The sequence below is a fragment of the Lissotriton helveticus genome, chromosome 3_1 (assembly GCF_964261635.1).
Source record: "Lissotriton helveticus chromosome 3_1, aLisHel1.1, whole genome shotgun sequence".
Taxonomy (NCBI): Eukaryota; Metazoa; Chordata; class Amphibia; order Caudata; family Salamandridae; genus Lissotriton; species Lissotriton helveticus.
In genome coordinates, this window is record NC_136061.1 from 2,089,026,604 (window position 1) to 2,089,281,584 (window position 254,981).

At 46.0% G+C, this 254,981-nt stretch overlaps 1 protein-coding gene across 1 annotated transcript; it reads left to right on the plus strand.

The window, feature by feature from the left end:
• Positions 1-11,424: 11,424 nt before the first annotated feature.
• ZNF710 (zinc finger protein 710) lies at positions 11,425-205,500 on the plus strand. Its single transcript, XM_078683242.1, has 5 exons — positions 11,425-12,399; positions 161,525-162,988; positions 185,657-185,848; positions 186,457-186,631; positions 203,841-205,500. The coding sequence occupies exons 2-5, from the start codon at positions 161,555-161,557 to the stop codon at positions 204,008-204,010; spliced, it is 1,971 nt and encodes a 656-aa protein (XP_078539368.1). The 5' UTR covers positions 11,425-12,399; positions 161,525-161,554; the 3' UTR covers positions 204,011-205,500.
• Positions 205,501-254,981: the final 49,481 nt, after the last annotated feature.

A 254,981-nucleotide genomic window follows, 5' to 3' on the forward strand; every position in this document is an offset into this window, starting at 1 on the left:
CCCCAGGGCTTTTAGTGTTCAGCAGCAGCAATCACTACTGGATACCCTTACTAATATGGCAGCCACGCACCGCAGATTAGTAATTTTGGGTGATTTTAATTTGTGGTTAAATGGCTCTCTGGACTCTGGTTTTTATAATGTACTTCACTCATGTGAAGGCTTTGGCCTTTTCCAGCAGGTTTCTAAGGCCACTCATAAAGCTGGGCATCTCCTTGACTTAATTTTTCTCCGAAAACCATCTTCTGCATATTGGCAAAATGTTGCCTTTGGAATGGACGGATCACTTTTTGATCAAATTCTTTGTTAAATTTAAGACCCTTAATACTCAGGTTTCTCGTTTAATGACAGAATATATTAGCAGAGATTGGAAGGCTCTCACACGGATGAGGAGTTCTGATTCCGTGTTCAAGGTCGGGGATTGCTTCTCATTAGACAAGCAAGTTGAGGAGAATTATGCCTCTCTCTGTCTGAAGATCACCTTGGCCTTGGACTCTTGTGTCCCCCTGAAAAAACCACAGATGTAGGGGCAGAGCCTCTGCCCCGTGGTATAACGATACTTTGAAAGACCTGAAATTAGTGTGGAAACAGGCTGAGAGGAGATGGAGGCTAGGCTACAAGGAGATAGGCAGGCTCTTCTGGAAACTCAAAATTATGGATCATAAGAAGGAGATTAGAAGGTCTAAAACTGACTATTTCTCTTCCTTAATCTGCAGTGCCTCTACCAGCTCTAGAAGCATTTTTAATATCCTGACATACGTACCAGCCCTGACTGTTCTAAGAATGTGATACCTCCCTCTTAAGAACTCTGTGAGAACATGGCTAGGTTCCTTCAGGAGAAAATCCAACTGATCATTGATGATCTGGAGGGTGGCCATCAGGCAGCTGGGAGCATAGTCTCTGAGGCTAAGGGCATTGACGCTCCTGTGGGGAGTGATTCGGAGGGTGTGGATATTAGACCCGCTTGTCAGGTCGCTGAACATTTATCTGAGTTTGTGCTACTGGTGGCGGAGGATTTTAGTAGGTTGGCACAGGGTATCTCCTCCGGTTCACCCCTGGATCCGGTACCACACAAGATTTGGAAGGAGTTTGAGGAAGGATTGTTCCCAACTCTCCGCCTGATTTGTAATCAGTCTTTAGCTAGTGGTGTGGTCCCTCCCCAATGGAAGCAAGCTTTGGTGCCACCTTTGCTGAAGAAGCCATCTCTTGATCCAGAGTGTTCTAAAAACTATAGGCCTATCTCTTTGTTGCCATTCCCGGCCAAGATTGTGGAACGTGTAGTTAGTAACATTCTTTCTAGGCACCTGGAACAACATAAGTTGCTGGAGGAGGTACCGTTCGGATTTCGGCCTGCTCACAGTACTGAGACGGCCTTGGTGACTGTTATGGATGAACTTCAGAGGAGGGCAGGCAGGGGTCAGGTGGCAGCGCTTATCCTGCTCGACCTGTCTGCCGCCTTTGATACGGTCAACCATGAAATCCTGTTAAGAAGATTGAGTGAGGTTGGGGTGAGGGGCTGTGCCTTACGATGGTTTCAGTCCTTTCTACAGGACAGACAGCAGGCGGTGTCCCTCCCTCCTTTTCAATCTGCCTTCTCCAACGTGTTGTATGGTGTACCATAGGGCTCGGCAATTAGCCCTATTTTGTTTAACATTTATTTGAAACCCCTGATTGCGGTCATCAAGGCATATAATATCGACATCATAAATTATGCTGATGGCACGCAGCTGATTCTCTCCTTTAAGGGAGAGGATTCGACGTCAGTGGACATGTTTCACAATTGTTTGCAGGACACAGCCCGCTGGCTTAAAGACAACTCACTACAATTTAATGCAGGGAAGACTAAGGTGATCCTTTGCTCTGCAAACAGGATTCCTCAGGTCCTTCCCTGCAATTTTTGGCCTTTTGGAACTTCTACCGCAGTTCGGCCTGCAAAAACTGTCCGTAATCTGGGCATTATGTTTGACAACAAACTTACTATGGAAGCTCAGGTTACAAAAACGACAGTTTGTTGTTTTGCGATTATTAGATCCTTGCGAAAAATCTTACCTTTGTACCTCCTCAGGCATGTGCGCTAGTGGTAAGGTGTACGATTCTCAGTAGGTTAGACTACTGTAACGCCCTATTGCTTGACTCCCCGAAATTCCTTCTGGACAGACTACAGAGGATCCAGTCAGCAGCAGCCAAGTTAGTCCTAGGGCTGCCTAGATGGACCTCCGCGTCTGCGGCCTGGGCAGAACTGAACTGGCTTCCTCTGAGACAGAGAGTTCAATTTAAATCTCTCTGCCTTGTCTTTAAAGCTCTTCATGGGCTGGGTCCTGCGCTCATGCGGAAAAAAATTGATTGGTATACCCCTACAAGAAGGCTCCGCTCTTCATCTGCGAGACTGGTGAAGGTACCAAAGTTTAAGAAAGTTAGGTCAGGGGGTGGATCTTTTGGGGTGGCAGTGGCCAAACTGTGGAACAAGCTCCTGTGGGAGATCAGACAAATTAGGGAGCTCCTTCCCTTCAGAAAAAGTTTGAAAACCTGGCTGTTCCCCAAGACTTAGTTGCCTGGCCATGTATCTGACATACCCTCTCTGTTTCTGAGTCGCTTAGTGCCAGGATGCCTGCAAGGTGATAGTGCGCTTTATAATCTGAATAAATAAATAATTAAATATTCACCGCGGGGCTGACTCATCCGGTCTCTTGTAATCCCCCAGCCCTGTCACTCACAAAACCAAAGGTATACACAACCTAGCAGAGGCAGGCTTGAAAGGTTAGGCAAGCAAATATCTACTTTCTAAAAGTGGTATTTGAAAACACAGAATGTTAAAACGAACTTCACTAAAAGATGTATTTTATCATTCTGAGTTCAGGCGTACTAAACTCAAATTTCAACCATGGTTTCTGAGTCAGGTAGGATTATAAACTTTAATAATTCTAACAGCCCATTCTGGCCTATGGAGAACAGGTAGCCTTGCAATAGTGAAAAACGAAAATGGCTGTAATTCACTATTAGGACATGCCACACACATCATGGCCTGTCCTACCTTATACTTAAATGCACCTGGGTGCCCTTGCCCAGTCAGCATGACAGTACCAGACTGCACGCAGGCTCTTCAATGGCAGACCTTAGACACATTTTACAAGGCTGCTTCTGCGGGTGGCACAACCAGTGCTGCAGGCCCAACAGCAGCATTTGGATTTACATGCCCTGGGCACACTTAGTGCACTAGACTAGGGTGTGACCAGTAAACCAAATAGCCAAACATGGAACCATTGATTAATACATCAATTTACAATAGGGTGCACTTGCACTGTGGCACTGGACAGCAGTGATACAGTGCCCAAAAGCATCTAACACCAGCAAAAATACATGAGGCAAAAGCAAAAATGGAAAGGAGACCTACGCCAATGGTGCCAGGTCTAACACATGTGATTAAAAAAAGGACAACAAGGCAATGAGTTTTGGTGTTCATCTATCTATATATAAAAACATAAACATGTTTTCCTGTTTTTATTGCACAAAATGCAGTAGTATAAAAACACATATTTTGCAAATTGCCATTATGTTGATGAAAACCATATTTCACAGGAAAATGAAATTCATCAGTTAGTGTTAGCGATGCACACAACACATGCCATATTTGTTCCGTGAATGTCTTTGTTTTTTTATTATTTACTTAATTTGCAAGCCTTTGGCTGTTTGCAGTGGGGCCTGTGGCCAGACCTTGCTCCCAATCCACCAGGGCCACCCTACTCATGCTACACATAGTCTTTGCTATGGGCTGTGGGAGTTGGCTGCAGCGCCAGTCCCTGTGCCTGACAAGCCGTGGCCCCAAAAACAACATTGCACACGGTCTGCTATATACCCATTTTGCTCTTTGCACATCCTTCAGCTAGACCTGGTGCCCAATCCCCTTTGGCTTTGAGCAGCAGAGGTTGGTTGGAGTGCTTACCTGGCGTTGCACTGGGCTCAATTTGCTACCTGCGATATTCCATGCAAATTATTTGAACAGCAGCAAAGTTATTAGTGAATGAAACTCTATTTGCCCCACCCCCTTTATATTTGGACCGCAAACGATCTGCTCAAAACTTGAAACAACATACAGTATTTATTTATAAAGTTTTATATAGTGCGTACAAGATCCCGTAAGGATATCAGAACGCTTTACATTAGGAAGGAAAGGAAGGACAATAATGCAAAATTAAACATCAGGTAGGAATAAATCCAAGAATGATCGCAGATTACAAGACAAATGCAAAATGGAAGGTTATAATAGACAATTTACACGGGTAGCGAAAGGGGGCATAGTAGTAAATGATGGTAGCATGTTAGTAGGAACAATGTCATCGAGCAGGAGAGCCTAGCCCACTTACGGTAGGAATTTATTCATCAGGAATCTTTTGACTTCCAGTTTGAACACCGTTGTTAAGGAGATTCTGCGTACTTCCGGTGGTAGAGAGTTCCATATCTTTGAGGCAGCGCCAGAGAAGAATCTGTGACAAGTTCTCTTTTTGCTAAGTGTTAGATCTGGGGGTCTCTAGTTGGCAATGGTATTCACCTTTGTCCAAATAGGGATCCTTACTTCTAAGTCAGGATAAGGGGATTACACTCCTTAATAACCCCTGCCCACCCCCTTGGTAGCTTGGCACGAGCAGACAGGCTTATCTCAGAGGCAGTGTGTTAAGCATTTGTGAATATACACAGTAATACAGTGATAACACTACAGATGGACACAACACAGGTTTTATAAAAATAAGTATTCTTTATATAGACTTAAAACAAGACCACGAACGACAAAAATCCAAAATACTACACTTAAGATTACTTAAAAGATGATTCAAGTCTCTTAGTTCAAGTTGATGGAAGATACGACAAAGTTCTCAACAAAGTACCTGGATGCGTAACGCAAAGTAAATAAAAGGACTCGCAGTAGGGGAGATGTGTTGGTTCCGTGACCCGGGGGAACAGTTGCGTCCTTCCTCAATGCTTGCACAGAGTAGGGGACTCGTCGTGAGCCTTACCGGTGCGGAGGTGATGCGTAGATTTCTCAGCCGGCGGGCCCGTTGCGGTGCGCAAGATCGCGCCTTGATGTGATGACGATTCGATGATCCAGTTGGGATGCGAGAAGATGGCGCCCTTGATGCAGCGATGCGATGACATGACACCCAGGCAGCCTTGCGGCGACTCTGTATTTTGGAGCCGCGACAGGCCCTGCGATGCGCTTCTCCGGTGATACAATGGCGACTCTCTTGATGGCGTCACGCTTCTCCGGTGATGCGACAGCAGGCAGCTTCGATGAACACACGCTTCCAGGGAGATGCGACGAAGGCTCGCTTCTCCGGCGTTGCGACGATTTCAGCTGCTGCGGCGACACGCTTCTTCTCGATGCGTCGCGCTTCCAGCTCCCAGCGGCACGCAAATGACTGGAATCAGAATTCCCAGCAAGGAAATTCAGGAGGGAGCTGGAGGTGAAGTCTTTTGGGTCTGAGACTTCAGCAGGAGGCAAGCACAGTTCAAGCCCTTGGAAAATATTCTGTAGATGGAAGTCCTTACAAAGTTCCTTCTCCTTTCCCTTGGCAATGAAGCAACCACTGCAGGCCAACACAGCACACTGGCAGAGGGGCAGTCCAAACTCCTGCAGCTTCCTTGGGTCTTCTCCTTGGCAGAAAGGTTTCTTGTTCCAGAAGTGTTCTAAAGTCTGTGGGACTGGGTCCCGATATTTATACCCCAAAATCCTTTGTTCTCTGAAGGCAGAGAGGCCTCTGCCTAGTTCAAACCAGTTCCTGAGCACTTTGTTGACATGACTCTCCTCTTCCTTTCACTATGCAGGGCAGAGACATCAGCCGCCCCACAGGAGGAGAAGCCAGCACAGGGGAGATACGATACAGCTCTGGAGCACTCTGTTGACAGGATTCCTCTTCTCCTTTCACTGTGCAGGGCAGAGACATCAGACAAGCCACAGGGAGTGGAGCCAGCATTGTAGAGGGAAGGCCTAGCCCTATTCAGGTCCCAGGTGCACTCCCCCCCCCCATCTGGATGTAAATCTCCCTATTCACCACTGGGCTGTCCCAGACTGTCTCCTGGAATTTCCCCAGCCCTGTCACGCACAAACCCAGACAAGGAATACACAACTCAGCAGCGGCGGGCTCAAATGGTTAGGCAAGCAAATACCTACTTTCTAAAAGTGGTATTTGCAAACACAGAATATTAAAATAAACTTTACTAAAAGATGTATTTTATTATTCTAAGTTCAGGCATACTAAATTCGAATTCCTACCATGTTCCCTGAGTCAGTTAGGATTATAAGAATGTAATAATCTTCACTGCCCATTCTGGCCTATGAGAACAGGTAGCCTTCAATTGTGAAAAACAAAAATGGCTGCAATTCACTATTAGAACATGCTACACACATCAGAGCATGTCCTACCTTATACTTACAATGCACCCTGCCCTTGGGCCTACCATAGGGGTGTCTAATATGAAGCAAAGGGAAGGTTTAGGGACTGGCAAGTGGGAGCACTTGGCCAAATCGACATGGCAGTGCTAGACTGCACACGGGCCTTGCAGTGGCAGGCCTGAGACACACTTTACAGGCTGCTTCTGTGGGTAGCACAACCAGTGCTGCAAACCCACCAGCAGTATTTGATCTACAAGCCCTGGGCACACATGGTGCACTGTACTAGGGGCTGACAGTAAATCAAATAACCCAATTGTGGAATAACCAATCAGTACATCAATTTAACATAGGGAGCACTTGCACTGTGGCACTGATTAGCAGTGGCACAGTGCCAAAAGCATAAATCCAGCAAAAACATATCAAAACAGAGGAGGCAATCCGTCAAAAATGGAAGGGAGACTCACGCCAATGATGTCAGGTCTAACACTAAGGATAAGTGGTTTCAGGAGAAAAGGAGTGGCGCTTTTTGAGGCTCTTACACCGCAAGATAGTTCTAGTTTTTGCGCCTGGTACCTTGGAGAAATTAAGTGGATGGCTTTGTGCGTCATAACAGCAATCTTTAACTGAATTCATGCTTCGTAGGGGAGCCAATTAATAGATTTTAGGACTGGGGATATGTGCTCATTGCGTTTGGTGCCGGTAACCAGTCTAGCAGCAGCATTCAGTAATGCCCCTAGTGGATCCATGGTGTATTTGGGAAGGCCACAGAGGGTAGCGCTGCAGTAATCTAGCCTCGGCAGGACAAGCGCTTGAATGACCTGCTTGAAATCATTAAGTAGAAGGAACGGTTTGATATTGGAGTGTCCTCATCAAGTGGTTTGCTCCCTTACATATATTGCTGATATGATTTAAAAACCTTCTTGAAACTTCCTCCCCCTTTGATGGACCTGAATTGAAAAAACCAAGAGATGGCTGAACAAGCTAAGTCTTAGCCAAATTCCGTGTAGGTCTATCACACGTTGCCAAAGTTATTACTAAATCAATTGTTTTTCGATGTTTGGGTTTAACCTGTCATACAGCATTGAATGCTGCATTCTGTTAAACATGATTTTTATCCTTGTATGTCAGCTTCCCTGTCTTTAGACACCTTGGGCTGTACTACAGAATGTACACCAGGGGCGAAACGGGCATGTAAGAAACATTGCACGCCCCCGGGGCACTTTGGCATTACAGAAAAGGCCACAGACGCTTGTGCATCCCCTTCTGTAATACAGATAGTGGTGGCGCACATGTAGCGCCAGCACTATCTCCAGAGGGTGTTCCCTAATTTGCATGGACATAAGGCCCCATGCAAATGAGAGAATCCCTTTGCCTCTGCACCATATTATAGAAGCTGTCAGTAGGTGCACTGATGGCAGCCCTCTGGAGGAGGTAAAGGGGGTCCTATGGACACCCCCAGACATTCCCTTGCAGGAGGGTGCAGTCACTCTCTGCATCCACCTGCAAGGGGATCTCAAATCCCTTAAGTGCAGATGGATTGCCGTCTGCACAGAGAAACATGGTGCAGCTCTTAAACAGCTGCTCCGTATGCCTCTTGAATGCACTGCCCCGGGGGCAGCGCGAGTTCACTGCTGCCCTGAGGGCAGCGCATTCTACATGATTGGGCATACTTTTCCTGTTTGCACCTGGTGCATCTGCTTAATGGTGTGCCATGGTGCAAACAGGAAAAATGCACCCCATCTATAATAGGGCCCCTGGTGGCCCTCTTGACAAAGCACTGGTGCTACATGTACGCCAGCACTTTCCTTATTACATATTGTCCCAGCTATTCAAAGGCTTTAGAAAAGAAAAGAGACTGGACAGATATCATTGCTTTAAAATATTGCACATATAGCATTAATTCACGGTTAAATGGGCTGTGGGGAGAGAGGAACTATACCTTATATCTTGCAGCAAATGTTTCTAGCTAGAAGTTTTAGATTATGTAATGCTGATGGTGAATGTTGAGGTCCCAAATGAGGCCTCCAAAATGTCCCTGATAGTCGAGATTGTACATGAAAGTATAAAGTAAATTCATTGGCGGTGAAATAAATCTGGGTGGTGTTAGTGCGAGAAGCAGAGATAAGAGCTGTTTTTTTTTCTTGGGGTGTGATTTAAGGGAGGAGTTTAGGGTAAATCAAGGTTTCACTGAGAGGACAGCAAAGGTCAGCTTAATGAAAGCTATCTCATGGTGTAAGATTTTTGCTATCTACTGTTAATGTGTGTACATTTGTGCCTGGAGAGCATGAATGGCCAGTGTGATCCAAAGTCCTGGGCAAGGGGGAGAGAGTAAAGGTGAGGATAGGCTAGTGGGTATTCGAAGCAGACTCACTGTACTGTTGCAAGAGTGAAAAGAAGTACTGTCAAAATGTTGCACCATTTTGTCACAAATTCGATGTATGTACTCAAGAGTAAAACAAGGTGTTTTTTACTTCAGAATGTGGGTTGTGTAAGCTAAAAGTATGTGGAATCATTAGTGGGTTATGAGTGGTCAAAAGAACAGGGATATATAATGGGGAGGGCTGATGAGAGAGTCAGGGATGAGACTGATGTGAAGGGTGTTGTCAAAGGATTGAGAAGGGAATAGAAGACTTGGTAGGTCATTTAGTTTTAATGTAGCAAAGCTCTGGAATTCCCTTCCACTGGCCATTCGGGCTACAGAGTATGAGCTACATTTTTGGAAAGAGATTATAAAACCCAGTTTTTTAAATAATTCAGTACTCAGGTGCTCTTTCTGCTTTGGCGGTGCCGCCTCTGATCCAGCGCAGAGATGTGCCTGGGTCACCATGTGCTTTACAGGTTGTACACATAAAAATAGAATGTAGACGTGTTGGATAGTGAGTGGTGGCACAGCATTTACTGAAAAGAGTGGATTATGTTACCTTTTGTTAACATTCTGAGGACTCCTGGGTGGCGTGGATGGTGGAGCAACCTCTTACATGGAATCAAGGTTCCTAGAAGAATCTATTGGTAGTGTGTGTGTGCCTCCGGTTGCTGTGGTTGTGTGTTTAAGGGAAGTAAATCAAAACTGAGTGGTGTAAAGGGCTGGAGAGGAACTTATTTAAACATATTCTCACTGACTAGCTTAAAACAAATTCTAGTTGTGTGGAAAAAGAGGGCGTGGCCAGAGTGTGTAACAGATAAGGAACACAGTATCATTTTATTCAAGTCATGTTGTGAAAATGGCAATGAAGTAAAGGGGGCTAAAATGGAGTTAGAAATGACCATGTGTGCTGTGCAGCCATCTTGCTACTCAGTATTCTAATATACACTGACGCTTATGTTTGTAAACAAGTATGTCTACAGATGAGAAAACATCACCCAATACTGTGTCTACATTTACACGTGAAGGACAACTACAACTTGGCAACGAATGTTCTCTTTAATTGAAGTCAATTGCATCTTTACCAGATGATTCCAAGCCATAGAATACCTGGGATTTCCTTTTCATAACTCATTGATGTTCAGGCGTGTCAGTACAATGGGGTCACCTAAATGAATCAAGACTACAACTCCCAGAATGCAGTATGTAGTTAGATGGACGTAAAGAACAATAAAACTGTCTCTGGTGACAAGGAGTAGACTGGTTGCTTAGCAAGGAAGTGGACAAATCCTAAATGTGTATGGACAAAAAGAAATAGGTGTCTTCGAACGGAAGCGTAATTAGAAACGAAACAAAGCTACTGGATGGCATGATAATTTGGAAATGTTTTTGAAGGGGGAATTAAATCATAGCATCTATTAGGAACACTTGTAAATCGATGTCATGCTTAAAATAATTTGCCGTTTCTACTGAGTGGTATCACCTATAACGACAGTCTGCAAATCCTAACCAAAGTTTCAGTTTACTGGCCATGACTGTACCAGGTAGTCTGATGTTTTTCCCATTGTATTTTTAATTGTTTCAGCTAATGAGCCATACAAAATAAATTAGATTTCTCTATAAAAGTATAGCAACTTACGATAATACAAGTTCCTGAGTTATGTTCAATAGAGAAATTACAGTTTTAAATTGCTCATTTCCAATCAGCTAAAATACAATTTATGTTTACAATATAGGTTAAGGTATATTTAGTTGCGTTAGTACATTGGAAACACAAAAGGGAAACCCACTGCCTATTTTTCACAATTCTGCGAGAGAAATATATATATATATATATATATATATATATATATATATATATATATATATACATATACATATACATACACATACACACACACACCTGTGTGCTTGTTTGTCACATCACAACCAAAAGCCGTATTCCTGTAAAAGGGTGACTTTATTTCCCCTTGGAAGTGCCAGGCAGGGGGGCTGATACAGCCTTCTCCCCAAACACCAAACTATTGTTTCTGATTCCTAAAGCTGGAGGAGAGGTGGGGCTCCAAGTAGTCACGAAAAGTTGCAGCCCTGGTCTCTTAGCAGGAGCTGAAGCCCTGCACGATAACAGCTTTCTTAAAAGTGTTTTCCCAGAACCGTCCCTGAAACACACAAACACTGCAACCAACAGCCTCGCCCTTTTTTAACTGATAAAAATGACAGAAGAAAAAAAAGTCGTGACTTGGTTTTCAAATGAGAGCTTCCTAGCAAACATTGAAAAAAAAACTGATAAAGGAAGTGAGGTAAAAAAGGGGAAGGGAAAATGAGAAGAAAATAAAGTATAAATACGCCCTCACCCCCCGTCGCGTTGTTCAAGTCCCGTAGTGGGAGTTTCAAAAGAGAGAGAAAAAAACCCGGTCCTTTAAAAGAAAGAGAAAAGAAAACTTGAGCTTTGGCTGGGGGAGGATGGGGGGAAGCGAGAAAACAAAAGAGAGAGATAAAAGCCTGCTCGGGGGAGGCGAGTGTCCTCTGTGTGTTCCTCTCCCTCTCGTGGGCTGCGGGGAGGGGGGCTGCTTTGCATCGCTTCACGTCAGCTCTGCCTCATTCCCTTCTTCCTTCCTGCTACAGAGAGGGGGGGCGGGGGAGATAGGGTGGCTGGAGGAGGGGTAGAGAGAGAAACATTACAAGGGGAAGGTGGAGACGGTGACACACAGAAGGAAGGGCAGGCAGGAACGGGGGAAGGGAGAGACGGGCAGAGGGAGGGGAAAGACAGTGGGGGAGAGGGAGAGACTGAAAACGAGAGGCTGGTAGACACTGAGGAGAGGACATCACAGGGGAGGGGGAGGGCTGCAGAGTGGGAGAGTGTGAGAGATAGGTGGAGAGAAGAGGGTTGAGGCAGAGGGAGGGACGTGACTGAAAGATAAGAGGGAGGAGTAGGAAGACAGTGGGTGAGGGGAGAGGCAGGAGCGTTGTAGGGGGCTGCGGGTGAGAGAAAAGGGTCACTTTGCAGAGAAGAATGTAGAAAGGCGCTAGGAGAGGGGTAGAGAGGATGAGGCGGACGGGGAGGGATATGACAGCAGGAAGCGAAGAAAGGGGAGGAGAAGTGCAGATAAACAGGCAGTGAAACAGAGGAAGGAAGGAGAAGACGGATATTACAGACAGATTACAGAGGGAAGGGGCACCGGGCGAAAGAGGAGAGAGTGGGCGAGATAGGCGGGGGGAAGAAACAGGAAGGTTAAGAGGGGGAGGGACATTACGGAGGAGGAGGGGAGAGACAGAAGAAGAGGAAGGAGAAGGAAAAGAGTGCGTGAGGAGGCAAGGAAGGAAGACAGGAGCAGACCGAGGGAGGGACTTGGAGAGGCAAAAGAGTGGATCAGCGCAGGAAGGAAGCTGGAGAGAGGAAAAGAGGGTAATTTTTGTAGGGGAGAGCAGAAGATAAGGGGGAGTGGATAAAACAGAGAGGAGGAGAGAAAAGAGGAAGAAAACAAAAAGGGAAGACGAGCTAAGTCAGAGGAGTCAACCGAACCGGTGACTGGAACCCCAGCTGATTTCTTCTCTACTTGGGGATAGAGGACCCGACCCCCCAGGGATTGGAGGCAAATCGAGGGGATCCTGACCTCCGGGAAGAGCGGAACATCGACGCCCGCCACTGTCTAGGGTGAGTCTGCAACTCTCTCGGCTTCTGAATAATGCCCGTTTCTTCCCAGGGTACAGAAAAGGGGGGCGCACTGCTGCCTGTAACCTGTCTGCATCACCTCTGTCTGGGAGGCCCAAGGGGGCGGCGCTGCTCGTGTAACCTGACCCGCTGGTTCCCTTTAAAAGTACCTAGCTGCTCTCTTCTACAACAGGGGGGCGGAGCGAGTCTACCTTACAACCTGTCTCTACGAATACACATTTATTGGGTAGCGGGCGCCTTAATGTCGAAAAGAGAACAAACTTCAGTTATTCCTACTAAAGTGATGATGCACGGGCTTCCAAAACATTTTGAGGCACGTGGAACTTACTTTATATCACTGATGTCTCCACTCTGGATTAGGGGTTTGAGGGCGGGGGCGAGGGGTGCTGTCGCTCCTAACGAGCTGCCTTTATTCTTTCACTTTCAAATTCGCTCCTGCTGGAGAGAAAGATTCAGTGGTGGGGGGAGGGTGTCGACGAGAGAAGGAAGCCGCCTTTGCGGAAGAATGGCCTTCCCTTTCGTCATCTCTTATCTGCACGTGAACCCATTTCAGAGTTGGTGCTTCTTGCGCTATTTTGCATTACTTTTTTTCTGTTTTTCACCAGCATCTAATTAACTTAGTCCAGCCTGTGACTGTTTGCAGATCTATCTATTTCCCCAGTTCAGTTCATTAGTATCTCACATGTTTTCGCTTTGCATTCTGGAAACTGTGTCCTGCGCCCTGCTCTCTAGGACTTGTAGTTTAACACCCCTTTAGAAGCACAGCCTTGTAGATCTTAGGATGCAGCACTCTTTGCTAACACAGTACTTACTGGACGAAGGAGACACATGTGAAGTTGGCAGCTTTGTGAAACATCACGTTCCAATCCCTTAATACTTTATCAGTTCAGGGAATTCTGGGAATTGTAGTCTTCATATTCTTCAACTGACTCAGCCTAATTGAAATCACCTGGTAGCGGCTGGTAACAAATGTAAAAGGAGTAAGGGCTGCGTACATGGTATCCTGTTAGCAGAGCCGTCCGACAGCTGTACACACCCGATATGTGTACACTTGATACCTGTGCCCACCCCACCTGCCCCCCCAGCATTAGAGTCAATCCACACACATACTGACTCCTCAACCATCCCATCAGCACACACCTGCCTCCCACCTGAAGCAGGAAGAATACAGAAAGACGAGAAGACTCGTGCTGTCTGGCACAACACCAAGTCTGCCTCCTATCCCCATCAAGGACACCCCACACACCCACGGTGTGCTCCTGGGGTCCCGCCCTAGGCACATTCCTGCATTCGTATCCTGCCATAGGTGGGATACCAAGGACTCTGGCAGAAACGAGAGTCGGCTTGCTATTCAATCAAGCAGGGGTCACCTAAGAGAAACTGAGACTTTTGCAGACATCTCCCTCCCAGTCACAGACTTGGTACAACCCCGTCCCATGCCAATCAGTAATGCACCCACAGGCAGCAGGACTTCTCAAGCCCATATAATGACCCCCATAATTTACAAGGACACTTTTACTCTCAGGTCAGTCCTCCTCCTGTCCCACAAGAGACAACTCAGGACTCTTTTACCATCAGGACAAACCTGTAGTCCTCACCCTGTCCCGCAAGCGGCAACAACTCGGGACACCTCTACCCTCGGCTCAACCTGTAGGCTTCATCCTGTCCCACAAGCAACAGCAACTCTTCTACCCTCAGCTCTACCCTCAGCTCAAACCTGTAGGCCTCATCCTGTCCCGAAAGCAGTAACTACTCAGGAAACTTCTAATCTCAGGTCAGAACTGCAGTCCTCATGCTGTCCCACAAGTGACAACAACAACAACTCAGGACTCTTCTCCTCTCAGCTCAAACCTGTAGTCCTCGCCCTGTCCCGCGAGCGATAACAACTCAGGACACCTCTACTCAAACCTGTAGGCTTCATCCTGTCCCACAAGTGACAATAACTCAACAGCCTGTGTAACTCAAACGCACCTTTTACCACACAAAGTGCTGCATCAAAAGGCGATGATACTCCTGATCTCAGCAACAGGAAAAACAGACACCTAGCCGTGACACTGTCATAAATCGGGGACCATCACAATCTCGGACTCACTTTTTCTACCAAGCCTAGCCTGGCTGAGGGGTGGAGCGCAGGTTACATTTGCTGCTTCAAGGTCTAACCTGAATTCACCTCCTACCCTGAAGGAGGCACTGCTGACCTCCAAAGATTCTTTTTTTTTTTTTTTTTTTTTTTTTTTTTTTTTTGTAAATATGTTTTTATTGCAGGAAACAGTTATAATCACATTATTGGCACCTATTATCTGATCCAAAGTAACGTCGACGGTAGTGGTATAATCTCTATACACGGCCATTCAGCCCACAACCCGGGGGTTGGGCGGCGTGTGCCTTTAATTTACAATGAATATCCCCCCGTCCTGGCAGGGTGTAACAGGTGTAAAATATGGTTCTTCTGCTTTTCTAAACAACCCAAAAAGAAACATCCACCCCCCCTTGAACCAGTTCCATCCCCCCAGAGGAGTGAGTTGTCAGCCTCGATGGTATAGCAGTCTAGTACATGGTGGAGACGAATGGCGCCCCCTTCCTCTATCCCCCTCCCTCCACCCCTCTCGTCATCGGCAGTACAGCGTGTGGTCTAATAGTATGTGATAAGAGACTTAGTTCTCCGTATTGGGTACATCTCACCAATAGTACGTTATTGGGATCTAGGCTGTTCCTCATCGGCACTATCTGAATCAGTATGTGTGTTATGGTCGCGCAGGGCCTGCACCAACGTCTCCCATGCTTGCGCCGTCTCCAGAGCTCGCTCATCTCGTCGCCGTCTCGCCTGCAGGTATCTCAACGTGCTCTCGCTCCCCGCCCACTTAAGAAGTTCATTGCGCCACTTAGTGCCTGTTGGACCAGCTCGCGCCTTCCAGTGTCTGGTGATTTCTCGTTTGGCCAAGAGCAACCCCAAATCAATGAATTTACTATAGATCTTATTTTTAGGGGTATGCGGAAACCAATGTAGAATCCCTACTGCTGCATCTATCTGCAACGACCTTCCAGTCACTTCGGACAATGACCTCCAAAGATTCTTTCTAGCAGTTTGATACATAGGCCAGTTTTCTAATCCAGCATGGACAGCCTCTAGCCGAGGAACGGAAACTCATTTTTGTCTAGTAATTTATCTTAGTTGATCAAAGTGAAATACCAAGCTCCAAAGGGTAGCAGAGCAATTCCCTGAAAAATGAAATACAGTTTTATAATATTGCAACTCAAAAATCCAAGTACAAAGAACTAATCAGAAAATACAAATAAAGGTAAATGAAAGGCAAAAAATAATAATAATAAGACCAGACAAATGACAATAACAAAGATTAATATTCACAATAAAAACACAAACAGTTGGAAAGTTTAAGTTGAAAATACTTATGTTTTCAAAGCATCACGAACATCATGACTAGAAGGGCAAGGGCATCCATAGTTAATGGGCTGCTGAAGTAAGGGTTTGACCGGAAGTTTGGTACAGTCCAATTTGGGAATTTAAGGTCAAATTATTTTCCAAGTGTCTCAGTAGATATCTAAGCCAGACATTTTGGGAGATGGCAGACCAGCACTTAAAAGAAAGAAGAAAAAAAAAAATCGAGTTGGCATATTTTAAACAAGCACTGGCAAAACCAATAGTTCTAGCCTTGCTGTATGGTATCACCGATGCTGTGCTGCATGGCTTTTAAACAAAGAAAATAAAAGCCTATGACGTGACTGGACACGTCATTTTGTGTAGGTGCACCTCAAAGCTTGCACGCTCCTGCAAAACGTAGAGAGCGCTTTTTTCTTTTTTGTTTGCCGATCCAAATTGGATTGGTAAGCAAAAAGAAAAAAAGTTGCTCGTGCGTGGACAGAATCACGGAGGGCCGAGAAAGCAACAGTGGGACGAAGCAACATGGTGTGAGAAGTTGGCCTGGTATATGACGCTCACTAGTTCTAGTGATCACCTTGTACCATGCCAAGCAACCCTTATGGTGCAGGTTGTAAAGTCAACCTTATAGACAAGCTATCCTAGGGGTAGCATGGACTAAGCAGTCTTAGGCTAAACTCTGTAAAGGCATGTGAAGCAAGCTGTTTTACCATACACAATCCCTTGAATAGCAAATGAAAGGACACCACACACATATATATTGAAAATATATATAGATTTATTTCTACAAATAACCCTGATACTCTTTATGAGCACAGAAGCAAATGCGTTAAAACAAAACACAGTTTAAATACACAAAAGTTGCACAATTATGGATGAGCCCTAGGGGCCACCTAAACCATATACTAAAATAGTGGTATAAGAACCACTATGGGGAAAGTGAAGTGGCCTAGGGCCTGGGGAATCGTTGGAGCTGTTTGGGACTAGCAGTGAAGAAGTCGGGAAAGGCCCGCGGGACTCGGGTGCAGTGCGGAAAGTGCACGCTTTACCAATGGAATGTCAATGGTGCGTAAAAGTTACAAAGTTAGTTATTAAGGAACCTTCCGAGTGACCTAGAAGGATGAAACCTTAGACACAGACACTAGAGGTGTATACCAGTGTGGGAACACCGGCGTTGCTGAGTTACCTCACCCACAGGAAGCGGGTGCACAGGGTCGAAGTAGTGTCGGGTTTCGTCACGCAGGTCGATGGTGCTTGGAGCTGAAGATGCTGCAGGCGGCTCGATGTGAAGAGTTCCGGTGGATCCAAGGGTGGATCTGAAGAGGTGAAGACCTGAAAGCAGAGGGGACAATGTTCAAAGTCACTAGCCAGTGACTACCGTGGAACCAGGAAGGAACCAGGCGATGTCTGGTGCAAACAGGTGATGTCGTGAAGATTGTCTCTGCAGCCACGTGGATACGAAGAGGTCAAGGACGTCCAGGAGTCGGTCACGAGCTGTCCCACGTAGGCTCTCGCTGATGGCGGTGTCGGCAACTTGATTGGAGCAAACAGGCCTTGGCTAAAGCAAGCCACGCAGGAAGTGATTCAAGCTTCTCACTCGGACCAGCAAGGTCAGAGCGGGTGCTGCTTTTCAGGGGAGCAAGGGCCAATCTGGAGCAACCAGACCAGCGGTGTAGTTCGTCGTTTTCGTCGCCAAGATGGCCGCTAGCCACGTGGCAAGTGGCCGGGATAGCGCGTCGAGTGGCACGGTGCAAAAGGGCCCCACGCAGATCGTGGAGATGCTGGGGGGCTGATCTTTGGTGCAAGGGCTGCTCGAGGTTGGGGCTTCTCAACCCCAAAGCACAGCGTCGAGGGTGCCTCAGGTGCTGCGCAGTCAGCTTCTCGGGGGTCTTTCAAGAGGTCCGGTCCCACGTCTCTCGGTGCCTCCACGGGTCCCTTCTTTGCAGGGACTGTGGATCGGGCTGTGAGAAGTCTGGGAGTCTGGGTCTTGTCAGGCTCTGGGCTCGGGCTCCGGCAGGAGGCGGCGGCAAAGCAGACGTCGAGTTGCTGGATGGTGCCTGTGTTCACAGGGTGGCCACTCCTAAGCCACAAGGGAGATGCTCTTCAGTCTTCTGTGCAGCAGAATGTCGAAGTCCAGTCATCTTCTTAGTTTCAAGTTGATTCAGGATGATCTGAAGTCTCAGAACACAGCTCCCACTCTTATTCGAATCTGGGGGGCCGGATCACCTACTAGGTCCCTCCTGTGGGTGGAACCAGGAAGGGGGGTGGTTACACCCCCTTTCCTTTGTCCAGTTTCGCGCCAGGACTGGGGCTGGAAAGCCCCAGCACCGGTTTGAACTGGCCTATGCACAGGGACACCTTGTGTGCCCCAGGCATGTCTGATTCTATTCAGCCCTGTCCTACCCAATACACAAAATCCTGTCTGGGGTGGTGCTAGCACCTCCCCAGGCAGGAAACCCTTTGTCCAAGCTGCCCTCGCTAGAAGGACTCCCAGCAGCAGGAGGTCAGACTTTTCTGTGGTGGCAGCATCCATTTTGTGATGCTGAGTGTTAGAAATGAGATCCCTGGTTGGCCGAGGCTTGTGCCAAGGCCAGGCAGAAATCACCATTTCCAGTTAGGGTAGGGAAGTCACCCACCAAGACAACCCCTGCTCACCCCCTCGGTAGCTTGGCACGAGCAGTCAGGCCTATCTCGGAGGTCATGTGTAAAGCATTTGCGCACGCACCCCCCAGCAACAACCTTCCGGGCCCCCCACAAAAGGACTCCACACAAGATATATATGAAAAATAGCTTTTGTATTAAAAAGGACACATAGGAACACATACCTTACAGGGTGCCAGAGTCACGGCAGGATTTACAAGGGAAACTATACAGGACAGGGCCATGGGACCACTGCCAGGGATATGCACATGATGGAGGTGGCATTTAGAACATATAACAACTGGGAGTTTCCTCGAACTAGTACTAGAACACATAATCACCAGGAGCTTAGCATTAGAATACGTCACGCCCCGGGGTTTCATAGGACTAGCAATAGAACTCACTCTAACCAGTATCAACATACATGAGGCAAGGTTATACAGGAGGGAAGGAATGACAAAGTACCTAACACACTAGAGGCGTCATCAGAAGGCAACACGTAATACTCTCAGAGTCACAATTAACATTAATCAATACTTCCAGCAGGCAATGTCACAATGTTCAGGGCAGGCTGCAGGTAGCCAACAATACCTAAACGGGGCAGCTGCCCACGAAGTGCTGGGCAGCTGTAGATCATGGATGGGGCCATTGTGGGAGCCTCGCAGGCTCTGAAGGAAAAGGCGCCAAACGGTGGAGCCTCTCGGGCTCGGGAATAACTGGGCGGAGCCTCGCAGGGCTCGGAGGGCCAGGGACACATGGTGGAGCCTCCTCGGGGCTCAGGGAATAGAGCTGGAGCCTCTCGGGGCTCAGGGGGCAAGGTCGCGGTGGAGCTGCCTCGAGGCTCGGGAGATAAATTATAGAAGGAGCCTCTCGGGACTCAGACCAGAGGTGGAGCCTCTCGGGGCTCAGGGGTCAAGGCAGGGCAGGCGGGGTCCCTCTCGGGGGACCCGGCATCACTGGGGGCCCCATGGGCTGTGACGAAGCCTCGCGGGGCCCAGGGACGAAGCTACTGGCTGGCGGGGCCCCCCCTTGGGGGACCCGGCATCACTGGGGGCCCCGCGGGCCTTCAAGCACATGCACCGACAATGTGCCCCGAAGCCCCGCCTCCCCTCCGGCAGCACTCACCGGCTGTTGGTCGCGCCGGTCTCTCCTCGCTCTCCGGGGCTCCCTCTCGCTCCTGGGGGGCCCCGGGGGGGGGAAGCGGCACTTCTTCTGGGGGACGCAGGGGCGCGGAGTAGGCTCCCGCCGCTCCCTGCATGCTCGGCTCTCCCCTCCGCCTCTACAGCTCCCTGGGTCGCCGGCCAATCAGAGCGCGGCCCAGGGAGACGTCATCGGGCCAGCAGCCTATCAGAGCGCGGCCAGGCACCCTCGATAAATAGAACGAGGGCGGGGGCAAGCGAGGTAGGCACTCGCTGGGGGCTTGGGCCCCCTCCCACGAACGGGAAAAGGCCGGGGGGGCACTGGCAAGACGAATGGAGAGCGCCCAGCGCTAGGAGGATGCAGGCAGCGCCTCGAGGCGCTAGGACCACGGGGAAGCGCTCCCAAGCGCTGGAAGCATAGATGAGGCGCCCCCGGGCGCTAGGACAGCCAGAAAGGGGGAATAGAGTGCCTCCAGGCGCTAGGGTCTCAAAAATCAGCAGAGTCTTGGTAGGGTCCAGGACAGCAGTGGTTCAGGGGTAGGGCAGGGCTCAGGGAGGCAAGCCTTTCCCCTGAGCCCCAAGCAGCAGCATGCCCCTGGCAGGAGTCAGTCAGGACCAGCAGGAAAGAGAGAGAGAAAAGGGCACACCCTCCTTTTATACAGGAGACCCCTTTGTCTAAAAAGGGGCAGGCAGGATGAGAACCAGCTAGAACTGGTTATAAGGAATTTCTTGTTACTGGCCAGGCTAGGACACCAGACGCACCCCAGGTGGGTGGAGCCAGCATTGTGGGGGACAGCCCAGACCCATACAGGATACAGGCACAGCCCTTCCCTCACTTCAGCCAATCACACGCCAGCATACTTACTGCACACACACACACCGCACACACACGTCGCATACATCATCTTGCAGCATTCAATCGCACGAGTCCATACATACCAGACTCGAGCCTGTACCCCCCCACGCACCAGGAACTATCAGGGACACACCCATTCCCCATGCAGTCCTATGGGAGGGCAGGCATCTCTCATCTACACGCACTCAGAGGGGGAATCACCATCCCCAGGTCACATATAACGAGCACAACTTCAGGGGTGGGCCTGCCAGAAGGGCCCAGTCCAACACGGAGGCTCTGTTTAACTTTAACCGGGGTTCAGGCTAGGTACATGTCGTGTCCCTCTAGAAGGGTGCAATGCTACCACCGTCGCCAGAACTGGCGAGGGGGTAGTATTCCAATTCGTATGACACCTTACTCGACATGTTTTGATAAAGCCAAACCCAAGATAGCATTTAACCGCGAGGTTCATAATGCACTTAAGAGTATATGGTATGGCAGTATCATGAAACAGCTAAAGGACATGGTTCCGAAAGCTGCAGACAGGCTCAGCTCATGCCAGAGCACCGTCTCACATATTTCCAAGCACTCTGCCTCCAGGATTGATGAGGCCTTCCATAGGAGTGACTGATAGGAACATATGTGTCCATTTTAGGTTAAGTATAGGCATACTACACCTAAGTAAGGGGTGGTTACACCGACTTACCCCAGCTGAGTGATCAGCCAGTTGTGTCAAAATATGGAGGCCAGGCCAGGGGTGGCATAATACATGCTGCAGCCCCTGGTAGGCCTTGGAAGCACCTATGCCCTGGGTACCTGGGTACACTGTTACAGGGGCCAATAAGGTGAACCAGTTCCAATGTCGTTATGCACCTAAAGTACATGGGTAACAATTTAGAGAGAGAACAGCAGGCTGTGGGTCTGATTAGCAGGCCCACAGCCACATTAAGTCATAAACCAGTGAAGCAAAAAGTAAACATTTGGGGTGACCATAGGATAGCAGACCCTACTCTCCTACACATGGGAGTGAAGGCAGGGGAAGCCACATAGAGGGAACGAGTGGGAAGAAGGAAGACAGAAGTCGCAGGTGGTATGAAGCAAACGGACACAGAAAAACACGGGGGAATGAACGCAAGAGGTCTCAACTTGGAGTTGGGAAGGAAAGCACAGACACGAAAAAGCAACACAGGGGTAAAGCACACAAGGGCATCATAGAGAAGGGTGGTAGAGACGTACTAGTTTTCAAAAGAGTAACAAGAGCATCTGGCACTAGGGGGAGAAGTAAACCATATATATATATATATATATATATATATATATTCACTGAAAAAACCATAGGTTTGACACCAGTTATAGTTAGCTGGAAATTTTACTCGCATAAAACCAATGAAATTCCCACGTTATAGTTAGTTGGACTCACTATAACTTGCGCGTGCAATGCACTGCTGATGATGTCACATATTACATCACTCATGACATGGTCAGTGACATCACTCATGACATCACTGATGACACTATCCAGTGAATGTGTGTCTTTTTAAAAAATAAATATGTGTTATACATGTATATGTAAAAGTTGATGGAAGAATACATGTCTTACTTGGATGTTTTTAAACAAAAAAAAATTGATTGGTTAACTGGTTTATTAAGTGTATCTTAGTGAATACATATATTAGAGAGTAATGTTTAAATATTTAAATATATGTATTAGTGTTTCACTTTGTGTATAAGTGGTTGCATGGGTTGGTGAGTAGGTGTACATGTGTATGTATATGGGTTATTAGATGTTTTTGTTAGTATCAGTATGAGTGTTTGTATGGTTTGGTGGGGGTATTACTTAACACATAGATGCATGAATGACTGACTCTCTCTTTGTATGTGTTTTGAAGACAGCATATGTGCAGGACTGTATGGGTGGAAGAGTGTGTATATTTGTGTGTTAGTGAGTGAATGACTGTCTCACTAGTGTCTTTATCAGTAACTACATATGTTTTAATCTAATATATGTGAATATTGATGTATATAAGTGAGTATATGTGAGAGAAAGAGATTGTAAGAGTTCCTGTTTAGATAAGTATGTGTTTCTATAAGTGATTGTTTAAGAGAGTAAGTATGTGTAAGTTTCCATAGAAGTAAGGTGGTTGTGTGTGAATAGCTGTATATGCAAATAAATGGATGTTCAATAGTTTATTTGCATGTGTGAATATGTGTGAGAGTATCTTTTGGATGACTGTCGGTGTGTAACAGGATGTATAGGTGTATCACAACATATCATGAGTGAGTATATGTACGAGTGACTATATAGAACTGTTGATCAATGAGTGGATGTGTATATAGATGGTGGAATTATTGAATTGGTTGTTGTAACTGGTATGGGTATCTCCATTTTTTTGAAAATTTTAGTTTCTATTTTTGAATATGTGTTTCAAGGGTTACATTACAGTGAAAAGAGGTCTGTCATTCTGTCACAAGGATGGTGTCATCAGTGATGTCATGACTGATGTCACTGACCTTGTCATGAGTGATGTAATATGTGACGTCATCAGCAGTGATTTGCACGCGCAAGTTATAGTGAGTCCAACTAACTGTAACGTGGGAATTTCATTGGTTTTATGCGAGTAAAATTTCCAGCTAACTATAACTGGTGTCAAACCTATGGTTTTTTAAGTGAATTTCATAGGTTTTGTAAATGCTATTTCCTAACTATAACGTGTGTAAAACCTATGGTTTTTTCAGTGAATTTCATAGGTTTTTTAAATGCTACTTCCTAACTATAAAGTGTTTAAAACCTATGGTTTTTTCAGTGAATGTATATATATATATATATATATATATATATATAAAATTTCTATGGCAAAATGAAACCCCTCATTTTGTTCCTTTTCAAATTAAATGTATTAAGTGTTACCACTTTATTCCAATCAAGATGACTTCAGGTGTGCCATACTTTTGTCATAAGTAAGACTGTTAGCGTTCTAGTTGTTCTTTAGAACACTCCGGGACATTCTGTCATTGGGCTATAGTTGGGCTACATCTGGCTGATATTTGGGCTACATTTGTTTTTTTTTGTCTCTGGTGGCCATCTTTGGGCTACATTGGGCTAAATTTGGGCTCTAACATATATATATATATATATATATATATATATATATATATATATAGCCCAATGTAGCCCAATATATATTTTTTCAAAGTTAATTTTCTCAGCAACTACTGAACAGATTTACACCATTCAAAGAAAAGCGTAATCTGCGAGCCGGACTCTACCTTTCTACCAAATTTCTTATAAATCCATTCAGCCGTTCGAGCTGTAGCCGTGTCTAAACGTCCTATGGAAAATAACATGGGGAAAACACGTTTTGGGACCCCCCTTTTATCTCCGCCCCCACTTGACGAATCCCCCCCCCAAACTTTCAGGGAAGGAGCGGAGCAGGCCATCTTCTTTGAGAAATTCGCAAAGATTCGTCCACCGGCGCCAAAGTTATTCTCAATAGAATGTTGCGGATTTCCTATGGAAACTAGGTCCTAACTATAACTACCTACTGGCGACCGCCAGTAGGTTATATATATATATATATATATATATATATATATATATATATATATATATATTTTATTTTTTTGATGATGATGCTATCCTACAGGATCTTGAAAAAATGACAACTAAAAACACAGAACTGACGAAAAAGAACTCGAACATCTCACGAATGGAATGGGAGGCCATAAAAGCACTAAAGGAAGACATCTCTATCGAAATTAAACCCTCGGACAAGGGAGGGAACATTGTGATTTTCAGCAAAATGAAGTATAAACAAGAGGCCCTAAGACTATTACAGGACAAAGACTGTTATTCAATCATTAACAGGAGAGACTTTTTAAAATACACCACAGAACATCATACACTACTAGAGGGGTGGAGGGATGAAGGGATGATCAATAAAAACAAATTTGAATATTTATATTGTGAGCACCCAATAATTCCCACCTTCTACCACCTTCCAAAGGTGCATAAGGATATAAAAAATCCTCCGGGGAGACCTATTGTCTCCTCGATAGGAAGCCTCCTGGAGAACACATCAAGGTTTATTGACATCTACCTGGCCCCCTTTGTAAGAGACTTGCCTTCCTTTGTCAGGGATACCCAAGATTTTTTAAGATTAATTGACGGCATCAAGTGGGAGGCAGACATGCTTCTGATTATCCTAGATGTCGCCAATCTATACACCTGTATAGGGCACCAAGAGGGGATTTCTGCGGCAAAATGGTTTCTCGGCAAGAAAAACATAAAATACCACAAACATAACCGCATGCTTCTCGAGATGATGGAGTTATGCCTCCACAATAATATCTTCCTATTTGGAGGTATCACGTACCGACAGATCAGGGGGGACTGCTATGGGCACGTGCTTCGCCCCCAGCTACGCAAACTTGTTCGTGGGCTGGTGGGAGAAGCACGTGGCCTGGGGGGGACCAATGAAAAATGGCTGGATCAGATTATGATCTGGACTAGATCTATTGATGACCTGTTTGTCATCTGGCGCGGCGACAGATCCTCAGCTGAGGAATATGTCGCGAGGCTGAATGACAATGATCTTAATCTGAGATTCACAAGTACCATCAGCAACACATCTGTATACTACCTCGACTTGGAGGTCTTTGTGGCAGGAAGTTCTCTACAGACGAAACTCTATCGTAAGCCTACAGTGGGCAATACCGCATTACATGCGGCGAGCCATCATCCCAAATGCATGATAAGAAATATCCCTTTTGGAGAATTGCTTCGCCTGAAGAGAAACTGTTCAGATCCAAAGGATTTCTCCCAGGCGCGGGATGCAGCTGTAGTTAGATTCCAAGAGATAGGCTATTAAAAGGCACTATTAGCAAGTGCGGCAAGTAGAGTAGACCATAATGATAGAAAGGACCTCATGAAGAACAAAAGTAAAAAAGTTGAGTCGGAGGTAGTGACGAGGATGATTACCAGCTACAACATGCGATCGAGTGAGTTGGTCCAAATATTCAATAAAAATCGGCATATCCTGAAAACGGATATAGTTATGAAAAATAGGCTACCCCCGAAGCCATCTGTGACTTACAGACGGTGTCAATCCCTCAGTGACCATCTGACTAGGAGTCATTTTGAGGACCCCCCGAAACCATGTAAGATGAAACCCATTCTAGGCTTTCCTTGCATGCACTGCAAGGCGTGCAAGCACAGTAGAAAGCGATCTAAGTATGAGGGGAGACTTAATGACCCACGACCCACAAGAGAAATCACTAAATTCCTGAATTGCAATTTGGAATTTGTTATTTATTGCCTGGAATGCCCGTGCTCCAAGAGATACATCGGGAGTACTATCAACCCGGCGAAGAAACGTATCCTGGAGCACATGTGTGCCATAACTAACAAAGATAAAAGTTATCCTGTGGCACGCCACTTCGAAACCCACCACAATAGCAATAGGGATCTATTGACCTTCTTCCTCATAGACCAGCTAGACAGGAAGGAACGAGGTGGAGACAAAATAAGAGCGTTGAGGGTACTAGAATCAAAATACATCATTGGTCTCCAGAGCATGCAACCAAGAGAGTTAAATAACGATGAGGAACTGTGGGTACATTTGGAGTAAACAAGTACAGAAGCACCTTTAAAGTTACATCAGTAAGAAGAACGTCAAACCCAGATACAACCGGTCCTGGGCCATACCAATAGGATACATAACGGCAGAAAGGAAGATATCATTTCAATATACCTTACTTCCCTCTCTCTCCCAATTCCATTTAGAAACGAATGGACCAGCTGCACTGACACATAGGCCCAGATAGGGCGAAATCAGAGGAAGAGAGAACATGTAATAGTTGAGTATGCCCATACAGGGCGAGACCAAAAAACGCATACAGCTACATAAGAAAATGAAATGGGGAGAATAATTGACATGATGATGTTAAACAGAATATTAGTACAGATCATGATAAACTATGTAATGACATGATGTACCCTATAATGACAAACAATCATATGCCCCCTAAAATATAATATATGTATGATATGGGCTTGGGGAGATACATATGTCGACATTGAGATTGAAAGACATTGATAATCCTGTTCTTTTCTTTCCCCGGAAACTAACTATACTCTGTATGCGTAACAATGACATTTAAATGTGATGCATTATGGGTAAAACTATGTTGTTTTTAACTGCACAAGCACTTTACTGACACCATGCTCCGTGTATACACAGTATTTTAATATTCTCTTTTTGTAAAATGAAACACACTGTAAGATGGCCGCTGAAAGAATTTGGCGTGGTTAGTCCTCTTTCTATGTCAAGAGAGGGGTGGAGATATAATGGCGTCTGTTACAATCACTGGTTGACACTGACGAAGCCTTAACGGTGAAAGGCGTCTGTCGAGGGGGCAAGGGTGTCTGCCAATAAACCACTTCTTCGAAAATCGACTCTGAGTGCCGTCTACTTTCGTTCAAGTAAACGAGTGTGTGGCAACAAAAAAAAATAAAAAAAAATATATATATATATATATATGTGCCAGGGCTGCAGTCAGCAGGCCACTTCCGCTTGCATTGCCCACTGCTGCTGTCGATTTCAGTAACAGCATAACTAATCAGTCGCACTCCTGCAAGTGTTAGAATTCTGACAATTTCAGGACCCCAAAGTTTCAAAGAATAATTTTGGCAGCAGGTATTTGTCATTAATAATGTATATTGAAATAATAAGCAACAGTTGTGCTAATCTCTGAATTTAAAACAACAGCGCCATCATGTGGCAGACTGTCATATGTACCATGCGGACAAGTGCTGGTGCCGAGCACCGGAAACCACCAGCTCAAATTAAGCACTGCACAATGGAGACTGCTGCACAACACATCCACACACAAGTAGTGCCTGAAAAGGAAGCAGTGGAATGCCAGAAGTAATCGATTCATGCTCCAGGGATTGGACAAATACGAGAAGAGGAAGGAAAGTCCACCCATGCTAGGGATTAAAAAGCAAGCACATGAGAGACCATGAAACCAACCAGTGATAAGCAACTGGTGGACTATTAGCCCACTTTAAGCTAAGGCATGGCATACTCTGTCCAGTGGGCTAGACTTTAAACGAATACCAAAATGCAGAGAACAGTGTAATTAGGAATAAAATAATGATATGATCATATTTATCTGTGCCCAGAGATAATACCAGCCACCGAATGAAACCAGACTTTAGAAAAGATGAAAAAGTAACATATAACCTAGATACCAACGCATGGCTGTCATCCAGCCAGTGCTTGATTTTTGTGCCAGAGGTTGCAGAGAGAATGAAAGGATGAAAAAGAACCTGCAAGGGCAAGATAAGCAAGAAAGAAGTATAGGGCGGTGGAAGAAAGAGGCATGAGGTGGAATCAAGAGTCGGCAGCCTTAGCAACCAGCTCTGGTGGCGTATTCTCAAAAAAAACTTTTAGGCTCTAAACCTATTATTATTTTTCTTATTATTTCTTTAATTATTTGTTTACAACCTATAAATATCCAAAGATTGAAACCAGAATCGTCCTCAAAAGAAACAATTAGACATTTCAGACAGGAACCAATTTTCTAATGTGATTGCAAACATTCAGTGATGATTCAAAAGTAAAAGGTAGAGGTTACACTGTAAAGGATGCAACAGAGGAAATCCCATGGAGGGAAATAGAGGATAGTCAGGGGAGAATCAAATAAAGAAAGTGAAATAAACTCACGTTTAGAAGGCTTGAGCTTGAGAAAGTGTCGAGACACCCATATTTCACAGAGACAGTTCCTCAACCTATTTAATATAACACCTTCTCCAACGAACAGGACTTACCACAGAACACATATGGGGCATCTCCTACCCCAATGGCCAAGCCCTCTCCCCTGCCCAAACCAACTCTCCCCCGCCCAAACCAACTCTCCCCCACTTATGATATGATGAAATGAGCTACCCGTTTACTTACGGTTTCTTTTTAAGCTGCACAGTGAATGCCAGCCCGCACTTGTTGAGTGTAAATGTGCAGAAAAAGACGGAGAGCAGCTAGTGCTTTTTCTTTCACCTTAAATGGAAGGCAGAAGGGGTAAGAGTGCAGGCAGATACTTAATTTAACAAAACAAAGTATATTTCAGTTTCTAAATATAGCCAAAAAGGGATTTAGTGTTCAGTTTTTTTTCTTCTGAGAAGCAGGTTGGATTTCTCTCTCCCACATGTGTGGCTAAATTGTGACACCAGAAAGAAGAGTTGCTTGCAAACAATACCGTAATTGTATTTATATAGCGCTTACTACCCTAGACAAGGCATTAACGCACTTTTTTTTCTCAGTGAGTAGCACACTACTCCGGAACCCGAAGGTGGATTAGTGGTGTGTTAGTAGGGAGAAATATAAATTATTGGGAGTGGGAGACATGTGAGTCTGTTAGTTGGATGAAGAGGATGGGTAGAAGAGGGAAGTGTTGAAGGATTATTTGGGGTTTCATAGTAGTAAAAAAGGTTTAGAATGAGTCAGAGAACCTATTAGTTGGATGAATAGGATAAAGGAGGGAAGAATTTGGAAATAGTTGTTTGGGGGTTCATAGTAGAAAATGAGGGTTGGGAAGAGTGAGAGAGCGGAGGTAGTGGATATTGTGGAAGAGGAATAGGATGGTCAGCTGTAATTTGATGAGGTTTGGGGAGATGTTATGTTTTTTAGGTCTCAGCCTGCGTAAATTGGGTAGAGTGAACATCACTAGCGAGGTTAAGCCCCGCCCCTCTTCTCCATTTGCTGGCCTCCTAAACGGTGGCCAGCCATTGGAGAAGAGGTCCTAGTGACGTTCTTCTTTTGATCTAAGCCCCATCCTTTTCAGGTTGGGGGGGCGTGTTTTTTTACTTTCTTTCTAGGCTGTAAACAACAGTCAAAAACACGCCACACAGTCTGAAGAGGACGGGGCTTGGAGACAAATGGCGAGCGGTTGTTATATAGCGCAAACTCGACCCGAAGGTATCTGAGCGCGCTTTACATGAGTACCGGTTGCATTACACTGGTGAAGTGTAGCGGGAAGGGAGTATATGGGAGTGCAATATGAATTCTAGATTCCGGCAATGCACTACGGGAGATCGGAAGTTCAGAGGGGGTAGTAGGGGTGGTGTTTATGGCGGGGAGTACAGTGTGACAGCGAGGGAGTACATTATAGCAATCTGGCGAGAGCAGTATGGTGTTCGGCGGGGGCAGTATGGTGGCTGGGTTGCTGTTCGGCAGCTGGAAGAGTGCAGTGTGACAGCCAGTGAGTGCAGCGGGGATCGGTGTGTCGGAGCCATCTAAAGAGAGCTGTGATGAAACAGCACAAGCACCCCCGCCCCCCGTTCAGCTAATGACTCTCTTCAGGGGACCCTCTTGTCATATTCTGGGGGGGGGCGTTACGCCCCTGAGCGTGGGGTCCAAGTGAGAGCAGCAGGGGTGCCGTGGCACCGTCGGTGGCCCCACAGGGTCTTGTTCGAGAGAGTGGTACACGCCTAGTCTGCCTAATTGGCATATTCTGTAGCTCGGTGTATCTCCCTCGGTGACCCTTGGGTGGATCCCTGACCCGCCCCCTCCTCACTCCCGTGCCCTCAAAGTTTATTGGGTAATGACTTACTTCACTGAGCCCCCGTCTGATCACCGCTGCTCCCGAGAGATCGTCACAATCCAGCATTCAAATCATGACATTCCACCCGGGAATTCCACATTCCAGAGCGTGATTAACGTGTGCCCGATGGAAGCGAGACGGCCGCTTAGCCCCTCTCTCTTTCCACACACATATTCCACAAAATCCTTACTTATTTAGTTCTTTTCTTTATAGGGATAACTCTAGTGGGCGAGGGTTCTACAACATAAAACATTGTGCTTTTTCTACAAACGAGGATTAGCCCACCACCACATCCATCACATCCGCCACCACCACCACATTCACCACCACCACCACATTCACCACCACCACCACATTCACCACCACCACCACATTCACCACCACCACATTCACCACCACCACATTCACCACTACATCTACCACCACTACATCCACCACCACCACATCCACCACCACCACATCCACTACCTCATCCACCACATCTATGTGTGTGTGTGTGTGGCTCTGTGTGTGTGTGTGGCTCTGTGTGTGTGTGAGTGCAAATGCAATAGGTCTCGCATTTGCGAGAGATTAAGCTATTGGCATTGTAAATGACAATGCCATTTATTTATCTGTTTTCAAAACCAACACATAAATAAAAAAATGTGTCATTTACAATGCCAATAGCTCTAACTTTTGCAAAGTCGAGACCGTTGCATTGTAAGTGCTTGTTTTCTCTGCAGTGGAAGGAAAGTATTCAAATGGGTAGATTCCTGACCGCAAATAAGAGGTAAACATACGTAGAAATTTTAACATGATACGCGTAAGCAAAAAAAAATCAGGAGATATAACATTGTACATGATAATTCCCATATGTGCATGCCTGGATACATTTTTACAAACTCAGGCTTTCTTTTTTTGCTGTAAATTAAGTTTTTTATTTTATAATTGTCCCCTAATATTTCATTAGTGAAGCATTTATAGAGATAATTGTTATAATCCTATTTACACACTGTGACAGATGTGTTATTATAGGAAAGTACATTCTTAAGCATTCACTCATCTTATGCTATAGGTGTAATGATATACTAAAATAGATATAATGATAAATGTGTTGCTATAATCATATTTACAAATTATTACATTTGTGTTATTCTAGGAAATAAACCCTTAAGTATACACTCATCATCTTATATGTTATTTGATTTAAAATTTTATATAGCGCTTGAATGCCCGGGGGTGTCTTGGCGTTGCTACTAACATAGATGCGAACCAAAGATGCTACCCTAATGACTAAAGAGCCAGGTCTTGAGAGATTTCCTGAAGGACAGGAGGTCTGAACAGTTCTTTAGTTCCATGGAGAGAGAGTGAGAGAGTTTCATTACTTTGCCATCCTCAATAGGAAACTTCTGCCCGCCACCCCTGCCCTCCAATGATGCAGCACCAAATACTTTGTTTTCGAGGATCTAAGTCTCCTGGATGGAATATAGCAAATAAATGTATCCTGAGGATAGCTCCGGCTGATATTATACAGTTCCTTGAAAGCTATGCAGAGACTGATATTTTGAAATACCCGATAAGTGTCGAGCCGGTGCATTCTATAGCATATGAAGTGTATGAAGTAGTCTTTTCAGTATGCCCATAAATGAGGAATTCCCTTAGTCCCGTTTTGATAATACATGCCTGGTAACCATTGTTTTAGAAGGTCTGATGGTATGAAGGAGCACATTTTCCTGATTATTCTTAGAGTGAAGAATACTGATGACACAAAGACACTAACCTGATTGACTATAAATGTAACTATGAAGAAGACCATCCCTAGATTCTTCACTTACCGGACTGGTGAGGGAAGTGCCCCCATTTCTTGAGGCCATCAACTTTGTGACTGAAATGAGGTGTCTTTACTCAGGAGAAGGACGTCCGTTTTCCCAGAGTTAAAATTTAGACAGTTTAACTTCATCCAGCTGCCTACTTGATACATAAAAGCTGAATCTCGAGGCAGTGCCTTCAGGATTGCTGGATACCGATACCTCTATTTGGGTATCATTGGCGTATGACACCACAGAGAACCTGAATGGTTTGATGAGCCTTGCCAGTGGGGTGACATGAAGATTGAAAAGAATAGGGCTCAGTGAGGAGCCCTGTGGCACCCCACATGGCAAGCAAAACTGATCGGAAATGAAGTCTCCCAATGCAACTTTTTGCACTCTTTCCAATCGAAAGTATATTATCAGGCTGAGGGCAAGGTTGCTTATTCCTAACTCAGTGAGCCGGTCAATCAGTATGGTATGTTTGACTGTATCAAAGGCCGCTGAGAGATCCAGTAATATCACTACGGCCTTGCCACCTCCATATAGGATGAACAGCCGCTCCTCCAAAGTAGCTACGTACGCTGTCTCCGTACTATGTGCATTTCTAAATTCATATTTAGTGGAGTCCAGCAAGCAGTTGGTGTTAATGAATGAGATAAGTTCCATGTTCAAAGCTTTCGCCAGAAGCTTAGCTGGAAAAGGATCGAGACCGTTTAAAAAAAATTAAAGGTGAGATGGAAACCATCTTCCATTCGAGAGGGAAGTAAGCAGTGTTAATTATTTCGTTAAAAATCGTGGTTAATTGAGTCCTTACTATTTCTGGAACAAGGTGAGCAATTTTTGGGGGACGAGAGTCTAATGGAGGTCCGGATTTAGTGCCTTTAATTAGATTAGGGACCTGCTCTGTAGTTAGCGTAGAGAATTTATAAAAAAACAGCAGGTGTAGAATGCACTCTCTTGACTGTTGAGACCATGGCAGATGTTTGATTATTAGTTACAAACATCATACACTTCTTTTACTTATGAATGAAAATATTGACTGATATTTGACTACAACTATTACTGTTAGGCACAGGCATCTTCGCTAAGCTTTTTACAGTATGAAAAATCCTTTTAGTCGAGTTATTAGATTGTAAAATCTTGCTGGAGAAGTATTTAGTTTTTTTCCTCTAGTATCAGCTTTTTGTACTCTGCAATTGACTGCTTGTAAATCTCTCTATCATGAGGATAATAGTTAGATCTCCAAATTAGTTATTGATCTACTTATGTATGGATTTGATGATAAAGTTACACATATGTATGCATATAATATTTTAATTTATTTTAGAAAAAATATCTATTTATTTTCATTCCTCTGATAAGTGTATGTGTGTGTATGTGTGTGTGTATATATGTATATGTATATATGTATATATATATATATATATATATATATATATATATATATATATATATACAGATTGACAAAGGCCTCTGTGCAGGCCGAAACGCGTCTCTTGTGCCTAGGATTGAGGGCGACATAATTAATTAAATTGATGCCAAATCCTGAACCACTTCGTGCCTGTGCCTTCTTCCATGGAGTTTTCTTTGTGGGAGCTGGATGTTTTGTGTATATGTGTATATATATATATATATATATATATATATATATATATATATATATATATATATATATTTTCACTGAAAAAACCATAGGTTATAGACCATATATAGTTAGGAATTAGCATTTACAAACCTTATTTTACTCACACAAAACCATTGAAATTCGCATATATAGTTAGTTGCACTAACTATATATCGCGCACCCGCAATCCACTGCTGATCATGTCACATATTACATCATTCATGACATGGTCAGTGACATCACTGATGACATCACTGATGACATCTCAAATGACATCACTGATGACATCACTGATGACAACATCCAGTGACTGTATGTTTCTGTAAAGTTAAAATATGTCTTACATATTGAAGAATGAGTGGATGTATAAGTGTCTGGATGAAGGATTTAGTAGGTGCATGACTGACTGTATGAGTGAGTGATTAAATGTGTCTCACTGAGTGCATGGGTTAGTGACTAAACTGTCTTAATTTGTGCATCATTATGTCTGTTGTTCTGTAAACTGCTGCATGTGTTGATCAGTAGCTATATGAGTAACTATATGGGTTATTGATTGGTTGCCCAAGTATTCGTATGGGAGACTGAGTGTGTGTGTGGGTGGCTGGGAGGTGTATGACTCTGTCGGTCACAGCACTACAGCACGCGAGCCTACCTGCACGCCGGACCATCCACCAGCCTGCCTGTTAGCGTCCAGGGACCCAGGTGACTCCTCTGCCTCACAGAACGGGGACCCAGTGCCTCCTCCACCGCGCCTGCTGCCTGCTGTCTCCTCCCCCCGCTGCAGCCCTCCACCACCGGGCCTGCAGCCGAGCAGGGGGAGTAGAGACTTCAACTCCCAGCAGCCTCCGCGACGCGCGCGGAAGTCGCGTAGAGGCTTGGCGCCCGGAGGCGCTGCTTAAGGGGCCGGCCTTGCTGGGGAGCGGGTGTCGGTCACAGCACTACAGCACGCGAGCCTACCTGCACGCCGGACCATCCACCAGCCTGCCTGTTAGCGTCCAGGGACCCAGGTGACTCCTCTGCCTCACAGAACGGGGACCCAGTGCCTCCTCCACCGCGCCTGCTGCCTGCTGTCTCCTCCCCCCGCTGCAGCCCTCCACCACCGGGCCTGCAGCCGAGCAGGGGGAGTAGAGACTTCAACTCCCAGCAGCCTCCGCGACGCGAGCGGAAGTCGCGTAGAGGCTTGGCGCCCGGAGGCGCTGCTTAAGGGGCCGGCCTTGCTGGGGAGCGGGTGTCGGTCACAGCACTACAGCACGCGAGCCTACCTGCACGCCGGACCATCCACCAGCCTGCCTGTTAGCGTCCAGGGACCCAGGTGACTCCTCTGCCTCACAGAACGGGGACCCAGTGCCTCCTCCACCGCGCCTGCTGCCTGCTGTCTCCTCCCCCCGCTGCAGCCCTCCACCACCGGGCCTGCAGCCGAGCAGGGGGAGTAGAGACTTCAACTCCCAGCAGCCTCCGCGACGCGAGCGGAAGTCGCGTAGAGGCTTGGCGCCCGGAGGCGCTGCTTAAGGGGCCGCGCGCGGGGCCGTGCCCGGGGCTAAGCCCGGGCAAAGGGCGGGCCCTCTGCGGCCTGAGGAGACTGGGCTGGGCACTACCCCCTGGCCAATTTCGCAGTGACCACCAAGGTAATACGTTGTGTGATTTAATACATATTGCAAATGGCTCCAACTGCTTCTAAACCCACCACTAAGAACATGGTTAAAAAAACGCCTATTAATACACGTTCGGTTGCAAGGACCACCGCTCAAACTAAAACACCGTTACCAACGCTAACTGCTATTGATCGCATGCTTCAACAGACAATCGTAGTGGTAGCAAATGCCATCGAAAACACTGAGAGACGACTGTCTCTACCACCTAGCGCATGTCTAATTCACCGCACACCACAACCTGTTGACAGCACTGTATATAACATTAACATGACAGCATTATCAAACGACTCCATTCTGATGCAATCTTACACAGGCCTTCCAGGAACTGTGCCCCCACCCACAGAAGACATTCCCACACCCCCCACAATATCCCAAGATAGGGACAGTCGTCTGTCCCTAACCCCTAATCTACAGATCAATGTTACATCACCCGAGGAACTGGGCCCTAGTATTGCGCCTAGCGCATCATTGCTTAACTGCGATAACGCAGACACTATGCATACAATAGATCTAGTCAATAATAGCAGCGATAATAGTACAACCAACCGGGGCACTGCCCATCGTAGAACCAGACGCACTCATATTAGGAAACTACAGGTCCCCTTTAGGGGATGTATGAAACATAAGGGCAAAAGAAAGAAGATCATTTTACCAACACCCCCCACAGAACAATCTAATGGAAGTGTACAGCCGGTGCCAAATCCAGGACCTGCAGTTAATATGGAGCCCATACTGGTCCAAATTATGGATGCTATGAAGCTCCTCATTGCTCCCCTAAATGACAAACTCGAGCAAATAGGTAAAAAGGTGGAAAATCTGGAAAAACTGGGCCTAGCTAAATTAGATATCCTTGAACACCTAGGCCCACAAATTACACAAACTACCCAACCCATCCCAAATGTACCGACCGTGAATAAGGCCAATACGACTGGCCATATTGTATTTAAACCACAGGCTCCACCTGTGAGAAATACGAATCCCCCAGCACCTACCGGTAAAACCACAAATTTACAAAGTGGCGTTACCAACGGCCCATCTTCATCCACCTCTCACAGAGTAAATGGGGAGGTGCCCAAGGACTATACCCCAGTAAGCAGGAACCCACCGGCGCGTAGCTACTATAATAATATTATCCCCGCCGTGATCAATCTCCCACCAGAAAGCAGGCCTTTGGTAGCAATTCTTGCCAATGTACCAAAACTCAAACCCTCCCAATTCGAAAACAGCGAAACCCTCAAAAACAAAATTTTACACTGGCTTGTCCATAATTGTGGTTTCCCCTTAAGTGGTGCAGGCCAGATTATTTCAACTCAAAGGGTAGGGTGGGTGGGCCCTAGTAAAAAGGAAATAAACGGGGATTGTGTAATTATAAATTACAAAACCACTGAATGGGCACGAGACTCCATCTTGAACGCGCCCATCCCTTCTGACAATGACTACAACACAACCCTGTTTCCTTTGGATTACTTTTATAGAAATCTGGTGGGGTTTAAGACTCCGGTGCAGAATTTTAAACATCCTAGAGCAACTAATACACCTTACCCACCTGCACAGCAGGCACCTGTACAATTAGCTGGGTATCCTTCGTACCCTTTGACCCCTCATGTTTTTAGCAATCAGCATGTTCCACAACCACCTATGGAATTGTACAGAATGCCTAACCCCAACTACCTCAATTACCACAATACAATCGGGTCTGGAAATAACATCTTTGGTCAATTCGCTGTTCCAACATCAAACAGATTCCAGGTGTTCAACTCCCTCGATGAAAACGACTGACTCCCGGATACACTTGTTGGAGAAAGTGAAAGTGAATCTCATATAGACACTTCTGCCCTAAGTTCAAATAATCTAACCATGACAGTCAACACCACTTGCACCTGCCCGGTTGAAATCCCTCCTGCAAATGAACCTCCCATAGAGAACCCTATAATCAGCCCTAATGAACTGTCTATGATAGTTAACAGCACCTGTACTGTTGTAAACCACCTAGGCGACCAAATACCACCGCCAGCCACAACAGAAATTATTCCACCTCATGTATCCAGGGAAAGTTCATTGAGGGTTATCACGTGGAACATAGCGGGCCTAGCTTCCAAGGTAAATACACCCGCATGGGATGACTTCCTTAAACAAGGCTATGACATCATATGCCTACAAGAAACCTGGGACAGAGCTGAAGTATATGTCGAGGGATATACCTCCTTCAACGTGCTGGCTGTGGCTTCGCAGGCTGGCCGAGCCAAGGGGGGGTTAATGACCCTGCTATCCACAACATTGACCGAGTTCTGGGTCAGTAACCATGCAGTTTTGGGAGACTATGCTTCTGTTTTGCGTGTGGCCCATAATGGACCTAAAGACTTAATAATAGTGAACTTTTATAACAACATCGCCGGCCACAGACAGGGTTGTTTATCTCTGATATCGAGCAGGCCATCGATGCAATGTTATTAAGCTCCTCTAAACCAGCTGTAATCCTATGGGCCGGAGATTTTAACATCAAAATGTGCACTTACGCACTTAAAGGGGCTTGTGATCATAGGGAGGAATATTCAGGAAGGGAAACTACATGTGTTTTCAATCATTTTCCGCACAACATCCTAGGTAGTGCCTTGAATAACCTACTGGCTAAATATGATCTGGAACTTCTTGAATGTAATATGAATGCAAACAATGTCAGATGTCCAACATTCCATGGAAGGAATAGCCAATCCTTTATAGACCACATCATCGTATCCGGCTCTGCAACATACATAAATGTTTGGGTAATTGAACAAACGGTCAGTGACCACAACAGTGTATCTGTCGAATTATTGGGCTGGGGGTCAAAAAGGAACTCCTATGGTCAACCTATTCAGAACATCTCCGTAGGAAGGCCAAATGGGATGAGGGTGAAATGGACAAAAGTTGACCCTGCCAAAATTGTCACCAATGTAATTACTAACTGCTATGGAGAAGTGGAGTACTGTCTATCCCCAACACCATGCCCAGAAACTTTGCTGTCTAAATTTCTAATCATTACACAAACCGCCGAGAAATCATTGACACGCAAATCACGGGAGCCAAGAAAAGTTAAGACAGTGTGGTTTGATGATAATTGTGCACAGTCACTAAAAAGGCTAAAAATTTCGCTAGATGCCAAACCGAGAGACCCCTGTAAGATAAGGGAAGAGCGTTACAATTACAAAATCGCACTAGCCACTCGGAAGAGAGAACTACAGGACGAGGCATGGGCTAAATTAGATCAGGCTGCGGAAACAAAAGACCACAAACTCTTCTGGGACACTGTAAACAGCCCGTTCTTAAAGAACGACAACATTCCCGAACTTACTTCGCATGTCAGCTGTCAAGACTGGATTATACACTTCACTGGGATTTTTAACTCTGATTGTTCCTTTGATAGTACTTTGGCCTCAGATCCTAATGTTCTAACTGTAATGCCAATCAATTTTAAATGGGAGAAATTATTGTTTTCAGTATCTTTAAATGAGGTGCGGGATGCGATAGAGAAAAGCAAGGGGGGGAAAGCCCCGGGCCCAGATGGGGTCCCTGTGGACTTTTTTAAATCCAAGATTGATTTATGGGCCCCTATTTTAACACGCTATTTCAATGCTGCTATTGAGGACGAACTACCTACCTCATGGGGTCAATCTATATTGGTGCCACTTTTCAAAAAAGGTTCAAGGGCCGAAGCACGTAATTACCGCCCAATTTCCCTTTTGGACTCGTCACTAAAAATACTGAGTCGCGTGTTTCTGGGAAGATTAGAGTCCTGGGTCGAGGACAATAATGTCCTGTCACCAATTCAGTACGGGTTCCGTAGGGGCATAGGAACCATGGAGCAGTGTGTGAACCTTGAGCTTATCATCGGCAAGTACACAAAAGCAAAGGAAGGGAATTTGTTCATGTGCTTTGCCGATCTAAGCTCAGCATTCGATCTAGTGGAACACACACTGCTCTGGCCAACATTACTTGCTATGGGCGCACCCCCCGAAATCATTCATTTGCTGGCCAGAATGTATAGCAGCTTATCAAGTAAAGTTAGATTCGGACCAAACGGAGAATGCACCCCCTTTTTTAAAATAGGTAGAGGGATTAGGCAAGGGTGTGTTCTCGCACCCTTGCTGTTCTCCCTTTTTATAAACCAGGTCGATCAGTCCCTACAAGAGTCTTTTGCTGATGCCCCTATGATAAATGGTAAACAAATACCCGTCCTCTTATACGCGGACGACGCGGTCCTGATTTCCAGGACCGCGAACGGTCTCCAAAAGCTAATCGACAAATTTTATGTTTTTATTAAGGGCAGAAAACTTAAAATTAATAAGGGCAAGACTATGACTATGACCTGTGGGAAGAAATTAAAGAAAAGTAAGCCATTCTTCCTTGATGGGGATAAACTTGAGTCTGTGCAACTTTTCTGTTACTTAGGCATTACTTTCTCAGGGGATGGGAGATGGGTAAACGAGCAATCCTGTATAGGCATGAAGATGATTAGAAATACAAACTGCATCTTCAGATTCGCTTCCAAACTAGGGGGGCGTAGAATAAGGGAGATGATTTCTATTTATAACTCCAGGTGCATGTCCTCTGCTCTATACGGAGCAGGGATATGGGGATATAACTCGCAGATCGCCCTCTCCATTCAGCAGGAAGAAAACAAGTACCTTAAATGCTTATTATGTCTTCCTGCTTCAGCCTCCAACGAAATCATTCATAGGGAGCTGGGCATACACCAAGCCACAGACTTGATTGCACTACGCCCCCTCTCCCTCTGGCGATCCATTTGGGCCAAAGATGAAACCAAGTTTACCCAGGAAATAATTTTAGACTGCATTAAATTGGACCAGCACTTAAAAATCCCTTGGCTAAAACACATTTTTCACTGGCATAATTCCCTTTTTGGTCAAGATATTTTTAAAGACACCCCAACAGAATCAGTTTTAACGAAGCGTGACCTTAAATCCATCTACATGGATCATGCAAAAGGGATTAGAATGAAGGGGTATGCTACACAAAGTACTTTTAAATTGTACCTGGAATATAATTTAAGCACAGGATTCCCATCATACCTTACATTTGTCAGTATTAACTCCCATCGCTTCGTTCTGGCACGCCTGAGGCTGGGTATAGTCCACCATCTGGTGGCCTTCCCTACTGTAAAGAAGCCGGGGTCTTGCCCGTGCCCATGCGATGGGAAATCGAAACAGAGTATCTGCCACTTTTTACTACTTTGTAACTTTTATACTGGTTTTAGAAAGTTTTACCTAAAGCAACTATTTTTAGAATATAGTACGTGTGACATAAGAGCTGCAATGCAACTGTTGTTTGACCTGTCGTCCCCAAATGTGTGTTACCGTGTAGCCACCTATGTTCTTAAATGCATCGGGCACAGGAAATCAATCATTATATGATCTCCGTTGGGAAAGACACCTATTGACCAACTGTGAGCTACTGCCAAACCTTTTGCATTTCTCTTATACATGAACTTTGGTTATTATTATGTTTTTAGATCCGGGTATCGATTGTTCCCTCGGTTCTGTACCTCTCTGGACTTATACTTTTTAAACTTTTTGTACATAATTGCTGCTAAAATACGTAAGAGATTTTATAGACATTGCACTTTAGTTACCCTTGCATATTTTTGCACATACTATTGCACTTTATGCCCAGCTTAGGCCTCTCTTCGACTTGTACTACCTCACTTGGCATGTTTTGCACTAGACTTTAAAATTGCTGCTAAATACAACGTTCAATTTTTGCATATTTTGCACATACTATTGCACTTTATGCCCAGCCTTTTGTCTAGTACCATCTTACTTGCATGCTCTGCATCAAACGTTTAAAACGGCTGCTACATATAAGTGATTATTCTACGGTATATTAATGTGATATGCTTTGCACTAATTTGCTAAATTGCTGCTAAATACTATGTCCAATTTTTGCATTTTGCACATATTACTGCACTTTACGTCCAGCATAGGCTTCTTGTTTAGTACTACCCCACTTGGCATGCCTTGCATCTTACGTTTAAATTGACGCTACATTTAGTGATTATTTTCTATTTTAGGTTTTTAACTTGATTGGCTGAATTAATGTAATTGTTTTAGCAAGTTTCATCATTCTTTAATCTTTTACAAAAGTGACTTCAATTGTATCCATGAATGTTGCTATATGGTTGTACTTGTACAAACCGAATAAAGCATTTTGAAACCGAAAAACCGACTCTGTGCATAGATGTGTGAGCAGTTGATTCACTAGATGTATGGGTTCAAAAGTGCATGTGGAAACAGCTGTATGGGCGGTTGACTGTGTGCATGAGTGTATTGGTGAGTGAATGGATATCTCAGTGCTACATGTCAAAGTAAGTACATATGTAAAACACAGTACATGTGAGAGTTGACATATATAAATAACTGTGATTAAGAGCCAGTGAATGTGTGAGTGGCTGTATGGATCATTGTGAACTTGTATCAGGGATTGTATAAGAGAGTAAATATGTGTTAGTATATGTTTGAATAAGTAAGGTGTGTATAACTGTATAGTTGAGGAAATGGAGGTGTGATTGATTCTTTGCATGACTGACTAGGTGTGTGAGTAACTCCATGGATGAGTGACAGTCTGTGAGTGTCTGTTTACACTGAGTGTATCTAAGGTTATATTAGTCTGAAGAGGTTCATCGTATTATCACATGAATGATGTCATCAGTGATGTGATCAGTAATGTCAAATGAGATATCATCAGTGATGTCATCAGTGATGTCATCAGTGATGTCATCAGTGATGTCATTTGAGATGTCATCAGTGATGTCATCAGTGATGTCATTTGAGATGTCATCAGTGATGTCATCAGTGATGTCACTGACCATGTCATGAATGATGTAATATGTGACATGATCAGCAGTGGATTGCGGGTGCGCGATATATAGTTAGTGCAACTAACTATATATGCGAATTTCAATGGTTTTGTGTGAATAAAATAAGGTTTTGTAAATGCTAATTCCTAACTATATATGGTCTATAACCTATGGTTTTTTCAGTGATATATATATATATATATATATATATATATAACATTTCTATGGCAAAATGAAACCCCTCATTTTGTTCCTTTTCAAATTAAATGTATTAAGTGTTACCACTTTATTCCAATCAAGATGACTTCAGGTGTGCCATACTTTTGTCATAAGTAAGACTGTTAGCGTTCTAGTTGTTCTTTAGAACACTCTGGGACATTCTGTCATTGGGCTATAGTTGGGCTACATCTGGCTGATATTTGGGCTACATTTAGTTTTTTTTGTCTTTGGTGGCCATCTTTGGGCTACATTGGGCTACATTTGGGCTCTAACATATATATAGCCCAATGTAGCCCAATATATATTTTTCAAAGTTAATTTTCGTAAAAACCACTGGAGCATATATCTTGAGACATAGCAAAGGCACATCGGGCTACCAGTCCCTACAATTTTGCCAAGTTTTGTGGAAATCCATTCAGCCGTTCGAGCTAAAAGTGAGTCCAACCGCCCTATGGAAAACTCAATGTTAAAAACACGTTTTGGGACCCCCCTTTTTTCTCGGCCCCCGCTTGACGAAACCCCCCCCAAACTTTCAGTGGACGCTCAGAAACAAAATGTGCCATTTTCCTGAAAATTTCAGCCAATTCCGTCCATCAACGCCAAAGTTATTCAACATAGAATTTTCAGAAATCCCTATTCAAGAAAATCCTAACTATATATACCTACTGGCGACTGCCAGTAGGTAATATATATATACATGCCCAGCTTGTTCCTTTTTTGATTTTTAAATACATTAGTAAGTATTAGTAATTTCATTATTTTAATTTATGTATTATTGCATTTCTTAAGTAATAGGCATATTGAATAGTTAACATTTATACATACGCTCTATGTGTATATATATATATATATATATATACATATATAAATATTATGATGTGATTGATCATAATAAATAGAGATCCATTAGCATGTGGTCAAATACGTATATTATTTATGTAACAACCTGTATACATTTTAAGCATGAATGAGGTGTGTAAATAGTTTAGCCATAAGTAATATATACATTTGTTAAGCATAAATATGAGAAAATCTCTCTCAAACACACATGTGCACCATTGGTGTCTTGTGCATGCTTTTGCTGTACATTTATATTTTAAATATGGTGGTGATGTAGGGGAGAGCTAGCTTGCTCTTGAGTAACCTTCTGACAATAAGATGGCTATCTGTTGATCTTATATTTCGGGGGTAATGAATTACATAATTTGGCTGCTTGAACCTATGTTTTGTGCTTGCATGCTGGGATTTTGAGGCGGGCAACAATCTGGAGCAGAAGTTTTTTTGTTATAAGTCATTTGATTTTCTTTCTGATGAAAATTGGTGCTGTTGCATTCCCACAAATACAATACTTCTGTAACAGCCCTCCAATGTAGGAACATGTCCAGCCTTCTTCATACAAGCCACCAAAAACCTCACCCTAGACGTTTCCCATGCTATTCACCACAAGTGGATTTTAACCCTCTCACTCTACCATATCCGAGATCCTTATAATGCAAGTATTTGCCAACTTGAGTCTCACCTCAACTCAAAGCTAACTTGCGGAAATGCGGTTGACTTAATCACCTCCGCGCTCTCCTGTTGTTCACCAGTTCTCACTTGTGGCCACCAAAACACCAGCTTCTTACTCCAGTTTACCCAGAATATGGTCTGCAGACTTGCGCAAGGGCAAATGTTTTCCCTGGCTTATGAACTATATAGGGCTTGGGGGACAGGGAAGGTTTTAGTACTCTGGGGAAGGGTTTGGTTTTAGATCTCAGGGCGGGGCCAGGGATCTGGGTACTATTCTTAACTAAAACCAAACCCTTCCCCAGAGTACTAAAACCTTCCCTGTCCCCCAAGCCCCATATAGTACCCGATCCCCCAGCCCTGAAACCTACCCCCAAAACCCATCCCCAGTAACCCCACCACGTCCTCTCCCTATCGTTCTTACTTCGCCCATTCTGACCGCTAGACCGCGCACTGCCTTAACGGCGCAGCGTATACGTGGTTAAGGCAAGCTTGCTAGAGCTTGCATTATTGGGACATACGTGGCTCTGCCCATGTTTTTACGTTCGTTTTCCCATTCTCAGCAAATTTAGATTAAGGCATTGTTTCCTCAGACACGCTATGCATAGCACCAAGATGCACCTCAAAATAAGACACAAACCGTTCAGCGGGTAGACCACAAATATGAAACTCAATCCCTGTGAATACCAGCCAAAACGGCTAACTCTTTTCACTTAAAACTCAACTGCCCCATAAAAGTGTCCATTCGTCTTTTCATTCATGCACATTAACATGTACAGAAGTTCTCTGCTCCCCTCTCAAACCCTGTGGACAGATGGAACACCACCCTCACCTCACCAAACAGGGAAGTGGACAAGAAACATATATCCTCCTCTACATAGGGTAAGGCAGCAGCCTCTATCACGTTTCGCAGGATACTGGATCCCTTCACAAACCTTCCTTTCTGTTTGTCGTCTGCCAATAAGCCAAGAAGGGGAATCTGATCCCCTAAGGCGCTTGACAACCTGCTTGTTAACTTCCTGTTCACCTCTGAAACCTTCGGTGTGCTCACAAGGCTTCCGGGTGACCTTCCTAAATGGAGACAAACACGGACCCCAGACAAGTGCTTGAAATGGTCGCGGAACAGTGACTCCTGCGTAATTCTTCATTTTATCAGGGTTTGATATTGTATGTGTAAAACCACCCGCACAATTTTTAGAAGAGGTGTGGGACATCTTGGAGATGCAAAACCAAGGTGAACATTTACCCAGCCATACCAACGAACGGTCTAGATGGTACTGGTCCTTTTTCTTGCTCCTTTTGACCTGTGAAGCAGATGTGGGTGAAATTAATTAAAATTTTAATTATTTGACGTCATTATTTCCTATATTTGTGTTCTCCAGCGTGCAGGTACACACTGAAATCCTATTTCGTCAGGACAGTTAGGGTCCACCCTTCAGTAAAGTTTTTAGATTCCATTAATTCGACTCACCGGCCGGTTCTCTTTAGAACAGTTGGGTTCAAAAGTCTCTCTCTTCCCGCCCCTTGTCAGTTCTGGTTAGTTTAGTTACCCTTTGTCTCAAACACCCCTTCTGTTGGGTAGGAATTCTGAATAATTAAAACCCAACCATGCTATTCAACTCCTGCCATAGCTGCTTCCACGAAGAACCTATGTTTTTTTGCAGAAAGTTGGCCCCTGTATTCATTTTAGGAGACCACAACGTATTTTTCATCATCAGATTTTGACCCAGAGCAAGAGAGAGAAAGAGAGCAGAGGAAGAAACAAGGTGGAAGAGAAAGCTAGGTAACCAGTGTTAAAGAAAGAGAATATAGCAAGTGTGAAAAAGAACCTGTAACAGTGTGATAAGGAGCCAGAAAGAACAAGGTGGAAGAAAAAGGCATAAGACTGAAACAGTATAGGCAGCCTTGGCATTTGCCAATGTTTGCATTTGGTAGCACTGGAGGCGACCGCATAAAGAAAACTTTGGGCCCTATACTGCAGTGGAGAAAAAAAGCACTTTCTGAAAAAAAAGGAAGGCATCTGTGGCATTAAGAAGTGAATGTGTAAAAGTCCAGTGCACTTTTGAGATAGAAAACAATCACTCATCCATTGCAAATCAGAATCTCCATTTGAGGGGGATTGCTAAACCAAATAGCCAGTAGCATAGGGTGAGAGTGTAATACTCCTGAGTGGAGCCAAAGCCCACTCTGTGTATTTTAAACAATTGTTAACTATGCCAGACAGACAGCTGCACTGTCATACCATACCTAAAACGGGGACTGAATGACGTAACCAGTCCTGAGACTAAAGTCTAATTTGAGAACTTTGCATGAGACTTCAGAACGCCCACACCCACGATCATCATCTTCTGTGGGGCAATCCCCACTAGTGCTAGGAGACAATAGGGTTTTGCTGCGTGAGTGCTCGATGAAAGGTTTACTCTGCTGTTTTTAGGTCTCGCCTAGCGATGTATCGCATGCGCTGTTCGCCTTGGCGAGACCTATTGTCGTCGTTTTTTGGGCAGAAGTGAGACAGGAGATGTGGACGCGCCGGGACAGGTGATGTGCACGTGTCTTCCGAAGGGGGACAGGAAATGTGCACGCGCCCGGACAGGTGATGCACATGTCTCTCACGGCGACAGCTTGTTGATACAGTTGGCACGCATCCGGGCATTTCCTCTGAGCTGATTGCAAGCATCTGCTGGAGCACGCAGAAGCGTTGACTGTCCTGCCGCAGAGCGCGAGCTCGGCACTGTTTATGCCGTGGTTTCCGTGTGACAGACAAGAGACAGTTGTCATGCGATCTCCATCCTGCACCCATCATTTCACATACTTAAAGGGCTGTTGTATGTACGCTTATGCGCCACAAAGTGTTGACCATATCATATGAACTACACTTAGTATATTGCACAAGTAGGTTATGAGCTGAATAACGGGAAGTAGAGCACGGACGTTTTTACCACAAACGGGTAATGAGTTATTACAGTACTTCACAACCCTGGCTGTGTAGGTGCAGAGACAGTGACGTTGTGAAGGACTGAACAAGGACCCTGCCTCTGGGCTTTTTGATTGACATTTAGTCCTGTGTTTCAGTCGCTGCTCCGTGTGCTCCGTTAGGTACCAGCTGTTAATTAATAGGCGTGCTCCACTCACAAGTGCGTCCGTGGAAGGCGGGCTCTTCCTGCATGTGTCATGGGACAGGGAAGTCGGGGCCAGCAGATTTATCTGACAGAATCTGAAAACTCTGGGAGCAAGAGATTCAACTGAGAATTAATGGGCGCGCTCGCTTCTTGTTTAAAGTCTAACATATCAAAGGGTGCAGTGAGTCCGCGTGCATGATTTAAACCTCTGCAGCCGAAGAGGCCCTTCCTTCCAGAAGCGGTGCAACCCCGGCCATGCCACACTGCCTTTTGAAACCTCTGGCTTGCCCAATCCCTGCGGCGTGCCCTGCAGCGGACCCAGTCTAGCACTATTTCCCATTTTAGAAGCCTTCCTTTCTGGGTGCAGCAGATCTTACGAGTCCTTTAGATGTGTGTTGGTGTGTGAAGGTGGAAGCGGCAGGCTGAGAGGGTGACCTCAATGGGCAGAGGATAGCTCTGAAAGCCATGGCCGACTTCACCACGGGTGCCCGGACCATGTGAGATCAGAGAATCATATTTTTGGTGTGGGTTAGAAGGGCGTGGCCCCCGTAACAGTTACTGGCCAATTTTATTGTTTTTGTGTCTCACCCTAAATGCCCCTTAACGTAAAGTTAAATGTGTGTGGATAGTGGTTTGGGCTAGTTAAAAAAATAAATGCTAATTTCGTATTGTATTTTGTACTGGGATATGGGATAAAAAAGTGTGGCTTTGTTTCAGCTCTCTGGCCTCATGGCAGCAGCCTGAAAGATTACTGGTAAGACTGGTAAACCTAGACGACTTGGTGCCATGTCTCTAATGTGTGGATGTTTTGCAGCCAGAATTTCTTATTAGGTCTGGCTTTTGAATACATCTTCTGGAATCCATATGGCAGTGTGTTCGGAGATGCTATAGAAATAAAGTTCTTTGGAATCCTAAGCTTTGTGATTTCTGAACAAAGGAAGCTTGCAACTGGCATGCTTCTGGCATACAGCTTAGCCTATCCACAGTCCAAATTTGTATCTGTAGTTTTTAGGTCTCCCAACAGAACAATTTAGCTATTTTTTGTCTTATATCTGTCACTAAAACTTTACAAAATATGCTTAGGTTGTGCATTAGGTCAGCCTCTCGCCCTTTATTGGATGGCTTTTTTGTCTGTGCCTTATCCCTGCCTCTTGTTTAATGGTTTTTACTGTTCTCCAATTAGGTGACTAGTGCCCTTCCGCTTGTATCTGCTTGTATTTAGGGAAGTATTTTTTTTGTCCGCTGTGTTGCTCCTCCTTCATTTTTTAGGTCCAAGCCTACCAGACAGAGCAGCTGACTAGTTTGCTAAAGACATCCTGGGACATTCAGAAAGCTAACCTAGTAATGCATTCTGCTCATTGCCTAGCATTGACTATTGTGGTTTGTAACTCATATTTTCTGGCTTTCTATTTGCTGGCTTAATTTGGTTTAGGCTGTCCAGCTTGAGTTCCTCCCTCCCGTTGCCCAAACCTTGTTTACTGCGTTCTTTCCACAAAATCGCTTTCTGTAAACAGACATTTAAATCTTGTTCTTATCTTCTCACATTTGATGCGCTTTCAAAGACCGAGGTCAAATGCCAATCTGTCTTCCAGGGAGCTTGGTGTTTACTTTTCTTTCTCTAACTTCAAAGTGATCCAATTTATATGACAACCCTGCTGAGTATCCATGTAAGAAGAGTGGGTGTAGGATTTTTTTTTCTAGCTCACAACAACAAAAATGAATTGTGCTAATGTTTCAGAATATATCGGAATTTGTACAAATGAAGCACATTTGTTTTGTACTTCTGAAGTGTGGTGAACACAAATATTTGAATATGATCAAAACACATCAATATATATATTAGCTGGTGACATTTGCACACAGTATCGTTTGTGTGCAGTAAAACCGTATTTGGGTACCAATGTAATGGTCATTCATTTGAAATGTGTTTTCTGTAATGGCAGTGTGCTACCACATCATGCATGTTCCATACTACTCCACTCTATGCACGTCCACTCTTTGCCAGGCCACTCCATTCTATGACACTCTACTCCACTCTGACATGCCTCTCCACTCTAAGACATTCCCCGACATGCCACGCCACTCCAATCTACGCCACTCGCTCTACAACTCTCCACTCCAATGTACCCCAATCCACCCCACTTCGCTTCAATCTCCCGCAATCTACTCCCCTCCAATCTATCCCACTCCACCCACCCAATCTACCTCACCCCAATTTTATCCACCCTAATTTACCCCGCTCCAGTCTACCTTACTCCAATCAACTTCACTACGATCTACTATACCCCACTCCAATACAATCTTCTCCACTCCATTTTTCTCCACTTCAATCTTTCCCAGTCCACTCAATCTAACCCAGTTAACCGCTCTCCAATCTACCCCACTCCAACACACACACTACTCCAAACTACCTGACTCCACTTAAATCTACCCCAGTCCAACACACCCAACTCCATTCCAATTTACCCAACTCATTTCAATTTACTCCACTGCTATCTACCAAACTCCACAACACTCTACCCCACTTCACTCCACTTTACCAATCTATCCGACTCCACTTCATCCAATCTACCACACTCCACTCAAATCTACTCTACTTCAATTTACCCCTCCCCAATCTAGCCTCCCAATCCACCTCACTCCAATCTACCCCTATCTACATCACCCCAACAGTGGCGTTGCAAGGTCAGGTAGTACTCTGTGCCAAAAATGGCAAAAATATGTGTTTAAAACACAGATTTGTGCAATTTTGTCACCCCCCTCAGTGATGCCATTAGGGGCCCACCGCACCCCCTTCCTACGCCACTGCACTCTAATGTACTCCACCCCGAACTACACCTCTCCACCCCAATGCAATCTGCCCCACCCCACTCCAATCATCCCTCTTCAATCTACCCCACTCAATTCCAATCTACCTTACCCTAATCCACCCAATCTATTCCCTCTCCAGTCCACTCTAATCTGCACCATTCCACTCTTCCCCCAATCTATCTCACTCCACTTGAATCTCTACTCCACCCAAACTATTCCCACCCCAGTCAACCCTAATCTACTCCACTCCACTCTTTCCCAATCTATCTCAATCCACTTGAATCTCTACCCTACTCCAACCTACCAAATCTACCCACTCCTATCTAACCAATCTACTCCTCCCCACTAAACTCCAGCCAACCACATGCCACTCAAAACTACCCCACTCCAGCCCAATCTAACCAACTCCACCCCATGCATCCCACTCCAACCTGCCCTGCCCCACTCCAAACGACCCTACTCAAATCTAACCATTCCAATCTACCCCATCTACTTGACTCCAATCTACCTCACCCTAACCTAACCCAATTCACCCCACCCCATCACAATCTACTCTACACCACTCTAGCCAACTCCAATCTACCTCACTCCAATCTACCCCACTCCAATCTACCCTACTGCACTCCAATCTACCCTACCATAATCCACCCAATCAACCCCACTCCAATCTATCTGACTCCACTTCAGTCTACCCCAATCCACCGCATTCCACTCTTTCCCAATCCACCCCACTCCATTCCAATCTATGTCAATGTATCCCACTCCAATTTCTCCACTCTACCCACTCCACGCCAGTCTACTCCACTTCTCTCTAATCTACCAAATTCAATCTACCCCAAACTACTCCACTCAACCCCATTCCATTCTACCCCACTCCAATCTAGCACAACCCATCCGAGTCTACCCTATTCCCCCAAGGTACCTCACTCCAATTTTCCGACACTCTCCTCCAATCTACCTAACTCCTCTCCAGTCTAATCCTCTACACTCCAATTTCTACCCGACCTACCTCACTACACTCTTCCCTACTATACCCCACTCCAATCTACCCCAATTTATCCCACTCCACACCACTCCAATGTACTCCACTCAACCCCAATTCTTTTCACTTCTCCCTAATCTACCCAATTCAATCTACTTCACTCTAACCTCAATCTTTTCCACTCCAATCTACCCCACTCCTATCTAACCCACTCCACCCCAGTTTACCCCATTACACTCCACTCTATCCCATTCCCCCAATTTATATCAATTCAGTGTACCCCACTCCACTCCTGTCTACCTTACTAACCTCCAATCTACCCTTTTCCACTCAATGCATCTCACTCCAATCTACCCTACTTCTATCTACCCCACTCTAATCTACCTCCATCTACTCCACTCCAATCTAACCCACTCCATCCCAATCTACCCCACTCCAATGTACCACACAAATCTATCTACCTCACTCTGTTCTACACCAATCTACCCCACTCCACTCGTACCACATTCCACTCTACCCCAATCTACTCCACCTCACCCCATGCCACTAACTTTTAGCCATGCTGAACAGCAGCCACGCTGGTGTACAAAATGGCTAAAACACATGCCAAAGGCAATAGCTCTTGCACATTCGAGACCGCTTGTCTTTGCCAATGCTTGTTTAAAACATATTGTTATCCCACCACAAATGTTCCTCTTGTGCTTGAGTTATCTTGACTCAGCCGCTCCTCCTTTGTACTCAGGCACCTTTCTGTCTCCTTTGTTTTTATTTAAGTTTTTTTTTTTTTTTTTGAGGCCATGGCAGCTCCTTTCTTAATGCACTCTTCACTGCTCCAGTATAGACATCTGCTTTCTTGGAACATCTTGTACTAGAAGCCTGGAAAGCCCTCGCAATCACAGCTACTCCTATGCAAGCTGCATGGTTTAATTCGTTTTAATAGCCCCGTTTTTGCCGATATAATTTTATTTTATTTTTCTCTTTTCCCCTGGTTTTATATTTAGGCCACTCGCAGACTTGCACTGTTGGCACCTTACCCCCACTCTAATTGGTGAGATCACCGCGTTATCGCGGGTCCCTGTCCACTGTCTCGTGGTGGTGGCCATCTTGGGAGGGGGGCATTGCCGGCGCCGCGGTTAGCGCTCGAGTTGTCAGGCGCTCGGCGAACATAAAGGCAGCCATGCTGACGCGCAGCGTCATAACGCAGCGTCATCGCCGGAACGTCGCCGGAGTTTCGCCAGAGTTAAGCCCGTCTGTGCCCGTCCGGGCCCAGACGGGCATAGGGCATGTTACTCTGCTCAACTCTACTGCTGATATGGATCCTACCCTCAGGTACTCTAGGGACACCTTGTTGTCGCTACGCGCTTCCAGACATACTAACTGCAGCTATCAGTGGGTAGAAGGTACCCCGTTCATACAATGCCCCTTATGTGGTTCAGGTAGCACCTGTAAGGACCGGACTTTGATCTCTATGGCTCTGCTTAACTGCAGGTCATTACCTTGCCACGCCACGGAAATTAATTCCCTGATTTTGGACCATAGTCTGGATGCCTTGTTCCTTACGGAAACTTGGCTTACCTCGTGTTCGGGACCTGATATTGTTAGGGCCCTCCCTTCGGGATACCTCATGTTTCATCTTGACAGGCCGGACGGGAGGGGGGGAGGAGTGGCTATTATGTATAGAGATAAATATGTATGCAAAGCGGTAGACTGCGGTATTAATAATTCTGAAGGCTGTCAATTTTCGCTACGCATATCTTCTACTATCTCAATCTCTGGTCTTCTTGTTTATCGGCCTCCTGTAGCGCGGGGAAATTTCGTAGATTCTTTTATTGAGGCAGTGATACCACTGGCTGCCGCGTCCTCCAATTTCGTAGTTCTCGGAGACCTCAACTTACATTTTGATGATCCTTGTGATGTAGTGGCGAGAGACCTACAGGGTATGCTGAATGCACTTGACTTACACCTTGCCAATGTTGGTGTTACCCATAACAAGGGTCACCAGCTGGATGTTGTTTTGCCAACTCAGTGAACCTGCAGGCTCTCCAGCCGCTGGCTCTCCCCTGGACGGACCATTACTTAGTCCCTCTTAGATGGCAGTTGGAGAGGTGGAGAGTTCCTGCACCTAGACGGTATACAGTGGAACGACTCTGGTCAAGGCTGCCAGTGGATAGCTGGGCGGCAGAGTTAGTAAGAACCTGTCCTCCCCCTGTCACTGACCCCATTATTGCCGACCAGCATATGGGAAACTGGCTGACTAACACCTTGGACTCTCTGATTCCAAAAAAGAGAAGGCCCATCAGGGAAAGAAGAGTTGGCTCCGCTCCTTGGTACACCCCCGAACTTAGGGGTCTCAGAACATCATGTAAAAGATTAGAACGTGCATGGAGGAGAGAGCGGACGGAAGAAAGTCGAGAAGATTATAAGATAGCAATGAGGAAGTATAAAGTCGCGTTGAAGGATGCCAAAAGGAATTTCTTCAGCGATAGGATCGAGAGGGCAAGTAACTCACCAGGGGAATCCTTTAAAAATTTTAAGGAACTCCTGAAGGCTCCGGTCCCCCCAGTTGTGCATGATAACCCTCAAGAAAAATGCGAAGAACTGGCTGACTTCTTTCACTCGAAAATAGAGAAGATTCTGTCCTCATTGCCTGCGTCCCCTCAGATCCCGGAGATGGACCTTAGCTCGGTATTATGTCCCGCTGAGCTGTCCTCTTTCGGCCCTTTCTCGGAGGATGAGGTTATAAAAGTTCTGAAAGGGATGAAGAGCGGGTCTCCTAGCGACCCAGTGCCTATGAAATATCTCAAACTAGTGGCAAATACTTTGTCCACTCCGCTTACTGACCTTATTAACCTCTCACTCTCCCAGGGCATAGTGCCTCAGAGATGGAAAAAGGCAGTGGTAAAAGCACTTTTGAAAAAACCAGGATTAGACTCTTCTAATTTGGCCAATTTTAGGCCTATTTCACTTCTGCCTGGCTTCTCAAAAGTCGCAGAAAAGTTGGTCAACCGTCAGCTCTCTTACCATCTAGAGTCCCATCATTTGTTGGGAGACTCCCAGACGGGCTTTCGCCCTGGTCAGGGGACGGACACAGCCTTACTGGCAGTAGTGGAGGAAGCAAGGAGCATTCTTGATACAGGGGGGTCAGTGGCAGTGATCCTCCTGGACTTGAGTGCTGCCTTTGACACCGTAAGTCACCAGGTGCTCCTCCAACGCCTGTCAGAGGTGGGTGTGACAGGGATGGCCTTGAAATGGCTTGAATCCTTCCTCTCCAATCGTATTTATCAAGTTTGGGAAGGGGTAGAGCAGTCTACCTTGTTCCCTCTTCAATGTGGAGTCCCTCAGGGCTCATCTTTGAGCCCTACCTTATTTAATATTTATATGACTCCACTTGAAAGAGTGGTCGCCCCTTCAGGAGTGAAGATCATCAGCTATGCTGATGATACTCAGCTGGTGGTAGGCCTCACCCAGCTGGTGGAACAACCTGAAGTCTTTCATGACTGTCTCGCTAATGTCCATCGTTGGATGTCCCATTCTGCCCTTAAGCTCAATGGGGAGAAAACTGAGCTGATGCTGCTGGGCAAATCCAGTCCCTCAATCATCGCTGGCTGTTGGCCTCGGTCTCTGGGTGACCCACCATCTCCCAAGAAGGAGATCAAGACCTTGGGAGTTTGGTTGGAGGAGGATTTGTCCTTTAGGACCCACGCCAGGAAGACCGCGGGGTGTGTTTTGGTCTGTTGCGGTCAGCGCGCAAGGTACTACCACTGCTTCCTGATCCAGCTAGGAAGCTTCTGATTCGTGGTTTAATCTTGTCGAGGCTTGATTACGGGAATGCGCTGTTTCTTGGTGCTCCCGAAGCGACTTTTAAAACCCTTCAACAGGTACAGAATGCAGCCGCTAGAGTCTTGATGCGGGTTCCCAGAAGACACTCAGCTGCCCCTGCCCTGAAAACTCTTCACTGGCTCCCCGTTAAGGAGCGGGTGAAATTCAAAGCATTATGCACGGCCCATAAAATTTTGCATGGTAAGGGCCCCTCTATTCTCTCCACTATGGCACGCCCCTACAAGCCCACACGTCCACTGCGTTCGGACCAAAGACATCTTCTACAGTCGGCTAGAGTAAAGAGAGCTTGCTCGGGAGGCAGGCGTTTCTCAGTGCAAGTGGCGGCACTGTGGAACTCCTTGCCCTTTAAGATCCGATCAGAGCCCAAGATCTTACTCTTTAGGAAACTCCTGAAGACCCACTTGTTTCCAGTGTAGCGATTGAGCTGAGCTTTTTCCCCTTGCTCTGTATTGCGCCGGGATGCCCCTGGGTAACTGAGCGCGTTATAAATTTTATATAAATAAAAAAAAATAAACTGTAAATAAAAAAAAAATGCTCCTATGTCGTGTATATGTGCGTGCATACATAGTTATACATTATGCCTATACGTTATCACACTGCATGCGTTTACATCATCATGCTTTATTTCATTTTTAGGTTTCATTTTTCCACTCCTGAACCAGTTTTTTAGGTTTCGCCTCGCCGAAAGCTGCGACTTTTGAGAAGAGTATGTGGCTTGGTCACCGCCTCTCACTTCCATTGGCTAGCTCCATAAATGGAGGCTAGCCATTGGAAGTGAGATGTGTCCGTCATGGTCCGAGGCGACTCGTGGGCGTTCCTGCGATGTTTTTCTCATCCTGCCCCTTTTATCACGTCATGCGGCTGTGGGCGCGTGTTTTTTTTTTTTTTGTAAAGCTTTGTTTTTGCCATTTCGGAAGTGTGCTTTGCAGGGGTGGGTTGCGCGATGTCCTGCTGTCCGTTCCGCGATGTCCCGCTGTCCGTTCCCGCCACCCCTCCCGCTGTCCGTGTGCCGGTTAACCCGCCCCCCTCCCACTCTCGTACCAGCGACCAAACATGCAGTGTGTGTTTACAGAGGGGTGCACACATGGTCTCCGCGCTAGCGTGAATGCTTTTAGAGAGGGGTGCACACTGCAGCCTCTGGGTATGTGCTCGCGTAAATGTGTTTTGGGAGGATCACGCACAGCCTGGGTCTCTGTGCAGCACACCACTTGTCTCGTTGCTTCTTTTGATGTATCTATGTAGATTGCTGCGCACAAACACTGGCTCTAGCTTCTGTGAACGCCCCGCAGAGACGCAGCGCAGCCATTCTCGTGACTTAAGGGCTGGAACGGCCGACTCTGAAGCTGGGGATCCGCGTTCGAGTCTTGGCAGCCTCGACATCCTGTGTTTCTGGACAAATCACTTTATCTACCCCTGCCTAAAAATGAATGTGTCCGTCCGTAATGCAACTGGTGCTCGCGTACAGCGCACTGATACTTTCGGGTCGAGTTTGCGCTATATAAAACGTCAAAATAATCACAATGTGTACTCGTGTGCATAGTACAACCCTGCTCACCGCTTTTGTGGATGTCCATGATGACATGTCCGGCAGGTTTTCTATGTCTGCATTTTGCTCACACATAGATATGCCTCTTTCGTCTGCACCAGCCTATCAATGATGTGTGGTCATTTCTACATCACCTCGAACACCACCCCTCCCGAGTGTCATCTACCACGACCCCCTAAGCCCCTGTCACCCATCCCTTCACTCTTGTCTCGGCTCTATACTTGCCAAACCTTCATTCCAAGACGCCTTCCAGTTACCCCAATCTCTCAGTCCACCTCCCCTTCATTTCCTCCTCCCTGCCTGTCTCTCCTGAGTCTGTCTTCTCCTCTGGTGCCCCTTCTTCCCACCATCAGTTCACGACCCTTCGCCTCACCTACCCCTCCATCACTCCACACAGACCCCCGCTGCATCCCGTCTTTTATTCAGCTCCAGCCCCTGCCGAGCCTCAGCCAGGCTCCCTTCCAACCCTCTCATCCTATCCTTCTCACATCTCCTTCACTTCGTCCCTCCTTCTCTCCACTACCCGGTTTCACTCAGCCATTCTTCCCTCTGCAGCCAGCTTGTCCGGCCCCCTTCCTTCAGCTCTCCTGCCGTTTCTTCTCTTCATCTCCTCCTTCGTCTCCCCCCTTCCATTCCGGCCCCTTCCCTTCGTACCCACTTCCTACGACCCTCCCTATCCCTACACCCAATAACTCTATCCCTCCCTCGTCCTTGTATACCACGTCCACCATCCGTCCTTGGCGCCCCACCCGCCTCCCTACGACCCCCTCGTCCCTCCTTCACCCCATCTCTTTTTGCCCGCCATCCCCCATTCACAGCATAATCTGAAAGTGTGGGTAGAAGGTGAGGTGGGGAGCTAGAAGGGGGAAGGAAGGGAGAGAATTGGGTGCTAGAAAAGTTTACGCTATATAAAACTGCATTAAGTAAAATAAATACTTGCACCCATTCACAGCATAATCTGAAAAAGTGTGGGTAGAAGTTGAGGTGGGGAGCTAGAAGGGTGAAGGAAGGGAGAGAATCGGGTGCTAGAAAAACTTGAGGAAGATTACTTCGTATAATTTTTTACACATAGTTTTATTTTAATTGTAACGAATCTTTGTGCAAAGTGAGTGTGTAGAGTGCAGAGTAGTGAGTGCAGAGTGCAGAGTAGTGAGTGTGCACAGTAGTGAGTGCACAGTAGTGAGTGTGCAGAGTAGGGAGTGCAGAGTAGGAAGTGCAGAGTAGGGAGTGCAGAGTGACTGCAGAGATTAAGCTAATGGCAATGTAAATGACAATGCCATTTATTTATCTGTTTTCAAAAGCAACACATAAATACAAATGTTGTCATTTACAATGCCAATAGCTCTAACTTTTCCAAAGGCGAAACCATTGCATTGTAAATGCTTGTTCTTTTTGCCCATGCAGAATAACAAAGCTCGTACGTCTGAATTTCTTTAAAAAGGCACATCTGATTAGCCCTGCCAATGCTTATTTACATGTATTGTTGCTAGAAAGAAATCCCAATCCGATAATAAAGCATTGAAGCAGGCAAGATCCAATGCAGCTCATGTGTACTTGAATTTCTTGATTCGTTTACCTACTAGCCTCACAAGTGATCCCTTTCTGATCATTCAGCAGCTTCTAATTACCCAGCCTGTTTATTTACTGAAGGAGACCCTACAAGTCACACTTGAAATATACACATAAACTTTTAAAGGCAATTAAATAAATAATGTGTATTGTATGTAGCAAGCTACAAAATGGCAAGCCACTAGTACAAGGAATAACAATCCATGGAAACTATAAACGGGCATGGACGACTCAACCAAATACAGTCATGGCAAAAAATGGTCCAACCAGCCCCACTCCTTTCCTTTCCTCTCCTCCCTCTCTCTCTTTCCATCCATCCCTTCTCTCTCTGTCCTTCCCTAATCTATTATCCTCTCACTTTCACTCTGTCTCACTCTCATAGCCTCTTCCCTCCGCCCCACCCCCACCCTTTCTGCATTCAGATGCACCAATTAGTCTAAACACTTGATAGCAATGATTTGCAAATCGAACGCCCAGGACAGGATACGTTTTGTAGTGTACATAAAAAAACATGGCAGCCCTAAATCTGAGATCTGATACTCCAAGAGAGAGGGAAGTACTGCATGACAGTGCTTTATTTGTAAATATGTCTAAGAGGCCATGGATGGAAAGGTTATGCAAAGAGTTGTTTCGTATTGTTTCGTACTGATTTTCCGCCAGCCTAAACACCAGCATGTTACCCCCCTCCTTCGTAGTCTTCACTGGCTCCCGGTCTCTATGCGCTGCACCTTCAAATTAGCATGTTCAGTCTTTAAGGCCCTCTCCGAGGCAGCCCCAGTTTTTATCTCGTCCGCTTTGAAACGGCACATCCCCCTCAGAGCCCTTCGCTCTGCTTCCCTGAACCTTCTGGTGGTTCCTAAATTTAAACGGAAAAAACACGGCGGACTGAGCTTTTCTGTGTTGGCCCCCGTCACTTGGAACTCCCTGCCCCCTACACTTCGTCTATGTCCCAGTTATGACTGCTTCCGCAGTTTATTAAAAACCCGGTTCTTCCAGCTGGCCTTTGAATAACCCCCCCCCCCCTTTCCTGATCACTGTATTTGTCAAGAGCGCCATGAAACCATTGGTGAAAGTGCGCGGTATAAATAATTTTAACGTAACGTAACGTATTGTTACATATCGGTGTTCATTTAAAATTGCAACGATTCGATGAGCATGGACCATGAAATCTGACATCGCCCAGTAGAAGTGGCTTTTCCAAGGCGAGGCCTAGGATTGAAGGGGCGGTGGTACACTACTGCTTTACCCGTCTCATGTATGAGTTCCTCTTCGAAAGGGCAGGCTATCAACTGAACGTGTTGCACGGCCCTCCACGACATTAATAACGCATCCATAATCTACGTATGCATCTATCTTTTCGTCCTTGTCTTTTTGAGAGGCTGTGGGATGTCCGGTGTGTTGTCTGACTACATCTTTGCGTGTGTGGGTGAGCCTTTGTTTTGATCTGTGTGGAGGAGTGTCCACATATATGTTGGTCTCTGTGCTGTGGTACCAGTATATATAAGGGCCTGCATGTAACTTTGTCTTGTGGTAAGTGCACATTCTGACCTGTAGAGCTCTGTATAAGGGTACCAATCTATACATGTGGATCTGTGTGCTGAGTTGGTCTGTCTGGAAGTGAATCTCCTTGCATGTGTGATGGCTGTGTGTGACCTATTGTGTCTGCATATGTGCATGTGAGCATGGCCTGTGTCAAACTGTGCATTAATGTAGTGTGCCTGCACCTTACAAATGCCAGACCTATATGCTTTGTCAGTACTTGTTTACAATATAAATAAGAGCAGGAAGAGTTTACATATTCCGTCTCAAGCAGCGAGAGGATTTAACTCTGTGTATAAATACATAAGTTCGTAGGGTGGCACTGATGAAATGATGGGTTTGATGCTGCTGTCAAATTAAAATCTCCCCAGAGTTTTAACTATGCTGATTGTCGGTTAGCGGTTACATTTGAAAAAATGAAAATCGACTATTTACTTCATAAAAATAAGTCTCAAGCTGTTTTTTGTGCCACAAATGCCCATTTTTCAATACCCTTTTGTCCTTATGTGCAACTCCACAAAATGTTGTAAATTGTATGTCAAAGCCTTAAGCACGGAAACAGGAGTTTTGGGATGCATAGGAAGAGGGCGAGGAAGCATAAACATTAGCAAAGTCCAGAATTATGGATATAACGTGAGAGCACCTTCAAAGTCAGGCATGCTGAAAAGTGTTTACACACAATAGCAAATTACCACCAGCTTTGGTAAAGCCAATAGGTCTAGATTTAGTGTAGTAGGGGCGGTGCTATTGGATTGTGATGATGGTATTGGTGATGGTGTTATTGTTGATGGTATTTGTATTGGACCTGGAATTGGTGGTATTTGTATTGGACCTGGAATCGGTGGTATTAGATATGGTACTAGTAGTATTGGTGCTGGTGATATTATTGGAATTGGTGATGGCAGTGTAGAATTGATGGTGATGGTATTGAGGTCATGTTTGTGCTGGTGAATGTTTGTGTCCTGGTAATTATATTATTAGTAATGCTATTGGTGGCATTTTTTTAAGTGGTGCTGGCACTGGTGAAATTGATGGCGTTTGTGGTGGTTTGGTATTGGTGGTGTTTATTGTGGTGTTGGTTTTGGTGGTTGTGGATTGATTGATTTTGGTGGTGTTGATGATTAGTTCTGTATTGTGCAGGTGCTGCTGGTGGTATTGGTCTTGGTGGTTTTCATATTGGTGGCATATTTCCTAGTAGTATTGTGGTAAAGGTAGCAGAGCTGTTGCATGTGTGGGATAAAAAAGTGAATATTATGAAAAGTATGATGATTTAGTGTACTTTTTTCGATATAAACTAGTCCCTCGTGCACTGCCATTCAAGCTCTCCAAATCCCCAATACCAAGAGTTCGGAGAGACCGACTCCTCTGGGAAGAGGCAAAGCTCACGCTATGTCATTTAAAGACTGTTTAACAATATCCTCGTCAGACTGAACTAATGCTGTCTAATGTTGACCTATAAATGGAAGGTTGTGTTTCGATCATCACCATCTGGTAAGAGTCCTCGAACTGGTGTTTTATGTTCAAGCCAAACGCTTCGTGGCTTAAACCACAATCTAAAACGAGGAAAGGTCACTGCTGCTCTGAGCTGGTAGAAGAGGAGGAAGGTGGGTCCGCGGGTGAGAGGTGCATATCCAGAGGTAATGGGTTTGGTTAAGTTGATCAAGTGTCAGAAACATCAGGCATGTTTAGCTTCACTGGATCCGAATTCTTTGTATTATAAGGAATACATCACCCCATGGTACTGCAACATACTACTTCCTTGTAGAAACATGTTTTAGTGAAACCATCTTTGTCACTGAAGATGTTGGACATATTTTTCTAAAAGTATAGAAGCTTGGTTTCTGAAGATTAGTTAACCGGCCTGAATTCATTCTGAAATGAGGCACGGCCTTTTTTCATGTTCATTAGGTAACTTGTGGCCTGTTGCATTTGCTGCAACATTACTAAAACTTTTTATATCTGTTTGTAAAATAAAGTAATTTAACATCTATTCTGAGGATAGGAGATGAAAGCATTTTTGTGACTGCCCTCACTTTATTCCATTGTCTGTCCTCCAAAACTCCTACTAAGCCCTCAAACATGGTACCCTCTTTGTCCAGCAAAGCTCTTTAAACCATCATTGGACATTGATTTATATTCAACTGCTTAACTAAATCCAACACATACACAACAGTAGTACCTTTAAAACGCTTGCGACCAAATCCCTCCCTTCTTTGTACATGTGCTAACCCCTCAGAGTTTGTTTCGAAGTACTCTTAATAGGTAGCAAGAAGGTAAAAGGATTTGTTCGGGATTGCCAGTTTATTCAGCAGTTAAACTAGGATTAAACTTGTCTCTTATACATCTACAGCAAGCAACTACCACCACTATGCCACACATAGTCCCGTAACATGGCCCAGCTAGATGGACTCAGTGAGCAACTTAAATGAGGCCTGATTTAGAGTCTGATTATCACATAAAGTCCTCTGATTTATAGAACAAGTGGTAAACCCTCTGCCAGAGGATTTTCGGCCAGTGGAGAAACTGGCGGTGAAATGATCTCTTCCATTTTTTTTAAACAGTTTTTATTGCAGACTTATGATATACAGGGTACATGTATGTAGGCATCGCTCTCCTGACGTCAGCGCCCCATATCATTCGTTTACTTTCGTACACGGCCTTTAAGCCCACAACCCGGAGGTCGGGCGGCGTCAAGCAATAAAACACCAATCCCATTAGTGCAGTAACAGTTGCAGCTGTTTCGCAAGGAATTCACTTGTCCGCTTTTATTTTTCTCCCCCCTCGAACCCCCGCCCGTATCTACCTAACAATCCAACTCCCCTCCCACCCCCCCACAAGTCCCTCCACCTACGCCTGAGCTCTCGGTTAGTCTGTATCCATGAATGTAGTCAGGAGTAAATAAGTGTCTAAGTAAGAGATGTATCCTGTGTGTTTTTGGGAGTTTTAACATCTAAGTTGGGAGTACCCTCTTCTTCTAGTGACGCGCTGTCTCGCAAGGCCTGTACTAGCGCTTCCCACGCAGCTGCTGCATCCAGTGCTTTGTCCATCTGAGTTACGGCGAGCCAGTTGATATCGGAGTGTACTTTCACTAGCTGCCCATTTCAGGAACTCATTAACCCATCGCCTGTATGTAGGGCCCGTTCTTGATTTCCAGATCCTCGTTATTTCTCTTTTGGCCAAGAGAAGGCCCATATCAATAAATTTACCTGTGATCTTGTTTTTGGGCGTGTGAGGGAACCAGTGCAATATACTAATAGCCTTATCATATTGTAACCCTCTGTCCGTTACTTCGTTGAGTGTCTCGCCAATCTCCTGCCAGTATTCTCGCAGGTGAGGACAATCCCATAGCATGTGGCCCATTTCCACTCCCCCCGCAGTGCATCTGGGGCATGCCGCATCAGCCACCCCAAAATATTTTCCATTTTTACCAGGTGTTAGATAGGCTCTATGGAGAACATAAAAATGTATTAGCTGGAAGCGTGCATTTCTCGTGCTCTTTCGTGCTCGCCGCACTATTTGCGCCCAAGTCGTGTCTGGGATCTCCATATCGAGATCCGATTCCCATTTAGTTTTCAATACCATCAAGGGCTGTAAAGTCTCCCGCAGCATCCTAGAGTAGAGGCATGTTACCGCCTTATAAGTGCCTGCTGTCATCATGGTATATTGGCAGGCCATGGATGTTGTGGGTTCCAAGAGCCCTTCCTTCCAGTGTGCCTGCATGGCCCTGGTCACCGCGGCGTGCAGCAAGTAGCCCCCCCTCGGCAGGTCGAAGCGGTCTTGTAAAGTCTGGTACGGTATTAGCACTCCATCTTCGTACAGGTCGCCAATCATTTGCAGCCCCGCGTCCTCCCAGACCTGTAATCGCGACCAGTCCCCGCCGTGGGGGAACGCCGTCACCATTCCCAGCGGTATCTCAGGTGCGTACGGATGACGCACGCCCGCTCGGCGCTGCGAGCCGAAATGATCTCTTCGATATATAGATCCTGATAGTAGACAGAGGTAGTCTCCTGGATGATTTTCCACCTTTATTGTATCCCCTGAGGTAGAATTTACCATTCCACACACAAATCATTAGATCATCTGCTGCCACCCATTTCTACATTATGCCTGTAGTTTGGGTGGCAAAGAGGTTTTCACCTGAAACCTAAAGTTCCTGTACACTCTGTTTGTGATGGAAGACCGGAAGGCTTTTTGAAATCTGTTGAATCTCTTCTATGAGGACAGTGCTTCGAAATAATTAATTATGCCCTGGTTGCATTGGAAGTGACCAAATTACAATAAGACAGTTGTCATAAATCTCATCTTATGGGTCCTAACTGGATCTTCCTGTTGCTGTGCACGAGGTCCACTTGTGTTTGGGAGTCCTCAACGCCTTGCATGGAGCCTGGATATCACCACGATCCCCGCCTTGTGTTATCCTGGATAAACTTAGGTGACGCTTAGGAGTAGAGACTGAGCCTTTCCATCATTAATTGTGCCCTCGTCAAATGATCCTCCCAGGCTTCCAGAGGCATGTTGGTGCTGTTTGATAAAATACTCTTTTGTTGGCTTTACTTGCACATGTAGAGCAAATCTTAGCTGCATGTGAGAATTTTAAAGCCAAGAATATTGACCTTCTCATATATCGACTTTATAATATTGACTACCAACATGTTGTCATGGTAAGCATGTAGGGGTGTATAGATTTACTGTTCATAACCCCACATCCATTTCCTTAGCGATTCTGTATTTGTGCAGTCTATTTGAGGTGCAGGTTGAGACAAATTCTTTGATACATTAGTAGAACGAGTACATTGCATGCCCAAGACGCCAAGAGCTGTTTCCCGCTTGCCTGCCCATCTCTATCCGAACTGCAGAGGAAATCTTCTGAGGCCAGAGTGCCCCGGGGTAGGTGCTCTTAGCTTGAGCCCCCTCTCTCCTCAGTCCTAGTATTTCTCTGCCATGGGGGCGTGCTGGAAGTCCTCCATTTTTTTTATATAGAAGGTGAAAGACACATCTGATAGTAAATAAAGGATCAAGTGCAGACATTGCTCAAACATGGCTCCCAGACACCATTATGAAGGATTTCAGTGGCAAGTCTGTCCTATTAGTGCATTAACATTCCGAGGACCTCCTTAATTATGATGAAAGGCAGTGGATGGACCCCTTAATTCTTTAAAGGTCTAATATGGTTTTACTCTAAAAATGACCCGAAGTGCTATACAGTCAAATTGTTTGAATCTGTTTATTTGTCTCCTAATATGCTCGTACAAGCAGACCTAATTATTCACATCTTCTAGTGTTGCAGACTGCTATATGGCAGGGTTATACTGGGTAGAATTTCATCCCACTATTTTCAGGTTGTCTGTATCTTTCCTGTTGGTAACAATCCACTTGCAAAATGACCTTGCTCCAGGAGGTAGCATCCCCTGAGTATGGGCTCATAAGGTACACTAAGCGCACCACAGCCTTGTGCGTTTTCTTCGGTATAGTGCCATATTAGGTAGAATGCTGGGGGCTTAAAGCTAAACGCATATGCTGACCACATATATTACTTAATAGCCGGTTGGTTGAGCATAAAAAATACACCGTATCCGCCAGTCACGATGATGCACCTAGCACGGCTAGTGCTTCCAAGAACTTTGGGTGTGCCTAGCAAGTGCCACCTTTCTGGTGTCTGCAAAAGGCTGTACCTCCTGTCCTGCTGGACCTTGGTATCGGTGTGGGTTCAGTGGCAGACAGGGCATGGAGTGATCGAATTACTGGAGGAAGAGTGCAGCACTTCCCTGGCCTAAATATATCCTTCCTGCCTCTCTAGCTAGTAGAATGTTTTGGTATGGCATTCCAGGTGCCAGGAAGTCTTGTATTGACATTGCACAAGCTCTTTGTATTCTGGCTTCGTGGTTTTATATTTTTAGTTTTTTTTTAGTATTTGTTTTTTTGTTTCATTGTTTTTTCATTTCATATCCTGTTAGTTAACGTTATTTTGAGCACGTATTGGCAGTAGGCGCCAAAACTGCCCCAAGACCCACGTAAGCCATTTCTTTCCACACACAGGTTAGTAGCCACGTTATTTCAAAACCAGTGACTTCTTACTCCGCCAGGTTTATGGGAACCAGTGCCTGCTCCGTGTACCCACCCCACTCTTGAGGGGCTGCTTGAGGTTCTATCTTTAATCCCCTTTCGCTGTGGCCACTTCAGTCTTGTGCTCTCGAATGCTCACTCATGCCATTACACACTCTTACCTTCAGAGAGGGAGACACCCATCGAGTGCTAAGGCTTTACAGTTCAAACTTGAGGCAGTACCTTTATCTTCGCCCCCTCGAATGACGAGATCTAAGACTTGCTTAAAGCTTTATACTCCAGACACTTTCTTTGTACCTCCTTGTCTCCTATGACTCCCCAAGAGTGAAGTTACCAGGGTTTGCTAACCTGGATCTGCTCCCTTTATCTCATTGTCTACGCTACCTGTCCATCAAACGTGCATCAGCGCCTTGTCAGGGGTAGGAAGCACTATTTAAATGCAATCACAATACTTATAGCTGCTTGAGCTCCCTCTGCGATAGCGCTCTTTCTAACATTTTAGACCCTGTAGTCTCTTCAAAAGATTAGAGAGAATATTTTGTGCTAAAAATGATGACTTCTCGTAAAGTGATTCATGCTGTGTATTAGTTGTGTTTGTAAGCACTGCATCGCAGGTTTTCCTTCATTCAACTAAGTGGTCTTTATAGTGAATTTTCTCAGATGATCACCCATGGTTAACACTTTTTGGTCAACACACCCAATTAATGTCTATCAAGCTAATGGTTGCTGTGTTAACCATTGTGTAGTCTTACTCCGGTGTATGCTCTAGAATCAGGTTCCCAGCCATCAGCGTGAGATGGACACTGCCTGCTTGACTCCATATAGTCTAAGAAGAGGTGTCTTATGTGTTCTCTTTTTCCCTTTTACTACTGCCTCCAACTGAGATATCCTAGTGTTAAATTCAAATTCGTTTCATTAGACTGTGTCTCATCTCGTGTTTACTTTTCAATCTTTATTAATAGTTTTAAGTCACAAAATACAACTTCTGGTGAGCATACCCACTCCCCTCTCACAGACACACTCCCGAACTCAGTCTACCCTACTAACATCCATCGCAGTCCGTACCGTAAACTTAAAATAAACTTTTAGCCATGCGTCATAATTCTTTTATTTAAAATTATTATATTTTAATAGCATGACCAGAACTTTAATGTCCCAGCCAGTATAACAATTAAGAAAATCTCCTGAAGCAGGCATTTTTCCCCTTACCAGTGCATACGTGAAACTGGTTTTCTACAGCTTCGTTAAAGAGTCAATACTGATAATTAAAGTTAACAAAGACAGGCTAGCCATGGTAAATATAACTGTAGATGATTACAGGATATTTACATAGAACTTTATATATAGACAGAAAGGACATGCTAAAAATAAATCTAGATGATTTTATATAAAGTTCTATGTAAATATCCTGTCGGGGCCTTTGCAGAATCTTAAAACATGAACAAATGCTAGTATTTTTCTCTGGGAAAGGTGGCAAGCCTATGCACAGCAGACTCACTGCTCTACAACATTACTAAAAACATTGACAATAGCTGTCGTAGACTATACACATTGGCTTTACCACAAATTTTTTTAATGTCATGTCGCACTGCAGCAACGCAGCTGTACACCCTGGATAAACATTGACAAAGCCAATAGTTCTTGTCTCGCAGGCGAGGCCTGTTGACTTTGCCAATGCTTGTTGCTACTGTTAGCCTGTCTGGAAATGTCACGCCACCGTTATAGGGTGTGTGGCAATGTATTGTCAGAGTGAAGAGTCGCCTTGAAAGGCAAATGGTAGGAGCTGCAAGTTGTGTTTTTGCTCCCACTACTATCCCATTACTGTACAGGGTTTTAAAAGGGGTTTTTCATTTTCGGAGTTTTATATAGCACGAACTTGACCTCAAGGTATTAGGTATCCGAGCGCTTTAGATGAGCACCATTTGCGTTACACAAGAACACATTCATTTTTTTGTTTGTTTATTTTTTGTTAGGCACAGGGAGATTACGTGATTTGCCCAGAATCCCAGGATATTGAGCGTCTTTACCGAGGCTCGAAACCGGTTCCCCAGATTTTATGTCGACCACCCAAGCCGTTAGGCCACATTCTCTTTAATCAGGGTCCATCGTGCATGACTCTTCTTGCCTATGACAATTCCTGGGAATTCCAGGCTTTGTCCTGAGGTGCCTTCGCCTTCTGGTGTTAGATCATCCACTGTTTTTTAAACTCGCCTATAGACACAGTATTTTAGGGTATTTTGTTATGTGTTTTACATTTTTTTTTTTACTCCTCTGCACCCCAGATTCAATTGGTTTCAGAATACAACTTATGTTTAAAGAAGCTGTGCATTGTTTGATATAGTTAACGTGTTTTGGTTGGGTGAGAAAGCCCAACATACCCACCAAACATCAGTGATTACACCCCCACACCAGCAAATCCAGGGAGGAACAAAATGCAAATGAAATCGGCTTTGCTTATGGCCTCAAATGTGAGCACAGGCTGTGCTGGGTCCAAAGCATGCTGAAAGCTAGCAGCCCAAGCCCAGTACACCTACATGCACACACATTGAACCTATTTTACTGACTTTAACCAGGTGCATGACGAGGCAGCCTGGCACCTCCGGTTCAACAGTCCAAATCACGTGAGCACGAGAAATGCTGTGCAATTAGAAGATTGGAATTCCTCAGTTAAGTTCGTATGTAACCTATTTTGCTTTAATGTACTTTAATGTACCGTGCCTTTGTGCATTTGATGATTCCTCAGCAGGTCCCCTGCAGTCCAGTAGGCGTTGGCTCTAGAAAGCTGCTGGACTTTGCTTTACAGGCATCCAGAAGCCAGCTATCCTGAATCTTTCTAGTGCTTTGATCTTGTCTGCGCTAGCGCCCATGGCCTGCCCCTGCTGGCAGTCAGTGTCCCTACATTAGTTACACTGAAACTAAAGATAAGCTGTGAGCTCCTAGGGTGGGCTGCTGTGCTTGCCTGCTCCTCAACGTCATGGAGAATTCATTCAGGGAGGTAATGGCGCTGATTCCTTTGTTGATAAAAATTCAACTGTAGGTATCTCCTCTCTGGTCAGGGGTTCTAAAACAGGGTGTCGGAAAGTGTTGCCCTTTGAATGTGAGCTTGCAGATTTTATATAACGCCTAATACTGTGAATTCATGTACTTTACCCATCCCCATTTTATACAGTATGCTTCTGCGGCAGAGCGAGAGAATGTGTGTTTTCTGAGGGACCTTGCAGAGTTGTCAGGAGCAGAATTGTGGTCTCTCTTGGTTAAAATGTGGGCTCTGGACTTGCTAACATGTGGTCTGGTGCGGTTTTGCCATGGGCTATGGGGGCAGGCCATGATATTTCTAGGACGTGTGAAGATACCTCTTATCCAGTGTTTCATTCTTGGGATAAAGGGATGGACTGGTGCAGACCTCTGACAAGTTTCTTTATGAAACTGGTATCCGCAGTAAATGTCATTGTGTGGTGTCTTTGTCAGGATAAGTGTGGATTATTTGATTAGGTCTTCACTAAGCATTTATCAGAACACAAAGGGCTGTGTTACTGGTCCTGTCTTACCCCTTCTCAACGTATCTCCCTGCCCAGGAGAGCCCATGCGGTTTGGTTGGAGGAGCACACGTTTCATTGGGGGTTCCCCTTTGTAATATTCTCTAATGTCAATGCTGTTTGACTTACCAGTGACAATTGTGTGACGCTTGCGCTTAACAAATCACTGTAACATTAACATATATCCATCAGTGACCTCTATAAATGGGTATACATACTATTGCAAGGAACCCACATCAGTGCAACGAATCAGACAGTAGGATGGAACAAAGTTAAAGCACAATAAAAAATCAAATGTCATACGTTTCAAGCACTAGAAAGTTATCACCAGCTACTCCCAAAATGACTAAAAGGTTGTCTGCCTTACCTCCTTTTGTGTATATCTACCGTGTTTGAGTAGGATGAGGTAAGGTTTTCTGTGAATACTGTCACATACATACCTAATATTGTATGGGGATATTGCTTATGGAAGACCGTTTCATCTCCAATGTTGCCTTAAAGTTCAGTAACTTTGGTTCAGGTCATTGGTTTCTACCTTGGTCCATTCGTAGAACAAATAATAGTGTGGTATAGCGCCAAAAAAGTGAAGTAAAAAGGCTTGTATAACAATTCATCAAACTACGACAGCAGGCAGTGCATTTAAAAATAAAAAAGGCCACAAAGTAAAAAAAAAAATACCCAGTGCCCAGTTTAAATAAGTAAAAGTAGTGATTTATAAGATTTCATTTGCCTATAACAATAATATGACCATTTTGGTAATATCCTACAACGCATCTCATTAAAGGACATCCCAGATGTAACTCTGTTGTAATAGTATGGGGAAAGTTAATTTTAAACTATTCAGTCACAGTCCTCTTCGTTAATAGAGGACACATAATGTAGCATGGAATGTTGCATCGTGATTCATAAAAACCGTGTTGACGATTTAAATATGCGGAAGGGTAATGACTTTATATAAGAGTATAAAAATGTGTTACAGTCATGCCCCGAAAAGTAGTGCACATAACACATGTTAATTAGCTTAGCTGGTAATCCAGTGGGAAGGAAAGAATGTCTTATAAATAGCACTTCGATAACAAGTGTGTCTCCCTAGGGCAGGACAGATGATTTCCATTCATTTGAAAGTCTGTTGTGGTGTATTGTATTGTATTGTGTTTTAATTGCATTTATATAGTGCTTACTACCCCTGATGAGGCGTCAAAACGCTTTTTCAGGGAGTAGCACACTACTCCGGAACCAATAAAGGATTAGTGGTGAATTAGTATGGTGAAATATGAAAGTAATTTGAGTGGTGGATATGTTAGTCAGTTATTTGGATTGAGAAGGATAGTGGAGGGATAGAAGAGGGAGAAAGTTTTGCATTTATATAGCCCTTGCTACCCCTGATGGGGTGTTGAAATGCTTTTTCGACGAATAGCACGCTACCCGGATGTGGTAGGTAAATGAAATGGGTACCATACCTGCTGTGGGATCCCTGTCGCTCGAAGATGCACACACATCCTCTTCACATACGATGACTAGGTTTTCATGAGTGTTGGCCACCTCAGGGCTGATAGGTGATCTAATCCACTCACTTAAAAGACTATTTTAGCTTGAGAATGACTTGATGATGTGTGTTCTTTTGTTGGGAAGTTCTGTGTTTTTAGAGACAGAAAATACAGGCCGTTGAAGAAGCCTGGTATCAAAGAAAGGGGTCAGTGACCTACCAAACACCTGAGGATATTCAGAACCATTTTTCTTTCACGGAGTGTCCTAAAAGGTGACACTAGGAAAAGTACATTCAGGACTGCAGTCTTCCATTTACTTGCCGTTAAAAGCACCAAGAACTCTGAGTCTCTCTCTCTCTCTCTCTCTCTCCAGAATGAGCCGAGCTCTACCAACTACAGAGCTCTTTGTGAGTCAGGCGCTTTTGAACTTTGCTCTACCCTCCTTCCACGCCCATTGCCCTTCCACATTTGCCATCTAGTCTCCTGCTCCTGTGAATGAGAGGCAGAGGCATGCTGGACAGATAATTGAGTTGGAAGCATTTTTTCAGGCATAATCCCAATGACAGATGACCACCTATAAATTAATCCTATGGCCCAGCCTGAGAGTCATGCTGCGAATTCTAGAAGGATACAGGAGACCCCTGTGTTTTATGACCCTTAACCCAATCCTGTTCTGTCGTTTTCGGTCTGGCTTTGACAGCACAGCTGTCTATCAACATGTTACCAATGCTTCAAAGTATATAGAGTGGATGTATCTCCATGCAGAGAGGCATTACTCTTTCCCCTGATGCTTTTGACTATTTGTTGTTTTATTCTGGCTTCCAGAAAGTGCTGCCTTCGCATGCATGATGGACTATTTTATATCTGAAAAGTTCACTCCGTTATTTGTCATATTCAATCTTTATCTCCTATATGCATTCTATACTGAAAGCAATCCTTTTTATTACATTTTTCCCAGCACAGGCAAAGCTGATAGGACAGGTTTTAATGTGGTAAACCGTATTTGTGATTGCTTGTGTGTGCATGTGTTGGCACCTTGAAGACAGACCTGATGGATCACTGTTGAGATGAAACGGCAAGTGTACTTCATCCACCTATATTGGGTCATGTTAGATTTTCACAGTGTGATGTTTGTGACTCTTCAGATTCTCGTCTGTGTGTTTTTTCCTGAGTTAGTTTCCAACCCAGCCAAATCCCACCAAATATTTTTTTTTGCTCTGCTTTCTATTCCATCATCCGTCTGTCCTATCACTGACTTTTCCTGACCAGGTGCTGCTCTGTGTCTGAGATACCATGACCTTACTAGCCCTGTTTCTTGTTTTTACATCTCATTGTTTCACTGTCCTCTGAGCTCCTGAACTAACAGCCTGGCCAGTGAGCAACATTGCTGTGCTACCACGACGGAGGATGGAGATGATGGCATAGCCGCAAGGTACCTGTGATTTCTTAATTGTGCCTCTTGTCTGTGCCTTCTTACCCATACCCACTAGCCTCGCCATTTAACATGCAACTTCTCTTCTGCCAACTATACACAGACCGATATCTGCACCAAGGGCCAACAAGTCCCGTTAGTAGCTAAAGCTGTGCTATACAAGTACTCCATAACATACTATGTTGGCATTGTTTATGGATTCAGCGTTTCTGTGATTTTGGAGAGATCGATGGAAAGACATGTTCATTGTTGGTTTAGCCAACTGCATGGTGGTCACTTTATGATTTCATGTCTTAAGATTTGAAGGCTCTACCATGTTGGTGAGGTCCGTTGATGAAGACTTATTATTGAGCTGTCACAGCCAAAGATTGAAAGTTTCGCCAATCTGGTGTGGTCTGTAGAGGAGGGCATCTGTCGCCTGGCACAGTCTGAAAAAGCAGCTTCTTTGAGGTGACTTCTTCACCCTCACTGGTCTCAGTCAATCTCCAGGACCACTTCTTTAGCTTCCCTTTACTTTTCCAGCTTTGTTGCCTTCCCTACTGTTTCTCTTTAGTATACTGTCTTTATTCATGTGCACTACTCCACCATCTCCTGATCCTGGGGTCTTCACTTTATTTCTCTATTCAATTCATTTTTACTGCTTCCTTGATAGTCTAGTCTCACAAAAGTGGGACCACTGCATGGAGACTGAACCCTTATTTTTGCAGAAAGGAACATGGACTCTCCTCATGTTTATCTGACTAGTAATTCGGACAGTATCCATGAGAGATGTTCCCGAGGATGGAAACTAGTTAATTTCACTGGATACGCTTTAACGTTCCTGTTGTTTACATGCGTCTTCTCCTGGCTCCTAAGACAGCTCCTGCAAAAACAAAACGCCTTGCAAGTTAATCTGGTTGGGTGGCTCCTTATATGTTAATCACAGAGCAAGTGTTTACGTGATGTGCTTTCTCTGCGTTTGCTTTCAGCTCTGGTGGACACTGCACACATTGGCCCTGGCTAGAAGTGCGTCGTTAAATGCCGATCCCTGAGCAAACCCCCTTTTTGCTCATGGGTCAGAATTCCAAGCGTTGCAGTCACATCCACGCAATTGTCCACGGTAACTTTCGGCTGGCCAAACCTGCTGAAATTTATCCGGGGGAGAGGGGGGAGAAATGTCTTTTAATCAACTAGAGTTTGGAATTTGGTGAGAAATAATTGAATTGTGAGGATTTACGCGCCAGGTAATATATCTCCCCACGATATCCCTATTAACCAGTTGTGGAAAATTCCTCATCTTCATTTGTGGTACTACAAATCATAGCAGTTAGGTTTGTAAGATGTCTGTTTGCACCAGGAGCACAAACTCCGATATAATTTATTTTCTTGGTGGACATCCCCGTAAGCGTTTGGGCAGAAGTTTATCGTAAGTTCTTTTAGTAAGTGCACAGCTTTTCTGCATGTTTTCAACCTGGCCAGAAGGGAAGTTTACATTTTGCCTTAGCTTCAGTGCATCACTGGAAACACTTCTCTAGTTGGGAGTGATGAGAAGCTACTGTTGGCAGGTGTCCTTTTTCTGTGAAAGTAGTTGGTGTTTTTGAACAGTCTTCGATGGGCAGCGCTATACCGGACCCAAAGCACTTCCCTAATTGATATGGTTGGCAGTGTCGTCAGAGGGTTGATAAAGCAACAGATGTGCATCATAAACTGACACGAGCTGTATAATTAAGGCCTCTGGACCTTGCGGAATCAACCACTATTTATTGCTCATGCTCTATGTGAGCTGCACATTTCTCTTCATTTTATGCAACCCTAGACGGAACTCGATCAACCCCTGATCTTAGGACTAACATACAAAAATAAAGCTATCTTCATAACCAGCATTGGCAACACCAAATACTTCTCACCTTGATAATGTGAGTGTTCAGTTATTTTCCCATGGATCCTTTTTGTAAACAAAGTACTGTCTTGGAAGTCAATGCAATAAAATATTTTCACTCTCTGTAAAGGGCATGGCTACTTTTTCAAATTAAATCCAGGAAACCGTGAACAGAATTTTTAAAACCTATGGCCTGTGATCCAACTTAAAAATAACACAAAAGACTGTCTGCAGGACATAGCTGTCCGAGAAGGTTTCAGCATTTAAAGGAAAAGTGTTGCAGTTTACTTTCCACTAGACTGGGAAACGGAACAAATGTTCGGTCCACTTGATGTGTTGCAGCAGCTTGGGGATCTTATTTATGGATCCCTGAGAAATTAGACCTTTTATTGTTATTCTTCTACTTTGTACGCAGGATGAGTGAAGCACCCGGACACCACAAGGCCGGCTTTAGCACTGGTGGCACCCGGTGCAACAATCTTTTTTGGCACCCCCCTTGTTTCCCCATGAACACCTCCTCAGATTCCCTCACTAACACCTGGCAAAAGTGCCCCTCCTCTCTCCACAGCCCCTCTCTCAATTACATTGAATTTGCTTTAAAGCGCTGGTAAAGGCTGGCTTTACTAATCAACTCAACTATCCAAATAAAATACAGATCTGTTCTTTGCAACAGGCGTATTAACCCTCTGCGCTACTCTATGGTGAGTCAAACAGCCCTAGACAAAACTCTGATCTCCCTTTTTAGCAGGCACATTAATCACAAGAGCATTTGTATTGCTGCCTGAAAGCTGGATGCACAAGGATCTCTGCAGCAGGTGCTTTTAAATCCTATGTTATTGCTAAACACAGTGCACGAAGAGGTCCCGTTAGGCAGAATATGATATTTGTGTGGATTTGGGAAAGATCCAGCCCACATGGCTTGTGTGAAAAGAGCTCTCAAAGTTAAGGTCCTTGTACTGTATAGAGACACATTGTTACTGCATAGCGATTATTTTGGCCAACCCATATTGAGATGCCTGTTTGCGCTTTGTTTCTTACATCGGTGTGGGATCATCTAGTCCTGCACAGATCTTGCGGCTTTGATCAACTGAAATCATGTAGTGAGTGAAGAAGTTAGATCTCATAGCTCCCGGGTTAAATGTTTGGAGACTCCCACGTCCAGTGGGATTCCACTGTAGACCAATTCATAACCACAGAGCACAAGGTGCAGTGTTTTAGGGGGGGTTCAAATCTGGCCCCTTGCTCTCTGCAGACTCCACTGTATGGTAACCAACCATAACTATTGTATTTGAGTGCTGGGAAGGTGGCAAGACCCAAACTAGCTACTAAAAGAGATAAGGATGCATGTGCATGACATTTAGCAGTATTCCCACCTTTAACATGTGGATTCCCAACGGTTAGAAGGTTTGCAATGTTGCAGGGATTCTGCTCTGGAACAGAACTATGCTTGGAACCATAGAACATCAGTATGTAGGGACTGAGTCACCATACCACCTCCATATCTATGAGTCCGAGTCTGAATAGCTATAGTTCCTCACTTGCCCTCCTAACCTTACCAGCGAAACAGGTGAATTGGCACCCCAGAACAAAACACTCTCGAGGGTCTCAGGGATCGCGGTAACAGGACACACCCTTTCGCTCTCACTCGGACTTGTCCACAATAAGATATCCAGGAGATACGAAGGAAGTTTAAAATGTTTATTTAAACTATTGCGCTCTGAAATGCAGTATACGTGCCACAATTCGAAAAAATGCATACTAAAAATACTGTGAGCACGATTAATAATCCATATACCATGAAAAGCCCTGTCATTGTATAGGACAGGGTAACCTAAACCCCTTTTCTTGCTACTAATGCTAAATGATTATATATGAAAAAGATCTCTGGGATTACTGGCAGAACCCGTACCTTGGCATTCACAGATGAACGTTCTATATCTTGGCAGATGTACTGCTCTTGTCTCATAACTCTTGTTCCATGTGTGTGTTTTTGGCTCATAGACTCCTCTATATGACAAGACATGTGTGCACATAAACAACAGCCGCATTCTTGTGTTATGTCTAGGTGCTAGTGCCTGGTCAGAAAGAATAACCAGGGACATTGTTGTTTGACCTTGTCAGTGGTGTTCAGACTAATTTCCAGGAAAATAACAGAATGTAAAAACATATGAAGGTTCCGTGTGAAAAGTACAATGTGGCACAAAAGCAAGCATGTTTATATTGTAATGTGGACAAAGGAAAATGAGGCCCACAACGTGCAGAGCTAGGCGCATACAGGGAAAACCACAAAGGTCCATGCAAGAAACACATGATTGTTCACCAGCTCTAGCACAATGCTACATTCATGTAGCAGGTACGAAGTTCTCTTCTTACATTGTACTTGTGAGAACGCGGTTTGTCATAGGAGACCAGGATCTGGGTGGCCCACCCTTGCTCAGCACGTGCCTGTTTGCCTGCTGCACCTTCACTGGTGTGGGCCATGAATGGCTTGGTGTGATCTGTGCAGGAGTACCAAGGAGAATAAAGATCCTCGGTGACACCAGGAGGCCTTGCAGATAGCCAAGCGGGCTCTTAGAAGTACAGCTTGCGGTGGTAGGCCTTTTATACTTGATAAGCGAGTAATTTCAAAGGTACACACGTGCGCTCTGGCAGCAGAGGCGGTGAAGGATCTAGAAGCAACCAAAGGCAATGGAGTAGAATGCTGAGGTCTTCATTCCAACTGAAGCCGAGAGCTGGCTGGAGGAGAAGAAGAAAGGAGAATGGAAAGGGAGGATGGGCCTAGGCGGACTGCACGTGTCTTAGGTACAACAAGTGGATACGTGCAAAGACCCGAATACCCAGACCCTCTCCTCCGCCCATTTCACAGATCTGACTTCTCGGGTGTAAAGCTCGACCTAGAGTTAGGTGTTAGGTGGTTCCATGGCTACAGAGCACCACAATCTACAAAACTATTAACATAGTAGAACACCAAGGGGTACACAGGTGCTCACACACATGTACAATGGGACATGTGTTTAAGGGACAGAAACGCACAAGTAGACACACCCGCTAGTGAACTGCTTCCAACACACACTAATTCCCAAAAACCTACATTCAGAGACGCTAATTACAAAAAATACAAAATAATGGAATACCGTGCACACACTAAATCTCAGCCACGCGCGCACACGTGCACTACTTTACAGAGCCACAAAAGCCGTGGAACACAGATGCATTGATGAATTCCAGACATGGGTGTGCACACAGGACAGGTCCATAGAGCTGAGGCAGCGTTGCTAGGGAAACGGAAAGAATGAGAGAAAGAGAGAAAGATGGAGAGGCAAATAGAGGAGGCCAGCGGTGGGGCTGGAGAGGCAGACGGGAGCACTAAAGGAATGCTGCAGAGCGGCGAGGGAAACGAGCCTCTGGAGGCAAAGTTTTGAAGAGCAGCTTTTGTTACTGCCCCACAGGGGGCAGGGCAGCGGGTCCCTACCCCGTTGATGTTCCTGCGACAGGCTTTAGAGCAGAGAATTCAGTTGCACTATGGAGCAGACCCATAAGGAACCATCCAGAAGAGAAGGCACCGTGGGCATATAAAGGGTGACCTGAGGCACGAGGGAACACGAGGTATAAATACATAGTGCAGGCATCCTTCGCTTCTTGCCCAGTGACCGCATATAAAACGACATGCAGACAGGCATGAAACACTCTTGGTATTTACGTCTATGCAGACCTTGGACGAGGAGACCTTTCCATGAGCCCCATCCTTGGCTGTCCCCATCTCGGAGTCCGCGCTGACCACGCGCACGGACCCCTGTCCTGCTAGAAGTACTGTGGGTTCTTGGGCTGTCCACACCCCTCCAGCCGGTGCTCCTGATGGAGCGAGATAGAAAACAGAATTTTGTTTAAACTCGCAAAGTCACATTTCCATAACATGAATAAAATTATTAATGATTTGTGATATGTCGTGCTAATACAACCTAGATTAATCTTTACACGTGGGGGGACTAACATGTGTGCTCATAAACGTGCATAAATGTTGCATCTTTTTGTTCGTGCAAAATAATAAAATAATTTATTGTTTTCGTTTTTGTCATTACTAACTGCTGCATATTTAAAATAAGCATGTGCTTGTTTTGCTTTTTCTTGTCTGTGTGATGTCATTTCTACTATTCTAGGTGCATATGGGTCTCATTGAAAAACGGAGACTGGTAAATATAAACGCTGCTTTATTTGTTTGCAATGGCTAGGTAACATTTTGATTAATCGGGTGGGTTAATTATTTAGTAAACCATGGGGTGGATACAGAATATACTTTATTTCTTACATTAATACTTTTCTTGTGTTTGTTTTATACTAGAAATCATAAGTTGCCTGCTTTTGAGGCCTAGCTATTTGAGCCGCAAAATAAAAGCTGAACTATAATTCTGCAGAAAGTCACGAGACGCCCATTCTGAATTAAAACGTTTATTGAAGCTGCATTCACAAAGCAAAAACTGATGAGCTGACATCATTCTGTCGGACATGGCCAAGGTCGAAAGTGAACTTTTTGTCAGTCCTTAACTTGGCATCCGCGGAAGTTGCACTGTAAGACTATGGAAGCTGCGAGGATGACTTAAAACAAAGTTGCAATCGCAGGAAGCCTCTGGCTTCACGTGGAAGAGACAATGGTCTTTGTAAGACATGATTTTGTGGAACTTTTTAAGAATCGGGTGACATGTCACTTGTCACTCTCAGCCAATGGGACGTCGAGTATTTCTGAAAATTTTCCTTCGCTAGTTTAGTTAGCGTAGAAAGGTATAAAAAGTCATGCCCTTAGGGTTGGGCTGGCTGCTGCTTTCTGACTTTCCGATGAGGGTGATGTGCTGCTGGACTTTGCGTGGAGCACGTAAGAATCCTCAAAGAACTTTACTTTAATTTCTGTCTATTTAGCTCAGTTAGGGAAATAGGTTTTAGAAATGCTAAACTTTATATAATTTCTTTAAATTGATTAAATTGCTTAAATTGTATTTTTCCATATTTCTTACTATCATGCTTGCTTTATTGCTAATAAATTTCATTTATAAAACTTACAACTTATATACCATAATTTAGAAAATAAAATCTTACTTTTGACAAACAAGCTGGTCTTGGTTATTTAGAAGTATAGGTTACCTTTAGCTAGATCACGTCGCCTATAGTGGTCATTTAAATGATTGGGTTTTATTCTAATGACTATATTCTTTCTGCAAATGTATAAAATGTTTATAGTTTGAAAATAATGTGTATATAGATTTATTTGACCACCTGATTCAGTAGGCCCAAAAATATATCAGGTTCATAAATGGGTCCATGTATAGTTTAGAATTTTGTTTATAGGTTATGAAATTGGGTAGCGTAGTTTATGATATATTTTCTATAGCCCGCTGGATCAATTATCTGGTAGCAGAAATTGATGGTTGCTAAGCGGTAACCAAGGTAACATGTTGGTTGCTAAGGATTGCGTCATGGTATGAAAATAGGATTAATGTTTTAACACTTGTTAAGTTCGTTTTTCGTGCCTATCTGTAAGCTATACCGGTATAGATTGTGTGGCGAGAAATTAGTCACGCAAGCCATCTGTTCGTTTGTAGTGATATCGCCGAGTATCACAAGAGGTATCGCCGTGTACCATAGTGTTGTCGCCGAGCAGCACAGTTTTAGGGCTAGGTCTGAATCTTGTATAGTGAGGAATTTCTAAGAAATCAAAGCAGCATGAGAATAGGGACAAAGCGCCTTCCATAAAACTCACTGTGATGAGAGTATTAGTTATATCCGAGCTTGAGTGAAGGGTAAAATTTAACGTCGGTGCATGATTATCTATAAACAGGTTAGAGTCCTGTACGGGTACATGTTTCATATCTATAAACAGGTGAGAGCCCTGTACGGATAACGTCGTTATTTTGCTAACGGTGCATGATTTCTATAAACAGGTGAGAGTCCTGTACGGATTTCGTGTGTGTTTGAATTTAGGGAATTTTCCGTGTAAAAGTGCGAGTTTGAATTGTATTTTATGTTCAAGTGGAACTCTTAGAACTTTCACTTCGCGGTGGGTTCAGAGCAAAGCGAGTTCATAATTATACTTGCTTGAAGGGTGGGGTAAGGTTACTCTACTGACAATTGAATATTATCCTTAGTGTGAATAGCGCCGTCTATTCCGAAGTGTGGATACTTGAATGTATGTAAACTATCCTAATTAGTGAAACGAACAGATGTTGTCTTTATAAGTCATTGTTAAGAATTAATTTACACTGAAAAGTGTTCTTAAAATGGCGCTGTGAAAAGATTTTGTGAAGGAGGGGTAAGCGCCAGGAGTGAGAAGCGAGAAACCGCAGCTGCTGTGTACGTCACAGAGCCGCGCTGGGATTGGGTGACCTACATCACAAGCTGTATTCTGATTGGCTCCTGAGTCTCTGACGGCCTGTGAGCTGATTGGTCCTTAGGAAAATCTCCAAAATTATTGGTTGAGCAGGAAACTGACGTAGCTCAACTGCCATTGGCTTGTTAGTGTGTTTCGCGCACGGATTGGTTGTTTTGCGGAACATCCCGGAAATATTTTACGAACGATTTTGTGAATTAAATTTAACTTTTAAAAATGAGTTATCATTTTAAACATGTTGAGAAAAAGACAACATTATTTCAGAAATTTAAGAATTTATTTTCACCTGACAAGAAAATCGAAACGCGAGGTGGTAAACTACTTCATAAGTATAAAACACCTGCAGCGTACATGGAAGGTGAATACGGATATCATACTGTCTTATGGTTCGACAGTTGGAAACGTTATACTAAAAACGATGGTGTTTTGGCTTGGCCTGATGATGGTTCATTTAATGTAAGAGTTTTAAGAAACTTACGAGAGAAAATGAATGCTCTTGTTCCAAAACCGAGACCAACTCAATTTGAAGCTTTAGTTGAGTGGGAAGATGAAATGTATCAGTTACAAAGAGAAGCTAGTGGAATTAAAAGACCTTCTAAAAATCCATCATGGAAAAGAGAAACTCATGAAGATAGATTACGAATGTGGAGACAGGGAAACATGAGTGAAGGATTGTATTTAATTCATGAAATGGTAATGGGTTCTCCTACAGGAAAATCTATGGAAAGTGAATCTGAGGATGCAGTTATGGAAGAAATATATACAACTGCTAGAAATAAACAGTCTAATCAGCCTTTGAGACCTCCTAGATCATGGTCTACTCCGGTGGTTTCTACTGAAACTTCACCGAGTGCACCTCCAATTAATGAAGCTCCTAAACTTTATCCAAATAATTGTGAAATCACTGAAACTCCTAGAAGACCAGAATTTGAGAATGCTCGAAATGAGGGTAGACATTTTTCAATGACTCCAAGAGCAAGGGAACCTCCAAAAGATTATACAAGAGAGACAAGAAATGTTGAGGATGATGATTATAATGAATACTTAAGGTCTAAAGAAGAATTAATTAAAAGAATGACAAAAGGCATGGAAGCTGTCACAGTTCCAGTAACAATAGGTCCTGTTCAACCTGTATTTGATCAAAGAAATACAAACAAAACTGGATTAACTATTCCTTTAAATACAGAAATTCAAAAGCCTGCTGAAAAATTTTATTCAGACTTGACTGAATTAAACACTTCTAGATCGAGAATGCCTGATTTAACCTTTAATGAGGATTTATCTCCAAAAACACCAATGGGTGCTATGTCAGATGTAGGAAGTCCTGAAGTTAGGGTAACCACACCAAAGCTTGATGTGGCCAAATTAAAAGCAAATATTGAAGAATTAATAATTGGAACAATTGGCCCAGATAGTTTAAATTACTATCGGGATGATGAACTACTATTCATTTGCAAAAGTATTCAATGGAAAACGAAAAATAAATATGATCAATTAGAGGATCTAGCTGCAGAACTTGAAATCGATGTGAGTAAACAAAAGAATTTTGCAAAACATTACAGATTAGATTTCTCAGAAAGCGACATTGAGAGTTTGAACTCAATGGGAAGAATAGTTCACATTAAAGATTTGATTGTCTATATCAAAAAGCTAGGAGAACTGAACAAATGGAGAGTGAAATGGACTAAAAGGAAGGAAGATGAAAGATTAGAAAGAATGTCAAAACAATTTCCAATGAGAGAAGTTGCAGGTGGAGGATATGTTCATGTCCCATGGTCGAGACAGGACATTCTGTTATTCACAAATGACTTTCCAAAATTAAGAGAGAAACCTGTTGAGTGGTACAGGCAAGTCGATAGATTTATCAAAGTGTCAAAAGTTCTGTGGATTGATTTGGATGGATTTTTTGACATTGTTGTTCCATCTGATCTTTGGACAGAATGTAAAATTTCTATTAGTTGGCCAAAAACAGAACCTGAGCGAATCAAAGAAACAGGTGCCCCAAATCCACTTGTAATGGATTTTTATGAGAAAGTAATTGTTTGGATGAAAAACAAAATTCCACCCAAAGAAGTTGATTGGGTTAAAATAGAGAGAACAGAGCAGGAAACAAAAGAATCAGTTCATTCTTTTTATGAAAGACTACTGTTAATCTTTAAACAATACAGTGGTTATGAAAAATTAGATGAGAAAGACATGAGTCATTTTATCTATAGATTTGTTTATGGACTAAAACCTGAAATTGGAGAAATGATCAGAACTAGTATTGTCGGATGGCAAGCACTATCTATTGATGATATTCTGAGAAAGGCAAAATATTGTAGCGATGAATTAGAAGTAAAACAGAAGAAGCTAAAAGAGAAAGCCATGTGGGCACAGGTAAAAGTGGCTGAGCAACAGATTGCCAGCATGGGAAATAAGAACACTAATTTTGTTCAAACTGGAAATACGAACCAGATACAAGGAAAGTTTAAAGGTAATAATTTCCAAAAGAAATTTAGCCCAAAAATAGAAGAGCTGAAACAAAGATTACCTTGTTTTAATTGTGGCGAAATTGGACATTGGAGGGACGAGTGTCCTCATCCTCCTAGAAATTTAAAGAATCCCTTATTGAATCCACAGATGCAGAATGGTGTTAACGTGCAGCAACAGCTACAGATGCAACAGGGGTTAAATGAATTTAATATTCAGCGACAATTACAACAACAGCAACAACAACAGGTGAATAATCGACAGGACCAGTTGCCACAACCACCTTTTCCGAATTGTGGGGGAGTTCAAAAATATAATCCAAACGTGGGATTTCAGGGATGTGAACAGGTAATAAAACCACAAAAACAGCAAAAGCAGCAAAGGGTTCAAATGCAAAATGCTTCACAACAATTTTTATTAACAGAAAGCCAAGACAGTGATTCTGATGATTATTGCTGACGGTGCCCGAGAGAGGAGGAAGAGTGTGTTGTTGGAGCCACTCTTGAGGTTGACCAGTCTGGTCCTTATGTAAACGGGAAAGTTAATGATGTAGACATCACTTTTCTAGTGGACACTGGTGCTACCCGTTCTACTGTTAGATCAGTGGAAATTGAAAACCTACCTCTCTCTGGGGATACCATCCAAGTTGTCGGAGTAAGTAATCAGCAAATTAAAACAGATTTAACTGATCCAGTACCAGTTGAAATTGGAAATTACAGAGACAAACACAGATTTGTGGTTTGTAATAATAGTCCAGTAAATCTATTAGGTAGAGACATACTATGTAAAATGAATTGCAGAATATATTGTTCTCCTGAAGGAGTTGAGTTACAAACAATGGAGGAAGATGGTTTGTACAGAATGACAATGATGATGATGGAAGCAGAAGAAACAAAATTGTTTCATGCATTTGAAGAAAAAGATTTACCTGAAGAGCTAAAAGAAACAGTGAAATCTGAAATATGGGATTTTACTGGGAATGAGATGGGTCTGATGAAAAACGTAGATCCTGTTAAAATTGCATTGAAGCAGGGAATAGAATTTCCAAACACTCCACAATATAAAATGAAAACTGAGACAATTGAAGGTATTACACCTGTAATTAAAAAATTAATCAAGCAAGGTGTATTGGAAGAAATGAAGAGTAGCTCTTGTAATTCACCAATTATGGGAGTTAAAAAGGCTAACGGAACATTTAGGATCGTACAAGATTTGAGAAAGGTTAATCAAATTGTTATTCCATGTTGTCCTGTGGTTCCAAATCCAGCAGTGATTCTATTTCAGATTCCATATGATGCTGAATGGTACACAGTCATTGACCTTTGCAATGCATTCTTTACTGTTCCTCTACACCCAGACAGTTATGAAATCTTTGCTTTCAGATTCCAAGGTAAGACCCTTGGATGGACAAGAATCCCTCAGGGCTATACAGAAAGTCCTTCAATCTTTAACGAACTGTTAAAAAGATCATTAGAAGATTTAGACTTACCAGGTAGGTCTACGCTGGTGCAGTATATTGATGATTTGTTAATAGCTGCTAAGACAAGAGAAAATTGTGTAACAGACACAATAATTCTGTTAAATCGCCTTGCAGAAGAAGGACACAAAGTGTCCCCAGCAAAATTACAGTTTTGCAAACAAGAAGTGAAATATCTTGGTCACAGAATTGCAAAAGGAAAAAGACAAGTAACAATAGAGAGAATAAAAATGATTCAAGCAATGTTACCGCCAAGAACACAAAGACAGGTCAGAATGTTCCTGGGAATGGTAGGTTACTGTCGACAATGGATAAGTGGATTTTCAGTAATTGCGAAACCACTACAAAGACTGACCAAATCAGATGTAAAAGATCCAATTATTCTCAATGATGTTGAGATGGAATCTTTTGAAAACCTGAAAAAGAGCTTATGCCAAGCTCCTGCTTTGGGTATGCCAAATTATGAGAAAGATTTTGAACTGTATTGCAGTGAGAGAGAAGGATGTGCATTATCTGTGTTAATTCAGAGACATGGAAACCTAAAGAAACCTATTGCATATTTCTCTGCAGTTCTTGATCCAATTGCAAAAGCATTACCAGGTTGTTTAAAAGCAGTTGCAGCTACAAGTATCAGTCTTGAACAAAGTGAAGGAATCATTATGGGATTTCCTGTCAAAGTTTTTGTGCCTCATTCAGTTGAAATATTACTGACAAGAGGTAAGACTCAACATTTAACAAGTAGCAGATTGACAAAGTATGAGAAAATCATACTGGGAGCAGATAATGTTTCGATTTCAAGATGTTTGAATCTAAATCCTTCTACATTACTGCCTGATTCAGAAATTGTTAATGACATTGAGACAGAACATGAATGTTTAGATGTCATGGAATTCTGCACAAAACCAAGAAAAGACATCAAAGACAGACCTTTGCCTGAATCGGATTTTGTCTACTTTGTAGATGGCTCATGCTTAAGATCCGAAGGTGGTGTCTTGAAAGCTTCATACTCAGTTTGTACAGTCGAAAACATTAAAGAAGCATCATGTCTTGAAGGAGTTCGTTCAGCTCAAGTAGCTGAATTGATTGCTTTAATTCGTGCATGTGAAGTATCAAAGGATATAAGAGTTACCATCATTACTGATAGTCAGTATGGGTACGGAGTTGTGCATGATTATGGACAACTCTGGTCACAGAGAGGATACATGACATCAACAGGGTCACCAATTAAAAATGCAGTTTTCATTAGAAGATTAATTGAAGCAATACAATTGCCAAAAGAAATTGCCATAGTCAAGTGTGCAGCGCACACTAGAGGAACTGATTATATTTCCAAAGGAAATGCCTTCGCAGATGAAACAGCAAAGTACTGCGCAAGGAAAAATTATTCTTACAATCGGAATAGAAGTACAGAAACTGATTCAAATTCATTAATGCTAACAACTATTGTAGAAACATGGAATGAGATTAGAGATTTACAAAACGAAGCAGATGATGAAGAAAAAGACCAGTGGTTAAGATCAGATTGTAGACAACGTGATGAAGATGGAGTGTGGGTTTACAAAGATGGGAGAGTAGTTTTACCAAATTGCATGATTTCTGACATGGCCAGATTATATCATGGTCCTGCACATTTAGGAAGAGATTCTATGGTCAGACTGTTTAAAGAAACATGGTTCAATACCAAATTTAGAACCATTGCAGAATCTTTTTGTCAAAGGTGTTTGTCATGCCAACAAATGAATCCAAACAGAAAATCAGTGGTGGGGACAGGAATAATTGGTCGAGAAGGTGGTCCCTTCACCAGGTTACAAATAGATTTCATTGAAATGCCATTACACAACTGTTTGAAATATGTACTTGTAATTGTATGCTTGTTCTCAAGGTGGGTAGAGGCTTTTCCTACAAGACATTGTGATTCAATTACAGTAGCAAAACTAATGCTCAGAGAAATCATCCCAAGGTACGGTTTTCCAGTCACTATTGAGAGTGATGGAGGAAGTCATTTTGATAACAAACTGTTGAAATTAATTTGCGAAGCTATGAGCATTGAGCAGAAAATACACTGTGCATACAGACCAGAGGCATCAGGTGTAGTTGAACAAATAAATGGAACTATCAAAAACAGAATTGGAAAAATGTGTCTAGAGACAGGAGTTAAGTGGACTGATGCTCTTCCACTTGTTTTGATGTCAATAAGAAGTACACCAGATAAAAAGACAGGTTTGAGTCCTCATGAAATTTTGATGGGAAGAGTTATGAGGCAAGCTTTTGTACCTGTAGGTAAACTGTTGAGCATAAATGACAGTGCAATTTTGGATTACTGTAAAAGGTTATCTGATATGGTAACTTCTGTGTCTAATCAGGTGGGAACTGAAGCACAATCAAATGACAAAGTTTTGACACATGATCTGAGACCTGGAGACTGGGTCAGAACGAAAGTACATCGGAGGAGGAATTGTCTATCTCCTAGATGGCAGAAACCTAGGCAGGTAATCTTGATCACTACTAATGCTGTAAAGTGCAGAGGATTGAAGCGCTGGATTCATCCAAGTCATACTATTCCAATACCAACTCCTGAGAGTTCTGATGTTGAAAGTGATACCACAGATGACTCTGATTCTGAAGCAGAAGACAGAACAGAAGGTGAAGTAATTCCAGATTCTGAAGATCGACAAGAAAGTCGACATCTGGAAACTGTGCCAGTGAATGGAAATCTGACAAGAAAAGACTTAGAAATAATTGAAATAGATTCTGAAGGTGAAGAGAATCTGTTAAAAGGAAAGATAACTGAGGATTCGGTTGTCTATGTTGAAGACAGAGAAGCTGAACCAAAAGAAGTTTCAGACCAGGAGAGTATCGAAAGGCAGAGAACAAGCTCTGAAGTAAGGAACAAAAATCCGAAATCTGGGAAGCTAGAGGTAATTGAGGAAGAGGAGGAGAACGAATTACCGAGTACCAGTGATGGAAGACAAAGCGAAGTTCCTGAAGGAGTGAAATTGCCGAATAGAGAAGTTCCTGAGTCAATTGAAATTTCAGACTACGAAACTGAGGAAAGTGACGTGGAAGGTGGAAGTGAAAGCAGAAAGAAAAGGACTTGGAAAACAGAATCGAATAATTCTGAACCAAAGAAAAAGTACGTGAGAAAAGCAGACTACTGGCCTGGTGGAAGATTGAGAGTCAGATTGATTAAAAAGCCAATAGAACAAGTTGAAGAAATCAGTAGTCAAAAGAGTCCTGGAAAAGAGGTTGGAGTTGGAAGGAAAATAGAAGTGATATCGAGAAAAGGGAAGAGAATAATTAGACCAAACCAGAAATACAAGTCTCCTGAGTGGACTTACTTAGTAATTCCACCTGTTATTGACATATATGATAGTAGTGAAGAAGAAAACGAAATCCAAGAAATTAGTGACAATGATTGAAGTACAAATTTATTAAATTGGCATAAGGCTGAAGAAATCCTGTTAGTTGACACAAGGTCGAAGAAAAACTGTCTAGTAAAAGAAAAACTTATGTATGACATAAGGTCGAAGAAATCTTGTTTAGGGTTATAAAAAGAAAAATATTTTAAAAGGGGGGTGTATATAAATTTTAAAATTTATTTTTATTTTTTTATTTTATTTTGAGGCTAAAACTAACCTAAAAATGCCTTACATTAAGGAGAGCACTTCAAAATGCTCTGTTTTTAAAAGATGCTGTAAGATGACTCTGGTGTGTCTGCTCATTTTAGTACTGCTCTGGTTGGTACTAGCTGTGATTATACCTTTAGAAATGAATAGAGAATTACACAAAGTTAACATAACAAGCAAAGCTCTGGTTAGCCAAACTAAACATAGTGCATCTGCAAAAGTAATTGATCATCAGCCTAACATTCATCAAGATAAATCAATAGGTGATTTTTCAAGCAATACTTTCACAAAGCTTTTGAGTGAATATGTAAAGGTAATGGATGCAAAGGATTGTTATGTATGCGTTAAGTTGCCCGCTTCTGTTTCTGAGGGAGTAACATATAATATGCTTCCTCTCACTTATGCTGTTACATGTAGTGTATTAACTAGTTTATTTTATCAAACTGGTCGTTTAGAATATTACTATTCAAATTATGATGAGATTTTTGCTAATGTCAAGATTGATAATGCTTTAAATAAGCATAAGAAAGCTAAACAATTGAGAGAATATTTCCTTGTTACTAACGAACTCACTTATGAGTATGCTTACAAGAATAATTTAACATGTAAATTAAGTGCTGAAGGGAAGAAATTTTTGAATATGGTTGAGGAGAGAAGAGCAATTTATAAGAGAAATGAATTAGTCAAGCAGACTAAGTCATCATTCTGGCAAAAAGAGGATGAGAAACTAAATGGCAAAATGCTTGAAAATATTGCAATTCACATAGACAAACCTGTTAGTGGAAAGCTTTGCATTAGAAGAGATAACACACTTTTTGATAATTATTTTGTAGGTGCAAGCAACTGTGAAGATACTTATCAGATTTTGGGAGGTTGGGGATTTAAAGGTGGAAAAGATCCTATCTTTCCTGGAATTTATTTTGTTTGTGGTGACAAAGCCTACTACAACCTTCCAGACCATTGGTATGGAACTTGTTATGTGGGAATTGTTTTTCCTAAAGTGTTTCATGTTGACAGAGATTCAGAAGGATTATTTAAAATCCATAATTATGTAAATAGAGCTAAAAGAGAAACTTTTACTGAAGTTCTGGGAGATATTTTTCAAGCTGTAATACCTTTTGTTGGTATAACCCTAAATGCAGGGAGAATCAGAAAATTGTCCACTATAGTTGATAGATTATCAACTGACACTGCTGATGGGTTTCAATTAGTGAATGTTGAAGTTATTGCAATTAGATCCATGGTAATTCAAGACCGTCTTGCTTTAGACATACTCTTAGCAAAAGAGGGAGGAGTCTGTGGCATTTTACATGTCCAACATTGCTGTACATATATACCGGATGAGAGTAAAAATATTGAAATGTATATTAAGAATATTACACAAATGCATTCTGAAATAATTCCTTTAGAAGAAGAAGATTTTACTGGGAAACTTTCAAATAGGTTTCAAGCAATTAAAAACTGGTTTCATAATATCGGAAGTTCAATTCTTGGCAAGATTCTGGCACCTTTGATAATAATTATATTCATTTTTATTTTGACTAAAGTAGGTTGTCTGTTGCATAAAAGAAAGAAGCATTTAAGAGAAAAGAAGAGAATTTATAAACTCAGAAAAGAAGAGGAAAGGGAGATTGAGTTGCAGGAGTTACATAGAGAGCGTCATGTTAATTGCAAGGATTATGCTGAAACAGACTTTTAGGTTTACTAATACAATGAATTTGAATCGATTTCTTATAAATTAAATTTACCAAAATTTTGAGTGCTGGTGTGGTGATTTGTTAATCACCAGATGAGGGAGTTGATGGAGCGAGATAGAAAACAGAATTTTGTTTAAACTCGCAAAGTCACATTTCCATAACATGAATAAAATTATTAATGATTTGTGATATGTCGTGCTAATACAACCTAGATTAATCTTTACACGTGGGGGGACTAACATGTGTGCTCATAAACGTGCATAAATGTTGCATCTTTTTGTTCGTGCAAAATAATAAAATAATTTATTGTTTTCGTTTTTGTCATTACTAACTGCTGCATATTTAAAATAAGCATGTGCTTGTTTTGCTTTTTCTTGTCTGTGTGATGTCATTTCTACTATTCTAGGTGCATATGGGTCTCATTGAAAAACGGAGACTGGTAAATATAAACGCTGCTTTATTTGTTTGCAATGGCTAGGTAACATTTTGATTAATCGGGTGGGTTAATTATTTAGTAAACCATGGGGTGGATACAGAATATACTTTATTTCTTACATTAATACTTTTCTTGTGTTTGTTTTATACTAGAAATCATAAGTTGCCTGCTTTTGAGGCCTAGCTATTTGAGCCGCAAAATAAAAGCTGAACTATAATTCTGCAGAAAGTCACGAGACGCCCATTCTGAATTAAAACGTTTATTGAAGCTGCATTCACAAAGCAAAAACTGATGAGCTGACATCATTCTGTCGGACATGGCCAAGGTCGAAAGTGAACTTTTTGTCAGTCCTTAACTTGGCATCCGCGGAAGTTGCACTGTAAGACTATGGAAGCTGCGAGGATGACTTAAAACAAAGTTGCAATCGCAGGAAGCCTCTGGCTTCACGTGGAAGAGACAATGGTCTTTGTAAGACATGATTTTGTGGAACTTTTTAAGAATCGGGTGACATGTCACTTGTCACTCTCAGCCAATGGGACGTCGAGTATTTCTGAAAATTTTCCTTCGCTAGTTTAGTTAGCGTAGAAAGGTATAAAAAGTCATGCCCTTAGGGTTGGGCTGGCTGCTGCTTTCTGACTTTCCGATGAGGGTGATGTGCTGCTGGACTTTGCGTGGAGCACGTAAGAATCCTCAAAGAACTTTACTTTAATTTCTGTCTATTTAGCTCAGTTAGGGAAATAGGTTTTAGAAATGCTAAACTTTATATAATTTCTTTAAATTGATTAAATTGCTTAAATTGTATTTTTCCATATTTCTTACTATCATGCTTGCTTTATTGCTAATAAATTTCATTTATAAAACTTACAACTTATATACCATAATTTAGAAAATAAAATCTTACTTTTGACAAACAAGCTGGTCTTGGTTATTTAGAAGTATAGGTTACCTTTAGCTAGATCACGTCGCCTATAGTGGTCATTTAAATGATTGGGTTTTATTCTAATGACTATATTCTTTCTGCAAATGTATAAAATGTTTATAGTTTGAAAATAATGTGTATATAGATTTATTTGACCACCTGATTCAGTAGGCCCAAAAATATATCAGGTTCATAAATGGGTCCATGTATAGTTTAGAATTTTGTTTATAGGTTATGAAATTGGGTAGCGTAGTTTATGATATATTTTCTATAGCCCGCTGGATCACTCCCCAACCACATGCTTAGCACCGGACACAACTCCTCACCTGACTAAATGACTGCAGCAAGTGAGAAGCGAACTTTAACCTGCGTCCAGAATGACCATGGCAAATCTTCAGCGCCTTCCTGTCCGGCCAAAATCTTAACTTGGGATACATTCTACCTTGTGTGACAACGCACAGAGGGATCTTCAAGGAATTTTAATTTTACTTGCTTCTGTTACTGGCAGTACCTGGGCCATTAAAATATATGAGACCACACTATTGTCTTTATCTTTGTGAAACAGAGATGCTTTTCTTTCCAGCTCCACAGTCTGAGTCTGTTCTGGCGACGGTGGTGCCCTGTGTGACCATCTATGCTGCCCCCATCACCTCCTTCTCCGCCCTCCAACGGTGCTCCTCTCTCTCCATACCCCTCTCTCGCATTTTTAATTTCTTTTATAGCACTACTTCTCCCAATAAAGGGTGTCATAGCACTTTACATCACACACCTATTATACATTGACAATGAATCATACAAGTGTGCAAACCAATGCCTGAGAAATTTTAGATAATCTATTGGGGCACAAGGGTAGGAGGCAAGTCACCAATACTGGTAGGCAGAATTCGAAAAAAATGTCTTGGTCTGGTGAAACACAAACTCAGAATTTACTAGTAACACAGTGGTTGGGGTTGTCTACATTAATAAGAAATAAGAACGTATTACTGTCAAAAGGAGACCTTTTCAGTAATTTTACTGTACCAAAAGATTGAATAAAAAACAATAAGATTCCAAACCTATGTCTTTAAGTTTGCATGCAGCTCTTTGATGCCGGTTCATAGCTCACTGTGCTATTGTAGAAGCATTGTACTGCGAATAATAAAAGGACCTCTTTGATAAAAGCAGTAAACCTCTTGGCTATCAATATAAAAACAAGTCCGTGATATATATTTATTGATAAAGTTTTATATAGCGCGAACAAGATCCCGAAGGATGTTGCACATGCTTTGCAGCAGGCTCATTAACTCTGTGTGCTACATTATGATGACTTACAACTGTGGCTAGATGCAGCAAACTGCCTTTATTATTATTCCCTGAAAATTACTGGGCACACAAAGATCTCTACAGGCTGCTCCTATCTTATCTGCCACAGCTGATCGGTCAACGCTGTCCTTCTCAGAGTGCAAATTTCACCCCGTCCACCCCCAACCAATGCTTTCACTCGATGCAGTGTCAGTGGTTACAATGCCCTAAATCCAGCACTGCTTTCAGCCTTCTAAAATAAAAATAAATCAAGCTGTTCAATTTTCATTGGCTGAACTTCTACTGCCATCCCATGTGTACTAATGAATTTTTTTCCTATTGGTCTGCCAAAACACACAGCCCTTCCTTTCACGTATTAGTCGTATCAATTCATCATATGTATATCTTTCCTAGTAGATGTTCTGGCCTTCCTAAAGATGGTTTCAGCTGTCTGTCAGACAGGATGGCATACAATACTACAGTAGGCATTGGCCATCTCCTTGCTCATAATTGGATTGCTTGTTTGGCCATTCCAAACCACGCTTCTGATTCAACAGGTTTCCTTCCTATTCTTCTTTCATTTCTTCAGGCTCACCCATCGAGCAATATTTAAATAAGGTTAATGATGATATAGGCTGAGTCTTCAACAATATTTCAGAGAACGGAGAGATTATGCTGACCTCTTTCAGAAATGGTACAGACACTTATACATGGATGCTAGCATGCAGAGTTATTTCCAAGATGCAGCAAGAATTTCATTGTGTGTCCATTTGAACTTGCTCTTGAGCTTTTCTTGTTCTGTGGTTCTGATACTTATTGACAATAACGTGTGAGGATTTTTATGTTTCTTCTGAAAAGATATGTATGGAGATTCTTCTGCATTTTGAGCAGTTTAGTTCTGGTCTGATTGAGAGTAAAGGGGCGTTGCATTATCTGGACCCAGGTGCAAAGAATTTTAGCCCCCACCTTCCACAAATTGCTTCTCTTATGCATGCTTGGGCTTCTACAGAAGGAGCCATACGTGCAGATCTGTGTAGGAGATGGATGGGGAAGCTGTATTATGACCCTCAATAGAAATTAGGTGATTAACATTGACCATACAGAGATGTGAAAATAAACCCTTTAAGCTTTGCAATATCTTTCATTGATACATGCAGCTGTGTAAAGACTTTTCCAAGATGATAGCAGGTGTGCCTTCCACTTTAAATGATGGGAGCAGGGGTGTATAGAACTTCTGAAAATCATGGATAGAGTTGATTTCTGGATAAAATCTTAATATTTTAGAAATGGATCTGATGTGCAACATTTTCCAGTTAAAAAAGCTGTGAGGAGCAGGTCTCTTAGAGATGGTAGCAGATATGCATTGAACTTTGCAAACACAAGGAGATGATGGATGGAATGCTGAAATTTTTCAGACACTTATCCCCAGCCACAGATCTGGGTTGAATCCATCATCATTCTTTATCTCACTTTGCCACCCCAGTTCAGACCCAGCCAAATGCAAATCAGTCTTGACCCTGTTCCTCTTAGGAACAGTCCAGCCCGAACTGCCAAGCCAGGTCTTCCCTGGACTGGCATCAAGCATCCTGGGAACAGTTACCGGGTATCACCCCTCATCAGCCAGGCTAGCTTGAATCCAGTGGCGTCTGGGCATACCCTGCCAAGAGTGAGTTGCACATTGCTGGGTCCAAACTGAGGTCGCATGGTGAGCAAAAGAACGATGGATTTAACCCAGATCTATTGACTGGGGGTGAATGTTTGATTTGCTCTGCATTCCGTCCATCATCTGTGTATCTTATGCATAGAACTTTCACAGACTGTAGTACGCTTGTTAAGCTCTTTCAGAGAAAGGACTAGGTGTGAATAAATATTTTAGAAAATGTATCATTCAGAAAAGTCATCAAGTTTGCAGAGATTATTCAGAGGTGGGGTCGGTCATGGTTCCGGTTTTGTGAAATGGACACAGAAACCTTTTATAGAAGGGATCAGGTGTGCTTAGATCTTTTGGAGTTAGGAGCAAGTTTGTATTAGTCTTTTGTCGTGAGGACCTCTTGGATCCCAGTTGGTTCCTCCATTTTGTAGCTTGATTGCACATTTTATATTTTACAGGTTTTAGCCACATCACCTGTAGTAATGGCCTTTTACATATTTTATTTCAGCTTTGCTTGCAGGATATTATTCCAGTAATGTATTGTAAGAGGTGCTTGTTTTAGTTAGCCTTTCCATGACCTGTAATTTGTAATTGCAATAACATGTAGAGATGTTCCAGTTCATTAATTGTAAAAGGCATGCAGGAATCTTTCATAAGTAAAATGATACTAGCACCAGTCATTCAGACATGGAAGAGACTATGCTGCAATCCTATAGTAATGAAAAGCAGCTTTCCTGCGTTTGTAGGTCAAGCCCACTAGACAGCCCAAGATGTCTGGATGCAAAAGACTTATTGTGGGCTTACCAAGAACATATAAAGCCCGCCTATTGCTTACCATTGATTGACTTTACTGTCACCCTTATTTGCCTGCTTTTCTATTCAATGTCTTTCACTGTTTTAGCTTGTCCATCTTGCATTTGGCCCATTGAGCATAGCACCATATTTTTGATTGACTAACTAATATGCTTCCTCTACCTGCTTTTAGGGAACTTCTTTTTGCATAAGCGCTCTTAGAGTGCATGTGTGTGCTCCCTCCCTATTGCTTTCTCTCCCATGTGCTTCTTTTCAACACCCACACTTGTGTTGCTGTCTCTTGCCTGTGTGCTGCTCTCCCCTTCTTGTCTGTTTTAATTTTATTTACATCAGTTTTGCACAACGTTTAAAAAAAACACTTTCATGCAATTTTTTTAATTTACCGATCTGTCTCTGATTTAAATTTTAAAAAATGCTACGCCAAATTTATTTAGCGGGAGCAAGGCGCTATATGCATAGATCGTTTTTTATTTGTGATGCAAAATAGGTTCTTTTGTGTGCCTTGTTGGTGCACAGTTGTATCTCTTATTTAACACTGTATTTGTACGTCAGTGACTAGTAAGCAGCCAGTAAGAAAGCCAAAATAACATCCACTGTAGTGCTCAACAGTTATATTGAGCAAAATTACAATTTCAACCATATTAACAAGGTTAGTAAAGTCAAGTTAGAAATGTGAAGGTGTGTCAGTTGTGCAGTGAATTCATGCACAACACTCTTAGGGCCTGATTTGCAGTTCGGTGGACGGTTTACTCCATCACAAACATAACGGATATCTTGTCTGCCGTATTACAAGTGCATTATATCCAATGACACGTTTGTTACAGAGTAGCCCATCCACTGAAATCTAATTCAGTCCCTTAATCTTTACAGGTTACTGTTTTTAAATCCCAAAACAATTAAGATTATTGGTTACATGTGCCACAGTTCCACGAAGGTTTCAATGGTACTCTGCAGGCTTGAGTGGGCCCTTGAGAGTTTGGAAGGTTTCTTTAGAATTTGGAAACTGGAGTGTTGCATTGTGACTCTCTGTCTTTAGCCCTTCTCTGGAAGAACTCCTTACCAAGGTATTTAAACTTTCCCTGATATAGTTTGAGTGAGTATGGGTGCTATCCTGTCAGCTGTTTTCACCCTTTTGGCTTGAAGACTTACTTGTTCACTGAGTACTAAGTTATTTATTTATTTAAAATGTTTTGTATAGTGCTAACAAGACCCCGAAGGGTATCGGAACGCTTCACAGTAAAGGAGGGAGGAACAAAGTAAGGGGACATTGAATAGAGGGTAACATAATGAGGTACTAAGATTGTACAATGATGCAAGCAAACATTACTTAATAAGGTAAGGCAGGGAATCATAGGCATTTCAATTGTTGGGCAAAATAACAACAGCAAAAAAGGACATTTCGCAAACAGACGGGCCATGACCAATTAAGGTAGGATCTTGTTCATTAGGATTGTTTTTTTTTTTTTTTACTTCATGTTTGAAAGCAGCCCTGTAGGGGATTCTGCGAATTTCCGGTGGGAGTGAGTTGCAGATCTCAGGTGCCGTGCCAGAGAAGGCTCTGAGTCTTGTTTCCTTTTGCGAAAGGTCTGCGGTTTCAGTAGTAGAGAATTTGCACTTCTTGAGGGTCTGCCCCTCCTGATAATTCCAGTTTTTGAGCCAGGGGTTTTGAAGTGGAGGGCTTTATGCGTCAGACAAGCAATCTTTAGTTGTATTCTTGCTTCGCAGGGTAACCACTTTAAAGATCTTAAGGCTGGGGATATGTGCTCAATTCTTTTTGTATTGGTGACAAGTCTGGCGGCAGCATTCAAACTGAGCGGGGCCAAGGTATATTTGGGGAGGCCACAGAGTGTTGCACTCCCATACTCTAGCCTCGGTAGGACAAGTGCTTGTACCACTGAGGGAGGAACGGTTTTAGGTTTTTAAAAATCCTCATTTGGTGGTTCGCACCCTTGTTAGATCATGTTTTCTTCAACTCAGCACCAAGGAGATGGTGAAATGATCAAGGATGGTTTATTTTGACAAATCGCATTGAAATTAATATTTTATCCCTAATCACCCTAAAATTGTTACATCTACCCTAAATCCCTTCATAAAGAGAAACCAGTTGAGAATGAGAGACTTGTCTGGGTCGAATAAATAATTTAAACCGGAATAATCCTTTGTCTGCTGAACTTTTTCTGAATCCTGTTTCAAATCCTATTCAGACTGAAGACTAGCAGCTCATTGCACGGAAGGCTTATGTTCGGGATATCTCTATTTGATTTTCCAATGCAGCCTTGAGTGTGGCCTGATAGCAAAGAGTTCTTTCACCTGCTCCATTTAAGCTGTTTGATCTAATTTTAATATAGCACATCACACACTTGGTTTATGCTAATAATGTGCAAATTTCCACTTCCGTTTGAAACCCACCGGAAGCCCCCATTGTTAGTTTGTGTTTTGAAACCTTGGTAACAGGTAGATGGTTCTTTAGGGGAAAGAACAGTGCAGCAGATGGCGTGGTGTGTTACCTGGAGACCTGGGTTTTTAATTAAAGTGAACAGAATGTTGATCTCTATCTAGTCCTTGGTGGACGGTGGATATAATCGTAAGATCCTCGCGCCATTTGGCGTCATTGTCATTCCATGTCGCAGCCAAAAAACAACAGGTGTAGTATAGCAGGAAGGGGTCCGGTAATACAGATCAAAGTGCCCACGGGTCTCGCATACCTGACAATCGTGACCAAGGCTGCAGTCATTAGTCAGTCCTTTTGATTCTTCAAGTTGTGCTTTTCAGTTTCATCATGATCTTGACTTTTAATTGATGATGCATTCATGATATTTGAACGATACGATTAGTCAATGTGAAAAGTTAGTTCACAGATTCACCGATTGCGAGAAAAGCGAACTTGGGAGTAGCACAAGGTTAGGTATTACAGACCCAGTGGTGGGAAGACATGTAGTGGGCTGCAAATTTGCCATTGGGTCGGCGCTGCAGGTAAAGTGTGCTTTAAACAGCTCTACTCATACCCCAGCAGAAATTATTCAACTATAGTTCCCTTCCTTTTAGTTCTGTCCCTAGGGAGCATTTGCTCCCTTAGAATTATGCAAGGCAAAATAATAAGCAAGGGTTCTTCCAGTCAGTTAACTTTTAGTACTACTTAGATGTATCATTCTGTCCAGCATGTATGTCTGGCAGTTTGCATTTAGCACCTGATACAAACAGTGCCATGATTATATTTCACGCAGCAAGAAGTCCTCAGATGCAACACCCCTTCATCTCATGACTTCTTTCTGAATGCAGTTAGCAAGTGATTCAAATTATAATGTCTACAGGTTGCTGCGTATCTGGCTGCACTAAGCACATGAAGCGATTTGCGTTTAATAAAAAAAATGCTGACACTAGGTCATAACTGTTGTCTTTGTCATTCTGCGATTTACTTTTGGAGTGAAGAAACTGGAAGATAAAATTTTGTTATTGAACCTCCGCATTCACAATCCCAAAGGTTCCTTGTCACCATTAGAAGTATAAGCATGGTGATATAATGACCAAATATGAATTGTGTTCCTACAGGACACTAGAATGCCAACCTTTCCCTCCACCGCTGCCTTTGGGTTTGTACGCTTTTTAGGGTCTCGCCTACCATACAGTGCATGCTGTCTGGATGCAAAAGACATTTTGTGAACTTACAGTACGTCGGCTTAAACCCGCCTATTCCTCATCATTGGTTGATGTTGTCAGTCTCATTTCCTTGACTCTTATTTGATGGTTTCCCTACATCTTCTTGTGTTTGTATTTCCCCTGGTGCATAGCCTCTTCATAATCCTTCTGACTGGTTGATTTGTGGACTTCCACTGCTCACTTTTAGGAAACTTCTGTTTTTCTTTTTGATTATTCGCTCCAAGAGAGTGCATGTGTTTTCCAGCTCTCTCCCTAGTACGCTTCCTCCCCCCCAGACTCCGTGTTGCTATCTCTCTTGTGCCTTCTCCCCCTGACTACCCCCTCATAATCTGTGTTGCTCACCTCCTTATGGCATATGTTATGTTTTTTGTTGAGGCCGCAAATTGCTGCAGCCCAACACCCTAAAAACAGCTATTTCGTGTTACTTCAGTTTTACTCAGTTTACTTTTTATTTACTGATCCATCTCAGATTTGGTAAAAAGAAAATGTCACCAGCATCATTTTGTGGGTACGTGCATGCATGGTGATACATGTGCGCGTGGTGATACATGTGCCCACAAGTTGTCACACATACACCCACCTACAAAATTACGCAGCCACCGGTAGCAGCATCGCCAAAATGCTGTACTATTTGGGCTTTTTTAATGTGGCGTGAATTTCTTGCTACTTGTGTTTTGAAGATTCGTAAGTGAGCATGTATTTCACTCTTACGCACATTTATTTATATTTATTTATAAAGTTTTATATATTGTGTTCTCAGCCCTGTTGAAAGCGGTAATGTTCTGGATTATGATCGCAGAAATCTACATGGAGATGCTGCTCTCGTGGTTTCAGAGTTCTGACTGAACTTGAAAAAAGCAAATTAACCAAATAGCAAAAACAGCTTCATAAATTAACAAGCACTGGCGTTGCCAATAGGTCTCGCAGTAGGAAAGTTGGAGCTATTGGTTTTGTAAATGACAAAGCCCTTTATGTTTTTAAAATGAAAACAAAAATAAAAGGCATTGTTATTTGCAATTGTAATAGCTCAAACTCTCGTGAATGCGAGACCTATTGCATTGCAAATGCTTGTCTGTATGGGGATTGATGAGAAATGTACACCGTACGCTGGTTTAGATGTAAAAGAACACAGGGGCACCTCCACAGTGGAGCATCTATCCCCAAAGCCAAGATGTATTGTTATGAACGACCTGGCACTTAAACTGTATAAATCTACAAAAGGTGCTTTAAAAAACACCTAAAGAAATATTAGTCCCTGCTTCGTTCATGCACCAAACAGAGGCCTTGAACTAAAGAAGGGTCACCAATACAATGAGGCAGCTGAGCGGCGTGTACAGCCCAGTGTAACTAGACACCCCCAGAGGCGGCGGTGATCGGTTGGGGCACTCAAAGGCATTCTCCTTGGGGAAGTCCTTACAGCGTCAATCACCCGGCTGTGAAGACCGCGCAGCTCGGGTAGAATGAGGGAATAAAGGCGCGCGTCTCGGCTCAGAGTGTGACCGGCCGAGGTTCAGGGAGTGTGTGGTGCGTGAGTCACCGGCAGGTCAGGTCGTGCACGCGGGAGGAGGCAGAAGGCTCACGAGGGTACTGTGGGGACTTCATTTCACCGTGGTGTTTTATCATCCACGGCCTCTGGTGTGCACATTTGGTGCTGGAAGATAGCGCCCACATGACCGCCCACTTACTTCAAGGAACTCCACTCCTGGGAGAGATATTAGTCAGTGAACGAGGGTGGCGATAGAACTGAAACCTAGATGGCGGAGATAGGACTTCTAGATCAGCATGAGGGGAGAATTTAGTCTGACGTGAACGGAATGCGAGTAAAGGTGAAGACATGGGAAATTTCGGCGAGATAGAAGGGGATTAAACATAACGGAAGAATTGGGTTTAGATGAGTAACCGGGGGTGGGATGGAAGTGGACAAAGAAAAGGATAGAAAAGCACAAGGGAGAGCAAACGATGTGAAAAGAGACGAGGGGGAGCCACGGCAGATGGAAGTGAAGGGACTACAGGAAGAGGAATGGAAATAAACAGATGGTTGGAGACGGGCTACGGGGGATGAATTGAGATCGGCAAAAAGACAACAAAAACTTAAAATAGACTCTGAGGATGGGGAAAAACTGGAGGCAGAGATTCTGACTGAAAGGACACCTATGTGGAAAGACGCCATGGAGTCATAACAGTGACAATAGAAAGAACGCGATGGAGGCCTGACAAGATGGTGTTGGGGGGAAAAGAGGCTTTTAAGCGCTTAGAACTGGAAGTCTAAGAGGCAGGAAAGCGATGAATCGGCGAATACCCATCGTGGGTCTAATGCGTTACAGCAGAGATATGAGCAGGAGCCGGGAGGTGTCAAGAGGTGCAGCCAAGCGGGGTGAGAAATGGAGGCGCCAGGACAAATGGAGGAGGAAGGAAGAGGGCAAAGGGCAAGACAGACTCAAACAAGAAGGACTGGGCGAGAAGGGAGGGGGGATGCCAGCAGGGAGAGAGGAGGAAAGGTGGGAGGGAACACGGCCTGGGGGAAGCTGGCTGGGGAGGGGGAGGAGAAATGCAAGTAAGGCTGTGCGCGGGGAGAGAGAGGGGAGGTGCTGGAGCTGGGGAACAGATGGCCGTGAAAGTTTATGGCCCAAAAGCGCGTGCCTGTATAAATATAGCCAATAGGTCTCGCTTTTTGGACCCTATAAGTATTTAGTTATGCAGCACAATATCCTTGGTGCAACAACACCAACTGTTGCATGGCTAAACACTTATAAGGTCCCAAATGCTTGACCTATTGGCTATGCCAATGCTTGTTAATCTTGTTAACTATCCACTCCCAAGCTGCGTGGCACCACATCCAGGTTTGAATCTTCCAGTCTCTTTGCTCTGTTGCGTTTGTACACAATCTAGCGAGTTCTAAGTAGCCACCTCCCTCTCCTCTTTAAAACTTCACTCATAGTGCACCTCACTTTAATCAAATGGGTGGAATGCTGCTTATTGAGGGCGACCCCTACACAAAGAGAGCCCTGGCACAAAACAAGGAAAAAATACATTGTAAAAGTGTGCTACACAAAAGAAGGGAAGGGAGGGAACGGAAGAAGGTAGATAGATGTGATAGGAAGAAATAGAGAAGAAGGAAGAAAGAAATAGGGGACGAAGAGAAAGAAACACAAGCCAAAGAAATAGGAGTATGAAACGAAAAAAAATGAAATAAACAGAAAAATAAAGAAACAGATGGAGGGGGAAAAAGGAAGAAAAAAAGGAGAGGTGAAAAGGGAGGGAAAGGTGGAAAGGCAAGAAGATGGAAGTGTGAGAAATAGAGAGAACGCTGATGTCGTACAAGTTCTTGAGACACCCTCTCCTCAGCACCTTTCTGGTAAACTCTGTCGGAGGAATGAGGAAGCGAGCGGCGTGCTGAGTGCTGCACTCGAAGCATGCAGGGTAACAGTGTGAGGAGCAGAACTGAGGAGAGACAGACAGGCAGGCACAAATGAGAGACAGACAGGCACAGAAGAGATACAGGCACAGAGGAGCGGCTGCACAGAGAGAGGAGAAACGATAGGGGGGGACAGCAGTGGAGAGGAGACACAGGGGCCGAGGATAGACAGACAGGAGTGACAGATACAGTGGGGGAGAGATGGGGCAGAACGAGAAGCACACATGAGAAAGAGGCACAGAGGAGAATAGATAAGGGGGTGAGCCACAGAAGAGGGCAGCAGAGAGGCAGCCAAAGCCGAGAGTAACATGGAGAACAGACGGAGACGAGGAGAAACGATAGGGGGGACAGCAGTGGAGAGGAGACACAGGGGCCGAGGATAGACAGACAGGAGTGACAGATACAGTGGGGGAGAGATGGGGCAGAACGAGAAGCACACATGAGAAAGAGGCACAGAGGAGAATAAATAAGTGGGTGACCCACAGAAGAGGGCAGCAGAGAGGCAGCCGAAGCCGAGAGTAACATGGAGAACAGACGGACACAAAAAGGAATAAATAACCAGCATAGCTAGAGAGCAGCGGAGTGATCGAGGATAGACAGCGAGATAGGCAAAAAGCTTTCAATAAAGACCGGCCGGGAAACTGAAAGTACGGCCGGCCAGCCATGAATAATTAGGGGAGGAGAAGCCGCAGAGCACACGCTAGGAGAAGCCCTTTGATGTGGTGGCGGCCGTGAACAAAATGCAATTAGGAGGGAGGGAGGGAGGCTGATGCGCGTGCTTGTTTGGTCACGTGATTCACGTGAACTCAAAGAAAACCGCACCAAAAAGCCCTTGGTTTCACGAGGATTTTGAGCACTTGAATTCTCTCCATTTCCCATTCCTTCGGAATGGAAAAGGCGAGACCTAAAAAGTTCCTACCTGCAAAGCGCGGGGCCACCAGAGTCAGAGCAACCAGAGGAGTTAAATCAAAATGCAGAAATGTGCTTACTCTGTTGCTTGAAACTGTAATAAACTAATGGGGTTATTTACTAAGGTTTTGCGCTAAATAGACACAAAGCATAGCCCTGACTTTCGTAATAAAAGCCTACGAGAGTTGCACACAACTCCAGAGTGCTTTGTGAGATGTATTAACTCTAGGGCGAACCCCTAAATAGGAGTAGTAGGAGCACTCCCAGGATATACCAAGGTGACACATATTGCCTCCATATTAAAACCAGCATTAGCAAAGCTGATGGATCTTGACAGTGAGAAATATAGGCTGGCTTTGACAATGATGTTTAGCTGTGCTGTACAAGGAGCACAGCTGCTATGCAGCATGACATATAATTTTTTTAGAAAAGCCCTATAAATTGGCCGTTGTGTCATTTTGTTGGCATCCGCCAACATGTGTGCACACCTACAAAATAAGGTGGCCATTTTTTCTTTCTTTAAGATGGATTAGTAAATAAAAGGGATATGATGCAGTCGCCATTTGGGCGGCACACACATACATGTGTACTAAATACGGCAAAACATTTTTGGGATTTTTTTCTACCTTGGAGCACAAGCACTTTAAAAGAAAAAAAAGCTGCTGCAGACCGAAATACAGCAACACTGAGGAGACCTGGTGGGGGAAGGGCAAGGGTGAGCGGGAACATGGAGAGCAGTACACCGGCAAACGGACAATGTGGAGGGTTGGGTGGGGGTAGAGGACATGGCACGAGGGCACAACCTGGAGCTCTAGGTGGGGGGAGAGAAGCATACAGGCAATAGAACGTGGAGCACAAGAGGTGGGCAGAGAAGCTCACCGGGAACGCTGGAAAACCGACTCACTCCTGTGAAATGCTTTATGAAATAGGAATAAAGAGTGCACAAAAAAGCGAGCACTTGTGGAAGGATAGAAGGAGCCAATCGGAGAGGTGGTAAACAGGCTATGCTCCACAGGAGGGACAAGGTATGCTGGACGGGCCAGAAAATACAAAGCAAGCAAAAGTAAGTGACAAATCACAAAGCCTATGGTAAGTAATGGGAAGAATGCATCCCCTAGGTAAGCTTTCAGCATGTCCCTAATATGTCTTTGCAACCTAAAAAGGTCTACTGGCTGAAACTCCTAGAAGCAACAACCACCTCTCGCATAGGGACTGGGGAACCAAAGGTAGTCCTGGCAAAAATGCTCAAACCAGGCCCGTTCTCTAGGTCTTCTCGTGCAATCTTTCTTTCTTTCCATCCATCCGCTATCACTCTTCTCTCCTCTCTTTCTCTAGTTGCTTTCTCTTCACCCTTCTCTCCCTTATTCCCGGTCCTTCTGTCTCTCCAGAAGCCTCCCTTGCCAGCTGCAATTAACCTTGGGATGCTGGGGTCAGAGGCACCAGGAGCGGTCCGTAGCTTACTGAGCTGGCATTTAAGGGCTCCAGCCCACCGGGTAAATGCCCCGTGGAATAAACGGCCGGTCCGGCCCGGATACCACCGAAGGGAGAGCACTTGTGAGAGCACGAGTCTGGAACAACCAGGCCTGCTTCCCGCTGATCCGACACAGATAGAAGTGTTTCCGGTAACTCACAAAAATACCCTTAGGAAGGACTACGAAAAATAGAAATACAATAGGGCACCCATTACCATCTAAACTAATGAAAAATACTTGAATACCTGCTCCCACCCCGTGACGCCAGCTTTACAAACACATTGTATAATAGTTGTATACTTTTGCCGTGCTTTATAGGCTGTATATGAAATGTTTGCGCTGCAGCTGGTACGTTGGCCGGCGGTATATGCGGGAAGCGGGGTGGCCGGTCTGACATTGCATTTCTAGATACATGGTTGTATGGTGGATATTTCCACTGCCCCGGATATTTCTCTCTCTCTGCAACTGGAAGTCCAGGAGGCGGGAGCGCACGAAGGACGTGATTAATCAACCTCTCTCTCTCCCTGCACTCTTCCTTCAGCCGTGCTCCCCCTCTTTCCGGCCTGGCCTTCCTTCCTCTCTGCAGGAGCACACACTTTAGCTCCTTCTTATCTCTTTCCCCCCTCCCCCTCTCGCCATCCAGCCACATTTCTTTGCTTCCCTCTCTACCCCTCCCTCCACAGGCTTTCCTTCTTTGTCTTTCCTCCCACATCTCTCCATCCCATTCCCTCCCCCTGCTGCTCTCTGTCTTATCTCCTCCCTCCTCCTTTATCTCCTCTTCCTCCCCGGCACAGAAAGCTCTCGTGACCCTCAGTCCCTTCCCTCGCGCCCTCTCCCTCCTGTCGCCCTGATATCTATCACCAGTCCCCGCGCTCACATCATTCTCCTGTCTCTGCCCGCCTTTTCTTCTCACGGTCTCCTCTTTCTGTCTCCATCTTTTACGAACAGCCGCCTCCCTCCCTGCCCTCTTCCCGCAGTCTGCCTCTTCCTCCCCCGCCATGATAAACTGTTGTTTTCCATGATGTGCAGAGCAGCACCGCCCGGCCCAGCCCCACTCCAATCTTGTGTCTAGTTTCACCGGTGCAATTGCCAAGTGTGTCTGTGCCTCTCTCACGTTAAGCTTTAACTGCGTTTCTGCACTGTGGCCCACGGCTGTGGCCGTCTAGTTTTCAGAGCACAATTTTCGCAATCGTATGTCCAGTTTGTATCTAAACTACTCCATGTTGGTGCTGACTGCCAAGCCGGTTAATCGTTCCTACCTTTGTTCTGTGCTCAGCGCACCCCGGCCCCTCTATCTCTCAATTTCATCATATTTTCTTGCCCTTTGTTTCAACCTTTTTTTTAAAGTTTTGTCTTCTTTCTTCCGTCCTTCTTTTGTTGGTCCATTTTTCTTTTCTTTTTTTCTTTTCTTTTTTCCTTCTGTTTCCCTTCTACTCTTTTTTTTTTTCTTCTTGTGCATAAGCATATACAACTTTATGATTGATTACATTTGTTTAGGATTGATTACATTTGTTTAGCGTACTCTTACACAAACATGTCTAGGCGCTGTAGCCGGTATTGCTAGGAAGAATTCATGCACGTCCTACGACAGAAATAGTTTTTGACTAGGTTTAAATTGAGCATGTTGTGTGCCTGTTATTCACAATTTATAGCATCTCTCAACTCCTCCTTTCACCTGTTCTTTTCTGGCTTCTGCACGGTTTCTCTTCTTTGTGCTGCCCTCTTTGGTCAGTTAAATCTCTTCCACCCCCTCTATTTTCCGTAGAGGACCCTGCAGTGTCCAGGCTCGCTCCTCCATGCTACTCCAGTATGTCATTGGCCTCTGTGCGCCTCTTCCTCACCGCATTCCCTCGATTTGGTAGCAGGGTCTTTTAACTTGTGTCTGCTTCAGAACCTCAAACGTTTTGTTTTGGCTTTCTCACTCCACCCATTCGCCGCCGCTAGACACCTACTGGACTCTATCTTCACTAGCTTCAGCAGCATCACAGTATACAAGCCCACACTGATCACCTAGCCCGACCACACTCTCATCAACTTTAGCATACTCCTCTCACACCACTTTAGAAACACCATTCACTACATCTTCACGATGGGACTGAAACAAAATCCTGGTCTTCCATACTCCTACACCACTAGCCTTGGCACAACAACAACCTCCCGAATCCATCTCCAATATCAATGCCTGGATCACCGCCTGTTAGAAAGGCGACCCCGGGGGAGGCAGAAGATGTCTGACTGACCACCCCTAGGTCCACCTCTCCGTCAAGAAGTAGCTGAGTTCTTTTGGGGTCGGCCGTGACAGCGTCAGCAGGGCTTTCCAGTCCAGGATACAACTGACGTCCTAATCCAGGGCTGGCCCAGATATAGGACTGGAGTCCTTTGATGTCCGGACCCTCGCGCCTGGGGGTCAGAGGGGCCGGGATGATGGTGTCCAGACACCCAGCAGGGGGGTGGAGCCAGCGCCCAGGGAGGCCGGAGGGCGATCGAAACCAGGCGTCCGGGGACGGCTGGAGGGCCATCGAAACACCCTTTTCTCCGGGATCTGTCGAGTGGCCACTCGACCACCTGGGTGGATCTTGGTGCCTCGATGTCTGGGCTGTGCTGAGGCCTGGGCCGGGGCCGAGGCCACGTGGTCGTGACGTGGTGGGCCCAAGATGGAGTCGGGCGCAGCCTCGTGCTTAGGTCGTGAGGGGCCCACGCTGGAGCCAGGTCGGTAGTGGGGGCCCGGGATGGTGGCCGGACCAGCAATGTTGGGGCGTGCAGTGTCGGGCAAAAGGGCTGCCCGATGCTGGGTGGAGGGCCGATGTCGTCCTGGACCCACCATGCGGGAGGGGTAGGACCACGCCATGAGGCCGGGTCCAACACGCGTCCCCCCCAGCTGAAGGCAGGGGAGAGTCACCCATCTTCTTGGGGATTCTCCTCGCCGAGGCGGAAGAATCTGGAGAGGCCGTCAGCATTGGCGTGGTCGTTGCCGGGGCGATGCTCCACAGTGAAGTCCATCACTTGCAGGGAGATGGACCATCGCAACAGTTTCGGGTTCTCGCCCCGCATCTGCATCAACCACCGCAGGGGCCGGTGGTCGGTCTGGACCCGGAAGTGGGTGCCGAAGAGGTAGGGCCGGAGCTTCTTTAGGGCCCACACGACGGCGAAGGCTTCCCTTTCGATGGTGCTCCAGCGCTGTTCTCTGGCTAGCAGCCGCCGGCTGATGAAGGCAACGGGAAGGTCGATTCCCTCAGAGTTCACTTGGGAGAGGACCGCCCCAATGCCGTGCTCCGAGGCGTCGGTTTGGACCACAAACTCTCGGCTGTAGTCGGGGGCCTGGAGCACAGGGGCGGTGCACATGGCAGTCTTTAGAGTCTCGAAGGCTGCTTGGCACTCTGGGGTCCAGCACACCTTCTGGGGTAGCTTCTTGGAGGTCAGTTCTGTGAGGGGCCCCACAATGCTTCCATAGTCTTTGATGAAGCGCCGATAGTATCCTGTGGGCCCCAGGAAGGCTCGGACGGCTGTTTGGGTGATTGGGGGCTCCCAGGCCCGGATGGCGTCAATCTTTGGCTGGAGGGGAGCCACCCGGCCGCTTCCCACCTGGTGTCCCAGATACGTCACGGACCCTTGGCCGATCTGGCACTTGCTGGCCTTTATGGTTAGTCTGGCCCGTCGGAGGGCCGACAGGACCTCTCGGAGGTGGATCAGGTGCTCACTCCAGTGGAGGCTGTACACCGCAATGTCGTCTAGATAGGCGGCACTGAATTCTTCTAGTCCGGCCAGCACTCTATTCACGAGTCTCCGGAAGGTGGCCGGGGCGTTTTTCATGCCGAAGGGCATCACCTTGAAATGGTAGTGGCAATCAGGGGTCGAGAAGGCTGATCGTTCTTGCGCTCCAGGGGTGAGGCCGATCTGCCAATACCCTGCCGTGAGATCGAAGGTGCTGAGATACTTCGCAGCCCCCAGGCGATCGATCAGTTCATCCGCCCGGGGGATGGGATGGGCGTCGGTCCTGGTGACGGCATTCAGCCCCCGGTAGTCAACACAGAACCGGAGCTCCGGGGGCGTGCCGGGGGCGGCGGCTTTAGGGACCAGGACAACTGGGCTGGCCCACGGACTGTCGGAGGGTTCGACTACCCCCAGCGCTAGCATCTTGGCCACCTCGGACTGGATGCAGGCCCGAACTCGATCGGGCACTCGGAAAGCTCGGTGTCTTACAGGCGGGCTGTCTCCGGTGTCTACATCGTGGACACACCACCGGGTGACTCCAGGGGTGAGGGAAAACAGATCTGCAAACTGCCCCAGCAGCTGCCGGCAGTCATGGTGCTGCTCCGGGGTCAGGGTGGAGGAGAGCATGACCCCTTCGATGGAGCCGTCCTTCTCAGTGGCGCTCATGAGATCTGGCAGCGGTTCGGAGTCGTCTTCAGCTCCTTCATCGGTCGCTAACAGCAGGCTTAGTTCAGTGCGGGCAAAGTGCGGCTTGAGCCGGTTAGCGTGTAGAACCCGGAGGGGGTTCCTGGGGGACTCCATGTCCACCAGATAGGTGACGGGGCTCTTGCGCTCCACCACTCTGAAGGGCCCCGTCCACTTGTCTTGGAGGGCACAAGGTTCAACCGGGGACATGACCCAGACCTGCTGTCCCGGTTCGAATTCGATGGACGAGGCGTTCTGGTCATACCAGCGTTTCATCTCCTCCTGACTGGCTTCAAGGTTGGCTTCGGCAAGTTCCCGGAACTTCCGAGTCTGGTTGCGGAGGGTCAGGAGGTACTGGTAGACATCTGGTGGAGCACCTCGGGCAGCCGTCTCCCAGCCTTCTTTGACCAGGCTGAGGGGGCCCCGGACCGGGTGCCCATACAATAGTTCGAAGGGGCTGAACCCCAGGGACTTCTGGGGTACTTCGCGGTACGCAAACAGGAGGCAAGGCAGCAGAGCATCCCATTTGCGTCATAGTGTCTCCTCGAGGCCCTTGATCATTCCCTTCAGTGTTCGGTTAAACCGCTCCACAAGTCCATTTCCTTGGGGGTGATACGGGGTGGTGAACTTATATGTGACCCCGCATTGTTGCCACAGGGATCGCATATACTTGGAAATAAAGTTTGTGCCTCGATCACTCACGACTTCTCGGGGGAAGCCGACTCTGGAGAAGATCCCCATTAGGGCTTGGCCTACTACTGGGGCCGTGATGGTTCGGAGGGGGATGGCTTCCGGATATCGGGTGGCATGGTCCACCAGCACGAGGATGAAGCGGTGCCCTTGAGGGGTCCGGGGGTCCAGGGGCCCCACAATGTCTATCCCCACTCGCTCGAAGGGGGTGGTGACCACGGGAAACGGCTGGAGCAGGGCTTTGACTTTCCCCCCGCTCTTCCCGCTGGCTTGACAGGTCGGGCAGGATCTGCAGTGATTGTGCACATCGTTGCGCATTTTCGGCCAGTAGAAATGAGTCACCAGGCGGCTGTAAGTTTTGTCCTGCCCCAGGTGCCCGGCGAGGGGCACATCATGTGCTAAGTTCAAGAGGAAGTCTCGAAATTGGAGGGGAACGACCAGCACCCGGCTGGCCCCTAGTTCGGCAATCTTCTGTTCACTGTAGAGAAGGTCGTTGTCCCAATAGACCCAGTGGGACCCCGCAGGGTCTCCAGCGGCTTGAGTGGCGGCTTGTCGTCGAATTCCCTCGAGGGAGGGACAGGTGCTCTGTTCTTGTCGGAATTGTTCGCGGGTGGGAGCCACCTTCTTGGCGCCACTGAGCTAGTTCCGGCAGGTGGCCGAGCTCAGTGATTTCCTCATGGCTGGGCCCCGGGGGGCCGGGTTCAGGGTCGGTATCCTCAGGGACGGCGGGTGGTGGAGGTGTGGGCCACTCCGGCTCCTCGATCGGGGCTTCCTCCGTGGGGGGGGGAGGCCCGGGCGGACATGGAGCGGGTGGTCGCACAAACCCACTCGGGAAGGCCTAGCATCCCCAGATGCTCTCTACGCCGGCCCAGAGGGAGCTTTCCAGGTCGTTCCCGAGGAGGCAGTCCACGGGGGCATCGTCTCGGACAGTCACTTTCAGCATGCCCGACACCCCTCCCCACTCGAAGGGGATGCGGGCCATCTGGCACAAACTTTCAGAGTTGTCAGCCGACCGCACTGGGCACAAGACGTTGGGGAGAATTTGTTCTGGGGTCACCAAGTGGCAGCGGACCGCCGTCACGCTGGCTCCAGTATCCCGGAGGGCTTCGGCCCGGCGTCCATTGATGGTGACCCATTGGCGGTATTTCTGGGTGTTACCTGGGATCGGGTCTCGGGGGAACATGTCTCGATCACCCAGGCATGCTAAGATCATGGCTGCGGGCTCCCACTCGGCTTGCTCGGTGTCGTCGCCCTCTTCTTCGCCTCCCTCTGCACTCAGGGCGGCGGCCGCGATCTGGCGGCTCGGGGGACCGGTGGTGCCGGGTCGCTGGTTCATCGGGCAGAGAGGGTCGTTCGCATAATGGCCCTGTCGCTGGCATCTGTGGCACGTGACATTCGGGCGGGGCCCGGGCCTGGCTGGGGGGCCTCCCCGCCAACCCAGGGATGGCGACGGGGAGGTAGGGGATGACCCCGCGGGGTTGTCTCGACCCCTGCTCTGGCCTCCTCTGCCGCCTCGGGGTCGGTGGTTCCCCGGGGATCCCTGGCCGTAGTCTCCCATCGGACTCCGGGGAACTCGGTTGCTCACCCAGCTATCCGCCTCGACAGCGAGTTTTCGTGGCTCTGTCAATTTGCTGTCAAGGAGGTGCTGCCGGAGTTCGACGAAGCAATTATTGGAAAGATGCTCCCATAGGATGAGGTCGACCAACTGCTGGTAGGTGGTGACCTGGCAGCCTCTGATCCACCCTTCGAAGGCTCTGCTGTAAAAGTTCACGTACTCCACCCAAGTGGTACCGGGGATTTTTTTACAGTCTCGAAATCGCTGCCGGTACATTTCGGCGGTGAGTCCGTAGCGAGTGAGGAGGGCGGTCTTCATGTGTTCGTACGAGGTCATCTCTGCATCGGGGAGCTCTAGCAGGGCGTCTCTCCCCTCGTTGAGGAACTTCCCCCATAAGCCGGCGGCCCAGTCTTTGAGGAGTACTCAATGGGCGGTCATGGCGACCTCGTAGGCCTTGAACCACTGTTGGATGTCGTCGTTCTTATAGTATTCTTTGACGACCTCCTTGGGTATGTGCACCTTCGTGTCCCCCGGCGGGGGTGAGGCCTTACCCCCGGCGGTGCCGGTTTCCGTTGTCTTGGCCTTGATTTCCAGTTCTTTGAGGCCGCGCTCATGCTCGAGCACGAGTTTCTTTTCTTCGAGGTCTCGTTGTCTTCTCCTTTCCTCTAGGTCTCCTTCCAGCCGAAGTTGCTCGAGGGCTAATTTCCTTTCTGCCAGCTGTATCTCTCCTTCTTGTCGGAGTCGGGCGAGCTCCAGCTCGTGGAGCCGGTTCCTCTCTCGTTCTCGGGGGTCTCCGTGGGGGAGGCCCGTGTCTAGGTCTGCGGGTCTTTCCCCCGCTGGGTACGCTTCGGTCTCCGGGCGTCCATTCGGGCCCGGTTTATCTTCATTCTGGGGCGGCGCGTTATCGGCGTCCGCCCAGGCTTGCAGGGCTGATTTAAAATCCTCTTTGGTGTTGAGGCCCGTGGTAGCGATGCCTAGGTCTTTGCAAAATTGTTTTAATTCCTTGTGGCTGTAATCTTCCATCTTTTCTTTCTGGAATTCCGCTGTCGGTCTGGTTTCCTGAGTAGTCATGGTCGCGGTGTGTTTTTCTCGGTAGTGAGTGAATTACTCTCTTGTACGATCTGCGTCGGCTCGGATCCCGTCGCCTGCCACCAATGTTAGAAAGGCGACCCCGGGGAGGCAGAAGATGTCTGACTGACCACCCCTAGGTCCACCTCTCCGTCAAGAAGTAGCCGAGCGTTACTGAGAGGCCTCCTGGGTGAGGGCCCTCTCCTAGGATCGCACAGCAGAGTAACCACACACCACAAATGGACACCACACCAGAGGTCGAGTTCGTAAGCTTTATCAGGAAGTAAAGGCCGCTGGTTCCCAGCGATATGTACAAGTAGACCGAGGGGTCTGTAAAGTCTCGGAAAAGGGGGGTCAGGGAAGCGGGACAGTCTCGGTTGGGGTGTATGAAGGGATACCCTGCGCACAGCTCTCAATCCTCGAGCCGGGGGTTCCAAGAGGTTGAGCCGCGGCAGCACCAGCAGGCTCTCAAGATGGTTCGGCAAAGGTGGGCCGCGGCAGCGCCAGCATGCTCTCAAGATGGTTCGGCAAAGGTGGGCCGCGGCAGCGCCAGCAGGCTCTCAAGATGGTTCGGCAAAGGTGGGCCGCGGCAGCGCCAGCAGGCTCTCAAGATAGTTCGGCAAAGGTGGGCCGCGGCAGCGCCAGCAGGCTCTCAAGCTCTCGTAAGGTTCCAGGAAAATGAGTTCTTCTGGGGTCGGCCGTGACAGCGTCAGCAGGGCTTTCCAGTCCAGGATACAACTGACGGCCTAATCCAGGGCTGGCCCAGATATAGGACTGGAGTCCTTTGATGTCCGGACCCTCGCGCCTGGGGGTCAGAGGGGCCGGGATGATGGTGTCCAGACACCCAGCAGGGGGGTGGAGCCAGCGCCCAGGGAGGCCGGAGGGCAATCGAAACCAGGCGTCCGGAGACGGCTGGAGGGCCATCGAAACACCCTTTTCTCCGGGATCTGTCGAGTGGCCACTCGACCACCTGGGTGGATCTTGGTGCCTCGATGTCTGGGCTGTGCTGAGGCCGGGGCCGAGGCCACGTGGTCGTGACGTGGTGGGCCCAAGATGGAGTCGGGCGCAGCCTCGTGCTTAGGTCGTGAGGGGCCCACGCTGGAGCCAGGTCGGTAGTGGGGGCCCGGGATGGTGGCCGGACCAGCAATGTTGGGGCGTGCAGTGTAGGGCAAAAGGGCTGCCCGATGCTGGGTGGAGGGCCGATGTCGTCCTGGACCCACCATGCGGGAGGGGTAGGACCACGCCATGAGGCCGGGTCCAACACCGCCTCTGCCGATACCCTTGCTTTTCTCAAAGCCCAAGAACAAGACCGCCTGAAGCTGGTATATGGAAGAGCTCAGGCTCACCAAACACCACTGCAAGCAACTTGAACACAGATGAAAACAAAGTAAGAACGTCACCGACAAGAGACCCTACAGATCCACTCTCAGATATTACTATCAGCAAATAAGAGCCACCAAACGTTTCGCACTCACTAACCGCATCAAAAACAGCACCAAGGAAATCTTTGTGAAGGAGAACACCTCTCCAGCAGCATGCTCCACCAGCGTAATCCCCTCTCTAGGACCTCTGCACCCAGCTATCCATATTCTTCAGTAACGAAATCACCAGTCGCCATGACAACTTCGAGCCTCAATCAACCAGACCTTTGCAGACCGATGCTCATCTCTGCCAACACCGAGAAGACTACTCTGTCCACCTCGCCCACCATCTCCACTCAAGTAACTGCAGCAACCATGTAGACCCAGAGCACCCTCTTGACCCCTATCCTCACCATGTTTTCCTCAAAGGACTGGACTCCGCCACAGCATCCCTCACCCGACCCTGAAGGACTCGGTTATCATAGCCACCTACCCGCGTACCTGGAAACCAGTCGCAGTACTCCCTCCTCCTCAAGAAACCCTCTGCAGATTTGAAGACACTAGGTAACTACCGGCCTATCTCCCTGCTTCCCTTCCCCAGCAAAAGTAATTCAAAAGATGATAAATGCCTGGATACCCACCTCACTGACAACCTCCTCCTTGACCTCATTCAATCTTAATTCATGCCCAACCACAGGACAGATACCTCCCTCATCGCTGTCACGGACAATATCTGGCTGATCATGGACTGAGGTGACACTGCAGCCCTCATCCTACTGGATTTTTCTACAGTCTTCAACACCATCTCTCACCCTATCCTTATCCACCGACTGCATGAAGACGACATCCAAGGCCCCACACTTAGCCAGATTTGCTGCATCATGACAGGCTGCATTCAGTCTGTCAGCCTGGTCCCTTTTACCTCGGTCGCCGTCAACCTAATCTACAGATTTTCACGAGGATCACTCAGCCCCACTCTGTTCAAAGCCTAAAAGGCCCCCTTATGCCAGCATCATCCACGCCCATGGAATCCAAATCCTATCCTATGCTGACAACACCCAGCTCATACTCTCCCTCGCTGACAAGTTGCCAAATCCCCAAACCAATATGTCTGCCGTTATAACCGAATTAGCCAGATGGATTAAAACCAGCTGCCTCAAACTCTACACAGACAACACAGAAATAGTAATCTTCATCGAAGACACCTCAGTCTGGGACTCAACTTGTGGCCTGCTGAACTCGGACCCACACCCTTCCCGGCAGTCCACACAAAGAACATCTGAGTAGTAATCTACAACCAACTCACCATGTTCGGCCAAGTGAATATAGTCTGCGTCTCTCTGTCTCTTTCTCTCTCTTTTTCTCTTTCTCTTTCCACTAACCTACCACTAACCTACCAGACACTTCCGTTCAAGCAGATCAGCGGTTGTGCCTTCTCCTGCCTTGCTCCTGTAGCCTCAAATGAGCTGTCTCTGCACATCACAGCCTCCTACTCCTCAGGTCGTGAATTCTGCAAGAAACTGAAGACCTGACTCTTCACCTAGCCCCAGCCCATATATATCCTGCTCCAGCGCTAGGATACTCTCCCGCGTGAACTGAGCACTACACAAATAAACGTAACATAAAGATGTATATAGTTTATATGTTAAAACATATAAATGTTATTTTTTTTTTTAAACATGTAAATGTTACTTATATGTTAAAACATAAAGCATAACCACCTGAATGCGTGGCTCCATCACTTTGTTCTAAGACTTTTAAACGACTTTCTTGGCATTGCAGCCAGAATACTATGTGATTTCTTTCCAGTCATACCTTACCCTGTTTGCACCTTTTTTTCAACTCACGAGGGAGAAAGATCTTTCACTGTCATTTTATTGGTAGTCAAAGGACTTTTTGCTTTGTTTCCTCCTTTTTATGATCACGTTTGTTAGTCTACGCGCAGATATTTACTATTTTTGTTTGTGATACATTCTGTGTCTGGCCTATATTGCATTTGTCTGTGTTGAAGGAGTGCATGGTTTCTAAGAGCCAGTTTACTACTGGTAATCCAGGAGGGGAATTCCATCTTTGATTTGGGAGTTGTTGCTATGTGTACTTCAGTCTGCTCTGTACGGAAATGGATGGTTTGCTTGATGCTAAATGATACAAGAGCGATGCCCACATCTTCAGGGGGTGCACATGTTTTACTGAAATACCGTGGACCATTTGTACGAAAGAGGAATCCCTGTAACTGAGTGTCATTCCTAAGTCCTAAAGGCTATCCGTATTTGTGAGCAGGGTTTTATCACACTTTGATAACTCCTCATTTCCAATCAAAAGGTAATCAAATTTATTTATTTATTTATTTATTTATAAAAACATTTATAGAGCGCGAACGAAGGCCCTTGGGCATCTCGGCGCTGGAGTTACTGCAATGTGTTGAGCCTCATCAGACAGGAGATCATTGGTTGAAGAGCCATGTTTTTAATTGCTTGCGGAAGATCCAGAGGGACGGGCTGGTTCTGATCGACTCTGGTAGAGTATTCCACAATTTGGGTGCGGCTACCATGAATCTTCTGTCCCCCCAAGAAACAAGTTTGGTTCGGGGTACCACTAGGTCATGCTGGGAGGATGAACGTAGCGTTCTTGAAGGATGGTATGGAATAAGGTTTTGGACAAAGAACGCCGGTCCCACGTTGTTCAAAGCCTTGTAAACCAGGCAGAGGGACTTAAACATGACTCTCCTTCTTACTGGCAGCCAGTGCAGCTGTCTTATAGTGGATGCGGCCGAGTGATGTTTGGGGATGCGCCCTAGAAGCCTGGCAGCGGAATTCTGAATGGCCTGCATTTTCCAAAGCACTCTCTCCTGGGCACCTAGAAACAGTGCATTGCAGTAATCCAGGGTCGACAATACAAGGGAACTAACCAGTGTTTTGCCGGCACTTTCCGGCAGGAAAGGCAGGATTTTTTTTATAAGCCGCAATTTGTGGAAGGCTGAGGAAGAAATTTGGTTGGCGTGTGGCATAAAATTTAGCTGATCGTCGAAAAGGACTCCTAAATTCCTCACTTTTTTTGCTGGGTCCGGGGGTTGGCCCATAGATGATGGCCACCAGAGGGGGGACCATTGCGGGGAAAGGTTGCCAAAAATTACCACCTCTGACTTATCAGAGTTCAGTTTCAAGCAGTTTTGAGCCATCCAACTTCCGATAGCCAACATACCTTGGCTAAAGGCGTTCGCTATTTTGAGGCCGTCGTTCTTGACTGCGAGGACCAATTGAGTGTCATCTGCATAGGAGGTCAGGCTCATCCCATGTGCCCTGATGATTTTGGCAAGGTCCGACACATAAATGTTAAATGTGTGTGTGAGAGCACAGTAGTGGACCGCAGGATTCATGTCTTACTACATTATTTGATCCCTGGAGAAGGACATTGGTGCCGCTGTGGGATCATGCAGCCAGAGGTTGGTTGGGCTTGAACCACTCCTCGAAGACGATTCATCTGTCTTATACCGAGTGGTCGGACCAGTTATACTGCTGCCAACCCAAGTTATTATTGTTAATTGACATTTGTGTAGCAAGTAAATATAGATGAAGGTTCTCCAACAAGTAGCTTTGGAGCGTTAGGTAGCTCTCCAGCTACCTTTGAGCAGTTTCCCCATGTGTAGGCCAACCTAGTGAATGACATTTAAATAGGTTTCCCAATTTGAAAAGGATATATTTAAAAGTAAAATAGGTGTATTTTCAAAACTGCTAATCTCCTTCTTGGAGATAGTTATCCAGCCAGTGACCCAAATAGGTAGGGCACTTCAAAATGCTACCAATAGTTGCAAAGCAGAAATAGTACTGGAAAAGTTACCCTCCAGAACAGCTCTGCAGACCTACAGACAGCTACCCCCAAGTAACTGAAGGCATCCTGTTCCCAGTGCAATGCCTGTACGGCTGTGAGAAGCTGCAGCTTCCCAATGCTGGGGCACAGTGGGTAGGTGCGGGACTTATGCCAGTTAACCTCCAGGCTGGTTAGTTCCCGAAACGCCGACAGAACCACCACTGCCTTTTCTAAGTCAGAAGTCTTGCCACGCATGTACAACAGCATGTCGTCTGCGTAGAAGCAAATGTATAGGTAATCTACCACCATCTGCAGTTCACCGTAGTACCCACCCTGCCGTACAGAGAGCGCAAATGGCTTCAAAGCTAGGGCAAATAACAGAGGGGACAACAGCATCCCTGTCTGGTGCCCCGTCCCAAAGCGCACACCTCCGATATTACCGACTTAGTTCTAACCTTCGCCACAGGTATGATTTACAGCAACTTGGTTCATTTAACGAAAGCTAGCCCGAACCCCATCCCGAGTAAAGTAGCACACAATAACTCCCAGCGAAGAGAATCAAATACCTTCCAGGTGTCAATAGATAATGCTAGGGAATTCGGCGGGAGGTTCTGTTGCATATCCAGGATCTGAATCAGTTGGTGGATATTAGTCCAGGTGCGATGGGTAGGAATGAACCCTGTTTGATCAGGGTGTATCAGTCTACCAACATGCAGCAAAATCCTATTCGCCAGGATCTTACTCAAGATTTTATAACACACATTAAGCATATAGAGGAGTTGGTAGTAAGCAACCAGAACCAACTCCTTGTCTTTCTTGGGTAGAGATGCAATCGTGGTATTTCGCAGAGAGGGCGGTAGTAGTCCCTTCATCTTAGCTCCATTACAAACTTCATTAGTTTAGGGGTAAGGGCAGCAGAATAGGTAGCATAAAACTCTATGGGCAGCCCATCTGACCTGTGGACCTTGCCCTCCGCTATATCCTTCATTGCGCCCGCACCTCGTGGATGGTAAGATCAGCACCCAGTAACTCTGTCACAGCGGGTTCTAAGACCGAAAGAGAGGAATCTGCAAAGTATCGCAAAATGTCCGCCTCACTGACCTCAGTGCCTACAGAGTATACCTCACTGTAATATAGCGTGAATGCAGCGTTGATTTTTTTCCTGCATAAACACATCCTAGTCCACTGAGTCACAATTTGGAGGATAGTGTGCCCCCTTGTCTCCTCCCAGAGGAGCCAGGCTAATATGCTCCCCGAATTATCTCTCTCCGCATTAGCCCTTGCAATAACGGCCCTGTAGTCCTAATGCTGCAAGTACCTCACCAGCGCAAACAGTTTCTCCCTTTCAGCAAGTTACCATTCCCTGCCCTCTGACTTCTCCCCCAGCCCGCAGGCCATTCAGAACCGCCTCTTTCTGCCTAATGTCCGCATTCAGTTGGTTGCGCACACCTAGCTTATTAGAGATACAATAGCGACGTACAACCACATTCAGGGCCTTCCATTCGACCCCCACCAATGGTGCTGAGCCTGCATTGTCCAGCTAAAAAATGAGTGACCGGAAAACTGGGTAATCAAGCGTGCCGGGTACAACCTCAAAGTAGGGACACAAGATCTGCGAGGTGACCACCCGAAAGTACATAATAAGGGGCAGTGGTCAGAATAAATTCTCACCAGATACTTGGCATCTGCCACTCGTTCATTCAGAACACCCCATCCAGGCGCACATCCAAATCATATAGGCCAAATCAGAAGGAGTAAGCCCAGAACTCAAGGTTCTGCTCCCTCCAGCAATCAGTAAGGCCCCACTGCTGAGCCAATGAACAAAAAGCTCCCACCAATTTATGGGCAGGTGCTGAGCGCAGCAGGGTATGGGACCTGTACAAAGTGAGATGCGCCACAGAGTTGATGCCCCCTATACCCCTTAACTATCCTCCAGTAAAGCAGCGAGGTTGCCAGGAGGGGCATCAAGCTATTCAAAAAGGAGGGTTGGTCCGTGTTTAGGGGGGTAAACCAAGCAAAGCAACATCATTGCTGTCCAACCAGCCCAGCACCAGTACGTATCGGCCCTCGGGGTCAACGACCAACTATTGCAACTGGAAGGGCACCCTGGGATCCAAGTAAGAACCTCACTCGCAAACCCAGATTAAGCGGTACTGAACAGTTGCCCTTGCCACCTCTTTTGGAGAGCTCTACCCTCAGAATCCGCTAGATGTGTCTCCTGTAGAAATGCGATCTTATTGTTTTAAGGAGGCCAGAACATTGTAACGCTTGGAGGGCGTGAACAGTCCTTGCACCTTCCAGGTAATCAATCTGATATGGTCAGCTAGCGTTCATGCAGTTTGGTGCGCCAAAGCACCAGACGGACAGTCCAAGTATCCGCAGCCAGCCAGCCAGCCAGCCACACCATGCAGTTACACCCGCCGCACCCATACCGCACACATACACCCAAAAAAGAAAACAGTCAAGAAAGAACAGCAAAACTCCTACAACCCCATATCCCGGACTGTGATATGGGTACATCCTGTCCAAACAGGGAAAGGCAAGAAGCGTAAAAACTAGAGCCCATCAAAGGGAGCAAACAGATCCGTATCAGAACTTTCAGTAGAGGAAAGAGTCCAGCCAGTATAGAAATCAAACCAGCTGTGAAGCAATAAAAAGTTGCATATAGCACAAACACCTTGTACTCACCAAGCTCTGCCCCAGCCAGACAAAGACAATGGAGCACATGAGGATGCAATGCATTCACCACTGCATAGTACCACAAACAAGGCCTAAGCCTCACAGGACACAGCCGGCATCCAAGCAAGGTTCAAATAATGTTGTCAGCCTTTCCCGGGGTGACTCCATTGAGGGTAGTCTCCAGTCCTGGCACTGATGAGCCCACTGAGCTCAAGGTGGACCCCTGAGGGAGAGTGTCCTGGGATTTAGCGAGCTTCCAGCAGATCTCAAGGAGGCCGCAGTCTCCATCGTCTTCGACCACCTGCTGTTTGGTAAGTCGGTTCACCCCACTTCGAAAGAGGAACTGGTGCCTCAGGTGGTAAACAACCTTTACCACAAAGTTTTTACCACGCGGTACCTTTACCACGCGGCCGTTACAACGCAAGTCGTTACCACGACTTGCGCTGGAGGGCGCTGCTGGAGGGCGCTGTGGGATAAGGAATTTTATAAATTTATATTCCAACACCTTCCCTACTGTTACGGGGACTGGTGTTGGAATATAAAATTATAAAAATCCTAAATCCGCGCCCTCCAACGCAAGTCGTTGTAACGACTTGCGTTGTAGCGGCCGCGTGGTAAAGGTATGCGTTGTTACAACCTGCGTTGTAACAATGTACATCCGCCTCAGGTACCACAGCCGATGATGTTCAGCGACTTCTGATCGCACTGTCCTCTCATCATAAATTTTCAGCCAAACGCATGATGCAGCAGGGTCCATTAAAAAATGGAACTTGTCCTCTGCTTGAATTCTCAGACGGGCCAGGAAGAGCAGAGTAAAGAAATGCCAGATTTCAAAGCTTCTTCACCGCAGTAAATGAGGCCCTCTGAGATTGGGCCTGAAGGGTAAACTCAGGATAAAAGAAGAACCTAGCATACTCCATGTGAAGGGACCATTATTGCAAGCCTGTTGGAATTGAAAGTCCTTGGGGTGCCACTCGCATTTGAAGTTTACCTAGCGTTTGCCACGTCCTGACCAGACCCTGCTACAGGAGTAGCTTTCATCGTTCCTGTGTGCCAGAGAGGGAGGAGAAGCGAGGCCGCAGAGGAGGTGAGAGGTGCGGCCCCGGGACTGCGAGGGACAGCGCCAGCAACAACAGCTGTTCCCTCTTCCCGCGTGAGCCGTGCCCCCTCCCAGTGCCCCGCCCCCAACAACTGTACTTAACCTCTCGCGGCCCCCGCTCCGCGGGAGCCGCTCGCATTTGAAGTTTACCTAGCGTTTGCCACGTCCTGACCAGACCCTGCTACAGGAGTAGCTTTCATCGTTCCTGTGTGCCAGAGAGGGAGGAGAAGCGAGGCCGCAGAGGAGGTGAGAGGCGCGGCCCCAGAACTGCGAGGGACAGCGCCAGCAACAACAGCTGTTCCCTCTTCCCGCGTGAGCCGCGCCCCCTCCCAGTGCCCCGCCCCCAACAACTGTACTTAACCTCTCGCGGCCCCCGCTCCGCGGGTGCCGCTCGCATTTGAAGTTTACCTAGCGTTTGCCACGTCCTGACCAGACCCTGCTACAGGAGTAGCTTTCATCGTTCCTGTGTGCCAGAGAGGGAGGAGAAGCGAGGCCGCAGAGGAGGTGAGAGGCGCGGCCCCGGGACTGCGAGGGACCGCGCCAGCAACAACAGCTGTTCCCTCTTCCCGCGTGAGCCGCGCCCCCTCCCAGTGCCCCGCCCCCAACAACTGTACTTAACCTCTCGCGGCCCCCGCTCCGCGGGTGCCGCTCGCATTTGAAGTTTACCTAGCGTTTGCCACGTCCTGACCAGACCCTGCTACAGGAGTAGCTTTCATCATTCCTGTGTGCCAGAGAGGGAGGAGAAGCGAGGCCGCAGAGGAGGTGAGAGGCGCGGCCCCGGGACTGCGAGGGACAGCGCCAGCAACAACAGATGTTCCCTCTTCCCGCGTGAGCCGCGCCCCCTCCCAGTGCCCCGCCCCCTCTCAGTGCCCCGCCCCCTCTCTCCTCGTAGACACTTAAGCAAGGCCTTGTACGCGCATCGCGGGACGCGCGCGGGGCGAAGACCGGGCGAAGCCCGGGCCAAGGGCGGGCCCGTTGTTGCCCGTTAGTGCCCGGTAGAGACCAGACCGGGCCACCTCCCCTTCACTATAGAACCCGCAGCCAGACAATCACCATGCGACCTAAAACCAGGAGCACCACAAAGACTAAATCTAAAAATGCACAGGAGGTAGCGCAAATAACAGGTCCTATTGACCTTTTTATCTCACGGACCCACGAGGCAATAAACCAGAGTATCGCCCTGATGGAAAAGAGAGTCTCACTAGATCTCATGAACGCGAATGCAAAGCGTTCCTCTCTAGGCGCCATAGCAAACGCCACTTCTCCCATCCATCTTACCTCGCAAAACTGTTCCCTCCCCGTGACCCTGTCAGCACCGGATACAAACACAGTACCAGCGATAGTTAATCTCTCTGTAACCCAGACTGAGTCTGACCTCTCATTAATGTCCGACGACCTAGAAGCCACCCCCGATTTGGCGATTTGTCAAACTCAGGAGGACGTCCAGACACACGCTAATCTGCTCCAACAAGGCGAAAGGGAAAGAGCAATTCCTAAGCGAAATTTTACAACCGCTGAATAAGCAGTAACCATGGCCTCGTGTTCAGAACATGTGATTACCCACCTAAATCCCACAATGCCGCAAAGCATAACATTCCCCTCTGCGACTAATCTACCTCACATGGCACTATCAAATGAAGCCTCTGATAACCAATGCCGAACATGTAAAGTCACCTCCCAAGTTCTCACCACAATAAAAGATCTGTTATTTCAACATCTTAAGCCCATTCAACTTAGTGTCAGGAACTTAGAAGCCCAGCTAACCATAATCTCTGCCACCCTTCTTGATACTAACACGCGTATAGAAATAAAGGGTCAGCGGAACCCCTCGCAACCACTCAAAAAACAACTACAAGCACAACCACAGAAAGTAGCTCAACACCCTAATCCAACTATCCCAGTCCACGCAAATCACAAACAAAAAATTACTCCGTTCAAGCCACCACCCATAACGCCTCAATTACAGCAGGACAAAACCCCGGCTGTATCCAATCAACGCATGGAAAACCCGGTTTCAGATACAGCGGATACCACTGGCTCAGCGATAAATATTGACACCAGTAGAGCCTCTCTGGAAAGAAAGCCCGCATTCCTCCCACCTAAATCAGTGGTCCCTCAGCTGTCTCCCAAAAACACCGCTAAAAAACCTCTAACGGCCAGACGGCCTGCTCATTTGCCCCCGGAAGCCACTCCATACACGATAGTCCTTACGGGTGTACCTGAGTTAACCGATGATACATCCGAAACTGCATGGTCACTTAAAAACAAGGTAATGCAGTGGTTAAGTATTAACAGACCTCTTGAATCCCATCTATCAGGAGGAATTACTACAGCCCGCAGGGTAGCCTGGATAGGCAAAACAACAAAAACAGTCCGCGGAGACTGCATCATAGTGACATGCAGAGACCCCTCCACAGTGGACTATATCTGTGCGTGGCCCTTGCTCGAAAAAAAAGGGGGGATTGATGCGTGCCATCTTTCCTTCTTCTATCCCCCTGTAAAACATCACCGTAATACTGCACCCTGGTCATGGCACCAGTCCCCCAAAGAATCATGGAACCAGGAGCCATGGAACCAAGAGCCATGGAACCAGCAGGAATATACCTATGACCACGCTGGCAGGAACGGCCCGAGAGAAAGGCCAAGACAACGGCCGAGGCATTACTGGCAAGAAAGACCCTATCATACCTTTGAAGGATGGCAGGGCCTCTCTACGCAAAACCGCTTCGATTGCCTAGAGATGGTCGATTGACCACTCAGGAATGAACTAGGATTCCCAGAACTTGCTATTACACCGCATCCAGTTAACTCTATCCAGCATTCAGCACTCCCAGAGTCCCCTCTTGATAAACACGGAAACTCATTCCAAGTACTTCCCACTACTCATTTCAGCATTTCCAAAAAAGTTACTCACACGATCCACGATTCATCTAATGTGTTTTTTAACACCTCAGAAAAAGCTACCCGCATCACTTCCCCTCCTGAAGCTGACACGATAGCAGGAACGTGCAACCAGCTAGTTGTAGCCCCAAAAGTTCCAGCTGAATTCCTTCGGGTTAATCCACAACAACCATTAATAGCAGAGCCTCCTAACAACCTGATAAATCTACCTCATACTCTGATGGAACCCACAAACCCGAGTTTCTCCATCGCATACTGGAACGTCGCAGGCCTAACCACAAAAATAACATCTTCTATGTGGCTTGACACAGCAAAATGTCACCAAATTCTGTGTCTGCAAGAAACCTGGTGCACAACCCCACTACATTTAGTGGGTTATAAAACCTTTTTCACCCAAGCAGTACCTGGAAACATGGGCAGACCAAAGGGGGGCCTTACGACCTTTATAGCCAACACCCTCCCTCTTAGAGTGAAACTATTGAAGGAGTCACCCATCTTCCAAATCATACTATTCACGCAGTCAGCGGTACCTAAAGGAAACCAATATATACTGATAAACTACTACAATAACTCAGGAACTCTGGAATGCTGTTCATATTTAGATGAAATAACTGCATTCTTAACATCATTCCAAAAAGATAACAACACATCTCAAATCTATCTCATCTGGGGTGGCGATTTCAATCTCACACTGTGCCCAAAGCACAAAAGCGGCAACTGCGGGCTTCAAAACGAACTTGGGAATCCCATACCTCACTTTGTGCACACGGCATGTGGTAGCAAGTTAAACGAAATCCTCTTCACTTTAGACCTCGACTTTGCCAATGAATTAGTCAACCCGCAGCAGGAGTATCTACCAACCTTCCATGGGCGAGGTTGCTCTTCAACTATTGATTACATCATAGGTTCAAACTCTTATAATGGTCAACTAGCTAAATACGAAGTTGGGTCAAACCCAATAAGCGACCATTATCCACTCAGTGTGGTAATTCACTTGGAACAATCAGGAGTATTCCCTGTAAAACTTAGCTCCCTCGATCAACAATCGATGTCCATGAACAAAATGAACGGATACTCAATCAAATGGGCAAAGATCGATCCGGAAGAGATGTCCCAGAGGATTCTTGAAAAAACTCACCACTGGTTAGCTAAATGCATGACTCTGGAGACTCCACCAGAAACAATTGTCACTTCCTTCCACAACATTCAGGAAGCAATAAAGGACGAGCTGTTTGTTAATTCAAAAAACAGGCCCAGGCTCCCCATCACGAGATGGTTTGACACTGCTTGCCGGAAGGCACTTACATCCCTCAAAGAAGCTCTATGCAAGCGACCGAGAGACCCCCAAAACATCTCGCAGCTGAGGAAAACATATAATCTGACCCGGAAAAACCGTAAAAAGCAGATGAAGCAAGAACTATGGCAGCGTCTACACGACAGTGCTTACAGGAAAGACAGCACCGCATTTTGGCAGATAGTAAGGTCACCCTTCCTGGCTAATAGCAGTGACCCTGACCACCTTGACGTGGCAATAACCGAGGAGGATTGGGTCTCCCACTTCACAAAAATTTTTGGAACACCAACAGGGGCTGCGCCAAACAACCAGTTACAAGACCTCGAACCGGCAAAGAATAATATCTACCCGATTAATTGAAGGTTCACTCTTAACGAAATCATAAAGGCAATCAAGGCCTCAAAAGCTGGCAAAGCCCCTGGCCCCGACGGGGTTCCAATGGACCTGTTCTTGCATGATGTCGACTACTGGTCAAAAATAATCATACGGGTTATGTCAGCAGTAGTATCATCTGGTCTGTTTCATTCATGGTCAACCTCAATACTATTACCCATCTTTAAAAAAGGTGACCGCAACGACCCTGCTTGCTATAGGCCGATCTCCCTTCTGGACTCCACGGGTAAGATTGCAGGTCGATTACTCCTGGACCGATTACAATCCTGGGCCCGGGAGAATAACATCATAACTGACCTGCAATACGGTTTCCAGAAGGGGCTCGGGACCGTGGAACAGGCACTTAACCTTGTTCTCCTGGTAGGAAAATATGCTCGCGCAAAAGGAGGCAACATCTTCCTCGTCTACGTAGATCTAAGCGCGGCTTTTGACTGTGTCCAGCATGCAAAGCTTTGGCAAATATTAGCAGCCCTAGGAGTGGACCCCCCGATATTAACATTTCTAAGGGAACTTTACAGCAATGCAGAAGGTAGAGTACGATTTGGCACCAGTGGTGAACTGTCACGATCTTTCCAAATAACGAAAGGAGTCAGGCAGGGTTGTGTACTGGCCCCCTTCCTGTTCAACCTCTAAACAAACGGGCTTGAACAGGAGATGCTGGAAGGGAGCCAGGACCTGCCTCAGATAAATCATCGCCCGATTCCTACCCTTTTGTATGCCGACGACTCGGTAATCCTAGCTCGGACCCTAAATCAACTACAACGGCAGCTCAATAAATACGTAACATTCATGGACTCACTCGGCCTTAAAGTCAATATCAAAAAAACGTTCACAATGAACATTGGCCCCAGAACAAAAACTTCCAAGCCCATATTGATTGACAATAACAGTCTCGAAAGAACACCGGTCTATCCATATCTGGGCATCCTGATAGATGACGCAATGAACTGGCATAAGGCAGTGGAAGCCAGAAACCTACATTTCCGACGTGCAACATCTGCACTAATTTCCTTTTCAAGGAAATTAGGCAAACCTGCCCCTTCCGAACTGTTAGCCATATACTACGCAAAATGTCAGTGTGGCTACTTACGGAGCTGGAATCTGGGGCTATGGACGTATTGACCAGCTTCAGGTTACTGAAAACGCTTTCATCAAATACATTTTAGCCCTTCCCCAAAGTTCTCCGATATTAGCCTCGCACCGGGAGCTCGGCATGGAATATATCATCGACACCATTCGATGCCAGCCCATCTTATTGTGGCAACGAATATGGTGTAATACCGAAAGTCATTTAACTCGCTCCCTCATTATGGACTGCCTTGGCCTAACAAATTGGCGGAAAATCCCGTGGCTTAACTATATACATAATTTCTTCAAAGACATGGACTGCGAGCACTACTTTCACGAACCACCCTCAGTCGAAGACATCTCAAAGAAACAACTAAAGCAAAAATGTATGGATCATTTGAGAGAACTCCGAAATCAGGCAGAGATTACTAAAATGAAAAATGGAAAAATCTGTTTAGTACAGTCAGGGAAAGCTATCCAGCCCTATTTGGCATATTTTTTATCGAATCATGAAAGGTTCTTACTTACTAGACCACGTTTTGATCTTTTTTTTCGTCTGGTTTCATTCCCAGAAGTGAAGAACTGGTCTCACAACTTGCCGAGATGCCCCTGTGATGGAGTTGCTCTACAATCAACGATTCATGTCGTCCTCTTCTGCAAATATTACAAACTAGCAAGGAAAACATGGATTATCCCTATACTCCGATCCAGTGGACTCAGACATTCTTATCCAGCACTCTATTTTTTACAATCCCCGAAATCCCCTTATGAAGCCAAACATATAGCAACTTTTCTCAAAGCAGTAGTATCAACACGTCGTAATCTTTCCAGCTAAATGAGTTTCTTTCTAAATCTGTAAAAACCTTTCTATTGTTTTAAAAAAAAATTCTGTATAGTGATTTAATCATTTCGTGTTTTTTTATTGTTTTTTCTATTTGTATCAAATGTACTTTTTATGATTTGCAAATCGTCAAATCGAATAAAAGAAATTGAAACTGAAAGTCCTTGTCACGGAAATTAAGGAAATGGGCCACCATCAGGCGGGGTGCCACAGGCTTAGGCGGTCAGGCAGGAACTCTATGTGCACATTACAAGGCATAAAACGTAGACAGGCCCACCAGGGCCACAACCGCTTGAAGCCAAGCATGGAACTGCCCTCTTCTCTTTCCAGCAGCCCAACCACTTTAGGATTATTCCGGAAAGCCCTCACCTCCTGACTGTCAAGACTGGCAGCCAAACGCCAGGTGTGGGCCTCCAAGTCTGTTAGATGATGGTCCATATTCATGGCCTCCGGTCCTAAAGTTTATACTGAGGCCTCTGTTAGGAATGGGGGTCTCTAGTTGGTAGAGATAGATACCTTTGACCAAATAGGGACCCTTGCTTCTGGTAAGGGGGAAACACACTGTAGATAACCCCTGCTCACCCCTTTGGTAGCTTGGCACAAGCAGACAGGCTTATCCACAAGGCAATGTGTAAATTATTTGCACCCACAGTAACACAGTGAAACACCACAAATAGACACCACACATGTTGTTATAAAAATATAGATATCTCTATCTATAATTTAGGCAAAACAAAAACAACAAAAATTTCAACAAACACAGTGACTCTTCTTTTAGACTGTTCTTGATAAAAAACAAAGTGGTAGATTCTGTAAGCCTTTAGGCGAATATGGTGGGATTAATAGTTCAGTCTCAGGGTAAAAGGGAAACATGTGCTGAGACAGTATCTTTCCTAACCATCAAGTGAAATATCCCTAGCGCTGATCTCTTTAGCGCCTGCACCGTCCAGTTGTCAGCCCAAATTACTTGTCACCAGTGCGTGGTGCTTCCCTGGTGCTTAAACGCCACTATTCCCACACAAGGCTTCCTCTGTTGTCAGCCTCTCGGACACTGGCCCCTGGGTCCCGTTGGGGCCAAAAAGAATGCTTGTGACAGGCCCCCGGTATTGCAGAGATCACCCGGGCAAGGAGGACACGTGGGGGAATGCAGGGGAAGGAAGCGCCGTCGGCCTCCTTTCGTTCGACAGCTCCCTGCAGGCCCACACCCCGGCCAGAGCAATACACCCAGCAGCGGTCTCGTTTGCAGGCTCCGATCGTCGATCTGAGCCTTACCTGCGGGGGTGACTTCCTTGGTGCAGTCCTCGGACGGGGCACTCCTCTTAATGATGCGGCCAGGGAAGATCGGGACAGCCCTCCGTGGTTCAAGCGCGGCTTTGCTTCTCCGGCTCGGTGATGACGTCCCGCTGGGCGGCTCCCTTCGCAACAGCACTGCCTCGTGGATACGTCCCGGTTGCCAGGCGACGTCCTGCAACCGCCGATCACGGCATTGCTCTTTCTTCCTCTGATAGCGATCTCGCTGATGACTCGGGCCAGCAGCGGTGACTGGGCACGGAGGCTCTCACAGCTGGGTGCAGGCACACGCACACAGCGTCCCAGGGCAAACCGGGGATTTGAAGCACTTGGAATCATGGATAACTTCACAACTGCCATACTCTGGGTATAGTCACAGGCACACAGCGGCTTGACGTTTCTGGGGGAAACTTTTTATATCCCTGTGTTTCAACAACGGGAGGCCAGCTCTACTCAGGCCCTTGTCGACTTGTTCTTCTTTCAGGGCACAGCACACATCAAAGTCCCTTGTCCTCTCCTTAGTAGCAACAGCAAACTGCAGGCCAGCCCCAGACATACAGCAAGGGCGGTTCTTCTCCCCAGTTTCTTCAGCAGATCTTCCTTGGCAGAGGTTCCTCTTGATCACGAAGTAGTCTAATTTTACAGGGATTTCAGCTTTTACTTTTATACCCCAAAAGTCTTTGTTCTCTATGTGTTAGGGGTCCTGGACCCAGTTCAAACCAGTTATGGAAGCACTCTGCCAGTGCACAACTTCTCCCTTTGCGAATGTGGGCCAGGGTCTTCAGACGTACCGCAGGAGGTGGAGCCAGCATTGTGGAAGGCAGGCACAGCCCTATTCAGGACCAGGTGCTACTCCTCCTACCACTCCAAATGCGGATAGGTCTATTCAGCCCAGTGCTGACTCACCCAGACTCCTGGAGCCACCCCAGCCCCTGTCATTCTCAAGCCAGACAGTCAATCCACAAACAGGCAGAGGCCGCCACAGAAAGGTTGAACAAGAAAACAGCCACTTTCTAAAAGTACTATTTTCAAACACAGAATTTAAAAACCATCTTTAGTAAAAGATACATTATTAAATTCTGAGTTCAGGGATACCAGACTCCAATTTTCTATCTTACTCCCATGGGAAGATCTGCAGGTAAACATGTTACACAGCATTCCCCATTCTGCCCTATGGGCAAGATAGCCTTTCAATAGTGAAAAACAGAATTGGCAGTATTTCGCTATCAGGACATGTTACACACACTAGTACATGTCCTATCTTTCACATACGCTGCACCCTGCCCAATGGGGTTCCTTGAGCCTACCATAGGGGTGTCCTAGGTGTAAGGGAAGGGTAAGGCCTGGCAAGTGGGTACACTGGCCAGGCCGACATGGCAGTTAACAAACTGCTCACAGGCACTGCAGTGGCAGGCCTGAGACCTCCTTTCAGGGCTACTTATGTGGGTGGCACAATCAGTGCTGCAAGCCCACTAGTAGCATTTGAATTACTAGCTCTGGCACACTTAGTGCACTTTACTAGGGACCTACTGGTAAAACAAATATGCCAACCATGGATAACCAATCACAATAACAATATACACAGACAGCATATGCACTTTAGCACTGATCAGCAGTGGTAAAATGCCCAGAGTTCTATAGCCAACAACCACAGGTCAGTAAAAACAAAGGAGGAAGAAGCAAAACGTTTAGGTATAACCCTGCGAGAAGGGCCATTTCCAATAGCCTCCAAGGCAGACACCGGCTCCGACAATTTCTTAGAGTCTTCAAGAATGAGGCCAGCTTAACCACTAAAGAGTCAATCTTGCCCTCTAGTCTCTATCCAGTGGCATTGATCGTGGCCAGTAGTTTATCAAATTTGCTGTCAAAGTGGGAGACATCCCCACTCCATGCGCCCTGCTTAATCCTCGTCTGGGGGCACCAGCTAGAGCATTGTCCCTAAGTGTCTGAGTGCGACCCATGATGGAGGCAGACAAGGGAGATCAAGATGCATCCAGGCTCAGCAACCAAGATCACTGCAGCAGGCCCAGAAGGTGCAGCACCGCTCGCTGTAGCCATTGGGATAGTGGTGGGAGATGCAGTGTGGCCGGCGGGGTCCAGTGTCACGAATAGGGTTGGGGCAGGACAACAACCCTGCTCACAGGCAGGACACCACATGGAAGGTCCCTCTCAGAGGGAACACCTCAAGAGCCACAGCTATCCATGTAGGAAACAAAAAAGCAGTCAGTAGGGGACCCCTGGTTGTCCCGGCTGTTCCCTCTAAGTCCAACAGCAGGGGCATGCAAATCAGCCACAGGGCCCAAAAAGTCCTCGGAGTCCCCCTATATCTCTGGAGTCAGCAGGCAGGGTTGCCATTCGCCAGGGAGATCGCCCCAGGCATCTGCCGCACTCCTCTCCTAGCGGCTCAGGGCACTCCAGCAGTTGCCAGGCCCCCACAGTGTGCATTTATCCCCTGCGGGCAGTCGCCGATAGTGTGCCGACAGGAGCCCCTGCAATCAAAGGGCTAAAAGTGGCAGTCCAAATCCCCATCGCCGGTTGAGCCACTGGAAGGGCGGGTAAACACCCTGCACAAAGCGCAGTGGCACCACAGCCGATCCTGCCCTGCAACCCCCACGGGCACAGGGACAATGAGCATTGCGCTCCACTACGGATCTGCCATCTTGTTGCTACCTGGGAGCCGCCCACTCTCTAGCTCCTTGGCTCCCCGTGAGTCTCCTGTGGCCCCCAACAGGGTGTTGGCAGTCAAGGGGTGCCCAGGCTGGTGTCTGATGCGGAGCGTGGTGGCCGAAGGAGGCTGGGAGCTTGCAGGCTGACTGGGAGCTTGCACGTCTGGCTGCTCACGACATGGCGGTTAGCGCCTTGATAGAAACACAATGGATCCCTCCAGCAGTGGTCTAAACACATCATTTTTAATAGACTCCTGACATATTGTAGCTAATCACTTCTGCCTTTTCCAAAGTAAAAGGACAGTTCTTTAATGGATTTTCAGTTTCTATTGACGTGCATCCAATACAATAAGGGCCCAGCTTGAGCTGTAATGGAAAACAGGCCCACTTCCAAGTATAGTGCAGCCAATGGAGTTTCAGGGCCCTAAGCCAGTAATGACCTACGAAGGGATTAATTTTCTTCGAGTTGGAGCTTCCTTAGTTTCGCAAAACTCCTTCATTTTTCCCGTACAGTGTTGCTGCCTCTGCCTTCTACTAGTGAATTAGTAGGATTACACTCCATGATCTTCCCCCTAGTTTGCATTTTACTTTGAGGATTGCCCTTGCATTGTGTAGGAGGTGTGCAGGTGCTTGAATATGTGCCCTTGGATTGTGTAGGTGGAGAGCAGGTCCCTGAGTGTGTGCCCTTGCATTGTGTAGGAGGCGTGCAGGTGCTTGAGTGTGTGCCCTTGGATTGTGTAGGTGGCAAACAGGTCCCTGAGTGCGTGCCCTTGCATTGTGTAGGAGGCGTGTAGGTGCTTGAGTTTGAGTTTGAGTTTTAAATTATTTATAAAGCGCGCGTTCACCGGAACGGTTCCATGGCGCTATGATGGGCCAAGTCCTCAGAGACAAGAAAACGGAAGGGGGATAGGCGGTGGTTTATTGGGGGAAGGCTTTGATGAATAAAAATGTCTTTAAAGCCTTTCTAAAGAGAGAATATTGGGTAGTACATCTCAAGTGGACTGGGAGGGAATTCCCAAAAATGGGGGCAAGAGTGGAAAATTTGGAGCCTCCCCATTTCTTCCGGCGGAATCGGGGGATGGTCAGCAGATGTAGAGTAGAGGAACGGAGTTCCCTGGTAGGGACGTAAGGTTTGATCTCAGAAGAGATAAACGTGGGGGCAGAGCCTGACAGGGCCTGAAAGGCAAGGCAGCCTACCTTAAATTGAGAGCGTTGAAGAATGGGGAGCCAGTGTAGGGATTTCAAAAGGGGAGTGATGTGGTGAGATCTGGAGAGATTGTAAACCAAGCGGGCGGCTTGGTTCTGAACCAACTGCAGTCGACGAACGTTATAGGCAGGCATGCCGTAATAGAGGGAGTTGGCGTAGTCCAATCGAGAGAGGACCATAGCCAGTGTGATCAGTTTTAGGGCCGAGAAGGAGAAAAACCGGGAGACCCTTCGGATGGTGCGGAGAGACAGAAAAGAGGAAGAAATCACCGAGCTCACCTGGGAATGTAAAGTGAGTTGGTCATTAAGTTTAATGCCAAGGGTTTTAACAGCGGGGGAAGGAGAGGGAGGGGGCCCAAGGGAGGGGGCCAGAAGAGGGGGGACCAGGAACTGGAGCAACCACCTGTCAAGACCAGCTCGGTTATATCTGGGTTTAATTTCAGGTGGTTGTGATTCATCCAGTCCCGGATGAAAAGCATGGTGGATTGGAAATTAGATTTGGAGTGAGGGGAGTGAGAAAGAGAAAAAATGAGCTGGAGGTCATCCGCATAATTGTATACGGATACCTCCCGTTGCTGAAGTGCAAAGACAAGGGGGGCTATATACAAATTAAATAGTAGGGGAGAATGTGAGGAGCCATTCGGGACCCCGCATAGCACCTTCCGGGGTTCAGCCGAGAAGTCCCCCAAACGGACCGCTTGAGTGCGGCCGTTTAGAAAGGAGGACAGCCAGACCAAGGCTGTGCCACCGACCCCCGCCGTCCCGACACGGGAAAGTAAGATGGAATGGTCCACCGTGTCAAAGGCGGCGGAGAGATCGAGTAGCACCAAGGCCTGGGGGATGTTCGTGTTTGATCCCTCTCTGAGATTGTCGAGTACTGACAGCACGACTGACTCGGTGGAGTGGCCTGGGCGAAAGCCGGCCTGGCGAGGAGCTAAAATCCGATGTTCTTCCACGTAGGTGGTGAGTACTCTGGTCACATGTCGCTCCAGAACTTTCCCTAAAAAGGGAAGCAGGGAGATGGGGCGATAGTTAGCAGGGTCAGAGAGGTCGGCCCCAGGTTTCTTGAGAATGGGAAGGATTATCGCGGCCTTGAGAGCAGGGGTAACCACGCCTTGGGACAGGGAGCAGTTGAGGAAGGTGAGCGGAGGCAGAGGGCAACACGTGAAAATGTGACGAAGAACATGGGCAGGGTATGGGTCGAGTGGAGAGCCGGATTTGACCAGAGAGAGGAGCGAGAGAAAGGATTCCTCTGTAAGTAGAGGGAATGAGTCCAGACAAGCCTCTGTAGGGATACAGGGCGGGAGAAGGAAGGAGGGAGAAGGGGGGGGATATTAGTGTGTGTGCCCTTGCATTGTGTAGGAGGCAAGCAGGTGCCTGAGTGTGTGCCCGTGCTTTGTGTAGTTGGCGAGCAGGTCCCTGAGTGTATGCCCCTGCATTGTAGGCGTGCAGGTGCCTGAGTGTGTGCCCCTACATTGTGTAGGAGGCGAGCAGGTGCCCGAGTGTGTGCTCTTGCATTGTGTAGGAGGTGAGCAGGTGCCGGAGTGTGTGCCCTGCATTGTGTAAGAGGCGAGCAGCTGCCTGAGTGCGTGCCCTTGCATTGTGTAGGAGGCGAGCATCTGCCTGAGTGTTTGCCCTTGCATTGTGTAGGAGGCGAGCAGGTGCCCGAGTGTGTGCCCTTGCATTGTGTAGGAGCCGTGCAGGTGCCTGAGTGTGCCCTTGCATTGTGTAGGTGGCGAGCATGTGAAGTGAAGTGAAGTGAAGTGAAGGGGTTTTGTAAAGCGCAAACTGCTGCCCGAGGGCGTCCAAGCGCTAAGTAAAGGTAACAGAGCTCTGAGGGAGGAGACGATAGAACAGGAGGGGGGCTAATTTCTGAAGAGGTATGTTTTTAACTCTTTACGGAAGGATGAGAGTGTAGGGATGGACCTGAGTGAGAAGGGGAGGGAGTTCCATAGCTTAGCCACATTGAGCGTGAAGGACCTGCCTCCTGCTCTGGCTCTTTTGACTCTGGGAACTGCAGCCAGAAATGAGTTTTCTGAGCGAAGTGATTTGCCGGGACAGTAGGGGGTGAGAAGTGTGTGGTTAATCTCAGGACTAGCTCTATGGAAGGCTTGGTGCGATATGCACAGGGTCTTGAATTTTATTCTGTCCCTAACCGGGAGCCAATGGAGTGACCTAATCCCTGGTTTAGCGGATTCTCTGCGTGGGATTTGGAGTAGCATGCGAGCTGCACAATTTTGTGTGCGCTGAAGTTTCTGCAGCACGTAGTCAGGGGCTCCTAAGTAGAGGGCGTTGTTAAAGTCGAGCCTAGATTGGATGAGGCCCTGAATAACGACCTGTCTAGCTTCCATGGGCAGAAAGGGCAGGATTTTCCTCAACATTCGGATAATCCCGAAGCAGGTTGCTGCTGCTTTGGTTGCCTGAGTGTTAAAGGTCAGGGTTTTGTCCAGCCAAACTCCCAGGCTTTTAATGTTCTCCTTCGGGGATGGAGGAGTACCCAGACTGGGGGGCCATAGCTGGTCCAGGGGAGTGAGGCTGGGGGGACCAAGGAGCATTATCTCGGTTTTATCGCCATTAAGTTTTAATGAGGATGCTGTCATCCATTGGATGACGTCCTCCAGACAAGCTGCTAGGTTGGACTGGGGGAGCTTGCTGAGTGTCGTCCGCGTATGAGATGATCTTGATACCGTGTTGTCGGACGGCCTCAGCCAGCGGTCTCATGTACACATTGAACAGCGTGGGGCTTAGGGAAGAGCCTTGGGGTACCCCGCAGTTTAGGGGTCTGCTAGTGGAGCAGGAGTCGCCATCAAAGACCTGGAAGGTCCTTCCGCTCAAAAAGGAACCCAACCAGTCAAGAGCGTTTCCTGAGACCCCCAGATCAGCTAGACGAGACATCAGGGTTTTGTGGCACACCGTATCAAACGCGGCGCTTAGATCAAGGAGGATCACTGGCACTGAACCTCCTTGATCCAAGATCCTCCTGGATTCCTCCGTCACGGCCAGGAGGGCAGTTTCTGTGCCGTGTTTTGGACGGAATTCTGTTTGGGTAAATCCAGAAGGGAGTTTTCTTCAAGAAAATTGGTGAGGTGGAGGTTAATGTGTTTCTCCAGAATTTTACTTGCCCACGGCAGCAGGGATATTGGACGGTAGTTGTTGGGATCCGTAGGGTTGAGGTTGGGCTTTTTAAGCAGTGCTCTCACCATGAGGGGAGAGGTGTGGCGCCGCGGCCAGGGCGACTGACGCTGGAATCTGGGGACCACGGTTCGATCCCCGGCTCCGGCGGCAGGTTAGCCCAGCACCATGTGACTCTGGGCAATAGCTCGCTTAATCTTCCCGACGGCCCCCAGCGCCTAGAGACCCTTACGGGTGATTGTGCGCTTTACAAATGTGGACTTTACTTTACTTTACCATTGCTTTTTTCCAGGAGGAAGGAACCACTCCTGTTTGCATGGAGCTATTAAGTAGGTCCATGAAGGTGGGGAAAATGACTTGGCTAGCCATGATCATCTTCTGAGGGGGCACTGGGTCGAGGGGGGAACCTGATTTTATTTGAAGTGCAAGGGATTTAAGAGATTCTAGATCTAAGGGTGAGAATTGATTTAGGGAAGCTCGCGAAGGGTGTTCTGAGTCACTGGGAGATGGTAGTGAGATAGTAGAAGTCTCTGAGATGGGTACTGCGAAGGATGAGTATATTTTGTCAATTTTTTGAAAGAAGAATTCAGCCAACTCGTTACATCGGGCTGTAGGGTTGACGGATGAAGTCATGGGGGGCGAGATTTTGGCGAGACTTTTGACTGCTTGATATATTTGTTTTGGCTTGGATCGAGCTGCCATAATTTTGTTTTTATAGTAATTAGTTTGAGCTAAGTTTATTTCGCATTAGTATTCCCTAATGGCTTCCCTATATCTTTCTTTTCTGGTGGTATCGTACCCTAAGCGCCACTTTCTTTCCAGCTTTCTGCACTGTCGTTTTAGCTCCCTGAGCTTCTCCGAATACCAGGGTGCAGTTTCTCGTGCTCTTTTAAGCCTAGTTGCCCTGGACGGGAGGATGGTGTCAATGGAGTCCTCGATCCACTTGTTAAATATCCTGCTGTCAGGTGCAGGGGCCTTGGAGAGAATAGGTTTGGAGGAGGAGAGGAGGCTCGACCACTGCTCTAGCGGGAGTTTTGACCAGTTTCTCATCTTTCTTGGGATAGGTGGAGGGGGAGTGACTTTAAAAGTGAACCAATTAAGGGGGATAAGAAAGTGATCAGACCATGGGAGGTGGGTGCTAGGACCAGCCGTGAGGTTGGGGCAGTTACTAAAGACTGGGTCGAGCAGGTGACCTTTGTTATGGGTAGGGTACCTGATTAGTTGCTCAAGTTGAATAGCAGCTAAGCTGGAGGCCAACTCGTTAGCGGTGCTGTCCATACTGTTATCGAAGTGGATGTTAAAGTCTCCCAGCAACGTGAAGTTGGAGGAGGACATAGCAGCTTGTGCCGCTAGCGAGGGTAGTGAAGAGTGGAAGAGGTTCAATGGGCCTGGGGGGCAGTATATCAGTGCCCCTGTGAGACTGTCGTTAGGGGTAAGTTTAAGGCAGAAAGGCAGGCTTTCGCAGTCTGGGATTGGATCAAAGGAGCAGTGGCATTGGTATATCGATTTGTAGATAATAGCCAGGCCTCCGCCTTTTCCGCGTGAGCGGTCCCTGCGAACAATTTGATATCCTGGTGGCAAGGCTTGAATCACATCCGGGTCGCAGTCTGGGGTTAGCCAGGTTTCGGTTAGGAAAATGGCGTCGGGAGCCCGCTCCTCTAAGAGCAAAAAGATTTCTGTGCTATGTTTTGGTAGAGACCTGCAGTTTAGGAGTAATAAAGTGTAGTTTTGCAGGGCCGCCCTGAGGCGTGCGTGTCGGAGGTTAGTGTTGCATTGTGAGCAATACGTGGGGAGTTTCAGAGGATGGTGTTGGTGAAGGCAACTCTCTTCCTTGGGGGGTTTCAATGTAAGAAGGGCCGCAGCACTGTATTGGATCTTAGGTGGGGGACCAGGGGAGTTGGCCCCTGTCCCCGGCCGGACGCGGACGGGCGCAGACGGGCTTGCCTTTGGCGCGCCTTCGGCGTGCTGGCGGCGCGTCCGCTGCGCGTCCGGTCTTGGCACATTTTGTAGAGGGGAGGGGGTGTGGCCTCTGGCCGGTGGGCGTGGCCTCACGGCCCTCGCCGATGGCGACAAGAAGTTGGTTCAAACCCCGCGGCAGCGTTCAACTCGACTGCGCGGTGGTATCTGCAATTGTGAAGGAGGGGGAAGTGCTCAGGGCTGAGTGAGGCAGTAGGTGACAATCACAATTATTAAGGTAAAAACAATTTTAAAACAATCTTTCAAGCTCTAACCTCCCGGCTTCCGCCTCAGGAGTTTCTGTCTAATTACTGCGTGCTTTTCGGCTCAGCGCGGCTTATGTAGTGGGCGTGGCCTATGGCCGGTGGGCGTGGCCTCGCGGCCCTCGCCGATGGCGGCAAGAAGTTGGTTCAAACCCCGCGGCAGCGTTCAACTCGACTGCGCGGTGGTATCTGCAATTGTGAAGGAGGGGGAAGTGCTCAGGGCTGAGTGAGGCAGTAGGTGACAATCACAATTATCAAGGTAAAAACAATCTTTCAAGCTCTAACCTCCCGGCTTCCGCCTCAGGAGTTTCTGTCTGATTACTGTGTGCTTTTCGGCTCAGCGCGGCTTATGTAGTGGGTGGGGGCGTGGCCTCTGGCCGGTGGGCATGGCCTCGCGGCCCTCGCCGATGGCGGCAAGAACTTGGTTCAAACCCCGCGGCAGCGTTCAACTCGACTGCGCGGTGGTATCTGCACTTGTGAAGGAGGGGGAAGTGCTCAGGGCTGAGTGAGGCAGTGCCCTCACTCAGCCCTGAGTGAGGCTGAGTGTGTGCCCTTGCATTGTGTAGGAGGCGAGCAGCTGCCTGAGAGTGTGCCCTTGCATTGTGTAGGTGGCGAGCATGTGCCTGAGAGTGTGCCCTTGCATTGTGTAGGAGGCGAGCAGGTGCCGGAGTGTGCCCTTGAATTGTGTAGGTGGCGAGCATGTGCCTGAGTGTGTGCCCTTGCATTGTGTAGGAGCCGTGCAGGTGCCTGAGTGTGCCCTTGAATTAGGTGTAGGTGGCGAGCATGTGCCCGAGTGTGTGCCCTTGCATTGTGTAGGAGCCGTGCAGGTTCTTGAGTGTGTGCCCTTGGATTGTGTAGGTGGTGAGCAGGTCCCTGAGTGTGTGCCCTTGCATTGTGTAGGTGGCGAGCATGTGCCTGAGTGTTTGTCCTTGCATTGTGCAGGTGCCGAGAAGGTCCATGAGTGTTTGCCCGTGCATTGTGGAGGAGCCGTGCAGGTCCCTGAGTGTGTGCCTTTGCATTGTGTAGGAGGTGTGCAGGTGCTTGAGTGTGTGCCCTTGGATTGTGTAGGTGGAGAGCAGGTACCGGAGTATAAGCGGGTGGTTTGTTGATCCCGATTCGTGATCCGTAGCCGGGCTGTGCCTGTCAGTACTTCATTGCTGTCCATCCATTCCTGGAGTCTTTTTAATAGAACGTTACCTAGAATTTTCCCTGCACCGTCTAAAAGAGAAATCGATCGGTAAGTAGATGGATGTTTCCTGCTCCGTGTCTTATGACTTGGCACCAATTTTGCACACTGCCACGAGGTCGGCCTACCCTCCGCAACTGCTGCATTGAACACCTGTGCAAAGATATTATTTTGTGTAACAGAGATGATGTGAAAATAAAGCTTTAGTGACCTTAGATTTCAAACTTTGACACTCGAGGTCAAACCACCCCTTGCATCCTCATTCATCTGAGCTGGCATACAGTTTTCTGAGCAGGTGGGATCATGTTGCTCTCAGTTGGCAACGCAGTATGGCACTGCCTCTGTTGTTTGACTGAAACTTGTAATGTTGTGTTGTAAATTAAGGGTTTGTGTGGCATGATTGTTATAAAAAAAAAGACTAACTTGAACCTTTTCGGTTAAGAAACTGCAAGAAGGGTTGAGGTGATGGTGGGTGAGATTAATGGAGGTTATACTTGCAGATCCCCTTCACTCACCCCGTTTGTATGTCAAAACTATGTGTCTTATGCAGAGTTTTTAAATTGTTGTTTACATTCGTTTGCTCGTATGAAACATGGAAGGAGTGGTTCGTTTTGTGACGATGGAGGCAGGGAATGTGGTGCTTCCCCTTGTTTGAATAACAAAATAATATGCTTCAGTGTCTGTTTTGAGGCACATTTGATAAACAGACGGGACCCTTAATCATAACAAGTAGATGTTTCCTATAAGCCTTATGTGCATATGTGGAACGTTTAATTCCAGGAAAAAAAATATTCTTCAATTAAATATAAGGGATAACATAATTTCAGACAAATGGAATTGGAGCAAAACATGATTTTTAAACGGATACTAACATTTGCTACACATTCAAAAGTTAAAAGTAGTATATAGAGTACTAGCTTACCCGTCGCGCGTTGCTGCGATCTCAGAAGAAAGGAAATTCAAGGAAACTCGTTATGGTAACATTCAATTTACATTGTGTCATTTTGATTGAAACTTTTTCATTTTAATATGGAAAACATTTCAAAGTGTTGTTTTAATTCTATTTATTTATTGGAGTGCTTGTGGATACACGATTTTTTGTTTTTCCGTTTGGTGCATCAGTATTCGAAAGATTATGAGGGCCCTTGGGGGCCGATATTTAAAACATTTTTATGCCAGAAACATTTGCTAGGAGTGTACTCAACAACTTCCCAAAGTTTCCTGGCGATCGGATGAATGGTGTTTTAATTCTATTTATTTATTCATGTGCTTGTGGATACACAATTTTTTGTTTTTCCATCTTGTGCGTACATCAGTATTCGAAAGATTGAGGGCCCTGGGGGGGCCGATATTTAAAAAAATGTTATGCAAGAAACCTTCGCGGGAGTGTATTCAACAACTTCCCAAAGTTTCATGGCGATCGGATGAATGGTGTAGTAATGCATAAAGGACAGACATACATTCGTTTTTATATATATAGATAACGTTTTATAATCAGAATTATAATATTATGTCTCCAGACAGTAGAGACAATACATCTCAACAAAAGGTTATTCACTGACTGTGTTATATGCGTTTGCCTTTCAGCCATATAGTTTGACTTTCTGGAATTATTATTTTGATGGAATGTTGTCAATGTTATGATCACTAGGCGAGAATCACCAGGAGAGGGGCTTTTTGGGTCTGCCCATTTGTTGGGAGCCAGGAGTACGGGTTTTGATTGGGCAGAAGTTGCGTGCTTTCACAAAAAATATGCTTGCCATTCCCACTGCTGTGATAACTAGAGAATTTATGGGGGCGTTTCTCTCACAGTAGCACGTATAGAAGGAGGGCAGTCGTTAAATGATGTAGATTTTTAGGTCTGGCTTGATAGTCCAACTGTCACTTGACCTTTTAACCTTCACCAATATTAATCTACCGTTCTTAGCACACAAATACATATTTTTTTCCCATGCTATCTACTACTGATGCTTCACTTTACCATGCACCATTCCTTTAAATTCTGACCTATTGGCATTGCCAATGCTTTTTTGAATTTTTGATCAAATCAACAGAGATAAGGAAAATAGAATCTGCTAAAAAATGGCAGGAATGTATTTATGGCGAGGTCTATGACAATGGGGTAATGTGGAAGTCTGCAGGACTCAGCTATGGAGATGGGATGGGGAATCAGTATTGTTATTAAGAGTCAGATGCTTATATTGCTTTCATTAACTATTCATTTCATTGCTCTTTCATTGTAGTATTCTGTCTTCCACTTTTAAAGCATGGTTCAGGTGTTATGTGAGTTTGTTACAGTTGACATAGAGACAGCAGGTCTTGGTAAGGGACACCAGTAGTAGGGACTTGGCCACCATTCTTTTGGAAGCAGTTGTGACATATCTGGGTTCAAAAGTTCTAGTGATCTATACGACTTGCTGTACTCATCCTTGATTGCTCAGATATGGTCTGTCCAACATTGAGTAAAAACTGCTTTCTCCTAGAAAGCCTCGTTGCTTGGTGTCAACACTCTTTCTTCCCTCTTCGACTGCTCTAAAAGCTAAAGACATACAGGCTTGTGAGACAGCAACACAATGGCCGCTCAAGAACACAAAGGGCCTGATTTATTTGTGAGCGCACAGCCTGCCGATCCACCATGGAGACAGAGGCATTTACTTGGTGGTGAAGGCTGCCCGGCCCATTTATAAATGACCGCCAAGCAGGCAGTCATTTATGAAAACACTATCAGGAACCGCCATCACAGCGGTTCCTTGTAATGCATATTACTCTGTGCTACAGGGCTGCGTGAGCAGGACGCAGCCCTGTAGCACACAGTCATTGTTTTTTCTTTACAAAAAGAAAATCCGAAAACAGGAAACAGTTTTTTTTTTTTTTGTAAAGAAAAAATAAAATGCTCCTCCCGCCATGCAAAGCTTCTCCCATGGCTGGAGAGTATTATAATGTCTTTACTGTTCCTTACCTTCAGGTTTTTCATGGCGGTAAGAAACAGTAAAAACAAGCATTGAAAATGCAATAGGTCTCGCAATAACGCGAGTCTGAACTATTAGCATTGTAAATGATTATGCCCTTTATTTTTGCGTTCTGGTTTTTGGAACATAAATAAAAGGCTTTGCCATTTACAAGGCCTATAGCTTAAATTTGCGTTAAAACGAGACCTATTGCATTGCAATGGTGGTGGTGCTGCTGAGTTTTTTCTGAATCTGCACTCTGAATCTGCACCCGTGTGTGAGTGGCGTTGCGTGTGTGAGTGGCGTTGCGTGTGTGAGTGGCGTTGCGTGTGTGAGTGGCGTTGTGTGTGTGAGTGGCGTTGCGTGTGTGAGTGGCGTTGCGCGTGTGAGTGGCGTTGCGTGTGTGAGTGGCGTTGCGTGTGTCAGTGGCGTTGCGCGTGTCAGTGGCGTTGCGTGTGTGAGTTGCGTGTGTGAGTGGCATTGCGTGTGTGAGTGGCGTTGCGTGTGTGAGTGGCGTTGCGTGTGTGAGTGGCGTTGCGTGTGTGAGTGGCGTTGCGTGTGTGAGTGGCGTTGCGTGTGTGAGTGGCGTTGCGTGTGTGAGTGGCGTTGCGTGTGTGAGTGGCGTTGCGTGTGTGAGTGGCGTTGCGTGTGTGAGTGGCGTTGCGTGTGTGAGTTGTGTTGCGTGGGTGAGTTGTGTTGCGTGTGTGAGTGGTGTTGCTTGGGTGAGTGGCGTTGCGTGGATGAGTGGCGTTGCGTGGATGAGTGGGGTTGCGTGGATGAGGATGAGTGGGGTTGCGTGGATGAGTGGCGTTGCGTGTGTGAGTGGTGTTGCTTGGGTGAGTGGCGTTGCGTGGGTGAGTGTGGTGTTGCGTGGATGATAGTGGGCTTGCGTGGGTGTGAGTGGCGTTGTGTGTCTGCAAGTGTTGCTGTGTGGGTGAAAGTGGCACAGAGCCTTTGATGTGACATTTCAGGTGCAGAGCATGAGATTGATGCAAGGAGCAGGCATGGGAAACAAAACCTTCCTGATGTGAGAGACGATAACGGGTGCATATGCATAGGAGGAGAATACAGGTATATGGCATGTGAAGATATCAGGTGGAAAGATTGGGTAGGGAAGATAATAGGTTCAGGGCTTGCAAGGCATGAGTAGAGTAAAGCATGACAAAATGGTGCAAGGCATGAAAAGAAACTAATGCCAGGTGTGGAAATTGAGGAGTAAAAATAACGATACGGCATGAGATGTCCAGCAAGAGAATATAAAATGTGTGCCAAATTCAGGTGGCATGGGTAGGTAATCTAGTTCAAGCAACTGTGATATAAGTGACATCACAGGCTTTGGTGTGCAAGGCTAGCGAAGGGCCGTCACTGATGTAAGGCTTAGGAAGAGAACATAAAACGTCGAAAACAAGGACAGCGAACAAGATAGCTGTCTGACCGTAGCTGATCCGAAAGTTGCCTTGTTTGCTATGATTACAAGTGCAAAGAATGTCCCGATAAGGTAGGGAGTGCAAGGCATGATACAGGAAATTATGTGTGCCTTAAACCATGGTAATGTAAGCAAACTGATACAAGTTGATCGGCCGGGAAGCGGCCAGGAAACACAAGTACGGCCGGCCACATAATTAGGGGAGGAGAAGCCGCACAGCACACGCTGGGAGAAGCCCTTTGATGTGCTGTGCGGCCGCGATGCGCGCTCTGTGCTGGGGGAGGGGGGAGGGCCATTAGGAACAGGAACAGATGGCCATGAAAGTGTATGGGCCAAATGCGCGTGCCTGTACGTGCACTCGAAGAAAACGCCACGGAAAAAAGTGGTGGTTTGACTATCCGATGGAGCACATGAATTCTCCCCCATTTCCCATTGCTTCGCAATGGAAAAGGACGAGACCTAAAAAGGCTACATGTCCGCCCATCTAAAGTGGGCGGTCGGTCATGTAGCCATTTCTCGTATGGCCCTCGCTCCACAGGGCCATCGGAGAAGTTTGGTCACGCCGAAGACAGAGTAGTCACAGCCGTGGGAAAACTTAAGGTCTCTCTGCCATTATATTTGGAAGGTGGACCACTATGTTGGTGGGGAGGGACTTCCGTCACAGTTGCGACAGAGTACCTTCTGCATCAATATATAAATCAGGCACAAAGTGTCCTTCAGGAGAAAAAGGCTGCACAGCCATGCCTGTCAGAAAAATGACTCCTTATGTAGTGACACAGGTATGGCACTGGGAGTACTATAGTCACTTCACTCATCCATGGGAATATACTGCTTTACAATTTGCTTCTCCAAAATGTAAGCTATTCCTGAATATCGTAAAGTATACATTTATCTTATATTACCCTCTTGTGATTACTGTGTAAACCTACTTTTGCGACTTGTTTCGAATAATAAAGCACCCAGACTTAATTGTACCCTTGAAATAAAAAGATGCAAAGATATCAATTTTCACAGACACACCCTTGACCTTATTAACAGGTCCATTTCACTACTCTCTCTCTCCCTTCCCAATCTGAATGAATTGGACTGATAGCCATGTATCTTATTGTTCTTCAACCATCTACCTTGGCTAACCTTATTCAAGCAACAGAGTACCATGCTTTCAAGGACTTCCCCTATCAACACAGATGGTCAAGACTTAATCATCTTCAGTTCCAACTGCCAATCCCTTGACCATGCTCACACGTTTCTCGATGCTCTCAAAGACAAGTCTAAAGTCACAACTCATGCTTTCCTTGAAAGAGTGTAACATGAAAGTAAAGCCCTCACCCTGTGATACCAAGGAAACCTGAAATCGAACACACCAGTAAGGAAGAAGAAAATAAATGGTGCAAAAAATGTTCTATTATGATTTCCAGGATGAAAAACCACCGCTGGTATCCCATTTACTGCATAGTTAATTGAGATATTCACTTCAACTTGGACATCCATCTTAAAAAGGAATAGCTGGATTTCAGTAGATATGCTGAAGAAAAGTTTTGATGTCTGTTTGTTCAATTCTACGTTACTCAGTACTATAAATATAACATTTTTGGGGTGGACTTTTCAGAAACAACTTTTATAACGTGTTGTGCATAGCACAATTGAGCAATCATGGTAGATCTATAGAGAGGTTGGTGTGAGCTATGAAGCAGTGGTTTCCAAACGTTTTCGACCCACCAGCTCTGTTGACCAGTTGACTGCTGGCCACGGCTCCCCATTACATTACTTTTTTGGCGGGGTTGGGGCAGTAAGAAATGTAAGCCCGGCCTCAGTAGTACTTCAATTTTAATCCCTGAAGATAAGTGGGATGAAGGTGTGGAGAATAGTGTGTGCAATGCAAATATGTCTAGTCTCTCTTTTCATAATATTTGTGCACCCGCGGGCCATGCAGTGACTGCATCTATTTAGTGAAAGCTCAGCCTGGAGCTGGACACATCCAAGGATGTTACGACGCACAGTTTGGTAAGCACTGGTGAGCTCATACCATTCATTACTCATGTGAACTAGTGGGCGATCAGTTCATGTGCAATGATAACACTTGTGGTGAAAAAATTGATTTCATGACTCTATTTTGTAAAATTGAATCCGGTCCCATGCTAGAGCCAATGTGCTAATGCACGCAGAGAGATACAATTACAGGACTTAACTCTCTTTCCTGCAAGCTAAGGACCATAAGATAATAAATATAGTCGAATTCAAATGTAAAATGTATCCACAATATTCCGAATAGAAGTTCGATAGCATACTTGGGCAACAATTCCAGTATGACTGCTAGATATGACCTGTCAACATTCTAAGAATTCTACAACTCTTATGTAGGGTTTTGCATTTCTACCTAGAAGAGTGGAAGCAAGGATATATGTATTATCACTGATGGGATTTCAGAAAATTCCAGATTATGGGTATTTAGATACCAGTTGCAAAACAAAGAACCTTATGCAATATGAAAACCATGGCACCATTAAGTATATCAAGTCTCAAAATGGGTTTAAACCAAATAGCATGTTGGATGCAGGAACATTCTCTAAAGCTAAATGGGGACAAAACAGAGATTCTAGTATTGGGGAACCAAACAGATTTATGGAATCTCACACACTGGGCGAGTGAAATGGGCAACTTTCCGCACCCTTCCCCTCAAGTGAAAAACCTGGGCATCATCATAGATGGCTCTCTCAGCATGCATTCTCAATCAATTAAAGTAACCGCAACCTGCTTCCCCATCCTCAGATCGTTAAGGAAAATCTGCTGGATGCCACCGGAATCTACCAAGAAAACCGTAGTCAATGCCTTAATAACATCAAGACTTCTACGGAAACGTTCTTTACCTGGGAGCAAACAAAGCTGTAGTCCACAGATTACAAATGGTTCAAAATGCCGCTGTTAGACTTCTATGTGGAGCCCCAAAGTTCTCCCCAGTCTCAAAGTACAGACGCAAACTGCATTGGCTCAAAATAGAAAACAGAATTAAATTCAAGGCCTTGAGTCTTATGCACAAAATTAAGTCAGGCTGTGCCCCTCGCTACCTTAAATCCTTATTCAGCCCCTATTCCCTCCCCCCCGTAACCTTCACTCAGCTACTCCAGGAAGGTTTGCTGTCCCCAAATTCAAACTTGCCCGGGTGTGCGGTAGGTCTTTTGCCTTCCTTGGTCCCTCCACTTGGAACTCTTTACCCACAATACTTCGAAACGAAACAAATTACTTACAGTTTCGTAAATCTTTGAAAACTTGGTTATTTGACAAATAATGACTCTATCACTACCTGGCTCCCATCCCTGACCCGTTCTTTGCGCTGGGAAACCCTTTTTGGGTATCTGTTGTGCACTATAAATTTAAAAACTGAACTAAACTACCCAAGTAGAAAAGACAAGCAATTGCAAAGCCAACAGACCTGGCGTTAAAGTGACAAAGGTTTTCATAAATTCTGTTCCCATGAGCTGCATGCACCCGTGTTGTTTACTATGGTAGTAGCAGAGGAGCAGCAAAATGGATTTTCTTCTGCATATAATACACATGGGAGATAAACTGAATATGACAAACTGTGTGATGATTGATGGTACTTTTCAGATGTTAACCAGCCCATCATGCATTCCAATATAAATACCTCATACAAAGAGGAATGACTTCCCGTAGTCTGTGATGAGCGGGGAAAACTCTGGGTGGCGTTTAGTTCCACTCTATGCCAATTCTTCAAAATAAAGTGTCCATCAATACTCAAGCAAACTGCTATGCCATGAAGCCATATGTATATTTTCCAGTTAATGTGGACGCTGCACAGTTCTGCCAAATAATCGCCCACTACAAAAAGCGAAACAGTAAGTATTGATGGTTTACAAAAGGAAATAAATATCACGTTTCTAATAAAGGCTGAAGGTCTCGGTGCCTCGTTAAAGCCAATTCTATCAGTTTTTAGCCATGACCTTCAAAATGATTTTTTCCTCTAGGGTATGGGTGGCAATGGGGGCTGGTAACATTTGAAAGTGGTAGGGCATAAAACAATTGTCGTACTTCACTGCGGTGATCAAACGTAGCGAGCGAGCCTGAACCACCTACGGGGGGTTCGTGGGGGGTTCACCCCTCGAGGGAATTTTGAAAAAAGGGTGGGCAAATGGTGCATTTTCAAGCAAACCAGAAGGTGTGAAGAACCGCTCACTCAATACTACTGGTTGGAGTTGTGGGAGTTAAGAAACCTTATAGAAGTTTGACACATAACGAGAATGCTCTGGAAATATGGAACTAAAATGAACAACAATTTACTGGTACCGCATTAGCACAACTATTCTTAATCATACTGGATAGAACCACAAGCTAACATGTACAATACCATGATTGACTGGGTGATGAATTTACTTGGACACTAGTGCTTAGGGAATGTAGCTCATCATTTTATCATACAATGACAATTGCTTCCTTTCCAGCATAGGGTTCTAGTGATATTCACGATTGCTTGACGTCCTGCCTAATGGCTTATCGTGATATCACTACACACCAGAGAACAGCATCGCCGACTCGATGCTAAGTGTCTGCATGTCTTATGTAACACCTCTGGTCAATTCTGACTTTTTAACCAATTTAACTTGCATTTAAGATTTGAGGACCCATACTAGGGGTTAAAAATAAAGCTACAAATCCCAAACGGCAACCTACTTTTGACTGAAAAGCCAGAATACCAAATGTTGTCACATTTCCTACAGGCACGTGGCAGCGCTGCGAAAAGCAATATAAAATTCAGTTTGTTATGGTCTACCTTTTTTAAACAACCGAATGAGCAAGAGGGTGGACATGGCCTTTTGCGTGCAGATGAGAAAAAGAGCCATTCCTACCAAACAACTCCACCAAACTGTCTGCAAGAATGACACTGAGTAATGAAGGAAGCAGGAAGATGCCGGGGGAGTCTCTGCACTTCAAAGTTGTGTGTTGCCCTGCGTACTCCAGCCACAGGAGTCCAGCTCACTTCCAAGTGGAGGTCATAGGAGTTTGTATTTGCTTTTCCTAAGCAACAAAGAACCTAAGCAGGATCACTTAAATTGTCCATCTTGTCAGCCATCCAAGATGCATTCCTATATGCAGTGAAACAAGTAAACACATGCAGCTTCACATGCACTCCACAGACTATGAACAGTCTGCCCCACGTGTCCCTACAGCCGGTGAGAGGCCCTCCGTGCCACAAGCATGCTGCAGACACAGACTCCTGACTGATGCTAATAAACAGGTGAGCGAGGGCGTCACACTGACAGAATGTGATCTGCTCAGGGTCACACGGCGAGTATTGTGTACCTGAACTGAGACCTTTCCTGGGCAGCCCAAATGAAGGTCCAGGGCTTTCCCACTATGGCGAGCACTTCTAGGTTTCTGTACGCTCTCTAACAACACAGTAGGTGCTGTTGGCTAAGGAATCGAAAACTAATAGGAAAGAAAAATGAAAATAAAGCTGGATATAAATAACTGTAGCAGAACCTTAGTAAGTGCTAGGTCTGAAAGTGTAAGCGATCTGAAAGAGTAAACCCTGCGGGCTGTCGGCATATAGTTATCAATGCCCAGCTCTCAGGAAGCGTCCTTTCGAATACAGACACAAAACGTCTTTAACAAATGAGTCGGTTAGTATTAACTTGTCATCAGAAAAATCCTCGACATCTTTTCCAGTCAGAGCTGTACACTAAAAGAAACCAGATTCCAAGAATCCGTGACTCATGATCGCTCTGGTCCAGGAACGGATCTGAGGACATGAGTACCTCGGGGAAGGTAATCGAAAACCAAGCATGGATTCATTCCATCCCGGCTGACAAAACGGGCAGGTGGGTTCGCGCGCGGGGTGGTCGGGGGGGAGAGAAGGGAGGCTTGAAGGGTAGTGGGATGGTAATCTTATAAAATAGAAATACTTACCTTCCTCTTGTTCCGTGACCGCATCACACACCGTCGCCTCGGCTCCTGTTGCTTCTGGCGCTTTTTAGGCAGCCTCGCTCCTCCTGCTCCCCTAAGCCAATCACAACGCTGCAATGGCAGTGTTGTGATTGGTGAGGCGCAGTGGAGAGAGCCACAGCCGGGCCATTTACTCTATGCAGGCTGCATGCAGCCTACATAGCAGCCTACATAGCAGCCTACAAAGAGAAAAAGGGGAGTGGACATGACTGGGTTAGTCAGCCCTGGGCCGACTTAACAGTAAATACCCACAACAGTGGGCAAGCCACTCCCTCCCCCCCGCCCCTTGAGCAGGACCGCCCACCCCCAACTAGGTACTTCTGCTTTCTCGCAGTGCAAGAAGCAGAAACATAAAATGGTAGTTTTACTATTTTATGTTTCTGCCTTCTCGCACTGCAAAAAAGCAGTAGGGCAACGCCCCCAGGCCCCAATGAAGGAGCCGCCACTGGTGGGTGGCAGTCTCAAACACGGGATCCCCAGTCTGTACAGCCACTGTCTGCATATGCAGTTCTGCCGGACTTCTCAGCTGCCCTCTACCACCCCCATCTACAGTACCAGGAGCTAACCCCCGCAGACTGAGGCCTTGCAATGAGTACTGTTAACTCTACACAGCACTTTTAAAACACCTGCTCGCCTCTATGCAACCATTGTGGAATGCAGGTGGCATTCTGTAGTGTAGCAAGAGACTTACCTGGCCAGGTTGTGCAGTGGGTAGTTGATCTCCTAAATCCATGGAATGGACTCTGCTCAGCAACTGTGACTGCGGCTCCCGTGGCTGGTTTTGGCGGTGCACCAGGGTGCCGCATCGCACAGTTTGGGAACCACTATCCTGGCCCTTCTCTACCGACCTTACAGTCCAACACTCAGTAAAGGCCTCATTCCCATTCTTAAATGTGTTCATCTTCTGGTTGTAATCTCCTCACCTAACGATATGTTAGATGACTCAGGCTTGGACCATTCAGTGTAGGTTGCTTAGGGAGGAGGGGTTTGGTTTTGCACAGTAGGCTAAGCTGGAACCATATGACATGTGCTTTTTTCTTTGTCTAATCTTTGAAAGACAAAGTAGTTTCAAAGTAAAGCATAGGTATTTTTTCATAAATTGAGAGCAAATGGGGGTGCTGTCCAGTTTATGCTGTCTTTCAGTGCCTTGAACTGTGCTTGGATTGTGCTAACATTAGCGAGGAAAAAGGCATTCTTGATTTGGTTGCTTTAAAGGTAAATGTCAGACATTCCAGTTGTATAATATCGGGCCATTATCTGATGGTTTTAATATACTATAGCTTGCTGACTAGGGCTATATCAGTATTTAAAGGGCAACGAGGGAGGGGGTATTTAACATCCGGTATAGTCTAAGGCAGAAGAGCTATAAGGCAATTAGAACATTCCACCCATGAAGGGTAGAATGTTCTAAAATAAAAAGAGAAACAAAAAGACATACATTGGAATGTCGGAGTTCCGGGCTTATACCAGCCATTATAAGCCCGGGGCTGCTCCATTTTCTTCATCAGAGCTCTCAACATTCCACTGTTGTAATATAGCCTTAAAACCTGACATAGCGGAGTTTCCCGACAATTAAAGGTCCCCTCCAGTGTTAAAGCCCTGAGCCAAAGGTGAGGGCCTTTAACAAGGGAGCAGGCTTTTAATGGCCTTCGAGTCCACTACGGAGGGCTCTAAGGCTATTGCAACATTCTGCCAGTAGAGGGCAGAATGTTGTAATTTGTAAAAACAAAGGCCTCTCAAAGCCTGAGGGGGGTTTAAATCCCCTTTGGCTCTGAGAGGCCTTTGTTCATAGCAACAGCTGTAAAATGGGAAAAAAAACATTGGCATGTTGCGCTCCGGGCTTCTACAAGCCATTAGAAGTCTGAAGCACTCCATTTTCTTCAATGGAGCACTCAACATTTTAGCGTTATAATATAGCCTTATAGCCCGCCGTAGAGGGCTATACCGGCTATTAAAGGCCCTCTCCAGCGTTAAAGGCCCCGAGCCGAAGGCGAGGGCCATTAAGAAGGAAGAGGGACTTTAATAGCGGTATAGCCCATCTATGAAGGGCTATAAGGCTATTAGAACATTCTGTCACTAGAGGACAGAATGTTCTAACAAAAAAAACAAAGCCTTTTGGGAGCGTGAGGGGATTGGAATCCCCTCAGGTTCCCTGAAGCCTTTGTTCACAGCCAGAGCTGTGAACAAAGAAACATTTGAATGTTGGAGCTCCAGGCTTATACCAGCCATTATAAGCCCAGAGCACTCCATTGTTTTCGATGGAGCTCCCAACATTCCAATGTTCTAATATAGCCTTATAGCCCGCCGTAGAGGGCTATACCGGCTATTAAAGGCCCTCTCCAGCGTTAATGGCCCCGAGCCGAAGGCGAGGGCCTTTAACAAGGGAGAGGGACTTTAATAGCGGTATAGCTCATCTACGAAGGGCTATAAGGCTATTAGAACATTCTGTCACTAGAGGACAGAATGTTCTAATATAGCCTTATAGCCCGCCGTAGAGGGCTATACCGGCTATTAAAGGCCCTCTCCAGCGTTAAAGGCCCTGAGCCGAAGGTGAGGGCCTTTAACAAGGGAGAGGGACTTTAATAGCGGTATAGCCCATCTACGAAGGGCTATAAGGCTATATTAGAACATTCTGTCACTAGAGGACAGAATGTTCTAACAAAAAAAACAAAGCCTTTTGGGAGCGTGAGGGGATTGGAATCCCCTCAGGCTCCCTGAAGCCTTTGTTCACAGCCAGAGCTGTGAACAAAGAAACATTGGAATGTTGGAGCTCCAGGCTTATACCAGCCATTATAAGCCCGGAGCACTCCATTGTTTTCAATGGAACTCCCAACATTCCAATGTTCTAATAATATTTCTAGCTGGCCACACTTTGAAGTATAGCTGCTGCTGTTGGTGTGCTAGTGAATCTTGTTGGCAAACAAGCACACCCAATGTCTCCAGGTAAATACTGAATAACATGTGGAGAAAATGGAGCCCTCTAGGTCGTCATGGGTGAGAAAAGGGTGGAAATGTGAATGCGTCTATTTGACCATATAGTTTTCTTTCTATCAGAGAAGTAGTTGAAGACTTTCAATATGTTTAGAGTGCTAGGCATGTATGAGACGATGGTCTATAGCGGAACTAGATCGTCAAGAGTATCAAAGGCCATTGAAGAGATTGAAAAGTAACAGGAGGCAGAGGTTCTATTGTCCTTGATCCTTAGAACACCTTTTTTCATCACGATTGCCCTCTCAGTGTTATGATGTAGTGACATCTAGACCAATAGAGTTGGGCCTGCCTTCGAAGTTTCAGACGTTCTTGGAACTGGTTGGCGACTTCCCTTTCAAGGATTTTTCCCAGGAAGGGGAGATGGGAAACAGGGCAGTAGTTAAATTGTTTGTCTTGTTCAAAATATTTTTGGGAGCAGGGGCTAGAATTTGACTCATTTTATAAACCTGTGTGGAAGATGCCTCTGAGGAAATGACCACATTGTGTAGGTGTGTGAAGACCTTGAGTAGTAGCACATTAAAGATTGATGGGGTGGATGTTGCCATTGAAGGCAATTGGTTTAGAAAATCTATAATAGAGGTGAGAAACTGAATTGTTAAGGGTTCAGAGGAATTCCAGAAAGGAAGGAGGTGTGTTGGAGATATGTGGCATTTCACTTTATGGTCTTAAAATTAGGTCTGTTTGTATTGATTTTGTTGTTGACATGTGTGTTGGGTATTTCTGTACTATGTAAAGTCTGGGGCTAATGGAAGAGTGCTTTACAACCTTCAGTTTTGGCTTGTTTGCCACGAAATGTTTGGTCATTTACGATGAATTAATGAGTTAAACACTAATATCACCTGTGATCTGACAATTACCAGTTTGCGTCCCGGTAAACTAACTCAGCATTTCATCCTTCCAAGGTCAGTGAAGTGAGTACCACTAGATTGGAAACTAGTAATATCTCGCATTTATTGTGCTTGAGCTGTGAGGTTATATAAGAAAACAAATTATTACTTGTAATAGTAATCTTGGTCAGCGATTATCTGTTTGCGTGTTTTGCATGTTGCTTGGAGAATAGTGGCACTGAGTGCAGGAGTTTCAACCTTGAAAATTGGTCTTTTATAGATGTTTATTGCTGAGGTGTAACTGGGTGTGTGTAAGATATAGATTTGCCTTTTTTGTGCTTGGGAGGCCAGTATGGATTTCAGTTATGTCCTGTGGAAGGGTGTTGAAGGGGGGAATGAGTGAATCATGGGTGGGTTGCTGGAGAGAAGAAGGTGATGGTTTGTTGAAGACCATTAAAAGGGAAGTTGTGTAATGAGCGTGTTGTTTGGTTGACCTTTTGTGAGGAGGCTTTGTGGGTTGTAATGGAGAAGACTGGATGATAAGACCAGTCTAATGACTGATCTCAATTCAAGACCTTCTGCATTTATTAATGTTCACATATAGTGTACTTTTAATTAGCTTCTTTAGGTTAGAAACCTTCAGTCATCGGCATGAAAAATGTTCAGTCATATGTTTGATCAACCCAGAAATATTTAAGTCTTCCTGTCTTGCTATTGGCTGTTTGGATGGATCCTTCCCCATCTAGTGGAGAACTGCTGAGGCAATATTTTACGTCTGAAAGATATGGTCGATTATCACGCGTTCAGTGTTTTCTGTCTTGCTTTCATGATGTTCACAAAGGGATATTTTTTTTTTACTGCATCGCAGTTTTATAAAAGTTTATTTTGCTAGCCTCCCAGTGACACCTCTTCTCTACACATGGTGAGCCCACACGGCAGCGCCTCTCCACGGGCACAGATGCTCCTGCAGCCAGGCGGTGCCCTGCGGCTTTTCCGTGACCAGCCTACTATCCACGGCTCACCGACTAGCGGCTCCCTACTACTGAAAGTCATTGACAAAGCCAAGGGGGCTAGCTTCGAAATGGCAAGACCTGTTGACTTTGCCAGTGCTTGTCATACCCAGATCTGCTCCACTTCCCTTTACCCATTTTCTTTTTTTTCTTAATTCGACTCTGCCCCTCTACCTATATTTGGTCACATATTCATCACTTCCCTTCCCCATTTCACTTCTCCCTCCCTTTAGTTTGTTCTCGTCTGATTTCCCGCACATTCTGTAATTTCATTCTTCCTTATCATGCTTCAGTTCACTCTGTCTTCGTGTCTCATTACGGCCCTCAAAATCTCACTCGCCTCTCATTGTTGATCACCTTTAACTCCCTCTTTCTCTCTCCAATTATCGTGATAAGTCTGTTTCTCCATCTGTTTATCTTTCATTTTTATTTGTGTTTAACTTTCATTCCTCCTTTTCGGCCTTTTTCGCTATCTTCTTTGCTTTTATTATAAAATAACCCATTTCAGTTTATCGTAGTAGCATCCTTCTATTTTTTCAGCAGGGAGAATTGCAAATGTGAATTTCAAAATATAAAGATGTGGTGTCAGAAATTCCGAAATATAGGTACTTGGCAACATGCTCGAAGTGCACACTGCGCCAGTTAAGTGTGCAGACGAAAAGTTTTAGTGAATAGGTGGATCTAGGGTAGGTTAAACCTAGTCTAGAACTCATGGCCTTTCAAATCGAGGCCACGCTGCACCTCTACCACCTCTACCCCCTCTGCCCTCCTGCTCTCCGGCCCTCCCGTGCCGCGATGGCTCCTGTATATTCTTCCTCTTTCAGTTTTTCTTCTGCTCCCCCTCCCCCACGTTATTCTTCTGTGGCTTCATGTTCCTTCCCTTTGCGTCGCTCTTTGTTCAGCTCCTGCCCCCTCTCTACCTCCCTCTTGTTTTCCTCACCCGCTCTCCCCCTCTTTTTTTCTGCCTCCGCCGTTCTTTTTCTCTCCAGCAGTCTATTGCCTCCTGTCGCACGCCCCTCCTCCTCTTCTCATGCCTCCCTTCTCCCACGCTTCCCTTCCCCCTTCCTTCCGTCTCTCCTGCTCTTTCCCCTAGCTGCCTCTTCTCTCCCACTCTTCTTCCCACCCCTTTCGTTTGACCTGGTTCTTCCCTTTCTTTCCTCGCACGTTTTTTTTCTTTCTTATTGTTAATCCCTGCTCTGTTCACTGCCTCTGCCCATGCTGTGTTTTACTCTCCCATTACTCAATCCCACCCTTTCTCTCATTTTGCCTTTTTAACCTTATATTCGGTTTCAAAAGCAGATGATGAAAACAAGCATAACAGGTCTGGCCTGCTTTCTGTTCACTTTCTCCAAACAATCTGAAGCTTTACTCCTGTTTTTTACGATATTGTTCCTTTGTGATTATCAAACACCTCCTGTAATATTCATTAACTTTTTTTGTCTCCAGCATTTCTTTTGTCTTCTTGTTCCCCATCACCCTTGCTTTGCTGTAAACATTTTTACAATGTCCCTGCATGACCTCTGTCTGCCTCAACATCTGTTGGAGTCAGTACTATTTAATGGTTTTCCTCAGTGGATATTTATAAAATTAAGTTTTAATTAGGGGTAAAGCCCTTTATGAGTTTATATACAAACACACACACAGACACACCCACTCACAGATAGGACCACAGCGCCCTTTGACGCATCTTCAGGAAACTTTCCAAAACATTCTCATCCACACTAGCTTCTTCCTGGAGTGTTTTGGGATGATCTGCCGTGAGGGGACCGAGAAAAGGGAAGGGGGACCGAAACGTGTTTTCTCAATGCAATTTTAATTAGGAAAATGAGACCCAGCTACAGCCAAAACGACTGAATGGAATTTCACCAAATTTGTTTTAAACTAACAAAACCACTGAAAGTCACCTGTTCTAGTTATCGCAAATAACTATAATTGGTGCCCTGTAGTAACTACAAGAACCCTCGCCTTGCCTCACATATTACATCACTCATTGCGACGATGAGCTCATTGATAGCATCACTGCATAGCGCGGTCGCCAGTTATAGTTACTTGAGATAACTGAAACTAACAAAACCACTTCAATTCACCAGTTCTAAACATTGTTTTAACTGACATTTTCACCTAACTATAACATCTCTTTAACCTTTGGTTTTGTCAGTGAAGTTTTAAGGTTTCTTTTAAAGTAAAGTAAGATATCATTTCAATTCCTAGCTGTTATCCATCTCTCTCTCTCTCTTTTTTTTTGTTTTTGTTACTTTCTTTAATGGGGAGAAGACCCCAAACCCCTTTGCCCTAACTGTGAGTGTTTCAGTCCCTTTACTTTTATAGGACTCATCTGAGGCAGCACACTTGGCTGTCACTCGGGATAAACTATTGTTTATTTGAAGAAAAAATCAACAACATTCTAAAAAGGGGCTTATAGACTTCCTATTACTTGCGCGGATTCAACCCAGATCTGGGTCTGAGTGTGATTGTCCGTCCATCATCCCCTTGTGTTTTCTTTGTTCGCCCTTAACCCCTTCTGCAGCTCGTCATGTAACGCGGCTTTTTGAAAAAAGCTGCGCAGCGCAAAAATAGCGGCCGGACGCATGCGGTTAATTGGCAGAGCATGCCTAGATGTGGGTCCCTTGCTCACTTTGCCACTGGATTCAAGCTAGCCTGGCTTATGATGGATGTTACCCCGAAACCAGTCCCAGGATGCTTGTTTCCGGTCCAGGTAAGACCTGGCTTGGGAGTTCGGGATGGACTGTTACACGAGAAACTGTTACCCGAGAAACTGAGTCAAAACTGATTTGCATATGGTTGGATCTGAACTGGGGTGGCGAAGTGAGCTAAAGAACGATGATGGATCTGTGACTGGGGGTGAGTGTCTGAAACGTTTCAGCGTTCCGTCCATCAACTCCTTGTGTTTGCAATTGCTGTTATCATGCCAGCATCCCCTCCGTCACTGGACCGGATGATGTCCAGATTGGACTATGTCAACAGATTATATGCTGGCCTGCCAAAGTATTGTTTGAATAGACTCCATACTGTTCAGAACATGGCAGCTTGCTTGGTTCTTGGTCTTCCAGGATGTGAACACTTCTCCAGACATTTGCGTAATCTGCACTGGCTTTCCATTGAAAAACATAAAATCAGCTCTATTAATGCATAGAGCTCTCCATCAGTCTGGATCTGACTATTACTTGGTCAGGATTGCCTTCTACAATCCGACAAGAGCCCAACGTTCATCCAATTATCATCTGGCCAACTTTCTAGAGTTCGTCTGGCTACTGTAGGCAGTCGCACCTTTACTTACTTGAGCCCTGTTGGGTGGAACAAGCTCCCTCTAGATTGAGCCAAACAATGGCTGAAGCTGCTTTTACGGAAAAGCTCAAGACCTGGCTTGTCTCCCAGTAATTGTCATTTTGATCTGTTTTCCCTAGACCGTACAGCGCTGGGATACTCTTGAGTAGCCGAGCGCTCTTTAAAACTTTTTCACCATCACCTCCCTCATTCCCTTTTCTGAACTCTGGCCCTGTGTGGTGCTCTTTGCTGGCTTGTATTTAGGCTTCCATTGCTGAAATTCCCCCTCTTAACTGTCTGCCTGTCTCTCTCCCTCTTTCGCTCTCACACACACTCTTTCTCCTGCTCTCTTTAACTGAATTTGTCAGCCATTACTTGGGGCTGTGAAAGTTTGTAGCAGTGATTGTATAACCTACCCATTTGAAGTTTATATTATTTATCTTTTAAGAGTTTCATCACCATTTATGAGACTGACTGGTGTCTTTCGGACTGGCTTGTGTCTTTCCTGCCTCTAGTGACTTATAGAAATCCCTTCATGTGGTGTGCACCACTTCCTGAGACTCAACCTAAGATGCTTTTCATGGAGTCCCACGTCAATATCCACTTTGAATTTTTGTTACCTCTATCAGGAGTTTTTCTGTGTCTGTGCCATAGAAGCAACATCCTTCTCAATGCATTCTTCCACAGCTCATCTGTGGCCGTCCTCCTGGTTTACTGTTGGTAATATGGAACAAAAAGTATTTTCCCGGATTCCTGACCACCGTGTTCCCCACTCTTCTGTCAGCCTCAGCACTGTGCCCATCAAGTCCTCCTTTCTCTCTGCACGTCATAAACAGGACTTGCCTCTTAGTTCCACAGGCTTTGTAGTTTTCTCCTAAATGCACACAGTTTGCTATTCTGTCTCACTCTGTTCATCATGCCCTTCTCTATGGTCTGCGTTCCATCCATTGTCTCATTGCTTCTTTCCCCGTCAACCAGAATGGACACCTTTCATTCTGTCCTTTTCCATTGTTCACCGCTTTCTCATTATTTCACAGTTTCTTTTGTGTTCCTTTCCTTTCATTTGCTGTTTTGCATTTTTTTCATGTGTCTCACCCACACAACATTTCCCTTCTGCTGCTCCGTGCTGTGCTCCTCCTACACCATTCACTATCCCTCCTGTTTGTCACTTTTTTAGTACCATCCTCTCCATCCTCCTTCATATTTTACTTTCTTTGTAATTATCCCTTCCCCAGTATTCCTACAGCCCTATTCTTCACCCAGTTATCGTCAGTTTGCAGTTATGGTTTGAATGAATGAATAAAATACTACTGTTAAAGCGCAAACAGCTGCTTCCCCAAAGCTTCCCGGCGTTCGCCAGTAGGACTCCTCTATACATCACCTAGTTCTTCCTAAAGAGGAATGTCTTCAAATCTTTTTTAAACCAAAGTGCAGAACATGACTTCCTGAGCTCCAGGGGCAAACTATTCCACTGTTTCGCCACCACATATGAGAAAGCCTACCCCTTCGCCTAGCCAACTTTATTCTTGAAATGACAAAGAGGCCCTGATTGAGGGAATGAAAATCTCTCTTTGGCACATACTCTCTGGATCTCTGCCGAAGAAAAAGGTCCCTTTTTAGGTCTCGCCTACGCAGCGCACATGCGCTTTATAGGAGACCTTTAGCCGTTCTGCTCTTTTTCGAAAGCACATACTCGTGCTTGTGGCGGCATCCACCTTGCAGGAGTGAGCAGGAGCGTGCCACAAGCACGAGTATGTGCTTCAAAAAAGATCCTGTGCGAGCTCAGGCATCAAACAAGCAAGTCCCTTTGCTCGGGAAGCAAGCTATTCCTCCCACTCACAACACCTGGTCAACTGATATGCAAAAGACGGTTTTGCACGTAGGTCTACGGGGTTATCAGTAAAGCAAACGCAACACATCAGATGTTTCCCGAAGAGATAATTGATGCTATGAGACTTCCTTGAATGGGAGGGGAGTGGCTAACTATGCATTACAATTCACACAGCCTTTGTTTCTACTTCTTGAACCCCTCTTGGTCCAAGAACCTCACTGTCGCACATCGAATAATGTTATACACACATGCACTTGTTAAGACATGAAACCGATTTCTTATAAAACAGTGAGTGTGCAGACAACTAGATAATTGTAGAGGACTGTACGCTGCTGAAAAGCAAGCCGTCAGCATTCGATGTGCTCAGAAGGCAGCCAATAAAAAAGAAACTTGGCTGCAGACTTCCTGTCACTGATTTCTTTTACTTGCACCCGCCCCATCCCTGCTGTTTTTTGCAAGTGATGAAAGGGGCACCAGTCTGGACAGTGCTCACCTTTGGTCGCCTAACCAAATGTCGGACAGATTCCGAGAATATTTTGTGCATTGCTCAAAGGTTTTGTACACTCCATTTCTATTCATGTAGTTTGATTTGACTTTCAGAAATCCTTCGGGGAGGTGGGGGCTCTTTGCAGACTATTTTTTAATCAGTTTTTGTTACCATATGTTTGCAATAAAGTAAACTTTACACAAGAGACCCTGCATTGTCTGTTTTTCTGACACTCGCGCTGCCTGATGTTTTTTTTTTTAGGCTTCTGAATAATGGAGCGATCTACTCGCTGTTCCTAATAACGAATGAGGTGTGGCAGAGGAACCGAATTTTACAAACCAGCAATTGAAGATCCTAATATTCATTGCGAGCATCCATTATTTTAAGTTTCTTCCCGGGTCTTTTCCCCGTTGCATTAGCGTGAAGTAGCATTACATCCCAATACGGTGCTCAAATAATAAAAACAATATTTCGTATACTTTTTGTTTCTTTCACAAACTATTTGGCTCATTACACAAAAGGCAGACTTTTGTACTATTTTTTCATGGTTTCAACATGCAACGGCTAGGGCTACATAGTAGTAATCTATGGGCTGCTTTAAACAGTAGCAGTGGCAGCTGGCCATGTCAGTTACTACACAGAGCCTGTGTTCGTTGCTCTTCACCTCTAATTCTGTGTGCTATTTCTGCAGCATGCAAGGAATCCAACTTACCATAGAAAAGACACCTAGATGGTCCCATTTATCATGCAGCACACTATGGCCAGGGTTGATGCAGTTACTCTCTAGTTGGCCTTGGATTAGTATGGAGTACATAAAAAACTAGCATTGGCCTAGCCAATAGGTTTCGCCTTTGGGACCTTATAAGTGTTTAGCCATGCAACAGTTGATGTTGTTGCACCAAGGATATTGTGCTGCATAACTAAATACTTATAAGGTCCCAAAGGCGAGACCTAGTGGCTATGCCAATGCTTGTTTATGAACGGCTCTGAAAGTGGTCAGCAGAGCTTTAAAAATGATCCTCTTGTTCACTGTCAGCCAGCGGAGCTGTTTAAACCCCGGTCTAATGGATTATCTTTTTGTGGTACTCAAAATAACCAGGCAGCATCAATTTGTATTATCTGAAGTTTGTTTTATAGTTTTACAGGGAGTCCAAAAAAGAGGGCATTAGAGTCAAGTCAGGAAGTCACTACAGCCTACACAATCAGTTTTCTAGTATGCAGTCTTCTAAGATGCTTGTATAAAGTTTCACTTCCATGTATTAACCCAGATCTTAGTGCTTAAATGTAGCATTGCTGTCTCACCTGCCTCATTTAATAAAAAGGTAAATACAAGCAATCTATGCATACATAGATGGATGTTGGGTCAGCCTTCTTCGTCTATTGATTTGTTAAGCTTTCATTCTGCTCATCACAGTATACAACATAGGCCATTGTGTCAGCCCACTTCAGTAGTTGGCTCTTTTGCACAGTGAGCGATGGTGTTGAACTGATCAAAAGTGGTCACTACAGGGAGTGCAAACCCATGTAGACGGAGTAGTGTTCTGATTTTAAAGCTGTGCGGGGGATTCTAAGGCAATCCATGACTGAGCCTCTTCCCACAGCTTTTCACGCTGGGCAGATTGGCTCTATCAATGCTTGTTTTTTTAATATTCCTGCTTCTCACCTTGCATTCTCAAGTCTCTCTCTCTCTTTCCCTCTCTCTCTCTCTCTCTCTCTCTCTCTCTCATTCTCCTTTTAATTCTTGCCCCTTTTAATTTAGTTTTTTTTCCTTCTGCTTCTTTCGTTCTCCTTGCTTTGGGGCACCACTGGGAGAAAAACTAGGCAAAACTTCATGAAACACATATAGACTGGGGGCGATTATGATGTCGGGCGGACGATACCGTCTCAAAAACTGGACCGACTCTGGTCTCCGACCCGCCCGCCTCATTAGGATGCAACTGAACACAGTTCGATCGCATTCTGACATTTCCTTATGGGAGTATGCCTTACAGCTGTAAACCGGTCGTAATACATGCTCTCATAGGGAAATGGCAGATGGTGTTCATCCCTGCACCCCGTGGCAGGCCCCTCGTGGTGCATGCTACGGGGTGCAGGGATCAATAGGAGGGGCAACTTAGGTGCCCCCTCGGCCCACAGATGTCAAATGAATAATTGGTGTTTTTTTGATGCTTCTAACTAGGGCCCACTTTAAAATATTGCAATGCTTTAAGAATTTACTAGTGAAGTTGCTAATCATTTTTGCTCTTATCTTTACAGAAATGCTAAACTAGCCAGATGGTATGAGAGATGGATCGCTTCACCGACTTCGGCACGCAGACTGACGCTGTGGTGGTGCTCTCCTTGGCTCAGGCAGCAGTCCTAGGCCTGGTGTCGGAAAATGAGCTACTTGGGGCCACCATTAGTCCTAGCGGCTTTTTCCCATCCTCTGGGAATGAGCTGTTAGACAGCGGACCTATTGAAGCAGAGCAGCCAGAGGGTGGCGCTTACTCGGAGGCGGGGTTTCGGGTCGCAGCAGAACCACAGGAAGACGAGGCATTGGAGGCAGAAAAACACACAAGGAGGAAAAAGAGACCCCCTGTAAGGCTTGTGCCTAAAATTAAATATGAGAAAGCCGAAGAAGAGGATGGAATAGATCACATGTATCAGGTGACTGCCCCTTCATCACGTAAGAATGAAACTGAGAGAAACCCTCTGGAAGGCCAAGAGGAGCAAACCACTGTCCAAAGCAGGAGTGTGAAAATGATCGACCTGAGTACATTCCGCCGGAGACCCCGACGTATCCGGAACTCACACCAACAAACTGATATAGCTACACAGGCTTATTCTCAGGACCGCCAGGACATTGCGCAAGATGGCTACTCTGAGTCCACAATGGATGCAGTCCCTGAAGGCACAGAGTCCGACAATGTGAAGAGGGAGTGTGATATGGACCAACATTCTTCAACGGAGACAGACGGTCATGTGCCCACATTGCCTAGAGAAAACGGACAGAACTATGTGTGGCAAGAATCCTCAAATGAGCCCGATTTCGACACAAATGATTCTAGCATGGAACGCAACAAAAAGGCTCAACTGGACCGTCTTGACATCAATGTCCAGATTGATGATTCCTACTTGGTGGAAACTGGTGACCGGCAGAAACGGTGGCAATGTCGCATGTGTGAGAAATCCTACACCTCAAAGTACAACTTGGTGACACACATCCTTGGCCACAGTGGCGTCAAACCCCACTGCTGCCCCCATTGCAACAAACTCTTCAAACAGCCAAGTCACCTGCAGACACATCTTTTAACTCACCAAGGCACACGGCCACACAAGTGCGAAGTGTGTGGCAAGGCGTTCACTCAGACGAGCCACCTGAAGCGGCATATGCTACTGCACACTGACGTGAAGCCATACAGCTGCCGCTTCTGCGGCCGTGGCTTCGCCTACCCCAGTGAGCTGAAAGCGCATGAAGTGAAGCACGAGAACGGGCGCTGCCACGTGTGCGTGGAGTGTGGGCTGGATTTTGCCACACTCACGCAGCTGAAGCGTCACATATCCTCACACCAGGGTCCCACACTGTACGAGTGCCTAGAATGTAACAAAACATTCCACTACCGCAGCCAGCTGCAAAATCACATGTTGAAGCATCAGAATGTACGGCCGTTTGTCTGCACCGAGTGTGGCATGGAGTTCAGCCAGATCCACCATCTAAAGCAGCACTTGCTCACGCACAAGGTAGGGTTCTTCCACTCATCTTGAAAACACAGTTGCACTTTAATTTGTGATATTTGAACTAACACTTCGTGGAGTGGGGGCCTAATACATCCTGGGTGTCGAAATAGGGTGAACCGTAGGCATTGTCCTACTCTGGGATGCTATGTTTTTACATCCAGATAATGCATTTAGAGGTAATATTTTTTTTTTGATATTTCACTAAACCAAGATGGGTCTCTTGCACCGTTCCAAAGAGGGATGGGACATTAGAAAAGTACATTTAACCACTGTAAAGCTGCTATTCTTAGTTAGCCTACACTCAAGTGGAATCTCCTTGGTGTTTGAGGCATCTGGGCTAAGGTGTGCACATGATATGCGACACTGGGTATGGGTTCCCAGACAGCAAGGCCAAACCCTGCCTAATGTATACTATAGAACAACTGCCAATGCTGCCAATATAAATCACAAAGTTTTTATTTCAATATCCGTCATACGAATTAAACACTATGAGGGCAAAATTGATTTTTAGAATTAATCTTGAAGTTTTAATTTCTATTTAGTTTGTCATTTTTTCATTTGTTTCAGCGGATTATTTATACATTACAAACAAGGAAGACATATCTACAAAAACATTGAATCAACACATATACCCCTAGTTGATACTATACCCCTTGGTATCAGCCATACACACTCACTCTCTACAAGTTCTTACATTCCACACATTCACACTCAAATATTTTACTTGCAATAACCATTTTTATGTACATTTCATATACAATTTGTACAGGAACCATAGTATACTTTGTACACTAAATCAACTCAATGCAAATATTATTTATATTTCCTTATGGTTCACAAAGAAAAAAGGTCTACGCGTTTCGAACTCCCTTTTGTTATGGGGTTCTCATCAGGACCGTAAACTGTGGATGAAAAAAAGAGAAGGGACTCTTATTAATTCTTTCAGATGTTTACACCTAAAAGCTGTGTTGTGGTTCAACAACCACCTTTCTGCATCTTACCTCTCTAGTGAATCTTCAGATTATGGGGTCTTTTAATTAGGTCTCGTGACCTACAATGCCCGCAAGCGCATTGAGGGATCGAGAATTCAAGTGCTCGATCGTCTAGTGAAACCACTGCGGTTTCTTCACAGTGCATGTGAGGGCACGTGGCCACAAAAGCGGGTCACGTGACCACACAAGCACGCGCATCTCCCTAATCTGCCTGCCTCCCCTCGCTCGCATTCACGCCCCAGGCTCTCCCACCCCCATCCGGCTTCCCTCCTCGCTCGCATTCACGCCCCAGGCTCTCCCACCCCCATCCGGCTTCCCTCCTCGCTCGCATTCACGCCCCAGGCTCTCCCACCCCATCCGGCTTCCCCTCCCTTGCGTTCTGCTGTCTCAGTATATGCGCTCAACTGACGGCATGTTTCCCCTCACACACGGAATTAAAAGTTTTTCGATCGCTGCTGTCATCTACCCCTTCTCCAGGCCCCTCTTCCCCTTTTCAACAGAAATGATCCGTGCCACACGGATGGCAGTTTATTGTTAAAGTAAGACCTTCAGCCGTTTCAGAATTATTTCAACTTATTTTTAATCGTACTTTTTTCGGAATCTTTTTATTTTATTCTGTGTATTTAATCATAACAATTTACAGGCTTCTTGTGCTTTTTTAAGAGCTATTTTTGCTGACAGGGCTATGCAGCTCCAACTCTGTTGTACGCAAACTGATATTTCTGCAGCAACACAGTTTGTCTCGCCATGCGTTGCCTTTGGCTGTCTATGATGTAACTTAGAGTGAATCAACTTGGTTGTGCATTTCTGTAGATCTCACACTGCCCCTACCCCCACAGGTGGACGGCAGCTGCTATTTTTAATCACTTGTTATATTTAATTAGCAGCAGCAGCATTTCTCCTGCGCCAGGCCACATCAAAGGTTCTGTGCCACTTTCACCCACACAGCAACACTTACAGACACGCAACGCCACTCACACCCACGCAAGCCCACTATCATCCACGCAACACCACACTCACCCACGCAACGCCACTCACCCAAGCAACACCACTCACACACGCAATGCAACTCATCCACGCAACCCCACTCATCCACGCAACCCCACTCATCCACGCAACCCCACTCATCCACGCAACCCCACTCATCCACGCAACCCCACTCATCCACGCAACCCCACTCATCCACGCAATCCCACTCATCCACGCAATCCCACTCATCCACGCAATCCCACTCATCCACGCAACCCCACTCACACATGCAACGCCACTCACACATGCAACGCCACTCACACATGCAACGCCACTCACACATGCAACGCCACTCACCCACGCAACGCCACTCACCCACGCAACGCCACTCACCCACGCAACACCACTCACACATGCAACGCCACTCACCCACGCAACGCCACTCACTCACTCACGCAAAGCCACTCACCCCCACGCAGTGCCACTTTCACCCACACAGCACCACTTTCAGACACGCAACGCCACTCACCCACGCAACACCACTCACCCACGCAACACCACTCACCCACGCAACACCACTCACACATGCAACGCCACTCACCCACGCAACGCCACTCACTCACTCACTCACACAAAGCCACTCACTCACTCACACAAAGCCACTCACTTTCACCCACACAGCACCACTTTCAGACACGCAACGCCACTCACACCCACGCAAGCCCACTATCACCCACGCAATGCCACACTCACCCAAGCAATGCCACACTCACCCAAGCAATGCCACTCACCCAAGCAACACCACTCACACACGCAACGCCACTCACACACGCAACGCCACTCACACACGCAACGCCACTCACACACGCAACGCCACTCACACACGCAATGCCACTCACACACGCAACGCCACTCACACACGCAACGCCACTCACTCAAAGCCACTCACACACATGCAGTGCCACTTTCACCCACACTGTGCAGTGCACAATAGGTCTCGCAGTAGGAAAGTTGGAGCTATTTGTTTTGTAAATGACAAAGCCCTTTATGTTTTTAAAATTAAAACAAAAATAAAAGGCATTGTTATTTGCAATTGTAATAGCTCCAACTTTCCTACTGCGAGACCTATTGGCAACGCCAGTGCTTGTTCAACACGACGCAGAACCACCTAGATGGTAATTGTATATTTTAGCATGCGTAGTCAGACAATGGAACGGTTTCTCTCAAAAGGGAAAGATAAATAAATCCAACCACTCACTTGAACTCTGTGGGAGGCTTTTCTCTACCGCTAGGAAAACAACACAAAAAAAGGTGTTTTTAGCTGGGATATTGGGTGTGTGTTCGCCCCCTGTTGTTTAATCGTTCTGATGAGCTTCTTACCTAATTTCAAATCATGAGCACCTCTGGTGTAGACGTTTTTGTTTTGGGAATGCTTCTCCGGACACTTCCGCCGAGTGCCTGGTGGGAAAGACGAGAATGTGTCACTCTGACTCATTCTATATTCACGATTTGACAAAAGGCTTCAGGGTTGCTTCTGGCTAAACGCCATTCACGGCGTCTTACCTTGTTTCGTCCTGCTTCGCGGCTGTTGTCCGATCCGATCTCTCAGTCCCGGTCGGTCTGTACTCTTCCGCCAGCGCGCTTCCGTTTTATCCAAGTCACGTGATGCTACCCCTGCTTGTGAGCGCCATCTTTGAGCGGAGTATTTGTTCCTTCGGGCATATTTTTCAAGTTCTGTCACCAGATCCCGTTCACATAAACAAGTAAATGTTGCCGGGGGGTTGTGGCAGTCATTGTTTATTCCATAGGTACGGTGACGGAATATTTAATTTTTGGCGATCTACCTGATCATAATGTTGTTTCGGGCGGGGGTGTTACATTGATTTGGAACATTCATAACACCTTTAAGAGGGCAGCGGTTCTGTTTTCACAGTGAAAAGGAACTTTCCTCTAGTTTGTATATTGGTAATTATTGTTTATTCCATAGATGCGAAATATTTGATATTTGGCAGTTTACATGATCATGAAGATATTTCAGGCAGGGTGTTGCATTGATTTTTCCAGTGTTACAGAAGTGGGGAATTCATAGCACCATTGAGAGGGCAGCGGTCCTGTTTTTCAGGGAAAAAGAGACTTTCCTATAATTTGTATATTTCTGATAATTCATTAAGTCCTTCAATGGCCGAATTAAATTTCAGAATCATCATGGCCTCTTTCTGTGCAAGTTTCGCCTCCAGATCTCCTCCACTTGGATCTGTCTCTGTTATGTTATGTTAAAATGCGTTTATATAGCGCACGGCTACTCTAAAAGAGTGTCCCGGCGCTTTCCACAACAGCTACAGTGTAAAACACAACACAGAGAACAGATCCCAAAAGCAGGAAAAAGAAAATCCACCTAAACAGAAAGATTAAAAAGCCAGGTTTTCAGGTTCCTTCTAAATTGAAGCAAATTGGGAGTGCTGCGAAGTACCAGTGGGAGCGAGTTCCACAACTGGGAGGCCTTGAGGCTAAAAGAACGCCCCCCCATACGAGCCTTCCTCACCCGTGGGACCACAACAGTAAAGAGGGATTCAGAGCGAAGAGAGCGGGCGGGGCGATAAAACACCAGTCTCTTCTGTAGATATCCCGCACCTGAGCCAAACAGAGCTTTGTGCACCAGCGTCAGGGCTTTAAACATAATCCGTTTACGGATCGGCAGCCAATGCAACGACTGCAGCAGCCCAGAAGCCCGTGTTCGTCTATGCAAACCAAAGATCGCACGGGCTGCAGAGTTCTGTGCCACCTGCAGGCGCTGGACCAGATAGTCCGGTAAACCTAGAAAGAGAGCATTGGCATAATCGAGCCTCGACCCGATTAGCGCCTGCACTGTAATCCGTCTGTGCTCCGCAGATAGTAAAGGGAGAAACTTGCGGAGCATTTTCAGAATACCGAAGCAGGCGCCGGCCAGGCCGAGAACATGCGCTCTTAAAGAGAGCTTGTTGTCAAGCCTAACACCGAGGTTCTTGGCAACCTGGGAGGACTGCACCGGAGGGCACATAGCGGCCGGCCACCACTGCCGCCATTCGGGATCGATGGCACAGCCGAATAATAAAACCTCCGACTTGCTGGAGTTGGCCTTCAGGCTATTACGCTGGAACCAGCCGAAGACCATATCCAGACAGTCCCGAATTCTCTCCCCCTCAAATGGCTGATCTTTGCCACATGTGAAGAGGAGTTGCGTGAAGAGGAGTTGCGTGTCGTCGGCGTAGGACACGCATCGTAGATCATTGTCTTTATGGTCTTTCAATTGCCAGTGATTCACCAAGGGTGCATTAGGGACCTTTCTTTTTATCCTGGATCTATGTTGTTGGATTCTCAAGCGAATCTCGTGATTGGTTTTGCCAATGTATAATGCATTACACGGGCATATGATCCCATAAATCACATTACGTGATTTACAGTTTGTAAAGTAGTCATGTCTCCACATTTTTCCATCATGCTTAAAAACTGATCCTTCCTCCGTTCAAGCACAGCAATTACAACCACCACACTTGTGGTGGCCTGTTATGGGGGGCATCGCGACCATCGTTCTTAATGTTGGTTGCGTTTTTGTTGGTAATGCTGCTCTCACCAATCTATTCGCAATGCTTGAATCTTTCTTGAACGCGAATAATGGAGGCTTTTTCAGTTCATCGCATAAGTTCTTAACCAAATGCCAGTTGCTGTTGATCAGCTTTTTCAATTTGTTGGAATTGGGGCAATATGTGGTGACTAGTACTATTCTGTCCAATTTTTGTCTTGATCTTTTCTCTAGTAGACATTCTCGCGGGGTCCACCAAGCTCTTTTTTGAGAGCGTTTTAGTAGTTTTTTGGGGTATCCCCGGTCAATCAGATTTCTAGTAAATTTTTCTGCATGGTAAATATATTCCTCCTTGTCTTGGCAATTTCTACGAATCCTTAAATACTGCCCGAAGGGCAAATTTTCTTTTAGGCTCCGGGGGTGATTACTGCTGAAGTGAAGTGCTCGATTTCTGTCTGTCTCTTTTTTATACAAGGTAGTCTTAAGGCCTCCTTCTTCCGAAGGGTAAATTTCAACGTCTAGGAAAGGCATTTTACTTCTAGAATATGTTAGGCTGAACTTAATCTCCTCTGTTCTATTGTTCAACCAGTCATGGAAGTTTTTGAGCTCATTTTCTGGACCAGACCACACAAAAAATATATCGTCTATAAAACGATTCCAGTTTTTTATCCATACTCCAAACGGGTTGTTTTGGTACACAAACTTCTCTTCATAGCTTGACATATACAAAATGGCTAATTCAGGAGCAAACGGACATCCCATTGCTACGCCGCCTACTTGAAAATAAAAATCTCCGTCAAAACAGAAATAATTCTTTTTTTAGTGCAAAACTTGCCAATTGTATAATGAATTCAGTTGGAACCCTTTGTGGCCGTTCTCTTGTTTCCAATGTCTTTTTTAGTACCTGTATACCATCTTCTTGTGGTATCTGTGTATACAGGGACGTGATGTCCATCGTTACCATCCATTCATTCATTTTATCAAATTCCACTTCGTTAAGCTTATTAATGAAATCCATGGTATCTCTGATGTATGATTTTACATCTGGTATGAATGGCTTTAAAAAGAAGTCCACGAATTTTGATATAGGCTCCATTAGAGATTCACAACCAGAGACGATTGGGCGTCCTGGGGGTGTTTCTTTATTTTTGTGTACTTTTGGCAGTACATAAAATAAAGGGATTCTGGGATGTTGAATTTTCAAGTACTCGGATTCCTTTTTTCCAAGGAAGCCTTGTTGCAGTGCATCATCTATGATTGCGTGGAGTTGGTATCTAAGTTCTAGTGTGGGGGTCTTTATTAATTTTCCGATAACAATTTACCTCATTAAGTTGTTTTTTAACCTCATTGATGTAAAGGGTCCTGTCCCACAACACAATTGCTCCGCCCTTATCTGCTTGTTTCACAACGATGGTTGCATCATTTTTCAAATTTGTGAGTGCCATTGATTCAGATTTGGTGATGTTGTGCTTGATCCATCCTTTTTTACATTCCATGTCAGTGATTGCTGATAGAATTGTTCTCTCAAACGTTATTACCTCCTTTGGTATTTTATAATTTGGGGGGCAGAACGTGGATTTTTTACGGAGACCAGTTGTTTCTGTACTTGATTCCATTGGGTTTTCTGCAAAGAATGTTTTGAATCTAATTTTGCGAAAAAATTCCATGGTTTCAATTTTTAATTTAACAAAATCTGTTCTTTTTGTGGGTACAAATGTTAATCCTTTCTCTAGGACACTTTCTTCATCTTTTGTCAGGATTTTATTGGAGATATTGAAAATCAGGGAAGGTGTTAATTTTTGTAGTTTTGGCGTCTGGTCGACATCTCCCATGGTTGATTGTACCTTGTTTTTCCTCTGGGTTTTGTCTGGCCTCTCCCTAAAAAAGCTGGTCCCTGTTGATTCTGTTGAAATGATCCTCTTCTATTCTGAGTTCTTCTAGGGTCAGCGTTATCACCCTCACTGCTACTTCCAGACGACGAGGTATCTGAGAATGTGATATATTTTTGGTACGATCTTCCTTGGTACTCTTGTAAGTATCTTCGCGACTCAGGGCGAGAGTAGAAATCCGATTGTAAGAATGGATATACCTTTTCCAGGTTAAAATTCTTTTGATCTTCGTCGAATTGGTTTGTTTTTTGGTTTATGGTATAATCCTTGAACTCACTGATTTCCTTTTCTACTTTTTCTAGTAAACTTTTTGCGTCTGTAATCAGTTGGTTTGTAGCAATGCTGGTTTGTAGGTTTTCAATCTCCTCTAGTTGTGTTTGAGATAATCTTTGAGCAGTTTCGATGGTCAATACCATTAGATCCCGGCTACACTTTGTTTCAATGTAGCTATAGCCCTTTTTATAGATAGGGTCCTCTGTGAAAATCACAGGTATGTTTTTTATTTGTAGACCTCCTGGAATTGTACCAGCTCTTAGATGCTTCAGTAAGAAGTGTCCATGCAAATCCGTCCGGATCTGTTTTTTCTTTAGCCTTAGTAATTTTTTGGTTTCGTTTTGGTTTTGTGCTGAAACGCTTAGGGAGGCTGACGCAAAAAGGGGTGGAGCCGCTAGCAGCTTTTTTATATGTTCCTCACTGTATGCGAATGCTTCATTTTCAGACATACTTAACCATACACACTCAATACATTCAATCAAGATCTTGCCAAGAAAACACTACAACACGACGTAGGACCAAGTTCCTATGTTCCTATCTTGGAACAACAATGTCAACACAACACATATAACCTCAAACTCAAGGTTGTAGGCTACCACACAGGCGCTAGCCTGCTATCAAAACTGATACGCGACACTGGGTATGGGTTCCCAGACAGCAAGGCCAAACCCTGCCTAATGTATACTATAGAACAACTGCCAATGCTGCCAATATAAATCACAAAGTTTTTATTTCAATTTCCGTCATACGAATTAAACACTATGAGGGCAAAATTGATTTTTAGAATTAATCTTGAAGTTTTAATTTCTATTTAGTTTGTCATTTTTTCATTTGTTTCAGCGGATTATTTATACATTACAAACAAGGAAGACATATCTACAAAAACATTGAATCAACACATATACCCCTAGTTGATACTATACCCCTTGGTATCAGTCATACACACTCACTCTCTACAAGTTCTTACATTCCACACATTCACACTCAAATATTTTACTTGCAATAACCATTTTTATGTACATTTCATATACAATTTGTACAGGAACCATAGTATACTTTGTACACTAAATCAACTCAATGCAAATATTATTTATATTTCCTTATGGTTCACAAAGACAAAAGGTCTACGCGTTTCGAACTCCCTTTTGTTATGGGGTTCTCATCAGGACCGTAAACTGTGGATGAAAAAAAGAGAAGGGACTCTTATTAATTCTTTCAGATGTTTACACCTAAAAGCTGTGTTGTGGTTCAACAACCACCTTTCTGCATCTTACCTCTCTAGTGAATCTTCAGATTATGGGGTCTTTTAATTCAACACGACGCAGAACCACCTAGATGGTAAATGTATATTTTAGCATGCGTAGTCAGACAATGGAACGGTTTCTCTCAAAAGGGAAAGATAAATAAATCCAACCACTCACTTGAACTCTGTGGGAGGCTTTTCTCTACCGCTAGGAAAACAACACAAAAAAAAGGTGTTTTTAGCTGGGATATTGGGTGTGTGTTCGCCCCCTGTTGTTTAATCGTTCTGATGAGCTTCTTACCTAATTTCAAATCATGAGCACCTCTGGTGTAGACGTTTTTGTTTTGGGAATGCTTCTCCGGACACTTCCGCCGAGTGCCTGGTGGGAAAGACGAGAATGTGTCACTCTGACTCATTCTATATTCACGATTTGACAAAAGGCTTCAGGGTTGCTTCTGGCTAAACGCCATTCACGGCGTCTTACCTTGTTTCGTCCTGCTTCGCGGCTGTTGTCCGATCCGATCTCTCAGTCCCGGTCGGTCTGTACTCTTCCGCCAGCGCGCTTCCGTTTTCTCCAAGTCACGTGATGCTACCCTTGCTTGTGAGCGCCATCTTTGAGTGGAGTATTTGTTCCTTCGGGCATATTTTTCAAGTTCTGTCACCAGATCCCGTTCACATAAACAAGTAAATGTTGTCGGGGGGGTTGTGGCAGTCATTGTTTATTCCATAGGTACGGTGAAGGAATATTTAATTTTTGGCGATCTACCTGATCATAATGTTGTTTCGGGCGGGGGTGTTACATTGATTTGGAACATTCATAACACCTTTAAGAGGGCAGTGGTTCTGTTTTCACAGTGAAAAGGAACTTTCCTCTAGTTTGTATATTGGTAATTATTGTTTATTCCATAGATGCGAAATGTTTGATATTTGGCAGTTTACATTATCATGAAGATATTTCAGGCAGGGTGTTGCATTGATTTTTCCAGTGTTACAGAAGTGGGGATTTCATAGCACCATTGAGAGGGCAGCGGTCCTGTTTTTCAGAGAAAAAGAGACTTTCCTATAATTTGTATATTTCTGATAATTCATTAAGTCCTTCAATGGCCGAATTAAATTTCAGAATCATCTTGGCCTCTTTCTGTGCAAGTACATTAAGAACGATGGTCGGACTGCCCCCCATAACAGGCCACCACAAGTGTGGTGGTTGTAATTGCTGTGCTTCAACGGAGGAAGGATCAGTTTTTAAGCATGATGGAAAAATGTGGAGACATGACTACTTTACAAACTGTAAATCACGTAATGTGATTTATGGGATCATATGCCCGTGTAATGCATTATACATTGGCAAAACCAATCAAGAGATTCGCTTGAGAATCCAACAACATAGATCCAGTATAAAAAGAAAGGTCCCTAATGCACCCTTGGTGAATCACTGGCAATTGAAAGACCATAAAGACAATGATCTACGATGGACGGTTATCATGAAAGTAGAGACAGATCCAAGAGGAGGAGATCTGGAGGCGAAACTTGCACAGAAAGAGGCCATGATGATTCTGAAATTTAATTCGGCCATTGAAGGACTTAATGAATTTTCAGAAATATACAAATTATAGGAAAGTCTCTTTTTCTCTGAAAAACAGGACCGCTGCCCTCTCAATGGTGCTATGAATTCCCCACTTCTGTAACACTGGAAAAATCAATGCAACACCCTGCGTGAAATATCTTCATGATCATGTAAACTGCCAAATATCAAATATTTCGCATCTATGGAATAAACAATAATTACCAATATACAAACTAGAGGAAAGTTCCTTTTCACTGTGAAAACAGAACCGCTGCCCTCTTAAAGGTGTTATGAATGTTCCAAATCAATGTAACACCCCCGCCAGAAACAACATTATGATCAGGTAGATCGCCAAAAATTAAATATTCCGTCACCGTACCTATGGAATAAACAATGACTGCCACAACCCCCCGACAACATTTACTTGTTTATGTGAACGGGATCTGGTGACAGAACTTGAAAAATATGCCCGAAGGAACAAATACTCCACTCAAAGATGGCGCTCACAAGCAGGGGTAGCATCACGTGACTTGGATAAAACGGAAGCGCGCTGGCGGAAGAGTACAGACCGACCGGGACTGAGAGATCGGATCGGACAACAGCCGCGAAGCAGGACGAAACAAGGTAAGACGCCGTGAATGGCGTTTAGCCAGAAGCAACCCTGAAGCCTTTTGTCAAATCGTGAATATAGAATGAGTCAGAGTGACACATTCTCGTCTTTCCCACCAGGCACTCGGCGGAAGTTTCCGGAGAAGCATTCCCAAAACAAAAACGTCTACACCAGAGGTGCTCATGATTTGAAATTAGGTAAGAAGCTCATCAGAACGATTAAACAACAGGGGGAGAACACACACCCAATATCCCAGCTAAAAACACCTTTTTTTTGTGTTGTTTTCCTAGCGGTAGAGAAAAGCCTCCCACAGAGTTCAAGTGAGTGGTTGGATTTATTTATCTTTCCCTTTTGAGAGAAACCGTTCCATTGTCTGACTACGCATGCTAAAATATACATTTACCATCTAGGTGGTTCTGCGTCGTGTTGAATTAAAGGACCCCATAATCTGAAGATTCACTAGAGAGGTAAGATGCAGAAAGGTGGTTGTTGAACCACAACACAGCTTTTAGGTGTAAACATCTGAAAGAATTAATAAGAGTCCCTTCTCTTTTTTTCATCCACAGTTTACGGTCCTGATGAGAACCCCATAACAAAAGGGAGTTCGAAATGCGTAGACCTTTTGTCTTTGTGAACCATAAGGAAATATAAATAATATTTGCATTGAGTTGATTTAGTGTACAAAGTATACTATGGTTCCTGTACAAATTGTATATGAAATGTACATAAAAATGGTTATTGCAAGTAAAATATTTGAGTGTGAATGTGTGGAATGTAAGAACTTGTAGAGAGTGAGTGTGTATGACTGATACCAAGGGGTATAGTATCAACTAGGGGTATATGTGTTGATTCAATGTTTTTGTAGATATGTCTTCCTTGTTTGTAATGTATAAATAATCCGCTGATACAAATGAAAAAATGACAAACTAAATAGAAATTAAAACTTCAAGATTAATTCTAAAAATCAATTTTGCCCTCATAGTGTTTAATTCGTATGACGGAAATTGAAATAAAAACTTTGTGATTTATATTGACAGCATTGGCTGTATTCTATAGTATACATAAGGTGTGCACATGGCATTGCCACTGCCATGACTGCAGCAGGGTCAGTACATGAGCAGGTAGACTCCACGGTTGTCGTCCTCTCGTATCTGTTAGTCCGTTTAGATAGTGTTATTTTGATACTTGGTTTGTGTTAATATATAGAAAGTGTTTTTCTTATTTTCTTTTTTAGTTACAACATCCCATAAAAAACAGACTAAACTTAGGCTAGTCAAGCTGACGAGATCCTAGTCAGAAAGCTGCAATTAGGGTTGATAGTAGGAAAAAAACTGTTGCAAAATGAATAGAAACTCTAGAAAAGTATTTTTTCTATAAAAATCCCTCTTTCAATGACATGACTGAAGCTGTAGATTCCGCATTTTTTAGGTCGAGCCTAGACCACACATGTGCTGTCCACAAGACATGTTGTATCTGTTCCGTGGGCTTTTGGCATGACCATTGATGGCCATTTGTTGTTTTCTGTGGCATTCTGAAATGCTTGGTTTTTATTGGCCTTTCACGTTTAATTGTCCCTCCTTTGTGTGGCTCATTCCCTCCCATGGCGACTTCAATAAGTGATCCTTCTGTTTGGCCATTACCTGTTCAGGGTTCTCCTGGTCAGCCATCACAACATGTTCATATGGATAACTACACAGGTCAGAAGCACAGTTTAAGTAGATCGATATGCCTGCAGGTGGGCGCACTAACTCAGTATCATTTGTGATGCGTGTGTACACACTTTGGAAACTTATTTTGTTATTTTCTAAAGTGCACATGCTTCCCAAAACATTTGAAAAAAAGATTTGTTTTTATTGCTGAATTAGAGTGAGGACATGTTTATCTTCAGCAAGCATGTGTGCACTTTAGAAAAATAACAAAATAAGTTTCCAAAGCGTGTGCACACTCTCTTCCCGAAGCGTTTGAAAAAAGATTGGCTTTTATAAAGATTATATAGTGTGTGTGTGTGTGTTTACATATCGTTTATTTTAGTTGTTTTCATAAAAAAAAACATTGTGCTTGTTTTACACTGGAGGGGCCTGTTCCAGCAACAGGTACATCTCCATCTACATTGGGTCTACAGCACAGAGCTGCGCTATGGCTAAATACTTAAAAGGTCTCAAAAGCGAGACCGATTGCATTACAAATGCTTGTTTAGTCCCTGTTGAAGTTTGAAAAACATTTGGAAAGTACTTGTTGTCAATGCATTGCCACTTCCTGAACATTGCTTACTGGGCAGACAAGTTGAACTAGAGCCCCAAGTTGTAGAGTCAAGGGACGCAGGGTGGAAATCAGTTTAAGTGAATTTTTTGAAGGTTAAATAAGTGTTTTTATGGACAACAGTTGAAGGCGAGCTCTATGAAAGTATTGTTCCTTTTACTTGATACTTCTTCAGTCAACACATTCACCAGTTCACAGCGGAAAACTAATCATTTTCCCGAGGTAGGGCAACCTCCAGCTTGCCACAATATTCCCACACAATATAAAGTACTAGGTGACTGCAGAGAAGAACCGTCTCAGAATGAGAAATGCCTCAAAGCACTAAAAAAACTTCCGATCTTGAGTTTATATAACTCAAGATTGTGCTCTAGTAAAAATCTAGTCAGCAGAAAGGTACCAAACTGACTACAAAGTCCTCAGACCTATAAAATATAACTGAGGAAAAAAAATGTGTCCAAAATGCAAATTAGGGGCAATAAACCATCAAAATTACGTGGGTAGTGTTGCAACATCGAGGAGATCAGGTGTCTCCCCTTTTTATGGTGTAAAACAGGAAACCTAAAAACAGGAAGGAGGCACTATATTGAACTGCTCGTTATACTTATATATATTATCAAGTACGGCAACCAATGACTAAATGCTAAAACCAGAACTGGATTGAAGGGCGCATCTCGCCATGTCCCTGACTCCCTTTGAGGCCACTGCTGCTATCCCGCTAACATGTTCCCCAAATGAAAGAGCAGCCATAGTCACCACACTTCAGAAACAAAGTCCGATTTAACCCTGGCTCCCCACAGAAGGAAAAGAGACATCCAAGATGGCACATGCATAATTCGGACCAGCGTTCAAGGATGCAGAATGCAGGGAACCAGCTAGTCGGAGCATGGGTGAGTCCCTGCAGGACAGCGAGGTGCCACCACGCTCACAGCTTGTGCAGCAGGGCAACATTTTCTGCTTGGCAGTACAACCCACAAATATAGCAGACACATTTTAAAAGTATTTTAAAGGGCAAGCTGTGATCAGATTGTCGTTTGTGGCTAAAAAAACAAAACATGAAAGAAGGTTTATGTCCTGTAACACTAAAGGATTGTGGTGTGGGAAAATTCAAAATTGACACCCCATGTCAGTCAGTAAGCAGTATACGTTCTGTGGTTCAATCAGAATGTATTTATTGTTAATGTCACTTGAAAAGTCCCTCTCCCTACATACCAGGTTGCTTTCTGAGAATCTGCATTTATGGGTTCTGCCTTTATCTCCAAGTGTCTCTTCTCTTAACTGGGAGAACTCCAGAATTGAGACTAGGACCTCTGCTTTCCCGTACTGCCATCTGCCACTTTGGAATTCCTCAAGAGTCTATCTGTTACCTTTTGCATATCTATATGGATCATTTGGATGCTATTATGCGGTTTTTAGGTTAAACGACTGTTATTACAAGGAAGACACCCTAATCTTATTCACCCTCAGCAACGCCACCAGTGAAGTCCCCTTACTGCAAGGATGCCTTTCAGCAGTACGGACCTGGATGCAACAACAAATGTTGATTACCACCTGTTGCAGGCAGTCTGGCACGTGTTGCTGAGCTTCTTTGTATCTAGCTAGATTACTGTAAGTCTTTATCTGGGCATGAAAATGACACTACTGCTGCACTTCCAATCCAACCAACATCAGGCGCCACAGATGGGGACTAATCCTCCTAGCTTTAGCCAAGCCTGAACACCCTACGGTAACTCCCGCACTACCTTAACGGTGTCTTGCCTTCTGCACCACTTCCTCCATAACAAATCCCCACGGTTGACTGCCAATGAATGAATACGTTTATTTTGCGTGATTGATTAAAATCATTGTAATTCTTTCTCAATAAATACAATGTTGCAAAATAAAAAGCGAACAGAATACAGTTGTAAGCAATGTGCTGCAGTAAATTCATACTAGTTCTGTTTCCATTACAAAAGAATGTCTAGGCATAACATTACATATTAATAAAATCCTCCATACCCTATGGAAAAAGAAATAAAAGATCATGTCCAATGTGTATGCAAGCAGCTGTTCTTAATATTGCAAATTCAACTGTCGAGGGATGCCATTAAACCTATCCTCCTTAGCATCCGGCTCGCCAGTCTAAGGGGCGAAGTTCCGTAACCGGGTCAGAGCGACCTCTGACCCTGCTCGCAGGCATGTCACTCCCCACGCTGGTGCACGGCTCTGCCTGGATTGTTTTGACCTAATCTTGTATTTTACCCCTGTGCCTAACTTGCTTTCTTGCCCAGACTTGTTTTAATTCCTCTGTGCCTGTACTTGCTTTCTTGCCCAGACTTGTTTTTATTCCTCTGTGCCTGTACTTGCTTTCTATCCCAGACTTGTTTTTATTCCTCTGGCCTGTACTTGCTTTCTTGCCCAGACTTGTTTTTATTCCTCTGTGCCTGTACTTGTTTTCTTGCCTAAACTTGATTTTCCTTCCTGTGCCCAGTTCTCCCGCGGCCCCCGCCCGTTTCTCCCGCCTCTGCGTACCTGCGGCCCCACCCCTGCAATTCCATTCGCCGCCCCGCTCCCGCCTCCCAGCTGCTCCACCCTCCCACATCCCCTCATATGGAGGCCGTGCAGCGGGCGCGCCCAAGGCAAGCCCGTTTGTGCCTGTACGCGCCTGGACCGCGCCCAGCGCCAGGACCCCTGGACCCCGCGAACACCACAACGCTCGACACCACTATGATGTCAAAACTCTCCACCCACTCAACACCGGACGACCCCACACCTGCTTCCTGGCCGCCCGAAGCGCACCCACGGAGCTTTCTCCTGCCGGAACTGCAGCTTCACAGGCATCCACCCCACCATGCTGCCGACCAGGAAAGAACCCAACCACCTCAGATGCATCCTTCTCAACACCCACTTAGCCCGCAAAAATGGCGTTGAACTCTCGCACCTACTCGACTCAACCTCCCCAGACGTCGCCTTCCTGATGGAGAGCTGGCTGAACCCCGCCTAGGCACCCGACATAGCCATAGCCGACCCGGAAGGCTACAAGATCACCCGCTGGGACCGCACCAACGGAGCAGGAGGAGGAATCGCCATCCTCAACAGGAACACTCTGAGTCTCGACCAACACCGATGACACCCTCAGCAACACCGAACACCTGCACTTCCAGATCCACACCAACCCTCATCTACAGACCCCCTGGACCCTGACCACAGTTCAACGACTCCATCGCCAACTTCGTCAGCACACATGCCCTCGCCTCCACGGACTACATCTTCCTCGGGGACCTGAACTTCCACCTCAAGAACAACAACGCCGCCAACTCCACCACCCTGATCAACAACCGAGCCAACCTCGGACTGAGACAACTCTTCACAACACCCACCCACTCCGCCGGTCACACGTTTGACCCCATCTTCTCCGCAAGCCCCCACTTCTCCTTTAAAATCACCACAACACTCCACTGGACCGACCATCGCTGCATCCACTTCACCTTAAAGAAACCCACCATGCACCACCGCACCCAACAGATGCCTCGCTGCTGCTGGAGCAAAGTCACCGAAGACCAGCTAACCACCACCCTCGCCCAGAGCCCACCCATCAACACCGCCGCCCGCAACCTCAGACAGTGGATCAACAACTGCGCCAACACCCTCGCCCCGATCAAGAAACCCTCCAACAGTCACACCAACAAGAAAGCCAGCTGGTTCACTGAAGACCTCTGGTCCTCCAAGCAAACCTGCCGAAAGCTGGAGAAGATATGGCTCTGTGAACAAACACCGGACAGCCACGCAGCCCACAAGAACGCCACCCGCAGACACCATCACCTCATCAGATCCACCAAAAGGGCCTCCTTCAAAGACCGCCTAGACAACAACGCGCACAACAGCAAAGAGCTCTTCAACATCGTGAAGGAACTCTCCAACCCCAGCTCCAACACCAACGACGTCTCACCCTCGCAAGACCTGTGCAACTCGCTGGCAACCTTCTTCCACCGCAAGATCACAGACTTCCACAGCAGCTTAAACGCCACGACTGCCCCGACAACCACTGAGACCTTCGCCCCCACAACCACCATCCACACCAACCGCCTGCTCTCCTGGACCAACATCAACCACCACGAGACCATCAAGATCATGAACACCATCCACTCCGGATCTCCGTCAGACCCATGCCCACACCACATCTTCAACAGAGCCAGCACAGCCATTTCACCCCATCTCCGGAAAGTCATCAACACCTCCTTAGAGACAGCAACCTTCACGGAGAGCTGGAAGCACGCCGAGATCGACGCCTTGCTCAAGAAACCCAAGGCGGACCCCAAGTACCTCAAAAACTTCCGGCCCATCTCCCTGCTCCTGTTCCCGGCAAAGGTCATCGAGAAGACCGTCAACGAACAACTGACCCGCTACCTCAAGAAGAACAACATCCTGGACCCTTCCCAGTCCGGGTTTGGCAGCAACCACAGCATCGTGACTGCCCTCATTGCCACCACCGATGACATCAAGTCCCAGCTGGACAACGGAGAAACGGCGGCCCTCATTCTCCTGGACATGTCAGCCGCCTTCGACACGGTCTGCCACCACACACTACGAACACTCCTCCACAACGCCGAGATCCAAGAGAAGGCCCTGGACTGGACCACCTCCTTCCTCTCCGGCAGAACACAGAGCGTCCGCCTTCCCCCCTTCCGCTCCGAAGCCACCAAGATCATCTGTGGCGTACACCAGGGCTCATCCCTCAGCTCAACTCTTTTAACATCTACATGGAACCGCTCGCCCATGTCGCCCGTCGGCACGATCGAAAACATCATCTTCTATGCCGATGACACCCAACTGATCCTCTCCCTCACCAAGGACCCCCAAACCGCCAAAACCAACCTTCACGGAGGAATGAAGACCATCGCTAAATAGATGAGGAACAGCCGACTGAAGCTGAACTCGGACAAGATGGAGGTCCTCATCCTCGGATCCACCCCTTCGGCCTGGGACGACTCCTGGTGGCAGACCGCACTAGGAACCCCCCCAACACCCACCTATCACGCCCGCAACCTAGGGGTCATCTTTGACTTCACCCTCTCCATGACTAAACAGGTCAACACCGTCTCCTCCTCCTGCTTCAACACCCTCCGCATGCTCTGCAGGATCTAAAAGTGGATTCTCACCGAAACAAGAAGAACAGTCACCCAGGCCCTCGTCAGCAGCAGGTTGGACTACGGAAACGCCCTCTACACAGGAGCCTTGGCCAAACTCCTGAGACGGCTCCAACGCATCCAGAACGCCTCTGCATGCCTGATCCTCAACATCCCTCGCCGCAGCCACATCACACCCCACCTGAGAGACCTGCAATGGCTCCCGGTCAACAAGAGGATAACCGTCAAGCTCCTCACCAACGCACACAAGACACTCCACAACACCAGACCAACGTACCTCAACAGAAGACTCGGCTTCTACACCCCCACCCGCCAGCTCCGCTCTAACGACCTCGCCCTCGCCAAAGTCTCCCGCTTCCGAAGAGCGACCTCCGGTGGCTGATCGTTCTCCCACCTCGTCGCCAAGACCTGGAACACCCTCCCCATCCACCTACGGCAGACCCAAGACCTGCTGACCTTTAGAAAACTCCTCAAGACCTGGCTTTTCGAGCAGTAGCAGAATTCCCCACCCCAGCGCCTTGAGACCCTCACGGGTGAGTAGTGCGCTTTACAAATTATATGATTGATTGATTGATTTAAACTGTGCAAAAAGTGCAAAAGTAAGTGCAAGATCAACAGATATCTGAACTAGAAGAATAACCCCACCCTGCCAGATCTCCTTATGCACTAAACCTATCAAAGCAGAGTGGGCCTTTTTAACCTTAATATCATGACTTCTGCTCTAAAGGTCCAAATTCAGTAACACCAACATGTGTCCAGCCGCGGCCCGTGGAGGGAGTTATGGTGGGGCAGTGAGGCGGGTAGGGGGAGGGGCGGGGTGGAGGGTGCTAAAAATCAGCATATGGATAATTGCAGGTAAGTAAACAATGTAATTAATAAAACGAATTTCGTAGCGCGCACTGCATCTCATTATGCGATGCCAGGCGCGCTACGAAATTCGTTTTATAAATTACATTGTTTTAACTCCCTCCACGGGCCGTGGCTGCATGTGCCCAAAAAACACGAGATCAGGTGCGAGGATCTAATCTGGAGAGATGTGGAATAAAGTGCAATACTAGTGTCAGATTTTGTTGGCCTTTCGTTTTTTTCCAGCAAAGGCGGCCTGTCTGGGAGCTGAACTGTGTGACATAAGATATACAAAACAGAAAATAAAGTGCCTATTTACATGATTTTAGACAAACTGAATGAGCTCTCTCTACAGAGTGAACCTATCAGAGCGAGTTTGGCTTTGCATCATTACTTTCAATACTTCAGTTCTTCTGAGGGACCAAATTCAGGGACACCAACATGTGCAAACATGTGCAAGAGAATACAGTGCGAGGACAGTGAGGATCTAATCTACAAAGATGCTGAATAAAGTGCATTACTAATGTCAAATTTCATTGGAGTTGTCATTTTGTTCCATCAGAGGCGGCTGGGAGCTGAACTGTGTGACATACAATTTACAAAAAAGCAAATAAACTGCCTATGTGCATGCTTTCTAACAAACAGATGACATTGACATCATGCAAGTTAGGAGGCAGAGTTTGACACAGTGGCACATTGCTTCTTTTAGAGCCGTTCTTGCCAAATCTTGACGGTTCTGATAGGATCATACAAAAGAAAAGCACCTCCAATGCTTCCACACATGTTGGTGTTCCCTTTGTCTGAAAGATAGTTTTTAATAGTCTCTGTCGAGTTTGTAGCAGTGCTGGACAAACGCGTATCAGATGCAGTAAGGACTCCTCTCTATAATTGCATAATCTGCATCTTGTGATATTTGATAATGCTTTCCAGTTGGGATTTAATTCTTTTATCTTCATGGGCACCAGTCTGGCCCTAAGAATTTCTTTCAAGCATTTCCTTCCCACTGCTTGGCTTAAATAAGGCTGTATTATGTTGGCTTCATATGGTGCAGTTAAGGCTGACTATCATTGCTTTTCGTGAATGCTGGCAGTAACCGGTTCTTGTCATATCATACAAATATGTTTGTTTATGGAGTTTCTCACAATCGTATAGCTTATTGCTTCCACAGACCAAATCTCGAGTGCAGATTTAAGGTCTCCACCCCGATATTGAAATGAGTACTCCATGGTGTCTGCTGCTCACTTTATATTGTTTTTAACACATCCTACAGAGATCCTGCTGGAGCTTTCAAAATTCGATAGAAATATTTTGCAGTTGTGCCCAAGCATTCCTTTTTTTGGAAACCGATTTGAATATTTTTAAAATATCAAATACCATAGTCAGTTCAGTCATCACTCATCTGTTCAATTATGCACGAGCAATGCAGCAGTGAACTCCCCCACCCCTCTTGAGTCGATACTGCCCAAGCATTCCTATTGGGCTATATAATTTACTGTGCAGTTTACATAGGGAACATAAAGTTGCTTGTACTTTTGACTTCATCCTGTTTTGATGTATGGTCCCGTTCCCTGTGTCACTAAACCAGGCTCCTAAGAAGTTGTAGTTTTTTGGCGATAATATCGTCAAAGGGCCCAGCCTCCATATTTTTGCGATGTTTTCCTTGCGTAACGGACAAATATCAACACTTTTGTTTTACTTTGATTGTCAACAAGTTCATTACATTTGTTAAATGTATGTAAGGCATGCCTTCTGGAGCTGTATCTGTGTATGGTCAAAAATTAGCATATCATCTGCATACTGTAGTAGGTGCACTTTCTTTTGACCTATCTTTGGTATGGCTAGATTAGTGTTCTGTAGCTCTTTGCCTGCAGTATAGAAGTTAAATAGTGTTGGCATAAGAACACATCCATGCTTCACGCCCCGGTCTGTATAGAATTTTGGGGATACCGTCTCATCCGCACTGGTCCTGCTGTCGATCGAAATGATGGCATTCAGGAGGCTGTCCGGGATTTTCCAGTTTTTAAGTTTATCCCATAGTTTGCTCCGTACTATGCAGTCGTATGCGGTAGAGTAGTCTACGAAGCAGGCGAACGCTGGCAAATTGTTCTTAACATTGGCTTTCTGTTCAATGTAAGCTAAGGCAACAGCACTTTCGAAGGTTGAGCCCCCTTTACGAAATCTGGTTTGTTAGAAGGGGAGCAACCCTTCTTCAACCCATTTTGTTAATTCATCCAGTAGGGTACTCGCATGGGCCTTCCCCCTGGTTGACTGTCCATGATTGAGGAGACATCGGAACAAGAAGGTGTCTTTCAGCATCTTCTGTCCTCCTTTGCAATCCTCGGTTCAACAACAAGTCTCTTCAGGGCCAAGTCTTCTCAACCTAAGTCTCAAGCATTTAGAATGCTCTGTACTGTTCTTTACAACTGATATTAGATCCCCTTTTTTTTAGGAGGGTCCTTAAGACCTGGCTGTCACATTATATTCCCCTCAAGTCTTTCTTATTAGTCTTCAGTCTAGCGCCAAGAAGCCTTCGGGTTGTAATGCCCTGTTGAAACATCGATTAATTAAAAAAAAAAGGGAGACGGGTAAATAAAAAAACTTGATTTTCTTTGTTCCCAGAATATGCGGAATCTGTGCTATAGTTGTGTTTTGTTAAACTGTAAAAATATAGTAAAAAGATTAAAAACAAATTCTAACATGGTTTGTTGCCAGTGCCAGAACCTGTATTGTATCGAATTGTGCGTCAGCATCTTTCCTTCATTACTCCATCTAACAAGGGAGTGTTCCCCTCAGCAAAGAAGGAAACAGTTCCTTCTGCCTCTCAAGGTAGTGTACTCCTGGATATAACTGAGGAAAGGAAAAAATCGAAGCAGAAAGCAGTTCAGAGCATTACAGTCTCAAGGTGTGGCATTTTTCAGAATTCGGTGCGACACAAATAGGGAAACCCGCTATTTTTTTTGCTCCTTGCAAATCTCAAACTCCCTTCTAAAATGTACACACATGTATGTGTATGCCACCTAATGACACGGCAGGGCAATCTATGTAGGGTTTTCCTCTGAGTCTTTCTTGGGCCAAAGTTGTGGAGCTGTTCCTTTTCTGGCCCTAAGCTTGCAGATAGGCCTCGAGCCCTGCTGTTAGAGCTGGCATTGTGACAGGCTGGATATTCGAACAGGGAAAAGCTCCACATTTCTCACCATCCTACGAGTCCTTTGCCATTCCTATCTGTACTTTATTTCCCAACCATATAGTGCTTACTGTCTAAAACAAACACATTATAAACTGCCTCTTATTACATGTACTGGTGAAATGCCTTGATAAAAAGTTTGTTTTTTGTGTTTCTTTAGGGAGTGAAGGAGTTCAAATGTGAGGTGTGTGGGCGAGAGTTCACCCTACATGCCAACATGAAGCGGCATATGCTGATCCACGCCAGTGTCCGTCCCTACGAGTGCGCCACCTGCTTTAAGACCTTTGTTCAAAAGCAGACGCTCAAGACCCATATGATCGTGCACTCTCCAGTCAAGCCTTTCAAATGCAAGGTACAGTAATGCTCTTATGGCATCCCATTAAGTCTCGACCAATTGCTGTGAAATTGCTATTCCGCCATCTTACTGTGTGGAAATGATTTGAGTTGCAAGGCCGAATTAATGAACTGAGATCAGACCAGTAAATTTGTTGACAAAAAAGGTTTCTGGGTCCCCTAAGGGGACTCCCCTTGTGTATTTATTTTCTTCTTTGGAGCCTGATGCGCCACTGCTGAAAGCCATGGCTCCTGAATACAAAGGCTGCTTGGTCTTACTTCCACTTCCTGCCTCATGCTTCCACCAATGTACTCTTCCTGCCTCTTTATCACACTTTGTTTCTTTTTCATCCCTTCTTTCTCAATTCATTACTGCTTTTCTATCATTCTCTTCCTTTCTCCCTTTCTCTTTGTTGTTTTTGGTCAAACATCTGATGACACTAAATAAATCCCTGTCCCCACCAACAGAAGTGACCTTTACAAGTTAAGCAATGAATCTTTTCATAGACTCTACACCCCGTTAAAATGTTTCACTAATCACTAGCCAAATAGATGTGTTTCCATATGTACAGTTTTTTTAAGGTGACTTGAGATTCTGTGCTAACTGCAGCTGGGCTTTTGTTTCAGGTGTGTGGGAAGTCCTTTAACCGCATGTATAATCTGCTGGGTCACATGCACCTGCACGCTGGGAGCAAACCCTATAAATGTCCATACTGCTCAAGCAAATTTAATCTAAAGGGGAATCTGAGCCGCCACATGAAGGTCAAACATGGAGTTGTGGACGTCAACTTGGATAATCAAGGTATGTGTCCGTTAATCCATCTTCTGGTGCCCACCAAGAACCGTGTGAATATCTTCCGTTCTGCTGTGGTATGCTGCAAACTCTTTGCACAGGTCTGCTTATTTGTCATTGAGTGCCTGCCCCAAGCATTAAACATGCTGCATTTCCCAGAGCTCCGTCTCAAAGAGTTACTTGAAGCCAGCCTTCTCTAAACGTTTCTTGCATCAAGGTACATTACTTCCTCTAAAGCTGCCTGTCACAGCAGCTTATCGTTTTTGTGGCAGAAAAAAATAAGCACTATTCAGATGCCTTAAATTCCTATGGTGGATACACATCTAAACCCACCCTAGATAGAATATGACTAATTCTAATCTTCCATAATTTTCTCATGTTTGTGGATTTCCAAGTGAGACATTGGGCTTTCATTATTTTATAATCCTTTTCAAAATAAGACTACAAAATACATAAAAAAACATAATTGTAGAAGCAAAGCAAGTCACGTTAGCATCTTGACTCCATTCAGCTACCATTCCTAGTAAAGAAATATTCTGCATATACAGCTTCGGAAACAAGCAATCATACAAGAACTTTGTGAATGCTGGTGATTTTCAAAGAACTCGCCCACAAACCACAGATAATTCTAGGGCAAAGAGCTCACTAGCACATGAAATAATGAGATTGGTGATAAAAAATCTCCTTCACTCGCTTTATCCCTTGTAGACTAAGGATGTCCTCTCCTTCGTGAACTGTTAACTGGTTCAGACTCTCCACTTGGCCCAAGCCTTTTTAAAGATGTAATTGCACTGCAATTACGCCCTTATTAACACGTCTTTTAATAAAGCCTTATGGCCTGATTTAGAGCTTAGCAGATGATTGACATCTGTCAAAAGTAGCAGATGTAGTGGCTTCCCTAGTTGGAGTGTATAAGGCATCTATGCATTTTAAATAGAGTGAAACATTCGCCAAACTCTAAATAAGGCCCTTTGTTCCACTAGCCTTTAAGGCCTCTGTTATGGCCCAGCTTCTGAAAAGCCCACATTTCATTCTACGGATCTGATGAATATTAGACTAATTCCAAGTCTGGGTTTTTTCCGCCAAACTAAAGTTAGTTGTCACCTTGTAACTAAGATATTTTGTTCAAAATCAGGCAGGCTTGATTTGAACTGAGTATGGATGGAAGTGTACTATTCTCTGTTAGGCCTCTCAGTGCACCTTACACTGTAGATCAGAATACACTGTTATGCCAGCTGAGCTTGGAGGGATGCAGTGGCAGAGTGTTGGAGTAGATCACGTCCATCCAGAGCAATTGATGTCAGCAAGGGGGACTGGACCCTTTCAGAGCAGCTCTTGATGGGTGGGCCTGGAGATTCCCACAGGGCTCGGCACTGAGTCTAGTGCCACGTAGCATTTACATGGGTGCCTTGGCCAGACGAATCTTTGATTTTGAGCTCTGTGACCATGCACGTGTAGATGTTACATTGATTTGTTTGTATTTTGTTCCTGCTTGGCAGAGTCCAGCTCATATTTGAAAATGTGCTTGAAAGCAATGAGTGAATAATAGATGCAGACCGACTTTCTACTGCAGCAGGGCCAAAGTACTGTTCTGTTTACATCACTGTTTGGACTTCAGATTTCTGGGCATGCTGCCAAAACGTTCACCAGTTGTCCTTACCCTTGGTGTTTTTCTATGTGGTATGTCCTTTACTACCCAAGTGTGCATTGTGGTGCAATCCAGCAAAGTCCATCTATACATTCTCTGACAGATAGTGTATTTTATTTTGTTGCAAATCACTGTGTATTGTATGGTGCATGATCCTCTCCAGGCTAGATTACTGCAGTGATCTATATCTATTATTGTCTAAAACGTTACTCCATCAGCACCACCACCTTCAGAACCCAGGCGACAGACTGATCACTGAATGTTAGTGGCATGACCCTATATTCGAATGATTGTTGAACTCTACACTGGTTGCCTGTAGAGGAGCTTCTCACATTCAAGACCCTGTGCAAGGCATACCTGGGACTTGGACCTGACTTTGACTTAAAAGTTTCCGCACTATTGCCAGGTTCTCAACTTCGGTTCCACAGGCCTAGCTCCCTTACAGCGGCATCTTTTCCAGATGACTCGGACTGGTGGTAGTGCCTTCAGAGTGGAAGAGGTCACACTCTGGAACTTCCTACCCATGACACTCCGGTTGACCATCTTGCCTTCCATAAATTCAAATCCTGTCTGTATTTAACCCAATCCAGTCTGCTCCTGATGAATGGTTTAATGGGAGCGTTACTGTAATTTCAATCTTTAGATCCACAAAGCCTTTGGCTAAGCAGGTGTGCTACAATTAAAATTACGTAACAAAAATAAGTGTAACCATTCCATCATAGAATGCAATGCAAAGTGGTGGCTGCTATATTTTAGCCTTCTCTGCAGCGTTGAAAACCTTTATCTGCCTGACACGTGAAATGGTCGTATATATATTCATACATTCCATACCTATTTACTATTAGCTGCTTATGAATTGAGATGTTTTGCACACTTTTGTATTCTCCTTGAGGTGCTCTCCAATAAGCACCACTGACTGGGATTTCTTTCCATGGCCCACACACAACCTCAGTTTGATCACTTTGCTGCGGTAAATCTATGAAGCCCCTAGTCTGAAGTTTATTGGCTTTTTTTTGTAAAATTGGTCAAGAGCATGGCAACCGCCATCTCCCAGTTACAAAATGTAGTGCTGTTAAGTGTTTGGTACAGTAGGAGCTGTGGGTCATTGTGCAGGGTAGTGGGAAAACATTCCCTTCACAATTACCCCTGTCTGTCCCAGTAGCGTAATATGGCCGATAGGAAGAACAGCAGCATTTAGTCCCAGGCTGTCTCCTGGGACAGTTCTGCCTAAGAGGAGTCTGGTATATGTATGTTCAAGCATGATCCAAATTTTCTTTGGTAGACCCTTCTCACTGATGCAGGTTCGATTTCAGTTAGGCATTTATATTGTGAGTGTGAATCTGGAATGGTTAGCCTAGCTTTAAAAACTGATGTGCGTAGAACCTTTCTTCAAGTTCTCAGTGTTTAAAGGTGGATTTCATTTTTTTTAAATATATTAACGTATATTTGATGAATACTGAGGGTGCTAATTTAAAGGGTGGGAGTTCAACCTCTTATTAGGAGCTAGTGAGAAGCTTATCGCTAAATAATCCTGCAAGCATGAGCTTACCCACCAATGCAAGTTCTTGTGTAACAGTGTGAGTCATTTGGATGCATATATGCGTGATATTATGCAACATTGGTTGTGGTTACATTGACTCCTAGAGATCTGACTGTATTGCTTTCTGATATCAATACAACTGTGTCACTTAGTGATCTAATCACGTCTTGCCATTTGCTAATGCTCAAAGCCCTAAACATTGAATTTTTAAACTGGCTACAATGCTAAATTCTTTTTCACTCTCCCTTTAGTTCCAACATACATTTCCTAAGTCTTTCATTTGGGATAGAACGTTATCTCCATGTAATGCTAGCTCATGATAATTCTGAAAGAGATGTCTGGGTTTTAACCATAGGGCGAAGCTGTTCCATCTGTGTGTTTTTGTCTGATTTCTTGGGCAATCGGTTCCATTGTGACATCAAATAGGAATCACAGTATTGGAGAACTCTTCCACGCATATCTACAAAGAAATAGTGATAGAAAAAATGCAGTTAACTTTAATTTGTGTAAGAGAATTACAATAGGATATCGTACATTTTATGACGTTTGACAAAAACACATTTCAAACAAGCATTTGCAATGCAATAGTTCTCACATTTTTTAGAGTTAGAGCTATTGGCGTTGCAATGTAAATGTTTTTAACTTAAGACCATTACAGCTAATTGAAAAGTTTAAATATGCAAAACAAAATCCGTCTTAGGAGGGCAGATAGGGAAAGAAAATGGTTTATAAAGTAGGTGAGTTGGCTAAAAGGAGTGTTTTGGGTCAGCCGGTGAGTTGATATGGAGTGGGCGGGGTAGAAAGAGACTCCATGCACCCCCCCTGCACAGCAAGCAAGATACACACATGGTGATAGTTCCACCTTTAGAGTGCAAGAGTAGGATTAGTGTTAGGCTCTGGCCCCACCTCAAGCAGGAAAGACTTTGCAGGATTAAAATAAGTTTTTTCCTTTCTGCTGTCTATGCTTTCATTCTTGATGTTGCCCCCACCTTTCTATTTCTAATAAACACTTTGTGGTGAGGTCGATCAATTCAGGAGAAAACGTATTTCAGGCAACTGTCCCAGGTGAACAAAATATTGACATTATATTTCAGTAGGCCTTTGAAAGGTGTACAGATTGGGGCTCTTTGCATAATTGAGTCAGTAGGGTCAGAGTCTATACTTTGACCATGTGTGTCACTTTCCCAGTAGTGATCAAAGAATTGTTCCTGATTCTACCAGCTGATTTCTATATAGTTGGTTGACTGATGCTCGAAAGCTATCATAGCCAATGGCTATTATTTGTTCATTTGTTGATACCTTCTTTACTTCATCTCAGAGACGTGAAGTTCATGCTCTGTCAAAGTTTTCAGGTCGTTTACCGGGAGAGAGAGAGAGAGAGAGATGGTTGATCACATCACATTATTGTTACTGAGCGGTGGGTTATAAATCCTAAAGAAACTTGAGTTCGCAATTAAAAAAACTGTCATGGCCTTACACTTTCCAGCCTTTCGGACTAGAAGTACCCCAGGTAGTCTTTAATTTAATGAATCAAAACATATGTGTTTCTAAAGACCATGTGAACTTGTAGCATGTACACTCATGTACATTAGTATGTTATTGTCAGTTAAGGTAGTTTCTGAATACCTTGTAATATAAGCAGCCATCCCAGTCATGTGTTAGATCACTCCGTGGTAGAGTCCAGTTCCAAATTCAAACTCCCCTATGCAATTATCATTTTTGTTGGCTTTATTAAAATAGAATTATATCTTTGTATTTGTATAGAAATGCTGTATTCAGCCGCAACCTCGTGGTCTTAGGGTGTTTTTAGAACATGTTTTACATACCTGAAATGGCACTGAAGAAGACACTAGCATAGTGTCCCTTCTATGCTGGTCCTTGGCCGGGTTACTTCTAATCGCCTGCCCCTTCTTTTCAACACTGCCCTGTAGTGCCGTCAAGTGGCCACTTCATAGATGACGGTCAACTAGCTTTAAAAAAAACTTTTATTGCGAAATCAACATCCTCCATTTTACAGCTCTGAAAGAATACAGTGATGTATAAACATGAGGAAATAACAGATCCACGTTCACACCTGGGGGAAGGGGGAGTGGGGTTGGGGCGTGGAGGAGGGGGGAGAGGTTGTTGGACGGACTGTCCGACTGCTATGTACGTGTGTGCGCGTGTCCTGCGTGTACTAACTCTAACATTGGCAGGCCGGTTCAGGTGCATTACAAAGACTAACATTACGTTTGATCATCATTCATAACCCCTCTTATGTGCAACAATATGTAATAGGAATACAAATAAAATATGTTAAAAAATAGTATCATTATCGTTTGCTGCTTGTGTAATCCATGTCTAAATTTGTTTTTTGCTTTTTCTTTTACTGCTAATTCAAGAATGCACGACCATCACAAGAGCACACACTAGCACTAAGCCACAAGACCATTAAGTATAATAAACAAAAGTTTGTTTACCCTGGACCTTCAATGAATGATAATTAGGTGTCTGACTGATAAGGTTAGTAAGGCATTGTAAGACAAAATTAGTACATTTGTGTGATACGAAGGTGGAGACTAGATTCGAAGCTACCGAAAACGTAGACCTACATTAATATATAGTTACAGGTGGCAGATGCAAGAGTAGGTTCAATCTTTTGGTTAAATCCCATCAGAAGCAAGACAAGGTCGCTGCTCAGCATTTGTACTGAAGCTGCACAACACCTGTAACATTGCATCATGACACGGGGAGGGTAAGGGCCGGCACACCAATGCAACGCAAAGACACAGGACCCAACCTAAGGTTCATCTAAATATGATTTTCCTGATAAACAATATAGAAAACGAGGCTGCCAATATCAGTCCAACCTTGCAGTCAGAAATGTCTCTTTATTACTCTTCAGATGAAAGAACCAGGCATAAAGTCTGCACAATGACAGAGGTAACTGGTTAATTCCATGCCCATGCAGGCACAGCGCAGCAACTATCTGAACAGATATAGGGCCTCATGTATAAAGGGTTTTAGTGTTTGCAAACCCTCTGCACCAGCGTACCCGAGGGTTTGCGACTGCTAAAACCCCTTTTTCTTAGTGCACTAAACCGATTTACCAATTTGAAAAAAAGTTTTTGAAATCTTTGAATGAGATTAGGATTAGAAATAGCTACTTGGGATGGGCATACTAAGGACGATCCTTGCAAATACTGATTCTTTATAGTACGTATTAATGTTTTGCGACCGAAATCTGGTCCACGGAACCACTGTTTACTGATACCAAATGTTTGTTAAACTTTTACCAGAGGATCAGGTATACATATTAGAACCTCAGACCTAACTCTTCTGTACGTCTTTTGACCTTGATACTACTTGATACTACAGTACTGTGCTGCTTTGCTGCCAGAAGGACTGCTACTTTGCTGCTCTGCTAATCTGCTAACCTGCTTGCTGAGAAGGAAGACTGGACCTGCACCCCTCATCCCAGGCAGAAGAGACTCCAAGGTTCAGCTGACTGAACTGCTGTTCGGAGCTTCAAAGACATAAGCCCTAGAGGGTCCCTCATCTACCCAGCTGAATTGCCACCTGGACCTGCAACTGGACCTGAACCTGGACCTGCCTGAGCCCTGCTGGCCTCTGCTGGAGTGTTGCTGAGTTTCCTAAGAGGTGCCCTTCATGTCCTGGACCCTTAATAATAATAATAAATAATGTGGCATCAGTGGAGCCCTCTCCCCAAGAAAAGGAGAAATCCTGACGTGTTTGGCTCTTTGCGTCCACAACCTGGCCTGTTTGTGCCAAGATATTGCTGCCCACCAATGCTAGGCACCTGTGAACCTGACTCTTCATGCCAAAGTGACTGTCAGCGGCGCCTGGCAACACAAGATATGCACTTCGCGCTCCAGCATCGACAGCTTGTGGTGACAGCCAACTCGAAGCTCTAGCAATAACTGTAGGCGATACCCAACAGGAACTTCGTGCTACATTGTCCGTCCACGACGCCGGCCCTGCTCTTCGAGATGCATCGACGACCATTCATGACGCTCTCCCTGAACCTTGCCTCTCCCATTTCTCCTGTTTTCACTCTTGTTTTGACAGATCATGCCGTAATTTTCTAATTAGAAGTACATGCTCTGCTTGCCAAAGGGGCAATATTTCCCCAGAGACAGACAGGGCCAGAGTATACTACTTTAGGTGCTTTCAGGTGCCCAAGGAGGACTGCGAGTTGCGACCTCTGACCGATCCATGGTTTCTGAATACCATCTTTCAGAAGGATAAATTCAACATAGAATGTTGTCTTTGGACTCGTAGGACCATATTTCCATGTGCCCATACTGCAGTCCCACATGGATTTCTTCCACTCAAATGTGGGCGAGGAATAATTCTAGTTCAACATCCTCCCCATCAGCCTCACCTTGGTGCCCCCCTCCACCCCCAGCAGGTCTTCATAAAGGTGATTGCAGAGTTTGTGGCTTATTTTCGTAGGACATGGGTTCAAATATTGCCTACCTCAACAACAAGCTGATGGCAGGCTGGCTAGAGTCTGTTGCAGACTACCTGCAATCAATCAGGGGTTTATAAAGCACGCTACTCACCCATGAGGGCCTCAAGGCGCTTGGGGGTTTAGGGGGGTGCAGTTCCGGATCAGTCGAAGAGCCAGGTCTTGAGACTCTTCCTGAAGGTGTGCAGTGTGGGGGAGAGTCTGATGTTGACTGAGCGCTCGTTCCAGGTCTTTGCTGAGACGTAGGAGAAGGCTCTTTCACCTGCTCTGGATCTGCGGATGTGTGGGGTTTCTGCCAGGGCGAGGTCGGCGGAGCGGAGGTTCCTTTTGGGTACGTGGAAGGAGACTCTTTTGTTGAGGTATTTGGGTCCAATGTCGAGGGATTTGTAGGCGGGGATGAGTAGCTTGAAGGTTACTCTCTTCTCAATGAGGAGCCAGTGGAGGTCTCGTAGGTGCGGGGTCATGCGCTTGTGTCCTGGGGTTCCGAGGACAAGTCTGGCTGCGGTGTTCTGGATGGTTTGGAGCTTGTGTATCAGTGTCTTGTTGATTCCAGCATAGAGTGCGTTGCCGTAGTCAAGCCTGCTGGTTATGAGTGTGTGGGTGATGGTCTTTCTGCATTCGGGTGGGATCCACTTGAAGGTCTTACGGAGGATGCGGAGGGTGTTGAAGCAGGTGGAGGCGACGACTTTGATCTGGCGGGTCAGGGTGAGGGAGGAGTCTAGGATGATGCAGAGGGTCCAAACGTGGTCCGTTGGGGTGGGGGGGTTTCTGAGGGTAGGGGGCCACCAGGCGCTGCCCCACGCAGTGGGAGAGGGTCCAAGGATGAGGACCTCTGTCTTCTCTAAGTTCAGTTTTAGGCAGCTGTCACTCATCCAGACTGCTACGTCCTTCATTCCTTCTTGGAAGCAGAGTCGGGTGTCTTCAGGCTTCTTCGTGAGAGACCGGATGCGCTGGATGTCGTCAGCGTAGGATACTATGGTGAGCCCATGCTGTCTGACGATGGCGGCGAAGGGGGGCCATGTATATGTTGAAGAGCGAGGATCCTTGGGGTTAATCACAGTTAATCTCTGTAGGTTCGAAGAGGAAGGAAGGGAGTCTGATCTTTTGGGTTCTGCCGGAGGCAAAGGAGCAGATCGAGGGCGGTACCTCTTATACCGGCCTCATGGATTCTGGCTGTGAGTGTATGGTGTGAGACGGTGTCAAAGGCTGCGGAGAGGTCTAGTAGGATGAGGGCCGCGATATGGCCCTGGTCGAGTAGCATGCAGATGTCGTCAATGGTGGCGAAGAGGGCGGTCTCGGTGCTGTGGTTGCTGCGGAATCCAGACTGGGAGGAGTCGAGGATGGCGTTCTCTTCGATAAAGGTGGTCGGCTGGGCGTTGATGAATCTCTCAGTGACTTTGGCTGCGAAGGGAAGGAGAGAGATGGGCCGGTAGTTTTTCAGGTCCATCGGGTCGGCCGAGGGTTTCTTGAGGAGGGGCTTGACCTCTGCCCTCTTCCAGTCTTCGGGGAAGTTACCGGATTTATGGGAGGAGTTGATGGTCTGGCCTAGTTTGGGTGCTCTGGCGGCCTCGGGTCTGTGGTAGATGTGTGGTGAGCAGGGGTCTGTGGAGGCTTCTGAGTGGGTATTCCTCATGGTCGTGGTGGTGTCTTATGTGTTGGCAGGTTTCTAAATGGTGATAGTTGGCTGGTTGTCGGTGGTGAAGTGGGGTGTGGTGTCCGGAGTTTGTTAGCTGAAGTTGTCGTGGAGGCCCTTGAATTTCAGGTGGAAGTCGGAGCTAAGCTTGTTGCAGAGGTCCTAAGATAGTGTGACATCCGAGGCTTCGCTGGGGGTTTTTGTGAACCGTTGTATGAACTTGAAGAGTTCTTTTGCATTACTTGCGTTGGTGTGGATTTTGTTCTTGATGAAGTTCCGTTTGGTGGTTCTTATGCGCTGGTGGTATTCTTTCATGGCGTTCCTGTAGTTGTTCTGGTCTTCGGTGGTTTTACTGTTCCGCCAGTGTTTCTTGAGTCTGCTGGAGTGCCTGTCTTCTTGGAGGTCGTGGTGAACCAGGCAGTCTTCAGGGGGCGTTGTTTGGCGGGGTGGCGGAGGGGTGCGAGCTTATCAGCGCAGCTGGTGATCCGGCGGTGTGGTTCTTTGGCTGCGGCGTCAGTCCTGATGTGGTGGGGGGTTTGTGAAGGAGGGTGGTGTTTAGGTGTTCCTCTGTGATCCTGTTCCTTTGTGGCGGGTGCGGGCCTGTGTGGGTGCGATGGTGGTGTTGAAGGTGAAGTGTACGCAGTGGTGGTCTGTCCAGAGTGGCTGCGTGGTGTGGCTAAAGTGGATGTTCATCCCTTCTGCGAAAATGGGGTCGAGGGTGTGTCCGGCTCGGTGAGTGGAGGTGGTGAAGAGATGTTTCAGTCTGAGGTTGGCTAGGTTGTCAAGGAGGGTGGTGTAGTCGGAGTGGCTGTGGTTGTCGAGGTGGAAGTTCAGGTCTCCGATGAGGATATAATCCCTGGAAATGATGGCGTGGGGTACGACAAGGTCAGCAATGGTGGTGGCGGAGGAGGCGCAAGGCCAAGGGGGGGTATGTAGACGAGGGTCCCGTGCAGTATGGTTCTGGAGCTGGTCTGACTCTGGAAGTAGAGGTGCTCTGTGTTGGAGCGGGGGTCGTCCGTGCTGGAGGTGGAGAGTCGGAGGGAGCTCTTGTGTGCGATGGCAAGACCTCCTCCTGGGCAGTGGGGGCGGTCCTTTCCTTGGATCTTGTATCCGTTGGGGATGGCGGGGTGGAGATGGCGTTGGTCCAAGTTACTGTGAAGAAGGCGACGTCTGGCGCGAGTGTGTCAAGCAGGACCCAGATTTCTGCAGTGTGTCTGCTTAATGAGCGCACGTTGAGGAGGATGCACGTAAGGGCTTTGGTGGTACGGGCGTGCGGTGTGGGTTCGCAGTCGTGGGGGTGCTGTCGATGGTGAAGGATTGTCCACAGTGTAGGCAGAAGAACTGGCCATGGGTGGTGCTTGGCATCGATCTCTGGCAGTTGGTGTTCCTACCGGGGTTGAGTGCGAGGAGAGCGGTGGAGTTGTAGTGGTGGATGGGTCGTAGATCCAGGTTTCCTGGCGCTGGCCGCGGTTGGGTCGCGGACGGTCGCAGACGGGCTTGCCTTTGGCGCATGTCCGCTGTGCAACCGCAGTGGAGAGAATTCCTTTTGTAGGGACCATTCTGGACACAGGGACTTTCAAATTCTTTTCATCTCTGCAGGTCAGGTCGGTGACCCGACCTGACCTGGTCAGAGCCGGTCGCTCCTCCCGCCTCGAGTGTGCCCGGTTCCGCTTGCCACCACCGCTGCCGCTGCCAAGTGGGTATCTGCCCCCAGAATTGTGCCGGTAATTTATTGTGCTGTTTTATCCTCTGTTGTGCCCCTGCCCCTGCTGTAGCTTGCTTTGCCCCCTGCATTGTGCCCGTTATCATCTCTTGGACCCTGTTTGTGTTTCTGCCCCCTGCATTGTGCCTGTGCTCTGTTTATTTATTTTTTCATCGTTGTGCCCCTGCTCGCCCTGCGCCCCCACCGCCGTCTCTATTGCTGACCCACCCCGCTCCCTGCCACTGCTCCCCGCGGCCCCACCCCCGTTCCCTCCAGCATCTACGTTCCCCTCCCCACTCGCCACCCCGCTCCCGCCTCCCAGCTGCTCCTCCCTCGCTCCGCCCCCCTCCACTCTCCACTTATGGCAGAGTGGCAAACGCGCAGCGGGTGCAAAGGCAAACCCGTCTACGCCCGTTCTCGCCTGGACCGCGCCCAGCGCTAGACCCCCTGGCCCCCGCCGAGGCCATCCCACCCGCCGGACGTACGATGCCGCCACCCTCACCGCACTCAATACTGGCCGACTCCCCGACTGCCACCGAGCCCCCCCAGGACACACCCACGGACCCTTCACCTGTCAATCCTGCAAGTTCTGCTGCATCAGGACCTACACTGCACCCGCAGAAGCTCAACACCCTGCTCAACACCCGCTCCGTCCACAGACACGCCGTGGAACTATGGAACCTACTCGACACCACAACTCCAGACGTCGCCTTCCTCACGGAAACCTGGATGAACGCCTCATCAGCGCCCGACATTGCCATAGCCATCCCGGACGGATACAAGATCATCCGAAGAGACCGCATCAACCAAATAGGAGGAGGCATCGCCATCGTCCATAAGAACACCATCCGCATCACGACCAGCTCCGACGACACCCTCACAGCCGCCGAACATCTTCACTTCCAGATACACACCGACCCCAAGACCACACTCAGAGGCACACTCATTTACAGACCCCCAGGACCCCGCACACAATTCAGCGAAGACATCGCTGACTTTGTCAGCCCACACGCCCTCCCCTCCGATGACTATATCCTCCTAGGGGACCTCAACTTCCACCTGGAGAACAACAATGACAACAACACCACCACCCTGCTGGACAACCTCTCCAATCTCGGACTCAAACAACTGGTAAACACCCCCACCCACTATGCCGGACACACGCTCGACCCAATCTTCTCCTCCAGCAAGCACATCTCCTTCAACCACTCCACGGGACTCCACTGGACAGACCACAGCTGCGTCCACTTCATCTTCAAAAAGGCCATGACCCACCACCACCCACAACAGGTTCCCCGCAGAAGTTGGAACAAGATTACCACCGACCAGATCACCTCATCACTGAACCAGAACCCTCCTGCCAGATCAACGGACCCCAATCAAGCAGCCAACAACCTCGCACAGTGGATCTCCAACTGCGCTGACGACCTCGCGCCCCTGAAAAACAATCCCAGCAAGCCAGAAAGCAAAAAAGCCTCTTGGTTCAACGACGACCTCAAGATCTCCAAGAAGAACTGCCGCACCCTCGAGAAAGCCTGGCAAAAAAAAAACACCACAGACAACATGACCGCCCTCAAGCACGCCACCCGCAAACACCACCAGCTGATTCGCACCACCAATAAATCTGCATTCAAGGATCGACTAGACAACAATGCCCACAACAGCAAGGAACTCTTCAGCATCATCAAAGAGCTCACCAACCCCAGCGCCGGCTACAACGACATCACTCCCTCACAAGAACTCTGCGACTCTCTCGCCTCGTTCTTCCACAGCAAGATCGCAGACATACACAACAGCTTCGGTGACCCGACCACACCCCCAACCACAGATCCGAAGCCCCCCACCACCACCCTCCGCACCTGGACCCCAGTCAGCACCGAAGACACCATATGCACGATGAACACCATCCACTCCGGATCGCCAACCGACCCATGCCCCCACCACATCTTCAACATGGCCGACTCCGTCATCGCACCCCAACTCCGGGACATCATCAACTGCTCCTTCAACACCGCTACCTTCCCAGAAAGCTGGAAGCATGCAGAGCTCAGCGCCCTCCTGAAGAAACCGTCAGCAGACCCCACCGAACTCAAGAACTACCGCCCCATCTCGCTCCTCCCGTTCCCCGCCAAAGTCATCGAAAAGACTGTCAACAGTCAGCTTGCCGCCTTCCTCGAATCCAACGGTTCCCTCGACCCCTCACAGTCCGGCTTCCGAGCCAACCACAGCACCGAGACCGCCCTCATCGCAGCCACAGACGACATCCGGACCCTGCTCGACAACGGGGAAACAGCCCTCATCCTCCTGGACCTCTCCGCAGCGTTCGACACTGTCTGCCACCGCACCCTAGTACAACGCCTTAGCAACATCGGAATACAAGAGAAGGCATTGGAGTGGATCACCTCGTTCCTCGCCGGAAGAACCCAGAGAGTCCGCCTCCCCCCGTTCAGATCAGAGGCCACCGAAGTCATCTGCGGCGTACCACAAGGTTCATCACTCAGCCCCACCCTCTTCAACGTCTACATGAGCCCCCTCGCAGCCATCGCGCGCCAACACAACCTCAACATCATCTCCTACGCCGACGACACCCAGTTGATCCTCTCCCTCACCAAAGACCCAACCACCGCCAGAAACAACCTACACGAAGGGATGAAAGAAGTAGCAGAGTGGATGAAGAACAGACGCCTAAAGCTTAACTCCGACAAGACAGAAGTCCTCATCCTGGGATCATCCCCCTCTGCCTGGGATGACTCCTGGTGGCCTCCGGCCCTAGGCAGCGCACCCAAACCAACAGATCATGCACGCAACCTGGGCTTCATCCTTGACTCCTCCCTCTCGATGACCAGACAGGTCAACGCCGTCTCATCATCATGTTTTAACATCCTACGCATGCTCCGAAAGATTTTCCGATGGATCCCCACCGAAACCAGGAAAACGGTCACCCAGGCACTCGTCACCAGCCGGCTAGACTACGGAAACACCCTCTACACCGGAACCACAGCCAAACTGCAAAAAAGACTCCAACGCATTCAGAACGCTTCCGCACGACTAATCCTGGACATACCTCGACACAACCACATTTCCGGACACCTGAGAGACCTGCACTGGCTCCCCGTCAGCAAGAGAATCACGTTCCATCTCCTCACCCACGCACACAAGGCCCTCCACAACCAAGGACCCAGCTACCTTAACAACCGCCTGACCTTCTACACCCCCACCCGCCAACTGCGATCATCCAACCAAGCCCTCGCCGCGATTCCCCGCATCCGAAAAGCCACCATGGGAGGAAGATCCTTCTGCTACCTGGCGGCCAAAACCTGGAATTCCCTCCCCACCCGCCTCCTTCGTACCCAGGACCACCTCTCCTTCAGGAAGAAACTCAAGACCTGGTTGTTCGATCAATAGCGGACCCCCCTCCCCTAAGCGCCTTGAGACCCTGTGGGTGAGTAGCGCGCTATACAAATTTCTGATTGGATTGGATTGGATTAATCTCTGCAGCTGGTCAAGTTGTGATCCCTATGTTTCTGGCTTGTTCCTTGGTTCTGACACGGACAGTGAGACTTCTTGTTCTCTTGGCCTAGTGCATCTGGTTGGTGCCTCATGCCCTTTGGCACATGTGCACTCTGCGTCAACCTCAATATGCAGCACTATGGCTGTCTATTGGAGAACATCCATGTCGGATGAGGCAGCCTGGTACCTTTTGTTGTGGATGAAGGATGCCAATCTAACTTGCAGCAGGCCATTCACCCTGCACTTTCCAGACCTTCTGGTGATGATGGATACATCATCTCTGGTCTGGGGAGGCCATTTAGACTTGGTGGATATCAGAGGCATGTGGCTTCCAAAGGAGCAGAGGCACCACATCAACCAGCTTTAGTTGTGTGCTATCCAACTGGCCCACAGGGCCTTCCTTCTTTCCATCAGCGGCTGCCCTGTTCAGGTTCGGACCGACCACATGGCCTCCATGTAGTGCTAAAGGAAGCATCGCAATATGGAGCCTCGGGTTGTGCTAGGAGGGGCTGAGAATGACATTCAGGGAAATCCTATGTAGGGCCAGCTGAACAACCAGACGCAGGCTCCATGAGAGCCAGAGTAGATGAACTCCACAGACCTTAGCCAGCCATGAGTGGCGTCAGCACACACAGGTGGTTCAAGGCACATTGGCTAGATCTTTCTAGGGATCCTGGGAGATAAAGTCCTCCTTTGTGGAACTCCAGTATCCTTTACATGTTGCTGCCCCTGAGTTCTAACGAAAGTCAGGAGGGACAGGGCTCAGTTGTTCCTGATATCCCCAGAGTGAGCTTGTGGGGGTCTGGTACTCCAAGCTGCTGAGTATAAGAAACTGTCCTCCACTTCATTTAATATTTTTGAAAAGAATCTGCTGTTTCAACAACTAAAAGGTTTCTGTACCTAACCTTCACAATAGGCACCATCCTGCATGGCGATTGAGTAGTACGAGCAGAGTGGCTTTGTGAAATTCATGGATGTGATTTTGGCCACTTACCAGCCATCCACAGCGGCCACATATTCTGGCCACTGGGAAGAGTCTATGGCCTGGTACGAGGGCCATTGGGTCAGTCTGCTTCAGGCTAATCTTTCTGATGTACTTCTGCTTGTTCTGTCTCTGGGCCAGCAAGGCTGTTTGGTGTAGGCACTGTTAAAGACTACTTCTCAGTCCAGCATTTGCTCAAAATACTTATTTTGATGCGATTTTGAAAGGGATTACCTACATGTTTCTTCCTGAACCTTTTATTACAGTGCAGTGGTACCTTAACTTGGTCCTTATACCAATAATGTACACTTCTTTTGAACCCAAGCACAGTTATTCATTGATATTAGTAAACCCTTAAGATCATTTTAATCCTTGCAATCACTTCTGCGTGTAATGTGCGTGAGCCACAGGCTATATCCGTGCAGCCTCCTTATAGTAATTGGCACTTTAGACTTGGGTATCCTTTATTCTGAAAGTGGTGTTGCCCTTCCATATGGGGCAGTCTATTGTGGTCCCCGCTTTCATATCTCCAAGACATCCCTCTAAAGAGGATAAGAGGCTTCTTTGGTTGGACCCCAAGTCAGCCCATAGCTTCTATATTGATCGGACTAAAGAGCACTGGGTGGACCCAACCATTCACTGGATTTACTGGTGTGAAGAAGGGAGGGGACAGTTCAAAAATGGACCCTCAAGATTTATTGCCCTCTTTATCAAGACATACTATGGCTTGCCCAAGAATGAGCTCTCCGCAGCCAAAGCTGCCAATGCAGCATCAGCGATGAGTATTTCTGTGCTGCACACCTTCCAGGCTGATACGTGGGAGGGGGCTGTACAAACCTTCACCGGCAATACTGTAGTGACTCTTGGGTCCGCACTGAAGGGGCTTTTTGTTGGTATGTCCACTCTCCATACACATCTTTGAAAAGGCTATGAATCTTTTCAAAAGGTGGGGAATCTGTAGTAAGAAATACCTACATGAAGTTATTTATCCTCAGTAAATATGTTTCTGGTGAATACTCTAGCTCACTACAGATTCTTTTCCGACCCATCCTCCTTCTAGGTCTGTGGGGTGAGCTTCTGAAAAGTCGTAATGTCCCATTATAAATTCGGCATAATGTCCAACTACCAATGTCAGTTGCTCTGTGTCTAGGGGCATTGATGTTGCCTTTGTAAACTTACATCTGCCTGCAGGGGTGATGCTCCATGTTGTAACTTCCGGGGATGGGACAAGACTGCCACAGAATCCAATAACACCACCTACTGATGCTCCAAAGCTGTTGCAGGGAAAGTTTCTGGATCCATTTAGGCACCTGAGAAAACTCAAAGGGTGAGGAATTTGTATTAGATAGATTATCTATCAGAAAGAGCATTACGGAAGGTAAGTAACTTACTTTTCTAGATATATAGTTTCCAAAAGTTCATTCTGCCAAGCATGGGGCGTCTATATGGTCACAAAGTTGGCAGAGGTGCATTTCTGTGCACAAACCAGACCTACAGAACGTCATACACATGTGCTGCAACGGATCTCTTGCTGAACTTTTCTTTTTTGAATTTCCCCTTTCTCTCTCTATCTGGTACAAATGAATCTTGTCTTAACATATACTCACAGAGTATAATATGGCATAAACCCACATGCAGAGTAATGTTCCAATACACTGTAAACATGGGATCTGGTTTAAGTAGTGCAACACACTAAGGCCACTTTTTGTATTGCCTTTTTTTTCTCTTACAGATCAAACAATGGAGGTACCGGAAGCAGATCACCCAGAAATGGATAGTCAACAGGAAACGGGGGACTTTGAGGAGAACTCTTTTGGTTATGAAGAGGCGGGTAATGGTGCAGACGACAGTACAATTGCGGAGCAGGGCATGCAAGAAATGAACTATTACAATGTACTGTAGCCATAAAACCAGGCACCAACCCCCAGAGAAGAGGTGCCGCGTGAAGAAATGCACGATCTCATTAATGGATTGCTGTAATTTTTTTGTACTTCGGCTGTCAAGGAAACCTGCTGCTGTTCAGCTGTCATTCTTCTTGCTGTCAGGAGACATAATTATGGATGATTATTATAATGATACGTGAAAGGTAGACTGAACCCCTTGGTTCTGCCTTGGAGCACTGACAGCTGGATCGTGTTGACATAGGATATATAAAGCTTTGAGAGCCGGTTTCCTGTGGGTTGTTGTACAGCCCCATGTCTCACTGGACTGCGGAGGGATGTAATGTAAGGCGAGATGGGTCATCTCTGGCCCTCTAGATGACCTCTTGTTTCTGTTTTGTTGTAGTCATGCACTGAGATTCTGAGACCCTGCTTTCTGTTCACAGTCTGTATTTCCAAGGCGGTCTTCAGCCATTCATAGGAGGAATGTTGCTGAAATCTGCAGTCTTGGATTCCTGCAAGGATGTGTTCACCACTCATTATGTCTTTATGAATCTTTGCTTTGGACAATTTGGTTTTGGTTACTCAAATGAGTTGTTTCCCTCTTTTGTCTATTTTGTGGATGTTTGTTATCGCACAGACCTAAGAAACCCACCATGCTAGTGAGTGACTTTTTGATGCAGGTAAAATGAGCTCAAAGTACAGACTATATGGATAAAATCACTTCGCCATATCCTATCCTGTCCTAGATTCTCCTTAGCTTTGTCTCTTGGGAGCCTGCATTCGAGGACTGGTCTGGCCATATGGCCCCCACATAGTGCCCTACTGTACGAAAGACATATACAGGTCTCTCCTCCTGATAGAATACTTGAAAGCACACGAGAAGGAACATGTAGTTGTGTTTATTTTATTGCAAATCGTGATGAGTTGTGCTCTACCTCCTGACCTGTCACTTGTCGCTGTTGGTGATTCTTGTATCCCTGGCACTGTGGTCTTCAATTTCTTTTCTGTAGCAAGTCAGATTCAACAAGCCAGAGGATTTACTGTAAGCAGTTTACTATATGCATTCATTAGTGCGTTCCCAATAGCTGTGAAAGACTAAAGTGTATCTTGCCAGTAGTCAACATGGTGAGGATATGTTACTGTGAATAGAACCTGTGCTCCAGCTTAAACACCCATCATGTTTTGATCTTTCCTTGGCCAAGATGGAAACGTATTGTCTGCTACTCGGGAGCAGAGCGTGCGGGCGCCACCACTTGTTTCTGATTCAGGTGACCCAGCCAAGACTTTACTGCCTGTCGTATTGTTCCATCTGCAGAAACACTGGGTTGAATTGCTATAACCGTTGCGTTGAACTGTATTTTATTTTTTCAGGATTTTTTCGCATACATTGTGTTCCTCCGATCGTTGAAAGAAATTAGTCTGTTTGTAAAAATGTTTATAGACCTGAGTTGCAATATATTTTTCGCTATTATTTTAAAGAAAGAAATAGAATTAAACCCATGCCCCAAATTTGTGAATTACATTTTTGGAACGGATGTAAGCTTGATGAACTGGGAAATAACTATAATATTTCCCTCTGTGTTGTGGGTTAGTGTGTGTGTGTGAATACATAGATAAACAGTTTATTTTCCAATGTACTTCACTTTTTAGTGAGATATTTGCAAGAGTTATGCAGTCCCATTTCTTATTGAATAGTTTATTGCGATAATGTGGAATAACACTGTCTATTACTGCATATGTTGTTTATGCCAGATTGTGTAAGACGCTACTAATCCGTTATTTTTAAACATGGCGTTAAATAAAATTATCTCTGGGTTTAAGGCACCAGGCTATACATGAGCAGAAATCCGAGAACCTTGGCGTGCAAAACAAATCCCAACAACTAAGTGACCAATTATATTTTGGCCAAACGTGGAACAGCATGCATCTCTTGTGGAAAATGATGACAGCCTATTAAATTACACGGTCATTTGGTCAGACCTTTTAAAGTACAAACAGTTTGAAGGGAAGAACTTTGTAACCTCACAGGGTTAGTATATTATTTAAAGAAAAGAAAATAACTAAAACATTTTACAAATGTAGGTGTTTTGAACATAACTTTCTTTTTTGTCTGTTGGCACATTGATTTCTATGTTTTCTGTGAATTTACTGTGATTAGCGCAAGGTTTGTATTTTATTTATGTTATAGAAGCAAATGTGAAAGGATATGAATTGTTAGAACTTAGGGTTTGGACTGCAACACAGACTTTCCTTCCCACCGACACCATGGGCGCACCAAAGATAAATTTGCTGTCACTACCAAATGAGCATTGTGATGTTACAGTGGGCAGGAGGGATAGGCAAAAATACTGCTTGTGGTAAGTAGAAATGGAAATGTGTTATGTACAAAGGTAGCAGGAGGAAATGTCCTCCTTTCCTTGGCAGAGTCTGAGGTAAACCCACTGTCCGCGCTGTCTTTCCTTGTGTGGACACAGAACTCCTCAACCCTGTGCTTTTGGCAAGTTTCACACTTTGAAATCTGCTGATCAGACCACACCCAACTAAGAAGGTGCTAAAGCCCAACTGGCCCAATGTGAACCTGGAGATTATTAGTGAAGAGTACTAAGCCAGGCGGCATAGCTTGGAGTAGATTGGTCGGGAGGAATGGGTAGCCAGATTCACCATACTAACAACGTATTTCAGAGATTACGTGCACCAACATATACCCAATAGCTTACAAAGACTTATCCATCACTAGCTCAGAACTCTACTCTTGGGCATAGTAAATTGCACCACCAAAGTATACAATGCATATTAAAAGCAATGCTTGAATTGTTTCCATTGTGCATTTACTGTGAGAGGGATGAATTCTGTAGCAAGAACCAAAGTGCCTTCTTTCGCAAACCAAAACGCATCAAAGTGAAATGTACATGCTGACCCTTTATGAAGACAAATTAACAGACACGTTGGTGAATTTTATATGCCAAAAATGTGACATTTTAATGGACTGGTTTATAGCAGTTGATGTTCAGTCAATAAACCTCAAAGTCTTATGGTTTTCTAAGACAGAAGGAAACTGAACACATTTGCATCATAAGTTGTTATGGGACGTCATCACCTCCGCCCCAAATGTTGCATCATATATAATTCATATGTGCAACAAGGCAGGCAGGACAACCACATCATCCCTTGTGGATAATAGGAGCAAAAAAGTTCAGCTTCCATATTTTTGTCAGTTTTTGACAGAATGCTAAGAAATGTATGTGGGGTGTTGACTGTGCAAAATTAGAAAGCCAAAGATTGCGTTCAGTCCTTATGCAGAGAGTAGGAAAGCTCTAACCCTGGTGCTAAATGTGGTAAAAAGGGCACAATATCCTTGACTTCTTTGGTTTTGTTGATGGAACGACCTTGACTTTTATCATCCGATTTATTCACAATGATAATCCGCTGAGTAAATATGTTGCTCCATGTGACTGAAGCTTGGAGAAGTACTCTTGGACATGTATTTAGAACTTTCCGTCTGTTTCAACTGCCCTTGCCTCAAATCTGATATCTGAGTGTGATAATCCATTTGCTGCAGAAATCTATCTAAAAACAGTTGTCACAGGTTCGATTCCCAGCTGGGTGAGCATCAGCCTCCATCTACTTACCTTTGAGTTGAGCAGTAGTAGCACACGTTATGTGTAAGACTTTGGCGCAAACTGTCTTAAAACCGGAAAGTCCCTTTTAAGTTATGCTACCATGAACGAATGTAATATGCTTCTGAGTAGATGCATTGGGGCACAGATACACGTATTCTCAAGGCTTGTGGAGAAAGCATACAATCTGAATGGACAGACCGACAATATAGTTCCATTTAGACTTCTTCACACACCCTAACCAAGTTAAGCCACTTGAGGCCCCGAAATTTACCTTTTTAATAAAACGAAAACAATACATCAATATAAAACTGTGTTTCCCCTAGAGCTGTCGCTAAATTAATCTGCTGGGGCCCAGATTCATCAAACAAAAATCCGCTTGCAAAGGGGCAGATTCTCAGAATCTGCCCCTTTGCGAGCGGTATTTGGGATGCATCATCCCAAATGCAAGAATCGCAATTTTAGAAATTGCTAAATTGCGATTAATTGCATTTAAGGAATCTCAAATTGAGATTCCTTAAATGCAATGCATGAAAGTTTTTAAAATAGCGAAATCGCTAATAGGGCACGCAAATTACCATGAAGTACAACTTCATGGTAATTTGCAAAAACTTTGAAAAATGCACTAAAGTGCATTTTTCAAAGTTTCATGTTGCGCACACACATGCCCTAAGGGCATGTGTGCGCGCAACATATGTGTACATATCAATTTTAGGGGTGCAACAGGGTGTCCTTTGGACACCCCTGCACCCTTAAAATCTCAATCTCAATTTGCGAATCGCTAATTGTGATTCGCAAATTGAGATTGTCTTCCCATTCATTCCTATGGGCCTTTAGGCCCATAGGAATGAATGGGGAGGTGTTCCTTAATTGCGACTCGCAATTCGCGAGTCGCAATTAAGGAATTCTAAGAAATCGCTATTTTGTAAGTGATTTCTTGATGCATTCCATTTTGCAATTCCTTAATAGCGAATCGGTATTTTTCGCTATTAAGGAATCGCAAATTGGGTTGTTGATGCATCTGGGGGTTGGTGACTATGCAGGCACACCCTTGACCTTAGTGCAAGGGTGCTTGCATTGGGCAGGAATGATTATTTATGTGCTGGAAGGTGTCTATGCCTGCACATAAAAAATTCCAGAATGGCGATTTGTAACTCCTGTGTGTGCGGCATTGTGCAGCACACAGAAGTTGCAAATCGTCATTTTGTTTTTTAATGATTGCTTATGTGCAAGGGACACCTTCCTGCACATAACCAATCATCCATGGTGATTTTCTGTTTCTATGGTTGCTGCACAATGCAGCACACATGGAAACAGCAAAAACGAGGAACATTTTTTTTTTTTCCTCGTTTCGCCATTTTAAGACCAGATTTATTTTGCTCTTAATTTTAGCACCTGCCCTATATTTACATCGCCCTTGTAAATCGGGGACCGCATCAAAAATAAATGAGCATTGCGGCAGAACGCCCACCACAACACCCACTGCCCCCTACTTTCACGCTAAGTGTAGCGTAAAAGGGGGCCTTATTTAAAAGGCAGCGTTAAATCATGTTAAAAAGTGGGATAACGCTGCCTTGTAAATAAGGCGAAGGACGTCTTAAAATGTGACGTTCTGGTGGTGTTAAGTCCTTGTGCATATGCCCCTACGTATTTTGCATACATGGTGGAAGCTCGGTATCTTTTGAAAGAATATCACAGAGTAGGGAATGGTCCGAGGGTGCTTAGGTAGAAGAAGGTGCCACTGTGATGATGTTCCACCAATAACTTAATAGTTGTATTAGACTTCATGGGATACGAAGACTGAATGAGCTAATATTTAAATGTATTGATGGGAACATTTATCAAAAAGCTCTTGTGGCAGCTTTGGGGTGTTTATTATTTTAAAGTTGGGAGACAAATGGAAAATACACTGGTATGATTGTACACAACACTTGCTTTTCTGCTTCTATTACATGAACCTAGTACTGTAGCATTCTAGGCAAGGGGAAATCTACATTTCCATTCAATCACAGTTGACTTTTGTTTGTTTGCAAATAATCAAGATCTATTTTTTTTTTTAGGGGTTGGAGGTTATCCCATTTCATGCATGGTCAGTGTTTGTAAATTCAGAACTGCAGACAAAAAGATATTTTTGTGTTTAATAACGTGATCAAAGTTCCTTGGAAGTATCTTGTACTCTTGAAGCAACAAATGTTATTTAGCGTTCTCCGAGCATCACAACTATTGAAAATGAGCTATTTCATAGCAAATTCAGGCATTTGGTCTAATCAACGTTTTATGCAACTTGACAGGAAAGATTTTATTTTAAGGACTTAGCGTTCCACTCACTGAATTAATCCAAAGTGTCAAGGTGAACACAAAACAATCATCCAAGGCCAATAGCGTATCAGAGGATGCACCTACTTGGTCAGCACCTTTCACTTTTAGGATCTATGTTGAATGTTTGTCATCATGCCCCACTTTCATGGATTGGAGTCCTCTAAGTCCTCTAACCCCAATACTGCTTCACACAGACATCCTGGTTATGGGTTTATTTCACCTTTAGAGTATCAACACTTCAGATTTAGCTTTTTTAGGTCTTTTCCTACTAAACAGCACCTCCCCCCTTTACTTATCATTGGTTGGCTTTATAGTCCCTCTTGTTTCGTTGTCTCTTTTTCATTAGCTTGTATGCGCTTTACTTCCTCTTCTTTTGGGTGTCCGTTTCCTGGAGCATGGACGCATTTATTGTGTCCTTCCACTGCTCATTTTTCAGAAGCTGCTTTTTGTTTATGCACTCTACCAGAGTGCATGTGTTTTCCAGCTGTCTTCCTTGTATACTTCTTCCACTCTATCACCCGTGTGTTACTATTTCTCTACCCATACGCTTCCCCTCACCTGCTTTTCTTTCTTACCTGTGTGCTTCTCCCCCCAAGTTCAACATTCCTCTCATCAGTTTGCCTTCACCCTCTCTCACAAAATGTTGCTTTCCCCCGTTCCATATTACTCGTTTGCTTTCCCCACATGCACCCCCATTATGCTTTTTCCTAAACTGAACCCTGTGTTGATTTCCTCCACCCATGTATCCGTGTTGCTTCCCCCACCTCCACACCAGTGTTGTTTCCCCTCCTGCATTCCTGTGTTGCTTGCCTTCCACCCCCTCCCTGTACTGCTTTCTTCCCTGCCCTGTGCTTTGCTTAGACCCATTCATTTGTATGTTTACTTTTTTTAAAGTTTTAAATACTGCTTAAACTTGGATCTGTAAACAAAGAGGAAAAAAAGCATTTGCATCACTCTGTAGATATGTGCATGCTTGTTGCACACTCCTACATAATAACGTGGGTGGACTCATCACAGGCTTTTTTTCTCTTTGTTTTGACCATGCTGTACAGCATGACTAAACCCACTAGCAAAGCCAATAGGTCCCAAAAGCGAGTCGTTGGCTTTGCCAATGCTTGTCTACTGTCATAGTGCCAACATCTCCTTCCCCGAATTGTGGAATAAGGCCCGTATCCACTGCAATTTTCCTTGGGTACATGTCTGCAGATCAAACATGCTCAAACTCACCAGAGGTCAAGTGCCCAGTAAATAAGCGGTTGTGGATTTCAGCTCTCTGAGCACCAAAATTTATGTTTATGATCCATATTGATGTCAATAATGGCAATTGGGTGCTATTTATCGCACCTAATAAATTCTGATCCCTGTGATGTCATAATATACGGGCCCTAGAGCTGGGTACCTCAGGGTCTGAGTCCTTTATAAATATATAAAGACAGGCGCCCCATGTCACCTCTGCTGTGACTGCCCCAAAGATCCTGTTCTTAAAAACATACCTCTTAGACGTCATGAACGATACCGCACCACAGCCATGTCATTGTGGAAGATTCTGTGTTTGATGGATGGAACAAGTGTAAGTATTTACAATCAACATAAAAATCGACCCTCGGTCCTAATTGAGACTTTTTTTTAAAGAAAACAACCCGGAACTTCTCTAGCATCACGTTGTGCTCGTTACATGTTCTGTGCCATATTTAATATATGACGAATATGTCCCTGCCGCTGTTCCTTGATTTCGGTGTTGACATGTGATTGTACTATCGGACATGACCGGTACCCATTTATTGAAATTGTGCGAACAGCAATGTCAGAAAAGCCCTTTCACAGATTATATTCTGTTGCTGAATTTGTGCGATTCTCATCTTGGTTTCGACGTCAAAATATTATACAGAAAAGGTTTAAAAGTCCAAGAATTATTTATTTGCCCTGTTAACTGATGCCTAATCTTTTACTGGAAAGCCGCACTGAGGCAGGTTTTAGGTGTAACCCGCAAACATGTAAATAACTTGCGTTTTAGTAGCTTTGGATGCAAAGCTTTCTCATGAATATTAACTATGCACATCTGGATTATCCGAGGGGATTTGTCCCCCCCCCAGGACCATCCGTAGGTTCTGATGACTTATCTGAAATGAGATAAGAAATTCAAGATATATTTTTTTCACTCCAAATATCAAAATAATGAATTGTACATTACGAAGTTAGATACGTGGTGGTGTAAGACATTGTCATTATATTTATGTGAAGTGTTCTACACGTGTGTGCGTGTTCAGCCCGCTGAGTCCAATTACATAGGTGCAATACTTACCCTGCCGTAAGAGTGAACATAACTACCTTGAAAGACTGAAAAGGAAATACCTTAAACCAAACCATCCTATTTTCACTGTTTCACGCCTAGTATAAAACTAGTGCCACTTGTGCAAAGCTCTACTGTGTCCTTATTTTTCTGTTGGATAAGGTTTTGTTTACTGAGCAATAATTCTGAATAAATGAAATATTCTTCTGAATTGTGGCATTCCTGCTTTGTTTTTTTTAATCTAGTCTTATGTCGGCAGCAAAGCTTTCTCAAAACTATTCAAGAAACTTTCAAGCAGTAAAATAAGCAAATGCTATGCAATGTAAAATAGAGTGATCCAATGTAAGATGCCATTTCGTAAGTGTGACATAATTGCAATAATCAAGTCAATAGTAACTATTAGTTTGAAGACAGGCAAGTTTAGACGGTGAGGGAAAGGGGACGGTGATGTACAATAAGTTGTATTCACGTGAGGCCATTCTTTACCCAGGAACCAAGCGATTCACTTGCCCCAATTAAAAAAAAATTTTTAAAAAAATATATTGTTTTTTAAACCATGGTGCTTTCTCCATTAATAACTTCCTGCTAATTCTTTGAGACACTCCGGAGGGGTTCCAAGGAAGCGTCATTGGAAGTACTTTAATGAGGAGCGAAGATTTTTGACAAGTAATAAAGCCATTAACCTCATTAACCTGCCTTGCTTGTTACAGTCCTTACACGTGAAAAAATACCTGGCAGTCCACCTGTACATCCCATCAAGAGCAAACCACATGGAACAACAGAATACTGCATTAACAAGACTAGAATAACAAATTCCATATTCATTGTTGGACAGCAATGAGCACCCCCACTCCCTAAAGGATGCAAAGAGAACCACCCACCAGCAGCGAACAAAAAGGTCAGGGACAGCCCATGCAGCACTGCAGCAGAAACGACCAACTAACTCCCTGCAGCTCTGCCAGGGAGGCTTCTATACCCTTAGATGATCTCCGATCAACATGTCCATGGGAAGAAGTCCAGATAGCCAGTGATTCAATGGCTGAGGGCACCAGCTCAACGCTTCCATCTTTACCAGAGCAACGGAAGGTTACAAAGCAAGCATTTGACTTGCAGGAGCCAGCTGTATGCTCAACAAAAATAGAGCCCAAGGCACATCCAGACCATGTGGGTTTGGATAGAACACTGGCATCAAAGAGCCAATGAGCTAGGATAGAAAACTGGCAACACAAACTCCTGGTACAAATGATTCTGATGTTCTTTGTGTCTTCAGTCATGTTGTGACTATTGCTTACCCTGAATGGAAGTGGTCTATGTTTTAAAGTATGAACCCACCCGGTGGGGGTTGGGAGGGGGGGGGGGGGGAGATGTGGTGTTGTTGAATTATATTGTTGCTCTGCCTGGGAGGAGAGTTGGAGAACTCCCCAGCATGGGTGGGATGAGCATTAATCTGGGGAGTGTGGGTATCCGTCCCTTTGCTTGTGGTGTAGCTGCAAGATGGAGTGTGGCTGGGTTGCATTAGCGCAGAACCAGTAACTATTGATTCTCTTGTGCTTGTAGTGTTAAAAGCAAAACGACAATCATGAACATTATCTGCGCCATCTTGTCTGATGGAAGTTCCTACGTGCACATAAACTGCAGTAATTCTGACCGACCACAGCCATTTTGTACTCTGTTGGTCACCTTCGTTTCACCCTGTCCTTGCTAGCATCCTTCTGACTCTGATCAAACCTGATATGTGTGCTGGGGGCTATAAACTATTGCCACGACAAACATCATCAACACCACCTGCTGCCTCAAACTTGTTTTTCCTCTCATCTCTGTTTACAGGCAACCCCATGGATACTCCTACACAAACAGGTTTCAAATACCAAACAGACTCTTGCAAACATGGTTTATTGCACTGCACACAGCAAGACTTGTTTTTGCCAACAATGGGACCTGTTTTTATCAACAGAACGGACTCTTAGATCTGGCCGGTCTCACATGTTTTAGACCCTGAAGCAAGGTCTAGCTGCAAGATTAAATTGTCTGTTTTGACCTGGGTGGGAGGAGAATTAATGTTGGGCTTGTGTAACCATGTTGATGAAACAATGTTGGGCTTGGGTGACAACCTGCCAGGGGCGGAGCCTCCAAGCTTGTAACCATGATAAATGAAACAAATACATTGTGTCAAACCTGTATAAAAGGAAGCGCCAAAGCAGTTGCCAGCAGAACACCTCCCTGAGACTTCCCGGTGTCTGCAGTTGATGTGGTCTCCTCTTGAGAGTAATAAACCTTGTTCTTGCTTTCCAGTGCCAGCGCCTGCCTCGTTATTTTGATAGCGAATCCAAAGTGAATTAAAGGTGACCCTGTGCCGGGCAGCATTGTCTTAGGGGGGTCTTAGGAGACTACGCTGCTTTTCACAGTAGAGCGTATATCAGAAATCGCTAGCTAGAGGGTGATTAACAATTTATATGGTACTGGACTGCCATTTTAGTGTGTTTCTACTGGTGTGTCTGATGTCTTTCTTTTTATGCAAAGGTAGGTGTGTACTACGTGCTGTTTATTTATGGATGAGCCTCCTGGGTGAGTGGTGGTATTTATGGTATGTGTGTTGTGTGAGAAAGTTCCACAAGAGTCAATGGGGTTAGAATTAAATGAACTAGTGACAACATCTTAGATTCCAGTTTTACATGCACAACTATACAACAGCAATCAGACACATGAAATTGGTCATGTGTATTTGTGAGCTACTATTGAAAAACCTGGCAATTTTGCCAATAGCAGGTGAGCGTAACAAAGGCCGCTGTTGCTTTGGAGGTGAGCAGAATGGGATACTGCTTGTCTTGACTGTCAGCACCTAACTGTTTTATGTACAGGATAAGCCGACCTGAGCATTAATTGTTTTTTTTTCATCTTTATTAGTACTTGTGTATATTTCATAGTTGCATTGTCTGGGAAGGTTGTAAGAAGCGATAAAACAAGATCGCAAAAAGCAAACCGATACAATTGCACCCAATAAAATATCATTATCTAGTTTAAAAATCAAAAAGAAAGATATAGGTCACATGACACCCTAAATTCATATTATATACAGTACATGAACTAAAGCAAGTGCAGTAAGAGCCAGCTGAGACATCACCGACTGACCCCCCCCCCCCCCTCCCCTCCCAATATTCCCCACCTGTGTGCCATCATTTGGCAATAATTACGAGTCTCACCCAACTATTTCTCCATTCCTGAGACCTTAACCATTCATCAAGAAGGCCCCAAATCCCTGCACCCTTTCGCTTAGCTCTTTTCCCCTTGCATTTATAAAGTACAATCTCCAAATTGAAGATAGAGAAAAACCTCCCTTGCCACTGCTGGAAGGATGGTGCCTGCAGATCAAGCCACGCTGAGGCGATGCAGATCTGAAATACCGCCCTCACAACAAACATGAGGGACTCCACTCCCATCAATTCCAGGTCCGGATCCAGCCCCAGCACCATCACCATCACTCGAGGAGTGAAATCCATATTACCATTACATAGGTTGCCTTAACATTTACAAATCTGCACACCTAAAATATCTAATATAGGGCATGTACCAAGCATGTGAACCAAATCCGCAGCATGAGATTGACACATGGGCCGTTAACACCCCCCCATTTAGATATTTTTGCTGGTGTAAAATATAGATAAAATATTGTCTTGTAATGCTATGCTTGTATCCCCAAAGAGCACAGCACTGTGCGACTTAACTCGAGAGAATCATAGAAGGTATATTAATCTGACCACAGCTTTGCTTGCCACTTAGAATTATGCTTCTCGAGATCATCTGGTGCCTGTTTACATAACTGGTTATATATAACTTATATATTACACTAATAGAGGGTTTTTTCAACCCCACAAATGTAGTCCAAGGGAGGTATTGTCTCCCAACCCACCGGTCCACCAGCTTTATCGTGCAAAAAGCTGCGAATTTGCAGACATTTGAAAAACTCCTTTTGATTCAGATTAAACTTCAGCGCGAGTTCCTCAAATGACACAAACATTGCTCTTGGGATAATTCCCCCAGTCTACAGAATCCCAGTTTCTGCCATCTAGCCAAACAAGCATCCTAAAACATTCCAGGAATTGAGGGGTTCTTTTGGATCAAAGTATTCCAATTCTCTACCCCAAACTTCTTTTTCATATCAGCCCTGTTTTTATAGGCTGCTCCCAGCACCTTGAAGCTAACTTTCTTGTAATAGCTGGGTTCTAGCTGTCATAGCAGACATTATTTAGCTTCCGATCCTATTGTTAGCTTGAAAATTGATGGCACACCCTATATAGACTTGGGTGTTTTCTCTCTATTAGGAGAACCCGCATATATTGGAGAGCAGCAGCTATGGAGGCCCGGAGGCCAGGCCACCATCTAAGAGGCTACGGCGGGCAGATGAGGTCACTCTGCATCCTGCTTATGGTTGAATCCTCGTGTCAATATAGTTGCACTGGCACCAGCAGGTGCGAGTGTCTCCTAGGGCACTGATAGTTATGTGCTGAAATCCTCAGCTATGTTCCAAATAATAAGGTTTTCAACAACGTTTGTCTTTTATGATTTTTTGAAGTATTTTATTCATACTTATAATTATTTCCATGAATAGTCATAGATTTCTCCATATCATGTTTATACAGTCCACATGTATATTTCTCATTCAATTATGTTTACATATGCCGGAATTGTATTTAGGGAATTATATTCCTCCAATGCATTTCGGCCTAGAAAGGCCTTCATCAGGGAAACCTGTGAAATAAACAAAAATTGTATCTATCACGCTGTATTTATCAAATAAAAAGAATAATTTCACTAATACATTGTGCACGTTCCCAACCACCATTATGTTGCAGTTTCCAAATTTATAAAAACACATGATTCCAATACAACAAATTCCTGACAGTCCTTCGTGTTCTCATGTATAAACATATACTCTATTTGTATCGTTTCAACAGCCCTTGATATAATTCTGTATTTGAATAAACATGTTATCCAATTTTGTTCATACGCCCAACATTCGTTTATGAATTAAACTTCACGACATTCAGTTACAAATTAGCCTTCTGCGCGGTGTATTTCCACTGAAAACGATACAAGCCACTTTGTGACAAATCAACTGAGCGCAATGGCGTTTCACAATTAGAGCTAACGGTTCACAATGCTAAATCACAAAGGCATACACTATACTCATTTGCCTGTAACGTGTTTGCATTTACGCTATCAATTCTACTCTAAGTAGAGGCGCGCTATCCCGCACTCGATGCTATGCTCTTACCGGATTGTAATGTGAACTCGTTTCAAACCAGCCCTTCGAGTTGCATCTCGCTGCTGGAAAGTTGGCGTGTGACGTCTATGGGACAGGCTGTTTTAAAAAGTTCCCACGTGTTGTAGTTAAAGGGCCAGATTTACACATATTGGGAAGGGCTCGGGGAGTAGGTGTCGTTCTTAAAGGACGGTTCAGGGAATATCTATAAATCACCATGATAACTTAAACCAACATGACAATTTAAAAACATGCACAGCACAGCAATACAACTTCAGATGTAATAACAATTTAAAGATAACAACCAAATTCTGTCCTTTCATTAATCCCATGTGGGCGCAAGGTCTGTAAGTGGAAAATCCAGTGATTTTCTCGTTTTAATAGAACTTTCCTATTGTCAGTTTCCTCATTCTTTTGAACCACTTCCAAAATGCAAGCTTTCATCTGGCTGATTTGGTGGTTTTGTTCAATGAAGTGGTTGGCAAGCGCTGATTTCACCACTTTGGTCCTAATGTTACTCTTATGTTCTGTTAACCTTATTTTGAGTTTTCGTTCTGTTTGGCCAACGTACGCGTGTCCACATGGGCATTTAATCATGTAAATAATGTTTTTTGTATCACATGTGCCATTAACCTGCAACTTGATTTTGTTACCCCTCATCGGGTGGGTAATGAAATTACCTTCCATAATGTTGTTGCAGTTACTGCAATTTTTGCACGGAATTGTGCCCTTAAATGTAGTTGTGGGTTTGATCGCTAATGTTTGTTTGATGATTTCTCCTAAATTCTTGGCTCTAGTAAACGCGAACAATGGTTCCTCAAGAAAGATATTGTTAAAATCAGGTTCCATTTGTAACATCGGCCAATGTCTTTTGATGGTTTTTTTAAACTGGGGACTTGCCGTAGAGTATTTACTGACACATGTAGTTCTATCAGCCTTTTTACTTTTCTGTGTCAAAAGTAAGCTTTTTCTGTCTTTAGACTGTGCTCTTTCCAAGGCTCCCTGTAATACCTCTTGTGGATATCCTCTCACTTTGAATTTGTCAAGCATGATTTGGGTTTGCGCCTTAGATTCCTCTGGGTCCGAGACAATTCTCTTAACTCGAAGGAGTTGTGAGTATGGAAGGTGTTGTTTAAGTGGAGCCGGGTGGAAGCTCTGATAGGCCAGTAAATTGTTCCGATCTGTGGCTTTAGTGAACAGCGTAGTTTCAAATTTGTTGGCTGTTTTTTTGATAGTCACATCCAAGTAGTCAATTTGGCTTTCATGTATAGTGTAGGTGAATTGTATCCTTTGGTCAACACAATTAAGTTTCTGAATGTTAGAGATCAACTGCTCTCTTGTGTCCTTCCACAAAATGAAGATATCATCGATATATCTTAGGTATAACCGCAGTCCTTGTTGCCATGAAACTTTTTGTAGGATGTGGTTATTTTCATACATGTGCATGAAAATATTTGCATAGGTCGGAGCTGCCGGATTTCCCATAGCGGTTCCTGACTTCTGGAGGTACCATTTGTCTCCGCACTTGAAGAAACTATGCATCAAGGTAAAATGCAAAAGTTCTAAGAGAAATATCTTCATGTTTTCATCGTATTCCATGTCAAGTAACGCCTTTTCTACTGCCTCTAACCCCAGTGAGTGGGGTATGGACGTATACAATGCTTGAACATCGATCGTGCACAACAGTATATCTTCATTAGGTGTGAGTGTTACATTATCAAGCTTATTTAAGAAATCTGTCGTATCTTTGACATAAGAACTCATAGTGGTGACATATGGTTGGAGGTATTTATCAATCAGCTTACCTACTGGTTCTTGAATGCTACCACAGGTAGATTGTAGGAGAGTAGGGTCTGCAATCCTATGATCACCCAGATTTTTTGCTTTTTGCTGCACTGGTTTACGACTTTCCCTGGCTGTGGGCCTGCTAATCAGACCCACAGCCTAGCTGTTCTCTCTATCCAAATTGTACCCAGGTACTGAATTGGCACTGGGCCCTCTCCAAGTCCCTGTACCCAGGGCTGAGGTGCACCCAGAAGTCTCCCAGGGGCTGAAGCATGTATTATGCCACCCCTGGATTGACTAACTAAAACTGACACAACTGGCTGCACGACAGCTGGGGCAAGGTGGTGTACTCACCCTTTGCTTTAGATATAGTATGCCTATATCTAACCCTAAAATGGACACACAGATCTCCTATCAGTCACTCCTATGGCAGGCCTTAACAATCCTGAAGGCAGAGTGCGTGGAATCGTGTGAGATGGTGCTCTGGCATGAGCTGAGCCTGTCTGCGGCTTTCGGGATCTATCCCTTAGCCGTTTCCATGATATCGCATACCATATACTCTTAAGTGCATTATAATCCTCGCGGTTATGTGCCAACTCTGGTATCGCTTTATCAAAACATGTCGAGTAAGGTGTCATACGAATTGGAATACTAACCCCTCGCCAATTCTGGCGACGGGGTTAGCATTCCACCCTTCTAGAGGGACACGACATGCCTGTAACCTATAACCCGGTTAAAAGTCAGACAGAGCCTTAGCATCCACAAAATGGATGCTGCCACCGAGACACAAGTCTGCCCTCCTGCTGCTGGGAGTCCTCCCAGAGCAGGAGATAAGGACAAAGGGTTTCCTGCCAGGGGCGGTGCCAGCACCGTCCCAGACAGGGTTTTGTGTATTGTAGGTAGGCAGGGCTTTAGAGGAAGGTGACTGCACGTGGCACCCCGGTGCTCACTGTGCATAGGCTGGCTGGAACCAGTTCCAGGGTCACTCCAGACCCTGTGCTGGGGAAAAGCCCGCCAAGGAAGTGGGTGTAACCACCCCCCTCCTAGTCCCACCCATAGGGCAGGACTTAGTCGCGTGCCAGCCCCTTTTTACAGGATAAAGGTAGAGACTGGCCCCCTTCCAAATCAGATCATCTTTGAATCCTGAAACTACTTTCTGCGAAAGGAACTCAAGACTTCTTCCTAAGATTTCTCCCTTGTGACTAAGGAGTAGTCACCCTGCATCCGCAGGCACCATCTAAGAACACTGCGGTCTGCTGTAAGTCCTTCCTCCGGAATCCGACTGCCCAGCTCGACGAGAACCGGCTTCCCTGGCACCTCTGACCTCTACCCACCTCTACAGCCCAGCTGAGAACCGTGGGTGCGACGAGACCTCAAGGGACCGGCCATCTGCAAGACTGCACGACTTCTTTCCAGCAAGCCCGCCGAGTAATCTACTGGTGAGTGCTTTGGGGTCCGAGAAGCCCCGACTCTGAGCAGCTCCAGCTCCGAAGTGCAGCCCCCCAGCATCTCCACGATCTGCGTGGGGCCCTTCTGCTTTCCGCTGCTCACCGCGTTGTTTGGCTACTAGCCCGTTGGCTTGTGGCCTTCCTGACGACGCCCGACGACATTTCTGCTGCTGGTCTGGTTGCTCCAGACTGGCCCTTGCTCCCTTCCAGAAGAGGAGCACCCCGGACCCTCCTGGTCCACTCAAGACGCCATTTTGAGTCCACCGCGTGGGCTTGAATTAGCCAAGGCTTGTTGCCCAATCCTGGGTAACTTCGACGCCAACGACTTCATCCTTCGTGGGACAGCTCGCACCTCCACCCTGGTCGCCGACAACGCCTCCTGGTCCGAGAGACTGCAGAGCCCAGCAGTGCCCACTCACCTGACTGCGGTGACTTCGTCCGGTGCCATCCTGGTGCCCACTTAATCACTGGCTAGTGATTCAAGAACTTGGTCCCCTCTGCTTTCAGGTTTTCTTCTTCCTTGATCCAGGCTTGGATCCATCGAACTTTCCTTCACTGGTCGCCTGCAAGCAACTTCTTCCTTCCAGGCTCCCGGTCCGGCAACGAGATTCCCGACGTCTTTTCAGACCTATGCAGCTGCAGCCCCTGGGCTAGGTAACTTCGGCACTCCGGTGTCCCAGCATAGCCTCACTATCCAAGGGTCAGGATCCACTGTCGTTTTCTTCCTACCAGGTCGGGTTCGCCCGTGAACACTAACTTTGCCTTTACTAGCCTCCATAGACTTTGTCCCGCATCCCGCGTGAGAGTGCACACTCTGCACCCGAGTCCCCTGGGCCTCCTAGTAGTAATCTAACGATTCCCTAGTCCAGTCCTAGCGATTCCAAAGCCTATTAGGACTGTTACTTACCTGCTAGTAATTCGCATTCCACTTTTAGCGTATATGGTTTTTCGTGCCCCTCGGGCATTTGTGTAACGTGCTAACTTAAAAGTATTTTCGTAAGAGTTTTGTTGTGTGCTTAGCACCCTGTCCTCATAAAGAGTACAGGGTTGTTGTGATTCTAATAAATACACTGTTTATTTTCATAACACTTGTGTGGTGTCCTTTCACTGGGTGTTCAAGGGGTAATGTGATGGTAAAACAGCTGGCTTAACGCGCCCTCTAGAGTCTTAGCCTTAGACTGCTCGTATCCATGCTACTAGGATAGCTGGTCTATAAGGTTGACTTACAACCAATCATCAATAAGGGTTGTTTGGACTGATATATAGTGATCACTAGAATAGTGAACACTGCACATCAGGCCAACTTCTCACATTGGTGGCAGCGGTTGGGATTTGAGCTTGCTGTTGTTTTACCACACATGCCCTAAGAATATCTTGTGAAAGATCACATAAGTACTAAAGGTACATATAACTTAGCTTAGAATACTCTGAGTTCTACTGAACCAGCTGTTGTAGCTCCTAGGGCCTAGCACACCCTAAACTACAACTCTAGCAAGGGATCAGTAGGCAAACATATAGTGTAGGTAAGTGCACCACTTACACCTCACTAGAAAAGCATGTAGACTCAGGGGGACTCTACTGAGACTCCCCTGGTCAGTGTTGACCCTCCACAGGTCACTTCAAGATATGCAGCTCTCAATTTTCAGGAGATGAGGCAACTCTGTGTCTCCAGGAAACTGAAGCAGGGGTCTAACCCCACCATTCCCTTTCTGATAGGTCTCTTAGAGACATATGATGCCAGAAAGCTCTCTCAGTTACATGAGAGCATGCCAGCCTTAGAGGGAACCTCTGGGGATCCAGACCTCCCCAACACTGATTCAGCAGTTGAGGAGGAGGATCAGGAGGTACTCTCTGGGGATGAGGCAGACAAGGGTCTTGAGGTAGTCAGAAGGCTAACTAGGACCAACTTAGACTTACTTGGGCTAGGATCTGGGGGCCCCCCAGTACTAACCCGAAGTGGGCCTAACCTTGGAGTTAGGAGAGATAGATCTCTTTCTAGGGACTCCAATAGATCTCTGCACTCTAATGCCTCTTCTCAGGGGAGAAGGAATCCTCCACAGAGGAGATTTACTTCCCCTCAGAGAAAGGAGCATGAGGCTAGGATGAGACAAGCTGAACTGAGGATTGAAAGGGAAGAAATTGCCCTGGCCAAAGAGAAGCTTGCCCTGGCAAGAGAGCAGCAGATGAGTGGGCTAGCTCCCACTGGTGGCAGCAATCTCCCAAGAGATAGAGAGAAGGGTTTAGATACTAAACACCTGACTAAAATAGTGCCCCCCTTTAAGCAAGGGGATGACATCCAGAAATGGATGGCTGCTCTGGAGAGGGCCTGCACTGTGCAGAGCATTCCCCAGAGTCAGTGGGCAGCTATACTGTGGCTCTCCTTTGATGGTAAAGGTAGAGATAAGCTCCTCACTACAAGAGTGGAGGATGCTAACAATTACCAGGTCCTGAAGAATACACTGGTTGATGGGTTTGGTTTAACCACTGAGCAGTACAGGTTGCTGTTCAGAGACACCCAGAAAACTCAGTCTCAGGACTGGTCTGATTTTGTGGATTGTGCCACTAAGGCTTTGGAGGGCTGGTTGCTGGGTAGCAAGGTTACAGATTACACAGGATTGTATAATCTAATGATGAGAGAACAAATTTTGAACAATTGTCAGAACCAGTTGCTGCACCAGCACCTTGTTGATTCAGATCTGACCTCTCCCCAAGAATTGGGAAAGAAGGCAGACAAATGGGTCAGGACAAGGATCAAGCAGAACCAGAACCAGAACCAGGGTGGTCAGAAGAAAGCAGACCAGAAGGGTAATGTTAAGAATGAGCAAAATGACCAGAAGTCTTCACCAGGTCCCCAACAAACCAAAGAGGGTGGGGGTCAGGCTTCCCAGAAGAAGAAGACTCAAGAAGGCCAGTCAAAAAGGTGGTGCCAGTACTGCAAAAGTAAATCTCACTGGTTTAGTGAGTGCACCAAAAGAGGAGGAGGACAAACTCCTGCCACTACAGCTCCTAAAGCAACTGCACCCCCTAGTACAGTCAGTAGTGGTAGTGTCACTCCCAAGGCATTAGTTGGGTTAACCTTGGGTACTGAGGGGTCTGACAACTTAGTTGGCACACTCACTCAGGCTGTCCTTGTCTGTACAGGGGATATGGATATGTCCCCTGAAATAAGTCCCAATACTTTGGGCAAATACAGGCAGACACCTTTGATTAATGGCAAAATGGCTCAGGCCTATAGGGACACTTGTGCCAGTGTCACCATGGTGACACCTAACTTTGTGGACCCTGGACAGATCATGCCAGGTACTGATTTCCTGGTGACCAATGCCAGCAATGTCACTACTAGTCATAGTGTGGCAATTGTGGCTTTCTCCTGGGGTGGAGTGAAGGGACAAAAGAAAGGTGTAGTCAGTTCAGACCTCCCAGTTGATTGTTTGTTGGGCAATGATTTGGAGTCATCACAATGGTCAGAAGTGGAGCAGAGGACTCACATGGAGATGTTAGGCTTGCCAGCACATGTGCTTGCTGTGACTAGGTCACAGGCCAGAAAATGCCCCACTGAACAGGTGCTGGATCCTGAAATTATGGACCAGACACCTTCCAAGAAGAAGAGCAGTAAGGGTAAGGCTTTGCCTTCCCCCTTGCCCCAGGTTGAGGATCAAGTCTCTGAGGAGGCTGATCTAGAAGAGCTGAGGGAAACTGAGCCTAAAGAGCTTGAACTTGATCAAGTTGAGTTTCTGGGCTCAGGGGGACCCTCCAGAGCAGACCTGGGGAAGGAACAGTTGAGCTGCCCTTCCCTTGAACCCCTCAGACAGCAGGCTGCTGCTGAGGCTGCAGGGAATGCCACAGGTGCCCACAGGGTATACTGGGAAGATGGACTCCTGTACTCTGAGTCAAGAGACCCCAAGCCTGGTGCAACCAGGAGGCTGGTCATCCCCTTGTCTCTGAGAGGTTTCCTTCTCACCTTGGCCCATGAGATTCCCCTTGCAGGTCATTTAGGTCAGACAAAGACTTGGGACAGGCTTGTCTCACACTTTCACTGGCCCCATATGAATGAGAATACCAAGGAGTTTTGTCGCTCATGTGTCACTTGCCAAGCCAGTGGTAAGTCAGGTGGCACAACAAAGGCCCCCCTCATACCACTACCTGTGGTGGGGGTTCCCTTTGAAAGAGTGGGGATTGACATTGTTGGTCCAATGGAACCCCAGACAGCATCAGGACACAAGTTTATACTGGTGGTGGTGGACCATGCCACCAGGTATCCTGAGGCTATTCCCCTTAGGACCACTACAGCCCCTGTAGTGGCAAGAGCCCTAGTTGGAGTGTTCTCCAGAGTGGGTTTCCCTAAGGAGGTCGTTTCTGACAGAGGTACAAACTTCATGTCAGGATATCTGACCGCCATGTGGAAAGAGTGTGGTGTGAACTACAAGTTCACCACACCCTATCATCCACAATGCAATGGGCTTGTTGAGAGATTCAACAGGACCCTGAAAGGGATGATTCATGGACTACCTGAACCTCTTAGGAGAAGATGGGATGTCCTGATCCCCTGCCTCTTGTTTGCTTACAGAGAGGTCCCACAGAAGGGGGTTGGCTACAGCCCTTTTGAGCTTCTGTATGGGCATCCTGTAAGAGGACCCCTGTGTTTGGTGAAGGAAGGATGGGAGAGACCTCTCAGAAAGCCTGCAACCAACATAGTGGACTATGTACTTGGTCTCCGCTCCAGGATGGCTGAGTATATGGAAAAGGCATCTAAAAACCTTGAGGCCAGCCAGGAACTTCAAAAAGCTTGGCATGACCAAAAGGCTGTACTGACTGTGTACCAGCCAGGACAGAAGGTGTGGGTGCTGGAGCCAGTGGCCCCAGCAGCCCTGAAAGACAAATGGTCTGGGCCCCACACCATCATTGAGCAAAAGGGAGAGGTTACCTACTTGGTGGACCTTGGAACTCCCAGGAGCCCTCTCAGAGTGCTCCATGTTAACAGGCTCAAGGCATATGTTGACAGGAAGGACATGAGCTTGCTCATGGCCACAGATGAGGGACAGGAGGAAGAGAGTGACCCTCTCCCAGACCTGCTCACTCAGAATCCTGATGATGGGTCAGTTGATGGTGTTGTCTTTTGTGGCAGCCTCACTGAACATCAGCAACAGGATTGCAGGCAAGTTCTGCAATCCTTTCGACATATGTTCTCTCTGACACCCAGCCAAACTGATTGGTGTACCCATGATGTTGACACTGGAGACAGTCTGCCTGTCAAGAGTAAAATCTACAGACAGCCTGATCATGTTAGAGACTGCATCAAAACTGAAGTGCAGAAAATGTTGGAACTGGGAGTCATTGAGCCCTCAGATAGCCCTTGGGCTAGCCCAGTAGTTCTAGTGCCAAAGCCTCACACCCAGGGTGGTAAGAGAGAGATGAGGTTTTGCGTAGACTACAGAGGCCTCAATGCAGTCACTAAGACTGATGCCCACCCAATACCAAGAGCAGATGAGCTTATAGATAGATTGGCTTCTGCCAACTTCTTAAGCACATTTGATTTGACAGCTGGGTATTGGCAAATCAGGTTAGCTGAGGAAGCCAAACCTAAGACAGCATTTTCTACCCCTGGAGGGCATTATCAATTTGTGGTAATGCCCTTTGGACTGAAAAATGCACCTGCCACCTTCCAAAGGTTGGTGAATCAAGTCCTCACTGGGCTGGATGACTTCTGTGCAGCATATCTGGACGATATTGCTGTCTTTAGCTCCACCTGGGAGGATCACCTGGTCCACCTGAGGAAAGTGTTAGAGGCCCTGCAAAAGGCAGGCCTCACTATCAAGGCCACCAAGTGCCAGATAGGGCAGTCACAGGTTGTATACCTGGGCCACCTTGTAGGTGGAGGCCAGGTTCAGCCACTGGAGAGTAAGATACAGGCCATCAAGTACTGGACTCCTCCAATCACCCAGACTCAGGTTCGAGCTTTCTTGGGCCTGACTGGGTACTATAGGAAGTTTGTCAGAAATTATGGGTCCATAGTGACCCCCCTTAATGACCTGACAAGCAAAAAGATGCCAAAGAAAGTTCAGTGGACAGCAAGCTGTCAGAAAGCATTCAATGACCTAAAGCAGGCCATGTGCACAGCACCTATCCTCAAGAGTCCAGATTACTCCAAGCCATTCATTGTCCAAACAGATGCTTCTGAGTTGGGGGTGGGAGCTGTTCTGTCTCAACTGAATTTTGATGGTAATGATCAGCCTATTGCTTTCATTAGTAGGAGGTTGACACCCAGAGAGAAAAATTGGTCAGCTATTGAGAGGGAGGCCTTTGCTGTGGTCTGGGCCCTGAAGAAGCTGAGGGCCTACTTGTTTGGCACTCACTTCACCATTCAGACAGACCATAAGCCCCTCTTGTGGCTAAATCAGATGAAGGGTGAAAACCCCAAACTGCTTAGGTGGTCCATTTCCCTACAGGGGATGGATTTTACAGTGGAGCATAGACCTGGGACTGATCACAGCAATGCTGATGGGCTCTCCAGGTATTTCCACTTAGAGCAAGAAGACTCACCTGGTCAAGGTTAGCTTATTGTCCCAAAGTTTGGGGGGGGGTCATGTAGGAGAGTAGGGTCTGCAATCCTATGATCACCCAGATTTTTTGCTTTTTGCTGCACTGGTTTACGACTTTCCCTGGCTGTGGGCCTGCTAATCAGACCCACAGCCTAGCTGTTCTCTCTATCCAAATTGTACCCAGGTACTGAATTGGCACTGGGCCCTCTCCAAGTCCCTGTACCCAGGGCTGAGGTGCACCCAGAAGTCTCCCAGGGGCTGAAGCATGTATTATGCCACCCCTGGATTGACTAACTAAAACTGACACAACTGGCTGCACGACAGCTGGGGCAAGGTGGTGTACTCACCCTTTGCTTTAGATATAGTATGCCTATATCTAACCCTAAAATGGACACACAGATCTCCTATCAGTCACTCCTATGGCAGGCCTTAACAATCCTGAAGGCAGAGTGCGTGGAATCGTGTGAGATGGTGCTCTGGCATGAGCTGAGCCTGTCTGCGGCTTTCGGGATCTATCCCTTAGCCGTTTCCATGATATCGCATACCATATACTCTTAAGTGCATTATAATCCTCGCGGTTATGTGCCAACTCTGGTATCGCTTTATCAAAACATGTCGAGTAAGGTGTCATACGAATTGGAATACTAACCCCTCGCCAATTCTGGCGACGGGGTTAGCATTCCACCCTTCTAGAGGGACACGACATGCCTGTAACCTATAACCCGGTTAAAAGTCAGACAGAGCCTTAGCATCCACAAAATGGATGCTGCCACCGAGACACAAGTCTGCCCTCCTGCTGCTGGGAGTCCTCCCAGAGCAGGAGATAAGGACAAAGGGTTTCCTGCCAGGGGCGGTGCCAGCACCGTCCCAGACAGGGTTTTGTGTATTGTAGGTAGGCAGGGCTTTAGAGGAAGGTGACTGCACGTGGCACCCCGGTGCTCACTGTGCATAGGCTGGCTGGAACCAGTTCCAGGGTCACTCCAGACCCTGTGCTGGGGAAAAGCCCGCCAAGGAAGTGGGTGTAACCACCCCCCTCCTAGTCCCACCCATAGGGCAGGACTTAGTCGCGTGCCAGCCCCTTTTTACAGGATAAAGGTAGAGACTGGCCCCCTTCCAAATCAGATCATCTTTGAATCCTGAAACTACTTTCTGCGAAAGGAACTCAAGACTTCTTCCTAAGATTTCTCCCTTGTGACTAAGGAGTAGTCACCCTGCATCCGCAGGCACCATCTAAGAACACTGCGGTCTGCTGTAAGTCCTTCCTCCGGAATCCGACTGCCCAGCTCGACGAGAACCGGCTTCCCTGGCACCTCTGACCTCTACCCACCTCTACAGCCCAGCTGAGAACCGTGGGTGCGACGAGACCTCAAGGGACCGGCCATCTGCAAGACTGCACGACTTCTTTCCAGCAAGCCCGCCGAGTAATCTACTGGTGAGTGCTTTGGGGTCCGAGAAGCCCCGACTCTGAGCAGCTCCAGCTCCGAAGTGCAGCCCCCCAGCATCTCCACGATCTGCGTGGGGCCCTTCTGCTTTCCGCTGCTCACCGCGTTGTTTGGCTACTAGCCCGTTGGCTTGTGGCCTTCCTGACGACGCCCGACGACATTTCTGCTGCTGGTCTGGTTGCTCCAGACTGGCCCTTGCTCCCTTCCAGAAGAGGAGCACCCCGGACCCTCCTGGTCCACTCAAGACGCCATTTTGAGTCCACCGCGTGGGCTTGAATTAGCCAAGGCTTGTTGCCCAATCCTGGGTAACTTCGACGCCAACGACTTCATCCTTCGTGGGACAGCTCGCACCTCCACCCTGGTCGCCGACAACGCCTCCTGGTCCGAGAGACTGCAGAGCCCAGCAGTGCCCACTCACCTGACTGCGGTGACTTCGTCCGGTGCCATCCTGGTGCCCACTTAATCACTGGCTAGTGATTCAAGAACTTGGTCCCCTCTGCTTTCAGGTTTTCTTCTTCCTTGATCCAGGCTTGGATCCATCGAACTTTCCTTCACTGGTCGCCTGCAAGCAACTTCTTCCTTCCAGGCTCCCGGTCCGGCAACGAGATTCCCGACGTCTTTTCAGACCTATGCAGCTGCAGCCCCTGGGCTAGGTAACTTCGGCACTCCGGTGTCCCAGCATAGCCTCACTATCCAAGGGTCAGGATCCACTGTCGTTTTCTTCCTACCAGGTCGGGTTCGCCCGTGAACACTAACTTTGCCTTTACTAGCCTCCATAGACTTTGTCCCGCATCCCGCGTGAGAGTGCACACTCTGCACCCGAGTCCCCTGGGCCTCCTAGTAGTAATCTAACGATTCCCTAGTCCAGTCCTAGCGATTCCAAAGCCTATTAGAACTGTTACTTACCTGCTAGTAATTCGCATTCCACTTTTAGCGTATATGGTTTTTCGTGCCCCTCGGGCATTTGTGTAACGTGCTAACTTAAAAGTATTTTCGTAAGAGTTTTGTTGTGTGCTTAGCACCCTGTCCTCATAAAGAGTACAGGGTTGTTGTGATTCTAATAAATACACTGTTTATTTTCATAACACTTGTGTGGTGTCCTTTCACTGGGTGTTCAAGGGGTAATGTGATGGTAAAACAGCTGGCTTAACGCGCCCTCTAGAGTCTTAGCCTTAGACTGCTCGTATCCATGCTACTAGGATAGCTGGTCTATAAGGTTGACTTACAACCAATCATCAATAAGGGTTGTTTGGACTGATATATAGTGATCACTAGAATAGTGAACACTGCACATCAGGCCAACTTCTCACATAGATACTATAGGGCGACAAGGCGGTTTAACTGGGTCTTTGTGGATTTTAGGTGTCAGATAAAATCTCGGTGTCTTAGGATAGTCTGTTGTGAGGAATTTATTCATTTTGTCATCTACACAACCATTCAACATACCATTTGATATAATGGTTTGGAGTGTGGCTTGGATCTCCTTGGTGGGATTGTTTGTTAATTCCATATAAGTATTTTCATCTTGTAGGTGTAAAGCAAGTTGTGAATCATAATAATCTTTGTTCATTATTACTAGGGCTCCACCCTTATCCGCTTTCTGACATACAATTTTCGAGTTGTTAGCTATGTTCCTAAGAATGGCATATTCTTTTTGGGTGAGATTTTTCACTTTGCCTTTTCTCCGATAGTTGATTTTGTTCAAGTCCTGTTTAACCAGTTGTTCAAATAAATCCAAGGTTTTATGGCTCATGGGAGCCATATATGTGCTGGTAGTGGTAAGGCCTTTTAAAGTGTCTTCCTTTTTCTGTTGGTCTCCTACGATGTTTGAAAAGAAATGTCTTAGTCTAAGTTTTCTCATGAGTTTAAATAAACTTATGTTGATCTCCAAATGGTTAGTATGTGCCGTTGGTACGAATGATGTACCCTTCTGAAGAATTTTAGTTTGGATTTTTGTAAGATTGACATCTGAAATATTAATCACCAGGTTATCTATCGGTTCTTCTTTCTGTCTTTCTTGGTCGTGACATTCCGGGTCTGTGGTGGTCCTTTCTCCGTGGCTTGTCCAAGATCTTCTTCTTGACCTCCTGGTTCGTCCCTTTCGTCGGGTCCTACTCCTAAAAAAGGCTGCTCAGATGTAGTGGCTCTGGTTGTTGGTGTAGGTATAGTAGGTCTTTTTCGGGACGTATCTGTTGTGCCATCAGTATCTGATGAGGAAGTATCCGTCTGTTGTGTGTACGGGCGATTCTGTCTCCTTCTTGCATACACCTCTGCCCAATTATATACCTCGTCTAATTTGTAATCGATCGTATCTCGACGGTATTTTCTTAATTTCCTCTCATTTACCTCTTCGGTATGTTTTGCCAATTGCATCTTAATATCTTCCAAAGTTTTATTCATTTCTTCAGTGGTCATCATTTTGTTGAGTTCTTCTTTTACTGTGGTAATATCTTTTTCCAATTCTTCCAATATTTGGGACAATTCTTCAACTATTAATAAAATAAGATCTAAAGAGCACTTATTCAGAATGGCATACCATTTATCCGTGAATTTTCTGGAGTTTTTGCAAAGTGATGGTTTTAATAAGATTCTCAGACCCCTTGGAATTCTAGACGCTTTGTGATAACGAATCATGGTGCTGGCATGTAGGCGTTGATTAATGATTTTGCGTGATAGGTACAACAGTTGTTTCACTTGTTGATCTTTAGATTTCGTTGTGGTGTACTCAATACTTTCTTCTTGGATAAGCGAATACATTTTGGATGATTCTTCATGGGTATAAGCGAATGTGTCAGCTTTAGTTTCAGTAAGTTTGGTGATCTCATCATACTGCATGTTTATTCATATAGCGTGCTACAGTCCAGGAGCAGGGAAATGTCAGACTATGTAGTAACTTGGCCGTGCACTGCTTAACATATACCAATGTTTCTGCGTGAGTCGTGCTCCTTTGGTTACTCCCTGCGAGGAGTATGTAAATCAATATAGTTGCACTGGCACCAGCAGGTGCGAGTGTCTCCTAGGGCACTGATAGTTATGTGCTGAAATCCTCAGCTATGTTCCAAATAATAAGGTTTTCAACAACGTTTGTCTTTTATGATTTTTTGAAGTATTTTATTCATACTTATAATTATTTCCATGAATAGTCATAGATTTCTCCATATCATGTTTATACAGTCCACATGTATATTTCTCATTCAATTATGTTTACATATGCCGGAATTGTATTTAGGGAATTATATTCCTCCAATGCATTTCGGCCTAGAAAGGCCTTCATCAGGGAAACCTGTGAAATAAACAAAAATTGTATCTATCACGCTGTATTTATCAAATAAAAAGAATAATTTCACTAATACATTGTGCACGTTCCCAACCACCATTATGTTGCAGTTTCCAAATTTATAAAAACACATGATTCCAATACAACAAATTCCTGACAGTCCTTCGTGTTCTCATGTATAAACATATACTCTATTTGTATCGTTTCAACAGCCCTTGATATAATTCTGTATTTGAATAAACATGTTATCCAATTTTGTTCATACGCCCAACATTCGTTTATGAATTAAACTTCACGACATTCAGTTACAAATTAGCCTTCTGCGCGGTGTATTTCCACTGAAAACGATACAAGCCACTTTGTGACAAATCAACTGAGCGCAATGGCGTTTCACAATTAGAGCTAACGGTTCACAATGATAAATCACAAAGGCATACACTATACTCATTTGCCTGTAACGTGTTTGCATTTACGCTATCAATTCTACTCTAAGTAGAGGCGCGCTATCCCGCACTCGATGCTATGCTCTTACCGGATTGTAATGTGAACTCGTTTCAAACCAGCCCTTCGAGTTGCATCTCGCTGCTGGAAAGTTGGCGTGTGACGTCTATGGGACAGGCTGTTTTAAAAAGTTCCCACGTGTTGTAGTTAAAGGGCCAGATTTACACATATTGGGAAGGGCTCGGGGAGTAGGTGTCGTTCTTAAAGGACGGTTCAGGGAATATCTATAAATCACCATGATAACTTAAACCAACATGACAATTTAAAAACATGCACAGCACAGCAATACAACTTCAGATGTAATAACAATTTAAAGATAACAACCAAATTCTGTCCTTTCATTAATCCCATGTGGGCGCAAGGTCTGTAAGTGGAAAATCCAGTGATTTTCTCGTTTTAATAGAACTTTCCTATTGTCAGTTTCCTCATTCTTTTGAACCACTTCCAAAATGCAAGCTTTCATCTGGCTGATTTGGTGGTTTTGTTCAATGAAGTGGTTGGCAAGCGCTGATTTCACCACTTTGGTCCTAATGTTACTCTTATGTTCTGTTAACCTTATTTTGAGTTTTCGTTCTGTTTGGCCAACGTACGCGTGTCCACATGGGCATTTAATCATGTAAATAATGTTTTTTGTATCACATGTGCCATTAACCTGCAACTTGATTTTGTTACCCCTCATCGGGTGGGTAATGAAATTACCTTCCATAATGTTGTTGCAGTTACTGCAATTTTTGCACGGAATTGTGCCCTTAAATGTAGTTGTGGGTTTGATCGCTAATGTTTGTTTGATGATTTCTCCTAAATTCTTTGCTCTAGTAAACGCGAACAATGGTTCCTCAAGAAAGATATTGTTAAAATCAGGTTCCATTTGTAACATCGGCCAATGTCTTTTGATGGTTTTTTTAAACTGTGTCCCCATCGTCATCCGAGGTCCGGTGAGGAAACATTTTTTTATTCAGATCTGCGCAGGAATGAGCGTCTCCGCACTACGAGATGTCTCGTCTGGCTCTAAAATGTCAGCATAGCGCACCCGAAGGAAGATTTCTTTGCCTCCTGGGGCGATTCATCGTGTCTCTACCTTGTACGCCGACCGCAGTCACCAAATGGGAGCGGCAGTTTCAGCGAGTACAGGACCGGAGGAGCGCAGTTGGTATCTGATGAGGTTGGGGTTCTGAATTATCTCTCCTCCATTAGCGCTTCGATCGGGGGGAAAGCCCACAAAGGTATGTTTGACGCTTCTGCATTGGCTTCCACTCTACACCCTGCTTCCTGGTGGCTGTGGCCTACTGGAATCATTATCGTGCAACGTCATGTTCCATCCGCACTTTCTACGTCTTGTGCCACTTTAACTTCATCCTGAATTTCCTGGCGAACTTATGCATGCTCCCTCTGACATACGTGTCTTCTACAGAGAACCCTGCGGTCCACGAGTTGGGCTTCAGTGGGTTCATGATCTTCTCCCTCAGCCTCATGATTCTGAACTTTCTCCCCTGGATGATGACTGGGTTAAACACTCTTAGTTCTGAGCATCATCCTCTGCACCCAAGAACTTAATATGGAAATGTCTGGATTGCTGATGTGCAGTGTACTATAAACTTCTGTGAATTGTGAAAAAATAATTTGAATTACTAACTGTGTGCTTCATGTCCTGAATGGCAAACCTTCTGAAATGGTATGTGCTAGGCTTTTACCTTAGAGATGGGGCAAACTCATGGCCACAGAGAGAAAACAGTCTGTCCCCCCAAACTGATGCTGTTTGTTCCCATTTAGTACTCTTTCTTTCTTTGTCTAATTCCTTTGCTCCCATCCCTTCTCCCCTGAATCTCTCTCCTTGCCTGCTACACCGCCTAGCCCCCTGCTCTTTTGTGCCCATTGAGTAAGCACTCCTTCTCCCCTTGTGGGGGAAAGATCCAATATTTATACTCTGGAGTCTCAGCGAAGCCGCTGAGAGAGTCCACAGCGCCAAGGGAGCCACTCACAGTTGAGGTATGGTATGGCACCCCTTGCCAAAGCACTCCCTCTCCCCTTTTTGGGGAAGGATCCATATGTAGGCCTCGGAGTCTCAGAGACCCCTCTGAGAGAGTCCACTGCCTATGGGGAGCCTCTTGCAACAGAGATGGGGAAATGATACCAGTTCCCCTGAGATCACAGCTTACTGGACTTTGGACGCAGCTTTGTCCCGTCTACCGGTTTGTGTCCCCGCCACCCTCCCCCTCCTCTTTCCGTACTGTGTCTCTCACTCTCCCATCCACTTTCCCTCCTTCATTCTCGGTCTACTTCCCCTGCTCCTACCCCCTCTCCTGAATCTCTCCCCTTGCCTGCTTTTTCCCTTACGTATATGTCCTTCTTGTTTGTCTCGACCTTACATGTAACTATGTTGCCATGCTCTAATGACTGTGTAACCTTTGTAACAATGTAACATGCAACTATGGTCTGATACTCATGTAAAGCTCTCTGATACCTCCGGGTCTAGCCAGTGCTATATGAAACCTTCAAAATAAATAAATAAAAAAACAAGTAAAAAGTTTGAAAGTTTGAAAGAGTCCAACGCCCCCTTTCTCTGGGTAATTCAAAAATGTATTTGCACTCCTTGTTTTGTCGTAGGACCATATGAATCTAGACACAAGAGTATCTAATGCCTTAAAACAAACATTCTCAAACTCAAGCAGCATAGAGATATAAAAAGATAAATCTCTGGTAGAAGCAGCATTTTTTATGATATTACATCGGCCAACAATAGACAAATGAAGATGCCATCACTCAACATCTTTTTTTGCTTTGGCCAATATTGGCCTGATATTCTTAACCACTTGATCTATCTTTGCCCCTATCTTTATTCCTAAGTAAATCGCCTGCTCCACCACCCTTGGATCCTGGCTGACTATGAACTGATTTACTACCAGTTGCGTTTGTCGATTAAGGGTTTAGCATGAGATTTTTCCAAATTCTATTGCTCACTATCAACATGGTGGATGCTGGATCCTCTGATGCAACCAGAATATCGTCTTCATAAGCCAGAATTTTAGTTTCAAAGCCAAGGAGTATGTCTGCAATGGCTTCTAATTTATGCATAAAAGGGTCTATACAAAGTGCAAATAGCATAGGAGAGCAGGGACACCGCTGCCTTGTTCCTCTCTCGATATTGATTAATCCTGGTTGACTTCCCATGATTGGCAGCCTCGCCACTGGACACCTATACAGTGCTTGTATGAAACTCATCCTAAAGCAGATCTTTCTCATGAGTTCTCAGAGATACTCCCAACTGACCCTGTTGAATGCCTTCACGGCATCCAACAGGACCACGGCCATTGGTTCACCCCAAACTCCGCTAAATCAAAAAGCAAGATCACCCGTCGAATATAATCTGTGGTACTCCTACCCAGAATAAAACCATGTTGGTTCCCTGATACCACTTTAGCTATAATTTGACTCATCCGCGTGGCAAGTTTCTTGGAGTACAGCTTCATATCGCTATTGACCAGTGTTATAGGATGGTATGACCCTGAGTCGTCCAGTATCTTGCCTTTTTTTAAAACCACAATTTTCATCCAGGATTCAGGAGCTGTGCCTCCCCTCACAATTAATTGCTTTCTGACGTAATTTATGAAAAGAACAATATTTAGGGATAAAGTTTCTCAAAATCCCAGTGGAGACCCTAGCTCAAAGGTGTTAAGCATTTCATGTTGCTGCGGGGGCGTGGCTAGCTGGCTAAAATGGCGGTCGGGTCTTGGTAGAGATCGGGACCCTTGGGGGGACTCACTCCTCCTGTACCGTCATCCCGGCCAATACTCGACAGGGGACATTGATACCGAGGCACCTGAGTGCCCAGCATTGCGGAATGCCCTGGATGAGCCCCAGGACCACGATATGAAGGAGTTCTGAACCGGGGCCTATTCGCCGCTGAGATCAATAAAGGCCAGGACCTGACGTGAGGCGCGGGACCCGGCGCGATGCGGACGGCCCAGCACGCTACTGTGCGAGGCCCGCTGCGAGCCCAGAAGCATCAGGATTCCCTCACCCTTCCACGGCAGCATACACCCTAAACGGCCCGCGCCACCGAAGGGCAGACACGCCGCGCGGAGACCCCCGCGTGGTGACTGCGGGCATCCATGCAGCCTGACAGCAGCACCGCCCCTGCAGCTGCAGGACAGCTCCGGCATGCTTGAGGGACCCACCGGGGGATGGTGCGGTGAGTTATAGCGCAGGCATTGGCCTGTACACCTCGCCCCTGTGTCTGGCTGTCTGCCGGGGTACACTGCTGGGTATATACCTGTGACTTGAGGCCCGGTGGGGCTTGGACAGTGTGAACACATGATGAAGGCCCCTGGGGTGTGGCAATGAACTTCTACTGATTCTGCCTTGCGAATGCAACGGGCATCCCCCCTCTATAGTGGAGAGCGTCATCACGCCAGAGATCTCATGATTCACAGCGCTGACCCATACAGAGCTGCTGCAGAATAGTGCGTGTCTCCCCGAGGTGGGGCCTACACCACTGACATTGAGCCACCATACTGGCTGGAGAGGCCGAGAAAGGTTCCGCTATGCTGCACAGTACTGTACGTGTGCGGGAAAGGACATTGCTGGCTAAAATCAACTGGCGCCATCGCCAAACGATCTTTACTGTGCCAGTAGATACCGGGTCTTCAGACCTGCATTTTCCTGCTTGACACTGCATTCTATAACACAGTCCTGTTATCAGCCCACCCTGTTGGATTCTTTATGGGAGGTGTAATCTTGCTGACTTTCTCGTGAAAACCCCCCCTCCAGCTACCAGAAGTCCCTTTCAGACCACATAGTTTCGACGGCAACGCATTCCCAAGGTCTACTAAGGAGGAGACGGGACTTACTCCTGCGATTGCCCAGAATATTGCCGGCACCCCTCCTGATCACCCACTGGGAAGAGACTACTCTACGCCTAGCTGAGAACCCACATCATGGGTAGACTCCAGGCGAAGACGCTGGATGGCCAACAAGGAACAGGCCCTCCCTCCACCATGACAGAACTCTTTAGTCGTCCTTCCTTGCCTAGGGTTGCGTCTCCCGAGCTTATGGATGGGACACCCGATAAACGACTTAATTCTTAAGGAAATCTGCGACTCCAGGGTGGCACTCGAACTGCAGATTGGTACACTCACTACAGGCCTTAAGCTACTCGGGGCGGACCACGGCAAGCTGGCGGACACGGTCAATGACCACGGACAATCTCTCACAGACCTGGCCCCCTGGGGTTGCGGCAAACTCGTCAACCCTACAACAGCTACAACAACAGATGACAGGCCTCTTAGATCGGGTGGAAGATGCAGGGGGCAGGAACAGGAGCAACAATATACGCGTCATTGGCCTACTGGAACGCAGCGCAGGGGTTGATGGCAGCAGAATTTATGGACTCTCTCCATACTTTTGTGTCGAACGTGCTCACAGAATACCAACCGGACCACCCAAGCCAGGCGCACCGCCTCGCCCTCTGATAGTGAAAATCCTAAATTATACGGACCACGACGTCCTACTGCAGAAAGCGAGAGAAAAAACACTAATCCAGTTTGAAACCCCCCGCATATCGTTGTACCCCCGACTACACCATCATGGTACAGAGGCAGAGGTCATCCTATCAAGCCATAGAGAAGAAACTCCAGAAAGCACAACTCAAATACTCACTTCTGTATCCTGCCCGGCTGAAAGTTATTTATGACAAAAAAACTCACTTCTTCAAGAGCCCAGCAGATGCCGAGGAATGGCTTGAAGTTATGTGCTTTGGCTCTAGCCAGCTCAGCCACTTAGATTTCTCTTCGCAGGGCTCATGCAAATTCCCTAAACTGGGCTCTCGTCCATCTCAGAACTCCAACCAGAGTGAAGGTGGCGCCGGTCCATCGCGTGATCAGGAAGGGGCCCTTGCGGTTGCCGGTGCATTCCGAGAAGATTCAAACAAAATCCCCACGGATTCAGAGGACAGCACCCTGAATTCAGACTCTGAACACAGTATAACTCTCTTCTCCCACCCCAGGCAGCGGACGACATAATTGATAACTGAAAACTGAAGACGAATCTGAAATGACTCTGGAAATATTATTTGGTGATCGCTCCTAAGGACAACATGGACTCCATGTCCCGGAGCCCATCATATCCTTTTTTCATAGTTGTAAATATAAACATGGTCACCCTGCTATAGAGCCTGTGTATTAATACGGAGGGTTTGAATTGTTTGTTACAGTGATACATATTGATCACTGCTATCTATATGCGAATTGAGTTTTGTTTTTGCGGGGACTCCGGCCATCTCTTACACATGATTGCTTAAGGCGGGAATACTGTTTTTGACATGTCTAATTATAACACCCCCCCGTGCAGGGTTCCATAGAGCCAACAGGTTGCTGAACTTACTGTGACCATGACTAGGGGCGGCAGCCCCCCTACTAGGGTATGCACCGTTATCTGTTATGTAATTCTTGTGCACGGTTGTTGGGCCTAGCGTAGTTTGGGTGCTGAGCCATTGTTTGTTAATATTTGGGGGAAAGGGGACTCCTGGTCGAGATCGGTCTACTGGCTCCACATGAGTTGGAGCTCCACCCTACACACGGTGACATGCCCAGAACAGTTACCACTCTAGGGTCTTACAACCTAATCACATGGAACGTACGTGGGTTGGGGGCGATTCAGAAACTGCATCAGGTACATGCGTATTTCCTCAGGTGTAAGGCACATATGGCGTTCCTACAAGAATCCCATTTAACGGAGTTCAAAAACGTGCAAAAAATGGAGGGGACAGATACACTCTACTAACTATTCGGCATTTGCCAGAGGCGCGACCATTTGGATACGCCACGGGGTCCCATTTCTTGAGCTGTAATGCCGAATTGATCACCAAGGGAGATACATCCTGTTGACAGGCACACTAGATGGTTCCCTGGTGGTACTCGGCAGCGTCTATGCCCCTAACTTTGATCAGGACCGCTTCCTACATCAACTAGGAGTAGCATTAGTAGACTGGGATGGTATCCCCTGGGTGCTGGGAGGAGATTGGAACGCTGTATTAGACACTGCCCTGGATCGATCACCCCCTCCACCCACCCCCCTTTCATGGTACGAACGCTAGCTGACCTGCTCAATACATGGGCAGACGGATGGGCGGTCGGATGCATGGCGATGCCTACACCCTACTCACAAAGAATACTCACTTTATTCTCCAGCACATAGTCTACAAAGCAGAATCAATAGATTCCTCTGCTTTAGATCCAGTACCACTCAGGTCTGCCAGTCCACATATCTAGCAAAAACCTTCTCAGACGATAACCCCTAGAGCTCACACTTAACTGGGGTAATGTGCCCACTCCAGTGCCCACCTGGAAGTTGCATCCGCAATTACTAGAAGATGCCCCATTTCGTACAGCCCTTTCCAGCACCATAACTAACTATTTAGCCGAAAACTGGAACACAGCCTCCTAACTTAATTGAATGGGACACCCTGAAAGTGGTGGTACGGGGGCGTCGATAGGACAGTTGGTGGGGGCCCAACAGGAGACACACCAACATTTACTGAGAATCTAACAACGGATGGACCACTCGAACATGAGGCAGTGACGGACCCTGAGAAAAAGAGGCATTGCAGTCTGCCCTTATAGACCACGCTGAAACACTAGAGACACTGCGTACAATAGGCTATAGAGCATTCCTACAACGCAAACACACAGAAGCGGACAGGTCTGGTACACTGCTTGCTTGCATAGTTAGGGATAGAACTGATCCGCCGACCATAACTAGAATCCGTACACCTGCGGGACATGTTGCATATACCCAACGAGAAATAAACAAAGCCTTTTATGATCACCTTAGTGCATTCCAAGCAACACCTACCCCTGTGGAGGGCCCCTCTATAGCAGAGTTCTTGCTGGATCTCACCTTTCCGTTAATTCCCGAAGACGTACAAAAAGACATAGATAGCCCCATAACCCAACAAGAAATTTGAGCTGCAATTAAGGGTCTGAATCGTAACAAAGCACCAGGGATTGATGGGCTACCACTTGAATTCCACCATACACACTTAAAGAGCATGGTACCCACACTGGAATGAGTATACAAATTTGCCTTTGAGATTGGTCATCTACCACATTCCACCATGCAAGCGCTGGCCACGTCGATACCCAAACCAGGACGCGATGGCTTAGAGCTGTCTAATTATAGACCCCTCTCCCTACTAGCAACTGAATATAAAATTTTAAGGAAGGCCCTTGCCAATCGTATACAGCCATATCTTAATGCACTCATGCGCAGTGACCAATGCGGTTTCCTACCGAACCTTAGCACATCTCTGAATACCAGACGATTACACTACGTCATGACAGGATGCATAGCACTAGACTTTAGGCAGGCCTTTGATTCCCTCTCCTGGGACTTTATGTTTGCGACTTGGGTTCCCAGACACGTATCTCAAATGGGTACGCTTATTATACACATCCCCCACAGCCAGAGCACGCACAGGTTGTTACATCTCAGACCAATATACTATCCATAGGGGTACAAGGCAGGGATGCCCGCTACCCCCCTGTTGTTTGTTCTTGCTCTGGAGCCCCTCGCTATAGCACTTACAAGATAGGCGGACCGGCTTGGCATCCCCATTGACGGTACGAACCACCTAATTTCCATTTATGCAGATGACATCCTCTAGTATCTGCGGGATCTGACAGCAGACAGTACCCCTCTTCCCGATGTTTTTGCCAATTTTGAACGTCTCTCGGTTCTGGCTATAAACCCGGGAAAAACTACAGCCTACTTCTTTCAGGAAACACCATACCCAAATAGCCTGCAGTTTGGGGATTACGCCCTACCAGCGGCCCCTGCCACCTTTAAATATTTAGGCATTCAAGTCTACAGAACGCAGGCGGATCAAATTGAAGGCAACATAGTGCGGGCTATAACGGCCCTTCGTGCCAGTGTGGTCTTTTGGTCCTCTCTGCCGTTATCGGTGATGGGGCGAATCGCCATCTCGAAGATGGTGATGCACCCTCGCCTATTATACTATTTTGTGAACTTGCCCGTTGTTATTCCGCAGTCCATTTTCAACACACTGAATAGTATATTGGTGAACCTTATCTTGGGAACAGGCCGTAGATGAATGAGTCTGCGGAAGCTCCAACTGGCGACCCGGAGTAGCTGCCTAGGCGTTCCTGACTTCAGGGCCTACTACTACACCAGTCAGCTCCAGTGGATATCGTACTGGACTGCGGGGAGAAATCTACATGAAATTGGCTATACACCTCAAGAGTTAGACCGGGGTGAGCTGCACTCACTACTATTGCCTAAAGCAAAGATTCTCGTGGATAGCCCCCCCCTACTTAAGACTGCTCTACAAAGCTGAAGGAAGGCACTATCATATACCTCCCCGACGCCCTTACGCAATGAACATCCCCCTCTTGGGCATTCCCACACCACAAGGCAGGCGCACGAAGGCCAGAATACAGGGATGGATAGACACGGGAGTGGAGGACATGGACACCACAGCGTAGTTGACCCTCACAACATAGCCTACACCTTTTATACTACATGGGAAATGGGGGGCACCTGGTCGGTTGGTCATACACAGGTGTCCGTACACATGCAGCAATTGCACTCACATCACTTAAAGCACATTGGTCCGAGGACTCTAATATTGATATTACTGACAAGGCTTCGTAGTGCATGCTAGGACACCAGCGACACCACCACCACCAGCGACACCACCACCACCAGCGACACCACCACCACCACCACCAGCGACACCACCACCACCGAAATTCAACTTATATAAACAAACTCAATTAGGACTGTGGCTGAAGGGACAATTCAAACACACTAAATTCATAGAATTTTCTTTTCTCCCTTCTCGTTCAAAACTATTTTTAAACGATTTTAAAGTTTAAAAATAGATATTTTAAATGGCTCATTGAAAATGTTATGTGCTGACACCTAGTAAAAGGAGTGGTTAACTTGCATATTATTATTAATTACTATTCGGAAGAGGAGTGGGCGTTATGTTTCATATAGGTACCCTAATATAGGCCCAGGGAACATCATACCTTTCCAGTTACATCACGTCCCCTACATTAAACAGTAACAAGCCTTTTAAGGATTGAACGCCTTTTATGGACTGAACCTTTTACCTAGTTCTAGGCTGGGTAACTAAGGAGGGTTTCCCTGAACAATAGTGTTCTATGACTTCATCTTTAGATTGACAGTATGAATGAATATTCATAAGGCTAATTGGAAGGCAGGGTGTTGGACCCGGTCCTTTGGGCAGGTTCACCCCGAGACTTTTTTGCTTTTTCCTAGCCTGTTTCTGGAACCTGGGTTGGTGATTTTAGGCCTCTGCGCACTTTTTCACTGTGGTACAGTGTAAAGTGCGTGTGCTCTCTGTGTATGTGTGGTGAGTGACCTGCCCTCCCATAGGAATGAATGGGGAATATGTATGCCCATGGTAGATTCCTGATGCGTGGGGAGTGCAGGGTCGAGTTTGATATGTGTGAACTCGTGAGAATGAGTGCTGCATAATGGTATATGCGGCATGGCTGTGTCTAGTCCAGAAGCGCCACTTTTAGAAGTTGGCATATTTGTGTGGTGAGTCTGCTGGCACGTGATTGGGTGATGAGCCTGGCCCAGGAGTGCCTGGGCCTGCTTGTGGATTTACTGTCTGGTTTGAGTGGGACAGGGGCTGCAGGGCCCCTGTGTATAAGAAGGGGCTGTGTCCCCTTCCAAAATGTTCTTGTTGCTGACTTGAATCTACCAGGGGCGGGCGCTGCCCAGCCCCTGGATGCCTGGAGGACTTCTGGGGGACCCCTCTGCCTGTCCTGGAAGGATGGGGGACTTTGCTGTATCCCCTGAAGGACTTTGCTGGACTTGTCCCTGTAGCACTGAGGGAGCGCTTCATTTACATCTAGCGCTGAGAGAGCGCTTTATTGTCCTTCTAGCGCTGGGAGCGCTGTGTTTCTTCTCTTTAGCGCCTGTGAGCGCTTCACTGGGACAATAGCGCCTAGGAGCGCTTTATTTCCCATTATAGCGCTGGTAGCGCTCTGCTCATTTTCCTTAGCGCTTGGAAGCGCTTTATTTCCCATGGCCAGTGCCCACCCAGCATTTTCCCCCCGTGAATTGCGGCGAGATCGTCCCTGCCGCCGCCCGGCGCCAAACCGGAAGTCAGGCAGGCCGGGGGCGGGACGACAGACAACCGGAAGTGGTGAAGAGAGGAGGGGGAGCCTACCCTGCCTCCTCGTGGTCCGTGGCCGGTCTCCCAGGCGGTGGAGGGAGACCGGAGGTGTGGCGTCCTGTAGCGGGGCTCCCCTGTGCGGAGGGAGCCCCGGGAAAAAGAAGCGGTCGGCGAGAGCCTCTCAGGCTCCTTTGTTCAAAATCCCGGTCCCGAGATGGGGGACCGGGTGAAGCCGGGCATTTTTGTAAAGGCGGGGATCTCGTGAGGAGAGAGCCCCGTGGTGGCGGCAGAGGGTCCCAGGAGGGGGCCCGGGTGAATCCTGAATGCCGACTGAGGCGCCAGGAGAGAGGAGGCGAGGCGTTGTGGGGCTCCCGTGTCCTGGAGGGAGCCCCGGCAGAGAAGTCCAGCGGCAGCGGCTCGACAAGTCCCTGGAGCCTGGTGAGTTGGGAAGGGGACCGTGTTCGGCGGCCGTGGTGTGTGCTGAGTCAGGGCGGCCCCGGATGGCAGTGGGCCACCCCCCCACCCCCCAAGTTTGCAGAGAGAGGACCCCGTGGCTCCTACGATGGGAGCAGCTTCTTATTACAAAGAGCCAGTGAGCTCCAGCGCATAAGTGAATTCAGAGCCGGTGAGCTCCAACGTGGGGGCAGAATTGTTTAGAGAGCCTGTGAGGCTCGAGGGCCATAGTAGTTAGAGGGGGCGTCGGGGCACATTGGCGGTGCCCGCCCCCCTCCTGCCTGAGAGGGATTTGTTAAGAGCCTCGAGGGCTCCAGGGGCCTATATGTGTTCAAGAGCCTGTGTGGCTCCACCATTTGTGGCGCAATTCGCCAGAGGGGCTACTGAAGGCCCTGCCACAGTTTTTCCTGATTCTCCAGCTGCCCAGCAATTAGTGGGCAGCTGCATCGTTTAGGCGCAATTTCAGGAGAGAGTCCCTGTGTGGGACAGAGAGGGCACAGTGGTGCCCGGCCAGTCACAGCTGCGCAGCACTTAGTGCCAGCTGCAGCGTTTAGGCCCTTGTGAGTGTTCCCAGGTGCCCAGCAAGTAGTGGGCACCTGCTACGTTTAGGCCCCTGACATTGAGACTCAGGGCGTTCTAGCCCCAACAAGGCCAGTTGGCCCAGGGACTGCCACAGGTGGTGGCTTATGTAGACTGTGCGCAATTGTATGGTTTTTATTCCTGCACCTCTGAATATTTTTAGACATCATGTGACTTTTGCGCTACTGTATTGTTATGGTACCTCTGAATGTATTTTTATTGCATCAGGTGCTTCCTTCTTAACACCGCTGAATGTGTAGGTTTATACATTATGTGTTTCTCTTTACTACTCCTCTGAATGTATATTTATGCATCATGGGTAATGTGTTCTTTCTTAGACCCCTAAATGCTGTGTGATACTTAGGTGGTTGTTCTTTTTTAGTACAGGTGGTCCTAGTCCCCTGCGTGACAGTCTCCTAAGGGGTTAGGGTTGCGTAGGTGGTACTTACCTGTCCCCAGTAGTCACTGGATGTGATCTATAACTGTTACTTTGTGTTACAGTGAAGTTTATATACTTTTATCCTAATTTCTGACAAGTATTTCTATATCTGCAAAGTGTTGATTCTGACAGTGGCCCATGTGGCCCTGTCTTGTAAATAATCCCTTGTGAATATTGCCGTGCCAGTTGGCACAATGTACATGTGTGATTTCTATCTGATATGTTTTGACAATACAAAAGTTATTTTAATATAACCTTGTGTGGAGTCTCTTTTGTGGTGTGCCTAGTATGTTGTTGCTGTTGTGCGCTGGTGCAAATGCTTTACACATCGCCTCCGAGTTTAGCCTAGACTGCTCGTGCCAAGCTACCTAGAGGGTGAGCAGGGGTTATCTTGGCGTGTGACTTCCTTGCCCTGACTAGAATGGTGGTTTCTGCCTGGCTTTGGCGTCAGCCTTAGCCTACCAGAAATAGCCGGTTCTAACATTGTTGGTCAGCGGTGCGGATTTGGACTTGTGTTTGCGCAGTGCCATAGCGACAACTGGCTACATTACAAAACTCTGCATTTTTCAGATAGTCACATGTTTGGGATTATTGTTTTTGATTTTGTTTTTCCTCAAGAGTGTCATTTTCGGATGGTGTTCCTGCGCTTTATCTTTAGTGGCAGATGAGAGAAAATGACAGGGCGGGACGCCAGTAGAGAGAGGAGTTCCCATATATTAGGAATCCCTTGCTGGGTCCAGTGTCCAATTCCTGTTCCTGTCCCTGTGTGGGTAGATGGAAGAGAGGGAGGTTGGAGGAGAAATTGCTTGCTCAGGAGGGTGGTTATTCCCTGAGTGTAGTGTGTGTGTCTGGATTCCCCAGTATGGTAGGATCCAGTGGTGGCAGCTTAAATGTGTCCAGTGCGTGAATTCCCATTCCCAGTTCCCAGAGTATGGTGCCTGGTGCTCAGTAAGAGGGTGACAGGTTGAGAGTCAGAGGCAGTGAGGAACTGTCTCACCAGTCTGGAGGGGGAGTGTGTGGATGAGTGCTGTGTTGAACTGGAGGAGTTGGTGTGAGGTTTTTTTTTTAAGGAGCTTGCACGTGAGGTATACCTCTGGTGGTGTGCAGGAGGTCCTGCAGAGGCATTGGACAAGAAGGTGGATGTCTGGCGGTGTGCTAGATGTCTTGCAGAGACATTAGGGAGTGATTCTAAAAGTAGTGGCTTGTGTATCTGAGGATCCTGTGTAGGTGAAGAGGTTCATGTGTAGCCCAGCTAGGTCCCATTAGGATGGTAGGGGTGTAGGGGCTCACGTCCTGTCTCAGTGGAGGCGGAGTGAGTGTGGGACGGTGTGCCCCACGTTGGCCCGAAACCCTGTCTCAGGGCCTGGAGGGTTCCCTAAGGGAGCGCCAGGTCAGGGGCCTAGGCTGTACTTACAAGTCATTTGAGGAGGAGCTTCCTGTGTCTAGAGGACGGGGAGTGTCTGTAATCAGAACTCCGGCGGTCCTAGTGTTGGGCAGTACCGCTCCTAAGTGGAAAGTGCAAAAGTCCTGGTTCGCTGGGCATTTGACCGTCTAGAGTGCTTGACCATTTTTTGGGGCCTCTGGAGGTTGTTCCCCGAGGAGGGGGGAGGCCAGGTTCAGGTTCAGCCTGACCTGGAGGGAAGGGCATCTGTAATCAGTGCCCTGACCTGGGGTTGGCTTCCAGGGGTACCGCTCCAAGGTGGGAGGGTGCAGAACTCTGGAGGGAGGTGCAGAGGGACGGTGTCCTTACTTCTGACCCCGGGGGGAGGAAAGTGTGTTGCTGATACGCTGCTGGTGTGTGCTCTGTCTAGCCTGAGACATACTGAGAATCCCACTGTGTTAGGGATTACTGGAGGAAAGTGTGTTGCTGATACGCTGCTGGCGTGTGCTCTGTCTAGCCTGAGACATACTGGGCCTGTAATCACGGAACTGGAAGGGGGTGCAGAAGGACGGTGTACTTCTGACTCCGGTGCAACTTGAGGGTTTAGATCCTAGGTTGGGAGATTAGGAAACTTCTAGGTCAAGAGGAATCTCTACCAAATTGGATCAGCTGAAGAGACTGAGGGGGCTGCCCTTGCTGTGTGTTCTGGGGCCCACCTGCAGTTGTTGTTTCCACTAAGGTAGAGGAAAGGGGGCTTTGCTGTGTGCTGTGCCCCCCACCTGCTTGAAGAGGGACTGTGCTGTGTGCTTTTACCTCAGAAGTGGAGTAGTTTCCAGGTGGTAGACCAGTGACGGAGTGAGGTCCTGATCTGGTAGGAGAGTTGTGTTCTGGTGAGTGCTTCCCTGTGAGGGCTATTCCTTAACCCTGACTAGAAGCAAGGGTCCCTACTTGGTCTAAGGCACTTACCTCTGCCAACTAGAGACCCCCAGTTCTAACATTGGTGGAGTAGAGGTAGGATGGGGCATTCTTGCCGTGACCTCTGGTCAACCTGAGGGTGTGGTCCCAAGGTTGTTGGATCTGTGGTAGTTGTAGCTACACTGAGAGAGAGAGAGTGGAGAATGGCTATTGTGTGCCAGGGGCTACTGCCCCCACTCTGTGGATTGGTTAGGACCGGTGATATTTGGATGGCCTAGGGCCTGGTCCTGGCTGTGGATGACTAGTGTGTACCAGTGGGGTATCCTAGTTGTGCCAGAGAGCTTTTGTTGAGGGAAATCTATGTGGGTTCAGAGTGGCGAAAAACTGGAAGGTGTCCCTGCCGTGCAGGCCCGTGTCCGTGGTTTTGTCGCCCAAAGCAGTGAAGTCCATCAGTGGTGTGATTGGTCTACCCTGCGTTTTGGCTGGAAGGGGGACGTGTTGGACCCGGTCCTTTGGGCAGGTTCACCCCCGAGACTTTTTGCTTTTTCCTAGCCTGTTTCTGGAACCTGGGTTGGTGATTTTAGGCCTCTGCGCACTTTTTCACTGTGGTACAGTGTAAAGTGCGTGTGCTCTCTGTGTATGTGTGGTGAGTGACCTGCCCTCCCATAGGAATGAATGGGGAATATGTATGCCCATGGTAGATTCCTGATGCGTGGGGAGTGCAGAGTCGAGTTTGATATGTGTGAACTCGTGAGAATGAGTGCTGCATAATGGTATATGCGGCATGGCTGTGTCTAGTCCAGAAGCGCCACTTTTAGAAGTTAGCATATTTGTGTGGTGAGTCTGCTGGCACGTGATTGGGTGATGAGCCTGGCCCAGGAGTGCCTGGGCCTGCTTGTGGATTTACTGTCTGGTTTGAGTGGGACAGGGGCTGCAGGGCCCCCGGAGGGGGTCGGAGCCATCCCAAGGATGAAAGGCCACATCTGCTATCAGGGAAGCGGGAGGAGATGGTGCCGGGCTGTGTCTGCCTGCCCACCATGCTGGCTCTCCCTCCTGATGGCCCACTGTCACCTCTGACCTGAGGCTGACAGGGGAGGGAAACCAGAAACACCCAGGGCTCAGGGCCTGCTTACACAAAGACTTCATAGGACTTCAAAGACTTTCCTGTGTATAAGAAGGGGCTGTGTCCCCTCCCAAAATGTTCTTGTTCTTGTTGCTGACTTGAATCTACCAGGGGCGGGCGCTGCCCAGCCCCTGGATGCCTGGAGGACTTCTGGGGGACCCCTCTGCCTGTCCTGGAAGGATGGGGGACTTTGCTGTATCCCCTGAAGGACTTTGCTGGACTTGTCCCTGTAGCACTGAGGGAGCGCTTCATTTGCATCGAGCGCTTTATTGTCCTTCTAGCGCTGGGAGCGCTGTGTTTCTTCTCTTTAGCGCCTGTGAGCGCTTCACTGGGACAATAGCGCTTAGGAGCGCTTTATTTCCCAATATAGCGCTGGTAGCGCTCTGCTCATTTTCCTTAGCGCTTGGAAGCGCTTTATTTCCCATGGCCGGTGCCCACCCGGCGTTTTCCCCCTTGAATTGCGGCGAGATCGTCCCTGCCGCCGCCCGGCGCCAAACCGGAAGTCAGGCAGGCCGGGGGCGGGACGACAGACAACCGGAAGTGGTGGAGAGGAGGGGGAGCCTACCCTGCCTCCTCGTGGTCCGTGGCCGGTCTCCCAGGCGGTGGAGGGAGACCGGAGGTGTGGCGTCCTGTAGCAGGGCTCCCCTGTGCGGAGGGAGCCCCGGGAAAAAGAAGCAGTCGGCGAGAGCCTGTCAGGCTCCTTTGTTCAAAATCCCGGTCCCGAGATGGGGGACCGGGTGAAGCCGGGCATTTTTGTAAAGGCGGGGATCTCGTGAGGAGAGAGCCCCGCGGTGGCGGCAGAGGGTCCCAGGAGGGGGCCCGGGTGAATCCCGAATGCCGACTGAGGCGCCAGGAGAGAGGAGGCGAGGCGTTGCGGGGCTCCCGTGTCCTGGCTCCCATGTCCTGGAGGGAGCCCCGGCAGAGAAGTCCAGCGGCAGCGGCTCGACAAGTCCCTGGAGCCTGGTGAGTTGGGAAGGGGACCGTGTTCGGCGGCCGTGGTGTGTGCTGAGTCAGGGCGGCCCCGGATGGCAGTGGGCCGCCCCCCCCCCCCCAAGTTTGCAGAGAGAGGACCCCGTGGCTCCTACGATGGGAGCAGCTTTTTATTACAAAGAGCCAGTGAGCTCCGGCGCATAAGTGAATTCAGAGCCGGTGAGCTCCAACGTGGGGGCAGAATTGTTTAGAGAGCCTGTGAGGTTCGAGGGCCATAGTAGTTAGAGGGGGCGTCGGGGCACATTGGCGGTGCCCGCCCCCCTCCTGCTTGAGGGATTTGTTAAGAGCCTCGAGGGCTCCAGGGGCCTATATGTGTTCAAGAGCCTGTGTGGCTCCACCATTTGTGGCGCAATTCGCCAGAGGGGCTACTGAAGGCCCTGCCACAGTTTTTCCTGATTCTCCAGCTGCCCAGCAATTAGTGGGCAGCTGCATCATTTAGGCGCAATTTCAGGAGAGAGTCCCTGTGTGGGACAGAGAGGGCACAGTGGTGCCCGGCCAGTCACAGCTGCGCAGCACTTAGTGCCAGCTGCAGCGTTTAGGCCCTTGTGAGTGTTCCCAGGTGCCCAGCAAGTAGTGGGCACCTGCTATGTTTAGGCCCCTGACATTGAGACTCAGGGTGTTCTAGCCCCAACAAGACCAGTTGGCCCAGGGACTGCCACAGGTGGTGGCTTATGTAGGCTCTGCGCAATTGTATGGTTTTTATTCCTGCACCTCTGAATATTTTTAGACATCATGTGACTTTTGCGCTACTGTATTGTTATGGTACCTCTGAATGTATTTTTATTGCATCAGGTGCTTTCTTCTTAACACCGCTGAATGTGTAGGTTTATACATTATGCGTTTCTCTTTACTACTCCTCTGAATGTATATTTATGCATCATGGGTAATGTGTTCTTTCTTAGACCCCTAAATGCTGTGTGATACTTAGGTGGTTGTTCTTTTTTAGTACAGGTGGTCCTAGTGAGGTCCTAGTCCCCTGCCTGACAGTCTCCTAAGGGGTTAGGGTTGCGTAGGTGGTACTTACCTGTCCCCAGTAGTCACTGGATGTGATCTATAACTGTTACTTTGTGTTACAGTGAAGTTTATATACTTTTATCCTAATTTCTGACAAGTATTTCTATATCTGCAAAGTGTTGATTCTGACAGTGGCCCATGTGGCCCTGTCTTGTGAATAATCCCTTGTGAATATTGCCGTGCCAGTTGGCACAATGTACATGTGTGATTTCTATCTGATATGTTTTGACAATACAAAAGTTATTTTAATATAACCTTGTGTGGAGTCTCTTTTGTGGTGTGCCTAGTATGTTGTTGCTGTTGTGCGCTGGCGCAAATGCTTTACACATCGCCTCCGAGTTTAGCCTAGACTGCTTGTGCCAAGCTACCTAGAGGGTGAGCAGGGGTTATCTTGGCGTGTGACTTCCTTGCCCTGACTAGAATGGTGGTTTCTGCCTGGCTTTGGCGTCAGCCTTAGCCTACCAGAAATAGCCGGTTCCAACACAGGGGCTATACACCATCTTCCTAATATCTACGCACAAGGTTCATCACATACGTCTTCCTCATACCCAACAATGAATAACACAAGACAAAGGGACTCTGTATACTTTTCTATATAAATACAGCACCTCTTGCTAGCATTAGTTAGAGGGAACCGAGACTTCCAGGCCGACACACTGACCATAGACACAGAGGATCCTGCATGCAGACGCTCCAGCCGACAGTGGTCTGAACATCCCTTGTGGGGTGTCCAACTCAAGACCAAGAAGGGCTCTGGCATTACTCACTCTTCAGGTAATGGGGTATGACTAAATCGTAGAGGGATTCTTGGCATTCACACCTACTCACATGCTAGGAAAACTTAGGTACATCTAGATAGGCATCATAGTAGTACGTGCTTATCATGCATTTTATATTTATGTAGTTATTCATGCTTATTGCAAGATGGGAGAACTGTACTATCCTTTTATATTTAGTACTACTAATCATATCTCTGCTACTGTCTAATGGTTGTTGCAGCTAATATATTTTACACAAGAATAACAACTGTTCAATAAACCCTTATTGAAAGGCCCAGACTGTTTATTCTGGGCATCTCTGAGATAAAATAAATGAGCACAAGTGACTGAGCGAAAAGTAGTACATTGTTTCCACAATCTTGCGGGATCAGGGTTGTCATATTCTCAGGTTGCCACAAACTAATCTCTCCCAGATAAGAGGATACACTAGTGGCACTGTGAGCTAGCTAAGTGCAAATAAGCTAACATTTCTCGGTGGGGGTCTGCCACCAATCCCCCAGTTTATGTTATCTAAACGTGCAGGTCCTGCATGGGTCCCATAGGAACTACACAACAAGATATGTACCTATCTTTGTGTATTGCTTTCTATAAACATGTAGAATAAATAGGTTGTTTGAAAAAAGAAAACCTGCGCCCGTCCGCAACCGGCCGGGGCCATAATCCCTGTCCGTTCACCTTCCACTATCAGGAGATACAGCCCAATGTTCTTACATCAACTAAGAAGAGGTACCTCTGTCTCTTGCCTCCCCTCCTGGGACGCAGCAGCCCAACACGCCATCTGCCCTCAGTGTGGCTTTCGGTTCCACCCCACCTCCCCACCCAAGGTGGCACAGCATAGCATGTACATGTTGAATTGTAGGTCCCTTCCTAAACACTCCCTAGAAATCTCAATGCTGCTAGAAGAGCTCAAACCTAACATCCTGTTCCTAACAGAGACTTGGCTGCACGATCAGTCGGAGCCCGACCTCGTTCAAACCCTTCCCCAAGGCTTCCAAATTCTCCGCGGTGATCGCAAAGGGGGAAGGGGAGAGGGATTAGCAGTCATCTACAAAAATGGTTGTGGATGCCAGAGCTCCTCAGTCTCAATCCCAGACTGCGAAAGTCTTTCTTTCACCATAGAGTTTTCCCCCAACAGCACCTTTTCGGGGATTCTCATATCGCACGCCGGGGCAGTTTTCCAGCACCCTCCCATTAATCATTGCGAAACTGGCCTTTAACCCATCCAACGTTACCCTCCTAGGGGACCTCAATATTCATTTTGATGACCACACAGACCCCATTGCCCTAGAAATGATCAGCAGCCTCTCGGCTCTGCAGCTAAAACAGCGGGTGCTCGACCTGACCCATAACAAGGGCCATCTCCTTTGCCCCAATATTTTCTAATTGCTCAGATCTGCATGTAGGAGCACCCTCCCCCCTACCCTGGACAGACCACTTCCTCATTCCAATATCCTGGTGTACTCCCGAACCGAAGCTCCCTATACCTCCGGGAGCTCGCTGAGGCCGCAATTGGTCGAAACTTCCCCATGCCAAGTGGAGGGGAGGTCTTGAAACAACCAGACCTCCCAGCTCCTCCCACCCCCTTCCGGCTAATGAGAAATTCAACAACTGGATCTCCGAGTCACTCGACTCCGTGCTCCCCATCAAACCCACCACACTTAAACGCAGCAACAAGACTGCCCCTTGGTACTCCCCTGAACTTAGAGACCTGAAGCGCACCTGCAAAAAACTAGAAAGGAAATGGCGCCTTGACTACTCTTCTTCCAGAAAAACTGACCACAGAGCAGCAATTAAAGCCTATAAATCAAGCATTAAACGCACGCAGGCATGTTTCTTCGAGGGAAAAAATCACTGAAGCCGCGTGCAAACCTAAAGAAATATACCGTATCGCAAAAACGTTACTCCAACTACCAGAAAAACAGCAGGACGTCTCAGACGCTCAAACCCACTGTGACAACTTGGCTGACTTCAACCAAAAAATTGAAAATATCTATACCTCCTTCCACCAACCCCCGATTGATACTAAAAACCCCCTACAACCGGAGCCCAACCCCACACCACATTATCACCTCCCCCCCTTAGATGCGAGCACCTTAGAACACATCATGCACCAGGTATAATCCGGCTCCCCTAACGACCCGGCACCTCCTCGCATCCTACTCTGTCGTCACCCATATTTTACCCACCATCTTGGAATTACTCAATAACTCTTTCTACTGGCACCGTCCCTCTCCCATGGAAGCGAGCCATGGTCAAAGCTCTTTTAAAAAAAAACAAATCTGGATCAAAATAACCCGGCCAATTACTGACCAATTTCACTGCTGCCTTGGCTGAGCAAAATCCTCGAAAAACACGTGAACACAGTGTTAACAGACTATCTAGAGTCTAATAACATCTTAGACCCCACCCAGACCGGCTTCCGTCTCCTTCACGTGGCTGAGACTGCTCTGGTTGCCATGACAGAGGAGGCCAGGATGATCCTGGACAATGAAGGTTCTGCAGCCATCATCCTCCTTGACCTAAGTGCCGCATTCGACACAGTGAACCACAACATCCTACTGCACAGACTCGGCAATAAGGGAATTTCGGGCTTGGCAATCACCTGGTTAGGTCTCGTGACCTACAATGCGCGCAAGCGCATTGAGGGAGCGAGAATTCAAGTGCTCAAAATCCTCGTGAAACCACGGGCTTTTTTTGCTGCAGTTTTCATGAAGTTCACGTGGCCACAGGCACGCGCTTTTGGGCCATAAACTCTGTTCCCCAGCTCCAGCACCTCCCCTCTCTCTCCCACAAACACAGCCTGCTTGCATTTCTCCTCCCCAGCCAGCTTCCCCTAGGCCGTAGCAGCACTCCTCCCACACCTTTGAAGTGAAGTTTAGCTTCACTTCAAAGGCCCCTGCTGCTTCACACCGTGTCGCATTTCTCCTCCCCCCTCCCCTTCTCTGCCGTCTTGTTTGTTTCAGCAGTCAGAACATTGGGTACGTGTCGCCTTCATTGACCAGTGTACTTTTTGTTCGTTACTTGCATGTCTGTTACTCAGGACTCGCTGTGTGTTTAAAATTAGCCATGATGTGGTTGTTGTGCACTCTGTACATGAGCTACTTAGTGCGCTGGCTGCTGCGTGCACACTCTAAACTTGCATTTGCTACAGTTGTTGTCCGCTTACCCCTCAGTTGCAACAGTTGAGACAATGATAACTGATCCCAGTCAGCACTAACTGATGCAGAGGTTGTGTATGCTGACTCTATGTTTGCTAAATGTAATGTGAGCTACTCTTGTGACTCTGGGCTCTCACTCTTCGCCTGTATTAGTAGACTTTCCTATGCTGTGAGTTCACTCTGATCTTGATGTAATTGACGCACTGATACACAAAGCTCACTTTGCACTTCAATTTAAATTAATCGATACTCCTATGAGGAGCTCACTTTCCACCTACATTAATGTGTAATGTTAGGCTGTGAGCTTATGCTGCACTTGCATTCATTGATACTCCTATACTGTGAGCTTGTTCTGCCCCTACATTAATCTGTAATTTTATGGTGTGAGCTCATGCTGCACTCGCATTAATTGATAATTCTATGCTGTGATCTCGTTCTGCACCTACATTAATCTGTAATCTTATGCTGTGAGGCCCACACTGCACTTGCATTCATCGATGCTCCTTTACTCTGA

What these genes read in the sequence shown, in the direction of transcription:
- ZNF710 (XM_078683242.1), top strand. Translation starts at nt 161,555, where the DNA reads ATGGATCGCTTCACCGACTTCGGCACGCAGACTGACGCTGTGGTGGTG. An exon ending in AGCACTTGCTCACGCACAAG is followed by an intron (nt 162,989 to 185,656) that starts GTAGGGTTCTTC and finishes GTGTTTCTTTAG; the next exon opens with GGAGTGAAGGAGTTCAAATG. An exon ending in TCAAGCCTTTCAAATGCAAG is followed by an intron (nt 185,849 to 186,456) that starts GTACAGTAATGC and finishes CTTTTGTTTCAG; the next exon opens with GTGTGTGGGAAGTCCTTTAA.